Source organism: Lytechinus pictus, chromosome 16 (assembly GCF_037042905.1).
Source record: "Lytechinus pictus isolate F3 Inbred chromosome 16, Lp3.0, whole genome shotgun sequence".
Classification (NCBI taxonomy): domain Eukaryota; kingdom Metazoa; phylum Echinodermata; class Echinoidea; order Temnopleuroida; family Toxopneustidae; genus Lytechinus; species Lytechinus pictus.
The window spans coordinates 17,766,536-18,021,870 of NC_087260.1; the positions used below are offsets into that span (position 1 = coordinate 17,766,536).

Below are 255,335 nucleotides of genomic sequence, written 5' to 3' on the forward strand. Positions count from 1 at the left end.
CAAAAGTCACCGCGTTTGTATGCCGTATGTATGGTTTCAAGGGACTCACTGACGTCAATGAGGCTCGATATCAGTCCTTCGTCAAAATGACACGCGGGAAAGGGAACGACGTACAGGCCAAGAAAATCAACTGTGCATCCTTGCCTCCATGTGAGAAAAGTCTAACTCAGCATATACTACGTGCAAACTACATCGCCATGATGTGGAGGCGTTCACATGTTCCAGAACCGACGAAGGACATTCATCCCCGAGACTTTGGTTGGATGGATAGGGGAGGACATTATGTGCCAAAGTGGTTTGAAGGAGAGCCTTTGCCTGAGAAACTGGCTGAAGATGCAGGAGGGGAGTCAGACCTTGACTTAAATGATGTTAATCAGTCAGATGAAGTAGACCTTGAACAGAGTTATGATCTGACAGGAAATCTGTCCGATGACGCGCCGTGGAGCGATGACAGTGAGAGTGAATGTGATGCCGATATGTAATAATAGTTTTACTCTTGGAGTAACGGCATTCACTATGAAAGTATTGATTATGAAATGATGTAGTGCTTGGCATGGAGCGATGTCATAGTGAAAGCAATGGTTATGAAATGATAGTCCGTATAATGAAGATATACCATAGTGAAAGCAATGATTATGAAATGATAGTCCTTTTAATGGAGATATGTCATAGTGAAAACACAATTATGAAATGACAGTCCTTGCCATGGAGTAATGAGATAAAAAAGTGGAAGTGATGAAGATGATTATGTAATGATAGTCCTTGTCATGGAGTGACGACATAGTAATTGAATGTGATAATTACGAAATGATAGTCCTTGCCATGGAGCAATGTCATAGTGAAGCAATGGTTATAAAATGATAGACCTTATCATGAAGCTATGACGTAGAAATTAAAAGAAATGATAGTCCTTGTCATGGAGCGATGACGTAGAAAGTGAAATAAATGATAGTCCTTGTCATGGAGCGATGACATAGAAAGTGAAAGAAATGATCATTATGAAATGAAGGGGACGATAAACCTTTATAGTTCATTCAATATTGCGTGTTAATTTAAAATCTTGTATCTCCGATTTAAAAGAGTTCACCTTGTAGAATACCACTTCCTCTTTTTATTGGTGCGAATGTAAGCTACGAATATCTATTGTACATACATAAACCCGTATTCTAAAAAAAACCCCTAAAATATCGGAAAATACGATTGTAAACTGTAATAATCAGATAGCTCAAAACAGTGATTAGATTTAAGATATTGTTTTTGTTACTGTTTCTTTGTATACATAGAAAAGTAATATGTTGATGTCATTATAAACTCTACTTTTTCCAAGCAAATGATCTTGGAAAGGAATCTTAAACTACTGTTTTATGTTTTCAATACTGTTGATTTGATTAACATAGTTGATTGTGTTTGAAAATATATCAAATTTTAGACCGACATTGCTATACAGGTTCGACATCAATTTTTAATTGTAGGAAGCTTGATCATTTATCTGATCATTTAGCACTGTAAGGATCACAGAAGAGTAAAAATTGTTTACAGCAATTTCCTTGGCGTTATAGATGTAAAAAAAAAGCGAAGTAAAACTGTATCGTGCTGCCCTTGAATGTATATGTAACAATTTTTCAAACAATAAAAGTTAATACTATGCTGATGATGTTCATATGTTCATGACCAAAAGAGATGATATGAAATATATGTCGATAGTGTTTCGTGTGGACAGAGATAGCACATGCAGAGAAAAACACACGATTTTGTTTAAGTGTTAAAAATATATATTATGTTTGAGATTATGTCATGTAATTTCTCAATTAATTTATTATGCATGTGCAGCTGATAAGATCCATGAATTTGAATATTTTGCAGGATATTTTAGTTTGCTCTTTTGAACTGACATGATCACAAGAAAAGAGCACTGTACTCCTACTGGGTAAAACATCCATTTCCTTTTATTTATTCTCAGGGGAAATGGTTATATGTTGGTTTTGTGTGTATGCTTTGAAATGGATAACCAACAGTAGTGTTTTATTAGTAGTTGAATCTATCGTAAAAGATATTATAATGAAAAAGTAGTAGTAACTTGTCAGTAAAGGATCAAACTCATTGTGTTAACAGAGTCAAAGTATCTATTGTTGAGAACTCATAGTGAGATATTATCGCACTGCCTAGACATGTTAGAAGCACACTGATGTGCGATATATGCTCTTTCGAAATAAATGATACTGAGATAAGTCTTGTTTTGTTGTTACCACGACATCAAGTTTATACCGACGAAGGTGAAAAAGAGGTGTATTCCTTGTTGCATTTTCTTTACTTGGCTGATATTCGTTTTGAAAATGTAATATACACTTTGATTGCTTACGTTAATCGAACAAAGTACAACTTTCAATTTCTTGACTCTGTGATTTTTTAAGCAAACGTAGATATTTAGTATCTACTTTTCTGTCGGCCGGGGCAACTCGGTAATCAGACTGGACTGTGCTTCTGAAGGAAATTATTGTTGTTTTCGGAGTGCATTTATAAGGATGTATGATAATTTGAGGATAATTCCAACAATATTTGCAGTTTAATTTACACACACACAAAAAAAACTTATTAATTCGATCCTTGAAAGTTGTGTGGTCAGCTCATTTGCTTACAAAATCATAAACAAACTTTACAAAAAAAATTGTGGTTTCCCGGTTGTGCTTTATTCTTTCAAACAAGTCACATAATGAATACACATTTGCCTGGATCGAGCAATTTAAGCAATTCAATGTGTTTCATTTAATTTTCATATATTTTGAGTGTATAAGCACAAAAGGGTCTGCTTACTGAGTGTTCAATCAGACTCAGTAAATATTGGACAATTGTAAGAACACGTTTTTATAAAATGGTAAAAAGCGTTTTAATTTTCTTACTCGTTCATTCAGTTTTCTTTATTTGCTATTTTTCAGCCATATTGCTTTTGTGGAATATGTTTTTCGTTGGAAGAAAAAATAACTGAATGCAGATATGGGATAAGAAGCCCGTAGCCGGCTGCAGTGCACATTTGTCTGTAAATTACTCGAAAGTTGAAAATGATGTTATCGAAACATGATAAAATTTGAAAACAATGAACAAACCTTTTGACCTTAAGATTTTACTAGTTCCACTCTTTATTGGGCATTTGGGCTCTTTGTGGGTTTTAGTTTGTGAATACAATGGCAAACTTGTGCATTTACAGGTACTGTAACTTGTGATTTTGTAATAAATAAACATGACAAATAATCCTTCGGTGCTGCTGTCATTATTTCAGTTCAAGAAAATTATGCATGTTTCAATTTATTTTGTAAACCCTCACTTATAATGTAGTTATGTAAATAATTAACCCTCTATGTCTTAAGTCCAGTAAATCAAGTGTGGTATTTCCGCCAGTTCCAAGCACAAATTTGTTATCCCCAATCAAAACTATAGGCCTATATATTGCACATTGGGTCCCTTTCAGGCATATATTACTGGATATATGGACCAAGGTATACTGATTCCATTAAAAAAAAAAATTATCCATGTATATATTATCATCCTTGGGGGCTTTTTGGGTCGACTGAATGTCTGGGCCTCGTACAGAATAAACTTGATGGCATTGGTATTTTTAGAAACCTTAGCGAAGTGTATACATATTCCATCCAAAAAAGTTATATTCATGCATCACTTCTGCTGAAAAAAAATAATTGTTGGACATCTGTTCCCTTTTTGCCTGCTATCTGGGCCCCCATACAGGGTGAATTTGCTAGCATTGACATTTATACGACCCCCAAAAGTATATGCAAGTTCCATTGCAAAAGCAATGATCCATACATGTATGTCTTCAGGCAAAAATACACTTTTTGGGGAGGGGCACTTTGGGGCTACTGTCTTGGCCCCCATACAGGATAAAGTTGCTGGCATGGTTATTTTTGAAAATTCCATTGTATACTGCCTCCATTGCAAAAGGAATTATCTATGTACATTTTTAGCTCAATAAATTAGTTGTGGGGCATATGGGCACTTTGGGGCTACTGTCTGGGCCCCCGTACAGGTTAAAGTTGCTGGCTTGGGTAGTTTTGTGAGCCTTAAAGTATGCAGATTCCATTTTTAAAAAAATTAGCAATGTACCTTTTCAGCTGAATAACCCGTTTTTTTTATTTTTTTATTTATTTTTATTTTTATTTTTTATTTTATTTTATTTTTTTTTTTTTTTGGGGGGGGGGGGGGGCTCCGGGCCCACTGTCTGGACCCATATACAGGATAAAGTTGCTGGCATGGGGTTTTCTTTTTAAATCGCTTTTTATACTGCCTCCATTGCAAAACGAATTATCAATGTACATTTTTAGCTGAATAAATTAGTAGTGGGGCATATGGGCATTTGGGGCTACTGTCTGGGCCCCCGTACAGGGTAAAGTTGCTGGCATGGGTAGTTTTGTGAGCCTTAAAGTGTGCAGACTCCATTTTAAAAAGAATTAGCCATGCACCTTTTCAGCTGAATAATCCCTTTTGGGGGGGGGGCTTCGGGCCTACTGTCTGGGCCCCTATATAGGATAAAGTTGCTGGCATGGGTTTATTTCTTCATAAATCGCATTGTATACTGCCTCCATTGCAAAAGGAATTATCCATGTACATTTTTAGCTGAATGAATTAGTTGTGGGACATATGGGCACTTTGGGGCTACTGTCTGGGCCCCCGTACAGGATAAAGTTGCTGGCATGGGCATTTCGGGAAACCCCAATATATACTCGGACCATTGCAAAAAGAATTAGCCATGTACCTTTTCAGCTGAATAAACCTATTTTCGGGGGCCCTTTGGGCCTACTGTCTGGGCCCCCGTACAGGATAGAGTTGATGGCATGGGTATTTTTGAAAATCCCAATGTATACTGTCTCCGTTGCAAAAGGAATTATCCATGTAAATTTTTAGCTTAATGAATTAGTTGTGGGACACATATGGGCACTTTGGGGCTACTGTCTGGGCCCCCGTACAGGATAAAGTTGCTGGCATGGGCATTTCGGGAAATCCCAATATATACTCGGTCCATTGCAAAAGGAATTAGCCATGTACCTTTTCAGCTGAATAAACCTATTTTCGGGGGCCCCTTGGGCCTACTGTCTGGGCCCCCGTACAGGATAGAGTTGCCGGCATGGGTATTTTTGAAAATCCCAATGTATACTGTCTCCATTGCAAAAGGAATTATTCATGTAAATTTTTAGCTTAATGAATTAGTTGTGGGACACATATGGGCACTTTTGGGCTACTGTCTGGGCCCCCGTACAGGATAAAGTTGCTGGCATGGGTATTTTGGGAAATCCCAATGTGTACTCGGTCCATTGCAAAAAGAATTAGCCATGTACCTTTTGAGCTGAATAAACCTATTTTCGGGGGGCCCTTTGGGCCTACTGTCTGGGCCCCCGTACAGGATAAAGTTGCTGGCATGGGTATTTTTGAAAATCTCAGTGTATACTCGGTCCATTGCAAAAATAATTAGCCATGTACCTTTTCAGCTGAATAAACAAATTTTTGGGGCCCCTATTTGGGGCCATCAGGGCCTTCCGTACAGGATATGGCCCGGCAGCAACACTTTTCCTTGATCACTGACTTCATGCCAACATAATGGGACCATCAAACCTTTTGTACCCGATCAGCTGAATAAACTCTCCCAGCCCCCGGACTATATCCCCCCCCCCCCTTCAAACTACATTTGACGAAGGAATTTTAAGGAGCCAAAAATAATTCACTTGACCAATTTGCTTTTGTAAATTACATGTACATCCTAATTCTATAGAAAGCAAAGACATGTGCATGTACACAAAAATGTTAGTTTGTAAACCTCAATTTATGAATAAAGAAAAAAAAAATTAAACCACATTTCTTGGTTTTGTTTTCATTTTATACATGTAATGCCATGTGTATGCTCATCCCACAATACACCAGCCTACCTCCACAGAAAATGAGAACATAAATATACCAACATCTTTGACATTAATTCTAATTTATTTATTTACATGAAGTTCAGAATCCTAGCAGTAAAGAAGGAATTAATCATAAATCCGATGCGAGACTGTGATTGGACTTTGGACCCTATAAAAGGACAGCAAATGACTAAGAATTAAGAATCATAAGTGCCTGAAAGTCACCTACACATACATGTAAAATACATGTATGCTTAATTTTCACAAATGATAATACATTCTGGACATCTGTCAGGAGGACTTGGAAAGGATTTTTATCTGGTATCGATGATAGAAAATGAAATAGGAAATCTCAAAACACAACAGCCTCATACAGATGTAGATCTAATTTTCCTTTCAAAGTCAAAATATGCTTCAGATACTTTTTTGTCTACTTGACCAACATTTGCTATCACAATTTTGCTTTTGCCTGCAGCTTCATCCATGTAACTCTTAACAATTCTGGGCAGCATTTTCAAGAAACAAATAGTCACTGATGATTGTTATAAGCTACTAATATCTTTGCATCTGATTGGCAGAGAGCAAATTAGTCAATGAAAATCACTGACAAAACTTTTCATGAAACACATCCGTTGGTTGGTTGGCACCCAGGGAAAAGTTGAAGGTACATGTACAGTATCAGACTGTTCATCCAATGTATTCATGTTTTATATAAAAAAATATGTATTTGATTATTCATTGTACATAGAGGATCAAGGTCAAATACATGTAGATATAAGGTCATTGATTAATTCTGGCAATATAAAAGAAACAATATCCATAGGTATACATGCACATGTAAATCATTTGACCTCTGAGTCAACTCAAGTGCTTTTATTTGGAGGCCAGAGTAAAGAACGACTACTACTGTAAACAAATATTGCTTTGGGCATCACAAGTCACCAGAAAGGTCAACTACAAAAAAGAGAGGTTGGAATTTGGAAAACTCCAAACAATGAGTAATCTTTCCTGTCATACCTTTCTTTCTTTCTGACAAACAGAACAGGGAGTGTACATTTATAAAAAGAAAGTTTGATTGATTTTAGTGACAGATGATAAGCTAGTACTGCAAATCATCCTTACATCTGACTTTGAATCCAAACCATATGGAAGAATAATGTTCAATCTCAGGAAAAGTGTAAAGTAATACGTATGCAACTGTTCAAATAGCCACTTTGTGAGAGAACGCTGTGATTAAAGGGGAAGTTCACCCTGACAAAAACTTTCTTGTAAAAGAGCAAAAAAATGCTAAAAATATTTGGTGAAGGTTTGAGGAAAATCCATTAAAGATTAAGAAAGTTATTAGAATTTCAAGTTTTGACCTGTGACATCATAAACAAGCAGCTGCCCCGTGTTATGTAATGTAATATAAAATGCATAAATTCCATTTTTAAGGGTTTGTGATGACTTATTTTTTATTTTCTTTTTAGAAGCGGGTGTGAAATAATTTGTGTAGTGATATAATGAAGAACTATAAAAACCATTATCAATTTTCTGAAAAAATGACATTTCATTGATTTTTTACCTTATGACACATGCATTTAGGAAAGCTGCTTGCATATGATGTCACAAATCAAACAATTAAATTTCTAATAACTTTCTTATTCTTTGATGGATTTTCCTCAAACATTGGCCAATATTTTTGTTATTTTTTTCTACTACATTTACTATAAACTTTTTGTCAGGGTGAACTTCCCTTTTAATGCATGGTAAGAACACTGTGCTTGAATAAATTCTCGGGATTACTGTGAACGAGTGGGGTCATAAGGGCGCAATCTGAATGCATGTAATTATGAAACGCACAAATTCAGCACTTCATACATAACCTCCAATTTTCCCACTCTTTGGCATCTTCAAATTAACACAGAAGATAGATGATTTAATTCAACCATCTACATATATTTAATTCAGCACTTCATACATGCACTTCCATCTTCCCAATCTTTAGCACAGACAGAGTTCAATCATCTACTACTTTTACTTCAGCACTTCATACATACCCTCCAATCTTCCCAATCTTTGGCATCTTCAAAATGACGCAGCAAGGAGACAGAGACATGAAGGCGTGATAGCTCATCCCTGGTTATAGGTTGAAAACGTGTATCTTTAAACGCACTGGAGAGAAAGACGGACCAGTACAAAGAATTGTTTATAATACATGTACAGTGCAACAAAAGTTTTTTTTTTAAACCACAAAAAAAAATCACAAAACAAAACAAACTTTCAACAGGAAGATATTGTAACTTTGTAGTTTGCTATTTGATTATCTTTTTTATCATTATTCATGGGCTACAAGTACATGTTTATGTTAGTAGTGGGATATTTTGGAGGTGGCATGCACAGATACACTTTTGAACAAACTCTAAAACAAGACATCATATAAAGAAGAGCTGAAATTAAAATCAAGCAATCAAATGAGTTATGCAAAGGCCATGGCCACAGCCCATTTCATTGGCTTCAATGCGCCTGCCATTTGCCTTGCCTTGGTGATTTATTGTGCATTTTTAAAATATTTATTTGTGCTGTAATATCTTTCCTACATACTGTAGTAAAGAGGCTTTGTCCTAAAAAAATATCAAAATCCAAGCCCCGAACATATTTTGTACATGTACAGTTGTACAATGAAATTTTGTGCAACTTGAGTTTTGTCGTCCAAACCACTTCTGACAAGATACATGTACATTACATACAACATGTATAGGTTTTTTGTACAATTATTGTATGTAGTGCTTGTAACACAATGTACCTGGCTTCATTACAATAAAGAGGGCATGTAGCATTACAAGGCAATAAAATGAACTGCAAGGCGTGTGTAGTTCAAGCATGTAATTTGACATTTACATGCACTTCATAGCATGCAGTTAACTTTGAAGATCATAAAATTGCTCCTTGCATTTTCCTTCATTGAGATATTGCTTTTGACATTTATACACAGTGGCAAATGAGATCAAACCAAATTGATCCAAATTTTGACGAGTATATTCTGTTTTCTGTTACCCATACCAAATACGGTAGCATCTTTAAAACTCAGATAATTTTCTAAGATGGAATCCTATGATTTTTATCTTTGACTCTTTATAAATCATGTCCCATGGTACAATTTGGATTTTAAAAATACAAAGAGAATATTAAAAAGAATTTAAAAATATATACCTGGGTTGCATTTCATAAAGCTTTTATTTTACATTCCTGTATGCATGACCTTCCAAAAGAATGGAATTGAGCAATATGTAAACTAGATGTTTTTCTCTTATCGTATTCTACATGAGGGATGAATTTCCTAATGCCTGTCACATTTTGACAAATTATAAATTAACCCGTTGACGACTGAATTCTTGGATTCCCATAAGCTTTGTACAGAGACCTTTGGGTCCAGTAGGAAACAGGTTAAGAGGCTGTTCTCACTACGTTCCTAAAACTAGTTTACTGGAAACTAGTTTAGCGGAAACTAGTTTAACGCGTAGTGAGAACGGTCGAAGCGGTCTTGGAAGCAATCTTCCAAACCAGTTTGGAAAACCACCTCACGATGTAGTTTTCAAGATCGCTTTGCCTCGTTAAACTGGTTTTAGCGTGAGGACACAACCGTTCTTCGGGAAGCGATCTTCGCACATTTTGAGCGCGCTACTCCACACGACAGGTGTAGAATGCCTATGCTGCGGTTTCTAATTCCGCGCGAAACGTGTCACCCCACTGAGAGCGTTTCCATAGCAACAAGATTGCTTTATGTGAAGTGATTTGGAAAACCACTTTCGCGTGATCAAGTGGGAACGCTAGCAAAGCGATCTTCCAAACTGGTTTCCTGAATCAGTTTCCAGTAAACTAGTTTTATAAAGCGTAGTGAGAACGGCCTCTAACAAGAATTCTATAAATTTACAAATATCACACAGGTAACTCTACATGTACTTAAGTCATATTTGTTAGGACAAGAGAACTGTTTGACTAGACAAAATTCAAAATTCAAAGTAGTAGTAGTAGTAGTAGTTAATAACATGTTGTGCATAATCTTGTGAGCATTTCATCAACATTCAATTTTGTCTAACAAGTTGTCAATATTTCCATAAATATGATGAACTGAGCACCGTTACTATGGTAACTGTCAGCTAAAACTGGACATGTTGGATATAACATCCGACAAGTCCTTTTATGAAATGTCCCTCTGGCCTGAAATAATGCTCTGAGTTCTGATGTATGGAAGGACAACTCTATGCACATCAAAAGCTCATGACAATAAAGACCCAATAACATAAATGTACATATACCGGTATGTACTATATTAAGTCATTGATAAAGTCATGCATAGAAAGCTTAATATTAACATATAAAAAACTGCCCCCTTTCGATCAATCGACTAACCTAGATATTGCATATTTCCCGTAACCACTACACAAAGATTTATAAAAGGTTTGTGAGACAGCCCCCTTACGATCGACTTTACTACCTAAATATTGCATTCCCTGAGACCACAACACAAAGCTTTATAAAAAAGGTTTCTCAAACATCCCCCTTTACGATTGATTGACTTACCTAAATACTGCATATTCCCTAACTAAAGACCACAACACAAAGCTTTATAAAAAAAGTTTGTGAAACAGCCCCCTTTACGATCAATTGACTTACCTAGATATTGCATATTCCCTGAGACCGTCATGTAAATTCATAGCAGTAAATGTACCTATACACCCACGTAGACGCTTTTCTTTGCCTATTTTCCATGTTACAAATAGTGGACTGAAATAGAAATGAGGAAGACAAAAATGGAGATAAGTCATTAGCACAGAATGGAGCTGTGTCTGAAAGCCAAGAGCTCTCAGGACAATATGTTGGAGTCCGGTTTAACTTAGGCCTTGGTCTAGTGACGTAATGAGCCCAAAAAATTTGAGGGGGCCAGATAGTTCTAATAGAAGTTGTGAGCGAGTGAAGCCAGTGAGCAAAATTTTGTAACTTTTTTATACGATATTCAAATATTTTGGTGGATTATCACATAATATTCAGAAAATAGTATATTTCACTCTTTCCCGTTCCTTTTCTCCTTTTTCCCTCCTTGGTTGTGAAACATTCATGGGGGGGCATGGCCCTCCCCAACCCCCCCCCCCCCTATCCTCACATTAGTGCATGTTAGTTTGTAAGCAAACAGTCAGCTTAGATTTCATAATTTCACAGAAACACTGTACATGTGGGCGTATGTTCCTGAACCAGAGGATATGGTGACAGTAAACTTAAAGACTTTCTCATGAAATAATTGATGGCTAAAACTACATTATTGTAACTTTCGAGAATGAAACCCTTGGATCGAGTTGGCTTGTATGAAAACATTAAAATCAAAGATTAAGATCAATGAAAGTTCAAGAACAATTTGACACAGACAAACATATAACAATACTAGTACATTGGCAATGCGACTAATGTGATTTTGTCCATGGCATATTTTACGGGACCCCTATAGCATGTCCTCCCATGAAAAAAAAAAACCTGATCTACGGATGGACTTAATTAAAATAGCAATTTAAGTTAAACATTTAGAAAAGTAATTGGTGGAGTTTTACAACTGAGTGCATTGCCAATGGGAGGATGGCATATCACTAGTAATGTGAACATTCACATGCTCATATAACTTTATTATTATTTAATTTTAACCCAGGTGAGGTGAATGGGTACCCGGTAGGAAGAAATTCCTTGAATGCTTGAGCGCCTAGGCAGCTCAGCTAAAGCCGGGGTAATAATAATAGCAGGGCCCGCTGGTAGAACAGTTTTCGAAACTGAAGTGGCTACCCTGGGTAAATATACCTATATTATTAATATTATTATTATAATTTTCTCGATCTTTCACTGATTTTTTTTTCTTTGAGTTTTTTGCTTTCACACAAGCTAACATGTTCACCGAGTTTCATTTTCATTTAGGACACTGGATGACACAACGTTACCCAAACATTCCAAAATGAAGGCTAACAAACATTTTATCAAGAGAGGTATATAACCAAGCAATATATCTTTAATAAAAGGCCATGAAGTGTAATAAATAACCAGAAATCCAACTTAGCATCTTTTATCTAGCTTCGGCCTTCCCAGATTCCCCATCACATTAATTAAAGTGCTGAAATGGATTGAAAGAAAAAGTTGTAGAGTTATGATTCCTAAGGTAAGATGTCCAATTAAAAACACATTCAGATAACAAATCTAAGTAAAGTTTTGGACAATCATTTAAGATTTTAGTTTGTCATCTCATATGCAAGTGGCTCCCATATACACCAGTCACAATTCCTTGATACACTATTACCTGTTTCAACCAGAGAACAATAGATTTGGTCCACTGATTCTATTGTTCTCTGGCTGAAACAGGTATAAGTGAGTCAAAGAATTGTGACTGGTAGTGTACATCATTTACATAAACATTTCATAAATTCCAATTATCTTTAATGGAACATGAATATGTATATTTTTTTATAGAAGGGGTATGAAGGAAATGTGTCAGAGTTACAAACCCACCACAGAAATAAAATCACTACAGTACCGGTACTTTTTTAAAAATTATGTCAGAAATGCCATATACATGGAGGAGCTACATGTACCAGTGTACTGTAACTGCTCAACCAAGACGTCACAAAAGTCAAAACCAAAACTTACAAAATTAAACACCTAGAAGTCTATAACTGCATTTATTTAGGCAAATTCTCATCAAATCTTCACAATTATATTTTTCTCTACTCTAATTCTTATTTCTGTATTTTACTGCTTTGGACAATTGACTATCGACTTCCGAATTTATCGACTACCGATTTGTCATTTGGGTGAACGGTGAACCTCCCAATCAGACTAACAAACTGTTTTCTGATTTTTCTGCCTTTGAGAGTTTTGTTTAATTCATCAAATTAACTTCTATTACATTTTGAATTTGATTGAAGTCAGCTCGACTTCATCTGGGTGAACCTCCCCTTTATTAAGTGTAACTTTAAATCAGACTAACAAGGCTGTTTTCTGTTTTTCTGTCTTTGAAAGTTTTGTTTAAATTTCATTAAGTTACATGTAACTTCTAACATTTTGAATTTGATTTTTGATTGAAGTCGGCTCGACTTCGTATACTCAGTTGTTGTGTGTCCGGACAGGTTGTGTGTACGGACGATCAATTTAAGAAAGTCATTTGGAAAAATTTACAAGCAAAGTTTCATCAATTTTTAGTACAAAATGTTAGGAAATATTATAGAGAACAAAATAGAAGATGATTACAACTATTGAATTCATATTTTTAGTGTAATCCAAAGACACAAAAGAAGGCTTCAAAAATATAAAGTGTCCGGACACCCGACCCCCCCCCCCCCCCCCATCATACTTCCCATTCACTGCACCACTTTTGCTTAAAGGGGAATGAAACCTTTGGAACAAGTAGGCTTGTGTCAAAACAGAAAAATCAAAGAATGAGAACAAAGAAAGTTTGAGACAAATCGGACAAATAATGAGAAAGTTATGAGCATTTGAATATTGCAATCACTAATGCTATGGAGATCCTCCAGTTGGCAATGCGACAAGGATGTGTGAGTGATGTCACATGTGAACAACTTTCCCTTTGATGGACTATAAAATGCCCCCAAAATGTCTCTTTTTGCTTTTTCTTATGGTGATACAACTCTTAACCATGATGTATTCTTTAAAAATCTGTATTACTATTACATACCCTCCTATAGAAAGAATATATGCTCAACTGATAGATGTGAAAAAAGAGGCAGTTTAAGTGAAATATATAGACCCAGTTGTTGTGTGTCCGGACGATCAATTTTAGAAAGTCATTTGGAAAAATTTACAAGCGAGGTTTCATCAATTTTTAGTACAAAATGTAAGGAAATATTATAGAGAACAAAATGGAAGATTACAACTAAGAACTATTGAATTCATATTTTTAGTGTAGGCCTAATCCAAAGACAAAAAAGAAGGCTTCAAAAATATTAAGTGTCCGGACACCCGACCCCCCATCCTATTAAAGTAATGGGGAGAGTTGTTCACAAGTGACATCACACATCTTTGTTGCATTGCCAATGTGAGGATCTCCATAGCATTAGTGATCGCAATATTCAAATGCTCATAACTTTCTCATTATTTGTCCGATTTTTCTCAAACTTTCGTTGATATGTTTCTTTGATTTTTATGTTTTCACACAAGCTATCTTGTTCCAAAGATTTCATTCCCTTTTAAGTTATAACTGGTATCTTCTGTTTTTCCCCCTTTCTGACAGAACTATCATCCCTATTTGCCTATGTATTAACCCAGAGAGCTCCCGCCCGCGCAGCGGGCGGGAGCCCAGAAGCTTACCGTGTATTTTACCATTGTCACCGGACTAGGGTGATTTATGGTCTAAATATTTCTCCAAATAAATTGTGAAAACAGAAAGTATACAATTACCACGATTATATGGATGAAGGTCTAACGAGTGGCAGATTCCTGACATCTGGGCACAGTCTGGAACCTCAAAAAAACGAAAAGTTCTCTCCTTCTACCCCGTCTCGATCGGCCATTTTTGTTAAAAATTGTAACAAAATGGCCGATCGAGACTGGGTAGAAGGAGAGAACTTTTCGTTTTTTTGAGGTTCCAGACTGTGCCCAGATGTCAGGAATCTGCCACTCGTTAGACCTTCATCCATATAATCGTGGTAATTGTATACTTTCCGTTTTCACAATTCATTTGGAGAAATATTTAGACCATAAATCACCCTAGTCCGGTGACAATGGTAAAATACACGGTAAGCTTCTGGGCTCCCGCCCGCTGCGCGGGCGGGAGCTCTCTGGGTTACCTATGTATGAGACACCACTTCAGCTGACCAGCAACTGTTTTGCTATCGTCACATTCACTGACATTGGTACTGCCACTACACTCACAAAGGTTTATCGGTGAATTTGGGAGAAGGTGCTGGAGCTTCGTTGTGCAGATGTCTGTTCAAAGTTTCGAAGCAAAAATAGCACATCTCTTCACACACAATACGGGCTAGGCTGGAATTCAGTCCGTTACTAAGGCCATTTGGTCGAGGTATAACTGCCGAACCGTTCCTTGGAGACGGAATATAATCTCTAGTTGAGCATGACGTTGAAGATCCATGGTGATTTCCTTCATTTTCGGGAGGAGCAGAAACTTTCTGACGCTTTACTCCACAGCAGCCGGTCGCCATTTTCCTAGTAGTCTATTAAGTTATTACGAGAGATTGTTCTAACAAAACGGTCCCTAGTTCATTGTGACTCTCGCCTTGTATGCACAGAGATCGGCTACCAGTCTGCGGTTCAGCTGACGGGTTAAATTTATCTTGCGAGCTTTGTTTATTGTGAAGAGAATGAGGTCATCGCTAAGTATCCGCCTTGCCAAATAGTTTTGAGAATATATATAGGGATATATTATACAGATGGCTCAGGCCTACCATTCCATTTGGCAAGTTTATTCCTGAGTCCTGAAAGGCCTACATACCCTATATACCTACTTGTTCGTGACAACTGACATACGGGGTTTTTACAATATTGAAGAGGGGGGATCCCCCGCCCCCCCCCCCCCCCAAAAAAAAAAAAAAAAAAAAAAAAAAAAAAAAATCTAGCACAAAGTTTCATATCCCATTTCGCTACTGAATGGAGAGAAGGCATATATGTTGTCCCAAAAGTGCCCCATATACTTTCTCGCCTTTGATGATCTACATGTATAGTCACATTTTTTTTCGCTGAGCATGCATGCATGCATGCATGGCAGTATCCAGTACTCAAAGGCCCTATCTCATTAATCTCACCTTCATACATGCAATATTAGACCCCCTTATAATTCCTCTTCAAAAATAAAATCACATTGCTGAATAAGTAGTATAAATTTTCAATCAAAATATCGATCATGCCTCTATAGCTGCTATAGTGCTCTTTATACATGGGTACATTCAGTCATATGGGGTGGAAATATGCACAATTCTCATTTTACATCCAACTTCAAATTTTCAGCGTTAAAGGGGAATCCAACCCAAATAAAAACTTGTTTTTATAAGAAAGAGAAAAATCAGACAAGTTGATAGGTGAAAGTTTGCACAATATTGGACAAACAACAAGAAAGTTATGAATTTTTAAAAGTTGTAAATATTGGTAATCACTATACCCATGGAGACTTCAAATTGGCCGCATATGGGATGTCATAGTGATGTAAGGCAAGGACTACTCTTCTATGTACTCCAATACATATTATGGCTAAAATGTCATTTTTCCCAAAAGTTTGATTTCAAATTATATTTTTCTTTCATGAGGACATAGAACAATATACTACCTGGGTTATATTTACATTACTGCCCCAGGGGAATGGGTACTTAGGAGAAAATCACAAATCCCTGATAATAAAGTACATGGCCTATGGGAAAGTTGTCCTTGCCCCTTGTCATAATTTACTTACCCAGTTGCCAATTTGAAATCTACATACTATTAGTGATCTAAATTTTAAAGCAGCTACAACTTTCTTATTGCTTGTCCGATTTCTTTCAAACTTTCACCATTCTGTTTGATTTATTTTTCTCCTTCCCAACACAACATTTTATGGCCAAGCCTGGATTCCCCTTTAAGTCAATTGGATTTTATACTGGGGAGGAGTTGGATGTTTCCGCATCTTCCCACCCCGCATCTCTAGATGCCTTCACTGCGTCCGAAACATTGAGTTTGCAGGCACAACGATACAAAACTTGTTGTTTCAATTCTGATCGAGACTACAAGAGATCATTCAGTACACAAGGCATTGTAGACTGCACATTCAGACCCTTAACTTAAGTGAAAGGTTTGCACAGCACATGGCCGTACGCACCGGGAAAGGCAGTTGCCCCATCCCCTCCATAAATTGTGAAAACTTCACATTTAGGCCCCTATTTTACTGATAATCTTCACAAAATTTACCAAACTATGCACACAATCTTTTAATTTAAGATAAATAATAATTTCACTTAAAATTGAGCAAAAAAAAAAGCGCCCAAATTACGAGATCGGTCGCTTCGCTCCCTTGCTTTCTAGTTTGTTTGTTTTTTCATAAAGGTTTATACGTCCTGTCCCCCCCCCCTATTCTGAGTACGGCAATGTATGGAACATACCCACTGGGCATTTTACCCGATATTACCCGGGTTGTAACAGGTAATAACGTAGTTATTACCACGGTAACACCAGTGGGTAGTAACGGGGAAATAGTAGACCAATCTTTCCCCCTTATTACCCGGACCCGATATTACTCCATTTACCCAATATTACCCAGTATGATGTAACCGATATTTCCAGTTATTTTCATGATATTACTGCCCGATATTACTCCATTTACCCAATATTTCTCAGTATGATGTAACTACTATTTCCAGCATTTTAATGATATCACCACCTCATATTACTCTGTTTACCCAATATTACCCAATTAATGTCGGCTCATTAAAAAAACAATTAGTGTCATTAGGGTCATTGAAGCACATTTTTATAACTCCATACTCTAAGCCATATATCATCTTATCCTATCCTAAAATCCTACATCCTAATCCTAATCCTATCCTACACCTATCCACCAAACCCTGTCATTTACTTCTATATATTGAGCGAGTTTACAACACTTGACAAATTATGGTTAACAATTATTCAACCCTAAAACATTTTTCTAAAATTAATGTCATGATTATGACTAATATGATATATAAACTACACATTTTTCTGAAAATTTTCTGGGTGGAATAATTGCATAAACATAAACACATTAATTATTACAGCTATATTAGCTAAAATTTTGGCCATTTATTGTAGTAATGAATATTCATGAGTAACTAATATTCTTAGCATTTTCCTGATATTACCATCTGATATTACTCCATTTACCCAATATTAATGGGTTCCGCATGGGTTGGAGGTCTCGTTTCCATCTGAGTCCTATCTGGGCACCATGTGGGTTCAAGTATATGTTTTCATCTGGGTTCCATGTGGGCCCATATGGGACCCAGATATCCCAGATAAGAACCGTATGTGATCCAGATACTTTGCTGTCTGGGAATGGAAGCGTTTCAACATTACCCATTACCCCTTATCAACCTGTTTGTAACTGGGTAAAATGTTGGTTTCATCAGGGTGATAACAGTAATTTTTTGGACTTTGAAAATTTCGCTGGGATTGCTGTAAGATTGCTCTTATTACTAAAGTTTGCAATGTTATAACCAATCAAAGTCATTCAACATTACCCTTATTACCCCTCATCACCCTGTTGTAACTAGGTAAATGTAGGTTTCATCAGGGTGATAACAGTAACAGGTATCAACAGGAATTATAATTTCGGTAATAACATGGTAATAACGGTAATATTTGGTGTTACTCAAATTTCCGGGTGATATTACCGGTAATAACCGGTAAAATTGGTAATCGGTAACAAATTGCCCAGTGGGTACTGATCCGAAACGTGCTTGATACTCGACGTAACAGAATCACCCGATAAAATTAATGTAAGCCAACGTGAAAGTATAAGTGCAACCTCTTGTGTTAGATGATGCGCAGTTTTCATAATTAATAGAGAATAACATGCTGCAGTACGTGGGAGATACTCATCTAATTTTTTTTCAGTATTAAGGATATAATAACATAATCAACACAAATATTCTTTATTCTATTATTTTTTTCTTTCTCAACATTGCTGGCTCTTCCTTTACTATAAAGGTAACCCGAGGGAGGCTTGGGGACGCTTGCCCCCCCCCCCAAAAAAAAAAAAAATATATATATATATATGTTCATGACCAAGAAAAAAAAAGAGAGAAAGAGAAAGTAAAGGAAGAGAAAAGGGTGAAATATGATATTTATTCCTCAATAGTCAGGGAGGTCAAGATTTTATCACAAAATTTGATTTCTGTATAAAAATGTCAATATTTCTGCTCGCTCGATTCTCTAGTTAACAACTTTTTATAATTTCTGCCCGTTACACAATATTTCCTATTATATTTTTACCGTTCTGTGTTACCAAATCTAAGCATCTAAATATACATAAATACACTTTTAAAACAACTCAGTCAAAATGACTAAACCAGTAGTCAGTTGGGTGCAACTGATATGTCTAGTCACACGTCTGAATTATATCTAGTCAGAAATAACTCTGTTCTAGTAAAATACGACTAGAAAATAGTCAAATATGACTAGAATAACGGTTTCATTATAGCTGACCCTATTAACTAGTAATTTTTACTGATTTGTTTTTAGAGTGTATAACGCAATTGATCAATAAAATTTATGGAATGTAAATTATGACAATAACCCCGGATTAAACATGTAACCAAGGTGATAGAGCGCAACATTAAATGGGATAACACTACAGCTGTACATAATCAAGCATTAAAAGAGTGCTATTTTTCTGTGATATTACTTTGATTGATTGATTGATTGAACCTTTCTTAACGCCAAATATTATCACTTTCAATAGGTAAAAAGTTGCTCATTTTAGGCTGCATGCCAAAGATCATTTCTTGGTGCGAATAATGTAAAAAGATGCATTTTGCACCTCTTATCAAATTAGGGTGCAAGATTACACCACAAAAGGTGCCACCTTTTCATTTTACAATGGGCAGAGTTAAAAAATTGCTTAGTGCGTATGATTAATCCCACTGGGTGATACTGCAAATTATGGTGGCGATAACAGGGGACAGGGGGACATTATTTTTTATTATCATTTGAGCCAGTTGCGTTGCTATGTAAGTGCATAAATGATCTTCTGTTTAGGAGAATATTTGCAGCCCCCCCCCCATATAAATTACCATATAAAACATACCCTGATCAGAATTGATATATTATATTGATCATGTCGGCCTCATTCATGTCATTGATACTGCTCTTATATTCCTTCTAACTGAAGTAACAAATACCTGAGGTTTTGATGATTAATGTGATGTCGTGTATAAAAGGTCCGAACTGCTACATTCAATTGTCGTGTAAATAAAATTGTTTTTTATTCTGTACAACACATACTGATAGTTAAAATGGATCCAGCATGATTTACGAAAGAGAGGGGCTTTTAAAGAAATTGACCAAAAAGATAATTATTACCACTGATGGTTTTCAGTTTAATCAAATTTGGCAAGCAAAAATCATATTGCATAACTATAATATATTTCACATTTTTTGCCCCCACGCCAAGAGTCCTTCTATATGAAAAAAAAATCGAATTCCAGTCCTGCATCAAAAGAATATAAAGCAGGGGCGGATCCAGCCTCCGCTTAAAGGGGGGGGGGGGGAATTTTTCACCCATACTTTCCGCGATCGACCGCTCAAATTTTTGATTGTTTTTTTTTAAGGGGTAGTCCTAGCAGTCACTTCTTAGCTTTATTCTTATAAAAAAGTATAAATGTGTAAAAATCTGATGTGCCCTATCTAAATAGTGCGAGCGGGAAGCGCGAGCTAAATTTTTTGGAAGTTTCATGTATTTTGTCCTGAACATTGAACATTTTGTGCAATGTTTATCCTGAACAAGATGCGTATGTAACTAAATAAATACTGCGAACGGAACGGAATTGGTATTTAACTAAACAATTGCTGTGAGCGCGAAGCGCGAGCGGAAAAAAATTCAGACCTAAAAATTGGACACTATCTGTTCATGTTTTGTAAATCATGGACAAGGATGGGTAATTTGGTATCTTCTTACATTGATAATGTGAGCTCGAAGCGCGAGCAAAAAAAAGAAGATATTCTGATCTGAAACTGGATGATTTAGCACGTCTTGAATGAGGAACAAGCTGCGAATATCCCCCACCAAAAAAAAAAAAAAATGCGTGCGCGTGTTTTAGAGGTAGACAGAATCTGGGAATTCTGAATACTTTTTTAATTATGAAAATCAATACTGAGCGCGAAGTCCTAGCTGAAAATATTTGATACTCTGATCAAAAGGGTAAATTTAAGCACTATTTCAAGTACTATTAGTAGGAAAATTGCAAAGTGGATGTGAACCATAGAGATTAGTATATATATCTCTATGATGTGAACGCACTTAATAAATTATGCGAGCGCGAAGCGCGAGCTGATATCTTTTATTATTATTTTGACCCAAGACTGGGACATTCTAAGGACATTTTGTCATCATATGAAAATGATAATTATTTTTTTATTCTTCTTCCTAAGCGCGAGATGAAATTGTCAAGATTGCATTCTGTATATAAGGGACAATTCAGTTATTAGGAATTCATGAGCATGTCATCTTATCATTTTTATTAATCTAATATAAGCCTAATGAGAGCGTGAAATCTGTTGATATTGAGGCCTGAAAACTGGATATTAATTTTTAAGCACTTTTGTAATTTTGAATAGGATGCATGGGGTTCATAATATGCGAGCGCAATCCGTAAAGCGCAAAATAATGCGAGTGCACAGCGCAAGCTGAACTGAAAATGTTGATATTCACACCACAAAACAGACATTTTACAGAGCACTTTAAAAAAAATCAATTTGTAAATCAAAGAAAATAATGAAATTTCGATGTCCGAGCTGAAATATATTTTGTATATTGACTTCAAAACTACTAGTAATACCTAAAGCTCCATATCAGCCTATTGAGCAAGATATGTTTCTCATCGAACAGGCAATGCGAGCGCGAAGTGCGAACGAAAATTTAATATTGTGACATGATTTTTTTTCTCATTTTCCAAGTCTTCCCCTGACTTTATTTTTTTCTTTTATCCTCTTAATCGAGGTATTTATTCACGATAACATGTATATATATATATATATATATATATATACAAACAATTGAAGAAAAAAAATTCAATTCAATAATGCAATAATTTTTTGAATATCACATTTTTTCTAAATTCCGAACTTGCTTTTTTGTTTACATAAACTTTCTAAATAAATAATCATAGTAAGCTTGAATTCAATCCATAAAGAATTCGCATCATATTTTTTTCCTTTTAAAATGCTTTTTATATAATTTCGATAAACTATAACAAATTGAGCAATAATACAAAATAGATTACACATAACATTGCTGGAATTTTGCAGATCATAACCTATATAATTTATGTTTTTTCATCTATATTTTATTCACACGTCTTCCTCCTCTTATATTTCCTCTTCTTTTTTCCTCCTCTCAATTTTTCTTTTTTTTTCTCCTCCCCTTTTTTTTTTGCTCTTCCAATAGATGGAGGGCCGGGTTCCTTGCCCCCTAGATCCGCCTATATGTAAAGGCCTAATTATATTTACTCGACATTTATCTATCAATTCCAAAGAAAAAATAACCGAGAAATGAATTAATAATTTCGAGCGCATACACACACGCACTTTAATATACATAAACTAATAAAAAGTAGGGGGAATGTATTTAAAATTGCATGTGCAGATACTGGATTCAATGTTTCTAAAAAATTCTATAATTTTGTGCAATATTTTTTGTTTATTTGATACATATTTTTATCATGGATGTTTTTTTGTGTGTGGATATCCCTGGAAGAAAAGAATGACATGATATTTTTAACCCCACCCCCCCCCCCCCCAAAAAAAAACACGAACTAATGCTCCAAACACACACCATTTCGGACTAAGTGTGTGTCGGGGTCGGGGGGGGGGGTAAAGGTACTGTTAACACGATGCGACGGCGCATGCCGTTTCGACACAAAAGCGTTTCGAACAATATCCAATCAAAAAAATATTCTTTACAATTAGTTTCACGCTCTGATAGTAACCCACAAAAGTAGGTGTCTTATTTTCCATGGCCGGACGGGAAAAATTCCCCGACTCTATAAAACATGAAAATATTGTATTGATTCCGTTAATGAAAGACATTGCCGAATCGACCATTCATTCTACAGTGTGGGGAGCTCTTGCATGGACCGAATATACATGTAGCTGCCTTTCTTGATTGCTGATTCCATACGGTTCTGCAATTAAATGTTCTCAATTCAAGATGCAGATATCTTTTTTGTAAGTATTATAATTATCGTTGTCATATTTTCATTTAACATTTTCATTTCGAGCTAAATACCATCAGACCATAGGCTTTCTGTCAATGTAATACCGGTATAAATGCCGATACTTCTTAATATATATATTATATGATATGAATATAGGTTTAAGCATTTTGTCATAATTTCGATCAAATCATTTCCTTCACGATAGTTATTTGTGTAAATACGTCTAGTATCACAAAATTGTTTCACGTAAAACTTGTCAGATCAGTAGCATATAAGCATTATATCATAATTTCGATAAAAACAGTTCCTTGAATATATATATTTATACGTCTAGTATCAGGAACCTGTTTCAAGTATAAAACTTGTCAGAAATATTTACTTTTAAAATTGCTCTCCAGTCTCAATCAACCAGATGCTAGAATTTCAGTGGATTATACCCACGGAAAATCATAACAAATCGTTTCACGAAATATGCCTACTCTCCAAGCATGGGAAATCATGCAAACAATATATATTATATACGACATCTTGACCATGGTAATCGTGCAATACTGGTTTGGACTTTGTAGAAACAGATGACATTCTAAAGATGCTAAGAACTATGCAACCGATTGATTTTTGTAAAAAAATATATATAAATCTGAAAATGATTTTATAAAGAGTAATCTAAGGGCAAAATTACAGTGAATTTGCTCGGTCATATATTCACTATACACAAACTTTGAATATATTATCCTTGTATCCTGAATGAATCTTTTTTTTATTATAGAATTCGTACTTTGTTTCACTAAAGCCCCTTTCACAATTGACGTACGACCATTTGCGACCTTTTGGTCGTGCGACAGGCTGCAACAGGCATCAATCGCTAGTCATCTCATAAGATCGCATAGAGGCTTTCACAGTTGCAACAGCTGTCGTACAACAAAAACAACCAGTAAACCCCGTTGCACGAGTAAGTCGCATATGCTCTTATTGTACTCGTGCGATCACATGCGAGTGTTGCACGAGGAATTGCGAGTGGAACGGTCGCATACATGCGAATGAAACGGTAGTGCAATGTTGTAAGCCGTTGCGATCGGTCTTGCAACAGTCTTATGGCCCATATTATTATCGCAACCAGTCGCAAGACAGGTCTCTGTACATGTAGGTCGCTTGCATATGTGCAAGTGTTGCACGACCTCCAGTCAAGTAAATGCGACTACTTAGTTGTGCCACCTCTCGCACCAAGTCGTATAACGTTGAACAACACTCGCACGATGATCGCCCGACCGATGGTACGACCCCGGGTACGGCCTGATGCGAGTGAATCGATCGTATTTGATCGCGTTCGGATTTTGAACATGTTCAAAGTTCAGATGTGACCAGTCACGACCACCTCGAGTTCGTGCGACCGTCTACAACGACTGCGAGTGCTCGCAAGACACCAACCCAGGTAACAAGCCAACGTTGGCTCCACGTTGGAAACTTGAAAGTCGTTGGAAGTTGGAAAAACTTGATGGATTAACGTTGAATCGACGTTGGAACTAGTTTGATGGAAAGATGATGGACAATCAACAATGACACGACGTTGGCAACGTTGGAAACTTGTTAGTTGGAGAGTTGTTGGACAGTCGACAATGTCACAACGTTGGAAACACGTTTGATTGGATAGTTGTTGAACAGCCAGCAAAGGCAAAACGTTGGCAACGTTGGAAACCAGTTCGCTGGAAAGTTGTTGAACAACCGACAATGGCACAACGTTGACAAAGTTGGAAACTAGTTTGTTGGAGATTTGTTGGACGGTCGACAATGGCACAACGTTGGAGACTAGTAAGTTGGAGAGTTGTTGGACAGTCGACAATATCACAACGTTGGAGACACGTTTGATTGGATAGTTGTTGACAGCCAGCAAAGGCACAACGTTGGCAACGTTGGAAACTAGTTCGCTGGAAAGTTGTTGAACAATCAACAATGACACGACGTTGGCAACGTTGGAAACTTGTTAGTTGGAGAGTTGTTGGACAGTCGACAATGGCACAACGATGGAAACTAGTAGGTTGGAGATTAGTTGGATAGTCGACGATGACACAAGGTTGGCAACGTTGGAAACTAGTTCGATGGAAAATTGTTGAACAACCAACTATGGCACAACGTTGTCAAAGCTAGAAACTAGTTCGATGGAGATTTGTTGGATAGTCGACGATGGAACAACGTTGGAAACTGGTAGATTGGAGATTAGTTAGATAGTATACAATGACACAACGTTGATAAAGCTGGAAACTAGTTTGATGGAAAGTTGTTGAACAACTGACACTGGCACAACGTTGGAAACTGGTAGATTGGAGATCAGTAGGATAGTCGACGATGACACAACGTTGGCAACGTTGGAAAGTTGTTGAACAACAGACAATGGCACAACATTGGAAACTAGTGTGTTGGAGATTTTTTGGACAGCCAACAACGTCACAACGTTGGAAACGCGTGTTTGATTGGATAGGCCGGTGTTGAACAGCCAACAAAGGCACAGCGTTGACTACGTCGGAAACTAGTTCGATGGAGAGTTGCTGAACAACCGACAAAGGAACAACGTTGGAAACTATTTTCTTGGAGATTTGTTGGACAGTCGACAATGGCACAACGTTGACAAAGTTGGAAACTAGTTTGATGGAGAGTTGTTGAACAACGGACAATGGCACAACGTGGACAGCGTAATTGGAATAGTTTATTGGAGAGTTGTTGACAGTTAACATTGACACAATGTTGGAAACTATAGTTTGTTGGATATTTGTTAGACAGTCAACATAATATCCCGGCATAATATACACAGTGTTGAGAACGTTAGAAACTGGTTCATTGGAGAATTGATAATGATATACAGACGACTACTCGTATAATTTCCAATGGGGCCAAGGGGGGGGGGGGTCGATCAAGTAAGTTTGCTTGTCTATCCATGTCACCCTTGGTATCCCCCAGCAATAAGGGAAAAAGAAATCGAGAGAGAAGGAAAATAATGGGAAGGGAAAGAGGAACTAAAACTAAGTCTAAGGGGAAAACAAAAATAAAGATGGGGTAGAATAGAGAGGCTGCATGCATGTGCACCGGGGGATGCAAATGTGTCGATTAATATAGAAAATAAAGGAGAAAAACAAGGAAAAAATGTAGTTCAAGACCAGAATTTCCAGAAACGCCCTCGTCCTTTGCAGCTGGCTAGGCCTTTCACAGTAAGTACGAGATATGTCATAGGCCTACCGTCACATAACTAGAAGAAATTGAAGAAGGAAATACAAGCATCAAATGTGCCTATTTAAAAATACCATACTATTCTGATGCGCAGAATTAGTCGCGACGTCGGACTCCTTCTGTCATATACACATACATGCATGTATGTGTAGTCTGCTTCCTTCAATTTTGAACTTGAAGAATCTGGCAGAATTTGGACTGGATATAGACAATTAAATTCCAGAATATCTAGTGATCTGGAACAGTACTTATAAGCTGCATATTTAGGACCTACAATCTACAATGGAATTTTCTTTGCACTTGCAGATAATCGGTAACTGCAACCATTGATCCCCCCCGATCCCCTCCGAAAGATCCCGGAGTCAGCTTCTGTGCGCGTACAGTCCGACGCTAGTATATTTGTGTAAGTAGTAGTAAAGTAGTACTTAACACCAGTCACTGCACAGTATAACATAATAACTAACCTCGTAATTAGCTTGTGTGAGTGACTAATACTAACCTCGCAATACGTGTGAGTGGGAACGAGTATGCGATACCAAGGGCAAGGCAACAGTCATTGGGTGATTTCAATAATTTCAAGTACAGTGTTGAAATCTGGTGTTGGTGTTGTGACAACACCGTACTTGAATCAGGCTGTGTTGAGATTGACCTCGGAAAATATGGTGTATTTTCGGCAGTTTGTGTTGAAGGCTGGTGTTGATTGTCATCTGCTGAACCCAACACTGCACTGTGGCTGCATGGTGTTGATGATCTACATGCAATTTCCCCATTCAGCAACACCGACCCCAGGGATTTGGAGAATCGTGATTTAAAGTTCAGTGTTGGTGTTGATGAACTGTAGCTCACGAACAGGGGGCGAACACGACGAACCATCTCCGTAAAATTATCTTTTACATTTAAGATGAGAGCAAATCATTAGAGTTTTAATACATTTCAATGAAAAATAATATTACGCTTGGTGTTGGAGCTCAGTTCAGCAGCCCTTTCACGCTCTCAACACCGTACACCGTACTTGAAATCACCCAATGACTTGCTACCTGGCATTCCTGCCTTATTTATTATACGCTGCCTTGAATTGACCTGGTCGGTCCTGCCTGGCCTAGCCTGGACCGAGTGTTTTCCAACTGCAGTCAAACCTGGGCTGTAGTTGCTATGTGAGGCATGCTACACTTGACGCTGAAATATCATGTAATAGTTATGGCACGAGCGAGACTAGGCCATGGCCATGCATATTGAGATATCAGTTGACTTCTATCTTAATCAAAAAGAGGCACTCTTTAGTTACAGTAGGCAGTAGCTACGTTACTCTGAGTGAGGCCAAGTTACGCTACCTCCTTTTTAGATTTTGTAAATACTGAGAGACTGCAATTACACATGTGAGTTTTTGTGATGATTACTGACGTTGCAATTGGCATTGCAAACCGAGTCATTAAATAATTGTAGACAGAAACAGAGATTGCAACTCGCAAGAAAATGTAATACATCTTAATTCTTATTACATATGCATATGTTTTTTTGGTATTAGTCTTGTTTGAGAAAAAGAGGATGTCAAAAAAGTTTGAATGCTACAAAGGCCTCAATAAATATCACACGTAATTCTCTTGATTCCTCTTAATTATGTGAAAAGACTTGTAACAAAAAGAATGAAAAGAAATGAATAGCTGTAATAATAGTTGTAATGTTTTTTTTATAGAATCATGAACAGGTTACAGATAATGATGGCACAGTGTTGAAAACTGTTTGATGGATATGGCGCATCGTTGGATTTGTTTAAAATTAGACCAACAAAGAATCAACATTACAACAACATTTAACCGATATTAGACAAACATTGAATCAACGTTTACGCCAACGTTGGACTAACATTGGACTAAAGTTGAATCAACTTTCCATCAACATTGGATCAACATTATACCAACGTTGGATCAACGTCAACCAACGTTGGACCAACATTGGACCAACGCTGCCATACCTGCCTCATCTGGACATAATGATTATGCACTCATGAATATTCATTACATCAGTAAATGACCAAAATTTTAGGTAATATTGCTATAATAATTAGAGTATTTATGTTTATTCAATATTTCCACCATGAAAAGTTTCAGAAAAGTATGTGGCTCCATTACCATATCATTTATAATCAAAACATATTATTCTAAGTGAAATTTTCAAGGTTAAGTGTGGAAAATGATATTAACTGTATTCTGCCAAGTGTAGCAAAGTTGCTCTATATATAGGAGTCAATGACAGGATACAGTGGATAGGTGTAGGATGATAGGAATAGGATATAGGAATAGGATGTAGGATTTTAGGATAGGATAAGACATGATGATAAAGATTAGAGTGTAGAGTTGTAATGGTGGACTTGAAACCAATTAATGTTTTGTTAATTACTGCCATACGTTGGAATAACGTTGGAGCAATGTTGGAGCAACGTTGTGACAACGTTGTAACAATGTTGGAGCAATGTTGCCAGACAACGTTGGAGCATTGTTGCTGGACAGCGTTGAACCAACGTTGTAAACATAGTTGGACTGACGATGTATGCACGTGCACGTCCATCGCTGCTTCAACGTTGCCCATCAACGTTGCAGCAACGCTGTTATTGATGACTCAGCCGACACTATACCAACGTTGGAGCATTGATGGTGGACAACGTTGAACTGACGTTGGAAATCTTGTTGGTCTGACGATGTATGGACGTGCACTTCTATCGATGATGCAACGTTGCTTACCAACGTTGTAGCAATGTTGTATTTGACTATTTAGCCAACATTGGATCAACGTTGCCAGACAACGTTGAAACATTGTTGCTGGACAACGTTGAACTGACGTTGGAAATGTTGTTGGTCTGACGATGTATGCGCGTGCACTTCTATCGATGATGCAACGTTTGCCTGCCAACGTTGAGGCAACGTTGGGAAAAAATGTCCCAACGTTGATCCAACGTTGGTCCAACGCTGTATTGTTACCTGGGAAGAGATCGATCGTGCAACAACAAGAAAAAACTGTTGCAGGCGGTCGTAAACTGGTCGGACGTCAATTGTGAAAGGGGCTGAACGGTCGCATACATGCGAATGCAACGGTAGTGGAATGTAGTAAGCCGTAATTTCGATCGGTCTTGCAACAGTCTCATATTATCGCACCCAGTCGCAAGACTGGTCTCTGTAGGTCTCCAGCACATGTGCAAGTGTTGTACGACCTCCAGTCGACTAAATGCGACTATACTTAGTTGTGCCACCTCTCGCACCAAGTCGTACAACGTTGAACAACACTCACACGATGATCGCCCGACTGATGGCACGACCTGTTGCGAGTGAATCAATCGTATTTGATCGCGTTTGGATTTTGAACATGTTCAAAGTTCAGATGCGACCAGTCACGATCACCTCCGACCACCTCGAGTTTGTGCGATCGTCTACAACGACTGCGAGTGCTCGCAAGACACCAAGGGATCGATCGTGCAACAACAAGAAAAAACTGTTGCAGGTGGTCGTAAACAGGTCGTACGTGAATTGTGAAAGGGGCTTAAGGTGCCTCAGTCTCACATACGAATCCGATTCCAAAGTGACTAATGATATCCATTTGAAATAATTCGATAGCTTTGTTCGCTCTTGAGTTTGTTCATGTGTGTGACTGACGCATCTATAATATGAAGACTATGAACAATTTCATATTATTTCTGAATTAGTAAACAATATGGTTTACTTTCATTTGGTCCTATGCCAGTTCGTCCAATTGCCAACTCGTCTACTATCATTTGGTCTACCATCAGTTCGTCCAATATCCACATGGTCTAATAGCCATTTCGTCCACTCACCATTTCGTCTAATAACCAGTTGGTCCAATAACCATTTAGTCAATATACCATTGGTCTAATTAGACTAAGTGTTAATTGGGCAAAATAAATGAAAATAAAACGAATATTAGCAAAACTGGTTATGATTCGAAATGGTCATATATGAACTGGTTATCAGACGAAGTGATGATTAGACCAAATGGTTGTTAGACGAAATGTTAATGGACGGAATGGCATTAGACTAAATGAAGGTAGACCATATGGTGAGCCGACGAGTTGGCAGTTGACAAATTGGCGATTTACTAACAATATTATCATTGAATGGCTACTCCAGACTGCATGAAATAATATGCCTATAGCAATGAAAAGACTAAAAACAAAAGAGAGCAAGAAATGAAAGTTTTGTCAAAGTCACATCTAAAAACGTATTAAAGGCTTGGGTATTTCCGTGAATGTCATGAACAAGCAATGTGTGTATTGTAAGCTCATGCCGCATTTTTATTCTCAAAATGCGATCTCGAATTTGTTTTCATTATTTTCACGGCCTTCATATCCCTGGGAAGCGAGGGTGCACCCCAAGATTTTCTCCATAAGCAGCACCCCCCCCCCCCAGGAATTCTTGAAGATTGGACAAAATGGAGAAATGTAACCAAAATGACCTACATTTTTATAAACCCACCAACCCCCCCCCCCCATCCTTTTTTTTTTTTTTTTCTTGCTCGCCAAATTTGTCGGGACCGAAATGACCTTCATTTAGTCATGTTTGTAGTGAATCCCATTCTTTTTTCTTTCTTTTTTTTAATTTACTTCAGCACCCCAAGTAAAAAATCGTTCCCATGGACCTAATTACTTCCATATAGGTCCAAAGTGGTGCTCAAAAGTTAGTGAACCCCGCCAAAAAAAAAGTATTTAAAGTGTTCAAATAAGATATTTAATTGTGAAGTCGGGTGATAAATTAAGTTTTTTGAAGTTGTTTCTCTGGGCTCACAGAACATTTTAGTGTTGTTGTTCACATTCAGCACTCAGCATGAAGGAGTGCATTTTGTGGCGGGCTTCACTAACTTTTGAGCACAACTGTATATAGTATGACAACTGTATATAGTAAGTCCAAAACTTACTTATTATAGGACAAGTTGCAATCAGGGGACCGTTTCATCAACATTTTTGTCCGACAAGTTGTCAGGTCTGACATCTTTCCTTGATTCGGATTGGCTGAGGAGCACTGTTCCTAAGGTGACTGTCGGATAAAATGGGACTTGTCGGATAAAACGTCCGACAAGTCCTTTCATGAAACACTCCCCAGAAGTGCTAGAGATGGAAGGGGATGCCCCTTCCCCCATGATTTTCCAGTAGTAAAAAAGGGGAAAAGAAAAAGACAAAGGAAACGAAAAAAAAGAAATATTATAGGATTAAAAACAGATACATAGGTAGCGACCTTCGGCTGAAAATCACATTGCATATTGTCAAATTTTATTTAGGCATAACCACAGTGACGAGGTTTTCCTTTTACAAAATGATCTGCAATAACCTATGTATGATGGATACAGGAAGGCATTAATATTATTTTCTCTCAAGTAGTAGGGGAGAGAGGTAGGGTTCCCATGCACCCGAATGATATATTTTTTTAACCTACATTTTTGTAATCCGTAAGATGTCTAGTGAATGAATTTTGATGTTCCCAAAACGAAATATTGTCCCATGGGGTTCAAATTCAAGATGGCGTCCAAAATGGCCGCCATATTCATGGGATTTGGATTTTCGTACATAGATTCTGACACAAACGTGCATTTGCCACAAAATTAGTGTCATATGAAAGATAAATAAATTTTCTAGAAGTTGATACTATTCATGAGTGATGAAAAGGTAATTTGGCTTAGATTTTAATAAGAAAAAAGTAATTTTGAGATTTTTTTCCCAAAAAATGAAAATTTGTGAAATACATAATTTACCATAAATCTAAAGAAAATAGCGGAATCGCCTCGAAAATTTCTAGAAAACTTTCCTAATATACAACTATTAAGTGGACGAAATTCTAAATTGATATTATTTTTAGTCACAAACTTATAATGTCTCAAAGTTGAAAATTTAATTTTCAGAAATTTAGCTTTTTTACTCATATCGGAGACTTGGATATACTAAAGTATATTGTCATATTTTCAACCCAGAAAATGGAAATAGGCCTTAATAAAATGCGAAATTATCTATTATTTTGTTGGTAAAATTTACTACAATCTCTTTATTCTTAGATTTAAAGTCGGTTGATATAGTTTTTGAAAGAATTAAGACTTTTTGCCAAAATTTGTATGTTTTTGGTAAAAAAAATTGCCCATGCACTGTTATTGATCAGATTTATTATGAATATCAGTAATAAATGCACAATCTCAACATTCGATATGAAAGAGGGTGTATCAACAAGAATATTGGCAGGCTTCATGCCACCATAAGTATCTTCATTTGCTTCAGATAGAAGGAAAATATGCTGAATGTATTAAGCGATTTTGTGCTAAAGTGATGCCAAAAAGCAACCTCAGTGTGGCAGTCACACCCATGAAAACGATTGCAAAGTGATGAATGGTATGTCATTCAAATAATACAATAGCTTGGATCAGCCTCTCGCATCGATTGTGTTGGTATGACTAACACACCGTAATGTACAGTATGTTATGTGCATGGTAATAGAAATGTATCTGATTCAGAAGGATGCAAAGACAACAAGGTGTTTCTGTTACATTATAAAGACATTTATTTAATGAAGTCTCTTGGAAACAGTTATAAGATACACTTGCACTGCAGGTAATAGAGATGAAGTTCTGACACATCAATACACAACTCAAAGGAATATGTCAAAGCTACCCCCACTTTATCTGTATTTTGAATCTATGGCCTGTATTCCTAAATCAGGTTTATCTTCGAACACAAAATTAGTGTCATATGAAAGATGAATAAATTTTCTACAAGTTGATATTATTCATAGGTGATGACTGAAAGGTATTTCGGCTGAGATCTTAATAAGAAAAGTGCATTTTTAAAAATGTTTCCCCCAAAGATGAAAATTTGCAAAATACTTGATTTACCATATATCTAAGGAAAATAAAGGAATTGCCTTGAAACTTTCTAGAAAACTTTCCTCATATAAAATTATTTAGGAATTTAGTTTTTTTTTTACTGCACACTTTTTCCACCCTTTTTCACCATTTTGATAAGTTTTTCTAACCTACACCTTTTCAATCCTGAATGAATTTATTTTGATGTTCTGAAAACTTGAATATTGTCCCTTGGCCGCCACCTTGACGGCCATCTTGGATTCTGAAGAAAAACTATTAACAGAACTTTTCAATGCGACATCATAGGAAAACAAATTACAAACGTTTTGAGGGTATTCTGAGTATGAGAAATTAATTGAGTGGGTTATCTTTATTCTTTACGATTTAGATTAAACAATTCTGATACATTAAAGTGCCAAAAATGACAAAACCTCTTTCTGTTGACCAATGTAAAGAAGGGGAGGGTCCTTTTGGTACATTGAGATGTGTATGGTTGTGTTATTAATCTATTTAATATTTTCAAAAGTAGAAAATGTGGTGACGAATCAGTACCACGGAAAAGGCCTCCTGTAAATTGCATTTTACAACTTGCAACAATTAACTTATATCATGTCAAAATGTGAGCTTTATGGTTCTTAGGGAGGACTTAGCCAAACTTTGACAGACAGGCAGTCAATCTTAGAAGTCACTGGCAGGCTCATGTGCTAGATTTGGGCGATCTTTTTGAGCTAAAACTTTGTGCCAATGTGATCTTGAAAGATATATTCCTGATCCAGAAGTTGTAAACTTTGGACTGGAAAAGCAATTTTGCTTGCTGCAAAATTCTGGAGTATTTTATTCTCGTTGAGAAAAAACCACGGAATTTTGGTTGCCAACGTCACCCGGGCAACCGCTAATTTCGAGCCCTGCTTTGGAGTGGGGATGGTGGATGGAATTTCCCACACGTGTGAACTGTTCCTTTTCAAGATTCCTCCGTTTTGGCTTTGATACTTCGTAAGACCTGGGTTCCTCACAGACTTTGGATGCTTTAGCTAGTATCCAAGTGTGTTATCTTGGATGTATAACTCTCACTGGCTGTCCTACATGCAGAGGTAGTAGATCAGAACTTGCATGTCGATAATGCACTTCTTTCACCTTGTCTTGCCTATTCAAGAGAAAATCAGTGGTAGTAGAATCTCTCGAGAAATAGTGACTTGATAATGTGGTTCTGATGGGACTACCAAATAACATTTCTGCTGGTGATCTCAAGTTACTTTCGACTGGTGTTGCTCTCAGGTTCATCATTGCTAGTTGACTGTCTTGGCCAGTCTGAGAACATCTTGTCAACAGATTCTTGACTGTACGAACCATCCTCTGAGCTAATCCGTTTGATATTGGATAGTGTGGAGAAGAAGTTTGTGCTTGATATTCCACTTCTTTTCTTCTGCTGCCTTGCTTGATGTTTCCGGCATGTTTCACACTGCTTTATCAACTGGTCGATGTCCTTGTTGATGTTTGACAAGAACACTGTCTCACAAGCAATTCGTCTGATACTTTCGATTCACATGTGTCCTAGGTGAAGCTGACCAAGGATATCATTCCTCAGTGACTTCGGTACGATGACTTGACTTCCCGTTAAGAGTACTCCATGTGATAATCCGATGTTATCTCTTTACGACCAATACTGCCTAAAGGATTTCGATAACTCTTGGATTGTTTCAGGCCAACTCTGCCATAATGATCTGGGAATTGGATCATTAGCCGTTTCTCTCTTAAAGGAGAATGAAACCCTTGAAACCAGCTGAATCCATATCAAAGAGAAAAATCAAAGAAACATATTGTTGAAAGTTTGAGGAAGATTGAATGAATAATAAGAAAGTTATGAGCATTCGAATATTGAGATCACTAGTGCCATGTAGATCCTCCCAACGGCAATGCGACCAAGATCTGTGATGTCACACACGTACAACTCCCTCATTACTTTAGTACTTATTTCACTTATATATTCTCACTTTTATAGAGTCTATCACAAGGTGAGGTGTTCTCTTTATGAGATGACAAGTACAGAGGTTTCACAACATTATATCATTGATGAATCGTTTGTCATATGATTAGAATGAGCAAAAAGAGATGTTTTGGGGTATATTTTCAGTGTCCAAATGGGAGAGTTGTACGTGTGTGACATCACAGATCTTGGTCGCATTGCCAATGGGAGGATCTCCATAGCATTAGTGATCTCGACATTCAAATGCTCATAACTCTTTTATTGCTAGTCCTATTTTTCTCAAAGTTTTGTTGATCTTATTCTTTGATTTTTCTGCTTTCACAAAAGCTAACTTGCTCCAAGAGTTTCATTCTCCTTTAAGTTCTGTCCTCATGAGTTGTCCGAAGAGTAAAAAGTCGATCGCATACGCGAATCTTTTTCCTCAGAGCAGATGGATTTAACTCTGACATCTAACGATACATCGCATGCTTCCTTGGGATTAGGAAGTCGACTCAACTTATCGGAAAGAATCATGTCGTTTCCAGGTCGGTAATTGACCTGACACCTGTTTCCTTGGACTTTGATAAGCGACCCCTGTAGATGCGCTTGTACTAGTTTTTTTTCCCATATAATTTCCAGTGGTCTGTGATTGATTATGACTGTGAATTCCTTCCCGAACAGGTATTATAGAAGCGTTTGATACCAAACATTAGGACTAATATTTCCCTCTATGTTTGAGTAGCTGGACTGTGCAGTGGAAAGACTTTGGATGCAAACGCAGCAGGTTACCTTCCTGAAGCAGGCATGCTCCTAGATCTTTCATTGATGCATCTATCTCCACAGTTCTCTCTCTCTCTCTCTCTGGGTCATAGAACTGTAGGCATGCACCTGATGATACTGAACATTTCAGGCTGTTCAAGGAATGTTCATGATCATCGTCCCAGATGAACGGTTCTTCCTTGTCAAGAAGTTATCGAAGTGGTGCTGACTTTTCCCACCAATTAGGAATATATGCTGCTAGGTTTCTGAACATCCTCTTTGTCCTTGGGTAATAGTACTTGGGTAATGTGTTGGCTTCTACCTTGCGAGGATCTGGGTAGATATCTGATTTAGTGCACTTTGAGCCAAAGAAGTTGATTGTGCACTTGGAGCTGTTGAATACTAAGCCTTCTTGCTTTGCTGTCTCCATGAACAAGTACAGATTCTTGTCGTGTTCCTCCACGTTGATCTTGATCTTGTCCTTCAATTAGTGTGCTGCACTTGCGTGGTGCGTCTATGATAGGTTTAGCGATGTCCTTGACATGAAGCATCGCTTTTCCTTTGAAACTACCAATAGCATCGAAGTGCTCTGGAAATGCTTGTTCCAGATCCTTATCACTTTTGAAAGGTGTTTGTTTAGGGTTAGGTGTAGGTGTGTCATAATTGTACATTGAGTGAATTGTGATAATTCCCAGGTCAGTGCAACCTAACAACCCAAGGATAGCTGAAACCTTGACATCTGATACATAGAATGTCTGTGTTGACCATTTTGGACTGTAACATTTTATGTCAAGTGTACCTTTACATTTAATTGGAATCTCACAATAAGCTTCACGTTTTACTGGTGTTTGTTCACTAATGATTCCCACTTTGAACTTCATATTTCCTTGGCGTACGTACTATGATTGTGTTAGTACTTGCACTTGAGTCAACTCTTAGGTAGAGCTTATGTTGACCGAATATGTGGACATATGTCAATGTTAGCAAAGGCTACTATACCTTCTGAATTTACAACTGTGTGTGGCCCATTGGTGTGTATTTTGTCAAATTATGTAAAGTTGGATAGACTGCCTTTAGACTGATCTGTGATCTGTGACAGTATCGTGTGCTGTGTCCATTTCGCTGATTGGTTAGTTCTTTCGACCTTTTGATTTTGATCGTGATTTTTTTTGTTTTAGTAAACGATCATCAGATACCATGTCAGATCTTCGGTCACCTGAACTATGTTATGGTTTTCGACTATGATCACTTTTTGATTGAAGACAGAATTATCCCCACTGACTTTCACTGTGGAGAGCCGATTCAATTAATATTGACCCCCAAATGGTTCATAGTTGTCTGAGAATGATAATTGAGGGTTTTTTCCTTCATTATGAAAGCAAAAAGAACAGAGTTGTAAACATAAGAGATATACAATAAACAGAATTTTCAAATTTTGGCTCTTTATTAATTTAGAAAAGAGTTAGAACGTGTTGTAAAATAAACCTGATTTTGGAATACAGGCCATAGATTCAAGATACAGATAAGGTGGGGGTAGCTTTGACATGTTCCTTTCAGTTGTGTATTGATGTGTCAGAACTTCATCTCTATTACCTGCAGTGCTAGTGTATCTTATAACTGTTTCCAAAAGACTTCATTAAATAAATGTCTTTATGATGCAACAGAAACATCTTGTTTGCCTTTACATCCTTCTGAATCAGATACATTTCTATTACCACGCACATAACATACTGTACATTACGGTGTGTTAGTCATACCAACACAATCGATGCGAGAGGCTGATCCAAGCTATTGTATTATTTGAATGACATACCATTCATCACTTTGCAATCGTTTTCATGGGTGTGACTGCCACACTGAGGTTGCTTTTTGGCATCACTTTAGCACAAAATCGCTTAATACATTCAGCATATTTTCCTTCTATCTGAAGCAAATGAAGATACTTATGGTGGCATGAAGCCTGCCAATATTCTTGTTGATACACCCTCTTTCATATCGAATGTTGAGATTGTGCATTTATTACTGATATTCATAATAAATCTGATCAATAACAGTGCATGTGCAATTTTTTTTAACCAAAAACATACAAATTTTGGCAAAAAGTCTCAATTCTTTCAAAAACAATATCAACTGACTTTAAATCAAAGAATATAGGGATTGTAGTAAATTTTACCAACAAAATAATAGATAATTTCGCATTTTATTAAGGCCTATTTCCATTTTCTGGGTTGAAAATGTGACAATATACATTAGTACACCCAAGTCTCCGATATGAGTAAAAAAGCTAAATTTCTGAAAATTAAATTTTCAACTTTGAGACATTATAAGTTTGTGACTAAAAATAATATCAATTTAGAATTTCGTCCACTTAATAGTTGTATATTAGGAAAGTTTTCTAGAAATTTTCGAGGCGATTCCGCTATTTTCTTTAGATTTATGGTAAATTATGTATTTCACAAATTTTCATTTTTTGGGAAAAAAATCTCAAAATTGCACTTTTCTTATTAAAATCTCAGCCGAATTACCTTTTCATCACTCATGAATAGTATCAACTTCTAGAAAATTTATTTATCTTTCATATGACACTAATTATGTGGCAAATGAATGTTTGTGTCGGAATCTATGTACGAAAATCCAAATCCCATGAATATGGCGGCCATTTTGGACGCCATCTTGAATTTGAACCCCATGGGACAATATTTCGTTTTGGGAACATCAAAATTCATTCACTAGACATCTTACGGATTACAAAAATGTAGGTTAAAAAAATATATCATTCGGGTGCATGGGAACCCTATCTCCCTACCAGACTAAAGTGGCAGTTGGTTTTGGCCATAACTTATGTTTACATTCCAACATACACACACATCCGCGCATAAATATACATTCAACACACTATGCACAAATCATGCATTGTTTATGTCTAAAATGGAAACTAAACTTGAATTGAATTGAATTGAATTGTAAAGATTAATTTCTTTCCTAAAGCTCATTGAATGGGTACTTCATGCTACGTAAAATTATATGCCTAGTAATGAATGTAATAGTGTAAAAGGAAAAAAGAAATAAATGAAAGTTTCGTCAAAGACACATCAAAAACAATATTAAGGTTTTGCGCAGTTCGGTGAATGACAGGCTATGTATAATGCCATGAACAAGCAATAAAGTGAGTTCATGCCCCCATTTTCCTTTAAAAATGTTTTATTACAAGTGATGAGATGTCAATTGTTCATTATTTTCAATAGTATGACGTCATCCACCTTACTAAAATGAACAAGTTGCAATCAGGAAAAGTGCTAGAGATGGATGGGGCCGCCCCTTCTCATTATGATTTTTCCTAGAAATGAAAAAAAGGAAGGAAAAGACGAAGAAAACTAAATAAATAAGACAGTCTTAATAAGTTGTAAATATTGTAATTTTACCTTGATTATGACTTTATAATTTAATAAAACATACAAATATAAAAAAAATTAAGAAAGATGAGTGTTATTGAAACAGAGATTTAGGTAGTGAGCTCCGGCTTAAAACCAAATTATGAGAATTTATGCGGGCATATAACCACATTATAGTCACTAGGTTTTCCTTTTAAATTATACGGAAATTATCATTATCATAACTCTTGCATACAGAGTACAGAAAGGCAATATTGGCCATATTGTGTTTCCACACACACACACACTCTCGTATACACTCGGATAGCAGCAAATTAACCCAACACACACTCGACAACACACATATGCAACAATTAATAATGCATTGTAATCAATTTAATGGAAAATGTAATTGAATTGAATAATGTATATAATAACTTCTGTCATAAGGCTCATCAACAATGCAAATAGCAAATAATTTGGTATTGTGTTAAAAACATCAAAAGTGCAGTCTGGCAAGAATATATGAAAGAAACACGTTGTGCAGATTTATCTACCCCTGACCAATCACCTATCTTGTCTACCGACATTCATAATACTAGTATTAGCAAATGGAATGTTAACCAGATATTGCTTACACATATTTATAGTTTTTAAAATGGGTTGAAATGAAAAAGTTTCGCGTAAAATTTACTGATATGTTTCAGTCTTATGCTTGCATATATTTCTTCTAATCTCCATATCTCCCCTCCTCTCTCTCTCTCTCTCCCTCCCCCTCTCGCTCTCTCTCTCTCTCTCTGTTTCTCTCCCATCTATAAAAGGTGGAGAAGATTAACGAGATTAAAGAAGCTAATACTCGTCGTGTTGATGTTCACAGTCGTCATCACAGTGAAACACTCCCTTCATCTCGTCAAACAAACATCTCGTCATCGCGACAAACTTGATCGACGACAGCTTGACAATATAGCCGTGACGGCTAACTCGAGTAAGAAATGATGATGATTATGATAGTGATGCTGACGGTGATGATGATGGTGATGATGATGGTGGTGGTGGTGGTGGTGATGATGGTGGTGGTGATGACGATGATGATATAGTTTTGGTGGTGGTGGTGATGGTGATGATGACGGTGATGATTACAATGATGGTGATGGTGATATTTATGATGACGATTACCATAAATGATGATATTGATGACAATGATGATGAAAAATCATGATGCTGATTCAGATGATGAAGATCGATGATCATAATGATGATGCTGATGATGATGATGATGTTAGTGATGAATATTATAATGATGCTGACGATGGTGATTGAGATCATGATGATGATGCTGCTGCTGATGGTGGTGATGATGACAATGATGATGGTGATGATATTAGTTATTATGACGATGACGATAATGATGAAGATTCTAATGATGCTGATGATGACGATGGTGATGGAGATTATGATCATGATGCTGATGAATAATGACGAGGATGATGATAATGATGATGATGATGATGATGACGATGATTATGATGATGATGATGATGATGAAGATTATAATAATGCTGATGATGACGATGGTGATGGAGATTATGATAATGATGCTGATGAATAATGACGAGGATGATGATGATGGTGATGATGATGATGGTGATGTTGACGATGATACTGATGGTGATTATGATAATGATGATGATGAGGAGGATGAATTCCCAATGTTGCAACATAATTATCGTGATGGTAATTTGCCACTTGGTCGACTCAGATTGTCGAATGTTATGGATATGTAAATTTGTATGTCCTCCGTATATGGCATCACTTGCATCCTCATAACTAGTGATGCTTTTTGTGGGAGGACCAATAGGCCCATACAGAGAAAACAGGCGGGGTCCCACAACGGATCCTTGAGGAAATACGCAGCTGTACATGCTCAAAGCGAGATGTTTTTAACAAATCCCAATGATCATTATCCTTCTCTAACAATTAACGCATTTTTCTTAAGTTTACAAGATGTTGTATTCCAAAGTGTGATATATTTACATCCATTTTTGTTTTCTTGCTCCATTAAGGTGCCCCGAATGTAGGCCTAAAGTACTGCAAAGTTCCATCGGACAATGGTGAGCAAATTTTTTAAATTCATTTATTATTCTTCATTCATGACCAGACATGTTAACTCAGCGGTTGAGCGTCTGCCTCATGATCGGAAGATCTTGGATTCGATCCCCGACCGAGTCATACCAAAGACCTTCTTGTCAGGTGCTCGACGTATTAGAATGGGGGGGGGCGGGACTGTGGTAATAATAACTTTATGTTATGCAGGGCGCGCTGAAAAAAACAATTCATTAGTGGCTATCCTGGGTAAACAAAAATTATTATTATTAGCCAAAAGATTAAGGCGGGATTTTGTATTTAGAGGAACGTGTCAGGGGCCGCGGAACGGTTTTCAAAGTGGGGGGGGGGGCTGAGCCAAAAGTGGGGGACTGACCATGCAAAAAATCACTAATATGGTCATTTTTACGTTTTTGTACATGACAATGCAAAAAATCACAAATATGGTAATTTTTACGTTTTTGTACACGGTTTTGGAAAAAAGTGGGGGCTGAAGCCCCCCCCCCCCCCCCCAGCCCCCAGCTTCCGTGGCCCTTGCGTGTCATGTGAGGTAGTATGACTAGACACATGAAATGAACAGGAATTTTGTCTGCATATCGGTGTTTTCCATGTCTTTTGTCCGATGATGCTGATGATCGGTACCAGACATAAACAATACCGTGATTTCTCTCACCGATGCTGGGCAAGGTCAGTTACGAATAGGTGATTAGGGATTTTTTTTTAGTACTATTAAGGTACTATAATTATCATTATTATTATTATTATTTTTTTTTTTGCTTCTGCATTTTTTTCCTGACCAAAATCACCTTCATTTTGAAGTTACTATTGATTGTATTGAGTTATGGGCTTGTCATTTTTTTTTCTAAACAAAATCCCCAGCACCCCTTCTTAAAAATAATCGTTCTCAGGCCCCTAGTAGCTAGTTGGATATCATGTAATTTAAGTTGAATCGAGATTCATTTTATGAAATATCTTTTCTTTTGTTTCAAGCTTATTTTCTTACAAAATTGAACGGCCCTGACCTAAAGGTTTGCAATTAATATGATAACAGCATAAACTGCAAGAGAAAAAAAATTAGGTCTTGAATGAAATTGAATAATTGTAACATGATATGTATAAAGAATTGTAAGATAATCAATCTGAAGTTCAGAGGAGTGTACAAGCATCAGTGATGTAAGTGCTGCTGGTATATATGCCTCCTAATGTGGTGTCTTGAGTGCCGGATGCACCAAAAAAAACATGACTCTTGAGTCTGGGATTTTCATGAATTTGTGTCCGTTTACATCTTTATTGTAATTGCGCGATGATGAATACATAACAATAGCATATTTACATATATATTCAATAGAATTGGTGGCGGTTTTCTATGAACCGTATTTTTTTTTTACTGAATGATTTTCTGTGCAACTTTTTCCTGGTTCTTTTTTACAACATATCACAGACACAGCGGACAAATGGGAACTTGCAAGTCAGATCTTTTAAAAGCACATTAGTGTTAACCGATGCATTTAAACCAACTAAATCATTCTTTCGTTTTCTTACATTTTTAACCGCCCCCCCCCCCCCTTCATTCTCTCTCCAGACCATATTTCTCCACATAGTCTGATTTTGTTATGTGTTTCAATAAATAATGATTTTATTTCTTTTTATTCTTTGGTACAGCCATACGGTTCGGTGTAAAAATGGTAGAGGTAAAAATGGCAGTGGTAAAAATGGCAGAGGTAAAAATGGCAGAGGTAAAAATGGTAGATGTAAACATGGCAGGGGTAAAAATGGTAGAGGTAAAATTGGCAGAGGTAAAAATGGCAAAGGTTAAAATGGCTAAGGTAAAAATGGCAGAGGTAAAATGGCATAGGAAAAATGGCAGGAAAATGGCCGGTCTTAAACCCCCATGCAATATAAATGTCAGAGTAAATACCACACATGTTTATAGATTGAAGAAGAAAGGTACTGAGAAGAGAATCGGATTGATGGAAAGCGCATTTTTTTGTGTTTTTGTATTTGGTATCGTATTTTCCCCCTATAGACTTACGGTCTTCTCATGTCGAATCGCTCTACCAGCACATTTGAAGCACACTTTAGATCCCAAGTATTGTACTTACTTTATTAAAGGGGAAGTTCACCTTGTCATGCAGTTTATTGTGAAAATAGCAGAAAAAATCATTCTAAAAAATATCGGTGAAGATTTGAGGACATCCTTAAAAGATTAAAATAAAGTTATTAGAATTTTATTTCTAATGGTGACTTCATGTGTGAACAGCTTTCCCATAGATCGCGTATTAAAAAACAATGGAATGTCATTTTCTTTATAAAAAAAGAATGAAAATGGTTTTTATTATACCGTCATTCAGTGGCGTAACTACGGTAGCATGGGGGGCACGTGCCCCCCCCCCCCCAAAAAAAAAAAGGGAGAAGGAGAAAAAGAGGGAGACAGGGAGAGAAATGTAGTAGGAAATAATAAATTATTGTTCATAATAATTTTATATTACAATTATGTAAATGTTATATTACATTTAAAAAATTCATAACTTTATGAAACATAGTTTGCTCAGGGCCAATGTCTTTATTGTTCCTGATGCTCGCATAGTCTGTTTAACGAGATATATAATCATGTTGTGCTAAAACCTTCAAGTCAATATACACCAAATATATTTTATCGCATTTCGAATTATTATATGTAGAGACATATGTTTCTTTTTCATGACTACTTAAAGGTATTGTTTAACTTTGTGAGCAGCCGATTAAAAAAATTATCAAACCAAGATGAAACATGTGTACAAGTGCATGTATTAGAACTAATAAACCCTGAAAACAACCATTATTGAGAATGAAAAGCTTAAACTATAAGGCAAACCCCGATTTTGTAAATAGGCGTCTTATAGACGCCTAAATAGTACACATAAGTGTATGGGATGAAATTAAGATGGTGTTTTTGGTCACTTTATATTGTGGCAATTTTTGAAGCACTAGATAATTATTTTCGAACGCAATTTTTTCTGGGCTTCATTTTTGTAACATATCACAGACACAGGTGACAAGTGTGACCTTCTGGCTCAGATTTTTTTAAAGTCAAACCAATGTTAACCAATCACTTTAAAGTAATTGCCCCATTTTAAGTTCTTAATATAAAACAATTCCTGTTCTTTCCTTACGTTTGCATTAGTGGATTTGTGAAATACGTCTGCTCTTCATGAATTCCTATAATATGTCCTTAAATGTCCCTTTTTCTGATCTGAATATCAAACATTTTCAGCTTGCGCTTCGCGCTCGCATCATTTTGTTAGTGAAATACGTATGGTCTTCATGAATTCCTATAAACAAGCCTTAGAATGCCCCTCTTCATGTTTGAATTTTCTAAATTTTTAGCTCGCGCTTCGCGCTCGCAATATTTGATTAGTGAGATGCATATGATAATCGTGATTACAATGATTACAAAAAGTGCTTAGATGTAATTCTAAAAAAAATCAGCATGCGCTTGGCACTCACATTAAAAGACTATGGTGAGATATATGTACATTTAATGGATTCCTAAAATATAGTCCTTAAAATGCTCCTGCTTAGTGTCAATATATACAAGATTTCAGCTCGCGCTTCGCGCTCACATTGTTTGTTTAGCGAGACAAGTACGTATCATGATTACAAATTTTGCTTATAATGTCCCTTTTTTTGGTCTGAATATAAAAGTATTTCAGTCATCGTCAACCATTAAAAGATTGAAAAGTATACATTTTATTTTATAGTGCATTAAATATGGGACAGCTGCTCGTTTATGGCATTGAACATCAAAAATTTCAAATTTCATAAATTTCTCTATCTTTGATGGATTTTCCTCAAACCTTCACCAATATATTTGTTTATGTTATTTTGTACTACAATTTTTGTCAGGGTAAACTGCTCCTTCAGAACAGGTTGATAGAATGGTACCTAGGAAAGAAGCACCCTTAAATTTGAATTCCTAATTCGCTACACATTTTCAAATTCATACGGTAACCGTTACCATAGAAACTAGTTTGGGAACCTCACATCCATTTGATCTACAATATAGCTGCAACAAGGTATTACTATATAAAGCTAAGCAATAATTGCTATAGTTGCATCATTAAAAATTATACGTGTCATATCAATATCTATTCGGACCCATTATGTTGTGAAAATAAATTAGTTTTATTACAAGATGTTTTCTTATTTTTCTGTTATCATGATCATGCATACCTTTTTAAAAATGGCACTCTTCACACTGGCGCAAAACTTGTTAAGGCGGGAAATTGTCATGAATGGAACACGTGCATGTGGTTCGATGTATTCCCGAACTTGTCTTTTTCTGTGAGTTCATTATTATGGTAGCACATGTTGGGTGTTTACATTTACATCGTTGGGTATATGCAAATGAAGCGCTGTCCAATACGAACTGGCCAACTGAAGATCCGTTTATCACTCACTAATTGAAGAAATTTTGGCAAGAAAATATTTGAGTTAAATCATATCAACTGATAAGTAGACCTAAAATGATGGGAAAAACAACACAACTAATATTTATATATAAAGCATATTTCGTTGACAAGAGTCCATTCAAGGTCAATAATTATGACTAATTTTGACGGGAGAGCGGCTCTCCCTTTCCCTTGTTGACTCGTAGCATGTCATCTTTACCTCTGTCATTTTTACCCCTACCATTTTTCCCTCTGCTATTTTTAACTCTGCCAATTTTTGCCTCAGCCATTTTTACTGCGGCCATTTCTACCTCTGCCATTATTACCTCTGCCATTTTAACCTCTGCCATTTTACCTCTGCCTTTGTTACCATTGTCATTTTTACCTCGGTCATTTTTACATCTGCCATTATAACCTATGCAATTTTTACCTCTGCCGTTTTTACCTCTGCATTTTTACCTCTGCCATTTTACCCTCTGTCATTTTTACTTCTGCCATTTTTATCTCTGTCATTTTTACTACTTCCATTTTTACCTCTGTCATTTTTACTTCTGCCATTTTTACCTCTGCCATTTTTACCTCTGCCATCATTACCTCTGCCCTTTTTTACCTTTGCATTTTTACCTCTGCCATTTTACCTCTGCCATTATTACCTCTGCCATTATTACCTCTGCCATTATTACCTCTGCCATTTTACCTGCCATTTTTACTTCTGCCATTTTTACCTCTGCAATTTTTACTTCTGCCGTTTTTACCTCTGCATTTTTACCTCTGCCATTTTACCTCTGCCATCATTACCTCTGCCATTTTTACCTCTGTCATTTTTACTTCTTCCATTATTACTGCTGCCATTTCTCCCGGGCTATTTCTACCTCTGCAATTTTTACCTGGCACCAAGCCATACCATATACCGATCGGTTCCTTTTGGATATGCCGTTTCAACAAGATATATATTATTATTATTATTATTATTATTATTTATTTGGCCATAAAAACATACAAAAATTGTACAATGTAATTACATAAATACAATTTGAAATTGAATAATTAAATATAGATAAGGTAGAAATGAAAGAGAAGAAGAAACAGTAAGAAAACGGTTTTTCCATGGGCCAGGGCTCGCAAAAGTAAAATTCAGTACTATTGCCCAGAGGCATGCGAGCCCTCATGGAAAAATCGTTGAGAGAATATTGCACATTCAATATATAAATTGCACATTATTAAAATTCAAATACAACACATTGACAAACATTATTTAAAAAGTATGTACGTAACGCCAGGCAAGATACAGTAAAAGGAATAAAGACGGGTATTGGGAAGAATTTGAATACCCATGCCGGACTGATATGTGTGTAATGCTTAACATAACATAGCACAAAGATAACTTAGATTTGTGTGAGGTACTAGAGCCTGAAAAGCAACAATGAAATGAAATAAGGAGGAATGCCCTAGACAACAGCAAGAGCATGCCTCCACATTCCTATTAATGACATGTGTACTCGCCAGGCTCCAGCACCTAATAAATAACAATCATTGAGACAACAAATAGTAAAATAAAATTACAGGAAACTCGCCTCCTTTGATGAAGAAAAAGAAGAGAAATTAAGAACTGCATAGTAATAATAATAATTAAAAAAATATAGAAATGATATTGAGATTTTTAGAATTTTATGCGCCCCCAACAGTTTTGCTAAAGAGGAATAAAAAAAAAAAAAAAAAAAAATCAACTGTACCAAATGGATATAACAGATCATACAGCCTGTACTCCTTGAGCATTATTCTAAAATATTCATTGAAAAAAAAAAAAATAATTATATACTAAATCCTTACTGACAGATAATTGAATCAAATTACAATAAAGGAAACACAAATGTTGGATACACATCATAGAATGAAATATGCAAAGTACATGTAATTATTTAGGTAATATGGCAAGCATATCAAATTACAGGAAAAGTATAATGGCAAAAATTAATTCAGTATAACTGTTCTAGAGGTAATAAAGTTCCAACTAAATAGAGGAGAAGAGAGGGGGAAGAGATATAAGCACTGTATAATACAGCAGACAAAAATAATTATTAAAGAAATGTCATTGTTGGAATCATAGCACGAATAATGAGGTGGTAAAAAGAAAGCAAAAATAAAAAATAAAAATAAAAAATGGAAAGAAAATGGAGTTATTTATGAGTTGGACAGGAGTGCTCCCTTTAAAGAAGAAAGAAATGAAGAGAGGGAAGTTGAAACAGCATTATCTCTTACACTTAGAGGAAGAGTGTCCCAAAGTCTTGGAAGGCGCCTAGAGGGTGAAAAGAAAAAAGACTGAGTTCTAGAGGGCAGATGACGGAAAGAAAGTGTTTCAGGATGGCGGGGGTTGATATAGATATTTGCACTGAGCTGTTCACAGTTACAAATTCCACGAAGACACTTAATTGCAAAGGAACATAGGAGATAATCTCGTCGGGAGGCAAGTGAAGACCAGTCGAGAAGTTTGAGCCTATCTTCGTAGGACATCTCACCACGACGCTGTTTTAGGGCAAGTCTAGTGGCTGTCCTCTGAACACGCTCAAGCTTATCCACCTGTTTTGAGGTTATGGGATGCCATGCAGGCACACCATACTCTAAGATCGGTAATACTATTGACTTGTATAAGCAGAATATAGAAGATGCAGAAGCACCACGTGCCACCAGTCTTATGAATCCCAATAGACGATTAGCACGTGATACAACAGAGTCAATGTGGGTTTTCCAGGAGAGATCGGAAGAGAGGATCAGTCCCAGGTATCTAATGGAAGAATCAGAACTTAGAGCAGTATTGTTTAAGTAATAGGTAGGTGGGTTAACTCGTCTACTTCTTGTGATATGCATCACCTTTGTCTTTGAGGTATTAAAAGTCATTCCATGAATATATTTGAATGAATATATTTGTTTAGTGCATACCTAATTTCCATTCACTTTTTTAAACTCTATTATTAAAACGAGGTGAAAATTCTGATACTATTACCAATGTTTGTATTGTTGATGTTCTGTTATACTTTTTTGTATATATTTTCTCTGTTTGTTTACAATTGTTTTCCCATCGTGTTCATCGTGTTTTATTTAGGAATACTTTAATTGAATTAGTGTAATGCTCCCCTCTATATACCACACCCTGCTCTTCTCATTTTTCTTTCCTGTAATATATTCATCATCTAGAATTGCACTTCGGATACGATGCAAGTCTTAAATCCATCGATTTCGCCACCCTCGAGCCGGCTGTGTTCGGTCCATCTCGATACCAAGAAGTGCTATTTCGTCTGAAACGTGCAAACGAACATCTTGCCCAAAATCTCAAGTCTCAAGCAGGATTTGATCATATCGCCAGAGAAATTTTTTATACAGAATCAGTCAAAATAGTAAACTATGACTACATACTTGGCGGTAGATGGCGCCCGTCCGATTGTCATCCAAAATGGAAGGTAGGAATAATAGCCCGGAATAATAGTCTCGTTATTTTGTTTATAATCGTCTTTTCCCCTCGATTCACAGACTGTCGTATTGATGGGGAGGGGGGGGGGAAACGGGAGCCTCAAAATAAAATAAAAATGAAAAGAAGGAGAAAAATAAAGAAATTAAAGAAATAAGGGTAAAATAAGATAACATTTAACATCACAAAATTAGACGTTTCATTTTAAAGAGGTGAAAATTTTTGCTCGCTCGCTTTCGACTTTTTATAAATGTTTCCCCTCCGCCATGTTATGCCCCCCTCCCCGAATTTTGGCGTGACTATAGCATTAGAGTCTACAGGAATTCAGAATATAAACCGAATGTGCCGAACCTGGTTGCGTACATTGACCTCAACATAATTATTCAGTAAAATGGGGAGGGGGTTATATAACTTACCTTTCTATATAAACTGATCATTGTTTTAAACTTCAAACAAAATGTTTACATTTTATATGAATAAGGTTATATTGAAATAAACCAAACGCAATTATTAAAACCAACAACGTTTGTTTTCTAATACCAATTTCTTACTTTGCTGTGAATATTTTTAAAAACGTTTGTTGACACCCTTTGAAGTCTCAAACAACAGCCAAAAGTTCAAATATTCAGTTAGGTTATATGAGGGTATTTGTTTTTAGTGTGCATGTTTACATTTTTGTATGTCATGCACGAGTGACGAGCTAGTATTACAATGCAAGGAGATGTCTCCTTTGTATTACCGATTCTTCCGATTATTTCATCATTTATCACTTTCTCAAGGTTGCAATAGTTGTTCCGTTTAGGGATCGGAAAGTCCATCTGGCAATCCTCATCAACAATCTGATTCCATTTCTACAAAACCAAAAGCTAGAATTTGGATTCTTCATCGGGGAACAGGTGAGAAAATTGTGATATCATGTTCTTTATTACTAATTTGTGTTTGAATTTTTGTTAGAAAATTATGGTGAATTGTGCTGAATAGTAATAGGACCAAAATATGAGACGAGCTGGGAGTTACTTAACTAGGATTAGACCATGCTGGATGAAACCATACGAAAAGGAGATAAGAGTGGTGTAAACCAAGTGACAATCCGAACTCTTTTTATCGTATGGCGTCGCTGTCTTTCAATTCTTAATATTTTTGACAAACTTGAGATTTATTTTTCCGATTACAAACTGCAAAGTAGCATCCCATAATAGGGTTAAATAAAATTATCACAAGTTGGTCAATAGCGTTGTCAATAGTCAAAGGATGATGATGATAGGCCTAATCACGGAAGGAGGATGAGAACTGATCTAAACAAAAAGTGATGACATAATTAAAACTTTTATTTATTTGTATCATTTTTTTCAACAGTCTAACAACTTGCAGTTCAACCGAGGACTGATGAAAAACATCGGCTACCGGGCTGCGACCCTCTTCGGGGACTGGGACTGCGTCATTTTTCACGATACCGACCTCATCCCAATGAAAGGCAAAAACTACTATGGATGCGCCAACTTCCCCCGTCATCTTGCAGCTTATACTGAGCAACTTAGATATCGGTAAGTGCATGTACATCGACATCTTGCCCCGTTTCCAATGCACGATGTCAACTGCAAGAATCAGGTGCCACACAGAACTGCAGTGAGAGAGGGGGTGCTGGGGGCTCCATCAGGCCCCTCCACTTTTTTTTCATTGTGAGTTCATGCTCGTTCAGCCCAACCAGCCCGACCCATGGCCCTTGGAAGCGGGGGTGCTGGGGATGCTGAAACCAACTCTGGCTGAAACATTCATCAAAATTTGCCTGGGGGCCCATGCTGCGCATGTTATTCATCATACATGGGCAGCACCCCTGGAAAACAGATGAGTAGGCTTTTGCTAAAAAGTTGAAATTTAGCCGAAATCATCGAGCGAAAACCTTTCTCTTTTTATTGTTATTTTTTTCAGACCAAAATCATCTTCATATTAGAGTAATAACTTTTTTTAATTGTAAAATTCAAACCAGCATCCCCTAGTAAAAAAAATCGTTGCCATGGCGCCCTACCTCCACATTTTGGCTCAGTAATAAGCTACTACAATGATTCGAAATGATATTGTTTAGCATTCACGCTGTCGTTGTCAAGTTTGAAAATTTCAACATTTCTCATTCAAAGCTATGAAAGAAAAAGAAAACCCAGCGCTAATGTCCCCCCCCCCCTCCCCCCCCCCCAAAAAAAAACTCTGAAAACACTTCAAAGACAATTAATGAGACAAATGGAACCACGTCAAAACCGATTGCTTCAAGGGTTTTAATTTTTCCGATCTTGAGTCGGTGTGATCGGCCGGTGTGCCGGACAACGGCATTATGGGAAAAATCGGTAAATCAAAACAGCAGTTTCATCCTCGACTCTTGACAAACGGCAAAAAGAAGCTGCTGAAAACTGCTTATCTAATAAAAGAGAGCCAATGGAGTAAATAAGAAAGTCAAAAGGGGCCTAAGCTTTCGATCCTAGCAGAATCTTCGTCGGAGGCAAAATGACCTCCGACGAAGATTCTTTGCCTCCGACGAATATTCTGCTAGGATCGAAAGCTTAGACCCCTTTTGACTCTTGACAAACGACAGATTTGCATTTTTGTCAGCTCTGAAACTTCGAACAAAACTGCTGTACCCAGGCTGTACCAGTTCACCAATAAATTTTCGACAAAGACCGCCCAGCTGTTCCTTGTCATTTTGACGGGCATTTTCAACAAGCTTACTATGTTCTTGAATCTGTCGTGCGTCGTGGAGCGAAAACTAATCAAGCAACCGATATCCTTTCTTTTCCACTCTGTCGACGTATAGAATGCCGTATGAGGACATCTTCGGCGGCGTTGTCGGACTGACGGCCGAGCAGGTACGGCTGAGCAACGGGTACTCCAATGCCTACTGGGGCTGGGGAGGCGAAGATGACGAGCTCTCGGTGAGACTGAAGCGGAAGGGCTTTAAAATCACTCGAGAAACCGAAAATGGCTACTACAGATCGCTTCATCATAAAGAAAAACAAAAAAAGCAACTATGCCCAGAAGTGTAAGTAAATATTTCCAGTATAAAACACACGTAAAGGGGCTTATCTACAGAGAGGGGACACAAGGGGAACGAGCCAAGTGCCCCCACCCGCTATTTCCAAAAGTGATGAAAACGACAAAAGTATAATTTGAATGAAAGTACAATTTCATGTTATTGTTATGTTCAATGAAATATTCCTGTTTTAAGACAATCTATAAATTCATTGCAACTCGGCTCTGCCACAATGATCTGTCGCAAAAAGAAGCATTTTGGAAAAAAAAATCGCTCGGTCGCTACGCTCTCTCGCACGATATTAGTAATATTTTTATCAGAGGGGGACTAGCTGTTTGGTGTGTATAAGGCTATCCACAATAGGCCATTTTCATTGTATTGAAAAAACCAACGTCGAAATTTTTTTCAAGCCCCCAGAGGCCCCCCCCCCAAAAAAAAAAACTTTTAGTCTGGAACCGCGCCTGGTATCTCTGTTGATGTAAAGAGCTAAATAGTCACTTCGAGGGAGTATTGCAATTACTAGAGATAAAAACAAACAGAAAATGTCTCGAAAATCATGTGAGAAGTTATTACTCCCTTCCCCTCTTATATAGTCCACGAACATATAAATAGATATTGATATAAATTTTCTCGCAAAAATAATCATATATGAGTTTTCGACATGCCAGTCAGAATAATATCCTTCTGTTATAAAGAGAAAATGTCGATAAACAGATGGAGGAAACTATGTAAATTTTTATAAATAAATTTAAAAAATACATTATTTTTTCCTGTAAACTGACACCGGCGTTTTTGCTCAGTTGATAGAGCGTCCGACTCACAAATGGGACGTTTGGGAGTTCATGGCAGCGTCAGACTAAAAGACGTTAACAGATGAGAGTTGTTCCTGCTATATACCCCGTTTGGCGTTCAACGATTTAGAATAACGTTGAGCTAGCGCTACACAGTGCCTGCCGGGCAAAATGAATTTGGGTGTATTTCTGTTTCAGATTTCTATTTCGAACACTAAAATATGGATTTTCATTTTTAATTTCATCACAGGGACTGCCTCTACAACAATTTCCAGATGCGAGCAGACTGGGAAGGCATCAATAATATGACATACTCAGTGGATAGTCTCGAGTTATTTCCTCTTTACACCAAAATATCGGTGGATGTGCAGAAAGAGGCATGGAACAGCAATATGCCACCCTGTGAAAAGTTCTCAAACCACGAAGACCATAATCATGATAAATAACGCGATTGGCTTTTTTATTAAAAAAACAACAACAATAAAACAAAAACAAGTGCACACCTACATGTAGTTACCAATAATTAATTTATTTATTAGAACATATTTATTCAGGTACAAAAGATCTGCATAAAACTGTTTTTCATCAATAATGCGTATAGAATTTTCATTTATTTTGAATACATGGCAGAGCATTGGCGATTAAATGCCTTGCTCACGGGCATAGGTGCCGCGGTTGGGGATCGAACCTCGGACTTTCTATGTAGCCAGGCGCCTCAGACCATTCGGCAATGGCTATGCCCTAGTTTCACCGATGATACCGATACTAGACCGATCAAATCTATTACGTTATTTTGAATGGCTTACCATCGATCGTTTTGGAGTTGGTTTTATTATTTATTTTTTATTTATTTTATTTCCAGGCAAAAGACAATAAGAATATATACAAGAGGAATAAATTACCACCGACTAGTGCCTGAGGATGACTAAAAGAAAAACTAGTTTCTGTTATGAAGCTCTCCTCACTAGTCGGGGTTTACAAATATACAAAATAAAATCAGATAAAATGACAATATATGTTTAGATGCATTACTTAATAAAACAAAGAACTTAATAATAAAGAGTGTTTGTTTCCATTTGCAATTATAATATCCAGTCAATATGAAGTGTTAATGTATTTAAATAAACAACTTTATGTTATTTATTGATGTACCTGTACCGTTATACTTATAATATAATGCAGTAGACATGATAGAAGGGTGATTTCATCAGATCCGATGTTGGTTTGGTGGATTGGATGGGCTGCCCAACCTAGCGCCATGGTGGGTTTACCAAAAATGATACCATGGACATAATCGTCAGCTGAACACCTTATGGTGTCAATCCTATAGCACCAGACTAATTTCAGGTTTGGTGTAACGGTGTAAAAAAATCATTCATACACAAACACTGCATTTCTAATCACCCGTGGCAATTCTACTGCACTACTGCACTACGGCACCCAGTGGCGTAATAAGCCCTTCAACAATTGAAGGGGCTAGATATGGCGTATCGGGCAAAATTTATTTTAAAAGAATCAAATTTTAGTGATAGATTTTGATACAATATTCAGAAAAATAACATTTTATTACACCCTTCTATCTTTCCATACCTCTCGTTTTTTTTTTGTTTTTTTTTTGGGGGGGGGGGCAAGCGCCCCAAACCCCATCTGTACGCCATTGACGGAACCTAATTATACCTTAAGGACACTTGGTCCAGAATGAAAGCCCTCGTGTTAAAAGTGGATTATGCTGATTAATAAAATCTTGCTCATATTGAGACTCGAACCGTTGCTGTGATTGAAATTTTACTGGCCTACACAAGACATATGTTTTGGTGGTGGTGGAGGTGGTGGAGGTGGTGATAATGATGACGACGATGATGGTGTTTACGATGATGATGAGGAGGAGGAAATGATGGTAATGATGATGACGATGATGATGAGGAGGAGGAGGAAATGATGGTAATGATGATGACGATGATGATGATGAGGAGGATGATGATGATGATGATAATGATGATGGTGATGATGATGGTGGTGGTGGTGGTGATGATGATGATGATGAATGATGATGATGATGATGAGGAGGAGGAGGAGGGAGATGATGACGAGGAGGAGGAAGAAGAGGATGATGATGACGATGATGATGATGATGATGATAGGGATGATGATGATGGTAATGATGATGATCATGTGGAGGATGATGGTGATAGTAATGCTAATTTTTGGCTCACTTTGTTCGTTCGCTTGCAAAGTCCCAAATAAGTACACATCCAAAACTCAGCCTGCTATAAAACGTTTCATTACGACACAGCCTAAATGACGTATGCAATAACCTAACATCACATCTTATTTATTTGGCTTATCATTCAATTTTCTTTTCCGTTTTGGTACCCCCCCCCCTCAGTTATGACCAACATCGTTTCATCAACAGTTTTATCAGAGAAGTGGTCATATCTGTAAACTTTCCTTGATTTTGATTGGCTGAGAAGCGCTGTTACTATGGTGACTGTCGGGTAAAATATGACTTGTAGGATAAAACGTCCGACAACTCCTTTCATGAAACGCTCCCCTGGGCCCCGTCTTACAAAGAGTTACGATTGATTCAATCAATCACAAGTTATGGAAAGCCAACAACGTCAACATCTAAAACACTTGTTTGTTCAAAATATTCTTTAGATATGATTTTATTAATACATTCATAGTTTTCTTGAATATTCAGTGTACTTCTCTTTGTTTACAATGGACATCGTGTAAATTTCCTAAAGAAAAATTATGACGTTGAAGGATTTCCATAGACTTACGAATACGATAGATCGTATCAATCGTAACTCTTTGTGTGACGGGGCCCCCGATCTATCATTTCGAAAGCAAATTATTTAGGGCCGGTTGTAGAAAGTGATGGAATGAGTCGCAACTCTAGAAATCACACGCAACGTGACTTTCAGCCAATCAGAAACGCGCATGTGGGGCTTATGGTAATTCTTCCTGCAATGCCAAGTTGCCCCTATGGTTCCATGACATTTGCTCCGGCGACAATTGCTCCGATGGAAAATCTGCACGTTAAGTCAAACATAACACCTAACCTTCAAAACTAAATAAACCATAATGATAATTCTTATCTTTACATTATTCTGAAATAAAAACTATATCACAATCCTAACTCTAACCCTATGGCCCGTATTCTGAAGTCAGGTTTAACTTAGACCACGGTCCAACTCTGTGCTAGAATTATGGGGAGCCAAAAATTAAAAAAATATGTTTATATTGTACATCTCCTATGCTTACTATTATTTTTCCTGTTGCTTTCATAATGAAGAAAAATACTTCAGAATACTTCAGTTATCATTCCCAGACAGTTTGAGTGTCCAATGAGTCAATAAAATGGATGTGTAATGTGAGTGATTTGTGTCCCAACTGGCTCTCCATTGTGATAGTTAAACCACAACTTTAAACCAGGGATTAATTTAAACCTGAGTTCAGAATACGGGCCACTGTCTTTTGAGAAATCAAGGTCGGAGCAAATGTCGTGTCGTCGTCCCGATGCAGAGTCAGCCCGAATACCACAGTTTATACCGAGTCCGGAAAGAACACAGTGTCACCAGTGTGTTCACACAGTGGACTATGTGGAAATATTATTCACACTGTTAAAATACTTAAATTCAAAAGTGTGAAGATATCTTCACACTGTGGACACCTAGACAATGTGACTGTCCATATGCTCACACGGTCGACTATTTGATTATGTGATTCATACTGTTGAAATGCTCAAATTTTACGGTGTGAAAGTGATTTCGCATTGTGTTCCACATTGTGAACACACTGTGGCACACATTGTGGGACACTGTGCTCTTTCCAGTAGGGAATAAACCAATTTCTGACTATTAATTTCATAATCTTTTACATTATTATAATACAAATACATATAATATATATTTTTTATTCATCAAGCCCCCCACGAGCCATTTCCATTTTGATTATTCTGTGGAAACGAATCTTATTCGCCACACGATGACATTATTTTCATTGAACCACTCTGAAAGAAGAGATAAATGGATAAAGGACCAACATAGAAACATAATACATGTACATCAATATAATGGCATAAAACTTATTCGGAATGAAAATTATGTGCTTTCTAACTGCGATGTATGTTTTATTACTAAATGATAAAAATTTGCTACTACTCGAATATGAGGGAAAATAAAAAAAAAATCTAAGCGCCTTTGATCACCCCGCCTGGCACCTCCGAATTACATTGATTTTTAAAAATATTTTCACCAAAATATGCATTTTATACGGGTCTGTCAATAACGAATAGTGTCGTAATGTTTCAGAGAACCCCGGGTTAAAGTTCGCGCTCGGCAATCAAATTTCGTTTTCTGGCCTCAAAGTTCGTTTCTTCACGAACAGCAAAGATTCAATGATGTTTGTCAGTTGAAAAATGGGTCAATATAGCTATTCGGATAGACAGGTAGTGCGGTATCTCGAGTAGCAAATATGGACTCAATGTGTTATTTACAACATCGGACTTTGATCAATATTCGTAGCTCTGCGGTGAACTGGTAAAATATAATAAAAATCCGAGTCCACCACGTCGTACAAATAAATTGCATTATTTTTGTGCATTGCTATTGTCACATGCTGTTGTTGGCACTTGGCGTTGGGAAACATAGAAATATAATTCAGATCATTTGAATTATCATTAGTTTGTGGTATTAAAATCGAAAGAAAGAAAAGCAACGGGGGCTTTTGATTTGGTGCAGAATTATACCACACGTCACTGCGGTGAAATTAAGAGAAATTTACCTGCGCGGACATCATTCTTTCGGGAGATATACTGTTACTGGAGGCGGATATAGAAAACGTCGGTCAGATTATCTTGTCTCAACAATGGCCTCTAAAACTTTGGTTTTTGTTATCACCTTGATTGGTAAGTATCGAATTATATATTAGAACTTGAGAGCAATTAATGCATGGATCTATATATAGCACAATATTCAATGAATGTCTATGCACCACCGTGCATCAGCTCATAAATCTCCTTCTTTTTATTTTATTTCGATATCAACTTTGCAACATGTAAGCCTGTAGGTCAACTATGTCTGGGTGAAAAAAAAAGTTTAAACCGTTACACTTTTTCCACTCCCTCGGGAGTAAGGTCTGGGATCAAGCTGTTAAAGTTAATATCTATTTTCAGAATGCTCTCTCAAAACCGTCCAACAATATCATGCAAATCCAATTCATTTTTGCATGCAATTTGTTATAATCAACAATTAGTACATATTTGAACCGACTTACAGGTTGGTTAACCAATTACTGATAGTGTGTTATCGATTTGTTAACCTTGATCGACTCTTCCAACATGTTCAATCTGTTTCTATATAACACACGGAAAGGATCGCGCAAGGTCGAATAACGATAACGATTCGTATTTTGACCCTTATACCCCACCACAGGATATTAAACGGTAGCAGAGACATCCGTACATCCCATTGTATCATGTTGTATAGAGTTGTAATTAGACAAAGAATGTGCCACGAGACATAATGATCTATTTCATTGTCTGTATTGTATCATACTGGTAGAATGTGGTGTGTGTTTTCAGAGTCTGTGCAATATGTTTATTAGGTAATCAAAATGAATGATATTCTGCATTATTCAAATCATCGCCATCACCGTCACTACCAACATCATTACAAATTGCCATCACAATCAAAGGATTAAAAATGTTTCATAAATGCCATTAGTTTTTGAAAAAAAATGTAAAATTTTGGTTTGCTCGCCTCTCTCGACACTGAGCCCCCTTGATTGATTGTCCCTTTGTGCCATATAGATCACCTTTACCAATCATCGTTTAACGCTAATATCGGGACATATTCACCATTACCATAATCATAATGATTATCATCATTGTTTCCATCATAAAATCATAATCATTTTCATACTCCAACATTATCGTCATCATATAGTCTTCGTCATCATTATCACTAACATCATCACCATCATCATCATCATTATTACCGCCACTATCATCATCATCACCAACACCATCTTAATAATTATCATCATCATTACTATCACCATCACCATCGTAGTCATTGTCAACATTATCATCATCATAATCGTCATCATCATCGTCATCATTATCATCATCACCATCATCCTCACCATCACCATCATCCTCACCATCACCATCATCATTATCATCACCATCATCATTATCATAATCATCATCATCATCATTACTATCACCATCATAATCATTGTTACCATTATCATCATTATCGTCACATCATCATCATCATCACCACCGTCCTCACCATCATCGTCATCATCATCCCGTTACCACACTTAATCACCACTCTCACAGATCGAATATCCGAAATATTGAAATATTATTTATCTGGCTCAAATATGAGAAAGAAAAAATACAACACATTGACGCCGCATCACATTCGGTATATGCCTATTATATACCGATCGGTATACGCCTATCATATACCGATAAACATCGATTTGTTTTGATGATAATGAGGTGTTCTTGTCGCCATATGGCCATTATGGTAGATTTCATATTCATCGTCGACATAGGAGAGTAAGTATTCGGTTCAAATCAATATACTGCACAATATATAAGTGACAATCATACAGGAAAAGAAACTGCAATGGAATAAATATTCACGTTTACAATGGCATTGATGATGAAAGAAAAGGTTGATGTGAGAATAATGTGTATGAACAAAATAATAAGATTATACAATTATCTTTTTATATACTTATTTCATCTTCTTGATGTTGTTGATATTTTCTATTGGAAAATACGAATTTGAATTGGGATTCATTGATCACATTAGAGTTGTCTATTATAAGCAAAAATATTGATAAGAAATCATATTTTTAAAAATCAAGGAAAGTAAAATCTTATTTTACAAGGTGGAATCGAAAGAGGTTTAGATTTGAGAGGTTATGTACGAAATTTCAAAACTTGAAAGTCGAGAATACTTGTGTTTCAAAAAGACTTACTACTCATATTTCGTGGTTTCCATTTTGCCAGGACTTCTCCTTTTCCTTTCCAATCACCCTCATATTATATTTGTTTCAAATTTGAAGTCAAGTCTCTTTAATATACACTGTCAATCAAAGAAAGAAAATTCCAGACCAAGTGCGACAGTAGGGGGGGCAAGCAGCGCTCAGAATAGTCGTAAATGTTAACCGAAGTGGAATATGTAAGCAGCTGTAATATAATATCACTAAATTTCACATAAACAAAATTGTAACGATTGGTGATTCCTTAACAAAGAGAAACCATAAATATTTCCTCTCTCTTGACACAATGAACCCTAAAACTGATCTTGACTTCGTTTCCGTCATAGTCGAATATGGCATCTTTATATTACTAGCGATGTGTTTTTGCACTTGTATGACGTAATGCCGCGTGATATTATTATGCATCGGCTATCAATATCTTATTGTCATATCACATGACCTTCATACTTCATACCGAAGCGTCAATATATAAAACGGGTATACACACTTAAAATGTTGGGCAACATACTGTCCACTGTGTTGGATAATGTATGTTGGTAAAAATATGTGTATATTCTGGGCAATTATTATCCAATTGAGCAAATTTATTGCCCAATTATTAGTTTTTATTACCCAATTTGGGCAGATTTTAACCAATAGTTGTGTGGACAGTATGTTGCCCAGGGTTGGTTAAAAGTTGGGAATTTTTTGCCCAACTGTTTTAAGACTGTACATAATGCTACATACACTGTAAAAAATATTGGGTAAATTTTTTACCACCACGAGGGTAATTATGTGTCCAACCAATTTGGGGCAGTATTTCACCCAATGCGGGAAACATTTGTCCTGTAAGGTTAAAAAATAAGCAGCAATTACTTTAGAATGGGCACAATTTTCATCACACTGGATGAATAAAAATGCCCAACGTTGGTTGGACACATAATTACCCTCGTTAAGAAATTTTTCCCAATATTTTTTTAGAATGGATAATGTCTGCATATTACACTTACATATATCTGACAACTAAGGGAAGAATGGCAAAAAGAAGCTGCTGAAAACTGCTTATCTAATAAAAGAGAGCCAATGGAGTAAATTAGAAAGTCAAAAAGGGGCCTAAGCTTTCGATCCTAGCAGAATCTTCGTCGGAGGCAAAGATTTGCCTCCGACGAAGATTCTGCTAGGATCGAAAGCTTAGGCCCCTTTTTGACTTTCTAACTAAGGGAAGAATATAAAGATCCCTCCTCCCCCTCGTTTGATTCTCTCTCTCTCTCTCTCTCTCTCTCTCTCCCTCCATTCATTTTATATTCTTCTTCATTTGTCCTTCATACCTGTTTTCTATCGTTCTTTGTATTAATTGAACGCATTGTGGTACACAGCCCGGGGTTGGGGAGGGCAGGATCGAGGGCTCTGGGCCACTCCCAGAAAAAAAAAACTTATTTCAAAAATCTAAATAATTACAAACTTCACCGAAATGGTGCAGCAAAAATTAACGCTTCAGTTTCAATTTGGAACATATGAAAGGCTATTGTAATCAGCTCGGCCGCTTCGAAAGAAAACGAGTCTCACAAGCGAAATTAGATAGAATAATGAGATAAGACCATATGCTTTTATTTGTTTAGGGGCAAAATGAGTCTAATGTTCACTCAAAAATATGTCTTACATGACGATTGTAGTTTTAATGCAGAAGGTCTAGGCCCCGTTGCATAAATGAAGAGTTTGCGTTCCCCCCCCAAAAAAAAATAAAAATATATATATATGACGACGTATTCTTTTCATTACAAATTGTCACAAAAATGCATGCACATAATTCTGTGCACCAAATGCTCCCTATTCAACTTTATATAAAAACAGATGAGATATATTTGTTATTAGCTCAGTAATTTTGCTCCCTCATTTCATTACTTTATTTACAATTTTATTCTTGGTCCCTTATAAAAATATATGTACGGCCTTGGTTTGCTTAAGCCTTGAACATGTTGAAGGGCTCATTAGGCTCCAGTTACCCACGTGTAGATATAAGTATTCGTATTGGTTTGCTATTATGAGTCGCTTTTAAGACCTTAACAGACGTGAGTCCCTGGTCAGAGTATAGTAGGTCTATATATATGATGACTATTTTAACAGGGGAACAACTTGAATAATGTGTGGCTTAACTGAAAAGGTCAATGGCTATAAAAATGTTGTGTTTTTTTTTGCGAACAACATTGAACGAATAAAAGGAAACATAAGCAGTTTGATATTGCTAGGGTTCCTTTGTTGGTGCTTTCGAAAACGATCCTATGTATCAAATTTAATTAATAAGAATTAGGGTCCGGTATTGAAGATACTAAGTATTCATGCAGAAGGTTCGTTATGATATATATTAATTACTATGATTATTACAGCGAATTTCAGCTTGAAAGTCGAAGTAGATTATGTGCACTATTTCACAATCAATTCCTTCACAACTCACAACTCATTTCTTTGATTCCCAGTCTCCGGGGGCAGCGGAACTGTTTTGAAAGTGTGGGGGGGGGGGGACTGACCATGCAAACAATCACAATCCGATGGTCATTTTACGTTTTGTACACGTTTTTTTTTGTTTGAAAAAAAAGTGAGACGCTGAAGCCCACGCCCCCCCCCCCCCCCTCCGGTTCCGCTGCCCCTGCTATACGTCCGTACCAAACAAAAACAAAAAAAGGATGAAAATAGTGTTGGGATAAACATCTGTCATGCCTGCACAAATATTGCGCGGAAAGGGGCGTTCACTTTTCCAAGCGATATTTAGATAGTCTATGATTTCAAACGCTGCGTTTAATCCAATGCCCGGTTTGAAAGCTTATTTGCATATTATCTACATATTTTTTTAAGGAAAACCCTGCTTTTGAAATTGGGATGTCTATAAAAATTGATAGATTAAAACACTAGCGTAAACCCGTGACGTCATACTGTTCGAGTGGGAGATGACACAATCAATCACCCCCCCCCCTCCCTCTGAACAATAGGTTGACCGCTTGGATTTACGCCAGTGGTTGTATTTTCTATAATATGAATATTAAAAAAGGTTGCGGGGGTTGCCACTATGGAGGAGGGGGGAGGATGAGGAGGGAAATAAACGCATGGTCCTTACAATGTATTTTCTTTCTTTTTTTTCGTGCTTTTTCCTGTTTCAAAAATTATGTTTCAGTTCAAAAGGACAAAGAATATATTTTCATTTCATTCAATGAGTATTCTTTAAGTAGCATTTTTAGTACCCTTTTTAAGGGAGGAATGAATCTCGATTGTTTGAGTGAGTCTGGCAATGTAATCCAAATATCAGGCCCATGGTGTATGAGTGTTTTATGTGCTAATAGTGTTCTAGGATTATTTAAAGGGGAATCCAACCCAAATAAAAACTTGTTTTTATAAGAAAAAGAAAAATCAGACAAGTTGATAGGTGAAAGTTTGAACAATATTGGACAAACACCAAGAAAGTTATGAATTTTTAAAAGTTGTAAATATTGGTAATCACTATACTCATGGAGACTTCAAATTGGCCGCATATGGGATGTCATAGTGATGTAAGGCAAGGACTACTCTTCCATGTACTCCAATACATATTATGGCTAAAATGTCATTTTCCCCAAAAGTTTTACTTCAAATTATATTTTTTCTTTTATGAGGACATTAGACAATATACTACCTGGGTTATATTTAGATTACTGCCTCAGGGGAATGGGTACTTGAGAGAAAACCACAAATCCCTGATAATAAAGTACATGGCCTATGGGAAAATTGTCCTTGCCCCCTTGTCATAATTTACTTACCCAGTTGCCAATTTGAAATGTACATACTATTAGTGATCTCAATTTTAACGCAGCTATAACTTTCTTATTGCTTGTCCGATATCTTTCAAACTTTCACCAATATGTTTAATTTATTTTTCTCCTTCCCAACAAAACATTTTATGGCCAAGGCTGGATTCCCCTTTGAATGGTGTGACAAGTTCGTGTTGGATATGAATGCAAGTTGTTAGTACATGAAGGGAAGTCTGTAAACACGGGAGGAAACATTTTGTAATGATATTTAAACATTAAAATAGCTACTTGTTTAGTATTTATATCATAAAGTTTTTATGTTTTCAGTCGATAAAAAAGAGGATCAGTGTGTGACAGATATGCTGATTTTGTACAGATCCTTTCAGCTTTCTTTTGAAATAAGAATAAATGGTCGAGTTTGGTTTTACCACTCTGACAAAAAATATTTTGTGTAATATTCCAATTCCTTTAGCTACTGATAGTGATATATTTGTTACGTGCTTAGGGATACACAATGTTTGACAATCCAGTGCATGACATTTGCCAATATGCTCTCTAAAGTCCCAATAAATAAATAAATAAATGGGCCTTAATGATTAAAACTATATGAAAATGAATCTTAATGTGATATTTCTACATCTTCTACAATTCGTTGCAAATGTTTAGATTTTTCGATAATATAAAGCACTTTTTTTACGTTCGCCGCATAGGTGTATGTACAACAATGGTGACATGCGACCCAACCACTTCCGCCGGACCGTCAACATCACCTACAACAAATGACCCAGCCACCACAGCAGCAGCCACGTCTCCCGATAGTACAACGGCGACATCGGAGAGCCCGACCACCACTCCAAATTCGACATCACAGCCTCAGCCGACGGGGACGACGATGAACGACACAGAAGCCCCTCAGACCAGCACCTCACCGACGGCCACCACAGTACCGCCGTCAACGCCGAAACCGACAACAAAGGCCCCTCCGGAGATCGGGACATGGACCGTTGCAGACAGCGCCAAGAATCTGACGTGTATGAAGATGACCTTCAAAGGAACCATCACTAGGACGAAAATGGTAAGATCTGCTTATCAATCCCTTTATCAATGCTCTATAGGTCCACTGCCAATCCCCTATCTTGATCAGATTTGATCAAGCACAAATCTCTCATTGAAATTCTGAAACCACCACACCTTGACGCATCTGATTTTTAAAATGACTAATAAAGAAAGAAGAGATCAAGCAGAACATTGCTAGGTTCCCATCGCCGAGGTAACCTATTCGATCAAGACATTTTCGGCAAGGTCTAGCTCTGCACTGTGATCGTGGTCTGTCGAACCAGATCGGGGTGATCGTCGAAGCTCCCAACTCGAAAATTTTCGGCACGTTCAAACTATGTGAGGAGGTGTACCTATTTGATAGCCAGAACGATGTCGACCAATGTCGAACTGACGGTGATCAGGTTCACCCAGGGTTGTTTGCCTTGCCGAGCTAGACATACAACTGGACAAGACCGAATATATCGAGCAGGTCAGTGCGGCAATGGGAACCTTCCAAAGTTCTGTTTGATGTCTTATTACCTTCGTCGTTAGTTTTATCTTCATATTATTATCTTATCTTGTTGAAACATCAAAGTGTAGTGATTCTACTCCTACCTTTCAGAAGCGATTGCGGGTTCAAAACCTACTTCAGGTGTTAATTTCCTTCAGCAAGATATGTATCCACATTGTGCTGCTCACCACCCAGGTGAGATGAAAGGGTGATATGTTCAAAGATATAGTATCTGCGCTAGATAATTTAGGGACCCATTTTTAGTATCATTTATGATTTATTTTCTATTTTGTATGCCTGCTTACTACCTATTCTTGTCGTAATCCCAGATTAATAGTGACTACATATGTATTGAAAGATTACCTTCCGTTTATCTGTAGACTCCCATTCTGATCCCGATCACGGCTGCTGCAGACTCCTCGACGTGCAGTGATCAGCAATCCAGCTTGGTTCTCGAGTTCAACGACGAAAACATGATGAGCATCGAAGTCGTTCTCAGCTTCGTCATGCAAGACAAGAAGACATCGTACCTCTGGTCATCGTCGATTACGTACAGTAAGTTTGAAAGAGGGATCATGAATAACTGCTGGATATCCATTTTTGTCATTTCATTTGCTTCATGGGCTCCGTAACACAAAGATTGGCGATCAATCGCTAAATGAACTCACCAATCAAGATCAATTTTACATGTGCATTTGACTCAAAATACTGACCAAGCTGACCAGGAACCAATCAGAAGTGTTCTTTCATATTTGCTATTCATTGCTAGGCTTTGTGTTACGGGGGCCAGGTATGAGAATCGATATGGAATTATTCTCGACCCCCCCCCCTCCCCTCCTGATCCGCACCTAATTCAATTAAATACTATACAGTATATGGATGAAGGGCCTTATACCTTCATCTGTTCATATCAGCATATCCTAGTATTATAAATAGAAAATTTTCATTCATTAAGCATGCAGTCTACATGACTTGTATCAAGCTACCATATTATTTATTGTCTGTTACTTTATGATGTCATCATCAGAATAAAGCAGCAGCTCAAGTTAAAAATCGGGGTCGTCATGGTAATAAGAGTTGCGTTTTGTAAACTCTCAAAAAGCGATTTGTATAATTATAATTCTCTGACTGTTGTGTCATTAGAAATTAGTCTTCATCTTTCATTCATTTACTTTTTAGATCAAACAAAAGAGGAACAGGTCCAGGTCCTGTTTGAGACCCCCGTTGGTCAAAGCTATCAGTGCAATAAGCAAGTCGTTCCGCTCGGAGCAACATACAGCCTCACTTTAGAAGACATGCAACTCCAGCCGTTTGCTTCTTTTGCTAATCATGACTTTGGAAAAGGTAAGTTTTGTTAAAAAACTGCGACCATTCAGACCATAAGACGTGCACTGTACCACTAATTGAATTCCCCTTTCTATTTTTGTCTATGGATGCTGCTATTGCTGTTGCTATTTTTCCAATACTACTTCTTCATCTACTGCTCATACTTAGTACTACTACTACTTCTACTTCTACTAATATTACTGCTACTATTACTTATCCTACTACTACTACTAACACTACTACTACTACTACTACTACTACTACTACTACTACTACTACTACTACTACTACTACTACTACTACTTCTACTACTACTACTACTACTACTACTACTATTACTATACTACTACTACTGTACTACTACTATTGCTGTTGCTGCTACTATTACTATTACTACTACTACCACCCCACCAACATTATCTACTTCAATTAACATCTTTTATACCATTACTATTACTGCTTCTTCAACTACAACGACGACGACTACTACTACTGTACTACTTTTACGTCATTATTGTTACTCATCCGATTTCAATGTCAATAATGATAAGTATCAAATCACCACTGTCACTCACTATCAAACTTTTTTCTCTCTCTCTTTTATGCTCTTGAACATGTTGAATATACAGCTTACTCATGTGTGCCACCGCCCAGTGGACCTAACGCCGCGGTCATTGTCGGGTTGGTTCTCGGAGGTATCATATTCATTCTCCTGGTTGCCGTCATCTGCTTATACAGGAAAAAGAAAGGACCGGGAAGAGGCTACAACAATTTTTCGTAAAACCTTAAATTTCAGGCAATGTTTTTCGTTGACGAATAACAATTTTAAGAATCCCGGTTGGTGCGTCGCAAAGCTGTTCGTAAATTACACACGACTGTATCCACGACTGGTGACCACATCTTGTGCCAAAATATACATCCCTATGTTGCTGATGTAGCACCTAAGAAAAGGTTCAAGTCGTGTGTAAAGTAACTTTACGATAACTTCATGATAAGCTTTATGAAAAAAACACCGCCCCGACCCCCCCCCCCCCGCCCACTTTCTCCTAGGTTGCCACTGACGAAAAACTTGCCTACTCGATAAAGCCTGATCAAGATATTTTTCAGCGTGATTGGTCTTGCTTGATAATGTGATTGTAGTCATGTGCTCAAATAATTTTCAAATCTTTCGCACACGTTAAAAATATTCTAGTTGGTATAATGAGATTGACACCGATCATCGTCTTTAACGAGCTCAACCGAACAGGCCGAAAATATGGCGCTTTCGCAACCGCGACGGAGAACGCTTTCAAGAACATAGAAAATATATTGTCAAATGCCCTACATGACAAATGACAACCAAGAAGTCTTTGTCGAAAGTCTGTCAATCAAACCAGCAGTTTCGTCTTTGATTCTGGAAACTTTGAACGACATAATTTATCTGGATATTTTCGTCAGCTTTGAAACTTAGGATGAAACTGCTGTTCCGGTTCACCAATTTTCGACAAAGACCTGCCAACTGATTTTTGACAGGCATTTCTCTTAAATCCATGCCCGTTGCAGTTGTGAGAACAACAGTTCGGCTGTGGAAACCTATAGCATTATGAACCTCGGCCTATATGCACAAAATCTGTCTGCAATCCGTTTTGGAAATAAAAATGATCAGCTCGATCGCTTAGCTTAATTGCTCTCTCAAATGTATTCGCTTGGATACAATTATTAATATTCTGTTGTTCGGCGTAATTACTACACTAGTGCGATTCCGTACACAATTAATTTATCGACTTTATTAACGCATCATATTTGAAAGGAAAAACACGATTTCCTGATTATATGCACTAAAAAATATAAGCTTGCAATAAACGTAACATAATTTTCCTGGAAAAACGATTGTGTGCAATTTTCATGGTTTTTTTTTCAAATGATCTTGTCTTGGATGATAGTGTAAATGTACTTTGAAGATGATAGATTATGAGTCATAATTTGAGAATTCATTGGTTTTATTCTTTCACACGTCACCAGAATATCTTGCAATTATGTCGTAATATATTTTCACATTTTAAAAGTTCCATATGTTTATGCATGTTTATGAATCAATAGTGCGAGGATAATGTTTATGTTTTTATTGAATGCTTGACAATAGTTAAATTGAATTGAATTGAATATAAATTCACCCTTTCTTAGACCACGACTGATAATTCTTCTGCTTTTATTTTTATTTTTTACAATAGCATGAATAGAGAAAGTCGTGTTTTATGTTCGTTGAATCTTATTGCCAAAATTATTATTTCAAGAGTTACATTTTGCAATGTATCTAAAGGTTATTCTGTTAAGAGCTTATCTAGATTAGTTCTTAGAATCTATGTTCTATCAATTTGTTACGTTACTTGAGACTTTTCTTTTCATTCCCTTTACCATGTTTACTGATAAGATCTCTACACTGTAAGGGATGAAATTTCGAGGTATAGACATCATGCGTTCATTTAAAGCTTTAACATTTTGACTTATTATACCTCATTTTTTATTTGTTGGCTGGGATAAGAATTCACTTGCACCCATCATATTCCTTCTTTCATTCAACATTATAGTTAATATTATTACAATAATTTCATGGTATTGGTAAGACCACACTTTCATGGACTGCATGTTGCCAAATCATTCTCCAATATATACTGATCGTTTTTAGCTTGCAGTGAAAAGCGTGATATGACGAAAAGGGGAAAAAGTACAACACGAATTTCAGGGAATTATTTGGTATTTCTTTTGAATATTGAATAATGTGAGTCCTGGCATTATATAGAAGCGTGGAGTCCATTTCTGTTAGCAAAAGGTATATCATGCATGTACTTTAGTCATCAACTTATTTAAGCTGTTCATTTCAATTGTCATTTCAAGTCATAAGAGTAATTCAATTAGTTATAGATATTTCACCGTGTTTACTGTTATCTCATCTTATTGTTGTGTGTTTGTCGTGTACATATAGGCCTACTTTATGCACTATCTAACCTAATCTATCTAAATCTCGGTCACGCTATTATTAAGGAGGAGGAATTATTTCATATTGTTAATATTGTAAGGTCATGACCCTAATTTAAAAAAAAATGATTTCGATTTTACGATGTTTGCATTATTAAACTTTTTCGCGGTTCGATATATCTTTACGTGAAGATTTGATCGGCCTATAATAGGCATGCAGTGCTAACAGAAAATAGGGAAATGGGTTCTCGTTTCCAAAAGGATAAAAATGTTATCACCTACCCATTATTTCCCTGTCAAAAATCTTTCAAGCAAAAAAATAAGCAGATGAAAAGGTTAATTAAAAATGTCGTCACCTAAAAAAATTGACTATTTTCATACTCGCTTCAAAACGTGAGCACATGAGGGAGCACTTTTCATAATTGTCTACACATTGTGTACAACTTTATAAGCAGGCTTATGCCCCTTGTCACCCCCTCCCCCCATCTGTCTTTCTCAAACTATTACCACTTTTGCACAATCTAGGCTATGAGCAAGTTAATACTTTATTGAGTTATTTGTTGTTGTTTTTTCCTTTTGCAGAATTTGTTGTTTTTCTTGCTTGATTGTTAGTTTGTTTTGTGGTTTTCATTAACAGATAATGAAATATTTTATAATAATCAATAAAGTGGAATTATTTTACTGACATTCTCTGTTTGACCACTGTCTTCGATTAAGTTGTCCATTTCGCATTCACACTATATTCCAAGAAAGAGCGAGAGAGAAAGAGAGAGAGGGAGAAAATGAGAAAGATGCTACGAATGTAAAAGCCCGTTCCTCTACGATTTAAACTTTCAAGCAAGTTGTTTAAAATGTTAAACAAGTTTGTTGTTTTTATATACTTCTAAACAAGTTGTTTAACCTTTTATAAAGGTTTCCAACAATTGTTCAAAAGTTTAAATTTTAAAATGTAATTGTTTAAGTGACGGGTTGAAACAATATGCTTAAAATGTTAAACCGCGTTTTTAACAGTGTGTAGAGGTATGAAGACTTCTGTTATCAATCCCCAAAACTGAGATTGCCAAGTCGACTTGGACTTGGCTATGAGCAGTGGTGGCGCTATTCGTATGCTGTAGTGGAATTTACATCTTTTGAGAGTGAATTATAGCCCTTCTAGAGTGAACAGTGTATATTTTTAGAAATTTTCACTCCAGAAGGAGCTATAATGCACTCTCAAATGATGCAAATCCTACTCCAAAACGACTAGTCCATCGTCTCACTCTGAGAGGAATGTGATTAGGGACCAGATTAGCTCTTTTGCATTTAAAGAGTATATACAGTTACACCGGCGAACACCAGATCGATCAAAGCTATTACGTTATTACCAATGCCATACCATCGGTCGGTTTGGAGTCGGTTTCGTTGGTACACAGTAAAAACGCTGTTTAAGATTTTATACAACGCTGTTTACTATATGAACCTTACAGTATTTGTTTAACCGTTTAAACAATCATGTTTAATTTATTGAAGATTAGATATTGAAAATTAAACTTTGTTGCTTAAGATTTAAACACTTGTTTAAACTGTTTAAACAATTACTGTAAGGTTCATATAGTAAACAGCGTTTTTTTTTTACTGTGTATGACTTAAGCATAACTCGTCTTCATGGTTCATTTCAGCGCGTTATTTACATAGGCTGGGACAAGAATGCAACTATTCAACTTTCAAGAGCGGACAGGGTTTTTCCCCATTACAGAAAATGGTAAAAACATCTTTTCATTTGCGATCAAAGTGCAAAACTTTTAGTCTGCGATCAGGGCCCCATTTCATTTATTTTTCTTTCTCCCTTCGAAGAATCTTGCGGACTCTACTGCGACATGACACCGTGGGAGTCCCCCCCCCCCCCCCCTAAGTCGTTCCCTCTAATTGTTCCCTCGGATTGCGCGTCGTTCCCTGGACATAATGTATTTGTTCACTCGACTTATACTTCGTTCCAACGACTCGTTCCCTCGACTATGGATCGACTTATAGGTCGAGGGAACGAGTTATATAAATCGTTGCAGTGGCGTAATGAGCCCGCAAGCATTTTGAGTGACCAGATATGGCGTAAAAATCCAATTTGGTAAATTTTGACATAATATTCAAATAATATCATATTTTACCCTTCTGTTAATCATTTTCTTTGCGTTACCCTTTTTTTTTCTTAGTCGTTAAAAATGGTGTAGACAAGCACCCCCCCCCCCCCCCCTAAGCCCCATATGTACGCCACTGAGTCATTGGAATGTGTTACGTAAGTCAAGGGAAACAATATAAGTCAATGTAACGCGTTATAAGTTTTGGGATCGGCTTAAAGTCATGGGAACGATTTGGAGAAAAGAACATGTCAGGTGGTCACCTTAGGGGCTCCGTAGAATCTTGACTCTATGCATAGCTGGCGAACTCCCCCGCCCCCCTCCTTGAAAAATCTCCAGACTGAATTGAACAAACAGAACTCAACCAACTGACCTAAACAGAATTATAAAGAAAAAACAACAATGATAACTTAACACTTACGTCATGAAAAAATATCCTCACTTTATTTTGGAAAAAAACCCTGTCATGAAAAAGTCCTGCATGTAGTTGTTTCTCTATTCTATTGCAACACGGTCACCAGCATACCGTTTGCAAGATGAATACTTCTAAAAACAAAAGTTGACATACCATGGGTAAATCCTGACTAAAGCTATCTCTTTAAGAAGTGATTTGTTTAATGAAAATGACAACCAAAACAAAACCTAACACAGCTTAGTAAATTAAAAAGGACTTTTCCAGAAAATGTAATTGAAGGTAATATACGATACCCTCATTCAAAATGTGAAACTGTTAAGATATATGAGTGCTGATGAAAAAGAGAAATTACAGTTTACCAAAATAAATCTAGACTGCATTGATCAGAGACTATCATATATTTTGGACTATGGAACAGGTACCTATGGAACATCGCTTGTTAAGTTTGGCGTCTTCATTGTCACCGACGTCACTTCCTCAATTTAATAACCTGTGTACTTCTAATTCCACTGGATTTACTAACAGGGAAACGTGGCGAACCTCCAGAGAATACAAGCATTGTAAACTCAGGTGTGTATTTACATTAATATCAAAATATACCTTTTTGATTGTTAAGCATTGCACATTTCATTTATTATCATGATTGTTCATTACTTCGCACGATATAAAATAGTAACATTTACTCGGCTACTGTTCACTTGCATCATTATCCAACATATAAATCAAATTAGCCGGCTTTCTATATAATATTAATGACTACGACTGGATCATGTATGATTGACAAAGCCTATTATCTAAACAAACTATGATTAGTTAACGGCTAGAAATTGTACAAGAAATTGCTACTAATCATTTAGACTAGAGTCGTACAGGTTCCCGTATACGATCCAGGTAAGTATACATTACAGCCAAACCGTTTTAGCCAAACAGAAGCAAGTCATTTTGATTTAAACTTAAACATTACACTCTTAAAAATGTTGGGCAACATACTGTCCAAACAACAATTGGATAAAAAAATTATCAAATTTTTTTGTAGTTTTAAACCAATAATGTGTGCTTTGGGTGAAAAATACACAGTATTGGTTGAAAACTACCCAGAGTTGGATAAATTTTTAACCAATTAGTGTGTGGACAGTATGCTGCCCAACATTTTAAGAATATACTAGAAAGTCTGCAAGAGGTCTTTTTTTACTGTAAATTTTATTATTTTGCCTAGAATCATTAGAATTTTCACCATAATATTACTCATGCACAGTGGGGTGCTCCAGTCGCAATCCCCTGGAGAAGCAAATACCCTAAAATGGAAAATGTCGACCTACTATAAATTTGAACAACTTGGATTGGGAGTGATAAAATAGATGATAGATTATTTATAGATATGCAACTGTTTGTTGAGATGACTTTTTTTAACTGCAGTTAGCTCGATTTGATACTTCCTTTTTAATGGTGATTTTCTGTTTTAGATCGCCTAAATGGCCTCTTTCTCTTCAACTGAAGTGCGATGTGAAGATCCAAAATGTCCATCCAACGGAACTAGTGAGGATGTCGCATCGTACGGCATCCGAAAGCCTATGAATCTCTGTCCAGATTGCGCTGAAAGGAAGAACCACGAGGGTGTAATTTTACCTCGTGGTGAACAGCGAGGAACTACGTTCTGCACCCACCATCGTGATCGAGTAGCTAGTTGGTTCTGCACCAGCCATGATGCCACCGTGTGCCAGGAGTGTAAGTCATCCACGGATCACCAAGGCTGCACCCTGAAGGGTGTCGAAGATGTCTTGAAAGAAGCAGCTTCTCGGCTGAAGGAATCCCTCAAACAGGTCCGGCACAAACATGGAGAGCTGAGGAATCAGGAGGCTAAATTGCAAAGGACGATATCCAAGCTGGATACACATTTCAAGACGATCAAAGAGGCTATCAAATCAACCAAGAAGGGAAAAGGACGGAAGAAAGACGAGAGGAGACGTCATGATGATGGACAAAACAGAAGAACGCGAAGTGTAGGAGCAGGTGCAGAGGATATCCAGAACGAAAACGAAGCAGAGCAATGCCTTAAACAGATAGACGAAGGTCAACGAAGGGCTGATCGTCTGGTGAAAACGGTCAAAGAGCAATTGAACAAATGCTTAGAGGACACCTTAACGATTGCCGAGCGGATAGAACAACTTCTTCGCGACAGCGATCGCGGTATGGATGATATCAAATCTATTCTTGGAGATGTGGAAGCTACACTTCGGCTCTCAGTCGACATCCACCTCATGGATATCGCTGAACATTTTATTCACGGCATCAGGTACGAACGAAAAAATGACATCGATCTTGTCAAGGGATATAGAAGAAGCATGTGGTATATGAGTGACAGTATCACCTTGCCACAAAAGATCAGGAATCCTCAGGTACGGTGCATCGATAGCAAGGAGGTAGCTGTTCTTGACATCCATTGTAAAGCTGCTTATCGCGTGACCCTTCGGGACAAAAAAGTCAAACAGCTTGACATCGATTTGCCCATTGCTGATCTTGTATCCCATAATGGGAAAATCGTATGCCTTGACGATGGTGGGCTTTCGCTGCGCGTCTATTCGCGCCAATGGCAATACATTCAGGACATCTCCCTTCCCGGGCATATTTTCGAGAAACTGGCAGTGGGGTGCAGCAAAAACCTTCTTGCGTTGGCAAGGGAAAGACGTGCCTTCATCATCAAACCGACAGAAATGACGATTCACCAAAGGCACTCTATTGAAATAAACATCGATGGAGTCAAGGAATTCGTGGCGTTGACTTCAGGTCACATCATCGTGAAGCAACAAGGGAAGACCACTTTTACTGTCCTAGACCCAAAAGGCACTCAGATAAGGAAGATCAACCAGATAAACGGGACTGAAGCCAGCGTCTGCGTAGACAAAACAACCGGGACAGCGTATGTCCTTTACCTGGACAAGACAAGCAAGGACTTTGCCGTGTGCCGGTTCTCTGTGGCGGGCGGTGTAGTTCAAGAAGAGGTTTACGACTTGCACAAACTAGATCCTCGCCTTAAATTTCATCTGGATGTACTGGAATCAAAGAAACTATACATATGCAATGGTAACAAGCTCTTCTTTTTCACCATAATGAGTGCGGATGACCCTTATAGTCAGGGGCCTTAGGCCCATAATTTGAAGTTTTGGGGACAGAGTTGACAAAAGCACCAAACTTTCCCTATGCCACTATTAGGTCAATAGCTTCATTTTTTCCCACAGAACATGGTATTGAAAATTGCATCTTCATGCAAAAATATGCTAATTTATGTAAATTAGCAGTAATTTATGCATGAAGCCATATGCCAGTAGGAATTAATTAATAAAAGTTAATAAAAAAGATACCAAACTTTAGGAAAGTCTCTATCAGGTCAATAGCTTTAATTTTCCCCACAAAACATAGTGTTGAAAATTGCATCTTCATGCAATTTTATGCTAATTTATGTAAATTAGCAGTAATTTATGCATGAAGCCATATGCCAATAGGAATTAATTAATAAATTAAATAAAGACATACCAAACTTTAGGAAAGTCCCTTTCAGGTCAATAGCTTTAATTTTCCCCACAGAACATAGTGTTCAAAATTGCATCTTCATGCAAAAATATGCTAATTTATGTAAATTAGCAGTAATTTATGCATGAAGCCATATGCCAATAGGAATTGATTAATTAAAGTAAATAAAGAGATACCAAACTTAAGGAAAGTCTCTTTCAAGTCAATAGCTTTAAATTTCCTTATCAATCATGATATTGAAAATTGTGTCTTCATGCAAAAATATGTTAATTTATGTAAATTAGCAATTAATTTATGCATGAAAAGTAAAAATTAGTAAAAAGGATTAAAAAGAAACCAAACTTAAAGAAAATCTCTATCAGATCGATAGTTTTAATTTTCCCTATCAAACGTGCTATTGAAAGTCCCGTCTTCATGCAAAATATGCTGATTTATGTATATTAGCAATTATTTTATACATGTTTGTATAAATTATCCCACTCCAAAGGGTATTAACAGTGGAAAAGGGGCCAAGCATTAATTTGAAGTACCTCTTTCAGCTCAAAAGCTTCAATTTTACCAGCAAAACATATTGAAAATCCTGTTTCCATGCAAAAGTGTGTTATATTATGTAAATTGACAATAATTTATATATGAAGCTGTATTCCAATGACTAAGCAAATATTACAGTGAAAAGAGGCCGAAATCTGGAAGAAAACCTGCATCCAGAATCCAGCCGAATGTGACCCGATATCTCTGATTACAGCCGAACGATGGCCTGATTGTGGACCCGAATCAGAACGAATGTGCCGAGCTCAGACGGTTCGGGACAGTTATGCCCAGAATGATACAAATAGGTCCGAATCTGCCAAGAAAATTCCAAATGCCTCCCCTAATCCAACCGAATGTCACCCGAATACATCCCAAATGTGGCCCGAATTAAATTTGTTGTGGTCACATTCGGGAATATTCTGGAGGGTATTCGGCTGGTTTTGAACATTTCAAAATGAGCTGAATTCCTCATCGAATGTTCCCAAATTTTCTCGCATTTACGAAGGCAAGACAGAATATTCCTGAAACCACCCGAATACGTGTATATGAATTGATTCACCGCTGATTCAGTTCCGTTCTAACCCTAGCTTTAATACCCCCGTCACACTTATTCGGAATCAGCAAGAATCGAGCAGAACCAGCCGGAATGAAGAACTTTCAAAATTCGTGCCACATTCGGGAGGGAATTTGAAATTTTCACTACTTTTGCAAAAATGTCGTTCGAATACTTGCGTCCTTTGATCCCGCCTCTATTGATTCTTGCACATTCCGGGTGTATTGACTGTCGAATGCAGCTCGAATACAGTCGGAACACAGGAAGAATATTAAGAATGCTGTTAGAATGCAGCAAGAATATTTAGAATGCAGTCAGAGAGCAGTCAGAATGCACTTCGAATGTCGTTCGATATTTCTCCACTTCGAATGCACTTCGAAAGTTTTGAACATGAGCAAAACATTCGGGCCGGTCACAAGAATGGACCCGAATGTCTGGAATGCACTCAGAATGCAGTCAGAAATTTTAGAATGCGCTTCGAATATCCAGGAATGTACCAAGAATTTTCATTCCGACGGCATTCCGGCTAATTCCGCCTCTAGTGTGACGGGGGTTTAAGCAAGGGTAATACCCCCGTCACACTTATTCGGAATCAGCAGGAATCGAGCAGAAGCTGGAAAGAAAAAATATTCAAAAAAACTAGAAATTTTTGGGAGGAACTTCTGAATTCATCAAACTGGAGCCCGGGGGGCCACTTACATTGACGAGTGGATACCATGCGCGACCAGAAAAACACGTAAAAAGGATGTCCTTTTCACGATAGGGCACGTTACGTACGTAACGTGATAAGGGTGTCAAAAACACAAAAATAATGAAAAAAGGGTGTCTATTTCGCTAGGAAAATTACGTGTTTAGGGTCGAATTTGCGGGAATGATAAAACAAAATTAAAATGTATTATAAAGGATGTCCATTTTGCCCCAACACTTCGTGTTTAGAGTCCGATTTGCACGAGGTGTAGAAGGTGGGGTCGTACTAAATCAAATAAGGTAAAGCCGACGACCGAAGGGCCCGTAACAATAAAACATTCCTGTACTTGTTTAGGGGTTCATTTCAGGGAATATTTGCCAAGATTATCGTTTTGTTTCCAATACTTGTTAAGGGTAGGGTTTCACACGCCAATACTTGTTAAGGGGTGCATTTTCAGAATATTGAAATTACGTGTTTAGGGTGCTTTTCGAGACCACATGGTCGCGCATGGTATCCACTCGTCAATGGAAGTGGCCCCCCCGGGAACTGGAGATGAAATTCAGTGAATTGACCAGGTGTATCATCATACACTAGTCAAAATGAACCGCAATGGAGTCAGATTGATAATTCGTGCTACGTTCTTGGACATTTTAGGGGCATTCTAAATATTCTGACTGCATTCTGAGTACATTCGAAATATTTTTGTCATTCCTTTTGGCCGTCCCAAAGGTTTTGGTCATGTTCAAAACATTCGAGGGGTATTCTCGAACGATGTTGGAAGTAGATTTAAATGACCAATTGGTGGTCAAACAATAGTCCTTTCATTCAGGCCAATTCTGCTTGATTCGGAATAAGTGTGATGGGGGCTTTACACCAAAACCAAATTCTCCCGAACAAATTCGGACAAATTTTTATTCTGCCCAGAATGGCCTGGATTCGGTACTTCGTCTCCGATTCGGGGAGCTCCCGGAATCTATTCGGAAGGATCCGGAACTATTCTGTTCTCCCACTCCCTATACGAGAACATTCGTGGAGGGATTCTGCTTGTCTTGAAATGTTTAAACCAGCCGAATATCCTCCAAAATACTCCCGAATGTGGCCACGACAACTTTTATTCGAGCCACATTCGGGATGTATTCGGATGGAATTCGGTTGAATTTGGGGAGGCATTTGGACAATTATTTTGGGAAGTCAATAATGCTCTGATTTGGGACCTATTCCAGACCGATGTGACTCTGATTCGGTCTGACATTGATTGGGAGAATTTGGTTTTGGTGTTACCCTAGTTTTAGTGATAGAGATCATTTCATAAGCCAATAAAGAAAAATCACTGAAATTATTCAGGTCACCGTCAACAAAGGGACGACAGAAAAAGAAGAATGATCAGGTCTCTTTGCTCAAATCTGATGTATCCCTGTTCTGAAAAAATGTACATAGTTGTCAGAGGGGCAAACATGGACAGCTTTTTCTGACATTATACCCTCCTCTTTCTGACAGGGGGAAAATGTACTTGGGAAAGAAAGGATTTATAATTTGCATAAATTTGCATTTTAAACATGATACCCTCCTCTGGTCGCATGGAAAGTCACCATAATGAATGAATTGTGTAACAGTGTCTCATATACATAGTGTTGTGCTCGTCCCTCTGTTTAAAACCTCGAAATATGATAGTTGATGTGTTTTACACTTATTTGCATAAATTTTCATTAATTAACATTGAAAATTGATTCTGATTCGGGAACTGTACAGAAATCAATCTAGATTTGATGCCCCATCAAAATAAATCCCAAATACCCCCCCCCCAAAAAAAAAGGCTTCTAGAAAAGTTTAGGTCTGTACTATACATATACAGTAATTTACGGTGAATAGTGTGATTTTGCATAATTTTGCATAAATTAGCACTATGAAATAGGATTCCAGTCATTGATATCGAGGCATCCTATCAAGAATTAATGCTTTTGGAACCAGTGACACATGTGGAAAAATAATTGTGATTTTGACGATTCTATATGTCGAGATATGATAAAATATGTGTTTTTGCTTAATATTTGCATAAAATTTGCATAAATTAACCTTAAGAATTGATTCTTACTCACCAATTCTATAAAAATCGACCTACAGTTAAATGTTTAGCAAAAGAAGACCCAAATACACAAAAATTGGGCATTTGAAAATTATTTATGGTGAGATATGGTGAATTATGAGTTTTTTGCGTAAAATTTGCATAAATTAGCATTTTTAAATAGGATGCCCTTCACTGATTTCGGGGCACCCTATCTAGAATTAATGCTTTTGATACCAGGGACCCACATGCAAAAAATTGCACTTTTTTCCCCAAAATTTTGCTAAGGCCCCTGACTATTAGCAAGAAATGAAATAAACTGAAAGATGAAATGAAAATAGTTATTCCATAATAATTAACACGATATTGAATCACCTCAATAACGTTGAAAACGAATAAATTCATTTTCATTCGTGTGGCATAATTATAGAGAATCGAAATTTCACTGAAATTAGTATGAATTGCCATAACGTACTTTTCTTACGGACTTTGCTAACTTTTTAAGTGCTTCTTTCTCCCCTCTGTTCATTAAATTTATCTCGAGTTAACTTGGCTATTACTCTGATTAGGTCTACTCAATTATAAATCATAAATGATTTAATGATTGCGTTTAGGAAATATGAATCTTCTTTTTTGTAAATGTTTATGTCTCAAAAGGTGAAAAATTATAATCAGTCTTTCTTTTCTCTCTCTCATGTCATCACTCTCTTCCTCCCTCTCTTTGAAACGAAATTTGTAACGAGAATGCAAGTGCTATATACTAACTTTAAATGATATTCATGGTTTCCCTATACCATGGAACATTTGTTTTTTAATGAACAAACATAGAAAATGAATTTTTCCTTTATTTTTATTCACAGTGTTATCTATTCCCGTTCTTTTCCTAAATACATGTTATTGGACGAGGCTCACTGGAGTCTATGGCGAAAAAAAAAACGACCAGTAAATCATTTGTTGATATGCAAGACCGTGTATGCAGATGAACTAATTTAATGGTATTCCTCGTGAACTTGTTAGGCCAATATTTGCTGAAAGGCCCTGTGATGTTAACGAGTTTGTGGGTGCGCGCGTAAGTGACCTCAAATAGATAAAACAGATACATACATTGTAGCAGTCTATCTTCGATGAGGACACGATTATGACGACTGTACAGGGATTCACCACAGGATGACATGTGATACAGCCACACCAACGAAACCGACTACAAATCGAGATGGTACTTCTTTTGGTAATAGCGTAATAGCTTTGGTCGGCCGTCTGGAGTAGGTTCTGCCTGTGTGACTGAGGCACAGGGGCCCGTAACACAAAGCTTAGCAATGATCGTAGATCATTTTTCTACGACTCATTGCACGGACTACAATGTACAATCAATCGTGAAAATCAAGCTTACGATCAATCGCTAATCTTTGTGTTACGGGACCCTGGTCATATATCGGCCTGCAGAATAAAACTTCACTCAAAAATATTCAGTCAGAGAAAGACAATTTGTACAGCCTGGTATACCATGTCTCGTATGAACAGTAAAAAAGTCTTAGTTATAAGTAAATACATGTCAATAAAATTTGAATTAGTCTACTTATGGAGTAAACATAATTATTACATTTTAGTGTCTACTGTAAATTTTTATTTATTCATGTCATATTGCCATACTATATATATTTGTATAATTATATCTTTGTAATGATTTCTTTTATTGTTAAATTGACTTGAATTGAAATGAAATAAACCAAACTGAAACTAAATTTGCAGTCTGTTATAGTGTAAGGTTAACCACAGCCTTATGGTATATTTAAGCAAGTGGGGTGCGTGCACCGTGTGCACATGTCCTTGCGAAGTGACCTCAGCGCAAAATAACCTCAAATGCGTAGAAAAATAGTCACGGTACCAGTATATCTGTATCTTAAGAAGACGAGTCACCTGTCGTAGTGACTGACATAATGGCGGAGGTGTTTTCGCTGTGAGTGGACAGGGTTAATAATTTGACCATACTTTTGCAGTAAGGAAATGACTGGAGTAACGTTTTTTCCTCATTGGCCGTGTTAAATTGCCATTACCTTTTCAGAAAGGGAAAAACGTTCCGTGAAAGAAAGTAGGCTTATTGCATGATATGTGCATGTACTGTATGTATTTAACATTTCATTAAAAAAACTTGGCGTGTCTGTAACTATGATTTATTTTTATTTACTTATCAAATATTTATATAGAGAAGCCTAATCAGCATTAAAGCAATTAAAACGATTATGATAATGATATTACACTATACACACACATACATACATTAAATATTTATATAGCGCCTTTCCATTATCATGCTCACGGCGCTTTACAAAAATATGACCAAAAAAGTAAAATTCTGCTCTCCAAGTGCTTACAAAAATATGAAGGGGGTATTAATGAGAAAACAGCTATGTTTTTAGCTTTATTTTGAATACTTGTAATGAAGAACATGAACGGATATTCTTTCGATTACTGCGTTGTCCTTGTTCGTATTCACTCAATCTATTCTAAGGGTGTATCCAGGAATTCAGAAATAAATATTGAAAAAAATAAGAAGCAAAAAGTAACTTTTAATGAAATAAGTAAATACAAATCGTACCATGTTTTCACTCTAAGCAAATTTGACAGGCAAAAAAGGGTCTTCCATTCCGAAAGCGACATATTTCATCCCCATCACTGTGCGCGTGATCGAGTGGTCAAAACGGGACATGTTTACTCCGTGTACCCCCCCCCCCCCCTCGTCGGGGGTGGCTTGGCTCCTCTCCTGATTTATGCAAACCGTCTTGATTTCAAGATTAATTTCCCCTTTATGTTATGTATCTCCATTTATTCAGAATCTTCACCAAGATTACTCTATCGGCATAGAGAAACTCCCCAGGTATGACCCCTCCCCCACGAACCACCTCCTATTATAGAGCACATTATTTCCAGGAGAACTGCAGGAGAGCATGGCTCTCCAGGAGGACGGCTTTCATACCCAAATAACAACTCCTTCGAAGACAAGGTGCAAGTCCCTGGGGGGAAATTGTCCTCCCGGTGAGTTTTCAGAGAAGCGTGCCAAAATGTCTAACTGGGCAGGGGGTATCGTTGGTTTTTAATTGACAACGTCACAGTCACATTAACAAAGCCTATACTCCAAATCGACCGATGGTAAGTCATTGGACATAATGTATTATATTTGATCGGTCTGGAGCCGGTTCCGTTGGTCTGACTGAGTACAGCAGCGCAAACGCCGGCCTCAGACTTATATATACGGAAGGGCCTGGAAAGGGGAAATGGTGTAAATCGTGTGAGAAAATTAATTGCATTTACTTTCATTCGGATCTCTCATTTTCTCCCCCCCCCCCCCCCATTATTCAATTCATTCATTTTTCCACTTTCGATTCCACGTTTACAATGATGATGCAGTTAACGTAACATGATATAATCACTTGTACAAGAAACACATTTAAAAAAAATCAATATACACAGTAAAATAAACGAAATTATTATTATTATTGAAAGGCCAAGACCACGCCAACAAACCTCACTATGAATGAATGGAGAAAAGGAAAATAAGCGTAATACTAAAAATGTGATGGATAGTGGATGACAACAAGTTATAACTCTTTTTCTTTTTTAAAAACAAATTTGCAAGAATTTGGGCGGTACTGAAACGAGGGAATATAATATAATTATGATAGTTGCTCTTTCTTTTGAAGTCCATTGTGAGTATAACGTAGGCTTATACCATAACCATAATCATCAGTGATGAATTGCCTCAGGCGTCGTTAACTTTGGCCACGATAGCAGCGGTGAAATTAATGACGGTCATCTGTTCCCTTTTGAAAACTCCATTTACCTAAAGTATATTACTTGAAAAGTATAATAATATTAGCAATGTAGATGTGTTGGACGAAATAGTCTCGTTGTATTTGTATATCATGTTTTCTTCTTGTAAAATAAAATGATAATAACTGCAAAAAAAGAAATGTGACCTTAATTATAAATTATTAGGAAAGAACCTCTATTTTAATAATCAATTTACTCCCTAAATTACTCCCTTAATTCAATTGGGTGTTTCTCAGTGTTCGATATTATGTCCACTCTTCTTTTTGATGTACAAATGAAAACACTGAATTTACTGAAACACAACTGAAAAACAAACAATTTCAAGTTCATAACGGCTGTTATCTTAAAGTTTGAAGAGTATTTATGGATTGACTTTATCAAGTACATTATCTATAGTACAAAATAGTTCCAAATGAAAGAGTTTTACCTCATTGGGATGTTAAATTCCTATAAAGTGATGAAAATACAGACTCTGCATTATGTCCTCGGTATGAACTTGATACCGAGGCAGATCTCCCCTTTAACCGATTAATGAATCGCTTCATATAGTTCAACTACACAAAGGCGGCAATTGTCTCTGACAAATGTCATCGAGACGACAGACTATAATTTCTCGTCCGAACACATCGAAGTGGGAGGGTTAAACAGAGGGTGTACCGATGAGATACGTCTCAGGTATTCCTGTTATGTCGTCGAGGGAGGATAGCGGGAGGGCGTAGCCGGTCATGAATGGGTAAGGGATAGACGAGAAAATAATGATGGGGGACTCTCCCGAGATGTGCTAAGCATGGGAAAATTTAACAAATAGGGCCTACTAAACATGCTCAAGAAAGAAAAATAATAGCTATCAAAGTATCTAGTTTATATTTCTGATGATTTCAGTTTGTTTATACAAAATATAAGCCTATAGTACCAATTATTATTAAGCCTAGTACCAATACTTTGTTTAAAAATGAACAGTGGAGATGCAATATTCAGAGAACCAATATCTTGAATGACTGTGAGTTATGTTAGTCACCGGTTTGGGGCCTCTTCATTGTAAATATATGCCATTCGTCATTGCTTTGACTCGTACTAATTATATTTGTCTCTGAACACTAACATGCTTTCATAAAGATGATTTAATGATCCACACTAACAATCATTTAAAGGTCAAAGAGATGATTTAGACTTGAGATTGATTGGCGTGTCAAAGTTATATTCGATCGTACAAACAAAAATGTTTAAATCAACTTGATGTTGCTATACTTACAATTCACTATCTACCGCTGACGTGACAGTGAATTTATCATTCACCCCTCTCTCTCTCTCTCTCTCTTACTCACAAACACACACGTACACATCCACTCCCCCCTCTCCCCTATCTATCTATCTACCTACCTACCTATCTATCCATCCATCTCTATCTATCTATCTGTATATCTATCTTTCTTTCTATTTCTATCTCTATCTCTACCTATCTTTTCTGATATTTTCGTTAGTATTCAGGGGGGCGTTTCATGAAAGGACTTGTCGGACGTTTTATCCGACAAGTCCCATTTTATCCGACAGTTACCATAGTAACAGTGAGCTCAGCCAATCAAAATCAGAGAAAGAAGTCAGATCTGACAACTTGTCGGATGAAAATGTTGATGAAACACTCCCCTGGTAATGATCAGGAATACCGAAATCAACATTGACATATCTTTCATATTTTAAACGAATTCTTTACTGCCATGGCAGCGCCATAGAACAGGGGGCCGTAACAACAGAAAATGGCAGTTAAACTATTAAAAAATGTTTTTAATTTGTATTTATTTCCCCCTTATTTGTTGCAGGCAACTAGAATAGAAAATCTAAATGTAAATGCCCATTGTAAAGGTATTCTATTTGAATTAAATTAGACCCTATAAATAAAAATCTGTGCAGATCTTTCAGTATAGGACTGGATAACTGCAATAAAAAATACAGAAATGCCTCTGAATAACTGTTTTTTAATTATAAAAGATACATGGTGCTCTTTCCGACCATAAACAAAACTTTCTCCAAGAGAGCGTGGAGTAAGTAGTAGAGGTTGGGACCCTCCGCCCTTCGCTTCCCGAGTCTGTGTTAATGAGATGAGTTGGCCTACGTCTATTTTTATCCTCCAATAACTATCACTTGCTTTGCTTCTCTCATTTCTGCTTTAGACATCCAAGCGTCGAGTAATACCAGTCGGGTGTACATTGTATGCTACATAATAAACTGACCGCCATGGGTTCCTTGTTGTAGGCCTTTATATGAAGGCCCTGTGTAAATACGTGTACATATATACTTTCTGCACTTCACTGACACTAAGGAATATATTTTAATCTGGTATAAAAGAAGGGATCGTCATGGCATCCTTAAACTCTTTGTTAGACTCTGTTGTTTCGGAGGAAGTTGAGTGTGCAATATGCCTCAACAAATTGGATACACCGCGTATACTGGCATGCTTGCACAGCTTCTGCGAGAAGTGCTTGGAGAAGTGCATCCGCAACCGCAAAGACTCGAAAGACGACTCCTCTCAGTCGGGCAACAGCAGCTTGAAGTGCGCCCTCTGCAAGGAATATACTGCCCTTCCGGACTCTGGTGTTCGAGGACTGAGACTCGACTTCAGAGCTACCCGATTAGTAGAAGCACTTCAAGAACAGGAAACCCGAGAACGCAAACTTGCTAGTTCGGCACATCGCTGCGAGGCATGCGGATGCACTGAATCTGGAGAAACTGCTTCTACGGACTCACCATTTACCTACTGCAGAGAATGCTGCCAGGTCCTCTGCCAACGCTGCTCCGCGGCTCATGCTGGTTTGCGACTGACCCAATCACACACGGTCGCTAAAATATCTGACTTGCTCAATGGGAAAGTCACCATCCAGAGCAAGGATCACTCCATGCTATGCCCGAAGCATGCTGACGAAAAACTGAAGATTTTCTGCGTGACCTGTCTTGAGCCCATTTGCCATGATTGCACCCTGATAGATCATAACCGAGAGCAGGGTCACCAGCTCCAATTCCTGAAGGATTTTATTCCAACCATTCGTGAAGAGCTAAGCTCACGTACAGAAGAGGTTACAGAAAAATCCGGGGAGTTCTCGGAATTTCTCAACTTGGTTGATGACTTGGAAACCCATATCATAGACAAGACTAAGACAACCAGCAAAAGCATACAGAATGCCGTTGTCGACTACAGCAGCAGGGTTGAAGAAGTGCATTTTCAAATGGAGAAGGTGGCTTGTGATTATCTAGGTGAAAAGACAAAGCAATTGAACCAATTGAGGAAGAAGACGCATCACATTAAGTCACTAGCGGAAAAGAGTTTATCACTGACGAAGCAAATCCTAGAGAATGAGCAGGATCTTGTCGGCTTGGCCTCTATGTATAAAAGTCTTAGAGAAGCCATGGACAGAGCCTTAGCTGAAAAACCCGATGAGCAGAAGCTGAAAAATATAAGGAAATCCATCGATCGTCTGCACTATCACGTAACACCTCTCGAGGCAAAAATCGGTAAGGTGTCCATAGGATGTAGCTGCAGAGAGCGCAGTTCGTCGAGTGTGGCTTGTAAGAATGGTCCAAAAGATGTTCTGTTTACGCGGGATGGAAGAATGTCGGCCATTGTCCAAGCTGAATGCATTGGAGGGAGACCAGAGACAGTTTATGTCAAGACCGGTACTGAGACACTTTACAAACTTGACACGCGAGATGCAGGGAAGAGATACGAAGGCTACTACAGCAGCAGTAGACAATCCTATTCGGCCACCGTTAGGGGAATTTATGATGCCAAGGATGTTAAATGTCCCGCTGTGTTCGCAGCTATCAAACAGACAGCAACCAGCTTCCCAAACTGTACCTCGTTCAGTTGGACCCGATGGCTTCCAACTCTGCAGTACGACAGCATCAGGTGTTTTACTGCTCTGTCAGATCATCGCTTCGTCATTGCGACCACTGATGCAAAGCTGTACGTCCTCGGGGATGCTCTAGGCGAGCTATCTCATGATTTACCAGTGAAACGAAGTATCTCGGGCTTGGCAACAGACAACGAGGACAACATCTACATCACTGATCGCGACAACCACAAGATCTATATCCTGCGGTCCGATGGCAACCTGAAGAAAACATTGACCGTTGATGATATCTCCCCAACCTGCATCGCCGTCCCTCACATGGGGCCAGAGGTCATTGCAGTTGCACATGAACCAGCCACAGTATCCGTCCTAGACCATTACGGGAATTCACTGTGTTCCATCCACAACGAGCAATGGAAGAAGGTGGCCATCGGGTGTGACGCTGACCGGTTGCTTTACATCCTATGGTCCGACAGAAACAACAAGAAGACGCTACAGCGATACACCTTTCAGGGAATGCAGGTGGATACCCTGTTTGAGAAGGAATCGCACAGCTACACCGATCTTGTCCTAGCAGTATCACCTACAGGAGCTTGCGCGGCTGCAGTGGTCACAACTACCGGTGTTGATGGAAAAGTGGCTACTGTAGCACCAAGAGAAAAACCATCCCCTGAAGTGCTCCCATAGGCGTATTCATAAAAGCAGACTGCAAAAGTCGTGTGGCTTCATCCAATGATTTATCAAGGAACATGGGTCAAACACTTAATTCTCTATCAAAATACAAAAAAAAATTTATGAAGGGAGATTTTAAAGAAAAGGGAACTATGTGAACATTTCAGATTAATGCATTTTGACTGAAAAGATACAAACATGATATATCACTGCAGATTAAAGAATTTACATTGTAGGTGCCTATGTTTCATAAATCAGTGGTTGAAGTCTGACGACTGTATCCAAAACTTAATTGCTTTTATGGATATCATCCATGGGAGTCCGAAGAATTAATTATATTTTATATTTTGTTTGGATAAAAACGATAATATATACATGTACTTTTACTGCAAGAATATTATTTGCAACGACACGACTAGGCTAGACCATTTGCAAATATTCAATAACCTTGAGACTATAGTTTCCACTTTACCACTTCACCTCGGTAGAAGGCGCCAAAATAGTGAAGACGGTCCCGGGGGCATTATGCCGTTTTGACCACTGCAAGTCGTCAGCGCTGACAGTCACACCAACAAAACCGATTCCAAACCGACCGATTGTACGTCACTGGAAATAACGTAATATCTTTGATCGGACGAGAGTGGTTTCGTAGGTGAGACTGTGAAATTGATGTTGATTGTCTATACGGAAATATGGATAGCTTTTCAAGGGAATCTGCGATGTTACATATATTGGTTGAACAAGAACATTTGGTACAGTGTTCCTTCAATGAATTTGATGATTTTTGTTTTATGTGTTTTATTGAATAAAGGGCGTAATTAAAAAGTTTGGAAGTGATCAGAAGAAAGTATAATTTTCTTGGGAATCAACTTTTTTCATAAACTAAGGGGTTAGGATTTTAATTATGTATTCTTAGATCAATCTGATGATGGTATACCATTTATACGAAACTGCATAGGTCTATTAGATATGCAACTTCTAATTTTATTTAGGACATGCATTCTTGAGTTAGATCAATGTCGGAGGAGAAAATGAACAAAATCAGCATTTAGTGTCTCTCTTTTCTCATACTGTTGCTTTCAATGTAGTACGCATAATGTAATATTGATACATCTGTTATGAATTGTCTAAATGCAAACATTTATTGTACTAAACCCAATTGTCTCGTTCTACCTCTTCTTTCTCAAACTTTCCCTTGCAAACAAGTCTACTAAATTAACACTTGTTATTCTATATAGGTCTAGTAATTAGTGTTCACCTATCTAGTCAGTGTAATCAGTTCTTGATATCTTGGTAAAAAAACAATATGCTCTCCAAGAAATACACTTAAGTAAATTAACTGCTTGGAAGTTATTCGCAATGGAAAAAAATATGAAGGACAAATTTCTTTATGGATTTTCCAAGAATTACTCTCATGTATGTGCGGGAAAATATCAAAAATTGGCATGCGCTTTTCCAATTGTATGATGTTGTCAAACTTAGAAAATGTGTTGGTACATTGTGTCAAATATTGAATGTTTTCTGACTGAAAATTTCATATAACTGTATACATTTCATCAAATATGAATTCAATTTGGGGTTGAGCTTCAGCTTGCGTTTTGGCGTAGTTCAGGAGAAACAAACTTTTTGCTTCCTTTGCAAATCTTTGTCATACAATTTCTGTTAATATGAAATAACAATAATTCGTGCTTAAGTGTCATTAGCCCTCATAAATGGTCTTCATTATGCTTTCATCTTGTTGAAGAAACAAATAATTCCCTAGCACAGTAACAAGTTTCTGATGAGAATAGGCCTATAGGACCTCCATTGTGTATTAAGGTGTACGTTTAATGTCATTTCATTACGCTCCAGGAAGTCCCATTAATCGTCGATATGACTATGAATTTCGTGTTTTCATTTTCATGTATATGGCAGGCAGCCGATTTAGGGACGGTTTATGACATTTAGTTGCAATTCATTATAATTAATTATAACATCATTCAGTTCGTTTGGCTTTACTTGAGTATTACCATTAAGCACATTATCTATGTTACTGGCAGACTGGTTTAACTAATTATTTTGATTGCGTTTGATGCCTGTGCCAGTTTGTACACAAAAACAACCTTAACGTTCGGCCAAAATTCAAATGGTATTTTAAGCAATTTCATTTTGTAAAATGATCAGAGCAGTTCTACGTTGGTACGAAGTTGATCTCGTACTTTGAGATTTATTAATGGTCTTCCAACTTTAATGAGGATATACAGTATTGAGTTTGATATTTTGAAATATTTTCGTGATTTTGTTGCAGTGTTTGTGCTGTTCTGGGGAGCAATTCATGGCACAGAAGATCGGTCATTTTCACGGACAATAAGCTAAATGCAAATCCTTGCATCTGATTGGCTAAGAACTAAATAGTCATTGAAAATCATTGATTATTTGCTTCATGAAAAACTCCCCCGGGCAGGATTAAAATATATTTGCCTGATGTACTACTGTATATCATTGTCCGCCACCCCCCCCCCCCCCCCTTTATGCAACATACATAATCCATCTTATACCAAAGACATAATGCTTTAATGAATAGGCATGTGTGTAAATGGGTTCTCGGAATATCACCTTAACTATGAACTGAAAAAGTGCCTTTTAATAAGGAATTGGTCTCTCAATAGGTTTTCAATGTGTGGCCTGGATTATGCCTCTTCCCGGGGAGTGTTTCATCAACATTTTTGTCGTTGTCAGGTCTGACAACTTTCCTTGATTCTGATTGGCTTAGAGGTACCGTTACCATAGTAACTGTCGGATAAAACAGTACTTGCCGGATGAAACTTCTGACAGGTCCTTCCATGAAACGCTCCCCTGAAGACCACTCAATCTTTTTAGAAGAAAGAAGTGTCATAATTACAGCATCATAAATGCATACTATGTATGACTTAATTAAGCATTTCATCTAAAGAAACAGCTTTCACTCCTTTTCCAATAATTTAGGTTTTTAAATCTCTCAAACCGTTCAACGAAAACACGCCTCAAGCTCGTGTTGCTAGATAACTAGGTATAAACCCAAACTGGGTATCTCCATATTTGTTCTGAATACACTAATACTGTATCATTCGTAATTATATAAGAAAATATTCTGACAAGCTAAATACATAACTGACTTTTCAGAGTGGAATTGACTTCTGTTAAAGAGTGGAAATTATATTCTCTCACCTTTGATAAGTCCTTCATGAAAAACTGGGGGGATTTAATCTTACCGCTGGAGGGTGACCCCCCCCCCCCCCCCTTCACCAAAATCAAGTACCCGTACAGTCTTTTGAACATTCTACGCAATTAGGATTTGGGGTATCTTATTTCTATTCGATTGAGATGTTTTAAATTTATAACCTTTTTTAATTCGTCCCTAACATGTGTCATATATCGATTAAGACTGTAGTTCTGAATATGTTAAACATTTCAAAACTCAAATATTAAGATTTATTAATCTATGTTCCTTTTATTCACTGTACCAATCTCAGATTCCATAAGTAAACATTTCATTCTGTCATTAAGGACCTCTATTTCTAAATTAATAAACAACACTCCTCTTCATTATTTCATCGTTTGTTTGTGTCTTCATTTTTTATAAATCATTTTATTCATCTTCCGTTTCATTGTGTTATTTAATGTCCAATACCTCCTCCACCCCCCCCCCTTCTCTCTCTCTCTCTTTTATGTCTATCTCATTTGCTCTTATTCTGTCTCTTTTACACTCAATCACCATGCATCCATCCAACTACACACACATACAAACACTTGAGAGAGGAGGGGGGGACAAAATGAGGAGTACGAGATAATGACAGTGTGCACTATTCCTACTCAAGTGAGTTAAAAGAACAAGAAGATTGAAACTCTACATAAAGTCATTTATTTTGTCATAGATTTGGGATGTTAAAAAAATCAGTAAGGTCAGATAGTTAAAAAAAAATGCAATGTAACATTAAACTTTATATTCAATTGATTTGCCCTTTCAGTCTTACAAATACTAATAAATGTTTACTATCTTTTTCTATATCCGTCTCTCTTCTTTCTCATTTTCCTACTACCCCCATCCTCCTTCATAAATACTTAGTTCTATGTGTTTCACCTTTTCCAGCACTCTCTGAACATTATAATTCCATTCCTCTCTTTTTCCATCTCTCACTCTTTCGCTCTTTCCATATGTTCTTTCTTCTACTTTTCTTATCTCTTCCTACTCACTCCCTTCATGTCTATCTCTTTTTCTTCCTATCTTTCCACTTCCCTACTCAAAATCTCATTCTCTCCAAACATAAACAAATCTATCTTCTCTCTCTTCTCTTCAAAAGTTAACAAATGTCAACATACTGAAAAAACATAAATGCAACGAGACAATGTAGATCATGTTTAGTTTCTTATATGTTTTATAAATGCCATATTGGATAATTTTGCTGTGTGATGATGTTCAAGTATCCATAAGAATAATGCTTTAATACTGTTTAATTTAATAATTGAATGAAATGATATTTCGCATGCCATAAGGAATCATCATTCAGAAATAATTGATTAACCGAGAGATCAACTCATAATCACATTATTAATGCAAATTAGTTATAACTCTAAATTCCATTTACTTCCATGTTTTGAATACTGATAACAAATGGTTATTAGATATGATTTAGGTACAAGATTTGCATGAGGTAGAAAAAAGTTCCAGTCAACAAGACATGCCCAAGCGGAATGGAGTTTCTCTCTTTTGCCAAATGTGAAATCTCCTTTCAAAGATAAGAACATTCGCTATTTGTGTAGTAAACACCTCAAATTTTAGCGAAAATAGGAACAATAATCAAACTTTCAGATATAAATCCAGAGGCAAAATCTCTCCAAGATTCAAGATATCTGTAGCAGCAGCACGAAGCAGGCCCCACACATATTGCATCTGTAAAAGCACAATGAATTGAATCATATTGTGACATAGCAATGGTACATTTTGGATTGTACGTGTGCAAACGGTACGTCTCACATTCAGCATCCCATTTGCTTGCATTAGAAGTAGGCATTGTACAACATAAATAAATAAATATAATACTACCATTAGTATGTTACATGTCGGCTCAAGTAATGAAGACAAAACAGAACAGAAACTTCAAACATTTCCAAACTTCAGTGCTGGTTATATTAACATTCTCAACTTATACATGCTTTACATGTATGTCTCCTTCTGGTCTCGTCACATATTGCACGTAAGAATGAATATTCATGATTTTGTGTCAATCATCATTTAGCAGCGCTCAAGGCAGCTGATTTCCACAGCAGTTTTCCTGAACCCCACAATGGTTCCTCTATGCAAACATGGTCATATCAAAAGAGAAAAATTGCTCAACATATCTGTCAAGTTCTAACACTGGGTGATGATGGAATCACACTTGATGATTTTGCTAAAGCTATTTTTTGAAGCACCACAGATCATAAGTATGATTATCTTATTGCAGTTTGCCCAGGGGATCCATCAGCAGATCCAAGCTCCTGGGATGACTCTGAAAGCCAACCAAAACAACACTTCTTCAATTCTATTAATGCCTACCTTTGCAGCCTGACCTGGAAGAGATAATGGCCATCTAAATCTGGAGAGGTGGTCTTGCATCCAAGAATGCAAGATCACTGTCATGCCATCAGAGGCTAAGACCAATAATATTGTTCTTCCCAAATTTCCACCGTTTGTTTGACTTCAGCCAACTCATACAGCTTGACCCTATGGGAGGTAACAGCCATCTTGTCCTGTCCACTACATCCAGGATTGAAAGAGGACTGTCATATGACTATGATCTTGTTCTTCTCATCTTCCTATTAAAACCATAATAATGACCAATGCAAATTTTAGCAGCAATGCTCTGCAAGAGATGATGGCCATCTCTTTCTGGAGAAGCTGTCCTTATCCCGAGAAAGAAGGACCACTTTCATGCAGTCAGAGACCAAGGTCGGGGATCAGGCTCTTCTTCTTTGTCCACCATGTGCTTGACTGATGGCAATGTTGGCAGCCTGACCAATAGAGCATCTCATTCTGAACAGGTTGTCTCCTCCATCCAAGATAACAAGATGACTGACATCCCATCAAAGGCTTTGATCTTGACCTTGTTCTTCTTGTCTTTCCATTCCAGACCATCTCCATCCAAAGCCCTCATGATGATTTGGCCCTTCGATCAACAAAGATCTTCTCTTTGGACAGCGTTCCAAGGAGATTCTTGGTCACAGATCTGAAATTCAAATTGAAATTTAAAGCTTTGGTTGGTCAAGAAATACATAATGGTCAAATATAGGCTGATGTGAGAATGTGGCATTGCCTCCACAGGAGACTTGATAACTCAGTAGTCAGAGCACCAACCATGCAAGCCAGGGTCCCCAGTTCAAATTCCATTCGGAATGGTGTAATTTCCTTATATTTTATTTCTATTCGTTATTTTCAATCCTACCAATTATGGTATGACTTTAACTTGAGAGTAAAGTGGTTAAATTCCATAGAGAAAAAAAGTTGCAATCCAAGTATTTTGTGGGCAAGAAGATGTGTCCATGAGAGGATTCAGATGAATCCTGCCCATTTGTTCATAAGCAAAGGGATCTGCCGTGTGACTGAATTGAAGAATACAAACAACTCCTCGTTAACATTGCCTTTATGGGGGAATTAAAGCCTTCTAATGCTTTGGCAAAAGCGCAGTAATATGAATCATACTCGAGTATCATCTAACAATCTAATCTTTCAAAGGCTTATTGAATATCAATTCATGCTTAGATTCTTCCTAAAAATTTGAATTTCACATTGAGGATACCTTGGGTACTCTCTCAGTGATGTAATAATAATAAAAATAATCAGTTCTTGTATAGCGCATATCAAATTATGATTATAATGTATATGCGCTTCCAAAGGACTTGGATATTATTACGACTATAGTTTGGAAGCCGTAATTACTTACAGCGCACACACATATCAAGGAATTAATTTGTAGCAGGTTACCATATACGTATACCTCACCTGGGTCGAGTGCAGCACAATATAGATAAATTCCTTGCTGAAGGAAACAACGCCATGGCAGGGAATCAAACCCACGTCCCTCGGATTGAAAGACGAGAGTCATAACCACTAGACCAATTACATTAAAAAACACCCTTTGAATATTTATCTTACAAAGTTACAAAAAACATAATCGTAAAAGGGGAGATAATTCAAACTTGAAAGATTTTCAAAGTACCTCATAGCATACTGTGGAACTGCCGATGAGAAGAGGACATAGAACTGAAAACCTCCCGAGTTGAGAGCGTAAGTCTTGTAGTCATCACCACACATGTAAGTCTCCTCTGCAGTATGTGGAAGGGATTTGTAGGCCTCGCCAGATGAATCTACACAAGAAAAGAAATTGAGATTTGATGAATTAAAAACTCTTTATCATTCATGTATGTTCAATTAAATCTAACAATGCTGAACTACAGGTTTCTTTGCCTAAACTGATTGCACTGGGACTAATGTTACAGATGTCTATTCGAATTGGGATGAATATGACTTAGAAGAGGTATATAACATATGTTTGGCATAATCTGGTCTCCACACTTGGGAAAATAACGGACTTATGGAAGGTCAACTTGTGCCAGTTTACCATGCCTAATGTACATAGATGGCCCATATGGCCAACCAGTATATGGCAATTTGCTTGGGAAATTAAAGGAAAACAATGATTGCAAAACAATGATACAGTACACTGTATGAAACTTCTATATTAACAATGCACCGAATAGGATTAGATTTCCAATGCAGCCAGACCAGGTGAATAAGTGCCATTTCAAAAGTTTGTGAGGACTAGGGTCAAGAGAAGTGAGACGACATTGGAGACAGAAAATGACCCTGGTAGGGTGAAGCTTAAAAGCAATTTTTGAACAGATTCTTGGAAAAATGGAAGCTCAGGTGAGAAGACTCATAAATACTACAAAGAAATTAATATATGGGACCACATATTGATGTGTACAAATAATATGATCAGTTTTGCTGAAGAAATCTTATTAAGAGGGGAAAAATTAAGGGGAAAAATTAAGGAGAAGTAGAATAAGAATTGGGAGGAGGAAGAGAATGAAATATTGATGAGAAGAAAAAGAAGGAGAATAACCACCCATTCTCCTCTTCAAACGGCAGCACCACTTGCTTCTTACCCTGCCTCTCTGGACTGATGGAAGGCGGGAAGAGTCCTCCAGCGACAGTACGGTAGAACGAAGTGAGGATCTCTCTCCGGGCGTACGGTGGCAGGGGCTTCAGCTCGGCCGCGCCCCCTGCGATCAGTGGAAGATGCATGGATGACAGGCACTTGTGCTGATCGGTATTCAATAAAACATACCTATACATGAAAGATAAAAAAAGAACATGTCTGATAACGGATCAAACATCATATAAGTTCTAGCTGCGCTGTTCAATGGCAATCTTAACAACTTTGATAACCGTGCTGCACCCTCCCCCCCCCCCCGACCAAATCTGTGAATTGCAGATTGGTCTCACCCCACTTAATTCTATTTTGTCGACAACCAGACTGTCTTATCATTATTTTGTCTAACTGTTATTTAGTCCATTCACCAATGTGTCTAATATTCGGTGACTATACCCATTTCTTATGAATCGACTTGGTCTTACAACAAGAGATTAATTGTTCATTAACCAAATATCAATTTAATAAAGAAAAAAAATAAGTAGAGAAAGTTGAAATTAGAGCTGGGTATTTGACTACATGAGAATTAGACTAAGTGATTCATTGATTAGTGTAGACCACACAGCAGGGAGACCAGATGGACTTAGCCCATATTTTAGAATATATGAGAAGCCAACCAACTGCTAGTAGACCAAATGAATATAAACCCCAAAACAATATCACCACAAAACACCTAAATTTTCACACAGATTAGGCTAACAAATTAATTCTACAATCACACAAACAAAACCAAAGTCTCAAACCGACTGATGGTATGTTGTTGGAAATAAGATGATAGATCCGGATGGTATGCATATGGAGTTGTTTAGCAAGTGCAGCTGAGACATAACATATTGACAAAACAGGCTTCCTGGAAAGAGTTAAGACCATATATGTGTGTAATTACCCCAAGATCCCAGCATCAAGAGGGATTGTTCTTGGAATGTTGGATGGGGGCGCCCTTTGGATTGCCCGGAGAGCTTCGTGGTGCGACCTCCACGATGGCTCGATGAGTTGTTCCTCTGCTTCGGATAGGGTAGGGTTCGCGTAGCACAGCACACTAACTACAACACCAGGTAAGAGGTGGATGCTCAACAGTCTATGAGGATCCTGAAACATATCAAAAACAGAATTGCTCAATCTATGTCACACAAAATGTTTGTATAAAAAAAAAATGTTTAGATCTCATATGGGGCCCAGTCCTCTGATATCAGGCAAATAGGACAGGGTTCACACTTGGCTATGACACTAGTCCTCCATATCCTCTTTTGTTTCTTCATCTCCTCCTTCTGCTACTTCTCCTCTCCTTGTCCTTCTCTAGACACCCCTTCCTCCTCCCTTCTTCTCCTACTCTTCCTCCTACCTTTCTGCATTCACTCCATCACTCCTCACTTCATTCATCTCTTCATCCTTTCTTCCCTCCAGCATTCCTTCCTTCCATCAACCTTGCATCAATCCTTCCATTCTTCCTTTTCTTCATCCCTTCCTTCCTCATTTTCATCCTTTTTCTTCCCCTTCTTATTTCTGTCTGTCGTAATTCCATCCTTCTATTTTTTTTTCACTGTTGTCCTTTCTCTCTCCCCTCCTCAACCTTACTTCCCCTTCTTCCTGTCTACCCTTCATCTTCCTCACTCTCCATTTCCTTTTCTTCTTCTAACAGTTCTTTCAACTTGCCATTATCATTAAGCTTTGATATAAAATGAAGCCTAATTGGACACTTTCACACAATCTTTTTTTTTTTAATGGCTTACCTTAGGGCTAGCGTGAGGCAGATAGATGGGAACATCACTGGATGTCCCAACGGGCAGAGACTGGATGAATTTGGCCACTAGCATCATCTCTTGACCACTGAGTGACCACCAGTTGGACGTAGCAACGACCAGCTTGCCATCAGCATGAAGACAACCGAATGTACTATCTGCACTGGTGACAAAGGCCTCCAAAGGATCCTTGTTAGAAAAAAATAGTAACAAACAAGCAAAAAATTAAATTCCTCATTTTTACCCTAATAAGAAAAAATAGTTAGGGAGAAGTGCTCCTACATTTCTGTACTGACTTACATGTATGTGTGAAAATCTGATTGACACATCATTCATACATGAGTGAACATACATTAAAAGCAAAATGTGTTTTCAAAAGTCACAGGAAATAATTTCTTATTCCAAAATAAAAGTGAATAATACAATTTTTTCCTTTATCTATATGTGTGTAGTTAACCATGACATGGCTAGAATGTCTTACATGAATATTCATAAAACATTTGAAGTAACATGAAATGATCCATAGAAATATCCATCTTCCATATTTTATCCATAAATTTAACAGATTAACAATTAATTTTTGTAGAAAGAATGAGCATTTTTTTTAATGTGTTCACTTATTAAACTGGTAAAAATGAAAAAGGGTAAATTGATTGATCATTATTATTAACAGAACATAATCATATACCAATAATATAATTTTTCCAATTTCCCTATCACAAATGACCCAAGTAACCGTTGTGGCTTTTGAAATGCCCCACTGTTGACATTTATCTAAACATTTGTTCACGTATCCATCTTAGGTACTGCATTTCCTTTCCCCTTTTTATTGATCCCATTTCTATTTTTCATTTCCTCGACCCCTCTTGGGGCTTGCAATCCCTGTGGGGGGAGGCGGTTAGTTCATCTGCCCTCCACCTCCCCCCCCCCCAAAGAAATAACATAATTGATCAAAGCTTTACCAGTAACGTAGTATTCTCTGGTGAGATAAGGACATCTACTGATGAAGTCAGAGCTCCAAACATGTCAGACTCCTGAAGAAGTACATCGATAACAGGATAGCATACCTGATATAAAGACAATTTCCAGAATTTGGGTGAACATGAGAGGACTATTAAACTTATTACAGAGTGGTTACGATCAAAACTCTGTTCAGGGGCCACCATTCTATAGCAGCCACCTGCCTATAGCGACCACTAAAACGGATTCCCATGGAGGCAGATTGCGTGGATAAAAACCTCTCTATAGCAGCCATCTCCCTATAGTGACCAGTAAAACCAATTCCCATGGAGGCAAAATGAATGTATATGTCTATGGCAGCCACCTGTCTATAATGCCACTAAAGCTTATTCCCACTGAGGCAATTTATGTGTATAAGAAATTGTTTTTAAGCAGCCACTTGTTGTCTTTAAAGGCCAGTTGTTTGTTTTTGTTTTTTCTATTTTTTTTTTTTTGGGGGGGGGGGTTCCTTTCAGTAGACATTATATGCAGGTTACACTATACTCAAACTTTTTATAAAAGTTCAGGTGTTGAAAGATGCTCAAACATGCCAATCAATGATGACATAGTTACCCGCTTGAAGCAAAAAAAATTGTTTGCTGTGACACAAAAGCATACATGAAGTGTTCGCTCAGTTGGTTATTTTTTGTACTTGCAATTATCAAGATTAAAAAGTTATCAAAATAACCTTAATACTTGACAAAATCCTGCCGAGTCATTTGGACAGAACACATAAATAAATGTACGGGACTACATGCACACTGTGAGCCGACTGTTTTACCTGTGAGGGCACTTGAGAGGGCACTTGTTGAGCAATCCTTTAAAGAAGAGCATGATGTATCCTGAATAAACTGTTCAACTTAAAATTTCATGAAAAGAATTTGAAAGCTAGCTGAAATATCATTTTTAAGACTCACCTTTATTTCTCGGCGGAGTTTTTCTACATTCCTGATACTCACAAGGGTATCCAGCCCTATGAACATAACCTGCAGCCGAAAGAAAGGACAAATGATATGAGATAACATGGATGTTTGTAAGTATTATCATCATATCTGAATGGGTCCATTAAGACAGAATATCTCCTTTAAGACAAAAAGATATTCCTGTAGAATCCTAATTATTACAAGGGTATACAGCCCTACGAACATAACCTGAAACAACCATTTTTTTTACAACCATATATAAGTAATTACCGACGCATGGCAAATTTACCAGATGCATGGCTGGTCATGCGTCGGTAATTCCATATGCATGTTGCCATTCTATAATAAACCCTATGTGGATGTCACCAGGTGAACTACAAGCAGTAGTACTTACCATTGAATGAAATATGTGGTTGAGAAGTGTATTGTAATGTACATCACAGCTTCCATCGTTGCTGGTCACCAAAACCAAGGTTACACTGTAGAATGAACAAGAAAATTAATTAATAATCGCGGCTGCCACCGACGTACTGCATTGCATCATCGACAGGATATCGGTAATGCCTTCACTGGCAAAACATACTGTAATATGCAAGTGCAACAGAAGGGATAACCATGTCCTAGAAGTTGCGTTGCAAATCTCAAATTGCCTTATAACAATTGCAGTGTAGACATCAATGTGTCGACGCAAGAACTTTTAATATGGTGTTAAAAATCGTTTTGAAAAAATACATTAATATAAAGGAGAAAGAGTAAAATATATATATATATATATATATACACATACTCCATGAATATGCCTTGCTAGTTGCTACAGTTCATAAAAGACCTAATTTTGCAACATAAAAAACCTAATTTTGCAACATAAGGAACACAATTTATAAGGAAAATCTATAAAATATATTATTTTAAAAGTCAATTGATTTACTTTTGTTCATTACATAAACATATTGTGTATATACATGTAAGTAGTAAACCCAATAAAATGGGACCACAAAACTATAAAGGTCATAACTTTCGTTTCCCTTGAATAGTTTTCCAGATTAAAATGTTTATAATAGTGGCGTATTCATGAAGACAACCTGGGGGGTGCTTCAAAAAGAGTTGCACTTAAATGCCTAGTTGCATTCGGTATATACATGTACGCTGTAAAGCATGACCGCAATAGTCAGAGGATGCGCACTATAGCATATTGATGTATAAGATTGCCATGTTGCATACCATGTATGTGTCAGCATTTAATTGCAACTCTAATTCATACTTAAATCTTTGTGAAACACCCCTGCTCTTTAAGGCCTAGGTTGGGTGGTCTTTATGTATAGGTTTCACTGTATTTGACCTTTGACCTCAATGGTCAATGTAGCTACCTGTCATGGAACACCTGCCAGATGACCTTGGCCTCTTCAGTGGTTGTACTTTCCAGCTTTACCCCATGGTTCTGGGCAAACATCTGAACGCCGTAGAGCATGCCTTGTTCAGCAAAAGCAAGCTGTTCAATGTAGAGAAAAAAGAATAACACTGATAAGACATTTTCAAGATTGAATCATTGGATTCTGAATGCCATCAAAGATAGGAATACTAACTTAATGGATGATTTCATTTTTGTTGGTGATACATGTAGTTGGATATTAACACCATTCAAAGCTTTTAAGACTGGAGTTGCAATGGTCAATGGACTTCTTCAAAGAGCTGTCTATTTTAATATTAGGAAACATGAGTCAAAGGAAACAGAATCCGAGAGTCAGGTCAGTGAGGAAACTGAACACTCAGGAGTTTAGATATTTGTTCCAGGCATCCATTTAATACTGATGCCATTCCAAAACCAATAACAAATGAATCTTGAATAAACATGTTGCAAATTTAAGCTGAAGGAAATATCCTGGTACTTGAAAAAAATGTCCAAGAAAAGACTGATATCTGATCTCCTGAAGAAGAAGTCAACATCATAGAAGATATCTGTACAATTCATCGAAAATTGAAGGATGTAGAGCAGTACTTTAGCAGGAATTTTTTCTGTGACTATACAGAATCAAAGAGTGGCCACAGGAGGCCACAGATGCAATGTCACTCAACCTGGGGAATAATTATTTTCAATTAAATTAATCATAAACCACATGACATTGATTGTAATCGTGTAGGGTCCTCCAAATCAACATGTAAATGACTGAAAATTGCTCCCACCAAGAGAGTGAAATCATTGTGTTTACAACCTTATGATTAAGAATACTGCACGGAGTCTCCGCTGAGAGTGTGGTCTGATATGCACAGACGATGTCAGGATTCTGTGTTTCACGATAGACCTTCATCAATATAATCGAGGTAAGTGCATAATTTATTTTTTCCCCTTTTATTTTGAGTGCTATTGCAACCCCATTCTACCCCATTTCGGAGAGCATATGTCCGCCTAGTATTAGACGGATCGGACGAGTCCTGGGCTCCGCGGGCCGGTGCTCCCTGGGTTTCTGCTCAAATCATTGAATTTGAATGAGTGAGCCAAGTAAACTTCACATGACTTCATGAATTAAAAACCTAAAAAAATACTCATCATATTTTCTTTCTTGACTTCACTTTGATTTATGAATGGCAGAATGCTTGTCGATCTCCGCATTTACTTTCAAACTTTCACCATTACCGGTATGCCTATGGGCTGGCATTAATAATTTATTTTTCTCCATCTTTCTGCTTTTATTAAAACCAATGCAATGACTCCTCGAAGAGAAATTTCCCTGCTTTTACTATCTATTATATATTGTTGATGTTGTCCTTTGTTTTGGGCCTATTCCAATGCCACGTCCTAGCTTTATTTTAGCTAGTCTTCTCACTCAGTCTCAGATCATGATCACACAGTCACAGTAACCAATTAAAAATCATTGACTTGGGACACACGAAAATTAAGGAGTGGGACCGAAGCCAAATACAAATACTGTACGACAAGGCTCAAACTAACATTCTTTGGTAAAATTCATATCTGTGGAAAAATCTTACGGATTTTACATCTCCTTTGGTTCGTGTAAAAAGTGGAACTCCTCCTTCGTTTGTAAGACACACCAAATGCACTGCCATGGTAGATATACGTCTTGTGAACCAAAATGTTGATAAAATTCGTCTGCGCTGCGTCAAAAAAAAATCTGTCATACACTTGACCGGTGGTATGGTGTCTTTAAACTAGAAAAAAAAAATCACATTTACTATCCCCGGTTTCCTCGTGAATAGGCCGAGGGACATAAATGCTTATATTTTGGCACAATCAGATTCTCCTTCACTCATTCATGCCTTTATCTAATATCATACTGAATATTATTATTTTTCATTCAATTTATTGAGATATTGGATCTCCAGAAAAGTGACATTTGACCCAAATGAAAGTTTTGCCTGCCCATGTTCAAATGCTGTATACAGTGCCGTTAAAAGTGTTCAGAATTCTTCATTATAAGCCATCGAGAGGCAAATAAATTATTAGCTTTAAATGCCTACATCCAAAGTATTATCCAAGGTATTAATAGAAAGATATTTCTTTTATATTCCATCAGTTATACCCACAATTATAGAGGACCTCACAAATATAATAAAAATTATGCCTATTTTTGAGCGCTCGCTCTGGTGAATGACAAAAAATAATCTCCAAGATTTAATGAAAAACATACCATAAATGATTGTAATTTCTGTTTACAAATACAAAATTTTAAAGACATGTTTGGTGTGTGGGTGTGTGTGCATGTGTTATTGTTGCATATGCAGTTATCATACAGATGGTACTAGTATAGCTGCAGAGTGGAAGTGACACACACATATAGGCTTATGTTAAACTTATGTAGATATGTACAAGAATGAAAATGTCATGTATATATAAAAACGGAATCTACTAAAACGATTTATGAGAAATATTTGGGAGATGCCTAAAGGAATTATGTTACTAACTGATCGGAACATCACAAATATTAATGTTAATATTATTATTAATGATAATAATAACAAATAATAATAACAATAATATTAATAATAATAACAATGATAATAATGATAATAATAATAATAATAATAATAATAATAATGATAATAATGATAATATTAATAATAATGATAATAATAATAATAACAATAATAATAAGAATGACAATATTAAAAGCTCTATATAGCACATATCACGTTTTGATTATAATTAACGTCTCTATAATTATGCGCCTCCAACTGAGGAATCGTATAATGTAAGTTATAAATTAATCCAGAAGATAATACGACCAAATAATATTTTCAGAATAATCATGAGAATTATCACAAATATATCACACACAATAAAATTATGATAAAGATACATTGTAAAAACTGTGGTGTTAAAACCGGCACCAGTTGGTGTTAATAGAGGACCACAATCTGAGGTGTTAAATTACACCCTAGAGATTGAACATAAACACCAAAGAGTGCAAATGTAACAACCATAGGTGTGGGGTAATAACACCTATAGGTGTTAAACTAACACTGTCAATTTATAACACCGGTGTAAAATAACTGATGTGGTCCTCTGTGTACACCGGTTAACACCACAGTTTTTGCAGTATATACAAAGGGAATCGGGAAAAGCGTATGGAGAATAAAAGGAACAAAAAAAAGAAGGATGAAATAAGAAAAATATAAAGGCAGATAGAAGTCAGAGAAAGAGAGAGAGATAAAATATGATACTTGCGAAATAAAAACTGAAAATGGAAAAATTTATCTTACATGCGTCTACCAGCATAATTTTTATTGTCGTTTAAAATTGATATTGTTAAGTCCGGCAAATTTGTTGATAGGTTCAGGTGACAATATTCACAAAGGCATTAAATTACCCTCCAATTCAATCAAAATACTAGACGAATCGTTTTCACTGGCGTGTATGAACATTTTGGTGACTTTCTTTGTTTTATTTTAAATCTTGCTATCCACATCATTTCGAATATTTTGCCGTTTTAAGTATCTTTTCCCGTTGGCAATGGTTGGGTGTGACTGACCTATGCAGGGGCCGCGGAAGCGTGTACAAAAACGTAAAAATGACCATAGGATTGTGATTTTTTGCATGGTCAGCCCCCCCCCCACACTTTTGGCTCAGCCCCCCACTTTGAAAACCGTTTCGCGGCCCCTGCTATAAACCCGAGATTGAACGAGTGAAAGATGAATTACTACATAAAATGCGATTATAAAGCAAAATTTAGGGAATTGATTCTTTAGGTCCGCTTTGTTCACATATATAATTTCTCTTTCTTTATTTTATTGGGGAAAAAATAGAATACAAAGTATTCATTACATGCTGGCTGATTCGAGGATCAGGCTTTTGTTGTACAAAGCCAGTTTAATGATGTATAGGCCTACATAATATAAAATTTAAAAAGGCAACATACAGATCGAATTTCAAGGGCAACCTCAAAAGAGATGGCCTCCATAGTTTCTATTACCCTAAGATATACTGGTATGAAACAAGATGAAAATGAAGTAAAGTCTATGCTGATATCATGTATTTAAAAAAAAACATTGCCACGACTAAATCTGGTCGCGCAATTTGTATCTTTGTATCAGCATAAATATATGCTAAGGGTAAAACCATTTTAACCAGGGGGGACCGAAGATTATTTTGATGGAGGAGGGGGCAAGTCGACATGAAGATGACATACTTTTTGTTCTCAATTGAATAATACGTACTTAGTGCATGATGCTGAAAAGTTAGCGAACCCCACCTGAAAATGAACATATTTCAAGTGTTTGTATAAGTTCTGACATGTTGATATTTAATTGTGAAGTCAGTAATTGACATATTACTTTCAATAAAGCTTGTTTCTCTGGGCTCGCCAAACATTGTTGTGTTGTTGTCTACATTCAACACTCAGCATATAAAGGAATGCATTTTCTGGTGGGGGTCACTAACTTTTTAGCACCACTGTATTATGACATGAAAATTAGGAGGGGGTAAGAGCCCAACTTATGACGCCGCCCCTGATTATAACAGTTGAATGACAAGAATTTCTCACATAGTGATTTTAATACCGGTCTGCACATGTGCATGGTGTGTGGGCCCATAGAATTACAGTTCCTATTATATATTTTCTGAACAGGAAACAACTTCGACAACTATAGGTCCCCAATTATATAGGTCCCAAATACCTTAGCGTTGTAGGACAGGGGTGTGAATAGTTACCCCCACTTGAATCCCAGTCCCCTGACTAAGTATGGGTGTTAAATTCGCATTTTGCTATGTCTTTAAAAAAAAATATATCAATATAATTATGCAATCATTATTGTCACACGATTATGGGAACCAGTATACTAAACCTGCATGGAATAAAGGAGATAAACGGGCAAACATCACTGATATTTGAAAAACTATATGATCCAAACAAGGCCAGGGACCGCGGCAGGGGTTTTAAAAGTTGGGGGGCTGGGCCGAAAATGGGGGAGGGAGGTGGCTAACCTATGAAACAAGCACAATCAGATTTACTTATGGGATTTTCTTCACGTTTATTGAAAAAGTGGGAAGGCTACACCCCCACCCCGTGGTTCATCGGCCCCTGTAAACACTTATTATGATCAATGGAAACAGATATCAAATGAAAAACTATCGAGCTTAAAACTAATGAATGAAAAAAAGGAGAACAAAAACGTTATTTTGTTTTAATCATCATGACCCTTAATGGAAAGGACTTGAACGAAATCCCATTATCATGATTAGAACTATAATACTGTATGCCTCGAGTCCATTTAGAAGTTTCCACATGAGCAGCTTTTTAGGTTTGACGAATCAAACGCATACGTGCTCTCTGACACGTACCGTTTGATTAGGCCCCCAGTTTATAGCTTTTAAGCTTTTAGGCTAATCGAAACAACTATTTTAAAAAATAACCCAATAGCGTGGATCTCACATCTCCAACAATTAAGTGTAATCATATGCTTAATACTCAATTGTAAAAAAAAAGAATAGAGAGAAAAAAATAAACGCTTCTTCGTTGACTAAGGGCAAAAATTAGTCTCACGACGTGTGAGTTTCAGAACGTTAGTTTCTTATTAATCATGTTATGTTTATTTTGCTAAATATAAATACAAGCATGTGACGATGGCCAGCTTTGCATTTTCAGTTTAAATATAAAGGTATATTCAAAACATTCGTGTATGTAATATAAAGGTATATTCAAAACATTCGTGTATGTAATACATACACGAATGTTTTGAATATACCTTTATATTTAAACTGAAAATGCAAAAGCTATGAGGATGAAATGTTATGGAGGAAAGAAAGGGCTTGTAATTTGGCTCTTTTCTTTCAAGAGAGTATATTTCCTAGAGAAAATTGAAGTATAGGTATGATTGGATTTTAATTATTTGTCATGTTTTAATATGAGAATAATGTAATTAAATGTTTCGAATTATTTGGAGCCAATTCATTTCCAAATTATTGCAGCATTTAGGCATTGTGACTCTTTTATCATTAAGGTATTTACGAAATATATAGGCCTACCTGTCGGTTTTCGTTTCGATTTTTTTTTTAATTAGCCTAGCACATCACCCGATTGCTCAGTCCACTCTTCCTCCACGTCTTCCACCCCCTCTCTTTCTCTCTCTCTCCGTCCTCTTTTCTTCAAAAGTGTGAGTAATGTTTACATGACGGACGGAGGGATGCATTTTCCACTATTATGTTGGAACAAGAGAACCAATATAGAGAGAGAGAAAAAAAAATAAGAGGAAGAGAAAAAGAGAACCTTGGGGTACAAGTTTGACGCCATGAATTACTAGCGTTTGTACATTGTTATTGTGAAGTGAGTGTGACCGGATTGTTTTTTCGCAGGTAGGTATTTCTGCCACAAATATTTATGACGTATAGGGGCATACAACAAAGAGATATCATTGAAGTATTAGTTTTTATATTGGGAAATACCTTTGGTATAAGCTGGTCATACGTCCAAGGTGAACAGTCGACAGGAATAAGCAACCCGCGCCAGCAGTGTGCAAGACAGCAGAAACAGTGTTTAAGTAAGTAATTATAGTGTACCTACAGTAAATCTACTTGATTGATCGAATGGTTCAAAGCTTCATTGACTAATCATGGAGTCATTTGTTGCTAATGTATATGTTAACCGAAATGTTATGGTACTGTAGGTTACAGGACTATTAATTTGATGTCCGAAGCTTCGAATGTAAATGACCTGAAGTAATTGTTGTAGCCTGCAAATAACACTGTACTTCCTGTCAATTTCCGTTCATATCATAAGTACTAAAGTATATAGACCTACATGGAAATTGATACAAAATACATTATACTGAATCAAGTAAAATCTACTATATCAAGTATAAAGATCCTGTTGTTCCGGTGCCTTCTTGCCACTACGTTATTGTCTTTTAAACTAATGGGGTTTTTTTATCTTGATGCTACTATATTTCAATTTATATTTTCATTGGGATACAAAGTTGTTCGGGTTTTTCAAACCTTTTTAATTTTGTATCCCTTGACATGTTTTAGTTTGTATGTTTTATTTGTTTCAATTGATTAAAAAAATACGTTGTTATCTCGATGGTATCGTGATTTGAAGGGGCATCCCCCCAAAAAAAACTTTTAGTAGTAGTAGTAGTAATAGTACTAATAGTTTCACATTTTGAAACTGTTATCATACAATATTTCGCCCAATTTCAGGACATAATAATGCTTAAAGAAATATTTTGTCATGTATTTAATATCCACATTTTGTGATCAAATAAAATTGGAAATATTCGCGATTTTCCAGTTTTTCCATGAAACAGGTCGCCACCAAAGTCTACATTGCACCATGGTATTCTTCTTATGCCTAACTTCTTTAGAAATTGGAATCTACAAAAATTAATTCACGTTTCGTTGTCACTCCATCCTCTTTTACTTATTACCTATACAGTGCGTATAAAAGAACGGGACAGTTTTGAAAAGTCTATAAAATATTTGTTTCAAATTATTTTATCTATATTTTGATGAATGCTCGAGATGTTATCTTTGAAATGCTATGTAAAAAAATAAATTTTGTTCATGCTTGAGCGAAGATGGGACGTTTTTGTCGGGGGTTCAAAAAGAGGCTTGCGCAAAAATGGCAGAAATGAGAAATTAAATTTATTTATTTACCTGAATTATTTTGATTTTCATTTAAACTTCTTTTACCTTTGAATTTTCCTTCATAAGTAAGAAAAGTAAACTTTTTGTCAACCCAAGTAAGAAGATTTGTATTATCAATTGGGAGAATTTGTAATTATTCAAATCCTTTTATTTTGTGAAACAAATTATGTTATGGTACCTATAAAAGACATGAATCCTATTGAATCCTTCACCAAGTTTATGTGCTTGACAGGACAAACAGGAAAGGATTCATGTCTTTCAACGGCAATGGTGTATTAAGTCAATTTTGAAGGAGCAAGATACGGCAGATCGGGTCAAATGTATTAAAAAGTTGTGAAGCCATCAAGGAAATATTTCCACTTTTTTTATTAAAATATAAAATTTTGTGATTTTGACATAAATATTCAGAAAATGATATCATATTTCGCTTTCTATGTTTTCTGTTATTTTCCTTCCACTTTTTTTTTCTTGGTCATGATTTTTTTTTGGGGGGGGGCACCTTAAGCCCCCACCCATCAGTATGCCACTGTTCAAAGGAACCATAACCTTTGTAGCACACAATCAAAGGATTTGGAGAAAAATCACGCTCTCCCATACTTCGGTTAAAAAAAAATGTTCTTGCCTAAAGAAGGAATATTCAAAGCTAAAAGGAACAACAGAACAATTCAAGCAAATAAGTATATTTGGAAATGAATTTTGAACGCATAATTCGAAAATTATGGCAAAGATAATGAAAATGTTAAGAGGAAGTCTGCTGATTAGCAAGAAGTCCAACCATCATATTTATCATTTTATGCCATTTTGGCGCAAGCCTCCTTTTTAACCCCAGACAAAACATTCTGTGTTCGCTCAAGCATGAACGAAACTAAATCATTTTAATGGCATTTGAAGGATAAGACTTCAGAGCACCTATTGACACCAAAATGTAGAGATCATAATTTGAAACAAAAAATGTATAGACTTTTCGAATCTGTCCCGTTTTTTAATACGCACTATATACATGTATATGATTTCATCTTGAAATTCAATCCTACATCATTTCATGTCACCTGTTAAAGCTTTATGAACATCCGTTTCATTTAATTCTGATTCCTTTCTGAAGGTGGTTCTTGTCGTGGGACTTTTTTCAATCTCAAAGCTGTACGTAGCCTCGTACCTCGTTCCCACTCAAGATTCGTACCACGATGTAAACCATGGTCTGCATCGTGGAGCAATCGTACTGATCGTGTCAGATCTTGAGGTCATTCGTAGCGATCGTCGTGATTGTGAAATAAATTTTGGACGGCTCAAAATCTTTCGCGATCGATCAGCCACAAAAGGCCAATCGTAGTGGATCGAACGACAGTGGGATAGAAGTATAAGTTTGAAAGTAGATTTCAGATTTTACTATATTGAGTGCTGAGGAATGTTGATCGACTTTGTGGAATATTTTACAAGCAAAAGTTTAAGTTCATGTTCAAGCTCAAGTTTATTTTTGTTCCGTTTCCATCATATACATCGTTTACATAAGCAAATACAGATACAAAACATCATATACATCGTTTACATAAACAAATACAGATATAAAACATCATATACATAGACGAATACAAATACTGAACATATCAAATATGAATACCCTCTAGCGATTATTTCAATCCGCAATAATGAACCTATTTAGTATTATATCAAATATAATTACAAAGCAACTGCAGATAAATCGTAAAAGATTAAACAATAGTAATTCCTATTTAGGCCTAAGGGGGATTTCAAGTTGAATTGATTCAGCATCATCATTTAATCAATTACAAATAACATAGAAGCATGTGAGAGGATGAGGCATACCCTAGTAAAAAAACACATGCAGTGCTTGAGATTTTTTTTACTTGGCTTTTCATTGCAGACTTATCTTTGAACATTTTTAATTGGCTCCAACTATACGTGTCATGCTCATGCGCAAACAGGGAGTAGTTCTGCGCAAAGGCACAAAGCAATATTTCTGCCAAAAATACCGCTTGTCGCAAGTTTGTACGCTGCATATTTAAGCCACCGCACAGGCACAGACATGCAACTTATTGATTACTTTTTTTCACTTAGAAATAACCACAACAACATGACGAGCATGATGACTTTACGAACCGTCTTGATGACGATGACGACTATGCTGGACCTCATCGCAGGGAAGACGACATCGATACCGCTCCCGGGAACCACTTTAATTACCTTTCCGCCACCATCTTTTTCTCCTGATGAAGGACATTTTTTCCCCTTTTCGACGCCCCCAACCATGTCAACAGGCATGACAACACGTAAGTAAGAGCAATTTAATCTACCGTATCTACCATGTCCACATTTGCTTTTATTCTAAGCCCTGGGAAGCCAAAATGCAACACATTTTTCAAGTAGACCATGTAGACGATCAAAATAGATTTGACACTAAAATCAAACTGCCTTGAATACTAAAATGAAAAAAAAATATTGTGCTCAACTATCAATGCATGGGACGATAGCCCGATAAACACAAGAAGAATAAAGTGTAAACTATTGTCGTTCATGTGGTTTAATTTATACTATTAATGCTTGAACTAGCTATCGATGGCCGTGTTTTTGCTCTTGTGAATGCCTCAGGTGGAAAGAAGATTTAAAAAAAAAACTTATTACATAAATCCAGGTTTTGGAAAGATTTTGACTTGTCAAAGATTGTCTCTGCTTGGACTACCAATGGTCATGTTTTTTTTTTTTGCTCTTGTTAGATTATAAATTGTGAATTGACCCTGATGGACTCATTCTTATTTTTTCCCTTTATCTTTAGATCTGCCTTTTTTGTATTGTAACTCATTTTAATGGCTTTATTATGTGTGTTGCATGTGTAGCAGGCAAATTTCTAACCAAAGCTCATGTGATATACAAAATAATGTATGCATGTCTTGCCATAAAGTTGTTTCTGAATACCTTTTTGTGAATCAAATTCTGTTGACTGTAAATAGTCACTGGCGTAAATCCCGGGGGGATGGGGGGATATATCCCCCCACTTTTCGAGGAGGGGGGGGGGATGGCCTGTACAAACATCCCCCACTTTTTACGAAAGAAATGAAAAAAAAATCACAAGAGATAATTGTTTTATTGGTGAAAATTCTTCCAAAAATACCGCTTAACAAATAAAATAATATTATTGAATCATTAAATGCAAATAAAGAGCCAGTTCACCATTTCCAAACGAAATACTTATGTCCTTATTATAACATTGAAGAGATACACCCGTTTCTTCCAATTCATCAATGTTGGGGTCTTTGGGAAGGGATTAAGACGGAATGTCAAAATTTTTTGAATGTAATCTCTAATAAAACCATTAAACCATCATGGGGTAAAAAAGATAATAATATTGGAGGGGTATTTGCCATATGGACATACAGTGGCGTAACTACGGGGGACATGGGGGGCACATCCCCCCCCCCCCATCGGCTGACCAAAAAAAAACGGGGAAAGGGGGAAAAGGAGAAAAGGGGGAGAAAGGAAGAGAAACGTAGTGGGAAAGAAGAAAATATTATTCATTATAATGTTATATAATATTATAATTATGTTAAGTTACATTACATAAGAAACATTTTTATCATAACTTTATGAAACATAATTTTCCCAGGGCCTAAGTACGTCTTCATTGTTCCTGGTGCTCGCATCGTCTGTTTAACGAGATATATAATCCTGTTGTACTAAAACATCCCGTTTTCAAGTCAATATAAACCAAATATATTTCCTAGCACTTGAGTTATCATTTCATGACTCAAAAGTGATTGCCCCATGTTAAGGTCTTCGTATATATGAAACATTTTCTGTCCGTGATAACGTTCGCATTAATTAGTGGATTGGTGAGATATGTCTGCTCTTCATGAATTCCTAAAATCTGTCCTTAAAATGTCCCTTCTTCTGATCTGAATATCAAAAATTTTCAGCTCGCGCTTCGCGCTCGCATCATTTGGTTAATGAAATACGTATGGTCCTAGTTGATTCCTACAAAGTAAACCTTAGAATGCCCAACTTCAGGTCTGAATTATCTAAGTTTTCAGCTCGCGCTTCGCGCTCGCATTGTTAAGCGAGACAGGTACCTATCATGATTACACAAATTTGATTATAATGTCCCTTTTTAGGTGTGAATATAAAAAAAATTCAGCTCGCGCTTCGCGCTCGCATTATTTGATCAGTGAGATACATATCCGTTTAATGACATTGTCCTTAAAATGTCTCTATTAGGTCACTCACTCAGTCATTCAAAAATTTTGCTGGTGCCCCCCCCCCCAATGCCGTGACCCACGGTACGCCACTGTGGACATATCAATGACAATTCCTTGCATATCTAAAAACATGATTGCAAAAAATGCCAAAATATTTCAGTCATCCCCCCACCCATCAACACGGATTTACGCCAGTGGTAAATACTATGTTCCAACTGAATTCAATATCTTATGTAACTCTTTGAAAGCAAATATTACATTCGCATTTGTTCACTTTAATTGTTATAGTCTCAAATTCTTTTTTTGAAAATGTCCAAACATTTCTTTAAAGTTGCAAATGTAATTTCACAGTTATTGGTGTCAGTGAAACATGGCTTAATGAAAGAGAGAATTCTTTTTAGTTACCTAATTATACTTTTCACAATATCAGTCGCCAAAATAGACGAGGAGGTGGAGTAGATGTTTATATTCAGAATGATATTAATTCTATAAGAGGGTTTGACCTAGAAATATAAAAGAAAGATATTCTTTTTTTATAATATTATACATGAAAATAAAGAATGTTTCTTATTAGGTGACTTTAATGTTAATTTATTAGAAGTCTCGCCTTATATGAATAGATTTACTGATACAATGTCATCTCACACTTTTTCACCTTTAATATCAAAAGCAACCAGAATAACTTTTACTTCTGCCACTCTTCTGGATGACATTTTTACACTCAATCCTTCTAGGCTACTTAAATCTTGAATATTTGTAACAGATATAAGTGATAATTTTCCTGTTTTCGATTTTGCAAATTTCCACTGCACTCAAGCACCATCCCATATTTTCAAACGCATTATTAATGAAAGGTCTATATGTTAGAGTTCGTATCACTTTTGTCTGGAGTTTATTGGAGTGATGTATATTTACACTATGATGCTTCAGATAGATTCTACTGTTTTTTAGACAAATATATCTCTATATATTACAAATGTTTTCCCTTTAAAAATTGGAACAAATAATAAACTTAATCCCAAGCCTTGGTTTAATACTTTTCTTAAACAAATGTGTAATGAAAAATATTCCCTTTTTCGTAAATTTAAAAGAAATCCTACAGCTTATCGGGAAAAAACATACAAACAGTATAGAAAATAAAGTGATTTCGGAAATTCGGAAAAGAAAACTTAAATATTACCCTAAGCAATTTCAGAGTGCTCAAGGAAATATTTAAAATACTTGGAAAGTGATAAATAACGTTTTGAATTTCAATGAATCTAAAAAAAAATCAACACAGTGTGAAGCTATTGAAGTTGATGGTTCTATGATTGTAGATTAATTAGTTATTGCAGATAAATTTAATGATTCTATTTAGTTCAATAGTAGAAAAGATTGTCAATGAAATACCTAATTGCAATGAAAATTTCAACAGTTTCTTGCCAAATCAGTGTCCCAATACAATGTTTTTTCAACCCATATCATATACAAATATTTTTAACATGACCTTAAGCATGTTAAGGATTGAAAGAGTTCATGTCACAATGGTCTTGACGTCAAAGTCTTTGAGAAGTCCATTTATTTTATCCTAGATCCATTATGTAATGTTCTCAATCTTTCCCTTGAACAAATGTATTTCCCAACTGTTCGAAAATTGCTAGGGTTGTTCCTATATTCAAAAAGACATCGGTATATTTTGAATAACTATAGACCCATTTCTATACTTTCTGTTTTCTCTAAACTTTTGGTGGAGAAATTAGTATACAACAGAATTTTTACTTTTATTTCGAAAAATGATATATCATATCATCGTCAATTTGGTTTCAGACAAGTACTTTCTACACATATGGCATTATTAGAATTCACAAATAAAATATCGGAAGCTTTTGAAAGATAGAGAATTTCTTATAGGCATATTTTTAGATCTTTCCAAAGCTTTCGATTGCATTAACCACCAAATTTTATTACAAAAATTGCAATGTAATGGAATCCGAGGTACATTTTTGAAATGGTTCTATAGTTATTTAAGCAATCGAAAACAATACACAAATTTTGACGTTTTTAATTCAAATTTATTAAATATTAATATAGGCGTTCCGCAAGGTTCGGTCCTCGTACCCCTTCTCTTTATATTATTTATCAATGATCTTCATTCTGTGTCACATCATTTGTTTTCAAAAATTTTTGCTGATGATACTAATTTTTTTATATCTGGCAAAAATAGTAGAGAAATCATTAGAATTCTTGATTCCGAGTTGACAAATATACATGGTTCTCGTGCAATAAGTTAATGATAAATCTTAATAAGACTTGTGATATAATGTATATATGGAAGTATATATACATAATTACAAAATCAAGAATTTAACTCAGACTAAATTTTTAGGTTAAGTCATAGATGATAAATTAAGTTGGAAAGAACATGTTAATGATACTTGTTGTAAAATGTCAAAATATATTGGTGCAATGTATCGTCTTAAACAATTTAAACCAAAACAAATACTGTTAACTTTATATAATACTATTGCCTTACATTACTTACTGTAACATTGTATGGGGCCATATTATGCCAAATATTTTTCCAATAGAATAACTATACTCCAAAAACGTGCAATTAGAATTATAAGCAATACTCACCCTCTTTCACCAACTGCTTCTCTTTTTTGTCAATACAGAATTTTGAGAGCTACAGAAATATGTGAAATCCTAACAGTTTTATGTTTCTTTCCTTTAAAAATCTTGCCTGACACTTTCAATAATATATCTTTATCTGACAACTCGACTCGCAGATATGAAACTAGGTCATCTGTTACATGTAGTATGCGTCTCCCTTTATTTAGATATATATTTTTCTCATACAACTATAAAATATTCAGGACCTAAATGTTGGAACAGTGTACCATACAATTTGAAAGCTTGTAACACACTTGCATCATTTAAACGTAACTATAAATTATGTATTCTGAAAAGATTCACATTTACAACTTAGAATGCCTGCTTAGGGGGGGGGGGTCCTTTTTTAAATACTTATTTGTGATTGTTTTGATGTTTTTTTATATCTATCTTTTTTAACCATATGACTCAGGGAGCAACCTCGATAGGTTTTTGACCTTTGTTGCTCCCCCACATTCTAGACATATTATATTTTTTTGTATATTTTGTACTTCGCTTTTTATTCTGCTTTGTATTCTGATGTTATGTGATTTTCCTCTGTAATGGTGTCTTTGACATCTTTTATGTACGAATGTGGAAATAAATTTTATGAACTTTACTTTTATGAACTATTGTCCAGAAAATATTAACATTAAAAAGGAAGGTGATAGTAGCTTAGAGTTCATACGGTCACAAAGTAAGAATTCCACATCAAAAGAACTATAATCCGTTTCCCCTCAGTTAAAAATCAGTCGCCTTAAGCTACTTTTTTTCTATTTCCAATACAGGGCATAGACAAACACAAGGAGTTGCAGCTCCATTTGATCTCAATCCTTACCGTACAACAAAAGCCCCGCCTTATTCTCCAAGAACTAAACTCGTCATCGGGTGTCCTCATGGCTTCGATCAGATCTCAACCCCTTGCCGATCACCAGAGAACGAGCAGCAACATTGGCCGGAATGCGACAGTGCAACTCTACACATACTGCAGAGATTCAGTGTGGACGGGTACGAATCATGTTTGGAAGCTGCTCTAGCCATCCTTGGAAACCTGGGACCCTATGCCATCAGTGAATGGAATGAAACAACTGCTCTCAGGTACCAAGTTGCTACCACAAATTGGTGGGGCTTGACCAATGTCACAAACGAACATCTTCTGCAGGATAGAATAGCAACTGCACTAGAAGAAGAGCTTAGTAATGTTTGGAGTAGTCGTTGTGCAGATTTCATCGAGTACTGGGTGACATGTTCACTAAAAACTGATCGCAATGACTCGATTTCCACCACGCCTTCAGCGGCGGACTGTCACGAAGAATATGTCGTTGGTGACCCAGACGCTTTTACGCCAGTCTGGCATAATGGATCGTTCCTTTTCTTCTTCAATGGAACTTACATTACACCAACTTGGTGGAGTGACAGATCGACATATGACGTTGTTGAGTCAACCTCACCCGATTACATTCGCCATGATAAAACACGAGAACTGAGAGTGTGTGGTATACAAAAGCCAATGATCAACTGCGACATCTTCATATCGGAGGATGAATATCTTGTAGAAGACGTTGGTAATTCGACGGCTATCATCTATAATGGTACAGAATATCAGGAAGACTTGTTTGAATACGTGTCCAACAACTCCGTAAGAATCTGCATTATTCATGATAATTTTTCTACTGTCGAGGAACAAGTAGAAGAAGGTACGACAATAAAACCAGTCAATATCCAGTTAATCTATAGCCATGTCCTGTTCGCGATATCAACATTATGTCTGATTTTATTGGTCGGAACGTACCTGATATTTTCTGAACTTCGGAATTTCCAGGGATGCGCCATACTAACCTTTGCTGTAACTTTTCTGATTTCCCAAATTTGCCTGCAGTATGTTGCTCCTTACGCACGTCGCACAACGGCTCTATGTCAGGGTGTGGCGGTTCTTGCGCATTTTACGCTTCTGTGTGCTTTTGCCTGGATGACTCTTCTTGCATTTGACCTTTTCCGAAGCTTCAAAGGAACCCAGACCCGCACACACCACAGCCCCAACAGTCGCCTCAAACGCTATGCTCGATATTCACTGGTTGGTTGGGGTGTTCCACTTCTTCTAGTAATTGTCTCCCTCGGGCTGCATTTCACGGAAAACGATATATTCCCGCTCGAGTACGGATCGGGGAGAAACTGTTGGGTGTATCCAGTTCTTGCCAACATTATATTTTTCATCAGTCCAATCGTGCTGTCCTTGGTTGCCAATGTCGTCCTCTTCATCCTCACTGTGGTAAGTATTTGCAGGACGACCAAGATGACCAGGAGTGCTCTTCAACAGGACAGATCACACAGGAATGTGATATCCGAATTGCTCATCTATTTCAAGGTAACATCATTTACATGATTGTAATAAATCGTAACTATGCAATATAACAGAATCATAATTACTTGCAGTCCCGGCCACATTAAAGTGATACAAAGACTTGGGACCACTGAAGTCAGTTTTAAGAGCCGTTTTCACAGAGCCTATGAACATCTTTTGAAAGTAATTGTTGCAAGGACGTAAATGCGAAAAATGGCAAAGTCCAACATAATTATGCAGCAAACACATCCGAAAGGTGCATAATGACTACGCCATTTTTTTACTTTCGCGTCCTTTCAAAACGGTCTTTTTCCCGGAGAAAATCATATTAAATTACTGATTAATATATACTCTAACTGCATTTCTGTCATTGCAATCTCTCGACTATAATTTTTTGCTGTATTTCCTTACCGTATGAGTATACCCATTAGTCAAGTACTTCCAGTCATTCAATATTACACAAGATGGATTTCCCTAACCCTTTCCCTCGACTACGTCCTGCATATCTAACCACTTTGGTACGTTTCTCCTCGTTCTGCCTCTTTCTACTGATCTGCACATTTTATTTTCTATGTTCATGCATCTTTGTTTGTTATTCCTTCATCTTCCTATCGTCATCTTCCTCCTCCTTTTTCTGTCTCTCTTACGGTTACCATTCCCGTCCTCTTCCTTTTCTTCTCCAACCTCTTTCGTCTTTTCTGATATATTTCTATCCCTAACTGTTGCACACTCATTTCCTCTATACAGATATCTTGTTTGATGGGATTCAGCTGGTTGTTTGGTCTGATAGCCGCCCTGGGTACGACGCCAGCTCTCTGGTACATATTCATAACGGTAAATGGTCTCCAAGGCATTTCGGTCTTTGTCTCCTTCGGCCTCAATGCCAGGGTAAGAAAATTATGGAGGAAAAGGATGGCACCAGCAACGTCAGGGTCGAGCAGTGGTAGCTCCAACAAGACAAAGAAGACCAGTTCTGTGTAGTGGACTTTCTGGCAACAAACTACCAACCTTCCTGAAATACATCAGTGGACGAGCTTAAGAAGCTTCTGTAAATGTTGAAGGCTTGTTTATTTCGTTTACGAACTTTCGGACTTCTATTGCATGTAGTTCTTATGAAATGTTTTCACCGTTGAAAGGACAACAAGTATCCTGAATTATACCCAGTACTTGAAGCAAGTTGTGAGACCTTTCCTCACCTTAAGGAAAGGCCAGTATACCAAATACACTATTGACTGGATTTAAACATGGGTAATACCAATGCCAAAACATTGCTAAGCTAGTCGGCAACGGATTACCGAACCGCAGTCTACAGTTAGGTGAGAAATTCGCATTTTAAGATTCAATAAAAATGGATCCGTTCCTGTAGAGTTTGTATATCACGGAGATGTCTTTTTCAGGCATGTCATGTGCATCCATATTTCAAAACAAAATGAGATGAGGGCATCAAGCATTTAATTCTGTTTGTGTCGCCCGAAACGTATGGAATAGTTTGCCCTTTGAATAAACAACTTCAAATAAACACTAAAAACTCTTCTTTACATCTACTACATCATGATTTTTGTAGAGCATAATTTTGAATAGATACGCTCTGTAATTTACATGTTCTAGAGAATTTTTGACGTCACATGCAAGCAACTCCTGTCTAATTTGATTCCATTTCACGAAATCAAATTTGTAATATTTCATGACGGTATAATTATTTGTCATATATTTATGTATGAAATAATATGATACTACGAGCAATTAAATCATTCGACTTTCTGTCAGTTGTACTGGGGAGCTCCGAACATTCGTGTGTAATTCTTCGACGGATTTACGTCAAATTTCATTCCTGCTTTTGTTTAACCCAACTAGACGTCCGCGTACACTTCCCCTCGAGCAAGACATACAAGGAACTTTTTGTAAATATATATTTATATTATAAAGTAAGAATGTGAAAGAAGAAAAGTTTACACTATAGCGGAGCTTGAGATAATCTGCTTTTCAGAAATGAAACTATTAGATAGCTGTTTCTTGTTCACAACTTTAGAATCACCTGAGCAACTCAGAATCTGAAATATTTTTAATCACTGTTGGTTGCCTTTTGTGTATGGTTTACATAGGAGCTTTGTCAAGTTCTTTTGTCTATTCATGTTTAACATCGGTATTGCGTTCCTCATAATTTCAACAAAAACAAGTCAATCTTGTTCCTATGTACTACGATGGTTTACGTGTCCTCAATACCGAAACTCTTTATTTCTTGGATCAAAATTTATCCAACCATAGATAGGCCCTATATAATCTAGAATAATATTGATGAGGGCTCTGTAAAATCTACTGTACAATCAAAGATATGATATGCTATTTCAAGTTGTGAATTTGTCCATAATTATGACGTAATTCATTAACAGATCGATAGCCTACCGGTGAGCTAACTCATAGGCCTATAGGACATGTGATTTATATTCATTGAATTGTCGTTTTTATGGTTCGCCATGATCGAATCTATATACAGTGCGTCCCAGAAAAAACGAAACCGAGATTTATCGATGATTTATCATAACTTAATCACAAATACAACAGGGAAGTGACCTACCATTGTAAAGCTTGGAATCTCTTCTTTCATCTGAAATTACTTATAGATTATTTCTCATTCACGCATGAGTGAGAAAAGCAATTTGAAGAGGGGATACCAAAAAGTCAATTGGCGGGCTGTATCTGGATTTCAAAATGAAAACCACATTTCTGAAATGTTCAATATCTGCCCTTTAATTTGATACGTCAACTACAGAAAATGGTCTGGAAATAACAAAGTTCTGCCTATTTGAAATAAAGCTTGAATTTCAATAATTTCATAAAATGAAGAGATTTTACAGGCTAGCGTTCCGAGTCACTCGACAGTCCGTTTTGTTGAAGATCAGCCATGCAACTCTTTTGTTAACCGTGCGATAGCTACTGTGGGAAACCGGTGAAAACACGTTTATTTAATGAAATTATGGAAATACAAGCATTGTTTCAAGGGAACATAATATTTTTACATCTTAACCATTTTCTATGAGTAAGGTATCAAATAAAAGAGCAGATATTGAACTTTATAGGAATATCATTTTCTTTTTGAAATTCAGATACCCCCCGCCAAATGAATTTTTGGTATCCTTTCTTCAAATTGTTTTTGCTCACTCATGCGTGAATTTGAAATTCAGATACCCCCCGCCAAATGAATTTTTGGTATCCTTTCTTCAAATTGTTTTTGCTCACTCATGCGTGAATGAGAAACAATCTAAGTAATTTCAGATGAAAGAGGAGATTCTAAGCTTTACAATGGTAGGTCACTTGTCTATTGTATTCGTGATTAAGTTATGATAAATCATCGATAAATCTCGGTTTCGTTTTTTCTGGGACGCACTGTACAGTAGGTAGATTATAGTAAATCACGCCAGTGAATATATCTGGTCCTATTCTGATTTTTTTTTTTAACTGAAATAAAAGTTAAAAAAAAGAAAATTTGTTCATTTAATTTTAGTTTTCATTATTTTTATTCTATAATAACATATTCATTCAGGATAAAAAAAAAAAGAACATTAATCAGCCAATGTGTGTGCTATATCATGGTCCTGACGATAAAAATCTACAATAAGCAAAACATCAAGTAAAAACAATAATATGACAATAAAGAAATTACAAATATATCAAAATATAAAAGTTTATAACATGATCTGACCTAAAATTACAAACAAGAGAAAGCAAAAAGAAAGAAGAAAGACGGAAGAGAGAGAGAGAAGGGGCGGAATAAAAAGAGGTCACTCAACACAGTCATGGTCGATACAATGTATGTAATGATATTAAAATTATAACAGAATTAAAATGTTGGCACTTGTACATTCGTTTAAAATTCAATTCAATTCATTTATTTTCTCTTTCAATCTTTTTACATTTACAATGATAGTCAATATACATATTTACAAAATAAAACATTTAATTTTTTTTATAATACAATAATATCATAAAATCGAAAGGGAATGAGACCAACTAAAAAGCAGAGCTTGTAGGGTGAAGGCCCCCTTTTATAAGTACATTTTATGAATAAAAAAATAAGATAAAATAAAGAAATAAACAATATATATATATATATATATATATAAAGTGAATAAAAAATAAACAAATAAAAATAAATAAATAATAATAAAGATGAATGATTCAGTATACACTGTATACAGAAATTATAAAACGATTAAACATATGCAAGCGATTTGGTATTTTGAATTTTAAATGGCAAATTATTCCAAACCATGCTACCAGCATACTTAAAGCCCAGCTCACACTATGCGATTCGTTGCGATCCGAATTTTAGAGAAATCATAACATTTGACAGAACATTCAAACCAATAAAATATTGGCGATCCGAGGTCAGAATAGTTGTAGGACTACTGAAATAAAAATTCAAGTTAGTTCCAGCCTCAATATATAGGAATAAAAGCAAATTCAATTCCAAATCGTAGTAACGTCATCATCGGCTGCGACTTGAAGCCGATTTGGACTTTACTCCGACAACAGGGCCTGCCGCAAAGCAAAATTTTGATTTCATTATTCCTAACATTATGCCAAACTTTAAACAAAGTATTTTGTTCCTTTTTGGAACTTTCATATTTAATGCAGAATGTGATTTATTAAAAAAAATAATGTCGTATCGGATGCACAGTGTGGGACGGGCTTAAAACAGCTCTTAACAGTATGAAGGTGATTTCACACTGTGTTGTATACTATGAACACACTTTGGCACACTTATTTACAGTAGGATAATACAAGTTAAAAAGTCATCACGTCTATTTCAAGGGATTGCAATTTTTTTAGAATTACTAGTACTAAAGCCATTTACATTGATCAGTGCCTGTATACATACGTCCACAACTCTTTTTTCTGTAGTCTTAAAAGAGTAAAGTTGTAAAGAAGCAAGAGCAGTTTTCCCCATAACAGAACAGGAATAATGGTGCACTTATATACTTTATTCAAAACTTCAGTGCTCAGCGATAATCAATTTTCATCCATGTAAATATCTCATAATTAAAAGATTGAATGAGCATCCAAGGATAGATTGTAATCTATTACAATGCATAAAGATATTTATTTGTTCATTTATTTCATTATTAACATGTCCCTTTAAATCAAGTTCGTTATTTATCCGTACGTTAAAGTAAAATATATTAAGACAAAATAAAGAAGAAACAACGATAACATCTACCCGTTTCTTGCAGCACCTCCCTCCCATTCTCCCTCTCTTCCAATGCAGTACCCCCCCCCCCTCTCACCCCCCCCTCCCTCCCCCACTCTCTCTCTCTCTCTCTTTCTCTGTCTACCTTATATAAAAGTATGAGTAATGGAAAGATTACAATGTAAGTCCATTGTTCCCGTTCACTTTGAGCATGCTGAATAATCAGAGCCTTAATGTGGTTACAGAGACTCTAAAAGCACTGAGTAAAATTTTACCCAATACTGGGTAGAAAGGGAACATGCATGTTTGCTGGATATATTTTGTTTACCCCATATTGGGCAAAATGCATGTTTTAAGGGTAAATTTCAACGCAACATTGCGTAAAATTTACAAAATATTTGGTATCTTTTTACCCAACCAACGTGCATGTTCCCATTTTACCCAATATTGGGTAAACTTTTTTAAGAGTGTAGAGATCAGGGGAGAGAGCCTTGACCATGTTTTGATTAATTATCGATTTATTTCATTTCTTCATTAAACATCAGAGATGAGTATACAATAATAATATTAGATTTGTATAGCGCACGTATCCACCTTGCTATAGGTGCTCAAGGCACTCCTATATTACCCCGGCTAAGCTAGTCTACCGATTCCGGTGCGCACAGATAAGTATACAAATTACAACATAACAATTACAAAGGTAATATATAACAAATCAATAATACAATAATCGTAATATCAGTAACAAAAATGAGCATCAAGAACATTCATTCACCAGAATGATTATTTTAAAGGAATGCAGAAGTCCGCCATTGTGAGCAATCGAGCTTGATAATGATGGCGTTCCGGTAAAAAAGCCTTTATAGCTCATCGTATATTCTCATTGTGAAGTAAGCGTGAATGGATTATTTTCGCAGGTAGTTATTTTTGCAATAAATATTCATGACGTAGGGCCTATATGGCCTATAAAATAGGACTATATAGTTGAACAAGGAAATACCTTCAGGAGTATGACCAGACGTACAGATCGGACATTAGGAATAAGCAACATTATCTGCAGTGTGAGAAAAGGTAATATTTTTGTAAATTTGAAGTTTATAAAGTACTCCTATATAAACCCTAAACTCACAAATTACTTGTGTGTTGAAAAGGTTCTCGTTGACAATAACCCATAAGCGAGATTTTGTTGCAAAGAGTGGCAGAGTCAGGAAGCAATACGAGTATATCTATAAAGAGGACTGTACTCAACGGAGGAACAAGAAAGAAGAAGAAATGTGAGTGGAGAAGGTTCCACGCGAGGTTTATATTCAGCTCATTTTTATATTTTTAAAGCAAAAAAAATGTAATAATAACATAATAATAATATAGGTATATTTACCCAGGGAAGCCACTTCAGTTCTGAAAACTGTTATCCTATAGCGGGTTCTGCTATTATTATTACCACGGCTTTAGCTGGGCTGCCTCGGCGCTCAAGCATTCAAGGAATTTCTTCCTACCGGGTACCCATTCACTATACCTGGGTTGAGTGCAGCGCAATGACTGTTTCATACATATAAAATACATTTATATAAATTGAGCAAATAAGTGAATACGTTTTATTTTTCGCATTATTTCATTTTTGTGAAACATGTACCAAGTAAAATGTATATAGACAATGTCGGATAACGGTAAAAAGGTATTATGGCTTATAGCGTTTGATTGCTAGTTCATACTCTAAAATGAAAATTAATTTTTTGAATTGAATTTCTTCAACAATGAAGTGCCAAACTCATTCTCTATTTCCAAAAAGTGGGGAATTAACTTTATCCATCTGACTTTATTTTCCGTTACTTTGTGTAATATCTCTACTTTGTAGTAATTGGCAATTTACCATTCTGGTTTATTTCCAATTCGTCTAATGCCAATTCTTCCAATTGCCAACTCGTCTACTCTCATTTGGTGTACCATCAGTTCGTCCACTCACTACATGGTCTGCTTTCATTTAGTCTTATGCCATTTCGTCTAATAACAAGTTGGTCCAATCGCCATTTAGTCCATATACAATTTGGTCTAATTGGACTAAGTGTTAAATTGTGCAAAATGAATGAAAATGAAATGGACATTAGGTCATAGACGAAATGACGATTAGACGAAGTGATGATTGGACAAAATAATTAATGGACCAAATGGTTGTTAGACGAAATGTTGATGACGGAATGGCATTAGACTAAATGAAAGTAGACCATGTGGTGAGTGGACGAGTTGGCAGTAGACGAAATGGCAATTTACCATTCTGATTTATATTCGATAAATATTTCAGATACAAGCAATCCTGCATGGTATAACATAAAACTTTATGCCTATGTGACTGTCGTAGGACCACATCGAATAATAGAAAATAACATAATATAATATAATAATACCTCTGATCCGGGCCGCCGATATAACATAATAACCTATACAGATTAGAATAGCCATGTATTTTGTTTAACAACTGAGTTGACAAAAAGCTGTTATAAGCTTTACAAATTACAACGGACTTATTACCAAACTTTTCTATTGTTACAGTTCGTGTGTGACGGACGAACGATTTTAATTAGTGGGCAGTGTTAAAAGGTGGTATATCATGACGTGTATATAATATAGGAACATACTGTATTTTCAAGGCTTAGGTTCATCAGGATCAGAATTACGATGTATACACGGTTATAAACGCGGATAGTGAGAACATACCTTGGCTGGAGAAAGCTTTACACTATTTCTTTGCTCTTTTATTATCGTGTTTTCGCTAAACGATTCATTTACAAGAAGAGACAAACGTAACCATGGTAAGTACATGTAAATTCAAATGAATGGGCGTATTACAGAAATAGATATACTCATATAATGATGTAATACCGATCGAAGCCGGACTAGTAAGTTATCATCAAAGACATGTCGCCGGTTGGTGTGGAATCGGTTTCGTCGGTTTGGCTCCAGCAAAGGTAAAGGTAAAGCTAAAACGGACATGGTGGCTCAGTGGTAGAGCGTCGGCCTCATGAACGGGAGGTCGTGGGTTCGATCCTCGGCCGAGTGATACCAAAGACTTATAGAATTTGGACCTTATGCCTTCTTGCTAGCCGCTCAGCATTTAGATTGGAGAAGGGTAATAATATCATTATGCTATGCAGGGCCCGCTGGTAGAGCAGTTTCCTAATTGAAGTGGCTACTCTGGGTAAATAAAACGTTATTGTTATTGTGTATTATTATTATCATCATCATCATTATTGATTATAATAATTACTGCAAAATTGCTTTGAATTATTTATATATTTAACGTTATGGGCATAATTAAACAACTTTTAAAGTTCCAATTTCATTTACGAGGCCTAAATTATTTATTTTCACGGATGTTTCTTCTTATAAACACACATTTTAAATACACACTCCTTCAATAAGCTATTCTTTATTTTTGTTTTTATACTAATTTGAGTAATTTGCTGCATGTAATCTGAGGGCATAGTCGAATTATCAAAAAATATTTACAAGTACAAACTGATGATGATGATGATGATGATAAACTTATGAGTTCATTCTGTCTTTGTTAACAGTATGGCAGAAGAGATGGATGGATGGATAGATAGATAGATAGATAGATAGATAGATTGATGGATGGATAAATGTATAGATAGATAGATAGATAGATAGATAGATAGATAGATAGATAGATAGATAGATAGATAGATAGATAGATAGATAGATGGGTGGGTGGATGGACGGATAGATAGATAAATAGATAGATAGATAGATAGATAGATAGATAGATAGATAGATAGATAGATAGATAGATAGACAGACAGACAAGTATCGGAAATTTGAAAAGTTTGAATTGCCCAAATTTGTTCAACTCATTTCATTTAGAAACGCCACAACCTCCGGAGCATGATGGCTTTACGAACACTCTTGATGGCGACGACGATAACGACTCTGCTGGACGTCATCGCTGGGCAGACGACATCGATGCCTCTTCCTCCTCCACTTCCTACCTTTAAAGAAGAAGCATTCCCGGTTTCGATCCCAACACGAATGACCACACCTATGTGTAAGTCTATAAGCAGCAGTTAATGCACTACTTTGTATCTTTTATATTTTCACGGGATATTTTCCCGAATTTTCAATCCAGAGTCCCATAACCATGGTAACAAAAATGTTAGTAATCGACCACTAACGATTTTTACGATTAATTATACATTGTAGTCAATAATAATACTAATAGGCATTTATATAGCACCATCTATCTACAAATATTCTATTCCGAGGCACGTTGTTATCAGTATTACCCCGGCTTTAACTCGAGCTGCCTTTCAGCGCTCATGCATTCAAGGAATTAATCCCGCCGGGTACCCATTCACCTCACCTGGGTTGAGTGCAGCACAATGCGGATAAATTTCTTGCTGAAGTAAATTACGCCATGGCTAGGAATCGAACCCACGACCCTCTGTTTCAAAGTCAGAAGACCTGTCCACTGGGTCACAACACTCCATGCACTGCATTTAGTCAGTGCACTTAATCGTAAACAAAATGTTCTATAAGCCTGAAGCCAAATGTGACACATATCAAGCACATAATGAGTTCATAATCGTATTTGATATTCAAATCAGTACAAACTATTTGGAATTATTAATGCAATATTTTAACCTTAAAACAAGCACGGGATATAGAGAGTGCAAGACATATTTGACATGTGAATACAAGGTTCAGGCTGTGGTCTATTACTCTGACTTCAATTAGATTGAAGTTTAGACGCATACTTCACAAATTTCACAAAATAGAACCATTGAAAGATGCTATTGAATTATACGCTAAACTGATGGGATTAAACTCATTAAGGCATCACTCCAAGTCTGGGTTCATTTCAACCAGTTGTTTATTTATTTTTTTTTATTGATATATTCATATTCCACAAATCCTCAAAGTACATTTCATAATAAATCATTTTTACAATGAAAAGATGCATCAACTGCATGACACATGCAGGATTGAAACGTACCAATGAATTTAAAAAGTGGATATAGGCCCCCTATCAAAGTTGTACGCAAGGGTAATATGAACATGATAAAGCTTATATAAAGGTAATATTCACGAAGAACAAAGCTGCCAAAAGAGACAATTAGCGACCAATTTGGACGAGCAAAATAATTGTTATTTAGCTGTATGATATCGTTTTTAGCTGTTTATTTAGCAGTGGTAGAAAGGAAAATACCTTTGTTTTCATAATGGAGCATTGTGGCCGAGGGATAGATCCCCAGTCTATGAAAGAGAGGGTTGTGGGTTCGAATCCCAGCCGTAGCGTAATTTCCTTCAGCATGAAATTGATCGACATTATGCTGCATTCAACTCAGGTGAGGTAAGTGGGTACCTAACAGGAATTTATTCTTTGAAATGATTGTGCGCTTGCATTACGCTTGCAAGCCAGGGTAATAATATTCAGGTCCTTTGGATATGATCCAATTCCTAGAGAAGGGTACATGGCATGCGCCTTAGAAGAACTAAATATTATTTTCTTTATCATTATTCAAAATCCTTTTGTTTTTCTCATATACAGTTCACGTGGGAACACAAGGAGTGGCGGCACCATTTGATCTCAATCCTTACCGAACAACAAAAGCCCCACCTTATTCTCCAAGAACGGAACTCGTCATCGAGTGCCCTCATGGCTTCGATCAGATCTCAACCCCTTGCGGATCACCAGAGAACGAACCACTTTGGCCGGAATGCGACGCTGCAACTCTACACGTGATGCATAGATTCAGTATAGACAGCTACGATTCGTGTCTGGACGCTGTTCCTACAATCCTTGGATACCTGGGAGTCTCTGCCACCGATGACGGCAACGAAACGACTACTCTCAGATTTCCAGTTGCTACTATTAACTGGCGGGGCATGGTCAATATTACAAACGACCATCGTATGCAGAATGGCATAGACACTGCAATAGATGATGGGCTTATAATTAACGTCTGGAGCATACCTTGCGCAGATTTCATTGAGTACGGGGTAACATGTTCAGTAAAAGCAGACCACAATGACTCTATTTCGTCCTCGCCCTCAGGGGCAGATTGTGACGAAGAGTATTTCGTTGGCGACCGGGAAGCTTTCACGCCAATCTGGCATAATGGATCGTTCCTTCTCTTCTTCAATGGAACCTACGTTACACCATCTTGGTGGAGTGGTAGATCTACCTTCGACATTGTCCGGTCGAACCCATTTGATTTTAGTCGTCACGATAAAACACGAGAACTAAGAGTGTGTGGTGTACAAAAGGCGATGATCAACTGCGACATCATCTTATCAGAAGATCAGTATCTTCTCAAAGACAGTGTTAATTCGACAGCCGTCATCTACAACGGAACAGAATATCAAGAAGACTTGTTTGAATACGTGTCCAACAACTCTATCAGAATCTGCATTATCCATGATAACTTTTCCACTGTTCAGGAAGGAATAGACGAAAGCATGAAGCCAGAACCTGTGAATGTCCAGTTAATCTATAGCCATGTTCTGTTCGCAGTATCAACATTGTGTCTGGTTCTATTGGTCGGAACCTACCTGATATTTTCTGAACTTCGGAACTTCCAGGGATGTGCCATTCTGACCTTTGCTGTAACTTTGCTGATTTCCCAAATTTGTCTCCAGTATGTCGCTCCTTATGCACGTCGCACAACGGCTCTGTGCCAGGGTGTGGCGGTTCTTGCGCACTTTACGCTTTTGTGTGCTTTTGCCTGGATGACTCTTCTTGCATTTGACCTTTGCCGAAGCTTCAAAGGAACCCAGACCCGCACACACCACAGCCCCAACAGTCGCCTCAAACGCTATGCTCGATATTCACTGGTTGGTTGGGGTGTTCCTCTTCTTCTAGTAATTGTCTCCCTTGGGCTGCATTTCACGGAAAATGATATACTCCCGCTTGAGTACGGATCGGGGAGAAATTGTTGGGTGTATCCAGTTCTTTCCAACATTGTCTTTTTCATCGGTCCAATCGTGTTGTCCTTGGTTGCCAATGCCGTTCTCTTCGCCATCACTGTGGTTAGTATTTGCAGGACGACCAAGATGACCAGGAGTACCCTCCGAAAGGACGGATCACAAAGGAATGTCATAGCGGAACTGCTCATCTACTTCAAGGTAATTTCATAGATAGCTTATTTCATTAAAATCATGATATACAACGATATCGAATCCTACTGACCTGCAAGCCTTGACCTGACATGTCACATGATACTGTATTCGGGGCCCTGAACTGTCAAGGACTAAGTGATGCAAAGGATAATTTTGATCGCTCCACTTGTCTTACAAAATATTTATAAATATGAGTATTCAAATTTGCCTAAATTTTGCTAAATTATTCTCAATATCTCAATAGGTCCTATCATAACTGAGCTATATACTTCCAATTCCCCTAATCACTTTCTTCTTCTATTTTCTCCTTATTCATATTCTACGTTTTCTTTTCTTCTTCTGCTCAATCAATTTTCTCTCTTGCACTTCGTCTTCCGTATGCTACCTGTCTTCATTTTGTTCTTCCTTGCCTGACTCTTCCTTCCTTATTGATACCCGTCCTCTTTCTCGTCTTTTCACACCTCGATTCATCTTTTTTTAATAAATATATTTTATGTTCATCCTCCTCTTTCATTCCTTCTTTTTTTCCTCTCCTCCAAACAGATATCTTGTCTAATGGGATTCAGTTGGTTGTTTGGTCTGATAGCCGCCCTGGGTACGACGCCAGCTCTCTGGTACATCTTCATAACGGTTAATGGTCTCCAAGGCATTTCGGTCTTTTTCTCCTTCGGCCTCAATGCCAGGGTAAGAAAATTATGGAGGAAAAGGATGGCACCATCAAAGTCAGGGTCGAGCAGTGGAAGCTCTGACAAGACAAAGAAGTCCGGTTCTGTGTAGTGGGTTTCCTGCAACTTCTGTACTCAAACTTGCTACTTACGTGTTACCGGGGTGAATATTGATATCAAGAAATTTACGTTATCTTCGAATAACAACATGAAATTATTGATTAAACATTACGACATTTCCCTTTTATTACAAATTTGAGTATAAATAAATGTAAACATGGTAAATCCATGTATTAAGTTTGTTATCATTATTTCAGCAAAGAGTAAGTTCTATATGTGCTGGGCAGTGGTACATTGTGCAATGAGCCATGCATGAATGCTTGCTGCATGTGCTGTATGTTGTGGTTCTATGTGCTTGCCACTGGGCAGAGCAGCTTTGACACTGGTCTTGACAGGACCTATGTGATGAGTGAGTGAATGAGGAGGAGTTGAGATGTGCAGCAACTAAGTATGGTTGGCATCGAAGTTACATGTGGGCAAGACAGGCCAGAAAGAAGACTTCTCTTAGCTCTGACACCACGGTGAGGCAGCTGGGTTCCGATGTAGATTCCGATTCGGATACCCGCGATGCTGATTTCGGGACAAGTCCTCCAGGACGGACCTTGTTCATCTTCAGAGATGCGAAACTTCGTCTACTGGAAGCCTAGCATCGATATATTTTTCGACGACGTCCACTTCAACTATACGACAAGTTTTCATCGAGAATGAGACGCGACATGTGCACATGAAAGCAAAGTCCATATGAGTTGAGATCAGTCGCGGATACTTATTTTTATTAATTAATTTATCTGCAGAATATTAAAAAACGCATGCGATTTCTTTGAAATTTCTAAGAGTATAAAGAAAATCTGAATTAAGAGCTTAATTGTATTTTTACACTTTAATTATTGCAGTATACTGTTTTTGTTTTAAATACCAAAAATGAATAGATGCTTTTCGTAGGAAAACATGAAATTACTTGAATTATTTACAATATTTTGATATTTTTTACCACAATATAAGACAATATTTTCATTTGAATAGTTATATCAGATTGATTGAAGTAATTACATTTGAACATGCATGTATACTAATTATTCAAAATAGATGAAGAATATATTGTTTGAGATGATTTTCTTTCTGAATATGTTGAAGAAAAAAATGTGAAGATATTTGATTAATTAATCATAATTTAATGATTTGAATATATATCAATGCTTTGGATTTCATTTAATATTGTTGTGTGAATTCTTAGCCAACATATATCTATATAATCAGAATAGTCTATCGTCAGACATTGGAAAACAGTGCCCATAGATCTGACACGGAGCCTTATCAATAAAAACAAACGTGGTGGGAAATGCCAGATGCTGCATACCAAATAATCAGTATACCGACCAACCGACCAACATGTTATGGAAGTTCTGTTTTATTAACAAGACCTATGTCAAGTAGAATTGTTAACAACAGCTGCAAAGTTCACATTAAACCCCGATCTATTCAACTATATATAGGAGTATTATGGATCATATTGCGTCGCTATGATATGATTACTAATAACGAGTCGAACCGTCGATAAGCAATCCAGACATGAGTATAAAGAAATATATACGAACAGTTTCTTTTTCACCATGGATGATCATGAGCGGCATTCCTTCATCAGAATGGGCCAAATTTTGAATAGACTTTCCTCAAGAATCTGCAAGCTTCTGGAGGCTTGTGATAAATCGAGCATTTTCTTCATATTTCTGAGTCTACTCTCTGTCACAAATGGTGACATAACAATCACAACCGTCATGGAAGGGGAAGCAGCGACACTCAATTTTACTTACCCTTGCGACAGCGCACGCAAAACTTTACGCCATGGATACAAGATGCCATTTTACGATTCTATACGTCAAGAGGTAAAAACTTTGCTTGATCATCAAGATATAATTGACGTTGGAAGTAATGCCCTGAATAACTCCTGTCTCCTGCAACTTAAGATCGACCCGGTTTTGAGGAGTGATGTCGGAGGATACATTCTAACTTTTTATGGCGGTGGCGGAAATATCCTTGGAGATTCAAGAATTGGTTTAAGAGTCGACTTTCCACCGGGGAAAGTGTCTTGCCAGTGGGAAGAGAAGAATGTCACTGGTGACTGGGGCTTAATGCAGTGCAGGTGTCAAGCAGGAAACGTTCCCGGGCAAATCGCTTGCTATCAAAATGGGATTCGTCTTCCTCGGGCTACTTCGCCATCGGTGGGTGGAGATATTCTTCAGCAGACTATCTCGGTCAGGCATTCGGAAACTGCCTTCTGTTGTGCTTCTCTCCTGGATCAACTTATCGACATGTGTGCGTGCAGCGACTATGTGTGGGATCCGAATAAAAATGGTGACACCAAGAATCCTTGCGCCACTCCTCAGGAAGACTCCACAACCAGCCTGTCCACAAATCCAAACAGCCTTTTGGAAGACCTTTCCATTTCTATCGCTACATCATCTCCAGGAAGAGAAACTTTCGCCGAAAATCATGGCGACATGGTCAAAAGCAATGTATATATTACATTTCACTGGGGAGTATTACTAGCATTTGTATCCTTGGTGTTGCTGATCGTTGTTCAGTGCTTTGTTCTTGCAGTAGCTTTTCAAAAGATTCGTCAACTTATTGAGCAAGGAAAGTTGAGAGATAAACAAAATGGTAATTACAAAAGCGTTCCATCGGTGGATGTGACACTTTAATAGCAATGACTTACTCGCCTGTGTGGGTAGGCCGGTAGGGGTGTGTATATTGGTGGACGTGAGGGTGGATGGGCGTGTGACATGATGGTATGTGTGTTTGCCTGTGTGAAAGTAAACCTGAAGTTAAAACCCTACCAGCTTGTGTAGAGATGGATCAAGGGGAAGACCGATAGGGTAAGATCTGGGCCCTGTCTTTCAAAGAGTTGCGATTGATCTGGGTTCCGTCTTACAATGAGTTACGATTGATCCGATCGAGCTCAACTATGGAAAGCCAGCAAGGTCAACATTTAAAATGCATGTTTGTTTAAAATATTTTCTAGATATGACGTATATTCATACATTTATAGTTTTCTTTATTCTCCAATGCGCTTCTCTTTGTTTACAAAGGACAATTTCCTAGACTCTGAGAAAAAACATGACATTGATGAATTTCCATACAGTGATTGATCCAATCAAGTACAACTATGGAAAGCCAGCAACGTCAACATCTAAAATACATGTTTGTTCAAAATATTTTCTAGACATGATGCATATTTATACATTCATCATTCTCTTGAAGATTCAGTGTGATTCTCTTTGTTTACTAACATGACTAAGGAGACTGCAAATTTCCTGTAGAAAAAAATTGTGGTATGGATGGATTTCCATACAGTTGAGATTGATTGGATCATAATTGTAACTCTTTGTAAGATGGTACCCGGATCAATCGCAACTCTCTGTAAGACGGGGCCCTGCATTTGTCCCGTTTCACAAAGATTTGTTATGACAAATGCAAAGTTTCTGTAACAAGTTTACCATAAGCCAATCAAAGTGAAGGATTTCAGTAGCTTAAAACTGTTATTGCACATTATTTTGTTGCATATTGCACATAACGAGTTTTATAACAAGGAACCCAGGTTGTAAATGTTTCGCCTCATTTTTCATGTTCCATTGTTAATTTTAATATCTGTAAAATAAAAATACTTTATATGATATAGTATAAGGGAATAGTAAATTGAAGGTTAAAGCTTCGTAACTAAAGTATCTAAAGAGTTCCAATATTTTTCATAACCCTGTTTTTACATAATTGAGTTATCATTGTCATTGTTAGCTGGGGCGGATCCAGGATTTTCCAAAAGGAGGGGAGCACATTTTCCCCGAGGAAAATTTGACAAGCAAAAATGGTTTTCACCAAAACTTGAAGGTCATTTCGTCCACATAAAATCTGACAAGCAAAAAAAAAGTCCTCACTTGTGTATGAACGACATATTCCCATTTTAAAATATATGCTGTGATTTTCAAAAGGGGCACACTTTTATGCTCTCAAGGGGAGGGGGTGGGAACGGGCCACTGATTGTTAGCTATGTTCAAGAACATTTTAATCATAATATTTGTATAATATTAAATAATTGCCAACGTCGGTTCGAGTACCCAACAATGTTTAATATCGGATGATCTTTGAAGGACTTATGCATTGTGGTTCATCCAGTAGTGGTTAGTCCTAAATTAGGACAGTTGGATGGTGGAGCGGTAGCGATGACAAGTGAAAGGCGAGAAAGAGACAAATCGAGAGGGAAGAGTATTTCATCATGGTGTAGTTCTTAAATGACTGTAAACCAGATGAGATCCGGACTTTTCGCATTTGCTATACGGAGACACCCTCTACAACGCACCAATTCCTTTGAAAATGCAATTCAAATCACAATGAAGAGCTGAGAGACTTTTGTCGAAAGTTGGTAGACCGGGACAGCATCGGAATCTCTTGACTATGGACAACGACATATTTGCAATTGTTCGTCCGGCGCAAATCTTCGGATGGTCTGCTGTCCTAGTCCACCAACCTGTGACAAAAGCCTCTCAGTTATCCATTGTGATTTTAATTGCGTTTTTAAAGGAATCGATGCGTTGTAGAGTGTGTCTCCGTAGTAAATGCGAAAAACTCTATAATACTGGCTTGGAGGAGAACAGAATTCATAATAAACGAGCAAAGAACTGGCGTTTATAAACTGGGAAGTTCATACTAGCTTTAGAAAAAAAAAAACACAATTTTTTTAATTGTATACTTATCGATTTTCAAGCTTTCAGTTGTGACGTTGTATGTGAACAGCGGCCCCAGATGTCTTGTAATACACATTTCACCATATCGTATTTTGTTTGCGGTCGATAACTGAACATCCTTTTTTCTCATAGATGCGAGCAGGGCTATGGTATCACTGTGTAATTTGTTGATACATGAATATTGAATGCAGTTTCAAATTGCTGAATATAACCGTGGCATTTATTTAACTTATCACATGATTTGGCCCCCCCCCTCTCCCCCTTTCTCTCTTTCTTTTTCTCTCCCTCTCTACTCTATCTTTCCTTAACCACTTTCCTCTTATTCTTCTCCTCCTTTCCTTGGCCTCTAATCCATATTCATTCTACTTCGTGTACATATCGGACTCGTGACAGGGAAAGTTCACTTCCAAAATATTCTGCCTTTAATCTCACAATGGCAAAACATGAACATACATCTAGCATACAGTCATTGGAAACATAATAGACCAAATCTTCATATATGATACTAATGGTATACAATACATGCCTCATATGCACTTAAACATAACTGCGAAGTATTTGAACAAAACAAAACAATATTCATCATCATGTTATCAGCTGTTGTAATGTTTCTCTAATAAATGATCATTATGTAATCCGATGATAATGATAACAATGAAACAGGATGACAATGGTGATGATGCGGATGATAATGAATATAGCAGTTTGCACAATGTCAACGGGGACTCTAGAACATAATAAATGCGTTAAAATGCCCATCGAATCGCAATGAACAGCTGAGAGGTCTTTGTCGAAAATTTGTGAACCGGGACAGCTGATCGTATTAAGGTGTGGAGCTGACGACAAAATTGCAAATATGTCGTTTTTTCCAAAGTCACAGATGAAACTGCCCTTTGATTCACCAATTTTCACAAAGACTGCTTGTCATAAAGGGCTTTGAACAATAGATTCTCCATGTTCTTGAAAGCGTCTGCTTAGTGTTGCAAAAACTTCCTAATACAGGACTTAAATCTTTGAATGCCTATTCGCATTTTGCTGATATTTTGTTCTTTGTTGGTGAATAACAACTAGACAGTATATGATAGATTGTTGCCCACCCTCTTTCTCAATAAGCCTAGCTTTAATATCTGTCATTTCTATATATTCCTTTCAAACCACTTTTTTTCTGTGTATCCACTGGATCCTGCATTTCTCCAGGACTAGAGGTAATCAACAGAAAAAGAAGATGTAACGCTGGTCTTAAGAGTTATTTCAATCTGTACCTCCTCCTCTGACATGGGTAATACTGTCAAAAAAAATCTACACTTTTTAAAGATGCTAAAAGAATCCCATACTAGACATTCCAGAATGAGCTGAATTCCCCAAAGTATTGGGATTGTTTTTTAAGGAAGATAGATTAAAAAACATTGAAAAAAATATTTATTCCACACACAAATCTTTGATATGTGAAAGACATAAGGATTTTATAACATACATGTACATTACATACAAGATATAGTAACATTTAAAGAGATCTCTAAAACTGATGATTGGAGCAAGTGTAAAATTGGTTCATAATCACAGGAATATAATCACAAGAAAAAAAGAAGCCCACTAATTATTAATCATGGGATGTTTAAACCCCTATCCTGATTTTTGTTTTCTTCTTCAAAGCTTACAAAGCACAGAAAATCTGTTCAATCTAGCTTTGCCTGTACTATTAGCAATAGGTTCCACCTCTTGATTCAGTATGCTAACAAGATCATATGGTGAAACCTTACACTTCTTTTGTGAAATCAGGCCTTCGTACGCAATCATACAAAAGGGATAATTTAAAACATAATCTAGCACAATAACAGAAAATCACACACATGCATTAGTGAAATAAAAGGGTAAAAGCACCCTGGCTAAGCTATTTGGATAACAAACATGGAAATACCACTAAAAATGTAAGTTGTATCGTAAATATATTTCCCTCATACTCACTGTATCAAGGAGAGGCCATGAAATATCAAGGGAGAAATGAAGTTTGGTAAAGTAAAAAGACAATGATTTTGAATGTTTTTCTTAATTTTGGACTTAAAATGAGGCATATTTACTTATTCTATGTTTACTTCACATAAACTAATCACATGAAAAATACAACATGTGATGCTATCTATACTCTTAAAAAAAGTTTATTTTATCAATAAAATTACTGTTGTGCACGTCAAACAATCAAGTTTTCCAGATACAATTTCTACTGAAGAAAATATTTCAATTGACTGACAAATACCATACACAATAAGCTGCAGATGGAGGACTTGATACATGTAAATACAATCTTGACACTTCTTCAATTTTTGTTTAAATCGACCATGGCACTTCGAATCATGAATCGTATCACTATTTCTACAATCAATAAGCTTGATGGAATGTAACCAACTAAGGATAACTGTCAACTACAAAACTATACTTTGTAAAGTGTACATAAACTACAACTATTGCAACATTATGACAGGCACATGGCTTGAAAATTTGATTGATACTTATGAAGTTTCATTAAAAAAAGAAAAGCAAATGTCTCATGATAACACAATTATTCTAACACTCTAATCTAACAAACACATACTAGCGACCATTATATAGTTTTTCATCGAATAAATATCTGTGAAAAATTGAATGACTGCAATCTCAGGTTTTGCACAATCTTTTGGTATTACATGTAAATCTATGATTATACCTGTACATATGATTATATTGTAGAATTGAATTTAAGTATGTCAATAAGCTAGGTTTAGAAATACTGAATCCAAGAATATCTGATTTATTCGATAATTGTTATAATAATAATACCAACATGCTTATATAGCGCATATCACTGCCAAATGCGTCCCTATGCGCTTAATCCGATATTATTACCCTGGCTTTAGCCTCGCAGCCTTTTACAGCCATTGGCATTTCAAGGAATAAATTCCTGCCAGGTACCCATTTACCTCACCTGGGTCGAGTGCAGCACAATGTGGATAAATTTCTTGCCGAAGGAAATTACGCCATGGCTGGGATTCGAACCCACGACCCTCTGTTTCAAAGTCCAAAGACTAATCCACTGGGCCACAACGTTGTTGAGTGGTGTTCCAAAACAGAATAAAAATGCAAATTTGAAAGACATTTTCATTGTACACATTTTTTTTTTTTAATTTACACTAATATTTAGATATCATCTGAACACCTACTTCATTAATTACCTTTCATGTAATCTGTAATACATTAAACATTGACATGATCAGTTTTCTAAGGATTTAGACAAAAATAATTTGTTACCTAATAAGAAAGTTTGATGATCACATATAATTCAACACTGAGTATGGTAATACAAGTTTATACATGTACATGTAAGCCAGTATTTTGGGATTCAATTCTATTAAGACCACTCTATGAAATTGCTAAAAAAAAAGTTTTTATATTTGGATGACACTTACATTGAAAACAGTCGCTATGTACAAAAGACAGTAATTCCTCTTTAAAAAATATCCTCCCCCTTCTCTTCCTCCAGCCACAAGCAGTGGCGGATCGGGGATTTTGAAATAGAGGGGGCGCAGACGACAATTTTCTTAGACTCGGCTACATCAATATATATGTTTGATGGGCAGTTCTCATAGGAGGAACGTTCAACCTCTTTGTACCCCTTGCTTGGATTTGCCCGGACATCATACAGTTTAGGTACTTCCTATACAAATATTTAGCACCCTAGAATAATTTACTTGAACAAATGGTACAATTTCTTTTTAAATATATTTTCATAAATACTTTCAGCCACTGATGAAATAAAAACAAAGCATTTGGTGAGGAGAATTTGGTAATGAGGTCACGTGCCGAGAGTTGATACATGTACTTCATTCAACAAATCAAAAAATACGTAAAGTAAGAATTCATTTATGAGCTTTTCATGATCCTTTTTTTGACAAACTCGGATAAACTTCTAGAACCACAAGGTTAAATGCATAAAGCAAAGAGAGGTATTTATATAAATGATTATCATGCGACTCTGTAATGATGGGCAAGAAGATGAAGCACATTCATGAAAACATTGCACAGCACCATACCTAGTTCAAAATTGAATAGCAATGATTTCATTTTTCTTTCAAAACTACATGCAGCCCCAAAAAATTAACATAGCTTTTCATATGGCAACTGTGCTTCAAGGATTATTTAAACACATTTATTTCATCGAAGCCCCCTATCTCACCTTAACCCCCATTCCACAGAGAGCATGACTGCTGTAAGAGTCCTGAAAGACCAAGAAACTTGCTTGATCTTTCAATGGTCTCTGCGGTCTTACACGATTCTGAACCAATCTTTCCAACAGCTTAGTGGTCTTCATGGGCTCCAAAAAATGTTTTAACTGTTCAAGAAAAGCCTTTAGGCAGTCTTTCAGGAAGCTTTCAGTGGTGGTCTCTGCTTCGTCTTTCCATAATCTCTCAAACTTTTCTGGAGAGAGATCACTAACAGACTCATCTGAGATCAATGAACGATCATTGAAAAGACCAGCAAAAGTCCATGGAAAGATTGCCAGAAGATCTCGGAAAAAACTCATGAAATGCTATTGAAAGACCATTGAAATATCACTGTAAGACTAGTCTAAGTTCAGCAAAACAATAAGTGTCAATCAGTCTCTAAAAGTCTTTAAAGGGGTTTTTCTTAGGCATTCCACATGAGATTACTAATTTCAGTGATCTGCCGAAAGGCCTTGCGACAGCCAGTTTTTCGGCCTTTCAGTGGTCTTCGATCGGTCTTCACTTTTTTTAATTTGGGGGGGGGGGCTAAGGAGTGAGATTGATCCAATAAATCTAACTATGGAAAGCTAAAAGCACCATATTTCTTTTTTCTAGGATGATCACGCTGACAGGACCAAAGAATGACAGTGCACAAACATTTAGCATATTTACAGGCCATGATACGATTATAAAATGAGCTAAAAAGCCGTTATTGGTCATTAAATGTTTGTTCAAGATGCCAACACTTATAAATACCAATGATGATAAATTATCAAGACAAAAAAAACTGACATTAAAAAAAACATTTACATCTACATACATTTATTCAGGAATGGCAGATTAAGATGAAACATGGAATCCATTCAGCCAGTGTAAAGATAATGGGTACATAAGTTTGGAAAAATATGTTTTCATGGCCTCTTCTCTCCGTTTAATTTCATATGTACTTAACCTGATAATATTCTGTAGTCTACAGCTTACATGTACCTTGAATGGTGAATACAGACTCATATATTATCTTTGGATTGTCTACGCAAGGTAACTTCAAAAAGAAATAAATTACCACCCGTTGTTGACTTTATTACTAGGTTGCTTTTTTGCTTTTTTTACATTTTTAAGCCTCTGCATTATTGATGTTTGATTTGTATTTCATTGTTCTGCTTTGTTTTCCTTTTCCCCTTATCCTGTTTTTTATTACCTGTTTATGTTGTCCAATCTTAATTAATTTTTTAGGGACCCGTTTTTATATACCAAGTAAATTTTATCCATATCAATCAGATTTTGAATCTCATCTTTCTCTGATAAGAAGTGTTCTTTCATTTTTTTTCCAACAATGGAGTCAAACTTTGAAAATGAATAGATTTATCAAAACTCAACAAAAGCTTTTTTTAGTCAACACTAGGAATACTGTGAACTGGAATCGATCCCTTTTTTTTGTAATCGGGTTTACATTAGAATATGTGAAATAACTTACACCCAAATGACAGGGTATGAGAAAATAATTTTTGAATACTAGCTGTGCTACATGTAGTTTGTTTATCAAAGTACTTGCATCCAAGATATCTTTGGTAAGTGTTTGGTCAGTACATTTAATAATAATAATAATATGCAACATTTATCTCCTACTTCATATTGTTACCCCGATTTTACCATGATTGAGTGCGCAAGCATTAACAAAAATTATGTCATACAGTGTACCTACTTAATCCACCTGGGTGGAGAGTGGAAAATATGGATAAAAGTCTTTATAACATTGGAGCAAAATTTTGGTTATCCGTATTATATTCTTTGCAAGTATGGGATGACAATGCCACAAAAATAATAACAAGAATAAGAGGAGTAGTGCAGCATATTCTCAAATCAATCTGTTTGTATCTTACCCATGTACAATGTCATCGTGGATTCATGATAAAAATACCTTTGGCAAGAATAAATATTTTCAGTCCCTGCAAAGATACACATTTCATTGTACACTGCATATAAAAGAAGGCAAGGAGAGCAGTCGATATAGGAAGCAAGGTCAGTTTCTTCACCAAAACAAAAAATTCTTAAATTCACATTTTCCTTTGTAAGTTATATACAGTGTTTGAAGTCAACTTACTAAAATAATAACTGGCTAACATCAACGTTAAACATATCTTTCCCTTAAAGAAACATCCATTAAAGGTACTAAATTTCTGATGCTTCCTAGATTTCTCAACATAAGAAGATCCATGGCTTACGAAAGCCTCAAATGAAGATAAAATTTTTTTTTGCTCAGTGACCTTTGACCTCAGGTCAGACATATCACACAGACAGACAGCTCTGGAGAATTCTTCATTTCATCCTCTTTTCTCTTCTTTTGTGTTAGACACTCATGCTCACAAATTTTTGTGATTAAAAAAGAGTTCTGAGGATTTTTTAACCTTTACCTACTTTATCTATCCCTTCATTTGACAATGACCCTTGCTATTAAAGATCAATATCAAGTGAATGATAATATATACAGAAACACAAAAGTTCCCATCACTAATTGTCTGTGACCATGATGCGTAATGACCTTTGACATTTCAATAGGATGGAACCTAATGATTATTCACAGCAGATCTTTCAAATGCGAAACTGCTTGAAGTTGAATCTGGTCCCTCTAATACATAATCAGAAAGACTGATTATATTAATTTCATGTGACCCTGTGATAACTTAACCTTGTAACCTATAACCTTTGACCTCCAAATCAGCTGCATACATCATGCTTAAGCATCTGCAGGACTTGCAGGCTTCTTTGCAACAAGCTAACTACCCTGATCTTCTCTTTCCATTGCCAAATACCTTGGTGACCTCTTTCGATGACTCCATGACGTCTTCACCGTTGACCTTTCAAGGAAAGCCGTAACCAAGGCCACCATCCATGTCAAAGTTATACGGGTTGGAAGGGTTTCTCTCGTAGTACCAGGACTTGGCCACTGACAGGAGCTTGGCAGCTTCGGACTTTCCCGTTTCCTCTACCATGGATCCAAAGAGGCTTTTCTCGTCCTTCAGGAGAACGTAAGGTTCATCGAACTCTATGATGCGACCCTGGTCCAGCACCTAGTAATGAAAACAAAGTAACATGAAGTCCATCAAAGTCTATGATACAACCCTTGTCCACCAATTACATGTAGTAATGAAAATGAATGATAGAACAGTCTGTGGGGGCATCATGGTCTAGTGGTTATAACTCGTCTTTCAATCTGAGGGATGTGGGTTTGATTCTTAGCCATGGTGTGTTTTCCTTCAGCAACAAATTTACCCACATTGTTCTGCACTCAACCCAGGCGAGGTGAATGTACCGGGTAGGAAGGAATTCCTTGAATGCTTTGAGCAACTGGGTAGCCGAGTTAAAGCCAGGGTAATAATAATAGCAGGGCCCACTGGGAAAACTCAAGTTTTCAGAACTGAATTATATCTTTCAAGTTGAATTTGATCAAATTTTATTATTGCTTACCAGAACACGATCACTATCCATGATTGTATTGAGCCTGTGTGCGATGGTCAGTACGGTACACTGCTTGAACTTCTTCCTAATGGTCAACTGGATCAACTGGTCAGTCCTAATAAAGAGACAAATTACAAGCATATTCAGTCATCTAAAAGTGAATGTGTAGCTCTACAGGAAATCCAATGCCATGTAGAGGTGCTGTGGCTCTGTGGATAAGTCTCCAGACTTTAAACCACAAGGTCCGGGGTTCAGCTCCCAATGCAGCACATCCTTTGTCCTTTGGCAAGATGTTTATTGACATTTACTACTCTCCACCCATGTGTAGTAAATGGGTAACAGAGAGGAAGGAATTCCTAGAATGCTCGAGCAGCGTATCAGGGTAGCCATGCTAAAGCCAGGGTAACAGTATGCAGTGCTTACAGCTACAACAATTCAAGAAACGTTTCTGATTCTTTGTACATACAAACTCACCTAGGATCTACATTGGCCGTGGCTTCATCCACGATCAGGATCTTATTCCGATGTAATACCGCCCTCGCTAGGCAGACAAGCTGCCGCTGACCGACGCTGAAGTTCGTCCCTCCCTCGGACATCCGCATTTCAAGTTTTCCTGAGTTTTCCTCAATGATTGGCTTGAGTTGGACCTGAGAAATTGATTAGAATGGTAACAATATACACAAACAATCAAAATCACAAGGAAATTCATTTGAAAATACCAGGAAAGAATTCCCATGGTACACATATTATGTGTGAAAGTATTTGTCTGTTGATATACTGAAGTTACAATAAAACCCATTTTCAATTTTTAAAGAAAATGAAATTTCATTGATTTTTTTATCAAATTCATGATACATGGCAAGATGCTCACATTTGACGTCACAAATCAAATCTTTAAATCATTGATGGATATTCCTCAAAACTTCACCAATATTTTCTAATATTTTTTCTGTTATTTTTACAATAAACTATTTGTCAGGGTGAACTTACCCTATAAGTAGCTTTTACTCAATCACAGAAAGAATCACATCAAATTATTTGTTTGGCCTCATCTGTGCCTGGGAGGCAAAAAGCAAACAGAATCACTATATGACCCGCAGGTCTCTCCTTCCAATATAACTGATTGGGGGAGTTCAAGTGGACTACAATGCGGTTTCCCCTACTCTTATACGAACAGAATAACAGATCAATGACAATACTAGATAAAACATTGAGTAGAAAAAGCTTTTTATCTTACCTCCTCTAATGCGTTCCATATATTATCATCTGTATGTTGGTTGAAAGGGTCTAGATTCTTGCGAAGAGTCCCACTAAATAATACAGGATCCTGGGAAAAGAAGAAAATTACATGGTTAGCATCATGAAGCTCAAAAATTTGTTTAGAATCATCCTCAATTAAAATGAATCTCATTTTCATGACTTTCTACCCAAATATTCCTGGAAAATACACAAACCATTTAATTAATTTTATCAATACCAACCTGCATCTTCTTGCTACTGCAATCACATATCCACCATCACTGTTAATGGTATGTGGGTCTTTCCACGAAGTTGGGGCACGAATTGTGACATTTCAGCATAAATCATTATTAATCATACTACATGCATACATTTATTGTTTGTAGGATTTACATTTGTATTTAAGACCATACATTTTACTGGAAATTCTGAGCTATTTAGATTTATTTTTAATGAAGTTATTGCACAAAACAGTGTATACCACAGCCGTTACATGGACTCGGTGTCCAATAGCATTGGGATATTAACATTTAGTCCTCAAAGTCAAATTGTGGCAACTAGGTTGACCAAAACTTGATACAACATGCACATTTACTTGTCAGTCAGGTAACTTAATACCTCACATCAACTATGCATAGTTCTATTTTTAGAAGAAAATTAAAAAGTTGTGACTATACTACATGTACGTGTAAAACAAGCAGATTCAACAGACAATTTAAAATCCATGTTTAAAACCTACTTTTTGTTAAATAACCATTTCCCTTGGCATATATGCATCCCCCTCAACTGTCTACCATTTACAAAGAACTACATAAACTACTTAATATTTCGCTGAAATTCCTTCTTTCTATTTTTTTAAGCGATTACAGATATCTTTTGAGATATTGTTTATTATCATAATTATCATCATCATCATCATTATTATTATAAATAATAAATACAATGAAATGTAAGTCTTCAATCAAAAAAATTCCCATTGTGGACTCACCTGTGGTATAAATGATATGCGTTTCCTCAAGGCATGAAGACCTATCTCTGTGATGGTGATGCCATCGATCTTCAGGATCCCCCTGGGCTCCGTTAACCTCATGAGGGCAGCCATCAAGGAACTCTTACCAGCTCCCGTTCTACCAACGATTCCAACCTAAAAGATGAGCATAAGATTGAAATAAGGCACCACCAATACCAACAGGAAAGATAAGCCCAAGTTGCTAAAAGGCAGTGGTATCAACCTAAAAGATAAGCATAAGCTTGCTATAAGGCCTCATCGATACCAAGCTAAAAGCTAGCATAAGGCTGCTATAGGGCACAACCATTACCAACATGAAAGATAAGCATGAGATTGTTATAAGGCCCCATCAATACCAACCTAAAGATAAGAATACGATTGTTATATAAGGCAAGACTGATACCAACCTAAAAGATAAGTATAAGATTGCTACATGTATAAGGCACTGCCAAGAACTGCCTGAAGGATAAGCATAAGATTGCTATGAGGCACCAATGATACCAACCAAAAAGAAAGCATAAGATTGCTATGAGGCACCACCGATACCAACCAAAAAGAAAGTATAAGATTTTTATAAGGCAACACCGATACCACCATAAAAGATAAGCATAAGACTGCTATAAGGCACCACCGATACCAACCCAAAAGATAAGCATAATACAATACAATCATAAGCAATTCATTTATATATTTAGGATTCTCCTGGGCTCAGTTAGCCTAATGACGGCAGTCATCAAAGTTCTTACTGACCTTTTCTTCAGCTCGTATACAGCATCTTAGATTCTTCAGGACCAGGGGTCCATCATCACTGTAGGAGACCGAGACGTCTTCAAAAGTGATGATGCCATGTTTTGGCCAATCAGCCTCGGGCTCTTTCTCGTTCTCCAGGGGAGCTTCGGGTTTCAGCTGCGAATATTCTATAACCCTTTCAGTTGAGGTCATCTGAAACGATCGGAAAAGGGGGGAGATTTAAAACTTGATGACTAGATTTTTTTTTTACAATTATGATACTACCAAGTTACACAACATTTACATAGTGGTTGATGCAATTTTTGTCTAAGCGCTGCATGTAATACCACCCTGGTTTTAGCATTCACATTCAAGAATTCATTTCTTTTTGGCACACATTTACTACATCTCGATGGATATAGGCAAATGATTAAGCAGCTGAACACCTTGTCAAAGACACAAGTGCAGCACAGTGGGATTTTAAACCAAGACCATGTTTTTCAAGGTGTTTAGATATATCCAAAACACCACAAAATATATACATAGTTGTACCTGACTAGAGTACATAAAATTGTCTCTGAAATGTTCAAATCATTGCATTTAAATTCTTCACATTTTTCATAGCATTTTTCAAGCATTGAACAGTTCATAACAGATTCTGTCAAGTTCAACCAATGTATGAGTGAATGAATGAATGCATTGGGATGGAGAACGGGAAGAAAGAATGAAGGAATTATTGAATGAACAAATGAAGGATGCTGTACGGAAATCATTAATGCCCAAATTTGGGAATGGACAAGAGGGTAGAAGAGAAGAACTTACCAAGTTTTCTACCTCGGCACTCTGTCGAACACCCCATTGGAAGGCTCCCATCAACATAAGACAGTACGTGAGAGACAAACCAACCAAAGAAGAATCCAACTCAAATACTGCAAAAGAGACAAGTTGAAAATACAAATGAAAACCAACAAAGAAATGCTGTGCATGGCAGGGCATAACAGACTTTTTGGTAGGGTTAGTTAGCTACGGAAAGAAAAATAGAAAATTACTTGGAGATAAAGGTCACTAAAGCGTCAGAACAGATTTTTTGGAGGGGCTGACAGAACTAGACAAACAGCCGAGTAAGACTCAAACTCAAATACTTTACAGGGAATAGTGAAAAATACAAATGAGAATCAACGAAAAGATATTGCAAACAGCAGAGCATAAGCAAAAGATGCATATTTTTGCTGTAGATTTACATTATGTTGAAAAGCAACAATACCTTGTAGGAGATCTATTTGAGAGTATGGTAGGAGGTACGAGACAAACAACCAAGGAAAACTCAAATTCAAATACTACAAAGAAAAGGTAGATAAATATATAACCAAAGGGCAGCTAAATTAAGGTGTTCAAATTATATCTCATTTATTTATAATCGAGGGGAATATGCAGACAGTAATGACTAATATTCTGATTTTCAAGGGATTTGCTGAAGCTCAAGTTTTTTTTAAACTCAAATGGTGGCAAAAATGTACTTCGACATAAAATATGAGGTACATGTAACAATAAGAATGCTAATCAAAATTAAAATGCAATTTTTTCAAAGATTTTAATGGGTGAAACTTACGATTGGCTGAGACTACGCAAGAGAAGGATACAACGGCAAGACAGATTTTAATGAGTGAACTTACGATCGGCTGAGACTACGCAAGAGAAGGAAACGACGGCAAGAAACGTGACAGACATCCAGTCCAGCATGATGCCAAACCAACGGGTGGTGCTGAGGAAGAGAAACCACGTTCTGGTGTGGGTGTTCTGGTGGACGTCGAACTGCCTGATGAAGTCCTCCTGGACCTTGAAGGCTCTGATGGTGACCAACCCTTGAAGGGAGGCAGAGAGGTGACTAAAAACTGGGCTACGAGCTGGGGAAGGGAGAAGAATTGAAAAATGAGATTATCAGAATGGTGATGAGGTGGTACTGTGTCTTGGTAAGGGTGATCTGATGGAGTTCAAACTGTTTGATGAAGACGCGCACAATGCAGGACAAGGTAAATGTACATGTACAATGACTTTTTCACATCCTTTGGATTACCATTTACATGTAGCCTGTGGGTGGAGTGACAGCGCGTTGATTGATTCCTTGTATGTAAATACGTTATGAAATTCCCTTTTCCATCAATTTAGGCCTGTGACAAAATGATCGTTTCATAAAAATTAGGAAAGCTCACTCACTTATTCCTTCCAGCCTCTTGATGTCCCTAGAAGAGGCCAGGAAGTAGCGCCTGACAAGGATGAATGCTACGCAAAGCGGCACAGTAAATAAGAGAACAATCGGGTTGAATATGCTTATGACGATAATGAATGCCAAGGTTTGTAATGAGATCTATAGAGATAATCATAAAGAGAAAGACAAAATCAAAATCAGAAGATTTGAAGGTGAAATTGCTCGGCTAATGCAGAAAAGTCTCTGTATACATATATATATAACATGCAAGTAACAATGCAAAACAACTTTGTTTTCCCAGAAATTAAAAACTGTCGGACCCCCTGTTGAATACTACAACTTACTGCATTGAAGTCAGCAAAGGTTATCGGCAAGAGCTCATCCATGAAGCCAATATCTTTAGAGAACCGATTTAATATCCTCCCTGTAATGAAAAGCGAAGAGAGAGAATGCAATATGTTGAATATCATCAGTCAAACAAACACACAAATTATGAATTCAGCGTGAACATTTTAACTGCTTTGATTTTTTTAATGCATGGGTATCTGAAGAGCATTCTTAAGAAGTGGTCCTTCTTATCCTAAAATCGTTTCAAAATAACATGAAAAGAAATCTTAAAAATACGACTGTATTCTCCTTTCTCATAAAAGGGGTTTCAACGAGATCTCATATTGATATTACCAAACAACATACATCTATATTAAACACAGCGTATCTAGAAACCCGGGGGGGGGTGGGGGGGGGCACTCAAATTATTTTTTGATGGGGGTGTGCCTCACGAAACTCTGAAATGGGGGTCTAAGGATCTGACTACAATGGCAAAGTATGGGGTCGTGGGAACTAAATATATACCGCGCGGTGTGAAAAACTGGGTCTGCGGAACGGGATCGCAGCACTGTAGGTACGGTGCACGCTAGCACAGTGCATGCGCTAGCCATGCATGGAGCGGCTACTAGTTATATGGGAGTTGCGAAGTCTTGCATCTCTTGCATGTGGCGCTTGACAATTTCGGCAGGGCTGGGCAACTGAGATGTCTTGTAACAGGGGTCTTTCGAGCGGGACTGGGCGGCTTCTGAACTAAACTTTTGTAATTCGGAGTATCTAGAGAACTGAAAATTAGGTCTGAAAAAGGTGGTCATCAAAGCAGCACGTCCCCGTACTACCAATATATGTGAGTGCCCCCCCCCCCCCCCCCCCGGGGCTAGAAATAATCTATTCCTATCCCTAGCTGGGGGGGTTCCCTGCTATTGAAGAGTGGACAGCATCTTCGAAAAATGTCCTGAAAAAATTACCCTAAACAAGGATTCATGGGCCGGCCACTTGGACACTCTATACATAGATACAGAATCCTCCAATTGGCAATACATATATGCCTTCCCCATAACTTTTGTACGTAATTCCACTTTTGTCACTTTTTTCTAGTCTATCCCAAGATCAGGTGTTCTTTTTTATGAGAGGACATATACCAGAGATTTCTCATCATATCATGAATATGTGACTACAATGTATGTGAATATGTCACACATGAATGTGTGACATCAAAAATCTTGGTCGCATTGGCAATGGGAGGATCTCCACAGCATTAATGTTCTTGACATTCAATTGCTCACAACTTTCTTATTGTATGTCCAATTATACTCAAACTTTCTTTGATCTTATCCTTTGATTTTTTTTCACTCTTCACACAAGCTTATTTGTTCCAAGAGATTCATTCTTCACAAATATTAAGTTGTTTTCTTACCTATTGGGTTTGTATCAAAGAACTGCATTGGGGCCCTGATGAGGGCTTCGAACATTCTATTGTGAAGAATGGCGGAAGCATTGACGCTGATGAAGAATACATGATAGGAACGGATGAAGCAGAAGAAGATGAAGAGACAGAGGACAATGGAGAGGTTTTGAAGATAGTACGATCGGTCTATATCCATCTCATCCACAAAGGTTTGATTCTGAAATGACAATAGAAAAATAAAATGGTTTAAACCAGGTAAAGGAGTTCTGTTAGTAAAGCTTTTGGAGTGATATATCTTCCTATAAATTTTGGAAGAGTTGTTGTCGCTATCAAAGGAGAAGGGGAAAGGAGAGAGGATGAAAATGAATAAGGGGAACCGGAGGGAGGAGACAAAGGCGGAGGAGAGGAAATAAATGAGAATGAGGAGGGATGGAGAAGGAGGAAAAGATAGAGGGAGAAAAGGAAGATGAGGAGAAGAGGTGGAGGTTGAGGAGGAGGAGAAAGAAGAATGGGAAGATGAGGAGAGGGAGAAAAAGAAGGAGGAGAAGGAGGTGATGAAGAAGGAGGAGGAGAAGAAGGAGGAGAGGTAGGAGAGGAATAGAAAAAAAAGGGGAAGAATAATAAAGGGGAGAAAGAAGAAAAGGAGAAGAAAGAGAAAAAGAAAGGATGAGGAGAAGAATTAGTCAGAGGAAAAAGAAGATTGTAGGGACTGCAGTGTTTCCAATGCACACAATACCATAGTTTAACATCCTATGATAACATCTCCTTGTTGTTGACTTACCGGTAGGACCCTATCGACTGTGCAGGACCGATTCAGTAACTCAGCGCAGGCCATCTCCTCAGCGAATGCCCACCTCGAAAACCACCAGTCAGTGAGGTTCATGAAGGCCTAGTTTTAAGAGAAAAATGGAAAATACCTCGATATAGAATTCAAGTTAATTCCCAATCTTCCATACATACTATCGTTTATCATCATAGAATTTGGAGCTCCGAAATAGCAACACACTATAGGTTTGCCCCACCCAAATCATGTAGATTAAGTAGACTCAGAATGAATTATTACTCCGACCACAGGGCGTCCTGCAAAGTAAAATTATGATTTCATCATTCTTAACATTAGGCCAAAATTCAAATAAGATAATTTTACTTCTTGGAACTTCATACTGAATGCAAATAGTGATTTTTTTATAAACAAAATTGCATTGTATCGGATCAGATAGTGTGCCCAGGGCTTTAGACATTTTTCTGGAATGTCCTTATAAACAGTTCCAACGGTTACACTTCGTAATTCCGAAGGTTCTTTATTCCGAAGGTTCGTAATTCCGAAACACGTAAATTGCCTATACCTCGATGTTCGTTAATCCGAAAACGTAAAAGGGTTCGTTAATCCGAACATTTGAGGCGTTATTCCGAAGGTTCGTTAATCCAAAAACGAAATAAGGTTCATTGTTCCGAAGGTTCGTTAATCCGAAAACAAAATAAGGTTCGTTGTTCTGAAGGTTCGTTAGTCCGAAAACGAAATAAGGTTCGTTAATCATTTCGTTTTCGGACTAACGAACCTGAATTTCGAACCTCATTTCGTTTTCGGATTAACGAACCTTCAGAATTACGAACCTCACTTCGTTTTCGGACTAACGAACCTTTGGAATTACGAACCTTCAGAAATATGAACCTTCGGAATAATGAACCTTCGGAATATCCGAACCTTCGGAATAACGAAGCTTCGGAATTACGAATGTATGCGGTTCCAACTCACCTGGCTACAAATATTGAAGAGCATGAAGACGAAGAATCCAATCACACCTGCCCCTGCCCTGAAGTATTTTACATAGACTTTGTATGCCACTGTGCCTTCTGACTTGGTCTCTTTCTGCTTGTCTTGTACACCTTCATCAGCCTGTCAAAGAAAGGAAATTAAGGCTATTTCATGATTTTCAGGGCCCCTATAACACAAATGTTTGCGATCGATCGAAAGCTTGATTTTCACGATTGATTGTACATTGGGGTCAATGCAAGATATTCTTCTAAAATGATGATTAAGCTCTGTGTTACGGGCCCCCGGTTATTGAAAGGGTATTAAGACATTAATTGTACGTTTCGAAGCGCTTACAGATTTGTTATTATTCTGGTCGTCAGAGTCAATCACTCATTCCCGGACATAATGTATGCACGCCCTCCACTCCTGGTAAGTGTTTCATAAAGCTCTTCGTAAGTTAAGAGCGACTTTAAGAACGACTGGTGATCCTTTCTTGTGGTAAACGATAGATTCATTGGCGATGGTTTAGCGCGTAAGAAAGGATCACCAATCGTTCTTAAAGTCGCTCTTAACTTACGAACAGCTTTATGAAACGGCCCCCTGTACTGTATTCCAACTACAATGACTTTCACATCTTTTATCAAGTACCCATTAGTACCCTAAGTACCCTAAGCGTGGATTGATGCCTTGCCAAAGGACTCTAGGCCATGATGGGATTTGAATACACAACCCTCACAAGAAGTTGAGAGTCAGAACCACTACACCACTATCTAAAGACATTGTTAAAATAAACACATGAATGATATGAATTCTTGATGTGCATTGTATTCAATACTGAAAATATGGAGGAAAAAACACATAAAAAGTAAAATAAATAATAAATTCGTGCATACGCTTTCAAGATATCTGTGACTGAAATATCATCACTCAATTTCTCTACTTGGGAAAATAATCATCACAGGTTTGGTATATGGAATTAAGTTGGGATGGTATTTCCAGTCACTTACTCTTTGTTTGGGTTTTTTTTTAAGCACCATATCACATACACAGATAAAAATCGAGACTTTGAAACTGTTTGTTTTAAGACAAATCAATGTTAATCATACCAGTCCAGTTTAAGTTTTAGTATATTCCTTCCAAAAGTGTCCATAACTGTTCAAATTCATTACTTCATTACATGATCATGTTATAAAACTGTTATAGAGTGGGTGGTATGAAACATCTTCAAGCGGATGTATTTTGTGAATAAATATGAAAATTTAATTTGGGCGAGATGGAGACAAAATCATCATAAAAATTATTATTACTTCTCTCAAGCATCGTGATGGAATGGGCTAAAAATGTCAGAATATAATCTTTGTCTGTAGCTTATAAGCAATCAATGAATTTACAACATATATTTTCCAAAAAAAAATTTAATAGAGATAAACACGACTGAGAAAGGGCCCTAAATATCCTGAGAAGTGAAATCAAAATTCCACAAAGAATCCACGGATAAAAAAAAGTTACACTCACTCCTATTTTGTTAGAATGGAGTGTTAGATGAACTTCAATATCATTCACATTAGCCAACCTTTACCAAAGCTTTAGACAGGCTTTGAAGATAGAGTTTAGTTGTATTTATATATAGAATTCTCCTTTATGCATACTGTATACATGTAGCTGATACTGAGCGATATCAGTAATAATAGCAAAAATTTCCTTCCAAGCAAGCAACCAGATTAGCTGTGAGGGGTACATTGTACTTCTAGGGCGAACAGTTGGGCCCCGTCTTATAAAGAGTTACTGATCTGATCGACCGCAACTATATTTAAATCCATTCATGTCATAATTTTTCACACAGGAAATTTGCACTACATGTATGTCCTTTGTAAATAAAGAGAAGCATAACTTATTTTCAAGAAAGTGATGAATGTATGAATATACATCATATCTAGAAAATATTTTGCACATACATGTACATGTATTTTTAATAGATGTTGACATTGCTGGCCTTCCATACATGTAGTTGTGGTTGATTGGATCAATCGCAACTCTTTGTAAGACGGGGCCCTGATCATCAACCAATGGTAGAGACTGAAGCATTTGGTCTTTGAGCAGAGCTCATACACTGATTTCTACTGGAAGTGCATGTCAATAGTCGATATCGCCGAGTATCAGCTATACAGTGCGTCCCAGAAAAAAAGGAAAGCACAATTACCACATCTTTTTTCTTCAAAGGCAAATCAATTATGATATTATAACATCATACATTTCAATTATTCCTCTACATTTTGATACCTAATATGTGACAAACACTTCAGGCATTAATGAGCAAGACGAGTTTGAAATTTTAATGTCAAAATCAGGTTGCGCAGAAAAATTGGACAAGATTGGTTCGTGATACGACAACCGTGCTTATTTGACGATTGACTCATTAGCATTTCTTCTTTGTGAAGTTTATCTCACTAATCCCTGAAATGAGAGTCTATTCAGATTCTTACATGAGTTCCTGTGCAAATCATTCCTGATAGGCCTTAATATTTATTGTTTGTAACCTCTAATGCATGAATGATTTGCTAAGCTGTTAGTCTCAAATTAAAGATGAGATTCCACTCTTGCCATAAGTATCAAATTTAGAGTAAAAACATATTTAATAATTGTGAAATTTACATGTACATGTATCTTTGAATACAGGTTTCCTTTTTTTGTGGGACGCACTGTATGTGATAGATAATTTCATGACAAAAGATTTGGAAAGATGGATGTTACTGTGCCTGGTATACATGTATGGTGAAGATTTCAGAATCACTGAAGTAATAGGATATTCACTCAAATTTGCAGTAACATGCTTTCGGCACATCACCACACACAGAAACCCATATATGTGGGACAATGCACATACAGACATGAGTCTTCAAAACTAAGTTGAATGACCTTCTGATAGGTTTTAAAAGAATGTCCAAAGAAAGAAACAAATGAAAACTCTGTGGACAATATATTTTGATGATTTTTTGTTTGTTTACAAGGCTTTGTTAATTTGTCTATACATCAAGCAAATGCAGGTTCTGTGTGAATAGGCATTTCATTTTCGGTATGCACATGGCCGGCATCGGGTATGTTGATAGGGAAGGTCGAAGACAACCTGACTTTAATAAAGGGATGGTCCGGGCTGAAAGTATCTATAGCTTCATAAATAGAGTAGAATTCACTGAGCAAAATGCCGAAAATTTCATCAAAATCGGATAACAAATAACAAAGTTATTGAATTTTAAAGTTTAGCAATATTTTGTGAAAACAGTCGTCATGAATATTCATTAGGTGGGCTGATGATGTCACATCCCCACTTGTTCTTTTGTATTTTATTATATGAAATTAGGTTTATTCAAATTTGTTCTTTCAAGAACTAGAAAAATTGGATTGACAACTGATTTAGTGCATTAGTTATTTATTGCTGCAACTTATTTCATTTCAGGGAGACATATTATTCACACAAGTATGAAATAATGAAAAAATCATGATTTTACATGTATGTAATAACATAAGATAACGTAAAGTGGAGATGTGACATCATCAGCCCACCTAATGAATATTCATGACGACTGTTTTCACGAAATATTGCTAACTTTAAACTTCAATAACTGTATTATTTGTTATCCGATTTTGATGAAATTTTCGGCATTTGGCTCAGTGAATTCTACTCTATATATTAAGATATAAATATTTTCAGCCCGGACCATCCCTTTAAGGCAATTTTTTTTCCTCGTTAAACATGAGTAATGGAGATAAATGACCCTCATCTCTGTATTTTCTTCAATTTGTCTTATACTTTCTCTTATTTTCTCTCACAACTTGATTATCATGGAGGGTGGAGTCATCTCCATAACACCTGCACATAAACATGGATAAAGAACTCCACATACATGTACACGTATGCATGCCATTTAATTTCATTACCAAAATCACAATTTTTTTTAGATTCACAAAAGACCAGATGCAACCAATAAATCTGAATTGAATTGATCAGTTTAGGCATTTTATGTTTGCTTCTTAAAAATGTTTGAACGCTTGGCTGGAAATGGCTGGTTAATGGATGCTAAATCAGAAACAAACCACCATGAAAATAGTCTACCTGTTTCATCCAATACTCTCCTATAAATCTTCCCTTTTCATCAACCTGTTAGGGGGGAATATTAAATTAAAAACATATGAGAGAAAATGAAAATATAGAGAGAGAAAAAAAGATCATACTGACCAGACAAAAAAAAAGCTGAGTAGAAAAATTCTGATATGGGCAAAAATATTGAAATGAAAGAAAAAGGGTGAATAAATCATATACAGGATATTAACCTGTATTTACATAATACATATATAATTATATACCTAATAGAAATGGATAACTTGAAGAAAAATAATTGTTTCATAGAAAAATATTAAATGGAAAAAAAAGTCATTCAAGAGAGGAAAGGATGAACAGACAAAACAAAAAATGCTGAGTAGATAAAAATGTTGAATACAAAAAAGTTATATATAATATGAACAAGCATTATCATTATCAAATATTGACCAAATTGATAGTTAGGAATAATGACATTCAGTTCTTCAATGACATAAACTGTGTCATTTACTACATACATGTACTACATGTACATGTCCCTTCACATGTATTGTGTGCTATACGCAGTATGTCTATTTTTGCAAAGTACTTGATGCTTCGTAATACTCACTTCGAGAATAATATCATCAACATGGGGATTGATCTCTGTTGCAATGGATCCTGGGATTGAATGCACTGAGCTGGTCCGAGAGAGTACTTCTTCTTGCTGTAGAGATTGGTGTTCTTTGAGGAGAGCAGCGAAATCTATCCCGTAAGTCTGTAGTTCTATGTAGCTTCCGCATGCTACCATTTCACCCTGGGTTTTTGAAATGAGAGAAATCATTGGCCGTTGATCTAGAGCGACATCATGATCATTATCATTTTATCGTTGTCATTATAATTATCAATAGCAGCAATAAAGCAGCTAATTCTTTCCCATTATCATCATCATTATCGTCTCATCATCATCACCCCATCATCAACACCAACATCATTTTCAACATCATCCTCCTCCACTTTATCATCATCCTCAACATCATCATCATCATTATCATCATCATCAATATTTTTATCATCAACATCACTCTTCTCATCATCATCACCTTCCTCATCGTTCATCATCATCATCACCATCACATCACCACCGCCATCAAAACCCACATCATCTTCATCATTATCGTTGTCTCATCAACATCACAATCATTCACCATCATCAGTATCACCACCATCACCTTGATAGAGGCTTTGCAGTCCCTATGTAATCCTTCTACAGGAATTGTTTAATCATGAAAAGGATGATCCAAACCAAACGTATCATCATTATTCACCATCATCATCACCAATATCATCATCATCATCATCATCACTATCATTATCATCACCACCACCATCATCATTATCAACACCACCATTATCATTATTGACATCATCATCATCACCACCTCCACCACCACTAACATTACCCTCACTGATAGAGAAGCTTCACAGAACTCATGTATTTCTTCTTAGGCATATATTCAGGCCTGAAAAGGATGATACAAACCGAATGTTCAACAAATATTTGCACTCCTTGCCTAAAACTCAAGTTTAGGTCGTCCTATTCAGGACTACAAACATGCCCATGAAGGATCACATGGCATACCTAACATGGAGTCTCTACATCCATTTGTTCTCTATAATTGAAACCTGCAGAAGTTATTAGCAATCATCCTCATCATCACAATCACCATCATCACTATCATCAGAATAATTCAACATTCTAAAAGTGAGGTGTATACTGGTATTTACATCTTTGAGAACGACTATGTAGTCTGCAGCATCCAGATACTGCAACTGATGAGTGACAAGAACAACCGGCTTGTCTTTAAGATAGCCTTTGATGCACCTAGACACATGGAGAAGAGATAACGCAAGGGCAAGGATGAGACGAAAAGGAAGGAGTGGGCGAAAGATTTTTTTTTAAGATATCAGAGAGGGATGTGGAAAATGGGAAAGATGGTAATGACGGAAGAGGAAAGGGAGGACGGGTGGAGGAAGGGTGGAGGAGGGAGAAGAGGACCCAAAAAAAACAGAAACAAGCAGCAAGATAAGGGAAAACATGAGATAGGGATGTAGAGAACGGGAATATGAGAGTAGGAATGACAGGAAGAGAGAACGGGAGGAAGGGGGAAAAGTGGGAAGAAGGATGAGAGAGAGAGACAGGAAATGAGTGGTAAATTTAGTTTTAAATTGGAATACAGAATACAAGCAACTCTGGTCAACTCTGTCTTCCAATTACATTCTAAATGAGAGCAGGTGGGTGTGTCATGAAGATGTTCATAAAATGAATGACTTTGAGCACGACTGGTGATCCTTTCTTGTGCTATGTAATATCCGTATGTAATTGATTTATGACCTAAGAACATGTTACGGTCGTGTGTAAAGTCGTGCGTAAATTTACAAACATCTTTATGAAATACCCACCAGTATGGTGTAACACTAACCCCTGATTCAAGCAAGGACCTAATTAACAAAAGTACACGATGTTGAAATGTGGATTGTGACTGAACTATTATTTGTCGGATACAACATCTCTCTCTACATTGCTATGTTTCTTATGCGTACTGGGGTTCTTGAGCCTTTCATAGAGCTATTCAAGTTACGCTGCCTTGATTTTATGCAAGACTGGTGATTCTTCTTGCGCTGAATGATATATCCCTAGATAGATGAAATAGCACTTAAGAGCATGTTCCAGTTGTGCATTAAGTCGCTTCACAAACAGCTTTATGGAACAACCACCTGGCCATATTTCAACCAAAATTATATTTCCAGATTTCAGCTGTATCTTTACACTATCTACATTGTAAATTGGTAACATCATGAAAACAAACAGAAAATCATTATTTAAAAAAAAGCAAATTGGCAACTCAGAGTTAAAGTTCTGCTATCACCATTAATTTATACTCACATTATATCCATATCTAGATTTTCAACCTACACCTGTATGAAATTTAATAGAAAATGAACAACCGTTGCCAATTTGAGGAACAAAAAGCAGATTTCTCATGACCTCATAAAAACTGTATCTGTTAAAGTTGTATCACACTGACATTACTTCTTACTTATCAAATAGATGCCTTCCCACGGCTGTATCCACTGCACTCAGAGGGTCGTCCAGTAGGTACGCATCGGCCTCGTGGTAGACTGCCCTAGCCAGGCTGACCCTTGCCCTTTGACCTCCGCTCAATGTGATGCCCCTGTCCCCAACGAGGGTCAGGTCACCATCGGGTAATAGCGCAATGTCCTATGCATGGTGAAAAAAAGTTGTTTTCAAACCAGAAATCAGGTAAAATTACATTCTTCTTGTCTTATTTTTTTCAGAAGGTACAAAATGCAGCTATTAACCAAGCCTTAGTTCAAGCTGCCTTCCAGCACTCAGTGCATTCAGGGAATTCATCCTGCTGGGTAACTACATGTACATGTACTTACCTCACCTGGGTCGAGTGCAGCACAATGAGGATAAATTTCTTGCTAAAAGAAAACGCACCATGGCTAAGATTTGAACCAACGACCATCAAGTCAATTTAATTCATGGTATATTAAAATGATGCAGTAAAAACTGAATAACAAATGTTTTCTAGGTCTCAATTTTAATATACATACATACAAACAAAATAGATTTACAATCATTATAATAGATATTGCACAGAAAAATCATTGATAAAGACAATAAATAACATACATTGTACATGTTTGAAAGATCACACTCAAAATCACCAGACCAAGACAAAAATTCAGGACCACTTACCGTTTTGAGCGCACAGACTTTCAGGACCTCCTTGTACTTGTCTTGGTCAAACTTCTTGCCAAAGAGAATGTTATCTCTCAGCGTGCCAGAGAACACCCATGGCTGCTGTGCTGTGTACGCTATTCTACCACTCATAATCACATCACCAGTCTGGGTTGGCAGTTCATTCATCATGGCCATGAGAAGGGAAGACTGTGGAAAGAAAATGAAGAATGGTACTGTTATATATCAGTAGGGTTAGGGTAGGTTTTATTGTGTTTATGCAAAGCATGCTGTGATTGTAATTCTCGTAATAATGTTACCAGTCTGAGATGGCAGCAGATTCATCATTGCTTTTAGAGGACTGGTGAGAGAAAAAATAAAGAATGGTACATTTTCTTCATGTAAAAAAATTATTTAACAGAGATGATAAAGCACCCTGTCTCACAACATAGCATGATTGATCTAAAATTATCAGATATGGAAAGTTAGCAGCGCGGAAATTGTTTGAATATAATCATATAAAAAAATATATATATATAATGGCAACTGACTAAAATAATGACAATGTATGAATATTTGTCCTATTCACACATGATTAGAAAGGACACATGCATTCTGAATGACACTGGCTTTCCATAGTTAAAATTGATTGGATGAATCACATTCCTTTGTAAAATCAGGTCCCAGATATTAAACTCACCTTCCCACTGCCCACCGGTCCAATGATGGCTACCAGCTCTCCGGCTTGAAGAGAAAAGTCGATATCCTTCAAACTGAAACCAACTTTATCATCTCCATCATCATCATCCTGATTCAAAACAGGGAAGATAAAAGTGAATGTAAGACAACATTTAAGCATAAGTGTTTTTGTGATTTAATACAATCAACCCCGTGTTAGTGGCCACCTCACATGAGCGGCTGCATATAGTGAACGCTACAACCAGATTCCCACTGAAGACAGTTCTTAAATGAAGCATTTGATCTGAACAGATAATATCTTAGCCAAGTTAACATAATTAGCAAAATATAAAGCAATTTTCAAATATACATACAGCATGTAGTACAAAACAATATCTAGATTTTAGAGACATCTCAATTTAAAGCAGATCACAATAACTTTCTGTTCCCATCAAAGGGGGCCCTGAATTCAGAATCAGAGAATCAGCATGAAACTTACTTTGACTTCCCAAGATCCCCCTACATTTCTGAGGATGATGTCGCTGTTGTCTTCTCCACGTTCAGGAATCTCCTCAACCTCTTCTATCAATCCTTCCCTGTTCTCTATCTTCTCCTCTCTTTGCTCCTCCATTTTATTCTCTTCTTCTTCCCTCTCATCATTCATTAGCTTCATGTATTTCCCATCTGGAACATCGTCGGCAAGTTTTTCCTTTTCCTTGTTGTCGTTGGCGAGGAAAGCTACCTTGACGTCATCGTCGTCGATGTTTTCTTTCCTCTCCTTTCTTTGATCTTCCTTTCCATTCTCCTCTTCCTCCCTCTTATCATTCATGAGCTTCATATATTTTCCCTTTTCCTTTTCTTTGTTGTCGTTAGGTAGGAAGGCAACCGTGACGTCATTATCGTCGATGGCCTCCGCCCTGTCCTCATCTTTTCTTCTATCCTTCTTCTCGTTCTCATCCAGTGGTTCTCCGATCTGCTCTGGGATGGGTAAGTTGGCATCAGATGGGATGGAGGAGTCAGACTCTGCGTGTTTTAAAGCCTTCAGTTCATCCATCATCAAAAACTCCTGCATCAAGATTTACAAAGACAAAATTTAATTAGAGATTCAGGGGTTTAATGGCTCGTCCATCATCAAAAACTCCTTCATTAAATAGACACAAGTGCAAGATTCAAGAGTTTAATAGTTCATCCATCATCACAAACTCCTGCATCAGGATGTACAAAGACATAAACTAATTCAGGTTTTAAGAGTTTATTAGTTCACCCACCATCAAAACTCCTTAACTGGGATTTGAAAAGAGATACATTTAATTTGAGATTCAAGAGTTTATTTAATTTCTAACAAAAAAATAAATAAATGAACATTTTTGAAACAATGCAGAGTACATATGTACTCCTCAATTAATATAGACGTGCATCTATATTAAACTTGAATATAAGTTAACCTTTAAAGAATACATGTATGCTCTAATGAAAATGAAGCAATTGACTATAGAAAAAAGCAATGTTAATAGAGTGAGGATCTCTCAAATAATGATAATTAAGGTCATGCTGAATAAATAAATCATTAAAAGAAATGGGTATAGCCTTCGAGGCTTAGGAATTATGAGTTTCTCTACATTCAGTCTACTCATATACATAATAGGATTACATTATATGGAAAAAGGAGATGATAAAGGTAAAAACAAAGCATGATTTTACCAGCTGATAATTCATTCTCTTGGCAAATTATTTTTTTCTTCATATTTTCAATGACTTTTGAGGACTATTAGCATCATTTTCTGTGATTTTCCTGTCTCTTTGTACAGATTCAGAAACTTATTAAATTAGCATGGGGCTTGTGACTTTTCAATTTATGAACATGAATATAATACAGATTACTATAAAAAGATACATCATCAAAATGGAATATCTGCCTGATCGGACATTAGAAAAGAAATTTCTTCTTTAACGAGAAAATAAAAGTAAAATAAATGTAATAAAAGTAAAATAAAAGAAAGTAAGTTACTTCTTAATCTTGTGAGGCAACAGACTTTCTTGACTGCGTGAAGATCTTTAAGATCTTACCTGTATTCTTTTAACAGCAATAAGCCCCTCACTCCCATACATGATGCAGTATGGTATGAAGAGAACGACGGTGAGGCGGACAGCGTTGAAGAGCGGGATAGCTAGGAAGACGATGCTCGGCGTGAGAACATGGCCGGTCATGGCATACACGGTGAAGGTGGAGAAAGATATGATATGGGTAGCCAGGTTGAAGAATGCGATGTTGAAAGAACGGAGATGGGCGGAGCGCATCACTTTGGCAATTTCTTTCCTGGAGGAGTGAGATGGGGATGAAATGAACGATTAATGGATGATTGATTGAATGTACAAATGAATGAATGATTGGAGGTACAAATGAATGAATGATTGAATGTACAAATGAATGAATGATTGAATGTACAAATGAATGAATGATTGAATGTACAAATGAATGAATGATTGAATGTACAAATGAATTAATGATTGGAGGTACAAATGATTGAATGTACAAATGAATGAATGATTGGAGGTACAAATGAATGATTGATAAAATGAATGAATGAATGGATGAATGAATGAATGAATGAATGAATGAATGAATGAATGAATGAATGAATGAATGAATGAATGAATGAATGAATGAACAAATGAATGAATGAATGAATGAATGAATGAATAAATGAATGAAGGAGTAAATGAGTGGGTGGATGTATGGATGGATGAATGATTAATTAATGATTGAATGAACAAATGAATGAATGAATAAATGAATGAATGAATGAATGAATGAATGAATGAGTAAATGAGTGGGTGGATGCATGGGTGGATGAATGATTAATTAATGATTGAATGAACAAATGAATGAATGAATGTGAATGAATGAAAAGGAAGGAATGATAGAGGTATGGAAAGGGAATGAATGGATGGATGGGTGGACAGGAGAAAGAACGATTGGGAATGGATAGAATGAAAGATTGATGGCAGAATAGAAGAGACCATCAAAGCCATGATGAGGGAATTAATAATTGGATGGAAGGATAAGATGGATAGATAGGTGAGAGGACACAAGTGAAAGCATGATTGCAGAAAAGTTTACAAAGAAGATTTAAGAATTGATATACAGAATCAATAGGTACATGAAGATCTTACAAAAATAAAACAAATAAAGAGATTGAGAAATGTCTTTTCTTTTACCTTTAAAATGAAACGAGATCTATCTCAAGATAAAAATTGTTTTCTTTTCATGAGAATGTGATACAAAATATTTTAAATGAGTTGGGGCTGGCTGTCAAAGGTTCATCTTTCATTGTACAAGTGCATAAATACTGCTTGGCTTACCTTTAGAATCCAATGTCATGTGATATAATGTATCGTGTGTGTGATACCTCTAACAGTAACAGTACAGTTAGTTTCCATGCTGTCATAATCGATTATGACATTGGATTGTAAAGTTACTCCCATTGTTTTATGTTGTTTCACCAGACTTATAGAAATGAATGCAAATGATTGCAATATGCTGCTAAGATGGAATATATAATCACCTCAATGTTCGCTTGCATAAACTTGCAGTGAAGATGAGAATAAATATGCCATTGTTATTCACTGATTATGAGGTTCATCTGATTGATGTGATTACATGAGAAATGTTTCTTTTTCACAATCATTGAATAAGTCGTGGAAACGGATCAGAAAATCGTAGGAATGAATTATAAGTTAAACAAATGCCATGACTCCTTATTATCCTTCGAGTTGAACAGAGGCCACTACCAGCCGCACAGAAGCAATGTTAGCAAGAGCATAGACCCTGTCAAATCTTTTGGATTGCGATGTCAAACGTTGATCCAAGATGTGAATAACGAGTTGTTGTGACATTAGGCATTGCTGCGACATTACCGGTTGTAACAGGGCCTCTGTGAGCGCATTGTTAGCGGTAAGATGTTTCTGTGTGGCTTGTACAAAAATCTGTAGATCTCTCATCTCTTATGACACTGAATAGAAACTGACATGATGCGATGCAAACGATTTCTTTTTAACATTCCCAAATGATTTATAGTCTGCAATGATGCATTGCTTCAAAATTTCTTTAAAAAATTATAAAAACTTACCTTCTTGATTCCCTGACGAGGTCTGAGAAGGGGAATTCCCATGCATGTATCTTGATGATGCGCATCCCGGAGATGATCTCATTCATAATCCTCACCCGCTCGTCGGTCAACATCGCAGTCTTGATCCTAAAAAGGAATAAAGGGAAGAGAGGCAGATCCATGTAATAAGGTATAAAATTGCAGATTGTTGTTCTACATCCACTTCATCATATGAGAGTCTCTTATCCCATGAAATTATTTTTTCTTAGATGGAGGGAGGGGGGTGTGGTTATTAATCTCACCTAAACTCCGATAATAATTTTCCCTTCTATCGTCGAAGAAGGGCGAGGCAAACAAAGAAAACAAACTGTATCTTGGTCCATTGCCCCATGTTATCATTTTTGCTGCTCTTTGAGGGGTATACCGTAACAAAAATCCTACCTAAACTCCGATTACAATTTTCCCTTCTATCCTCGAAGAGGGGCGAGGCAAATGAAGATAAATGTCCCAAGATGTCAATTTGTGTTTTTGTATTGTTTTTATTGGGGGAGGGGGGTAACAGCTTTCTTACCTAAACTTGGAGAACAATTTTCCCATCCACCCCTGAAGAGGGGCAATGCAAAGAGGATGACAATTCATATGGATCCTTTTCCCATGGTGTTATTAAGGGGGAAGAGGGTAACAGAAATCTTACCTAAACTCCAATAACAATTTTCCATCCATCCTTAAAGAGGGGTGAGGCAAATGAAGATAATTGTATGATGGTCCCTTGCCCCATAATGTCAAAGTGTTTGTTATTTTATTGGGGGAGGGGGGTAACAGCTTTCTTACCTAAACTTGGAGAACAATTTCCCATCCACCCTTGAAAAGGGGCAAGGCAGATGCGAATCACAAATTATACCATATGCGATGGTCATATGCTCAATGATGTCCAATTTTCAAAGGGAGGGAAAAAATACAGATATTTTTAGTGCAGGGTCTGTTCTATTCAAGGCAAAATATCCTTAACATTGGTCCAAGGGGCTATTTGATAATTTGGGGGAAATAAATGTTCCTATATTCCTCAGCCCATTTTTTTTTTATGAAAAAAAAATGACAATCCATATTTTATTGTTCGAAATAGACATGAAACGAAATACTCCGAAAATTTGCTTTGCCCAATTGATCGTAGGCCCGGCAGCCGCTGTGCAGCGCCAGATCAACGAGGCTCTATCCCTTTAATCGTTGAACACCAAACAGGGTAGCAGCAACTCCCATCTTTTAACGTCTTTTGGTCTGACGCGGCCGGGGTTTGAACTCCCGGCCTCCCGGTTGTGAGACAGACGCTCTACCAACTGAGCCAACACACTGGTTAAAGCTGGGTTAAAGCAATCTTTCCTAAATGTAGAGAATTATTTTTACATCCACTGTTGGAGAGGTGCAAAGCAGATGAAGAACTGTATTACGGTCTCTTATCTCAGAATGATATTTGGGACTTTTTGGGGGGGGCGCTGTAAAAGAAATCTTACCTAAACTTGGAGAACAATTTTCCCATCCAGCCTTGAAGAGGGGCAAGGCAGATGAGGATGACAAAGCCGACCAGACACGACGGTCCCATGTTGTTAAAGAGTATGATTAGTAAGACTATCAGCTGCAAAGGCCCAATCCACACATAGTGAAGGAAGAGCATTACCTGAAGGAAAAATATATCACATTGAAGACAAAATAATATAAAAGCTATCTAATTTTATCATGAATCATACTTTTTGTAACCATTTATAACATTCCAAGAAAGTAATTACATTCTTAGAATATTCTGTATTGAGTAATTCATACAACAAATGAAAAGTGCATAAATATGTATGTTTATCTGTGTTACTTCATGCTGGAGATGAGGTATGTACACACACTACAATATCTGGCACTAAACTGTGTACTTCCGCCTTCATACTTTAACTCCATTATCTTCAAAATAGTAATCAAAGCTTACAGATACAGTATATGTTCATAGTAAATATGAGGGGGGACTGCTAAACATATGATAAACATCATCAACGACATTACATGTGTGAGGTACCTTTGGAACAGTTTCAACGGCAACAAGTGTGTATAGTTATTAATGCAAAATCAAAATGATGTGCATTATTTGTTTTATAGGATAGTGATGTGGATTCTTGTTATTTGATAAACTATCATCTCAAAAACCATGACTGTACAAAAGAACTAATCATATAGTACCAGTCACTGCCTCACTGGCAAATTTGCATGTTAGCTAAAATCAAAGACTTTTCAAATGACACATTTCAGCCACACATCATTAATATCAGGATCAATATCTACGTTTCGTAGTACTCCATGATATTTGTGATTCCAAATTAATTGCCTAGGAATAGACCCTCCTCAACTCACCACATCAAATCTATTGACATCGCTTGATAAGATATTAACCAGCTTTCCGACTGTGGTCTTTCCCAGAGCTGAATTGCTGAGGCGTAATGACTGCAGAAAGATAGAAATCAAGAGAAAAATCAATTTAAAGCCAAGTAGTACTGAATGATTCCATGGGAAAGTCTTTAAAGTCAGTAAAAGACAGTAGTTGCAGCAAACAATTATTTCATGAGAAAGTATTTAAAAACAAGGGTAATTGTCAAAATATTATCATACATCTAGATCTGGTAAAATTATTGTAAACTTATCTTTCTGATGTTCACTAACACAGATAAACATATGTGGGACAGTGTATTGATATTGCTTGGAAAAATACCAAGCATTTGAAGGAATTCTGTGCTTATTTTGCTCATTTCTCCGCAATTACACATTTGCTTCAAGAGTTATTTGGCACATATTTTTTATTTATACAAACACTCGTGTGGTCATTTTATTGGATTCTGTTCAAACTCATTTTGATATCGTTACCACCACTAGTATTTATCTTTAATTGTCACCCTACCATACAGTGTAGTAAATCTAGATCTGGTTCATTTGAATGAACCTTATTCTGTGAAACCATGAAATCTAAGCTAAAATATGATCACACGACTATAAACACTCATAAGCACTGTGGAACAGTGAATTTTACTGCTTGGACAAAGACCAGACACCTGACGGGAATACCATGCTCATTTTGGCAAATACACATTTTCTACCAGAATTTTTTTTTTTTTTTACAGAGGATACGAAGCACTTTTGTCAGCAGTGTTCAGTGCACTCAACGAATCAATCCTGCCAGATACCCAATCGCCTCAACCATGGGCGTAAATCTGTGACGTCATGCTACTTACGTGGGGGATGGAACAATAGATCACCCCCACCCCTCCCCTGAATATAACAGGTGTGAATGCATGGACTTACGCCAGTGGGCACTCAACTGGGTTTTGAGTTCAGCACAATGTTGGTCAATTTCTTGCAGAAGGAAATTGCACCAAAGTTTGGATACGAATATGACCCTTCTGACAAGAAATAATGAATTCTGTAATTCTCATAGGTTTTGTAAAGGGACCCCTCAGTTCAGGTAGGCCACATGTTTGATTCTTCCACTACACCTAGAAGCTAACCTTTCTTAAGTCCAGAGCACTTGTTGCAATGCACATTTACATGTCGACCCTGACAACTGAATTACAAAACTCTCATTTTTTATTATTCAATTGGATTCCAGTTGGCAACCTTTACTCTTTTCCCCCTAGACGAACATGAGCAGAGATGCCAAGTTGTATTTTGCATTTTCAGTATTCTTATCCCCCAAATCAGTATTTTGACCAAAAAATCAGTATTTTTACCTTGTGATATAAATATTTTGTATTTTTCCCCAAAAAAGTGTATTTCATAATAAAATGCTTGGCGCACTCGCCATCACGGCGCTCAAGCTGCATGCAAGCTAAAATGCGCACTGCTCTTGCAGATGAAAAAAAAAAACCATTGAAACTTGTGTATACCTGTATATCACCCTGGTTTTTACAAAATGATTGAAAAAAAACAAGTTACCTAAAATAACATTGATGTAATAACCATATTTGTGTACGTTTTATTAAATAGAGACATATAGAGATGATTTTTCTCAATAAATTACGATTTTGTAAAAAAAAAAAAAAATTATTTAAATTTTTTACAAAAAACATATTTTTTAAAGAAAAAACGTACTGCCGTATTTTGGTTGCAAAAACGTACTAAATACGGCTAAAACGTACTGGTTGGCAGGTCTGCATGAGTAACTACCCTTTCAAAAAACAAGGGCATTTCCTGCGAAGCAAGCTTCCACGCCGACCCTGAAAACTTAATTATGAAAATCTCATGTATTTCTCTTCAAATGGACTAATTCCAGTAGGCAACAATTTACCTCTTTTCCCCATAGATGTATAATGTACATAAGTAGCCAGCCTTTCTTAAGACAAGGGTATTTCTTGCAATGTGAGCTTGCATGCCGACACTCCACAACTGAATTATAATGTTCTAATAGGTGTTTTTAAAAGGGACCAAATTAGGTTACGACTGTATATTCTCCTAAGGGTACATTTAGTAGGCTAACCTTTCTAAAGACCAGGGCACTCGTTGCAATGCGGACTTGCATGCCGACCCTCTGCATCTTGAAAAAATATGGGTGATGCATGACGGTAGCTGCAGCGCCGCTCAGGGCCATTGCGAAAGCGCAGATGTAAGCCTGAGTGGTCGTGATCTCCGGCTCGGGGGAGAAGTAGGTGATGAGGTAACTGAGGATAATGGGCTGAAGGAGCTTGAAGACACATTCCTAAACAAAAATTAAAAAACAATGATTTTATAAATTTCTCATAATTTTGGTTTGGTTCAGTCTAATTTACTGTATAAAAATCACTTCAAAATACATTACACAGAATATTAAAACTAAATATGTTAACACTTAACATGAAATGAATAGATCACTCTATTCAGAACCATTGATACAATGGCTCTGTTCTTCTTAGAGGTTGAAGGTGTTATACAATGATTAAATAAAATCAACCTCCAAGCACTTTAAACTGAAAAGATGTCTTATATAATTTCATTCAAACAGAAGAGCACAATCAAAGCATCATAATACATGTATTTAGTAACTTTCCAAAGGTACAGTATATCAATTAGAATGAAACTACCCATACATGTACATGTACAGTATATACATGTATATGTAGGACATATCATAGAAATACTATACTACCTGTTAAGTTTAAGAGTAGCAAGTGCAACAAGTTAAGTGTGTATTAACAATGTTTATTTGGGCCTTCCAAAAGTTGCTGCAGTATCACATGTCACATTTTATACATGAAATGCTGATCTATTGTTCATGTTTCCTTCAAAGTATTACAATTTTGTAAACTACAAAGCCTTCGAGCTAATTCCCTTCTTCTAGCTGTGCGGTAAAATTGCTTTTGGCCTATTTGCTCACCATGGATTTTTTTTTTATCTGATCAATCTAGATATGATCTAAATGGGCATCTTTGGTATTGGAATTGAGGAAGAACATAATGATGCTCTAAACTGCACCTTAGATAAGGGTCCCGTAACACAAAGGTTAGCGATGAATTGTATGCTTGAGTTTCATAATTAATTGTACCTTGTAGTCAATGCAATGAATCGTAGAAAAATGTTCTACGATGATTGCTACGCTATGTGTTACGGCCCCAGACTTGATTTTTATCATTTTCTTAGAAGATAATACATAGTACATCCTCAATCTAATTAATTTGTCTTGTGCTATAAAGCTACTCACCTCAAAGAATACTATAACCCCAGAGAAGGCCACCGGCCTCAAAAATGTTTTAATCAAAGCTCGGAGAAGGCTGGGCTTCTTATGATGGCCTTCGCATGCTTTCAGTTCTTTGTTCCAGTTCCTGAACAATAAAACACAAATAATCAAAATTAAAAACGAACAAAATTAATTAATCAATTGAGAAATTGCTGTCCAAAGAAATGAATGAAATCAGCATCATGATTATTTTTCATATTTTCAGCATGTTTTCTTCATAAATACTAAAGAAAACCTGCTCTGCAAAATTACTTCCTACTTTCACTTAGAATTGTTAATAGAACTGCATGACTTCCTCATCGTGGTCTAGTGGTTCGGACTCTCGCTTTTGAAACAGAGGGTCGTGGGTTCAAATCCCAGCCATGGCATGTTTTCCTTCAGCAAGAAATTTATCCACACTGTGCTGCACTCGACCCAGGTGAGGTGAATGGGTATCCGGCAGGAGTAATTCCTTGCATGCACTGAGCGCCGGTGATGGTAGCTCGAGCTAAAGCCGGGGTAATAGTAGCAGCGCTTTGTATCCTCAGGCATAAAGCGCTTTATAAATCCAGCTATTATTATTATTATTAGTAAACATGAGCAACCTAGAAATCATGACAGCAAACAATTGTTTTCCAGTTTCTGGTAAAAAAAATTGTGATCAATGGCAAATTTAAAAAAGAAGTAAATAGTGCATAATGGGCATGGATTGGTTGTATTTTAGCCTTTACCCATTCGTGGATAAATGCACAACATTGGGTTACTGGGCTTGCCAAGGTTATGTGACCTTTCATGCACAATCGTACATTAATGTCATCAGACTAAACATGATAGCTAGTCCGTTTCCTTTCAGGAAAATGGAAGGATTATGGTCTTATCCATTAATGTGCCATTGTTATCAACTTACAAACCATGTTTTTGGATGATCTCCATCAGCTTGAGTGTGTTCAAGATCAAGATTCTTGCCCAATGATGAAAATGATGAAAATCCATATTATATTGTTCGAAAAAGACAAGAAATGAAATACTCTGAAAATTTGCTTTGCCCATTTGATCGTGGGCCCGGCAGCCACTGTGCAGCGCCAGATTGACGAGGCTCTATCCCTTTAACCAATCAGCATCTTCTTCAGGATAAATCAAGATTCGAAAACTGGGTTGTATTGTACAAAGCTGTTTTATAAGCTACACCCTGTACAAATAACAAGACTGGTAACCCTTTCTTGTGCTAAATGATATATCCATAGATAGATGACATAGCACTGAAGAACATGTTCCACTTGCATGCAAAGTTGTTCGCAACTTAACAAACATGATCTATGAAACAACCACCAGGGACACGTTTCATAAAGGACTTGCAACTGTTGTAACTTTGCCAATATGGCAACTACCATGGTAACAGGGCTCAGCAGCCAATCACAATCAAGGTTACCATGGTAGTTGCCATAAAGGCAACGTTACAACAGTTGTAACTCTTTATGAAATGGGCCCCAGATCTCCATCAGTCTAAGAGAGGCTACCAAGTGCTTAGTACCATTCAATATTCCTTTCATGTATTCACCCTATAAGTAAAAGGAAAAAGGTATATATATGTAGTCCTGATTGAATGCATATCAGAACAATGTGACTCGGCCACTAGCAATAGAAATTGCATTCAGGAGTTAAGAAAAAGGGTGCATTATTACTTACAATGCATTGCCTGCACATGGGGAACAAGACCTTTCACCACATCATTTCAGACCCCGGTTCACGACTTCGAGATGGAGTGCAGACGGAAACCTCCAAAGCAAAACTAAAATACTGCGGATTATTATGGTGCTTGACCTTTCATTAATCGAAATAAGCCATGTCCATTCCGAATCCACAAGTTCATGAAAGGGTATTCAGAAAAGGGAAGTGTTTATTTACAGGCTTTGCAAATCTGCTTGGTTCCATTCTTTCATATCAATGAAGTTTATTGATTATATAAACATTTACAATATGTATTTTTTAACGATTTGGAAAATTAAATTTTGAATTGAATTGGTGTGAACGGCTTTTGAAACAATACATCATCATCATATCAGCCATGTTCAGCCCACTGCAAGACCTCCTCAAGTTGATGCCAAAGGTGCTTGTCTTGTGCTGATGCAATCAGCACAAATATTTAACACCTGTATGTGAATCATTTTCTAGATAGTACCGATGAATACAGACACGAGTATCAATTACCTTTCTAGTCTATCAGCAAGAAGATTGGAATCATCTTCGCTGCATATCCGGTAGAGATCAGGTTGCTCTATGGTGTGGTTGTAGCCATATCTGAAGAATGGAAGTAGCCAACTACAATGAAAGGATAGATATCAAAGAAATAAAATTGTTTTTAACTATAATAATAATAAATAATAATAATTGGATTTATATAGCGCTTTTTCCAGAGGATACAACTTGTCACTTATTCTATCAGAAGTCTCTAAGCAGGGGCAGATCCAGGATTTTCCAAAAGGAGGGGGGCTCATTTTCCAAGGAAATTTTTGTCCGATGAAAATTTGACAAGCAAAAAAAAAAATTAAAAAAATAAAGAAATAAAAGGTCCTCACTTGTGTATGAACAAGACATATTCCCATTAAAATTATCTGTTGTAACTCTCGAAAGGAGGGGTGCCACACTTGTATCTAAACAGCATTTTTTACTTTGGCTCTCAAAGGGGGAGAACTGGCCGGATGTGCCTCTCTAGATCTGCTACTCTCTCTAAGCAATCTACGATAATTCAACATTTAACCCTAGCCTTAAACAGAGTAGCTGATACATGTATTATTGCATTCAAGGAATAAAATCCTGCCAAAAAATAATAAATGAGTGACTGAGAGATCCCATTACAATGTAGAATTGCCAAATATTGGTACATGTACATGGGTCCACAAACTGATACTGTGTAAACGTATGTAAAATGCTAATATATGCGAAAGTCTGTTATTATCATTACATGATGTACATGTACCCATAGGTTGCTGGAATCAGCAAATAATTCAATTCATTTCAAGGTTCTAGAAATTTTTCAATACAATTGCAAGTCTTTTTATTTTTTTTCAATTTACATGTATTACTGGGAAGGAGTTGAAGATTATTCATACAACTTTTTTTCAACTTTTTTTCCTACACTACCAGTCGCACTTCTTTGGGGCCTGTTTGCCTATTTCAGCCACAGAGCAATAGTGTTAGCTGTTGTTCTCTGGTTTGGGGAGGTAGACAGGTGTCGGGGAGGTGTGACTGGTACTGTATGTAAAGTGTAAAGTGTATGTGCAATATAAATGGAAATGATACATTTTTGATGAATTTAATCATTTAGTAATTTGCAGATATCATTTTTGTAAATTATTATATATAATAAATCAATTTTCTGTATATATCCAGTTTTAATCCAAAGTCTCTTTCAATTCTAATTGGTATCCAGTCTCATTTCAATTTGCATGTAAATGCTCTTATTTTGATATGGAAATAAAATGTACGACCGATTTCTAAATTTATATCCATCCGCTTTGATTTTATTTAATGAAGTAATTTCGAGTTTATAATGAATCTTCACCATGTATCCCAATCAAGCCTAAACTTTTCTTCATAGAAACTTCTTTCATAAATTTGGATGTACATTTCAGTTTTTAAATTGTTGATGCATTATTTTCATATTTGTTTAAATTCATCTAATTATGTTAAATTACTAGAATTTTTTCGAGAATACTAGGCTACTCAATTATGCACTCCATGAAACCTTTATTTCTGCAATTTTTCCATAACTTTCTACACGATATTCAAATTTTTGCAATTTATTTTTTAAAACACTATTCTTTATACCAACAAATTCAACTTCAAGTAAAACTCTATATTAGTAAGTTTATACGCATTGGTTTATCATGTCTCCAAAGTCTACTAGAATATTAATTGGTTATTGGACATTTCTTTCAAAAAATATTTGTTTACTTTCACTGTTGTTGCGGTTATGATTTACATCAAATATTTCACTGTTTATGTTTATATATTATGTTTTTACTTTGTAAATCTTTCTCAATTCAGCCACTGGCTGCGATGAAATGATAATAAAACCTTCAATTCAATTAAATTCAATTATATAGAGGATTTCAGAGAACCAATCCTATACCATAGTGCTCTCTAGAGTCTATGTGCAGTATAGTTCAGTATCAATTGATTGATTGATTGATAAAAAAAATAACGACATTATCAACACATGCGTGTCATATATAAGTGTCGGACAGTTAATCTGGAAAGGTTACTATAATACAGTACAAATTACCCTAATGCAACTTTACAAAGGAACAGGATTATAAATAAGTGATTATCAGTAATAAATTAATACGTTAACTACTTCCCCGGGATAACTTCCCTACTCTTTACGAAAAGAGGAGTAGGTTTTTTAACGTGCAAATGGTGTGACTCTCCCTTACATGTACACGGGACCGACGGCTTAGACTCTCCTCCGAAAGACTAGACAATTGGAATAAAATACCTTGCCCAAGGGTATACCTGTTGTGATTGGGATTCGAACAGTTTCCCACCTAAAATCTAAAAAAAGTATCAAGTACATCATCTCACATATTAGAGTAGATTAAAAATGCATGGAAATCTCCCACTCCTTTGCAAAATAATCTGACCAAACGATCAATATGAATGCAAAACCATGCACGCTCATTTGTTATTTATTTCTATTCTCTCAAAAGTATATTACTGTACATGTAGTTTGTTGTGCAAACCCTTCACTCAGGGAAAGTGGCCTGAATATGAAGCCTAACATCCCTGCCAATAAAGTGTATACAAAAGGTCCCCCAAAATAGAAACATTTGTGTGTGTGTGTATTTGAGTTTTGTCAGACGTGTATCAATCAGACATGATTATTTACGTCTGAGACCAACCTAGGGACAGTGATTTTCCGTTTAAAAAAATTGCCTTTTCCGTTTCAGAAAATCTCAAATTCCGTTTCAGCATGTCAGAAAACGGAAATTCCGTTTCCCCATAGACTTTGTACACACGGAAAAGTGACAATTCCGTTTACACATTTACATGCACACTCGCACTGGTCAAAATTTGTATCTGCTACTGTACCAACAACACAATAAAATCCGTTCTAATCGGATCTATGCGGGTGAATAAAATATTTTAACACACCCATTTTGCATGCATACATCCTCACCTTTCATATTATTAGCATTATTTCACGGTGAAATGATATTTCATCGATAATTTTGGGGGTTTTTGGACATCGTTATCATCAGTCATCGTCTTTTCCCAATCCGCCATCTTGGATTTTAAGACCACGATATCGTGCTGTTACATCTTCAAACGTAGAGGGCAGCAACACACAACTGTGTACATGTAGTTGAACGATACATGTGTGCATGTGAAGCCCAACCCGGCCGGCCGCGCCGCGCGGGTACGGGTACGGTGCGGGGTACAATCGAGTGTGCTGATGTAAAGTGCAGTCACGATGTGTGAATTGTCATGATAGTAGCGAAGTGAGATCGTATTTTCTGGGGTTTTTTGGCCATTTAATGTTCTCATTTTGTTGTGATTTTGGAGTAATTTCTGTTGCTATTCTGTGTATTTTGAGGGAAAATACGTTTTCCGTGATTTTCCGTTTGAAATGCCATTTTCCGTTTCAAAAGGCCCTTTCCGTGAATTCCGTCCGTTTTCCGCGATCGCGGAAAATCACTGTCCCTACCAACCTTTAACGTCACCATCCAAAAGACGTGACCAGGGTTCAAACCTCGAACCTCTGCATCAATTTGTAACTTCCCCACAGCTTGAATTACAGGCGCACGCCACAACGCCCAGTTAACAAGTGTTATCTGTGCTAGTCTTGTTATAAGACCCACTCCAATGACTGAAGTTTCAATCAGGGTCTGTGCCTGCAGACTACAGATTGTAAATCCATGGAAATTAATATTCCTACAAAACTATATAATAGCATTTTTTTCTCATTTTCAGAAACATCTTCTGGTTTATTCATATTTACTTTATTTCGATTTGAACTTTGCTTTTCCATAAATTTAGTAATCTTTCTTCTACACCAGTACACACTATCAGTACTTTTTAGAATACATGTAATTCATGACGTACATGAACTTTGTACAAATAAAAAGCAACAAAAGGGATTTTTGGACTGCATACATTTTGATATTGACACAAGTTTGAAAAAGTTTCAAAAATAATCCTTAAAGGTTCCAGAGAAAACAAACAAATGTATTTTGAACTTTATCAGGACATTCCTTTTAAAAAGTCACCAATATATGTATTTCCAACAGTGATGGCTATTACCGGTAATTCTCACAGTTTAAATTAAACTGCTCAGGTGGTAAAATAAAAAAAATACACCATGGGATTAATTTTTTCATATATATTCTTGGGCTTGGGTCTCATGTATCAGATTGAAAGAGTATGACACTTGAGTGAACACTAACACTTCCCATTTTTGTACATGTAAAGCTCACAGAAATTGGATTTCACAAAAAAGCTGAGTTTAGTGCAACTTGCCAAGGACGGAAGCTGTAAAATTAAATCACTATACTGGATATTTCTCTTAATTTCTTTGCCTTTTGGGGTCCATAAAAATACAACTTATGCGTTAAAACTTTTTTTTAACTTTGCTACCAAAATGACCATTTTAACATGAAGACTGAAGTTAACATTTAGGCCTACTTTTTCCGTTATTAGTGACAGCTGGATCTGAGGACACAATTTTTAAAAATAAATGTAATAAGAGTTTCCATTCAGACATCTCCAGCAATATTTTTATTGTCCCCCGATAAAGGTTTGCATTTCATACTTCATTTTATACTAGATTCTACACACTAATTTCCAAGTATGACGTAAAGGAATAACAGAGAAAAAATGAAGCCTTCCGGTATTTCATGCGGTTCACAATACACACAAAGCATACCTATGGACTATGGTCTAAGTGTGGGGGCAGTGAAGTTGGAGAGAAAATGGGAGAATAAAAATAATCAATATATTTAATAGTTGAAGTGCATGGCCTGGGTCCATTTCTGGAAATCAACAAGTCAATTTCTTACAAAACAATAGATCTGCATCATCTGCAAACCCCAAACTTAGTCCCAATCTTACCAATCCCGTTTAAAAAAAGCTGAATTGCTAGACTTCTCCTTAATATTGGTAGAAAGATCAAACAAGACATAATCTTTGTCACCACAATGCTTAATTTTCTTAAAAGCAAAACCACAACCACAATAATAAATCTAGTACAATAATGGTCCTACTCCCAGGACGTTTCTATGTATCGCTCATCTCGTCATGCAACAGGCCCCAGTCTCTTTGTTACAAATGTTAGATCTAGTTATTCTCTGTCTTCTGTTCCTGATATGTTATGTTTGCTGTTAAGTTCCTGAGTTTGCAGTTTTAAAACTGATTGTTTTATTCTCAACAAAAGGGGCATAGCCATAGCCAGGCATAGGATGTTTAGTTTTAAACCCTACAATGCTACATTCATACTTACAAGTTACAATACAAATAATTAAACTAAAGTAAAGTTATGTCTTCAAACATCAAGTTCATTATGCCAGTTGCACAATTAAAGATCGCTGGGCCTAACTTTTACATGTATTATATTGAGATTTTGCATTGCATCAGCCCCCGCAAACTCTAGACTCTAGTATTGAGCTCCGCCGCGCGCCGCGGCGTTGTACGAGCACTCCATAACGAGTTACGGGGGCCCTCCCCGGTGCACTACCACAGCCACCCGTACTATACCGGTACCGTACCATATATAATTAATATATTATTAACTTACCAGAAAAAGGTTTGAGATAAAATCCCACTATTTTCTGATGGATTCGGAGGGCCGTCAGCCATCTTGAATGGATTATCATATGTCAGCTACTCCAGCTAGCATGGAATTTGATTCTTACAGCTTAACGTTATCGAGTTAGACAAATGCCATTCGAGGCCGGGATTCGAGGGCGACTTCCTAATAAAAAATGTGAAAATGTAACGTATAAAAAACGTGCTGAAAAAATTGCGTAAGAATATTGGTAGTCTTGTTTCGAATCTTACGTTATTTTTATATTCTATTGCGAAGCAAACCAGCCTGGAAGGGCGAGCGAAGCGAGCCATTTCCAGTAGACCTAGTCTGCTATGCAGACTCCTTGAATCAGCTGTGATACATCATACACACACTGCAGATGTGGGTCTACAGTTGTAGACTAGGGTGGGGTGGAGGGGCGGGTGGATGGGGCGGCAGACAAAAGTATTCCAGGCACGCTAGCCAACCCTCCAGTCAGAGAAATTATTTTGTCATTGGAAGAGACGAATACCAGAATATTTCAAAGCCAAAAAACAAATTATAGGGCCCCCACAATTTTCATAGGACCACTTTTCAATTTACAAAACACAAAACGTTGACATGCAGCTAGGAAAGAAATTTTTATTTTTTATATAGCGACAAAGAGTAGTGGTAATTTTATATCTTAGTTGTCCTAAAAAACCATATATTCTCAGATACAGAGTGACAGTGGGCAGTTGAGGGTAAGGAAAATAACTTTATTGTTCTTTGTTCAATTTTGATGAAATTTTCAGGGTTTTATTTGTATGTGTGTGGGTCAGTGATAGTTACTATATATGTTGAAAATTAAATCCGATTAACCCTAACTAGGCCGGGCTTTTTTGGATGTTCTGTGGCCGGGGGGGGGGGTTGATTCAATCCCCCCCCCCCCTGAGATCTCAGCCGCCGATCGCGCGAGCGCCGCAAAAATTTGCACGCTGGTAGTGTGCGATGTAATCTACAAGGCTGTATGGTAAAGATTTTATATGAATTAATTATGCTAATTTATGCATAAATCATACTTTTTGCTCTAATTCACTAAATAAAGCTCCTAGAATGCTAATTGTTGGTAAAAATATTCTTTGTAGCATTTTCAACAATCGCAATTGAAAAAAGCTTCGGTTTGGAAATCAATTTCTTATGTATTTTATTGTTTTATGAATTTCTTATTATGTATTTCTTTGTTTTTCAACCTTTTGTTTTTCTTTGTTTTTCTCACCAGATTTATTGCACAACCTTTTTGAAGCATAATTATGCTAAAATCAATTGATTTCAGCTGTTTAAAGCAAAAATAATCATATCTTTATGAATAAGATAAGAAAACTCGATTTGCATTGACTTTGTACACAAAATCACGTTTTGGAACAATTTTTGGTCTGACATGCACTTACAAAATGTTGCGTAATTTCGGAACCGCGTATCTGGGCGTCGCAAATTTTTTCTCAAAAGATGCACGAGACTTGAAAGTATAAACTCTGAGAGTGGCGCGGTAAAAAAATTTCGCGCGGCGAAATGATCGCAGAAAATGTTGAGGGGGGGGGGTTGATTCAACCCCCCCCCCGGTCAGTTTAGGGTTAAGCATTGAATATATAAACATTTTTATGATTGTATACATACATAAAAGGGGGCATTTGAAATACTTTCTGTAGTCATGAACAGGATGCATGCATAGGCTTAGAATACAAATTCTGTAAAACTAAAAAAATTGTAGTGCGAACTGAGCTAATTATATCAAACCAAAAACGAGATGTTTTAAGCGGCACGCTATCATTATCATGAACTGATTAAACGGACAATGAGAGCGGAATTTATTTTGATAAAGTGGCATGAAAGGTTTGATATTTGGCAATTCTCGCCTTCCCCTTTCTCAAGTTCGCATTTCTTCCTCCTTTCATTTTCTTCTCTCATCGCCCCGGTTTGTTTATTTGTTTGTTTGTTTGTTTAGGCGGTGTTTTGGCCACCGTCAAAGAGAAAGGGGGAGATGAGAGAAAGCCCGGGGGTCAGACTTGGTTTGGACGGGGGTGTGCAGCTGAAGATTCAAAACCCATACCCATATTTACCAGTCATTTTGGCTATAAAGGTACCCATTATTAAGGATTTATTAAAATTTGACAAGCCAGAAAAAAAAGGTTATCACCCGAAATTGGAGGAGAATATGGACCCATGTTAAAAAAATGGGACCATGGACCCATTTTTAAGGCCAGTATCTAAAAATTGGGGCCATGTTTAGGGATTTTCCAGCATAAAACCATACCCCATGTTTAGGGATTTCTTTTTAAAAAAAAGCGACACATTCCAGCGGCACAACCCCGTATGCTTTATTTCGTGAGTATCCCCCCACCTCTCGGAGAGAAAGTCGAAAAGAGATACAAGAAACAAATATTTTCACTGACGTGAAAATGTAATGTTTAAAGCACTGTGTGACATCATGTCCTGGATGGGCATCTGTCCTTTATTATTATTATTATCATTTTATTATAATTCACACATTCATGAAGTGCTATTATACAGTGCGTCCCAGAAAAAACGAAACCGAGATTTAGCGATGATTTATCATAACTTAATCATAAATGAAATAGACAAATGACCTACCAATGTAAAGCTTAGAATCTCCTCTTTCATCTGATATTACTTAGATAATTCCTCATTCACGCATGAGTGAGCAAAAACAATTTGAAGAAAGGATTCCAAAAACTCATTTGGCGGGGGCTATCTGAATTTCAAAGAGAAAATCACATGACTGAAAAGTTCAATATCTGCTCTTTAATTTGATACCTTAATCACAGAAAATGGTCACGAAGTAAAAAAGTTATGATCCCTCGAAACAATGATTGTATTTCCACAATTTCATTAAATAAACGTGTTTTCACTGGTTTCCCACAGAAGCTATCGCACGGTAACAATAGACATGGTCCGGGCTGAAAGTATGTATAGCTTAATAAATAGAGTAGAATTCACTGAGCAAAATGCCAAAAATTTCATCAAAATCTGATAACAAATAACAAAGTTATTGAATTTTAAAGTTTAGCAATATTTTGTGAAAAGAGTCGTCATGAATATTCATTAGGTGGGCTGATGATGTCACATCTCCACTCATTGTATTTTATTATATGAAATTAGGTTTATTTAAGTTTTTTCCTCCAAGAACTAGAAAAATTGGATTGACAACTGATTTAGTGCATTAGATATTTATTGCTGCAACTTATTTCATTATAAGGGAGACATATTATTCACACAAGTATGAAATAATGAAAAAATTTTGATTTTATGTAATAACATATAAGAAAACGGAAAGTGGAGATGTGACATCATCAGCCCACCTAATGAATATTCATGACGACTGTTTTCACAAAATATTGCTAAACTTTAAACTTCAATAACTTTATTATTTGTTATCCGATTTTGATGACATTTTCGGCATTTTGCTCAGTGAATTATACTCTATGTATTAAGATATAAATATTTTCAGCCCGGACCATCCCTTTAATGCATGGCTGATCGTCAACAAAACGGAATGTCGAGAGAGTTTGAACGCTAGCCTGTAAAACCTCTTCATTTTATGAAATTATTGAAATTCAAGCCTTATTTCAAATAACCAGAACTTTCTTATTTCTTGACCATTTTCTGTAATTGAGGTATCAAATTAAAGAACAGATATTGAACTTTTTAGTCATGTGGTTTTCTTTTTAAAACCCAGATACGGCCCGCCAAATGAGTTTTTGGTATCCTTTCTTCAAATTGTTTTTGCTCACTTATGCGTGAATGATGAATTATCTAAGTAATACCAGATGAAAGAGGAGATTCTAAGCTTTAAAATGGTAGGTCATTTGTCTATTGTATTTGTGATTAAGTTATGATAAATCATCGATAAATCTCGGTTTCGTTTTTTTGTGGGACGCACTGTATAATAGGGTTAAATCGAGCGCTCTTATGACTTGATAAGTGAAACACGCATTAATGATCACACCCTCCGAAAAAAAATATATATTACCCCTAAAAACAAATACTCAAATCCAGGGGTGCCGAAGCGGTAGCCAGGGGGGCGGTCGCCACCCCCCCCCCCCAAAAAAAAAAAAAACGTCCCCAAAAAGAAAAAAAAAGAAGGGGAAAAAGAGAGGTAAAAAGGAAAAGCGAAGGAAGGAAAGGTAGCTTTGTGTGTTTTTCTTTTTATTCTTTATTTTTTTTCTCAAAAGAGAAACTCATCCACTCTTGCTCTAAATTTATATAAATGAATTTCGCTTCCGCGCTGCGCGCGGTTAAATGACAATATTGCAGTTTTTGTTTGTTTCCCTAACCCTTTCTTTAACCCTGTTTTTCCACCTCAGCTATGTGTTTGAAATGTTAAAATGTATACATTAGGGCATGGAACTTCTCCCGCTTTTTCAGCTCATTACTAAACAACCATAATTTGGCGGCAAATATAGGTTCCTAATTTAAAAAGAGAAAGGTATAGATTTCGTGTCGTATTAAATAAAAAACAGTACAATATATATTTTTTATCAAATTCTATTAAACTTCATGTCATTTCCCTGTACATTCATCACCTGTCCTGTTTCGCGCCCTCAGTTTGAAATTTTGAATTACACTTAAGTTTCTTTATCATTCAAAATGAAGCGCTTCAGGATAGTCAAAGAAATTATACATCATCCTTTTTTTTATAATATATAATTTCAATAAATCACAGAAGTTTCAACTTTTTGCGCACTATTTTCCTTGTAATGAAGTTCAATAATCTTAGAAAATCACGAATTGAATTAGAGCCGATGGGGTATTAGAGATATCTGCATTTGATGAAACGTCCGCCCTTTGAATTTCAGAGTTTCATTGCTCTGCGCGGGGAGGAATATCTTCCTCCCGGCATATATCCTTCTTCTCCTCTGTTTTGCGAGTTAAATATATGAACTGTCGCTAAATTGTTTGTAATCAAATCTGATCTTTCCAAAGGAAGCATTCAATATAACCTAAAGAATACCCTTATCTCGGGACCCTTTTCTTTAGAAAAAAACTTGATAAAACGCTTTAGCTTCCGCGCTTCGCGCGGGGTAATCATTATTTCAATTTTCTCAATTTTATCTCTTTTTGTGCGTTCACAATCACTTTTAAAAACAAGGTTCAAAATCACAATATAGTCAACTGAATTGGAGCTGATACCCGGAGCTGATATAGGTACTAGAGACAAGAGAGACGGCTCCTTTTCATTTTAATTTATGAAACACAGAAGGCTTCGCGCGGGAGGGGGCAACTCCCCCTCCCTGCACCAACCCCCTAGGGAGCACGTTTCGCGCGCTCTGTAAGGTTGGCATTGGTTGGCATGCTTTGCGTGCATTTACCGCCCTCTCCAAAATGAAATCCTGGCTACGCGGTTGGCGGTAGCCCCTTATTAGCGGTGAAAAAAAAAGGAAAGAGAAAGGGTAAAAGGTAGACAAAACTAAAAAGAGATGAGAAAAAATAAAAGAAAGATAACAGGAGAAAGAAAGGTAGGGCCTAAATATAGAAATAAGGGACGGGTAATAATTTGACATTAGAAGAAAAATCAAGGTTACTAAGTCTATAAAAAAAAAAAAAAAATCGCTCGCCACTAGAATTGCGAGTTAAGTAAGGCATTATTTTCTGCCCAAGAGAATTTACATATGGTTCTTAAAATTTCCTGTTTAATAGTGACTAATACAACAAATATTCTGCCCATCATTTTAGCATTAATGTTTGCTAAGCGAGGTATACGCATTTTTGTGATTATCAAAACATGCTGAATATCATGAATATCAACATTTTTATCGCGCTAGGCGCTCGCTCATACTATTATTTACGGTAGTTCAATTCAATCAAAAAAAAAAATTAAGAACAACATGTTCGGCAGCTAAAGACTAAATAAAACATCAGTGCAATTCAAATTAATATAAACATTCAACGCAATGATAGTGTATTATGCAGTTGGTTGATTGATTGGTTGGTTGGTTGGTTGGTTGATTGATTGATTGATTGATTGATTTATGTATTGATTGATTGATTTATTTATTGATTGATTGATTGATTGATCGCTGAATAATCTATTTAATTTAAAATTCAACAAGAAAATGCAAAGTAACATAAAGCGTTATACACATAATGAAATTAAATGGAATGGCAACCTCATGGAAAGTGTATCTTGTAAGTGAAGGTTTAAGCATGGACCTATACAGTGCGTATCCAAAAAAAGTTTACACTTTGAAAAAGCACTGGGAATTAAAAAATATACAACATGTGGGTAATTTTTCCACATATAATTTTTAGGTTTGGGTCTCATCTATCCAATGAAAGTAAAAGTTTTGTCAGAATGTTACACTTGAGTGAGCACTGTCCATTTTTGTAAAGCTCGCAGAAATCTGTTTGCGCTGAAATGCTCGTTTTCACGCTGTGTCAAGGGGAAAGGGCGAAATCAAACTTACCCTGCGAAACATTTCTCATACATTTCCCTTGCACTTTTAGTCAATTGAAATAAAACGGATACATTCAAGCATTTTGTAACAATTTTGCCACCCAAATTGAAATTTCAACACTTAGTAAGCACAACCTTTATCCTTTTCGTGCCAGCTGGATCTGAGGACATAACTGAATCTGAACAAAAGTTTATATCAGACATCTCCAACATTTTTCACTAAGTTCTTATCATTGAAAGTGGGTTTACATTTCATTTTTCATTTAATACTTAGCTTTCTCCAGTCACTTTTTTCCAAGCTTGGCAATGATTAACAAAATGAAAATCAGGCTTAAGCCATTCCATGTAAATCACAGCTCAGTGTAAAGCAAATATCGTCATAATGGCCTCGGTGAGTGGGGGAGTGGGGTGGGGCAAAATGCACTCTTCGAAGTGTTTTGGGCAAGAAAACAAATAAAAAAGGTAAAACATATCTTCAAATCAATTCTACTAGCTAAATTTCACGTGTGCTTCATGATTAAGGTCTACTTTTATTCGCATAACTATTTCAAAGTTCTGCACAAATCATTTTTCACTAACTTTTCAAAAGTGGTGCTCACTCAAGCGGAAATATTTTTCGACAGTTATATCGTCATTTGCTTAAATGGATCTGTACCAATGTTAAAATGTGTAAAAATCTTCAGGATATTACAAATGTATAATTTTACAGGATTTTTTCAAAGTGTAAACTTTTTTTTGATACGCACTGTATATGGTTTAAGTGATATATGAATACAAAATTAAAATTATCTGAAGTAGGTTAGTCACATAGGCCTACAGGCCTACATATCCTCTCACGAAAATAGTCTTTGAAATTGTCCTGTTTTTAGGTCAGTATATGAATTATTTCCAACTCGCACTTTGCATTCGCATTGATAGTTTGGTTATAGCATCCTCTTTATCAGTTAATAGTGGAAAAAGTGGTCAAAATTTCACGTTTTTAGGATTACTTTTCCAAAAAGATCAACTCGCGATTCGCGCTCTCGGTTATTGTTTAGATATACATAATTATGCATCTTATTATTACAAAACTGCTTAGAAAGTAAAACTTTAAGGTCCAAATACATGAAATATTAAAAGTAAATCGACTCACATTATTTATTCAGGCATGTTGAGATCTTGTCTTGTTTGTAAGAATAAAGCTAGATAAACTTCAGTCCGTTTATCGGTCCCGACTCCTTCACAAAAAAATCTTTATTCCGCTTATTTCCATGGGAAAAGGGGGTTTGGGCAGACTTAATATTGACACAGCCTCTCCCCCTTCCACTTCATTCCACTTTCTTACTTCAAGTTTCATTTTGTTTCCTCCCCTCCCCATTTCTCTTTGATTGGTAACCATACAAAATTAAAAAAAATATAATATAAAGGGCCATGCACCGTGAATTAAGCTATCATTTATATATATGTCAAATCTTTCAAACTTGTCTAGTGGCCAATGATCTAACTTTTTAATTTCTTTTATTGTCGACTCTTCTTTCTTACTTCAAGTTCCATTTTATTTCCTCCTCCCATCCCCCTCTCTCTTTGATTGGTAACCATATAAAATTAAAAAATAAAGGGCCACCGTGAATTATACCTAGGTACTCATTTACATAATATGGCTTATCTTTCAAACTTGTCTAGTGGCCAATGATCCAACTTTTCAAAAACATTTTATCGTCGATTCTTTGTGAAGAGGAAAATACGAGTATTGAATGCATAAATATATCCAGCACCATTTTCTGATATTTCAATTTTCTGTAAACAGGAAAATCAGAGCACCAAGTTATTCTAAAGTTTAGTCATTAATTGATATTTTATAGGCCTATGCACCCTGAATTATCTGCCCATTCTGTGGTAGGGAAGAGATTTTATTCAAAAAACCCCGCAGATACTCTATTTTGATCAGGGCACCAGATCAGAATAAATGTTCATGTGAAATTGCATTATTTATGCTCTCCACTCAAAAAAAAAAAAAATAGAGCAAACAATTATAATTGTAACAAAAAATTATTTTAATTGGAATAGTGATATGTCCTTTAGGGTATTCAACAAAACTTGAAACTGGGCTTTGATTCACATGTGGGAAATATGACGAAATATTATAAGATTCAGTATGATTCCCGTTGTTTTGTATAATTGCATGTTTGTGGGAAGCTAAAGCTTTTCGCAGTTCTACAAAGAACTTTGATCATTAAAATGCATGCACTATTTTTTTTTTTTTTTTTTAAACAAGTGCACACCTTGTTACCAATAATGCATATAGCATTTCTATTTATTTGAAAGCAGGATAAAAGAGCATTGTAGATTAAATGCCTTGCTCACGGGCATAGGTGCCGCGGCCGGGGATCGAACCCCGGACTTTCCATGTATAGCCAGGCGCCTTAGACCACTCGGCCACGGCACCTCAGCACTACGAATGTTTTTTTTAGATGACATACGCCCTCTTTTGTTCGTCGGTGTAAATCAAAGAAATTTTTATCCAGCTATTTCATGGCTTGATTCCATTGGATACAGATTTCACATTTACAAAAAGTGTATGAATCACATACATGTAAAATAATTCACTTCTGCATATCATGTTTACTAATTTGTGCATCTCACTTTGAAAAGGCCGGGCCCAACTTTCCAAAATACATGAAATTTGTTATTTTCAAGAGATATTGATGATGAAGATTGATACTATCAATATTATTGTGATCGTTAATATTATGATTATTAGTATCATTAGTTATTGCTATTATTATCACATATTACTACCACCATCATCATCCTGCTCCTCCTCCTCATTATCATTATCCTCATCATCATTGCCATCAACATGACAATGATCATGATCGAGACCACGATGATCATCATCATCCCTTGTACTATTTTGCTTGTTAAACTCTCTCTTCTAACGAGTCAAGCCAAGTTTTTGATGTTCAACCCAATAAGTTGGAAATAATAAAAGATGAATGAAAATAATATTGGACACGGTTTGACAAAAATTCATCAAAGAATAAGAGCTATCAATTGATTTTGATTTTTTGATGTTATTATAATGAAAGCAGTTGGCCCATATGTCATGTAAAGTAAATTCAACGAATTCCTGTTTTTTAATGGTCTGTGATGACCAAACACATTTTTCTCATAGAAGCATGCATGAAAGTATTTGACGATGTTTAAAGTGCAAAGGTCAAACCCTTTTTTGACGATGTGGTATTTTATGAAATTTATATCAAATTACATATTGAGGACCTACTTATCAAACCCCGAATCAAGGTTTCCTTTGTTTTCTGATTTATCAAAACCAAGTTTATGTTAGGATGAACAGCCCTTTTAACTTTAAGGGCTAGGGGCTGCTTTAATAAATTGATATCAAACATCGTCATATTCAAAACTTTTAGAAACATTTCAGATTGAAATTCAGATATAATATGCTGGTAATAATTAATCCTTTCCACATTATTTTTTATCATGCAAAAATGATCACACTAAAGAACACAGAGTAGGGGCCAAAATCATGCAAATACATATCAACATCATTCAGCGCAATGAGAAACAAAGGTGAGACGATTTCACATTGTATATAAAGTACTTTATATTTTCATATATTCATTATTTACTTAGACATAAAAAATATTTCATGTCACCAAGACATAGCCTAAAAATGGCTCTGCAAAATCATCAATAAACATACTGTACAATCAATTTTGAAACACATAATTCAAGAGCATGCATTCATTATATACATGTACAAAATGACAATATGTGCAATAAATCTTTCTATACATATATATATTCCATAAACTAGAACATCAGGGTTAGTGTTACTGTATTTCTGGTAACCTCCAGTTCATCAATTAAGTCTCTTCTTTAGGGTTTTCAATATAAAATTTGTCTGCTTATTTACTTGAAATTATTCAAATAAATTAGAATGAATTAAAGACAAAATTGAAATATTACCATGAGGAAGTGATAAAGAAATGGAGCATGCAGAAATGAAATAACAGAAAGAAACAAAACATTCTTTCGTTGAGTATAAATTTGAAACAGTCCTTAAAGGACAAGTTAAAAGGACAAGTCCACCCCAATAAAAAGTTGATTTGAATAAAAGGAGGAAAATCAAACAAGCATAACACTGAGAATTTCATCAAAATATGATGTAAAATAAGAAAGTTATGACATTTTCATGTTTCGCTTAACTTTGCAAAACATATGCACATCCTGGTCGATATGCAAATGAGCAGACTAGTGGCGTCACCCACTCACTATTTCTTTTGTATTTTAATATATGAAATATTTTTTCCTCATTGTCATGTGAAACAAATTTTATTCCTCCCTGAATATGTAGAATAAGCATCATTTGAACAGATTATGATTTAGTCAAGTTGGTCTTTGTTGTCAAATCTGTAAAATTGAAATATTCTGTAATTCAAGCAACAAAAAAACAAAAGAAATAGAGTGATGGACATCATCAACTCTCTAATTTGCATATCGCCGAGTTGTGCATATAACTGTTTTGTGAAAAATAAGCGTAACTTTAAAAATGTCATAACTTTTTAAATTTTACATCCGATTTTGATGAAATTTTCAGTGTTATGCTTGTTGGAGTTTTCTCTATCATTTCCAATCAACTGTTATCTGCGATGGACTTAACCTTTAAGAAAAGGGGGCACAACTGAATAATGGTGTTGACCTAAATCAAGTACATGTAACTAAGCTACAATATTATATGATATAATAGGAAAATGTATTATAAAAAAAGGCCTGTTAAACACTTTTACAACAATGCTCTATACGTTATGATCAACCACGCCATACAACTGAACATGTTGCCAAGTCTGGGGTCCGTTGCAGAAAGAGTTGCGTTTAAACGCTAGTCAAAAAATCTATCGCAAGTCCAAAATGCACAGTGTTGATTGGTTTAAAATCAAGTTGCGCATGATTTTTAGAGTTGCGATTGATTGCAACTCTTTCTGCAACGGGCCCCTGCACTTATTTGAAATAAAATGTACTGTTGTAACAAAGAGGGAATTATACAAGAAATACTTCTGCATTGGTTTGCAAGATGAAATGGTATGAAATATCTTTTCTCATCAGGGGTCTAATGTTGAAATAATTGTAATAAAATGCCACTTCAAAAATCAAACAAAAATCAGATTTTCAACCAATCTGAAGCAGACATTTGGAATTGTGAATGTTTTTTTTTTGTTGAGTTGTATTCACACACAACTCTTTCTGAAATGGCCTCCAGGGAGGCATTTCACAAAGAGTTAAGTATGACTTAGATTCGTGCTTAAATGCTGACACGCAAATGATATTTAACGTGCAGTCTTATTGATTAAAACGCAGTAGTGCATAATTTTGAAAAAGGTGGTTATGCCTTTTATACCGCACGCAAGCAAGAATTTAAGTGCGACAGTAAGACACACTGACTATTTAAACATTTGTGAAACACCCCCAGGACCAAGTCTAATAGAGAAATGTGTATGATAAGATCAATCGCAACTGTGGCCAGCCACCAACACCAAATCTAGAATGCACGTGACTGTTAAAAGTATTTATAAACCACGATTGATACTCAAGCATGCATCATGTCTTGACATATCAGTGGGCTCATCTGTTTCTATTCCCTTTAGGAATAATTACGACATTGATGGAATTCATTGATAACCACAACAATAACAATGTGATTGGGCGCATGTCTAATGCCCGTTTCAGGGACCACGGAGCGGTTTTGAAAGTGAGGGGGGGGGGGCTGACCATGCAAAAATTATAATCAGATGGTATTTTTTTAGTTTTTGTACACTGTTTTGGAAAAAAGTGCGCAGCCCCACCCCCCCCCCCCCCCCGGGGCCCCTGTGTGTGGTATCATCCTTTGAGGTCTAACCAAGTAAAGCAATTTTTATATATCACATCATGAGGTGATCTAAGATTGCTTTTTGAATCGATTGGAGCGTTGAGTTGAGCTGGACAAATTCTCACTAGATTGGTTTAGTGGGAACCAGTTTATGAAAATGATTGAGAACAGGGCCTTAAATCCTCTATCGGACACTAAATGTTGCACACAATATAGTTATATATAGTTATATATTCAAAGAATGAAAAAGAAAAAAAAAAGAAAAATAAATTGCACTACCAATACATGTTTAAACTGAAAGGTAATTGAGATTGGACTAAAATTATCGAAATGGTGCATTTTGGACAATATCACAAAGATAGTAATAATAATTGATTTTTTTTCTGTATTAAAGTGAATGACCAACATTTTTGGCTCTGATTTGACTTAAAAACTTTGGTCAGAATCAATGGTTAAATTATAGACAGTCAACATATAGGAACTTTTTACAGTTAATATTCAATTTATCAGTTTAATTTATCCTATTCAATTTAAAACACTATTCAAAATTGCCATTACCGAGAGGGAGTTCCACAGAACTGCGAGGCCGCCTCCAAGGCCTAATTAAGTATGGTTAAGGTGTGTATGTAGTTCACTCTCAATTCATTTATACTTTGTGCACCTTCAGACATATATCAAGAAGAAGATACATTGATATGATAGGTGACTCTAAAGGTCTGTACATAATTCTCTTTCAAATCATGAATATTTCATGCACCTTCAAAACAAAATAGTGAAGCAGATTAAAGTATACTTTTAAAATAAAATATTTTATATTAAATCCACCTTAAAAGGAAATGCATTTACCCGATATGATGTATTCTTAAGGTTTGTATAAATATATACTTCTCCAATAAAATCCAGGACATTTTGTGCACCATACTGAAATCTTGTAGAGGATATATTTACTTGTTAGGTAATACCTGATTTGCATATCGTCGATTGGCGGTTAAAAAACTCTTTTCAAAATTTCGAGGATGGCTTAGAAAAAGCTGTATTTTATAATTATGGCAATGTTAGCGACTTCATATTGTCTGTAAAAAAAGTTTCCTAATTCATATAGAGGATTCTTTTTAGGCAGGAGAAGGATGTTGGTTATGTCATAACTATGAAATAGAGCTTAGTCTGAGCTGTTCTGGAAATTGTTCAAGTTTGATGAATGAGGTTTTTAACAGCCAAACTACAACATAGTTCTTTCATCACACCATGGACATATCATGTGACATCAAATTGAAATCATACAGAAGATAAAATTTCCTTGGTGTGATGATTAGTTTTTCTTCTTCAAAATCTATAAATAGTTCCCTCAGCGGACCATTGGATGTTCGTTGACTCGTTCTAGCTTCTCGAAATGCTTCCTGGCATTCTTGATGTTGATCAGGGTCGTGGCTGGGGCTGAGGAAGAGAGAACACAGAAAAAAGATAATAAAGGGTGAGAAAGAGAAAGGGAAAGAAGAGATGGAGACACAGAAAAACAGAAAGAGTGAAGAAAAAAAAAGAAAGAAAGAGAGGGTTAATATTTACTTCATTTGTACTGCACATTCCATGGTTATAACATCAATTATAATGAAACATATCAATATTGAGCAAGGGACATCATTTCAGTGTAATCATCACTATACCATATTTATTATTTCATGAAAATGTATGTGAGGACACTCAATAACACACTCTGTAATAATGATATACATGTACGTATGGAAGATTTTGACGATACAGGAACAACCTTCCCAGCATATGTAACTCTACCCCTCTCTATCATATTTATATTTCCTCTCTTTTCTTTACTGTAGCGCGAGTCTCTACTTAGGTTTGATACTGTCGAATGAAAAATGTTCATATTCTAACTACCATATTATAACTTCTATTATGTACATGTTTAAGTTGCCTAAAAAAAAAAAGACTTCAAGCAAAGCTAATCGATACAGACAAGAAAATACATGTATATTACTAAATGCATGTGGTGAAAAGAAGACCTTAAACATATATCCTTTTGACAGTATTATTATGTTGATACATTTGACAGACAGAAGGACAGATAAGACTGACTTACGTATTGACAGGTCAGACATGATGACCATGACGTAGGTATTCTGCGTAAAGACATCTATGAAGGCTGCAAAGCTGGAATTCCTAACCTCCATACTTTGGAATGATGCGGCCAATTTACTGTGGATAAACGAGAACAGGATAGTAAAATGTGAGAGTGTTGCATAATCCTCTTCATAGCATTACTATTTTCATAATTCTTTTCAAGTCTTCATAGAGTAAAGATTTATATCATTGGGGTAGTTTGCTTAAACCTTCACTCGGGGAAAGTGGTCTGAATATACAGTCTAAGGTCTCTGCCACTGACTGTGTACAGAAGATCCTCTCATTCAGAAATTGAAACAGCAAGCTGTACTTATGCTATTCTTGCGTGAAAACCCACTTGTTGGTCTCTACCTGAGTATTACTGTGGAGTGATAAACAAATAAAGCCTCATCTCAAAAAGAGTAATTTAAGAAAAGTGACGGTTATCAATTTCTACCAAGCAAAAGGCTGTTCTCAGCTTTCCATTTTAGGATTATTATTTCTTCTTTCTTCCATGATCAGAATATATTTCATACAACATTCCTCTGTTTTACCTTGAGAGGACATTTTGATCGGCTTGAAAATGATAGCATATCTCCATCATTGATTTTTTTTTTCTCAAACCGTGGACTCACCTGCAGCTAAGCTTGAACTGTTTGATGATATTACTAATCTTCTCAAATCTATGTACATCCCTATGCTCTCTCCTCTGACAATGTGATATTACCTGCAAAAGAAAGAAGATTCTTTGTTGGATAATAATATCAATAATGACAATATGATTTCATTAAATTTGTTTCATTATTGTTTTATAATATCCAACATTTATACAGTGCTTAGCTAATACAATCTTTAACAATGTTGCATACCATTATTCCAGTTTCAGCATGGCTACCCTGATCAGCTGTTTGAGTATTCAAGGAATCCCTTCATAATAGGTACCCATCTATCTCACCTGGGTAAGGAGTGGCAAATGTAGGTATATGCCTTACCAAAGGATGCAAGTGCTCTCGAGGGATTTGAACCCCAAACCTTGTGCTTAAAAGTCAGGATATAATGTGAAAAACTCCATCAAACGAACAGGGAGTAGATCACCAGACTTTGAACCACAAGGTCCAGGTGTCAAATCCAACCATGACACTTGTGTCCTTTGGCAAGACACTAATATCCATCCAGGTCTAAATGGGTACACATCTAAGTAGAAAGGAATCTTGTACTATTTGTGAGCTACGTAATATGTAGTCAAGCAAATCCAGAATAATGTTATTTGACCACTATGAGTGGTGGACAGTGAGCTTAATACATAAAAATATAATTTCATTCTAATTAACAAGTTGCAATGTATTATGTTAAGTGCCATAGACAGGAGAGCTGGAGAGCGTTTCATCAACAATTTTCATCCGACAATTTGACAGATCTGACAACTTTCCCAAATTTTGATAAGCTAAGAAGCACTATTTATGTGTTGATTGTCCTTTCACGAGCTGCTCCCTTTGGGTGGAAACATTGGTTAAAAACTCATCTTCAATAATTTTCAGAATATTTTTGGGATCATCTTTTAAATCTATCTTGCAAGAAGAGAGCAAACACTCACCAGGAAGGTTGCCCTTTCGAAGAGGAGCACCTCGTCAGCATCGATGATGTCGGCAAAGTTAATGAGGTTGGTCTTGAGCTGTTCTACGTTGGGAATGAGGAGGTAGACGATGGAGGACCAGGCCTGGTAGAGGGTCTCGTCCCAGATGGACGTTCTGAAGCAGGTGCAGTCTAGGGGCTTGGACAACCTCTTCAGATCTTCTTCCCTTTCTTTGAAGATCTACATGAAGTGGAAGTTAGACAAAAAAAATTAATCCCTGATACAGTTACAGGCATTCCCAACCACTCATAGACAGATCCTTTCAAAACTTGTCTTTAACTCTAAGATCTATAAAAAGTGACGAGAGAGAAGATGTTCTTTTCATCTACTTTCGAGTGGAACCATCTAAGTGATAATGCTATCACCTCGCTAGCAATGAATATGGCCACTGACAGTACCTACAAATCATCAGTACATGTATGCCCTCTCACATCTGATGTGTTTCTGCCCAGTATAGCCCAGAATCTTATATATCCAAATACAGATTCTGATACATGAACAACTTAACCAGGAAGTGTCTGGTCTTATTTCCACTGAATGAAATTGCTACCAGCTGCAAGGTAAACAGTAGCTTATGATATTTGTCACTGCAAATTACAGACAAAACCTATTAAATGAAATATTTTCCTATCAATCAGTCACAAATTCATAAACAATGGTTAGGCACTGTTTTCCCCCTGCTCACATGTATTTAGTTCGCTACCATTTAAAATGGCATCTTCACAGAATTCAAAGCGAGTTAAATTAACATGACACAAGACAAGAGGACATTACTAGTCAGATATTAAAGAAGATAATGTGTTACAATACTACAGATGTCTGATATTAATTTCAGGACTGGAAACAACAACATCTTTTGACCCTCACCAATTCTCTCTGATCCTCTTGGACCAAGTCCATCTTGTGGATAAGACAGAAGATCTTGGCATTAGGTGACCTCTGCAAGATGGCTTCCAGGCAAGATTGGTAGTAATGCATATCCTTGTCGAGTTCTCTGCTCTCCACGTCAAAGACATAGATCAGCACTTCCACATTGCGGAAGATGTTGTCCTTCTGGCTGGTGAAGTAGTTCTCCATGAATGCTTCTTGTCTGAGTATCAAAGAATAAAATTTTTCATTAACAAAAAAAAATGGTTCACACTACCAGTACCTGAATGATTCAGGCTAATGTTCAGGATTTATAACTACAGTACAAGCAGATCAAAAGTTGAAGAAGAATCTGGCAAGATTCATTCCTTGAATGTTCGTGAGCAGTAAAGGCATGCAGAGCTCAAGCTAGGGGAAGAACTTTCTACTGTAATTATCATTTTTATTTTTTACATCAGGGCCCCGTTTTACAAAGAGTTACAATCGATCCAATCAATCGTAATTCTATGGAAATCCATCAGTGTCACAATTTTTTCTACAGGAAATTTGTAAAATGTCCTTTGTAAACAAAGGAGAACACACCAAATTGTCAAGAAATCAATGAATTTATGGATATACATTTATATCTAGAACAAATTTTGAACAAATACGCATTTTATGTGTTGACTTTGCTGGCTTTCCATAGTTGCGATTGATTGGATAAATCACAACTTTTTGTAAGACGCAGCCCAGAATTACCTTTTGGGGAGTTGTTCTATTTGGAGAAGACACACATATATTGAATGTATTATGACATTAGTTTGAAAATGGCTGGATCCCATTGCATAAGAGCTAATAGTACAGTGACTTTGCCATTCAGTGGTAACTCGCATGGAATCCTTGTAATTTTGATTACCGTTACCATGGTAGTTATCATCAGATGGCAAAGTTTACATGGGTTACTTTTAAGAAACATGGCCCTGATCTTACCCTCCACAGTCCCAAAGGTTGAGGACCAGATTACCAAGAAACCTGACATGCGAGTGCTCAACATCGACTGCAAACGAAACAAAAAGAAAAATCATCATAAATATAGAATAAGATCAATAATCACATTTTTGGAATGGATAAATCATGAATGAGTCACACATCACTTTTAGCAAAATACGTTTTCATGTGCATGATTTAATTTGATATTTTACTGCATGACAAAACTATTCTGCCATAGTTCAAAATTAATCCCTGAAATACTTAAAAGGCTCCTTGGCCTGTATCCTGATATCAGTAGAAATCTAACCCTGGCTATCAGAATGGGGGCCATAAACCTGAAAACTAATTCATATTTGCTTGGAAGTTACAGTTCACAAGAGCTGTCTAGGATTCATCATAAAGAAGAAAAGGAGAAGTATAATGAGGAAAAGAAAACAAAAGGAGACGAAACCCAAAAGAAGAAGGGAGGAAACAAAGATAACCTGAACCCTCAGAAACTTTAATGAAAACCTTGATTTTGGTTGGTTGATGAGCAATAAACGTCAACCAAGATATCATTTCTGTTCCTATTTCAGCTTTAATGTTATGTTTTCTGGAAGAGGGAGGTAGACTTACTTGTGGCTCCAAGTCTTCTTGTATCTCTAGCGATGTAGTTGGCAAAGATGATGGAGCGCATACTGGTCTTACCAGACCCACTCTTACCCATCAACAAAACCTGATAAATTAAAGCAAAAAGACAGAGATGAATTAAAAAGGAATGATTAGTACCCCTATTGAATAATTTCTTCACAATAGACTCCCCATGCACATAGCCAATTAAACAGCATTATAATACTGAACATTAATTTTCAAATCTAGTCTTTATGCAATTATAAAGCAATAGCTTTAAAGATAGAATCTTAAGATAAAAAGTTGTCTCAATTATAAAGCGATAGCAAAATTAGACTGACTAAAAAAGGGCAACTCTTTCTAAAGACAGAGTATATGTACTTGGTCCAGTATAACAAAAATTACAGTAACTTTGTCATTATGGTAACTACATGTACCATATTGAATTGAATTGGTTATGGTAGCTACCATATTGAATTGAATTGAACTGCCATGGTAACTGGGCTCAGCAGCCAATCGGAATAAAATTTCATATGGTAGCTACAAACTTTGCACACATGTATATTCATGAACAAATTTTGTGTGTGTGAAATGGGTCCCTAGTATATCCAAACTTTGGGGAACACATGTCAAAGACTGTAGCAGAATAAACAAACATGTATACACGGTACCTTCCTATGGCACGGATATTTATCACAATTAATATCAAAGTAATTATTATTATTTCCATCCTTGGCAGTTCTCTTCTTTCTTCTTAAATACTGTTTGTGAAGCACTTCTAACTTGGCCAGAAACTCTTGTTCTGATCTGTTTCTCCTCAAGGTTGCCTGAGCATCTGTCATAATGCCCAAGCTAATCGCCGTGCCAGTTATCTACATGTACTTCTGTAATGGTTCACACTTTGTTTCACATTTGATCTACATTTGATAGAGTTGAAGAACCACAGGCTTTTGAGCTCACGTTCCGTAGGTAAATCTCATTTATCACAGAGAATGTTGGACTTGCAAACCGTTCACTCGAGTTCAGTGGTCTGAATACACAACCCAAGACTACTGATTGAAACAGCTAGTCTTGTATGAAGACCCACTTGTTGATCAAAGTCTCAATCAGGGTCTGTGCCTGCAGACTACAGATAACGAGGAAAGCTAATTGCAGGGTTGTTAGAAGTTCATCAATTTCCTTGTCCCATACTGAGTTAAAGTATTAATTCCACAATTAATTAAGAGTAACTCCACATTTCAAGAAATATCCTTTTAAAATGCCATGATATTGAGCATTCCAGAGATTTGATCCATGATTCAAGTGTCGCACCGGGAAATCAACAAGAATACCTCAGTGCATGAATGCCAAATGCCAACACAGTGACAACTCAAAATGGTTTTTCTTGCTCAAAATTGTTGTTTCTTGATTCCATGGATACAAGATGCAATATAGCCTCTGGTCACTGTCTTGACTTCGTCTATTATAAACTTCCAGGGACGATTATTAAAGTTGAAAGAAGAGGGGCCATCGTATGATGCGGATATTACTTATGATGTCCACCAGTCAATGTTGGCCATTGAAACACACAGCACACATAAATAGCACCGATCTTTATATGACGTGTTGATAGTTAAAAGCAACAGATGAAAACTTCAAAACCTCATACATCACAATAAATTCTGAAGCAAGGCTGAATAAAGAAGACATTTCCTCTGACTATACTTAATGACCAAAGCAGTACAAATGACTACATGCACCAGTATAGAGTGTACTTGTACATGTACACCAGAATTAATTTGTAAACTTTATCCCAATTTACTGAAGGAGATAGCAGTTGTTGATATATGATCTCTCAAGATATTAAATCACGCATCAAGTGATATGGGTTCCTACATGTATACTTAGGTTCCAATCATCTTCAGTAAATCAAAGCAATAATGATATTGATACTCAATTTACTTCAGGGACATAATAACAGTCAGCTCAGCACGTGTACATCTAAGGAAATCCTTAATTTCACTGTTTTTGCAAAGATTGTTTAAAGCAATACAAGAACTTTGGGCCAAATATACATGCAATTACAACCAATCCTTTTCAAGTAGAGTTAAAGTCTTTACTTCTTTAAAAACTAAGCCACCTGGGCCCTGTAACATAAAGCTGAACAAGTGATAATGGCGCTGATTTTTATGATCCATCATACATACTACACAATGCAATCAATCGTAAAAATCAGGCGAACAATCAATCGCTAAGCTTAATATTACTGGGCCCTTGATCAACAAGTTTAAAGGTAAACTTTGGGATTTGGAGTGGTATCTGAGAGATAAGAACAGAACCCACAAAGCCAATCACGAACAATGTACACATGGGGGGGGGGGGGGGTGGGGAGTCTGCAGGCACAGACCCTGATTGGAACTTTGATCAACAAGTGTGCCTCCACACAAAGACTAGCACATATAAAACTTGCTGCCTGAGCGAGAGAGCCTTCAGTACACAAGGCATGAGTAGGCTGCACATTCAGACCCTTAACTGGAGTGAAGGGTTTGCCCAGAAGACTAGGGGGGGGGGGGGGGAGGGTCGGGTCATTACTTGCCATTATCATGATTTCAATTATGAGTGACCAAGGTACCTTGACCTACATGTAGATCTACTTATGGTTATGTTCATGTACAGCATGTACTGTCCCATGAAAACTTTAAATTGATTGATACAAGGGTTAAAGTGCAAACCTGGTAGGAATTTGACTTGTCACTACAAGTTCTTATGCAAATAATCTTCCACACTGGCAAAATACCATCAAGGCTTAGAATATACATCAGATTCTGTATGTATGTACTGGTTAACAGGTGGGTAAAAATAAAACACCCTTCTCTCATCCCTGAAACAAATCTGCCAAAAACAGATCTATGTATTAGTGAGTATGTATAGACAAATGATCTAAGTGAATCACTGGAAATGTTCAAGTAATTGTTATGAGCTGAAATGCCTTTGAAAAGAAAAGTTGTGATTTCTTGAACATTAGTTAATCTACTAAAGAATCAATGCAAGTGGAAACTATTGTTTGTTTGCTTTTCTTTTTTGATGTTTTTTTTTAAACAGTTAAATCCCTTCTCATCTCTTGATTCTTATGCTCAAAATGAACTCTGCCACCACCGGTATTAAGGCAAAGGTAAGAATATGATTTCATATTCGGCTCCAGATTCAATTCAACTTTACAGCAATCGGCGATAACCTGTCGATTTCCAATCATGCCCCTTGAAGAAAAAAAGTGAATATAAAAAAAATAAGCGGAGTTATAATGCATGATATTTCAGAACATGTTTCAAGATTGTTTTGAGGTGCTAGTGATATACGTAGTGTACCTTCCAGGAACAAAAATATAATTTATGTATCTTACCAATTAAGTTGAGAAGGGAAATACATTGGAATAAAATTTGTCAAGGTCACAAATTAATTCAAGATCATTTAAAATTGTTTTGAGGTGAAAAAGATATAGACTTCAATTTGTAAACCTTCCAGATTTAAATCTTACTCTTCAAGAGAAATATAATTCATGTATCTTCCTAACAAACTTCCTAACACTTTACATATTGCTGATCATTTCCTTCTGATCTTAAAGGTATAGTGTATGATTGGTTGATCTCAGACAAGGGCAATGAATCAATTTTGAAATTATTACATTCATTAAATACCTATATTATTGCTCTATTTTATCACGGAAAAGAAACTTGCATAACTTTTCTATTTTCATGATATTGAGGGGTAAAACATATATTATGACTTGATCGGTTAAACGATATAAGTTTGAACTTTCTTATTGACGCCCTCTCGGGTTAAAAAATAAATTGATATTAGAACACCGTTCGAATTATGCATATTCATTACGACCTCATGCATATTGATGAAATACGTCATGGTGCATGCGCAGTATCAAGAAATCATCGTATCAACAAAGTGCAGTACTGTGTGTGTAGCTGAGTAGAAAGCAAACATCGAACGGTGCGTGCAAGCTCAATGAGCCGATGCTAGGCGGCTAGCGACATGCTTGCGCTCTGCATTAGTTTCAGATATAATCCACTATTAGCGATTGCACACACAAGATACTAGTAGTTTCATGATTGTATCGTACGCGTGAAAAGGGATTCAGACACGTTGAATATCTGACGTGAATGACGAAGCAAAGGATTGCCCAATACGGCTTGCTTTCGGAATCTTATGTCATGAATCTGAAAGTATACTCCAAGACTAAAAGAGATACGAGAATCCCAGAGATGGGCAAGGGCCGAGTTCCGAGTTTGATCTTTATTCATGTGGATTGTAGCTCTTTTATGCACCTTTTCCCTTCATGTATAGCTTGGCGTGCTACATACGGGAACCAGAGCGAGGAAAGGGGGAGGGAGGAGAGAGAAGAAAGAAAGAAGTGAATTAGTGAAAGAGAATCAGGAGAGCTGTTATAAAGGGATCTGAATACAACATACCCTAATTTGATATTTTGGTGTTTTTTTAATCTTTCCTGAATGTTTCAGTCAGTTTCAGATTATTTGGCTCCACTCGATCGCAAAGTACAGAGGAGAAATTGGAAAAAAAAGTTAAACCAAAAATATTTAAAACTCTAAACAGACGGCCACCACCATTCTGTCTACAGCCAAGCATGAAGAAAGGGAAAGGGCGAAGAGAAAAACGATTACTTTCAGGGCGGGTTCTACGATATAAAACAGGGTTTGTTTAATACGGGGTTAAATATAGGCCTATAGTAAAACCATAGAGCTATTAACATAACGAAGATGAAACCCCAATGCAGGGTTAAATATAGGCCTATAACCCAATGCAACACTTGACTACTCTTCGTTTGTTTAGATTGAACTCGCGAGGTCAAAAGGTGAGCTGAGAAACCTGTTGATGCTTAGTACGTACGTATAGTCTATATTGTGTAGACCGTGATAGCAGGGAAGTGTAACACTTCCCTGGTGATAGCATGAATGTGACAACGCATCAAGTAGCAAATTTCTATTATTTCTGTTAAACCAGTCCCTGGTTAAACCGAGTTTTACCTGACTGCTAAGAAAGCACGAATGTCTGTGAGCAAGCAACCAGGGGACCAACGGCTTAAGGTCGAACAAGCAGAGTAAAGGCGTCATGAGTCAAAAAAATGAGGGGGGCAGACATGACGTCAGGGACAAGATTTCTGGGAAAACTCTTATTTTTTGCATCCACACAAGAAAGCTTGCATCGAGATATGGAAAAATGAGAAGTTGAGTATTGCGCGGTGCTATGGTCTAGAACCACTTTACGTATTCAGAGTTGTGATTTCCAGGGACGACCAGCATACATGTAAGAGTTTTACAACATAACTTTACAAGGCACGCTGTGGGACAAAGTGCAACAACGTATGTGAGAAAAGACTAAGCAAACCTGTAGAAGCAGCAACGTACAACATGTACTCACGACCCATGGGTCGCCGAGTTTTTATGCAGTATGGGGAGGGGGTGGGGGTAGCCTACAATGATAATAATAACATTTGTAGGGCGCTTTATACTTTATACAATCATGGACCTATTAGGTCCATGCTATAATCAAACCATCAGCACGACCAGTGGATGGATGACTGAAAGAATGGATGGATAGGCATATATAAATGGATCATCCAATTGATGTATTTTCCCAAGAAATGGATGGTCAAAGAGAAATTGATACAAATGATGCAGCAATAGATAGGGGCACCCCATGGGAGATCAACTTGCTACCCCTTTATAGACAGTAAACAAGTAAAGAATTGATAAAAAGATGAAATTTTATTACAACAAATGAGAGGAAGAAAGGCCTCCAGGAAAGGCCTACGCATAGTACAGGGTGTGCACGAGCAGTTCAACCGTTGAAAAAGTGTGAATGACTGCCACATGAGCAGGACAAAGACAGTACTTTCCGGCATTACTTGCATCTTGATTGGCATAACATTTTAGACTTATTTATCAATGGAATGGTAACTCCCATTTCCCTGCTATAACTATAGGAAAAACGAATGATAACTGTTGATGATAGATGTGGAAATTTATGCTTCATATTGGGACCAAAGAGATTCTGGCGTACGTGTCAACATTTCAAAACTCATGCGGGAAAATAATATAATCATTTTTTATGATTGAAAATAAAGTGCCAAGTTCACACTGTCACAATTTTTTTTGGTGGCGGCCGGTGTTGAGGAAAATTTGACAAAGCAAAAGAAAAACATTTAAAAGGGTTACAATACAAAATGTTGGTAATTTTCCTACATTTATCCAATTCGACACCTACCAGAATTCCAGGGGGAGCTGCCTACATGGAAAATAATACACGCCACACCCCATTGTAAAATCTTGGGGTGCTTTGCACCCCCAGGCGGCCATAATTATAATCGCGGAATAATTAATCGTATCAGATCAGTCGAGGCGATCGTATTGATCGTAGAAAGTGTTGGAATGGTTCAAGTTAACTATGTGGTGATGTGGCTTTTTTGCAGGATTTTCTGCATTTATTGGAAGAATATACAAAACAAATTTACAATGCTTGAGACATGATCATATATGTAGTGAATGGAGAAATACAATATATAAAAAAATATATATATAATGAGTAAAATGCAGAGGCAAACTATATAAGCAAATATGTGCTTGAAGCATAGCCGCCAAAACATAAATTAAATTTCGAAACAAGACAAAAATAAAATTGTTATTTTTGGGCAAGCCCCATCTGGCGAGGTTTAATGGGTATACACTTTTTCTGATCATGGACCCTGATGTTCTTAATTTATGATGATGTAATGCACATGTGCTGCCGATGAAAATATAATATTTTGCCTTTATGGGTGTTTTACAACTCCAGGGGGCATCAATGAGAATACAGTAATACATGTAGTTCTGAATACGCACTGAGAGAAGTGAAGGCAAAGCGGTCATGGAGCATGCAAGCAAACGAGTAATTATAATTCATTGAATAGTCATACCATAATAAAGTTGGAGAGGATAATATTGAAATAAAGAGAAAGATAACATTGAAAAATGCGAACATAAGGAATACACACAACCCCAACCCAAGGCTAGGAATTGTGTAAACATCGAAATATACAGAAAGATGTTAGGAACCATGCTTGAACTATTCATGAATACATAGCTTCAACCATTGGCGTAAATAATAAACATAAAAAATATGAAGGGGCCAGATATATGTGTCGGGCACAAATAATTTTTTATCGGTGATAGATTTTGACATAATATTCAGATAATAGGTCCCCGTCTTGCTTTCTTTTTGTCTTGGCCGTGACAAATTTGGGAATCCATATAGCCCCAATCCTTCCCCATTATTTTGAACGCCACTGATTTCAACTGAATATCGTCAAAAAATATTGATTGATTGATTTTATTTCGCAAGTCACCATAATATATATACAGTAGCATTAAAAACAACAGGCTTACACAGGATGACCCACGAAAGCTCGAAAGCTATTTTCCAGTGGGAAATAGGCTTTACCTTGTAAATAAATATTACCTTGGAAATAAGCTTTACCTTGTAAATAAATATTTACAAGGTAGTCAAACTGACAGCAGATGCAGCGTGTAAACACAGTATGAATTCCATTACATGATAATAATAAAATGATAATTACGTTATGTCATGGGTGGTGAAACAAGGATGGGACGTTTTGTAATTCGCTACGCAGGTTTTTGATAGTAAAGCTGATGAAATAGAGGGTTGAAAGTAAAATAATGAGAAAGACTGAAACGAAACGATCTATTCAAAATATAAATTCCATGAAAGAGAAGCGATTCAAACAGAGTATTATATTGCATTTATATTCCCTTTGATTCATATTATTTTGATTCCCTTTCAACAATCTACTTCTTTCTTCCTTTCTTCTCTCTCCTCCATGTCCCCCTTCCCTTTCTTGGGGCGGCGGGGGATGGGGGAGGGGGGGTATCGGATATGAGGAAGCATGCAGTTTAGGTGTTATGGCACACTCAGACAAGTTCAATTCAGTGGCCTAGTAGGTACATTGGTAAATTGTCAATTCGTCGCCTGCCAAGTGCCAACTTGTCCACTCACCACATGGTCCAATTTAATTTAGTCTATAGCCATTCCGTCCATCAATATTTCGTCGAACAACTATTTGGTCCATTATCCAATTCATTTTCATTCATTTTGCACAATAGCACGTTGTCCAATTAGACCAAATGGTATATGGACTAAATGGCTATTGGACCAACTGGTTACTAGACGATAGTGGATGAACATATGGTAGACTTTAATGATAGTAGGCGAGTTGGCAATTTGACGATTTGGCATCAGACGAAATGCATGGAAGTAAAACGATCTGATCCATGGACTTATATAGTATCACACCGGTATAGATAAAGAGGTTCAAAACTGGAAACGATGCCCGACGGACATGCGCATATCCAGGATTTTGCACCACGAGGGGGTCACTATTTTTGCGCCCCTGTGAACTTTTCGGAAAATTACACCCCGACCCGACCAGTCAGGCAATCATAAGTGCCTAAATGCATTTTGAATTGTCTTATTCCACAATCACGTGAAAAAAGGCAATCGAAGACCATTTTTTTAATGTGTTCATGTAAAAAAAGATCAAAGTTGTATCCACTTCTTGAAAAGAATAAATGCGACCAGAAAGCATAGAATTTTTAAGCGTTTTTGGGTTTCAATTTAGTTCAACTTTTCATCAGAGTGGTAGACCACACTAAAATTATGTGCGGGAGCTGTAATTTCTTAACCGGGGACAGATCCAGCTTTCGTCAATAGGGGAGGGGAATATTTTCATCTGTTTTCCGATCAAACATTCTACGCTTTTTGCAACCGTGAACATGATATGTATATGAATTATTTAAACAATTATTATTGATACGAGCGCGAAACGTGAGCGAATTTTTATTCATATTCTGAAAAAAAATCAATGAGCACTTTTGGCAATCAAGAACAGGATAACTGGGTATCTATCAACATTTTATGCGATCACGAAGTGCGAGCTGACAATTTTTGAATTTCCAATCCAACACTGGACATCATAAGCACTTTTTATAACCATGAACAGGATGGGTATGTAGCTAAATAATTAATGTGAGCGCTAAGCGCGAGTTCAATTTTTTTGATATTCTGACCTAAAATTTGTGCGAGTGCGAAGCGCGAGCTTAAAAAAGTAATTGACATTTTGACCTAAAATTTTGACATTCTAAGCACTTTTGGTAATCATGAACAGGATTGTTATCTAACTAAACATTAATGCGAGCGCAAAGAGCGAGATGAAAATTTTTCATATTCTTACCTAAAATTTGTACATTTGAGTAAGCATTTTCGGTTATCATGAAAAGGATGATCAGTAACAAAACAGTTTATGCGAGCGCGAAGCGCGAGCTGATTAAAATTCTATATATATTTCAATACAAAGTCAGACATTCTAAGCACTTATCTTACCATGAACAGGATCGCCACCTTACTAAACAATTAATGCGAGCGCGAAGAGTAGGATGAATTTGTTTTTTTGTTTTTATATTCTGATCTAAAATTAGGACTTTCTAGGCACTTTTGGTAATCATGAACAGGATTGGTAATTGATGGGAGCAAACATGAGTTTGGCACCCCCTCCCCTCCCTAGGTAAATTGAACCTGAATTTTAAGTAACCGAGACAAATATCAAATTGGCGTGTGGTGAACATCCATTCGGCACCCCCTAGGTTGAACATCAATTCGGCGCCCCTATATGTCAAACAGCAATTCGGCAACCCTACGAAAAAATATCGATTCGGCGCCCCCTTAGTGCCCCTATGTCGAACTTCGATTCGGCACCCTCCTATGTCGAACATCTATACGGCTCCCCGAGGTAAAACATCAATTTGCCCCCCCCCCCTACCTAGGTTGAACATCAATTTGGCACCCCCTAGGTCGAACATCGATTTGGCGCCCCCTAGGTCGAACATCAATTCGGCGCCCCTATATGTCAAACAGCAACTCGACAACCCCAGGGAAAATATTGATTCGGCGCCCCTCAGTGCCCCTATGTCGAATTTATACGGCGCCCCGAGGTAAAACATCAATTCGCCCCCCCCCCCCCAGGATGAACATCAATTTGGCACACCCTTGGTCGAACATCAATTCGGCGCCCCTAAGCAAAACATAAATTCGGCACCCCCTACATGCTCTAGGTTGAACATCAATTCGGGGCATCCCCCCATGTCAAACAGCAATTCGGCAACCCTACGAAAAAATATCGATTCGGCGCCCCCTTAGTGCCCCTATGTCGAACTTCGATTCGGCACCCTCCTATGTCGAACATCTATACGGCTCCCCGAGGTAAAACATCACTTTGCTCCCCCCCCCCCCTACCTAGGTTGAACATCAATTTGGCACCCCCTAGGTCGAACATCGATTTGGCGCCCCCTAGGTCGAACATCAATTCGGCGCCCCCTAGGTCGGATATCAACTCGACGCCTCTTAATTCGAACCACATTTCGGCTCCCCTATCTATGTTGGACTTAAATTCGGCGCCCCTAGGTCGATTATCGATTCGGCGCCCCCCCCCCTAGGTTGAACAGCAATGCGGCGCTTCTTATTCCCTCCTCTCTTTCTTGCCCCCTTTCTCTTCTTCTCTCCCTCCCTTTTCCTCCCCTTTTTTTTCCTTCCCTTTTCTCCCTTATTTGGCGCCCCCGAATACGCGCATGGTAGAGCTACGGAATATAGAGAAATAAGGACAAAGATGTAATGAAAATATAAAAACTCTTGAAATACTTTACGTTTTCTAGGCAAACAAGAATCCAAACTCTAAAGCGTATAAATAACGCCCGGCTGAATATACCTCCATTTGCATCCTGTTTGATATGCTTTCCTGTAAGTTCCATTGTAGGCAAAATAAAGGGCAAAGGTAAGTCTGCTTTATTTGAGAGGGTGTAAAAAAATACCAGCGAGTGCGATAGGTGCGAATCATAGGCGGCGGAACGTATTTTCAATCTTTTTTTTTTTTTTTGGGGGGGGGGGGCAAAGCCAAAAAAGGCACTTATATGCAAAATTTTGCATTTTTTATGCAAACTGATATTTTCACCATGAGATTATCATCTGTGTTAAGTAGTTGTGCGTTTTGTAGTAAATAAATTGAGCAAAACCTTTTTAAAGTCTTTTCTGATTAATAAAATATCTATTTAGGTCAATTCCATTGTGACTTATGGGACATTTGATACTTTTTTCCACATAACTGAAGTGCATATCTGGAATAGTAGCTGCACAAACATGGATTTACTTTATTAAACTATAAGAAGAATGTTGAAACTTACTATATACAAAAATGTATGCTTTCAGCTTGGTTGCATAGGGTGCTAGATCTTCAGAAATGTCACTGTGACTTATGGGACGTCGATGGACCACACAAATTGAGCTCTTTTGTTCAAAGTGCCATAACTATCTCAGTTTTATGACAATGTTTTTAGATTTGGGCTTGCAGATTAACCAGTGATAGGGCTCACTAACAGTACTTGAATTGGACTTGATTCATTTTATTTGTTTCAGTAGTTGTGTACAATTGTGTGTGACTTATGGGACAAGTGAATGTGACTGATGGGACCCTATCTCATTTCATGGAATTTACATTTCCTCTCAATGACTTTTTAAGTCAAACTTAATTTCAGCATAAAAAAATATTCCCTAATTAGATGACACCTTTAATAATTCATGCCATTTTGTCAGAAATAAATTCAAAAAAGGGCAGAAACATCTTTTCATGCACTTCATGTATATAAAGGGAACATTAACCCCCCCCCCCCAAAAAAAAAAAAGCTTCTTAACTTGTCAGCAGGCTTTAAGAACTGTAATCAAATAAGTACAAAATAATCAATAAAAAATTGCAATCATAGATATTTAGCAAAGAGATGAACAATAAGAATAAGAATGTACACACTTTCCATTGTGACTGATGGGACATAATGATAGGACATATTTGTTACAGATGGGACAAATAAATGTTGCTTTTCTCTATCCGTCTCGTACAGTATGGTAAGAAAGTTACCTTTTCAGTGTGTTACATATAAGCAAATTAACACGTTAATACTGCCATGAAGTATATCAATATTCTCGTTAACATATTCTCTTTCGTGTCGAATGCTGATATTTTTCATTAATTGTTGATGTTTATGATAAAACAGATATCAGTGCACATGCAAATTTTTGACCAAAAACATGAAAATTTTGGCATAAATTCTTACCTTTTTTAAAAATTATTAACTGGACTGTCAAGAAAACGATTGCAATCGATTTCTACTATCTATACTTGTATAGTTAAAAGCGTATTCATTTACATGGAAGATTTTACCATTGTCTGTGCAAAAAATATGAAAATTTATTGATTTTCATGAAAATCCAAGATGGCCGCCAAAAATTGCCAATTTGGAACCCCATGGAACACGATTTGGCAAAGGGAACAAGATTCATTAACTATACACTTCAGGCAATACAAAAAAGTTGGTTAAAAAATATATCATGGGGTGCATGTGAACCCTATCACAAATTCTTTTTTGCGAGCTGCTTGGGTTGATATGTCATCTCTTTTATAGAAATTCAGAATGCCTGTAAGGACATCATCCTTTATAGAGTACCGAAGCAATGACGTCAGTTGCCATGGTGTCATGGCGGCCTGGTTCTAAAAGAACCCGGGGGCCGTTTCATAAAGCTGTTCGTAAGTTAGGAGCAACTTTAAGAACGACTGGTGATCCTTTCTTTATACACGCTAAAACATTGCCAATTTATGATAACATTCACCACATGGATCACCAGTCGTTCTTAAAGTCGCTCTTAAGTTACGAATAGCTTTATGAAACGGTGCCCTGTTACGACTCTCAGAATGATGGTAACAACCAGGAACACACATCACCATTTTTGCAAATACAAATGTGTATAGACGATTGTGCAGCTGCGACTCAGTTTAGAACCGGCCGATTCGATGTCATGACATCTTGATGTCACACTTCGGTACTCTATATGCGCATGTTCCTTACTATTGACAGGCGGCAGGAATGATTCTGAGAAAACTTGATGGCAAGCTTCTGAACAACTTTTTGGCATTTACAGGGGCTGGTAGGGAGTGCTGTATGTGCCTTTTTAACAGCTCTGGGGCCCGTTGCAGAAAGAGTTGCAATCGATTGCAACTCTAAAAATCATGCGCAATTTGATTTTCAACCAATCAACAGCACGCATTTGGGACCCCTGTTCATGGTAGCCTTATGCATCTGAAGACTGGTGCTTTTATTTTGACAGGATCCAGAGGGTCCCTCAACTACAAAATTTGTGACTGATGGGACATTGCAATAGGTCGAGTTTCCATGGGACTATAGATACCAAGTTCACATCATTTGTAAAACAGTGGATGCATACTCCAAGGGATAAGAAAACCAAGAGAGTGATCTGGACCTAAAAAATGAATAATAGCTAGGGTGAAAGTGAAACAAACCCAATTCACCTGTATTCAGCTTTGCATTTTAGCGAGATATCTCATATTCAGTTTTCTCCTTCTTTCTGGGCTGTGCACACATTGCAATTTTTTTTTTGTTCCCATGCACTGCCTATGATATTCTGACTGTTTTTTGTGACAGTCAGCAGACTGCCCTCCAGCTTTTAAGCATTCTTGTCTCTCTCTTTGCTGTCATGGACAGCTTTAAGGTGGCATGGTTTACGAACTGTATATGTGACTTATGGGACTTGTGACTTATGGGACTTAAATGTATGTCCCCCAAGTAGAACTATTTCAAGTCCAATTCAGATGCAGCTTGATTTGTTGATGCAAGCATGTACTGTAGTAGATAAAAAAGTCCAATGCTTGTCTGCAGGAGTCTATGGCAGCATATGAGGTAAACTTAATGCTCAAAACTGTGACTTATGGGACATCGAACATACACACATTGCTATGTATTTTGTGCCTCGCCGTTTCACTGCAGCATGTAAAACAATACAGCTAATGGTAAATTACTACTTGGAGGTCACATGGACAGTGGAATTTTTCATCAGCACCCTTTACATGCCAGGAGCCAGAGATGGGTGAAAGTTGTACACTTTCTATGAATTCTTAGTACCAAAGTGCAACAGAGTGCACATTGTGTATTTTATGAATGAATCAGGGTATAGTAAATATAAATGTGCTTTTGTAAACCTTAAACTGTATACTTATAAACAGTATAAACAAAATTGCTCAGAAAAGACATTTTAAAAAATGGAAAAATGCAACTTTTGGCTGGAATTGACCCTTAGGCTTTATTTTTCCGGGAGCGAGCGTAGCAAGCAAGCAGTTTGAACATTTTCAAATCTGAAGTTGTGAAACTCGCCGCTCAACAATTTTGGTCAAATCGCGCAAATTATTGCGAGGCAGTGGCGTACCGTGAGTCACGGCATTGGGGGGCACCAGCAAAAATTTTGAGTCACTTAGTGAGCGCGCGAAGCGCGCTCAGTTGTCAGGTATACTGACCTAACAGAGACATTTTGAGGAAGCACTTGTAGTCATTGTAATCATGAATAACATACGCATCTTAGCAATCAAATAATGCGAGCGCGAAGCGCGAGCTGAACATTTTTGATATTCAGACCTAAAAAGGGACTTTATAATCAAATTTTTGTGATCATGATACGTACCTGTCTCGCTAAGCAATGCGAGCGCGAAGCGCGAGCCGAAATTTTTTGCATATATTGATCCCAAACAGGGAGATCTTAAGGACTATATTTTAGGAATCTCTTAATAGTATACATATCTCACCATAGTCATCTAATGCGAGTGCCAAGCGCTTGCTGATTTTGTTAGAATTACATTTAAACACATCTGAAACACTTGTAGTCATTGTAATCATAAATAACATAGGCATCTCACTAATCAAATATTGCGAGCGCGAAGCACGAGCTAAATTTTTTTAGGAATTTCAAACATGAAGAGGGGCAATTTAAGGCTTGTTTGTAGGAATTCGCGAAACCATACGTATTTCAATAACCAAATGATGCGAGCGCGAAACACGAGCTGAAATTTGTGTATATATTGACCCAAAACAGGATTTTTTTTAAAGGAATCCATTAAGAGTATACATATCTCACTATAGTTATGTAATGCGAGTGCCAAGCGCTTGCTGATTTTGTTAGAATTACATCTGAACACATGAAGCACTTTTTGTAGTCAATGTAATCATGATTATCATACGCATCTCACTAATCAAATATTGCGAGCGCGAAGCGCGAGCTGAAAATTTAGATAATTCAGACCTGAAGCGGGGCAGTCTAAGGCTTGTTTGTAGAAATTCACTAAGACCAAACGTATTTCACTACCCAAATGATGCGAGCGCGAAGCGCGAGCTGAAAATTTTGGATATTTAGATCAGAAAAAGGGATATTTCAAGGACTGATTTTAGGAATTCATTGAGAGCAGACATATCTCACCAATCCACTGAAGCGAACGTAATCACGGACAGGAAATGTTTTATATTAAGACCTTAACATGGGGCAATCACTTTAAGTAGTCATGAAAAAGAACCATATGTCACTACATAAAACAATAATATATTTGGTGTATATTGACTTGAAAACGGGAGGTTTTCGTACAACAGGTTTATATATCTCTTTAAACAGACAATGCGAGCACCAGGAACAATGAAGACATGGAACCTGAGCAAATTATATTTCATAAAGTTATGATAAAAAATGTTTCCTATGTAAAATAACATAACATGATTATGATACAATATACAATCATAATGAATAATAATTTCTTCTTTCCCACTACGTTCCTCTTCCTTTCTCCCTCTTTTTATCCTTTTCCCCGTTTTTTTTTTTTTTTTTTTTTGGTAAGCCGATTGGGGCCGGGCACGTGCCCCCCCCCCATTGTTACGCCACTGTTGCGAGGTGTTAAGAGCGCAAATCGCGAGCTATAAATTCTAGACATTGCATGTACTAACATGACTAAAGACATGAAAATCAAACATTCCGAGCAATTTTGTTATGAAAAAGATGTGCATCTAATTGGAGAATGGACGCGAGCGCGATATTCCAACCAGAAAACTGGACATTCTAAGCACTTTTTTGAACCCAAGAACTTAATTGTGTGTCTTAATAAATAATAATTGATGCGAAGCGCGAGCCGAAAATTTGTAATATTTCAACCTGAAAACTGGATATTCTAAGCAGTTTGAAACCGAGAACATAATGTGTACCTTTGATGCGAGCGGAAAGCGCGAGCTGAAGATTTGTGACATTTCAACCTGAAAATTGAACATTATAAGCACAAGTTGTAACCAAAACAAAGTGAGTGCCTTACTAAAAAAATAAATGATGTGGGCGCGATATTTTTTACCATTTCGATCCATCACATGTTTGCATTTTTTTTGTCCGTCGATATGCCCAGCGCTGAGAGGTCATGCCAAAACGTGATTTTGCATGAAGTACATTCGCTGAACCATCATCGGAACTTCGGAATCACACAGAGATGGAAGACCCCTTCCCCAAATAGTTCCGCCTAGCTGTATGTCCTCGAATATATATAATATATATATATATATATATATAATAAGACATCACAAATGCGAAACACAAATTAAGTTCTTTTATTCACTCTCGAAATTTTCGGTACACATCTACCTTCTTCAGGGAAGATTCTTGAATTGTGACAAGTTAGAATGACAGTTGTTTTTATTATATATATATATATATATATATATATATATATATATATATATATATATATATTGATTGATTGATTGATTGATTCTTTATTTCCATGCAAAAATAAATCATACAACAGAAAATATATAAACAATCATTGCAAGGGAGGGAACAGTCATAAGCACAAAGGCTTGAAAAGGACGCCCCTCAGTTTTATCACCATGATAAGTACATAATTTTATTATCCGAGCCCATGCAGCGGACCAAGGAGGAGTGGGTGGAGGGAGAGGCACCTAGGAGACGTCATACTTGTTCTTGTTCAGTATATACTACCATAACAAGTTGAAAAGAAAAATACAAAGAGAAACTTGGAGGGGATCGATGTTACATTGTTATAACAACGCACCGGTATCATAGGCGGATCCAGGAGGCAAACGTTACGCCCCCCCCCCCTCCGATATTGGCGGCGCAAAGTAATATGAACGAAAGCGGAGGGGGGGGGGGAATATTAGAGGAAGAATGAATAAAATATGGTGAGGGGAATTCAGACTTGGGGAGGGGTGGGAGCCAATCATGTCACTACACATGTATAAAAATAATTTAGCCCGCGCTTTGTGTTCGCATTGCCTGTTCGATGGAACATCTATTCATCTATACCAATTCATTTATTGATTTATTCATTCAGTCATGGTTAAACAGGTTCACAAGTTCAGAGTTATTTGTATATAAAATCATAGTAACAAGTACAATAACAAGGTATAATTCATATCAAAATAGTATGAGACATAAAGAAATATTAACTGATCAATGTAATACAAAACACGGAAACATTGTTAAAGGGCTTATAGTAAAACGAACAAGGGAACTAAATAGGCCTTTACTAATTCAAAATTTTGGGCAACTTATCCGTCAATTCGTCAAAATTTAATGATCCTCATTACCAGGTCCCTCGGAGAGGACCTTAAGCCGTTGGTCCCCTGGTTGCTTGTTCACAGGCATTCGTGCTTATTTAGCAGTCAGGTAAAAAACCTCGATATAAGATATAAGATAAGATAAGATAAGATATTGCTCAGATCAATTTTCAGGACACAATACACAGTTCGAAAATAATACCTCACGCTGCCGATCGATCGGGAAAAATGTGGATGAAAATATTGTTCACCCCGGCCCCGTTATTAGTGAAAGCTGGATCCGCCCCAGAATATATTGTTTAAAAAAAGGAGGGAACACTAGGCCACGCGGTATTTGTCATTTTTTAGTGATCAATACATTGAGGCAGTATATTGACAAATAATCAGTGGAAGAGAAAGAGCATCTTATAGGCCTATAACGCACAAATCAAAATAATGAAAAATTGCGGCCAAGCTAGTTCAATACAAAATTATTTCCTTTTCCTTTGAAAAATCTTATTCTATTACAACACGTGATAATAATGAACAAATCGAAATACAGAACCTGAAGAATTGATAACAATTCCGTGAATCAGAATCGAAACAAAAATGCATATGTATATATAATAATAAAATAGAAATAAAACATTAAAAAAAATAAGAATAGACCTTTCACAAGCAACCATAATTCTCCCTCCCTTCATACCCTGGACAAGTAAAGAAGAAAAAAATACAGCTAGAGAAACGAAGCAAAGATGAAAAGCAAGGAAAGGGAAGGAAAGCCGTCTCTCGGTACCTGGTACTCTGCCCAGATATCCAGATGTAGGACCTATTCTCCGCGATTTGAAAAACAACGTGCATAACATCACAATTATTATGATGGTCATTTCAAAAAGTTCCTTGGTTGTTTCCAAGTTCATTTGTATTTGCCGTCGAGGGACTGCGCGAATGTACACGCTCCTACAGGAAATGAATGAAAAAGACGCAAATAGACTCAGCCGTTCAATCCGATACTGTAGGCCTACTGTACATGGCCTAGCCGGTATACAGATCGGCACGTGAGACTAGCGCAGAGGCGATGGATATGAATATTCATGAGGAGGTATTGACGTAATTTGGTCTCAAGATGGCGCTCTTTATTTGTGATATCAATTATAAATAATGCATCAAAAGAAAGCTCACATGGCAAAATTTCTCTTCTTTATATATTTTTTGAGAATAAAAACAGTTCTTTCTGACCAATGCAATACATTGTATGGACTCAGAACTTGTTTATGAGTATTGTGAAAAGCGAAGAGTGAAATCTAAAAGAAAGTTTTGAAATAAACCAATGTCACAATTTACCTTTAACATATGTATGTAATTTATATTTTCTTATGACATATGTTGTGCTCAGAGAGAGGCAAGATGTTATTTGAAAGATAAAGGGGAAAATCTAAAAAAAAATTTAAATTGGAGAGTTGGCTACAAAATCGGCCATTTGGAAGCAGTTTGCCAATTTGAGAATCATTTGTTATAGAAAGTAAAATAAGACTTTTCAAACTTCCAAAACTCTCTTAATTCACAACCGATTTTGATAAATCTTGTTTTAATGGCTCCTCTTTCTCAGATTGATTCTCTCCTTGGCTTTTAGTTCCCTTTAAGTAATGCCGATTTGATTTTCAATTCAAAGCTACGTGTAAATTTCCCATTTGATAGCGATTCCATTGTTGCTTTAAAACATTAGGCCAAGGTCCTTTGGAAGAAGTGGGCTTGTGTGGAAAGAGAAAAATCAAAGAATAAGATCAAAGAAAGATTGAGAAAAATCAGACAAATAATGAAAAAGTTGAGGCGCATTTGAATATTGTGATCATTAATGCTATGGAGATCCTCATAGTAAATATACCCACGAAATGTCTCTTTTTGCTCTTTCTCATGGTGATACAAACTCTTTATCCATGTTTTCTTTGAAAATCTGTATTACATGCCCTCCTCATAATATAGATAGAATAATGATCTGCTGATAGAAGTGATAAAAAAGGCAGTTTAAGTGAAATATATACAAAAGTAATGGGAAAGTTGTTCACATGTGACATCATACATCTTTGTCGCATTGCCAACTGAAGGATCTACCCTCAATCTAAAATTCAAATGCTCAATTTTTCTCAAACTTTCATTGATCTGTTTCTTTGATTTTTCTGTTTTCACACTTAAGCTATCTTGTTCCAAAGATTAACTTTTCCTTTAAAGAATGGGGGTGGCTGACATATGCGCTAAAATGTAGAAATCTGCGGTTATGTTCAGAGTTCTCAAACTGTTTTATTTGCAAATTTAGGATTGTATCTTCAAAATGACAAAACACAAACTACAAAAAAACTCAAATGCATTGAATTTGCACAGAAATCAAGTCAATGGCACGCTAACACGGCTTTGCCTTCATTTGACAGAGGGGCCGAACATAATGCAGGAGCGAATGGCTGCTGTAAGTGTAAGTTTTAGGTTGCATATCAATTTACCATGTGCGCCACAGCACAATTCAGCGGCTGTCAGTGTCACACACCACTGACTTTTGAACGCGCAAGAGTTGAAAGTAAACATTGCAATTAAAAATAGTATAAGTATCAGTATATTAAGTATAATTATTCTACAACAGACCCTACAATGCTACATACAAATGATACATTTATTCAATGCAAATTTCATTGTGAATGTCAATCAAATTGAAATGTTCGGGCAAGTTAATTCTGTTCCAATATTTAAGGCAAAATTAAATTAAAACCTAAGATTTTTGATTGATACCAACAATCCCAGATGTTGGTTATTTTCATTCCTGTCTGGTGACAAAGCCTAACCCATCGTCAGCTTGAGAAAAATGAAAGTGAGATTTGATGGTCTGTCACTCTCAGACTCAGTTATCACCTCGCATAAAATGAATGTGCTATACCGGTTCATGGCGATCAAGCTCCAGTGTATTTTGAATTAATGTATCACGGAATCGTGAGATCTCTGTTCGACAAATATGTGCACAAGACTCGCATGCGCCACGGTAATAAATGGCTGAAGGACTGCAAATGACCAAATGATGACATGAAATGTGATATTTTTTAACATTTATTAATACATACAGAACTATTCTATTACAAATTACATGAAAAGAATGCTTATAGATTATTAAACTCACCTTCTTTTTCATTTTCGATCTATTTTCTTGAACTTCCCAATGAACAAATCAAGGCTTGTTACGGAGTTTCTTGATAAAATTCAGCCAACAAAATCTGTACAACACACGCGCGTGCCGCTCAAATACTCTGTGTGCATTTCTTTACGTACATACGGGCGCGTCTAACCCGTGATGACCGACCACATGTGACTTTTGGATGATTCTATTATAGCTTAAAACATCAAAAAGACTTAATTCATAATACGTAGCAAACAATAATACAATTAAAGTGATTTTTATTTTCGAAACGATAATTTTTAATACGTGAATGCTTCTATTCATTTATTTTGAGTGAACTCAGGTAAGATAAATTATTTACTCAATTATAGTAACATCAATATTAACCCTCCATGGATAATCGACGCGTCCAAATCTCTATCAATGCAATTAATGGTAAACAATTTCCGACTTGCAATGTTGTGAATATGGCGATTTCTGCATTGGGAATTATTTCAGGTTGAATCACCGAGTACCGAAAATTGTGCCAGAATCGAACATTGGAATTGTGATTTTTAGGAATATCTGGCAAAATGGGGGACAAGGAACGACCTCATGCTCGGATGCTAAGAAGGCACATGGAGGAGGCGAAGGCTGTTCGAGAGAAGGTGTCCATCGCTGTCCGTGAAAGCCGAGTTTTGGGCGTAAGTAGAACAGGGATTCCACTTTGGAACAGCATGGATCTTGTGTGGAGGCGGGGTGTCGTAAATGTGTGTGTGTGCGGTTGTGGTGTTACTGGTGGTGGGATTTCGTGACGGTGTATGAGATTGGTTTCCCTGTGTATGGCTTCACAACACATGAATAGGATTATCCTTATACTAGTACCTGCTATCCGATACCGGATGTAAATCAACCAGTTGTAACTTTGCATGCATACATGTGAATAATAAAATGAGTACAGACAGTGAATGGAAGTGTCATTGCAAGAAATAAGTGGCATGATGATTGGTGATGCCTGCCTGGTTGTAACTTGTAATAAAACACCAACATGACCAACAATCATGCCAACTCTTTTAAATTATTGGTGGTCAAATTTAGAATTGGCGTTGAACTTTGTCTTTGGACTGGATGGTAACTGTGTAATGGCTATGCCAATGGCTGGTTTATTGACCACTTCCAATTTATTGTTGGAACAGAAATTTTCTGTCTGTTCCATTTATTAATCAGTGTACGCCTTTACGTTTTGTTTCAGTCTCTCGCTCCAGGCTTTAGGGGCTTTATTTAGAAAGTTTTGAATCCAATTTTTGCCCTTGGCTTTCCTAAATCTGGTAGCGCATTGTTGCTGGAGCGGCCATGTTGGAATATTTTTGACAAAGAAGGCTGTAAAATCCAAATGATAGATTTTATTCGAGAAATAATATTAGCTTAAGGACGTTCCACAGTTAAAATGAAGTCCATGTCAGGAAATGATGCAAAAAATATATATGTGTGTACACTAAAGGCTAACCACAGTCCTCTTCAAGGTTGAAGGTCATGGTGTATGTATACACCTTGACCTTGAACATTGAAAAGGATAGAAAGGGCCTACATATGTAATCCCCTTTTATCCTTTTTTTTCAAGATTAAGTCCTGATTTAAGCTTATCTAGGCCTGTAATTATTTGAATATTAAAAAAATGTAATACTTAAAGTGCAATTTTAGTTCAAATTATGTATTAAAGTCAATGGTTTGTGAATTTCTTTATTTTCATTTTACCTGCATTTGCAGCCAGAAAAAAAAAAACTCAACAGCTGTCTATAAAGCACTTAGCCTCAGACGCAAATTATAAATTTGCACTTGTCTTTCCTGCTGATCATACAAGTGTAAACAATGATGACCAAGTATTTTCTATTGATTGAATGCCAATTTTGAATGAATCATATATAGGTCATCCTAAGTTCCTGACAGTGCCTCATTTTCAATTGCTCATTGTGCTCAGCAGGCATTAGCTATTCAATTTTTGAATTGGAAACAGATCTATAAAAGCATGAGGTGAGAAAAATTATATAAAAACTTAGACCTTTATTCAGATATTTTTGTCTATTTTAAGTTACTTGAAACAGAATTATTGTGCATTTAAGACATAAAAATTGGGACAATGGATATTATAAGGGTTGTTTTACAATAAGGGCATACTATCAAACACTTACATGTACATAAACCTTCTGTGCATCATAACACGAAATAGTCCTCTCAAATCTATGATGGCAAGCTTTTTGGCACTGTTAGAGCAACCTACAAGAGATTTTTGTTTAAATATTAAAATACACTCTCCTCCCTGATTGTATAACAACCATTAATTATCTTATGTATTTTAGTTCTGACCAACTTTGCAAAATTTGGTTTCCTGTGTACAAGTACGTGTATGTTTTAGTTCTTAGGTGATGACAGCCGTATTAACTATAAAACCCTAATAGGCACTGACGTCTGTATTCACTTGTTGGCATTTGTGGGTGGATAATGGGCCACGGGAAATGGAAAATCCTAGATCTTTTCCTGAGGTGTGAGACCGAATAATTGATTACCAGCTGCCGGGCGATGACTTAATATCACTTGTTGAGTGTGATGCACTATAGTGAGGTCTCTATGGTGTCTTGTGAACACTGCTTTGGAGATGAGACCTTGGAAAAAGAAAAGAACAGAAAGACACATTTTCCAGCTCGAAAAATGCAATGTGAGCTTCATACACATTACATTTATATTTCTGGACCCTCGAATGATTAGTAACAAGACCTGCGTTACATGGAGATCAGGGCCCCGTCTTCCAAAGAGTTGCGAGTGATCCGATCAATCGCAACTATGGAAAGCCAGCGACATCAACATCTATTAAAAATGCATGTTTGTGAAAACATTTTCTCGACATGCTGCACTTTCATGCACTCATCCTTTTCTTAAAAATTCAGTGTGCTTCTCTTTGTTTTACCAAGCACAGTGTGCATATTCCAGAAGAAAAAAATGACTTAGATGGATTTCCATATACTTGAGATTGATCGGATCAATCGTACCTCTTTGTAAGACGGGGCCCAGAGGAGTGTTTAATCATATAGGCCTATGCCACTAGTTTCTGATTATTTTCTCTGAATATTAAAGCCTCTGAAATCCTTTAATAAATAGCATGTGATTGGCTCAGAGAAAACAAAGGAAAAAAACATCTAGAGTAGAGTAACTACTTTACTTTGTAGAACTCATGTAGGCTGAGATTTACATGTAGGCTTGTGCTATGTAGTTTCATTTGATGAAAGAAATTACCTCTCTGGAAGTTGGTCTTCACACATGTACATGTACGTAAATATCTATAAATGTACATGTAGGCCTACACCATTCTACAAAAGTACACTGTACTGTACATTACATATATTATAAAAGAGAAAGGGGACAGGAAAATCAAAGCATGACATCACCAAGTCCTGTCTCATTGTCACTATAAATGTAGACACATGGTAGTTTCTATTTCTTGGGGTTTTGAACTGTAGGCCTACAAGTCTACATGTACAATGCCGGGGTACAATGTAGGTTGTATACAATTTTTGTGCTACAATGTGTAATGTCTAATTTACAATACCGGTACAGAAATTAACCTAAAATTTCTATCCATCAGATCCCCTTTAATATGTCCAGTGATGTAGAAAGTTTGCTGAGTTTAAAACCAGAAGCATAATGTGTATACTAGACAGGTACATGTACACCCCTATTTGTTTATTATCAAATATTGGCTGTGTAGTCAAATGTAAACAGCTTCCCCAGGCAAGGGTTGTTTTTTGTGTTGTCTACATGAGCTTTCTCATTGGTATGAATAATTTGAAGAATGGAAAGGAACATCCCCTTTCGATTGCCCTGTTCAAAGCTAAAGTGAATGATCGTACATGTATGCCATGATTGATTGTTTACAATTACATCGATCAATGTAATCACTCATCAGAATCATATTCTATGATCACTCACATAGCTTTGTGAATTGTGTGACAGGGTCCATATTATTGAACTCATATCCCTCATCATTGGGACGATTAAGGGGATTAAGGAGCTTAATTAAGCTGGATAGTTGTCTGCCAAATGTGGATGATTCATCTTCTTGTCCTTCAGGGTAAACTCCAGAGCCAGAGCATCAAGGATTTGCTTTCATTCACTTTCGTTCGATTCATTCGTTCTAAAGTTTCAGGGATTTTGTATGTTGGTTCTTTATCAAATTAATACATGTACAGTGTAGTCTTCATCTTAATTCCTGTTTACACCAGATTCCATGCAACGTTGTGCTGTCCAATCATGTTCATGGAGGCATCAGATATGTACAGTAGCCTATAAACTCTATGCCTGAGAAATATGTACACTGAATGCCTATTTGTCCATTTAATAAAAAAACACCTTTTAATTTGCAGACTATTTTATTCGCTTTCCAAAAGATTTACATCAATTTCATACATGTACATGTATAGGCCTATAATTTTTGTACATGTAGCTTTCAATGTGCAATCATGGATGTTCAAAGAGACATTTAAGGCGACCGCACACCTTACGATTGGTCTGCGACCAGATTTCAGAATAAATGTTCTAGAATTTGATGCTAATATTGAGACTTGGAATATCTTACTGTGTAGTGTTCGAAAGCATTGTACCAATACCCATGTTCAAATCTGTGACTACGCTATCATCGTTAAAGCGAATTTAATATCTAGTCGTAATGACGTACTAGCAGTCGTACGTTTGGCTACGATTTGAAACTAATTTGGCCTTTACTCCAAAATACTAAAGGCTTGCAATCTTTCAAAATGGTTATATTACATGTAGCATTCTTTCAATTAATTTTAACCTCAAATAAAATGATATGTTCCAGTCAGATTTTCAGAAAATTAGCAAAGAGCGATTTGTTCCAAAATCGGATCGCAAACAGTCGTAAGGTGTGCGGTGGCCTTAAAAAATGAATTGAAAAATACATACATGTACATGTAGGCCTACCTATACATGAATGTAGGGATAGGTGCTAATTATCCTCCTCCATTATGGGAAATTCCATTCTCTATTACCATATTTCAAAGTTTGTAATGTCTATTGAAGAAAGTATATAATTCACATATTAATTACGAACCTTGACCAAAGCAGGCCTGGAGGGGGGTGTTGGGCATTTGGCTTTTCAGGGGTGTGAGAGTTCAGATTATTAGCAGATTTTTTTGTTTTTATTTTCAGCTTAATTTCAGCTTATTTTGGCTTTCCTCTGTACATAATGTATGGGAGCTCTTTCTATTTCAGACTTATTCAGCACTCTTCAGCTTTTTTCAGATCTTTTTATTTGTGACTAGTACTCACACCCCTGGCTTTTGGACCACAAATACATGCTTTATTGTGGAACTAGAACACTCTCATTTTCAAGATATAATAATAAAAGAGAACAAATACATGTTTTATTGGAATCCCTGATGTCAATGACTTATGACATGCCAGTGTAAATGGAAACTCTCATACACTGTATCATTGACAAGTGGTGCTGCACCAGCAAATTGAGTGTACTGTGGAAATCATTGATGATGTAATAGTTTCCATTAATATGGCTTCAGGCCAAATAAAGTTCAGGAAGAGATTGAATTCAAAGAGGCAACGCCTTTCTTCCCGTCTTGGTATCTAGTGTAAACACAGATTCTTGTTGCTCTTGTGAAGACTGCCATTTCATTCTTAGTTGCCAAATAAAATGTGATGTACTGTATTAGGCCGACTTGCCCCAATTTGGAAATACACTTTGCTTTTATACTTTGTCATGTACATGTACATGTACACAGGTCGATTCCACTTTGGAGTTCAATGTCACAGATTTATTCATGAACTCAAAAGTGATCAAATGCAATCAATAAACCTTAATTTGATTTTATAAAAAATGGCTGATATTTTAAACTACATGTAGTTAAACTATTTTAAATGATCGTTTAAAGTAACTATCTTGTGCAAGGAGATTCAGTACTGTCTGTAATTCATTCAAAGGCATACCGGTAAATGTCATTGCCCTTCCTCCTCCATTCGCAGGAAAGTTTGAATGTTATATTGCAAATATTTCCCCAAATTGTGTGAAGTTTAAGTGAATTCCTAATTTTTTTATCTTTAACTTTAATAATGCAAAAACTTACAACCACACCTTTACTTGGCTTCCTTGATTATTGTGAAATATTTGACAACATTTTACTCATTTTCGCCTTGATGTAATGGGCAGGCCTATTGCTATTTGATACTGATTTGAATGAAAAGAGTAAAATTAAAGGAAGAAGAAAAAAAATAATCAATGTGAAAAATTGTAATTTTTGAGTTGTGTGTCCCCTGCTCATCTCAACAGTACATGATGTCCCAAAATCAAAACCTTGCAAATTAATAACTGCATTAAATCTTTGATGGATTTCCATAAACTATAATAACCAATAAAACTTCTCTATTTTTCTGCTTTTATTATTAGCATCATGGTGAACTTCCCCTTTAAACTTGGGATAGTTTGCATATTATTGATGTTATAAATCTTCAGTCATAATATGGGCCTACTTCTAGTTCTTACTTCTTAGCATCCATAGCTGTAATCTGTGCAAACATTCTCTTAGCAACGGGATCTATCAAATTATTTTGAGTCCTGATAATGAGCCCATTATATCTACTAACATGTTGACATAACGCTGGGTACATCAACAAGTTCATGGTGATGGAATACTTTTATAGATCAGGCGTTCTACACAACTATAAAAGATACCAATGATACATGTAGGCCTTAATGTAAATGTAATATTTCAATATGGTATAGGTAATAATACACGAGGGTCATTACAGGCGATTTGTTATTTTATATTAGTAGTTAATTGAAAAATATGTTGGCTTGAGTCGCTTCTTGTTGCCTTTTGTATTTATACTGGTGACTGGTGTTTTCGTCTGTTTGAAATTTGAAAAAAATGAAAAAATATCTAGCAGTTCCAGCTGTTTATATAATGGCAAATAAAGATGTTTTATACATGTATATTAAAGTGAAGAAAATAATGTTTTATGAAAACACTAAATTGGCATGGACATTAGCCAGTACAATATAAACGGGGACAGAAACGGAAGCAAATATAGAACATTCATATGTAATTGCAGAATGACTGAAAATCTAATTACCCCTGTAGTTTGATTTATCAACTCCACAATAAATCACTATTTCTGGATTGCTCAATTTGCAGATGGACAAGTGTTCCTGTCACCTTTTCTTCCAACTTTATCGTAGTTCTTGAAATTTAAATATAATTTTTCTGGATCTACATGTATCTACCAACAAAATGTTTTTGCTTTAATAATAATTGTTTAGTAAATTAGTATGGTATTGATAATAATGATTTTTAATCTACATGTAACATAATTTTTTTTTTGCCTCTCCCCATCACCAGAATAAATTTCTATGGTATATATTAAGAGCAAATTAAAGTATTGGGCCATAATGATTTTCAATCTAACAGAATGATGTTTTTTTGCCCACCCTCACTGTCACCGAAAGTGGGGGCATCTGCCATCCTTGCACCCCCTCCCCCACTCCCATGCAATACATTATTCATTTCTGATTGTTGATTGTAATGAGCAATTATCCATGACACAATTCTGTTATCAGTGACATGCCACCATGTACATGTATTTTGTGAACTCCCAGTCCAAACATTGAATGGAAATTGGAATCGCAAGGGAATTTCCTGTCCTTATCGTAGCACTCAATGTCATTCTTGTATCATAATGCAGGTACAGATGTACCATAAAAGAGTGGAAAGTACATAACGCTGTATTAAACTTGATGTACTTCCTTGATAATGAACCGCATACTATACCCACATGTACATGTGCATATTACAGACATCTATAAACACCCTACGTTTTGTGCAATATTAAAGTTATCAGATAATTTTAGAAATAAATATTTACTCTAAATTGTGATTGAATTCCTTAAGGACTTTGTGACTTTAGTTTGACGATCTATGATTTGGAGTCGTAGGCCTGCCTACATTGTAGTATGCATATTGGTTGTGGTCTCACTCTCAGTAAACTTCTATGTTGTAAAAGTATTTGTGATGAAATAGAATTATTAAAGGACAAGTCCACCCCAACATAAAGTTGATTTGAATAAAAAGAGAAAAATCCAACAAGCGTAACTGCATAACACTGAAAATTTCATCAAAATCGGATGTAAAATAAGAAAGTTATGACATTTCAAAGTTTCGCTTAATTTCACAAAACAGTTATATGCACATCCTGGCTGGTATGCAAATGAGGAGACTATGACGTCATCCACTCACTATTTCTTTTGTATTTTATTATATGAAATATGAAATGTTCTAATTTTCTCCACATTGTCAAGTGATACGATTAATCCCTCCCTGAACATGTGGAATTAGCATTGTCTAATATTATATGGTTCAGTCAAGTTGGTCCTTATTGTCAAATCTATAAAAAATAATATATTGTATAATTCAAGCAATAAAAAACAAAAGAAATAGTGAGTGATGGACATCATCGACTGAGTCACCTAGTTGTGCATATCACTGTTTTGTGAAAAATAAGCGAAACTTTAAAATTTTATAACTTTCTTATTTTAAATCCGATTTTGATGAAATTTTCAGTGTTATGCTAATATGATTTTTCTCGATTTATTCAAGTCTACATTTTCCTGGGGTAGACTTGACCTTTTAGGGTGAATGAGGTAGAAAGGAAGGGTTTTGTGTTGTTTGGGGAAACACTGGAATATTAGCAGCAGGGCTTACATTTTATTTAGTTATAAATTTATATTTTTCTAATTAATGTAGGCCTCTTATTCCAGCTTTGTATTGTTCTAATTTATTTTATGTAAAACCTATCTTTCACAGTTATGCTATTATTCCCCCGGACCATCCCTTGAATTCAGGATTTGAGTTTATGCCCTTATGTTTCAATGTGATTATTGCTGTAGTGTAGATATAGTTTGTACATGTATATGTAGATAATATAGCACAGTTGAATCTCCTATCTGTTTGTGTCTATGACAAAGTAACCTTCCTAACACTAGTTTACTGGTACCTAGTTTAGTGGAACTAGTGAGAACGGTCGAAGCGATCTTGGAAGCAAACCAGTTCAGAAAACCACCTCGCAATGTAGTTTTCAAGATCGCGTTGCCTTGTTAAACTGGTTTTAGCGGAAGTGAGGACACAACTGTTCTTCGGGAAGCGATCTTCGCACATTTTGAGCGCGCTACTCTACACACTGTGTGTATAATTCCTATGATGCGGTTTCGAATTTCGCGCGAAACGTGTCACCCCACTGTGAGCGTTCCCATAGCAACAAGATCGCTTTACGTGAAGTGATTTTCAAAACCACTTTCGGGTGATGAAATGGGAACGCTAACAAAGCGATCTTCCAAACTGATTTCCTGAACCGGTTTCCAGTATATGGTTTTAGAAAGTGTAATGAGAACGGGGTCTACATGTATCAATGCCTACATAGATGTACAGTTGTAGGCCGACATGTATGTAGATGTAAATTCTTCCTAGGAAGACTCTTGTTGACTGTGAAAATCAGGCTTGTGGATGTTCAGATGGATGGTTCATTAGGAAATGCTTTCAGGAACAGCTGGGTCTCCCATTTTGAGATGTCCTCCTTATAGGCCTACAGTACATGCAGAGTGATCTTTCTAAATTGACCCCATTCAGATCAACAAAATTTAACATTTTATTAAAACATTTTATATATTTTTATTGAATCCATTGCAATTACAATATTTATTCATGCATAGCCTAAATAATTCAAATTGATTCATGAATTATAATATACATGTATAGGTATATTTTACCCAGGGAAGCCAATTGAAGATAAAAAAAAGGATAGGCCTACCGGTAAAAACATGTAAATAAAAGTGTTTTTTTAATGTGACAAGTACATGTAAGGCATACATGTATATGTCCATGGTTGGTTTAAAAAATATAATCCAATATCACGGAAAACTATTCAAAGGTTTAGGCCTATTTCCTGCTATTTTGTATGTGAACTGAGATTTCATGGAGCTGTTCCTCTATGCCCAGTTGATCACCTCTACTCGGTGGAAGTTGGAGCCAATGATAAGCTGACCCTTGACCCTTGGCTTTGACCCTGGTGTGTAATAAAAAATTATTTGCTTTGATCCTTCATAAAACCATGGAGGCTTCTGTCTACCTCCATAAAACAGTATCCCCTGCTCTACTGTGGGCCAACAATTTTGATATTGTTGGTCTAGATAACCCAGTCCACTCTAAAAAAAAAGGAAGTTCAAGCTAATTTGCCCCCCTAAAAAGTTAAGAAGAAAAATAAATGGGCTGCATTCAGAAAAACTGCTGGAAAAAGTTGGCATTTGTTCACTATGATTTTGTAAAGTAAACACACGTTAAAAAAAAAAATGACATTACAGTATACATACTTGTTGTTGAAGTGTAGTCTCATATTTCCAACTTGGTGAACATGATAAATAATTCGGTGTGACAAAGATTTCACTTGATTTCAGAGACTACTGAATGCTTGAGACCATGTTCAGACTGATGAATGCATCAGTTCACTGTTTCCTTGCCTGTCAACCATTTACGAATTGGAGCTTGAGAAAGAAATAGGAAGTGTGGTTCATTACTCAAGACCTTCTTGAATTCTCCTTTGAAGATTTGAAGGGCAAACTGCAGTAATGATAACCCCTCACCTTTTACCCATTTCCTTTTTATTTCAATACACGAATCTACTTCGTACGACTGATCAATGTCCAAGTTGGTCAAATATGTTGGCCTACAGTACAGGGCAGAAAAAAATACACTAGCGCTGGGGGCGATTTTAGCCCCTGAAATGCACTTGTAAAAGAGCACTTGAAACTAAAAAAGGGAGCTCTGGAAATCCCCATTCATCTCAATATAAAGCTTTAAAGGGTCCAGGCAGAAAATATTTGTATCTAAATAAATAGAGTAAAATTCACAGAGCAAAATGCTGAAAATTTCATCCAAATCGGATAACAAATAATGAAGTTATTGAATATAAAAGTTTATCAATATTTTGTGAAAACAGTTATATGCTCATCGTCCTGAATATTCATTAGGTGGGCTGATGATGTCACATCCCCACTTTCCTTTTTCTTATGTTATTACATGAAATCATAAATGTTCCATTTTTACATACATGTGTAAATGATGGGTCTCCATTATGATGAAATAAGTTGCGGCAATAAATAAGTAATCAGTTGTCAATCCAATTGTTTTAGTTCTTGGTACATGTACTATGGTATATAAATTTTGAATAAACCTAATTTCATATAATAAAATACAAAAGAACAAGTGGGGATATGACATCATCAGCCCACCTAATGCAGCGCGCCACACTGGCACTGGTCCGACGGTCCCAGACCAGTAAAAATTGCTGCCGGGCCAGTAACTGTTCAGAAATAGCCAGATTTACTGGTCCGACATGGCCAGTAAAATAAATATCAAACTGATACAAATGATATTTTTTTCTCTTTTATTAAATATATATAAATGGCTCTGGTGTCTCAAAAAGGGCTCTTCGAGAATTTGAGAAATGGCTTTCATGAATTATGTTGTGTTAACATGTGTGTGTGTGTGTACTGTAACTACTGCTCTTTTTTTTTGGGGGGGGGTAACAATAAGCAATAATAGACAGCAAAATAAACAAGTCTTTTTTATGTTTTTCTTTTTTTTGACCAGTAAAGTTTAGGTTCGGACCAGTAAAAAATTGAAAAACTGGGTATCTATTGAACCAACATGATCAGGTCGGGCCAGTTGAAGAAAGGGTTAGTGTGGAGCCCTGCCCCGGGGGGACCACTTACATTGACGAGTGGATACCATGCGCGACCCAAAAAACACGTAAAAAGGATGTCTTTTTCAAGATACGTGATAAGGGTGTCAAAAACACTAAAATGATGAAAAAAGGGTATCTATTTTCGCTAGGAAAGCTACGTGTTTTGGGTCAAATTTGCGAGGGTGTAAAAAATAAAGAGTCGACACGTACTACGTGTTTAGAGTACGATTTGGGCGAGATGTGGAAGGTGGGGCTGTACTAAACCCAATGATGTAAGTGAAGGTAGGCCGACGACCGACGTCCGTGACATAACAATAAAAATATCGCTGTACTTGTTTAGGGGGTCAATTCAGGGAACTTGCCAAGAGTATCGTTTTGTTTCCAATACTTGTTAAGGGTATGGTTTCACACGCCAATACTTGTTAAGGGGTGCATTTTCAGAAAATTTAAAATACGTGTTTAGGGTGCTTTTCGAGACCCCATGGTCGCGCATGGTATCCACTCGTCAATGGAAGTGGCCCCCCCGGGAGCCCTGCCTTAGAATATTCATAAAGACATGCCTAGAACTGTTTCAAATCTTTAAAATTCACTATTAAACTTTGTTTATTTGTTATCCGATTTTGATGAAATTTTCAGCATTTTGCTTTGTGAATTTTATTCTATTTATTGAAATAGAAATATCTCCAGCCTGGACTAGTCTGCTCTGCAGACTCTAAATGGCTCATGAGGTGGCTGCTGGTTTGCGAAACAAACCAGCCTGAAAGGGCGAGCCAAGTGAGCCATAGACCTAGTCTGCTATGCATGCAGACTCGTTGAATTAGCTGTGGTACACACTCTGCAGATGTAGGTCTACATTTGTAGACCAAGCCTGGACCATCCCTTTTAATGTTGCAGATTTAAAGTTGTGAAAGGTAGACCCCGAAATTAAAAGAATATTTTTTTGCCTGCTACATGGGCCTATATATATAGGCCGACATGTACATGTCACATTGACCTAATTTATGGTCTGTACCGGTATTGAATAAATAAAGCATATTTTCTTTTTTACAGGTATTTCCTCATTTGATAACAAACAAAAATACACATACTATACACTGTATTCCATTACCATACACTTTTTACAAGCTTTGATAGTTTTTATGCTCTTTGGTATTTAAACCCTCACTTGTCGTACCCTTTTGTGTTTATGTATGCGTGCAGGCCCTCATGTAGGCTATACCGTTCTCATATTTCTCACTTGATCAAATTTACAGCTGTGTGGAATTTGGTGGGTTCTGTGAATTGTGCGTTATACGATAAGGTTGAACAGGATTCATGAATTTGCATCTAATATAAATACCGGTACAATAGGATAGAGGTCATTGTTACCGCTGATAAAAGTACAGTATCCTCCTGAAATTAACAAATGTAGTTTGCCTTTTCTTTGTGAAATGATATTTGTTGTTGACTTCTCTGTGGTAATCACTCAGCTGTTGAAGTAAAAAGAGAATACATACTATGTACATGTTTTTGCATAGTACATGGTCAATGAATGGTTTAGCAACCATTTGCCTGCTGGCTCAGACACCTGTATTGCAATTCATATTGATCATTAGGTAAAAGACGGAAGTTGCAGCAAGCAATTATTTCATGAGAAAGTCTTTTAAATCAATAATTGTCAAAGTATTATCATACATCTAGATCTGGTAGAGTATTAAACTTGTCTCGCTGTAAAATTATGAAATCTTTATAGTTCAAAATCGATTATTCTGATTATCACTAATACAAAAAAGCATATGTGGGACAGTGTATTAATATTGCTTCGAAAAATACCTGACATTTGATGGAATTGCGTGCTTATTTTGCTCATTTCTCCGCAATTTTCTTCCGGAGCTAATGTACATGTATTTGGCACTATGTATATATTTTTTTCATACATTACATGTACAAATACTTTGGTGGTAATTTCATTGGATTCTGTTCAAACTCATTTTGAGATACATGTAGTTGCCACAACTGGTAACCTGAATGCAATAGAAAGTAAATGTGGCCCTGTAGAGACATTTTCTTGTATAAATTGTATATTTTTCTAGAGATTATTTTTTGTGTTGCATGATTGACATCTGTAGGCCTACTGTTATCCAAACTTCATGTAGAGATTTGATGTTCGTCATTATGCATGCAAAATAGCATGACCACACCAGTGGAAGACCCATAATTTCATAATAGAGGGAAGGGTGCAGATTTAGATTAGATTTAGATATATTTAGTTCCACAATCTGGTAAAAATACAGGTACAATAGCATAAAAAACACATTAAAAAATACATTCAAACGATGACAATTTTAATACTTAATAATGTACCCATATTAATTTTAATGGGTTATTCTTAAAATATACACGTCTCTTGCCCATGGGCATCAACAGGTTCTGGACGCAGGGGACATCATATCATTTGCCCCCCCCCTCACTTTTTTTATTACAAGTGTGACTGCAAAAGTACAGGTTGTACCTTTTGTACTGGAAAAAAAGCGTAAGTGAAGTGGGGTAAAGACCTTAAATATGCACCAAAGTGCATTATTTCAATAAAGAAATGCAAAATCTCCTTCTCGTGTGAGGGGGGACATCCCCTTCCCACACCCCCCTCACTCATCTCGCGATCTCGGGCTTGGTCAAGTTGTCTAGTCACTTTAATACAATGTATGGCCCCCATATACATGTATATCAGAACCGGTTGATATTCTTCCCCTGCGCCCCAGCCTGAATCTTCCCTTACACTCAGTATTTTGATCATACATACTGTACATGTTTCAAATTTTCAGCATTTCATTTTAAAACGAGTGATTTTTACACAAAGGAAATAGTAGAATGTCTGTACATGAACATCCTGCAATAGAATGGCATCTTGAGTTCAATCCTTAATGCAGGCAAATGACTTGTCTTCTGATTTGAGGTCCTCGATGAAGCTTTTCATCAGCCTCATTAAAGATCAATGATGCAGGGGATACTCTGTCATTACCTGTGCTCCGCTTGTGTAGGCTACAGTACTGTACATCCTGCATTTAGTCTTACACAATCATGTACTAAGGCCTACATGTACATTCACAGATCAACATTGTACCAATTGTTGATACATGTACGCAAGGGATCATACAATATATCTCCATTCTTCTAGTCTGGCGAGTGAATTTAATATTAGACAATATTTTTCAAATACATCCTACAAGTACATGTACATTTATCCTTTTTTCATGTACAAATGTACATGTGCCTCATACTTGCATTTTGATGGTCCTTTCCTTTTCTGTTAAATGTACATGACTACAGTATGTGCTTCATACATGTACTTGTACTTTAAAACACCCATGTCCATGCTTAAGCTGCATATGAATATAAAATATTCAATGATCAGTCTTCGGAGAGTGTACATGTACATGTACAACTATAAATGCTTATCAAATCAGTTTTAATTAAACTCACATTGCAAATTTGTGGGGTGCAAAATCTGAATTTTTATCCCATGTGCATATTGGGCATGTCTGGTTTATGTCCATATGTACTGTGTATGCTTGTTTCGCTTTATTTTTTTAAACAGTGACAGTGCATAAAAGCCCATTGTCTAGGAAACCACCTATATTAATATCACTTTTGATACTGGTAATATTTCATGTACAGTAATTAATCATGTGTGCGGCAGACTTAAATTTGCAGTGATTAGAAAAACTGACACTGAAAACAGTACATGACATTATTGAGCTTTTCATCTGGAAAACTGAAACCATTCTCAGGTAATTGAATGCTTCCATTCAAGCTGTTATAAAGACAGCATGTGTTGGAGCACCTCCCTGTATTCTTGGTTGCCATCTCCTGATAAAAAACAGGTGATATTGTCTCTCTGCGCTATTCATATCCACATACAAGAGGATGGAATATACTGTTCTCCAGCATGTACATGGAGCTGGCCATTGCTCTCATGCATGCCCTCTTGTAGTCTATCAATTCAGACACCATTTCATTATGAAGAAATAGCAATAGTGGAGTGTGAGATAGATTAAAACAAAAGTTTCAATTTGACATTGTGACTTGTACCTGGAAATCTAAACTGCATAAGTCTTGAACTGGTTGAAGGTTTTGCAGGTCTTTGGTTAGACTTTGAGCCCTGGGCCACACAGAAACTGTTCTCACTACCTTCCTAAAACTAGTTTACTGGAAACTACATGTAGCTAAAACTGAAACTAGTTCAACATGTAATGAGAACAGTTGAAGCGATCTTCCAAACCAGCTCATAAAACCACATCGCGATGTAGTTTTCAATATCGCTTTGCCTCGTAAAACTGGTTTTAGCATAAGTGAGGACACAACTGTTCTTCGGGAAGCGATCTGCGCACATTTTGAGCGCGCTACGTGTCACCCCACTGAGAGCATTCCCATAGCATCAAGATCGCAAAGGTGTAGTGATTTTGAAAACCACTTTCGGGTGATCAAATGGGAACGCTAGCAAAGCGATCTTCCGAAACTAGTTTCCTGGACCGGTTTCCAGTAAACTGGTTTTAGAAAGTGTAATGAGAACAGGGTCTCTTTTGTCTTTCAGACTAGGCACAGTAGCTATATATCTGATTGATTCCCTGGCACATTTCTGTAAAAACCCAAATACACAAACACAGTTATTGTGAGTCAGGGTCAGAAATTATATTTTAATTGGGATAATATTGTATTTAAGTACAGTATTCAGTAGGCATATTGTCTTTTACTCCAAGGACTTTGGAACTATTTTCAGAGGGGGAGGGGGTGTTGAATGTGCATAAAATCACCCCTTGATGGATGGTTATTTTCACAACATCTATGTTTACTATGAGGCCGTTCTCATTACGCTTTCTAAAACTAGTTTACTGGAAACTGATTCAGGAAACCATTTTGGAAGATCGCTTTGCTAGCGTTCCCACTTGATCACACGAAAGTGGTATTCAAAATCACTTCACGTAAAACGATCTTGTTGCTATGGAAGAAACGCTCTCAGTGGGGTGACACATTTCGCACGAAATTCGAAACCGCAGCGTACGTACATGTATTCTACACCTCTCGTATGGAAGAATGGTTGTGTCTTCACGCTAAAACCAGTGAACCGAGGCGAAGAGATCTTGAAAGCTACATCGCGAGGTGGTTTTCCGAACTGGTTTGGAAGATCGCTTCCAAGACCGCTTTGACCGTTCTCACTATGCGTTAAACTAGTTTCCACTATAGTTTCCAGTATTAGTTTTAGGAATGTAGTGAGAACGGTTTCTTTAAAAGTGTGGGTCCCCTGTTGATGCAGCTCTTGCACTACCACTACTGTGCCTGTAGACTCTGGATTATTACTGATTAGGGTCTGTGCTTGCAGACTACATATAATACATCTCTGTGTTACTCCCTGACATGGATGTATGGATGCTGTGCATTGCTAATGACCATGAAGGGGGTGATGTTGAATCGGATGACTCATCTTCGGCTCATCACCTGGCACGTGGAAGATACCTCGTGGAAGGCATCTCCTCTGCCCCTGGGTGCTATGTCCCAGATTCGTGGGGTAAACAAAAGGATGGGTAAAATTGAGATTTGATAGAATTTTAAGTGTTTATGCGGGATCTAGGAAGCCATGACTATTCTTCAGTTGCCTCTTCGTCATATTCAGGGGCCATCAGGGGGTAGAAAGTGGGGAGATTTCTTTTGCTTTTTTTTTCTTTTATGTTGCTACAAATATTTTTGGTTTATCATGATAATTATTTGTGAAATACTGTAGATCTATAGCCCTAAAGATCAACTTCAAACCATTGATGCAAGTACATGTAGGCCTGCCGTGTGACAAATAAATCCTACTTGTGAATTGTGTTGCAAAAAAATAAACAGTTAATATAGTCATGATATAGCAAATCCGATTCTGTAACATACTTTCCGGCATCAGCTTTTGTTCGAGAAATAGGTTCGAAATTCACAAAATGAATAAGATAATAACTGCAAGAAGAGAACATTTCTCCATTCATCAATCAGCTTCAGAGAACAAATGTGGAGGCGATTCCTTCACTGATTGCCCTGTCACTGTGCACATTATGAGCACCGGTGTAGCAAATCACTTTGTTCCACTTGTCTGCTGCGTTGAGATGGTGTCAAAATGAAGATGTCATCGCATGCATTTAAGAGGTCAGCTAATGGCACCGCAAGGGGCTGTCTAATGCATTATCCTGCCGACACGATAAGTGTGAAAAGGATCACAGTACATGTACTGTATGGGTCCATTCGTACATGGGGACAGGTTGTACACATTGGATGTACATGTACTGTCCTTTTTTATTACAATTGTATGCATGTACATGTACATGGGTGGGTGCATGGTGGTCTAGTGGTTCTGACTCTCGCCTTTTAAAAAGAGGGTCGTGGGTTCGAGTCCTTGCCATGGCGTGTTTTCCTTCAGCAAGATATTTATCCACACTGTGCTGCACTCGACCCAGGTGAGGTAAATGGGTACCGGCAGGAAGTAATTCCTCAAAAAGCTGTGCGCACCAGAATCGGTAGACTAGCTTAGCCGGGGTAATATAGGAGCGCCTTGAGCACCTAGCAAGGTGGATACGTGCGCTATGAAAATCCTATATTATATTACATGTATGTGTGTCAAGAAAATTGTAGCAAGTTACACAAACATAATGCAGTTTGCCGGCAGGGAATGAATTGCACGGGGACTCCAAGTGATTTCGCCCCAGAAATACTCACAAGAGCTAATAGAAAATCCCCATCCACTGCAATGTGAAAGCTTATATCCAATGTGGTAGGTTGTGAAAAGATTAAACATTATTTTTCTTGCCTGCAGCATGCAGTTGTTAGCTGGAATGGGGGTGGGGGGGGGGGGGGTGGGTGTGGTGCAAAAAATGCACCATTTATGATGTTCTCCCTTCCAGAGCAACTCTGTTTTATTAAAAGTTGATCGACTTTCTTCTGTATAGGCATGATAGCACTTTTGATTTTTATTGAATTCAAATATAAGTCAAAAATTTTGATTGATCATTTTACATCTGCTTCTGATTGTGTTATTAAAGGGTTGAATTTTGGTTTATGTTGGCAGCACTTTACATTGTACATACGTGTAATGCATACAGTGTACCAGTATACCATTTTGAATATTGTATCATACCAGTGACATACATATAGGCTTTGTAATAGGCCTACCAGGATGTATCGTCTGTTATTAGGGGAAATTGATACATAGACAATACCTAGTCATCAGGATAAACAAAGTTGTGTAGTGTACGCTGTCTGCGGAAGTGTTAGTCAATTAGACTAATCAATAGCTTGTCTCATCTCTGTACTACCATGGACCCTACATCCCCAGGGACTGCCATGTTCATGTACATTAGAGAGAGAGAGAGAGCATGTGAACTGGAATTGAGATTGGATCAATTTAGCATTGGTTTAAAAAAAAAGATTAGTGGTCTATTTTTTAAGGTGTTTTACATGTATTTCATTTTTGTCAGCTTTCCCCCTCCAAAACTATATCATAAAAATAATTGATATTTATAATGAAAAAAAAATGTGAATTGTGATTCCCATGAAAATTCTAGGGTGATAATTGGTGTACTTTCTTTACATGTAATGTAAGAAGTAATTTCGTGATTCTTAAAGTGTATTGATAAAGTGTATTATTCCTAATCATTGGGGACAAACTGGACACCTTTTTATGCAGATCCATATTAAGTCATACAAGATGATATCAGAAGGATCTACAATCTATATACATACATCAAGCACAATACTGCACAACTTTTTTCCCAAGTAACCTAAATATTGTCTTGAATGAAATGAAACCTACAAAGATATGAAGTATGTTTAAAATTCAATAGTAACTACAGGTATAGTAGACCCTTGTTTAATACATGAAGGTGAATGTACTTCTTGGGAATGTTATTTGTCCGATCTTGGCAAGCAAATATGGTGCGAGGTTGGGAGTCATGATTTGTTGTTTGTTAAAGTAGACCGAATTAAATTATACTCGGCAACATGATCGCATTCCTTCATAACTTGTATTAAACATTTCCAAAAGTAGGTTAATGGCTGGAATGAGAGGAGTGAAAGTGATGTGAAAGGGGGCAGTACAGGGAAGAGAAGCAAAATAATATCTTTAGAATGATATTATTAATCAGTCAAAATTTGACTTATTTTGTAATTTTGGGGGGCTACTTTTCACAACTTAAAGGGGAATCCAACCCAAATGAAAACTTGTTTTTAGAGGAAAAAGTAAATTCAGACAAGCTGATAGGTGAAAGTTTGAATAATATTGGACAAACAATAAAAAAGCTATGATTATTTAAAAGCTGTAAATATTGGTAATCACTATACCCATGGAGACTTCAAATTGGCCGCATATATGATGTCATAGTGATTTAAGGCAAGGACTACTCTTCCATGTACTCCAATACACGAAATGGCTAAAATGTCATTATTTTCAAAAGTCATACTTCAAATTGTAATTTTCTTTCATGAGGACATAAAACAATATGCTACCTGGGTCATATTTAGATTACTGCCCCAAGGGAAAGGGTACTTAGGAGAAAACCGCAAATCCCTGATAATTAAGTACATGGCCTATGAGAAAGTTGTCCTTGCCCCTTGTCATAATTTTCTTACTCATTTGCCAATTTGAAATCTACATAGTATTAGGGATCTCGATTTTAAAACAGCCATAACTTTCTTATTGCTTATCCGATTTCTTTCAAACTTTCACCGTTCTTTTTTATTCATTTTCTTCTTTCCAACACAACATTTTTAATGACCAAGGCTGGATTCCCCTTTAAGTCTGCCTAAAGCTGCAACAGTGGATAAGCTTTAAACATTGTAATGAATGGGGATTTTCGGGGCTCTTTTCGGGGGCTACATTAAATCACCCCCAGCCCCGTGTATTTTTTCCTGTTATAACGTATAAATCATTATGAAAAGACGGAAGTTATGTAAGAAAGTTATAATAATAAAAATATTGTTCTAGGATGACAACCGTGAAAATCATGTTGTTCACGAAAATTGTCAGCCCTGACAAGATTCTGACAAGTACGATGTCGTAATAGTCAGAGACCATTGATTCTGAGTCAATAAAAACCAAGGATTCCACTGAAATTGTTGTATGTTTGTTATTTTACCAGTGACTAAATTTCCTGATATCCCACATTTTTTTAAAGATTCAGAGTTTTGTCTAGCAGTTATTTATACTAAGCTCAGACTGTACAGAATGTAGTTGAGAGCTACACTGTATATATAATATATATAATGTAATATATATAATATAATATATATATATATATATATATATATATATGATGTATATAATATGTGACGAAAAAATGCTTATCGAATTTGGTATAAAGCAAAATTATTCCCTGTTCTACTATTCCAGAATTTCACCCCATACTATTTGATGGATTGGAAAATACACCTACAGTGAAGTGTAAAAGGGGTCTTCTGGACTGTCAGTAATACTACATGTAGTATCTGTGGTGACTTTAATCTCCCCAATTGTCAAACTAGTAATACCCCCTCTAGTGGCCATTGTCATAAAGCATAATGATATCTGGGCAGTGGACATGTAGTATTATTTGTGATCAAATACATTGTCTGTGGGAGGTAAGGGCCGGGGGTACACACCCTGAGTGTTAATTAAAGATTTCAAGGGGTTCACTGACATTTAAATACAGCAGTTAATATTGAATATGGCCCGAAGAACCTTGTCTGCAGTGCAGACCCTTCTTTTGAGTTCAGGGTCTGAATGCGCAGCCTATAATGTCTCGTGTACTGAAGGCCCTCGAGCTCAGTTTTACAAGTGCTAGTCTTTGCATGGAGACCCACTTGTTGATCAAAGTTTCACACAGGGTCTGTGCCTGCAGAGACCCTGGATAACAAAGGTGTCATTGACCTCTGGTTACATCACAGGTGTATATCATTCAATTTCTTTTGTAACAATCCAAGCTTGGTCTTACAAAGCTGGACTTGGGAAGGATAAATTAATTTTATTTTCATTGTCAGAAAAGGGGAGGGGGGGGATTTAATAATATTTGCTCTAATGCTTTTTTTTCTGAATTAATACTGTACATATGCATAGTAAAAACATTGGGAAATAAAGTTTTGCATATCGATACTTGAATTTGCTGGTGTTCCAGTAAAATGGTTTTCTTTGATTATAATTCAGTTGCAGCAAAAATTTAAAAATGTGTGTCATTGCATAAAACAGGTTTTTATTGCACCGTAATAAATCAACACTCTTGACTTCATAATTTTTCTTGGTTCATCTGAAATCCAATATATAAATACATTCTTTTTTTCTTCTTGATAATTTAACCCTTATTTGAATCCTGAAGATTCATTTCTAAAATTTCAAATGATATAGATAAAAAATCTTTTAAGGTTGAAATTGGTTCCTAACAACTGATATGAATTTATTTTAGTTCCATGAAAATGAATGTAGATCCATTTTTTTCCCTCTGCTCTGAATCTCAAAATCTACAGTGCACACATTTTCGTTTGGTTTCTATTAATTTCTGGAAATGTTCCAGAATCCAGACATGCTTACGCATTCATACTGCACATTTTCTTATTCCTTTAGGAATGTGTAACCTTTTTTTTTTCTTTTCCTCGTTATTTGTTTATAATTATTCCATGATTGGGGTCAAAGTCTGTGTGTAGAATACGTCATGACATTCAATGTATTTTGATCACATTGGCCTGTCTCCAAGCTGTCATGTTTTGAAAGACCGTTTGTTTACACATGCATTTTGATAATCATTGCCCCCCCCCTCTGTTCAGACCTCAAGAATACCATGTTTGGCAAAACATTGTTTTTATGTAGTCTGACTGATATGAGAGAAATGTCAGGTCGTTTATTACCTGACATATGAAAATGATAATTAATCCCTATTGGTGGGGGGGGGGGGGGGCTAGGAGGAAAGGGGCCCCTGGTCACTGCTTGATAGGATTAGGATGGGGTGCAGAACTGTAAAAGTGTCCCCCCCAAAAAAAAGCCAACAACAAAATAATATTGGAACACAACTTAACCTCCTGCTTTAAGTTTAGAATAGCCCTAATACATACATGTAGCAGTTAAAAAAAATATTGGAAGATATGGGTAGGGGTGTGGATGCACAACTTCAATTCTTGTTTTAGTGTTTGATGTTGGAATAGAAAGCAACGCAGCATCTGCCCTCGGCACAGTTTTTGCTTTGGATATGCCATTGTTTGTCGCTGCTTGACACTCCTTTTCATTGGGCACTCAAGTTATATTTCATTTTGTCACTGTTTTTATCCAGTATTCTTTGATATGTTTTGTTATAGTGTGAACGACTTGAATTCGATGAGAACATTTTGAGGACAATTTCTTTGAAGCCGAAGGTTTGTTCTGTACCCACTTCCACATTCCATAAATGACATGGAAATGAGACATGGCTGTGAATTCTTGACGGCTATTTGCTATTAACCTCAGTCGACATTGAGGTTGAAGAGGGAGTCCCTCTGCTTCAGGAATGTCTGGAAGTAGTCAGAAAGAGAGTGGCTGGAGAGATGCATTGTGGGATATATGATGAATTTACAAGAGGTTTACAATCCTATGGAGGCTCTCAAATTTTTGAGGGCATTCATGATTAATGAATAACTGTGTAGAAAGGTATTGCTCATGACTAAAGCGAGGGTTAGACCAGAACCGATTTCTCCCAAATATAAATTCAGACCGATTCCGCCCGAATACCGCCTGATTCTGGAGATTCTGTGTATTTGGAACCTATTTGTCTCTGATTCAGGGAGCTCTGATTACAGCCGAATGACAATGCGAATTGACCCAAATCAGAACTAATATGGCCAAATACGCCGAGCACGGACCATTACTCCCCGAATGATACAAAGAGGGACCTCATGTCCGAATCTGCCCAGAATACTCCAAATGCCTCCTCTAATCCAACCAAATGTCATCCAAATACATGTACATTCCGATTGTATTCAATTGTTTTGGTGAGCATTCTTGGGGTGATTCTTCCAAGTTGAAAAAAAAGAGGAGTTGGGTACAGTCACTCCGCCGCGCGAGCTAATTCGCACGTATTTATTCAGCTCGTATTCATGACCGCTCGGTTCATGAATACGTAATGAGGAACGCAAGGGTCTAGTTTCTCTGCGTTTTACCGGGTTAATTTTCTGTTTTAAACCATAAACATTATATCGATAGAAAGGGGAAGAATCAAGGATTCGATATATACCATAATTATCGACATATTTCATTAACTTAGTAAGGTAAACTGCCCTAGAACTTTGCCCCCGGAAAGATTCAAATCATTCAGCTTTAACGACGTATAATACCATTTCATGATTCTTGCGTCCTTCAAATTTAATAACAGTTGTAAAGCTGAATTATCACTCTTTAAAATGAGACATAATTCATGGTTTTTCATTAATGAGGAGAGTCAGGAACCAGGGAAACATACCGCAAGTCATTATGAGGGCCTGTCCAAAACGAGCTTCAAACGAGTTACGTAAATAGAGCATTCTGATTGGTCAACGCATTCCATGGATTCAACGCGTGATCGCAGGTCATGACCTTTCTACACGTCGACTTTCGAAGCGAAACCCCGAACAACGACGTCGTCTACTTTCATAGAGTATTTGTTCTTTTATACAAAGTTTATAGACGTAAAATTGTTTTTGATAGATTTTTCAATATAGAAGACTGACAAGAATGCAAGAAATTTAATGGGATATTTCCTTATATCTCTGCATTCATTATTATAGCCATTCTAAGTGAGTAGAGTCGTATTTGTGTTTTATCAATAAACTCAGTCCCATGTATGCAATTCTGCGTTTTCTGAATTATGTACTTAGTTAACTTATTGATGCTGCCCCCCCCCCCCCCCCCCCCCGGCCGGTTTTGTTGCCAAGATTTGTTGAAAAGAATTACATACATGCACACATCCCGTTTTCAGAAACAAACAAGAATGGATAGAACAATTAATAAATGTCAACATGCTTGGAAGTTTAGAAAAGCATAAAAAATACAAATGCACTACTTGCAAACCTGATCTAACCCAAAGACACCCAGTCAGACCGCAGGTCCCTATGCTAATGAGCAAAAAGGCCAGATTCATCCAAATCATCTCGTGGCTGAATCCTCCTCCTTGCAAAATCTCGTGATTCGTGAGATTTTCTTTCTCTAAGAATTTACCTGTTTTAACCTCAAGTCAAATGAAATATTATTGCACCATCAGATAGAGTAAATGTTACTCTTTCATATTGGTCATTTATTTTGTATACAATATTTTGTTAAATAAGTAAATTTCTGGCCTGAAATTGTGCATCAAAACTGAATTTTCTTCCTCTGTTTTCTTTTGCAAATTGTGCAAAACTTTTTATTTTGAGCCTCAATGATATCTATATCACCATAAAGCTGAACTTCTGTACTTTCTCACAATGCCACTCTTGATAAGCGGCACCTTTTAATCGGGTCAAGATCACACTTTTCCCACCAAGGTACAAGACGAGATTTCTGAAATTTTGTACTTGCATGAAATCCAGAGTTCTGATTGGCTGGATAAGGTTCACAGAACAACAGGCGCGGGGTATTTGAGGAGATTACCACATGGGAAGTGTGACCTTCCCACGAACCCAGGCACTGGAACCGTTGGAATTTGCCATTGTGTGGTCTTTTTGACCAATCAGAGTGCAGTATACTTGTTTTCAAGCTGCTTTATGTACTTGGCAAATGAAAAGTGTGATCTTGACCCGATTAAACCAATTCTTATTTTGAAACTTATATCATTTTAAAGCATACATATTCAGCTTTATCATGATATAAAAATCATTTGGGCTCAAACAAAAATAAAGTGTGAAAATAGCAGCTTTTATCAGGTGAAAATATTTATTTTGTAGCATATTTTAGATCAAAATTTTAACCTATATTACAAAATCTTTGAATAAATCCAAACACATGACCTGAAAGAATGATTCTTCTTCTTTACAATGGTACCAAATTCATGAAATTCGATGCATAATTAGAGCAGCAATGACCGAATGAAAAGAGGTGTTTTGGTCCGCATCAAGCTCATTAAATATGCAAAACATCTCAAAGTCATGAATATCACTTGGATGAAAGAAGCCACTTTCTTGGGACCTGCAGTCTGACTGCACCCTCCATAATTCATGTGTTTTGTTTTACTGTTCTAAATCATTATCAATCCATTTTATCAATTTTCTTTCTCCCATTAGTTGATTTTGTTTTATTCACTAGTATTTCTGTTTATTTATTTGGGGGTGTGATCAGGGCCAGATCCAGGATTTTCCAAAAGGGGAGGGGGCAAATATTTCGTAGGAAATATTGACAAGCAAAAGTTTTCCCTCCAAAAATGACTGACATTTTGCCACATTTGAAATTAACAACCCCCCCCCCCAAAAAAAAAGGGGGGCTCACTTGTAAAGGAACCACATAATCCCATTTAAAATATTTGCTGCCACTCTAAGGGGGGGACACTTGTGTATTTACGGTATGTTTACATTTAAAAAAAATAGACAAGTTGCTCTCAATACTCTCAAGGGGGGGGGGGGGGCACGTGTCCCCCCCCCCTGGTTTCACACCTGGGTGCGATGTATATTTCTATTTATCACGATTCATTCTCCACCCTTTTCTCTGAACAATTACATTCCATCGTGCAGTGGGATACTTGGATATCATTTGTTCAACAGATCTCGTCTTCCTCCTCAATTTTCAATTCCTCATATTCACAGATATTGTCCCACTACTGTGTTTTTTATTCATTTTCAAACACCTTTCTCTGTGGGAAACACCCATCTCTCTCCCTCTCTATTAGTGTTGCTCTGTCTCTCTCTCTCTTGATATTACATGTAATATTTTCCTCACACATCCAGCCGACTTTCTAATCGAACACATCTTTTTTTTTGGTCATGCACAGAAACGTGTTTAAACAGTTGTGTAACTGTAACTTAAGTTCATACACATATTCTCTTCTTTTTCTTTATATCTTGATTTTTTTCTATTTCTTTCTTCATTTATTCTTCTATATTCTCATATTCAGATCTCCAGTGCAATACAATGCATGAATTCAAAATCTAGCTCATAGTAAATGGATATTCCTAAAGAAAAAAAATAGAAAGCATGTTCAATATCTGATCAATTTTAACAAGAAAAAAGAGTTTATTTCCGACATCAAACTCTTGAAACTCATGTTTACAAAACATATAAATACAAGCAAAAAATTTTGGCACCTAATATCATTCAAGGCAAGTACATGAAGAGAGTATAAGTGAATACTGTTTTTTGTTTTACAATCAAACATGTTAATAAAGATAAAGGCAGTTTTACATATAATGCTCCCTGAATGTCTTTGGCAAGCAGACAGTAGTTGAGGTAAATATGAGTTAAAACAATTTTATATACAAGGAATGTATTGTTTAGGAAAGCCCGTCATCAGTGAAATAACTTTGGTAGTCATGACAGGAAACAAGTGAAATAATCTTTGTATACAGAAGTCAGTGCCATCAAAACTGCCTCATAAAAGAAATAATTCAGCCATACGTTTACATACATGTATATCTAGGTAATACATATTACAATATATGGAATTACTGGGGTCAATATACATGTACGTATCACCAACTGTAATAATGTCCCCATTGTTAACATGTGTATGAGATGTTAAAACTGCCACTATGCACTCTCTAAATGGCAAGGAAAAAACAATTTATAAAAAGGTGATCATGAAAATATACATAATGTACATGTAAAAGTAGGAACAAGGGTAGTTCAATGCTCACCATCATGACAACTTGTACAAGTGCTTCAACATATGAACAAAACATTTACACATTTACATAAACAAAAAAATTACACATTTACATAATCATAAGTAGCAACAGCAACAGCAGTGTAAAATAATATACACAACTGTTTTATAGGATATTGTAAATCACACACATATTGAAAAAGCTGTGTCAAAGTTCAAGAGGAAATACATGAACTGCACCTCTATATATTGCTAATGAAATAATTAGCCAATCTAACAAAATACATGTAACCATCATGTATTCTGCTTAAGCCTCACAATTGCTGTAAGAAACTTATCATTTGTTTCATATACATGTAACTACAAAAACTATTATCTGAGTTGCCAAAATGATTGACCTGCAAGAAACTGCCACAATGCACTATCTAAATGGCAAGGAAAAACAATTTATAAAGAGGTGATCATGGAAATATACATAATGTACATGTAAAAGTAGGAACAAGGGTAGTAATGCTCACCATCATGACAACTTGTACAAAAGGTTCAATACATGTACTGTATGTAAGCAAAAAAAGTTACACATTTACATTATCATAATCATAAGTAGCAAAAGCAACAACAGGGCAAAATAATAATAATATACACAACTGTTTTATAGGATATTGTAAATCACACACATATTGAAAAAAGCTGCGTCAAAGTTCAAGAGGAAATACATGTACTGCACCTCTATATATTGCTAATGAAATAATTAGCCAATCTAACAAAATACATGTAACCATCATGTATTCTGCTTAAGCCTCACAATTGTCGTAAGAAACTTCACATTTGTTTCATACAACTACGACAACTATTATTTCAGCTACCAAAATGATTGACCTGCAAGACCTCAATGGAACTGGCAAGAAACGTATACATACACTGACTCATATGTATTGCAGTAAAAAGCAAGAATAAACATAACATGGCAAGGTACGTGAAATATATGAAAAATTTGCATACTTGTGAAAAAAAAATAGTTCAACTTCTTCTGTTATGCATAATGTGGAAATAGTGTAATGTTGCAGACACTTAATGATATACAAATAAAAAGGTATCACATGCATAAAAAACATGTGTAAATGCTCACCAACATTTCCACATTGCCTGTCATGCCTTCTTATAAATGTTCTTTAAACAAAAATTATAACCATTAAAAAAAACATGTACATAATATAAAAGTAATAGCTATCATGAATTGATTCAATGTAACAAACTTCACCCTCACAGCAGCCAATGAATACTGGCATATAATAGACTGATTAAATGACTGATGAATGATTTTAAAGGGCTACAAGAACATGACACAGAGAATGCCTACTCATAATCTGAACAGTCTTCCTGCAAATCTTCAAACAGAGATAAATCACCATCAATGTCGATTTCAATGGTACCTTCGATATTTGTTTTATCACAAGGAACTTCATCAAAATCAAAATCATAATCAAAATGATCAATATCAGAATCTTCTTCACTGGAGTCGCTATCACTTGCCAGTTTCTCTACAGCAGTAAGATTTTGGCACTGTCTACATCGGCAACCTGGACCACAAAATCTACCCTCTTTTCTACATTTACATAAACGGTTTTGACATTTGCTCTTGGCACAAGAACAACCCCTTGTGAGATATAAAACATTTGATTTAATCTTTTCAATACTTTCATCTGTGTCCCACTGGCATGCTACATGTACTTCCCCATCATCCCTGGATACAACAAAGCCGTATAATTCAATGTCTGGATAATAGTATATGGGAATCTGTACTTTATCCCAAACAGTTAATAATCTTTGCACACCGAAATCGCTCTCTAACACTAATATACAAATTATGAAATGCTTTAAAATCCTTTTCCCAAACACTATGTTCTAAATTGTTTGTTCCTACATGGATGAAAACAGCCTTTGTAGAAAAGTCGAAGTAATTCTGAAAGATTTGACGAATGATGATCTTAACGATGTAACATTAGCCCCTGGAAAGCACAAAGTTTCAGAAGAAAAGGGTCCATTAAAAACAGCGTGTCGCACAATTGAGTCTCCTATCAAAAGAACTTGGCATCCAGTCAGATGTGAAGGTGATCTGTAAAGGAAAAAAAAGAAAAGATTGCTTTTACAACAAAATAAATTCCAAACTAGGAAAGCAATAAAACAAAAGGACAGAGAGTTAAATGTTATTACAAAGAAAATAATTGCAATATGTAATAACATAACATTTAACTTCCTATCATATATTTACTCAGAGCAAAATTACAATGTTCACATATAAAAATTTGTCAGCACTTAATGAAGGACACGGTGGAAAAAATAGCAAACAAATCTATTGAAATAGCAATAGAAGCGCCCATCCAAGTAATATTTTTGCCCAAAGCAAAAAGAATTTGCAGGCTCAGTAATTTACAATAAATAAAATGCATAGATTCATATTTTAGTTTATCAAAATATTGCTCATATTTCCTAACTATATTAAAAACAAATACATGTACATGTATGTTTCCCTCTTGAACTCCCATTTCAGGGTTCAAAAAATAATTTTGCTGCTCCCCCAGAAAATAAACTCAGCAGTGTGACAATTCAATTATCAAAGCGTTGCTGTATCAGTATGGCACTTCTTAAAAATATCTGTACAATGACATTGTCTGTGTGGATACCCAAAGGCCGCAGAATGTTTCTTCTTTTTTTTTGGAGTGGGAAGGGGGAGGACTGAGCAGAACATAGCCTGGGATCATGCAAAAAATCATAATCGGATGGTAAGTTTTAGCTGTTTGTAATAAAATTTATAGCAAAAAGTGCAGTTATGATAATGAAAGCCCCCCCCCCCCCACCATATCAGGGCCCCTCAGGCCTCACCCATCTGCACAATTAATCATGTAATGATACATGTTTTTAAAAATGCAATAAAATTCAAATCTGAGTCTATGTCAGATTGTCACCTGAAAAATGCAAACTTTCTTGAATAAATCTTGGGCTAAAATGTCTTTTTGTCTCATCACAAAATATGAGTAAATGAATGAGTTCCCATGGACGTTAACTTCTTGATTAGTATATTGCCTGAGTCTTGAATTTAAATTTTCAAAGAAAGTAGATCAAGCTTATATCTAACATTAGATTCTACGATTAAATTGAATTCTAAAAAAAATCTATAATGACACCTTTGTTTACCAAGGTTTATTATTGAGGTTTCCATAATTCATTTTCAATTTACTTAATAACTTTAATTCAATAATCAATTACAATAGATATCTATTAGTACTGACAACTAGAGAGAATACCTGTAGCCAGGAGGCTCCTGACCCAGAGAGTAAAATGCATACTCTCCCCAAGAGTTCTACTTTCCTTCTAAAAAGATCTATACCTAAATCATGTAAATGGGATACAACTTCATTTCCTCAATAGGGGTTTTGTAGCCTTGGCAAAAAAAAAAAAAAAACATGATGGTGACATGAACATCGTTGAAAGTTTTCTCTGTCTTTTTAATGAATTCTTGTTTAAATATGAAGTCAATATTATAAAAATGTCAGAGATGAAGTTGTATATCCCATTCACATGATTCAGGACTAGATCTACCTCTCTTATATGGAAAGTAGAAATCTCGAGAGCGTAAAATTTCTGGGTTTTTTTTCGCGGTACACGCAAATGTATGGGATGCAATCCCTGGCTCCAAGGAGGGTAAGCACACGTTAATGAATGATATTTACTCTCTAGGAGCCTCATGGCTAGTCAAGAAGTCAGTCAATCTCAATCTGTCAATTCCTTTTTTTTTTAGACAACTGTTGACAGTGTCATGTCACTAGTGTCACAGCTCTTGAGCTCTATCTCAGTCTCACTCTCATTAATAGTCTGATTTGGATGAAATGCATCAGAATATAAGGCACAAAATTAGATTGTAACCTCATGGAATAATTACAAAATAATTTCAAACTAGATATAATCTTTATTTCAAGTTCGCATGGCAATGATTTGGCCCTCGCACAATCAATGTGAGAGAATTGGTCACCAATCTTTTTAAACAAGACACAAAAATACACTAATGGGACTGACCCACCAGTTGGTTACTCCGCGCGAGACCATGGCTGACGTCATCACTCAATAAAATAAACAAGTACAAAAGAAGAATCAGCGTCAGTGCAGTTGACAAAATAGAAAATTTGAGGTAGTTTCATCGTAAAATACGAGTACGAAGGAGATTTTGCGTCCCAGAGATATTTACACATGTTCATCACTAAAATATATTCTACAACATCGGAGGCTTCACGAAAGCCAAAAATTCTGAGGAGGGTCAGGACGTAAAAAACAACATTCTAATGAAAAATTCGATCTCCGATCCGGCTAAAATATTGCCTAGATCTAAAGCATTATTTCAGGTTCAATTTTTTTCTGGATTACCACATATTTCGTATCAAAATAAAGCTAAAGATTTCAAGATTTACTTACAGTTGCATTCTTCCATCTTGGCTTTTCCAGTGAAGAGTATGACGTCATTAGAACGAGACCTGCATGACTCTCGTGATATCTCGCGATCAACGAGAGTCCCGCTCGATGATTTTCGGGCGGATGGGATTCTGAATAAATTTCAGCGATCGTGCTCATTAGCATACGCGTGGCGCTCTGACAGGGTACCACAGGCAGATCTTGAACTTTGCACATAATGATGAGACATTGCTCAATTATCCTCGCTCTGAGGATGAATTTTGTTCTTGGCATTTCCCTCGGGTTGTAAATCCTCCAATTTGCCAGCATGATCTAGTGTCAAGCAATCAACTATCAATTCCTCCATGCCACATTAAAATATCTACAGAGGTCACAAATGATGAGACTGTGTCTGAGGCCGTTCTCATTACGCTTTCTAAAACTAGTTTACTGGAAACTGATTCAGGAAACCAGTTTGGAAGATCGCTTTGCTTGCGTTCCCTCTTGATCACACGAATGTGGTTTTCGAAATCACTTCACGTAAAGCGATCTTGTTGCTATGGAAATGCTCTCAGTGGGGTGACACGTTTCGCGCAAAATTCGAGACTGCAGCGTAGGCATTCTGCACTTGTCGTTGAGTAGCCCGCTCAAAATGTACTTCCCGAAGAACGGTTGTGTCCTCACTTACGCTTAGAGCAGTTTAACAAGGCAATGCGATCTTGAAGACTACATCGAGAGGTGGTTTTCTGAACCGGTTTCGAAGATCACTTCCAAGAACGGTGTCTTTTTTGGCTGAGCGTTATTAGAGAGGGGGATAGGGAGGGAGAGAGGGATACATGTAGGCCTTTAGTGTAGCTGTGTCAGTTTACTTTGTCAAAATCATTCTAGGCCAATACCTACATAGGAGTCTACATGTATGATCTTGCTATCTTAAATTCAGATTTAGTACCATTCGTATGGGGACTCGGGGTGATCCACCAAATTGCTCCTTCAATATCTTACCGATTGTGCATCGGGGGGGTCAGTTTTGAATTATTGATATTAATGTTTGAACAACCTGATCGTATTTGGTCCAGTAGTACATGGTATTCTAATCACTTCTAGGGACAGAGATATTCCGTTTTAATATACCGGTAAATAAAACGTAAATTCTGTTTGGTTCTTATACTATTCATGTAAAAATTCATAGAATTCACCTTTGCACAAACAAAATTCAGGTTTTTGATGTGTACATTTTCAGTGACAAAACGGAATTACAGATTTTTAGAAACGGAAAAGACCATTTTTTGAAACGGAATATCACTGTCTCTACACTTCCTGTGGCATGTAGGCTACAGCAAAGCTGACATTGAACCAGATTGGTTTGCATTCTTCCGCCGCCTTGTTCCACCTCAAATCATTTTGAGTAATTAGTACTAATTTCCATTGGACGCAAAGGTGTTTAATTGATGTCCTTTCCAAGCAAACCAAACTTCTGCAATGATTTTCCTGAAGATTTGCTTCACAGCTGAATGGCAATATTGTTTTATTATCAGTTTATTTGTCTGTATTGAAGATTCTGTTTCAAACTAGAATACATGTATATGATCACATGTGGTGCCCAATGGGGGCAGTTTAGATTGTAGTAGGAAACATTAAAGTATGGTCATTATATAATTTTGTTTTTTTATCATGTCACCCATTTAGTTATCCTGTTTTCTGAAATTGCTTTCCAAATGCTCAGATCAGTATCCTCCTCCGCTCTGAATACACTTATAATATACATATATGTATACAATCTGTGTGTTATTTAAGTTATTAACACTTGTTGATGTTATCATCGTGGTGTATTTTGAACACCTGAGGGTTTGCTATTATAGGACTTTCAGAACACCAATCGGTGTTGCTTTTAAAACAACAGCTTTTACAGTTTATGAGCTGTAACATGGAACACAATTCATGATTTCATTTTCAATAGCAGTACTAAGCAGTTCACAATTTATTAATCTATTCAACTTAAACAAGCAAACATACCATTGTCATTTCTTATTTATAACACAGTAGCATTTGTAGTGAAAGCTTGGAGGAGCATAAATCATGATTTCAGAAGCACGGTCTATAGACCTATGACTCCAAAATACAAAATGTACACATAAATTCTTAAGCTAAATTTTATGGCTAACATACCAATCGTATGAATGCAGCTTTAGCTCGCTTCCTGTCAAAGTATTACGGATTGAATCCACAATTACGGAGAGCTTTCCGTTCATAACGCCATCCAATTATGGTGCTCAGGCAAGGCTAAACCTGGACAGAGCCTGCACTTGTACTCAAATCCATGGAGGATAAAATCGGTCTTTGCAAACTTTAGATTTTTTAAGTGCTGGATGATTAAAACCAATATAGGAGCTTTACCATTTTGTTTAATAGTAAAAAATATGAGATCACACTTATATTGTATTTGTAGGCTGATTTTCGACATGTAGCCCTCCATGTTAATTTACATACAGTAGCAGACAGTCTAGATTCTTTATGGAAAATATTACCACTATTACATGTAAGCATTGGTGGTGATTAATAATTAAAATATATAGGCCTATACAGTACACTGTAGTGTAGCTAGTCATACCAATATACACAATCATATAGATATCTCCATAGTACATATTGGCTTTCAAATACAAGGAAGTATAGCTTCATGTTCTATGTAAATTATGATATATTCTCTGCAGTCTATAGCAGTTGTTTTTTATTGTTTCTGTTTTATACTGGGGCTCTTTTGCGATGTAGAATGGCTATCTTGACATTTTTGGTTGGGGTTTATTATCCATTTCTCTATGATATTCAACAAATAAAAAAAAAATGAGGGAGAAGGGTTCTCTCTACAAAAAATTATACAAATTTATTCCTCCCCCAATAAATACTGTATGACCAGCAAATGGGGGGCACATCTCATATTAAAAGGCCAGGTTCAATGCTAAGTATGTACAGTAGGCCTAAAGGTTGTACAATGTGATTTAGGGGAGGAAAGGGGGTATTGCCGCTTCCACTCCACCATTCTGTGTTGGTTTATTGCAACAACAAAAAAAATCAAACTCATAAGTGGAAAGTTTTCATGCTGATGAGTTAAACTTCAAATTCAAATGTATTGACAAATAATAGATAATGATAATAGACAATTGAGAGAATCTGTTTTATATAGCTACAATTGTAATACAGATATGGGGGCAGTGAAAAGAAACTACCTGAAGAGAATATTGATCACTTATTGAGCAATTGCCCACCTCATCTGAAAAAAAGCAAATTGAAAATATATAAAGTTTTTCTTGATTATAGTATAATAATGATAAATAATGATAATAATAATAATTATTATTGATATTAGTTATTATTATTATTCATTATAGTATCATTTTGTTCAATATAAATTGAATTTGTTATATAACAGTTTGAAAAATAGGTAAAAAATAGAGAAAAAATTGAAAAAATAGGTACAATAAATATAGTTCTTTTTCTGATACTGTCCCTCTATCACATCTCCTTCCCTTTACCTTCAGCATCTCTTTCCTTCTTTGTTGTGCCAAAATAAACATTCTTTAAAACACATTCAGTTCCTTTAAGTCTATTATTAATTATAGCTTGCTTTCAGACAGATAAAGTACTTGAACAGACATAATAAATGATGCAATGATAATGAATTACGCAAATTAATTTCCGTTTCATGCTGGAGCTTGAATTACCTAGATTGCTAGAACATTGTTATATGTTGTCATCATACAGGCATACATGTACATCATGCATGTTGTCTGTTTACATTTTAAGTTTAGTTTATGAATGACCGGGATAATAATATATCTGCAAAGCGCTTAGACACGTCTTCCAATGTATTAAGCGCCTTATAAAAGTGGATTATTATCATTATTATTGAAGTTGGAATTAATGATGATAATCATTCTCCTTAGAAACAAAAGAAGGCTTTATTTTTGTACAATGTTTGATTTGTACATCTTGAGCTTTGATCATTAAAACTTGCTCTGTTTTATAAGTCTTCTCCGAAGTGCCAAACTATTGTGATGCATGGGCTTCATTTACAACATGGGGCCTACTCTCTCTATCTGCCCCCCCCCCCCCGGAAAATAAAAAAAGTGAGCGGAAAAAAGACATTGTACATTTATATCAAAGAATGTTAGCATCTTCACAGATTTCATCATGTCTTTGTAAATCTACATGCACTTTCTAATTTTCAGCTATTTATACATATGCATGTATTTATTTGCCTGCAGGCCTATGAAAGTCTGCACATATTAGTGCATGGGCCGCAGAACGATTTTGAAAGTGGGGGGGGGGGGCGGGGCTGACCATGCAAAAAAACACAATCAGATGGTCATTTTTATGATTTTGTACACGCTTTTGGAAAAAATGGGGGGGGGGGGGCTGAACCCCACCCAGCGCTTGTTTCTACGTCCCCTGTAGTGAGAGATGCATAATGCGCTTTTGGTCCTGTCAGCATAATAATTCCATTCCGCACTATAATGTCAGATATCCCTTTTCTCGCCTCATACCACTGAAGGTGGTGCTTGGTATTTTCCGCATGAATTATTTCAAATCTTGTTTTGTCGCCTTCCTCCTCTTCTCCCAATGCCTTGATCCGTTCACATACGTACGTAACTCTCCCCCTGCATTGCTGGAGTCCTTCTCATGATAGTGGGCTGGTGGTCCATGATTTGTATTTTGTTGGATCTTCCTTTCATATTATCTATGGAGAAATATGATCATAGGAAAATGTTGGATCTTCCTATTATATTATCTGTGGAGAAAAATGATCATGGGGAAATATAGGCCTAATAGAAGCATAATTGCATCTTTGAATGTGAGACAGAATGTGTTTGTAAGATGAAAGAGAGACAAATCAAATTTGTGAAGAAAAATCACGAATTGGGAATCGTATCTGAACTGCCTCTTTCATGTACCCGAAGTCAAGTACAGAAATCTGTCATTAAAAAATATACTTTTGTTTGCTTTCTTTTGTCCCTACTGCAGAAATGGCATGTTAAGGAATTTCAATGATTTATGATTCAATTTGATTCATTTGAAATTAAGCTAAAGTCCATTATGCTAGTGCTGAAGGCACGTGCATGACATGATTGTGGATCCCATTAGGGCTAAAAGCATTTTAGATGACATATATTTTTATACCAGTTTTTTTAGAATAAAGTGCATCATTGTAGCCAGAGAAAAAAACGATGATGCTTAAAAGGATTAGCTATAAAATGTAAAATATCTTATTCCTGATTACACTCCATGACCATGTAGATGTTGTCCCCGTTTTCGTTGTCATCTGTTTTTATAACACTTTAACTATCTATCTTTCCTTCTTTCTCTCTTCCTTTTTGACACAAGGTTTTTATGTACAATGTTTCTGTGTCTAGAGATGTATTAATCCACTCTTCCATTATGTTTCTATTTCTTCCCCTCTCTCTTTTCTTCACCCTTCCACTCCTCTCTCATCCCCCCAACCCCTTCTGTCCCTTTCTCTTTCATAATCTATCACGAATGACTATGATTCTTTAATGCCTGTACACATTCTCTCCTGCTATAATGTGTATTATTTTATGATAACTATTTCTGTCTGATAGTCTTAATACCTCTCATACCTACCTCTGTTTACATTCCTCATTATATACACTTTAGACCTGCAGTACTCCATGCTCACAATCATTCAGTTTCCCCATTTAATTTGTGTTATGTTTGCTGCGGAACATAAGGAAGTCCTGCTCAATGTGTAGAGCATATTTCTTTGTACCCTTAAGACGACTGCAACATTAATTAGCAACTGACGACCTTGCAGAATTTAATTAGAACTAGAAGCACCATTTACATCCTGTACATTGAATTGGCTGTCATTGGCTTAAGTAAATGACCGGATAATTAATTACATTTGACATGGACATAATATGGATTCATAGACTATCAGCATATAAAGGGTTGACCCAAAGGAAACCTTCCCTGCCAGTGTCTCCTTGCGCTAACCACCTGTGTCTGCGATCAAGACTACACACACTATGTGGCGAAGATGGTAAATGGATGCATTGTGCAGCACTCCAAGAGGTGAATTTATTCAGACAG

General features: G+C 36.6%; 11 protein-coding genes across 16 annotated transcripts; 7 read left to right on the forward strand and 4 right to left on the reverse strand.

Moving 5' to 3' along the window:
• Nucleotides 1-7,003: 7,003 nt before the first annotated feature.
• On the reverse strand, nucleotides 7,004-15,170 carry LOC129279099 (AMMECR1-like protein). Its single transcript, XM_054915210.2, has 3 exons — nucleotides 14,802-15,170; nucleotides 10,557-10,667; nucleotides 7,004-8,054 (listed from the first exon to the last, which is right to left on the reverse strand). The coding sequence occupies exons 1-3, from the start codon at nucleotides 15,086-15,088 to the stop codon at nucleotides 7,922-7,924; spliced, it is 531 nt and encodes a 176-aa protein (XP_054771185.2). The 5' UTR covers nucleotides 15,089-15,170; the 3' UTR covers nucleotides 7,004-7,921.
• Nucleotides 15,171-39,807: 24,637 nt separating this feature from the next.
• LOC129278705 (beta-1,4-galactosyltransferase 5-like) lies at nucleotides 39,808-54,551 on the forward strand. The gene is made up of 7 exons (XM_064111507.1): nucleotides 39,808-39,965; nucleotides 41,044-41,091; nucleotides 48,706-48,968; nucleotides 49,756-49,872; nucleotides 50,333-50,520; nucleotides 51,780-52,004; nucleotides 53,037-54,551. The coding sequence occupies exons 1-7, from the start codon at nucleotides 39,848-39,850 to the stop codon at nucleotides 53,230-53,232; spliced, it is 1,155 nt and encodes a 384-aa protein (XP_063967577.1). The 5' UTR covers nucleotides 39,808-39,847; the 3' UTR covers nucleotides 53,233-54,551.
• Nucleotides 54,552-57,131: 2,580 nt separating this feature from the next.
• LOC129278514 (lysosome-associated membrane glycoprotein 2-like) lies at nucleotides 57,132-70,087 on the forward strand. Its single transcript, XM_054914667.2, has 5 exons — nucleotides 57,132-57,698; nucleotides 64,281-64,645; nucleotides 65,500-65,674; nucleotides 66,299-66,463; nucleotides 67,075-70,087. Exons 1-5 carry the CDS (start codon nucleotides 57,659-57,661, stop codon nucleotides 67,224-67,226), a joined length of 897 nt encoding a protein of 298 aa, XP_054770642.2. The 5' UTR covers nucleotides 57,132-57,658; the 3' UTR covers nucleotides 67,227-70,087.
• Nucleotides 70,088-72,382: 2,295 nt separating this feature from the next.
• LOC135157058 (uncharacterized) lies at nucleotides 72,383-77,149 on the forward strand. Its single transcript, XM_064111523.1, has 2 exons — nucleotides 72,383-72,496; nucleotides 73,390-77,149. The coding sequence occupies exon 2, from the start codon at nucleotides 73,399-73,401 to the stop codon at nucleotides 75,067-75,069; it is 1,671 nt and encodes a 556-aa protein (XP_063967593.1). The 5' UTR covers nucleotides 72,383-72,496; nucleotides 73,390-73,398; the 3' UTR covers nucleotides 75,070-77,149.
• An 8,162-nt stretch (nucleotides 77,150-85,311) lies between these two features.
• On the forward strand, nucleotides 85,312-91,190 carry LOC129279085 (E3 ubiquitin-protein ligase TRIM71-like). The gene has a single exon (XM_064111539.1). The coding sequence runs from the start codon at nucleotides 85,471-85,473 to the stop codon at nucleotides 87,643-87,645; it is 2,175 nt and encodes a 724-aa protein (XP_063967609.1). The 5' UTR covers nucleotides 85,312-85,470; the 3' UTR covers nucleotides 87,646-91,190.
• A 643-nt stretch (nucleotides 91,191-91,833) lies between these two features.
• On the reverse strand, nucleotides 91,834-102,694 carry LOC129278574 (protein fuzzy homolog). 2 transcript variants are annotated; one of them, XM_054914717.2, is made up of 10 exons: nucleotides 102,487-102,694; nucleotides 100,869-100,990; nucleotides 99,896-99,980; nucleotides 99,496-99,564; nucleotides 98,542-98,646; nucleotides 97,571-97,768; nucleotides 96,727-96,929; nucleotides 95,794-95,975; nucleotides 94,845-94,992; nucleotides 91,834-93,854 (listed from the first exon to the last, which is right to left on the reverse strand). In XM_054914717.2, exons 1-10 carry the CDS (start codon nucleotides 102,634-102,636, stop codon nucleotides 93,779-93,781), a joined length of 1,338 nt encoding a protein of 445 aa, XP_054770692.2. In that variant the 5' UTR covers nucleotides 102,637-102,694; the 3' UTR covers nucleotides 91,834-93,778. The 2 variants fall into 2 exon arrangements, with proteins under 2 accessions (XP_054770692.2, XP_063967485.1); XM_064111415.1 differs by having other exon boundaries at nucleotides 92,000-93,854; nucleotides 102,449-102,646.
• A 4,566-nt stretch (nucleotides 102,695-107,260) lies between these two features.
• LOC135157043 (uncharacterized) lies at nucleotides 107,261-121,245 on the forward strand. The gene is made up of 4 exons (XM_064111453.1): nucleotides 107,261-107,490; nucleotides 110,672-110,883; nucleotides 116,223-117,799; nucleotides 118,523-121,245. Exons 2-4 carry the CDS (start codon nucleotides 110,688-110,690, stop codon nucleotides 118,754-118,756), a joined length of 2,007 nt encoding a protein of 668 aa, XP_063967523.1. The 5' UTR covers nucleotides 107,261-107,490; nucleotides 110,672-110,687; the 3' UTR covers nucleotides 118,757-121,245.
• Nucleotides 121,246-123,865: 2,620 nt separating this feature from the next.
• On the forward strand, nucleotides 123,866-133,543 carry LOC129278701 (uncharacterized). Of its 2 annotated transcripts, none has more exons than XM_064111409.1 (4): nucleotides 123,866-124,034; nucleotides 126,843-127,023; nucleotides 128,527-130,103; nucleotides 130,641-133,543. In XM_064111409.1, exons 2-4 carry the CDS (start codon nucleotides 126,864-126,866, stop codon nucleotides 130,872-130,874), a joined length of 1,971 nt encoding a protein of 656 aa, XP_063967479.1. In that variant the 5' UTR covers nucleotides 123,866-124,034; nucleotides 126,843-126,863; the 3' UTR covers nucleotides 130,875-133,543. The 2 variants fall into 2 exon arrangements, with proteins under 2 accessions (XP_063967479.1, XP_063967478.1); XM_064111408.1 differs by lacking the exon at nucleotides 123,866-124,034 and adding an exon at nucleotides 125,544-125,770.
• LOC129279224 (uncharacterized) lies at nucleotides 132,433-133,521 on the forward strand. Its single transcript, XM_064111410.1, has one exon. It carries the CDS (start codon nucleotides 132,433-132,435, stop codon nucleotides 133,519-133,521), a length of 1,089 nt encoding a protein of 362 aa, XP_063967480.1.
• A 5,148-nt stretch (nucleotides 133,544-138,691) lies between the features above and the next one.
• On the reverse strand, nucleotides 138,692-178,402 carry LOC129279067 (ATP-binding cassette sub-family C member 4-like). 3 transcript variants are annotated; one of them, XM_064110844.1, is made up of 28 exons: nucleotides 178,057-178,397; nucleotides 172,473-172,583; nucleotides 170,250-170,370; nucleotides 169,053-169,271; nucleotides 166,940-167,029; nucleotides 166,060-166,223; nucleotides 164,573-164,698; nucleotides 162,510-162,759; nucleotides 160,942-161,508; nucleotides 160,465-160,572; nucleotides 159,783-159,974; nucleotides 159,097-159,278; nucleotides 157,784-157,880; nucleotides 156,627-156,812; nucleotides 156,032-156,076; nucleotides 151,921-152,061; nucleotides 150,946-151,053; nucleotides 150,174-150,381; nucleotides 148,777-148,856; nucleotides 148,441-148,591; nucleotides 147,900-148,130; nucleotides 147,049-147,155; nucleotides 146,248-146,439; nucleotides 145,477-145,632; nucleotides 144,487-144,576; nucleotides 143,724-143,896; nucleotides 143,259-143,364; nucleotides 138,692-142,861 (listed from the first exon to the last, which is right to left on the reverse strand). In XM_064110844.1, the coding sequence occupies exons 1-28, from the start codon at nucleotides 178,116-178,118 to the stop codon at nucleotides 142,652-142,654; spliced, it is 4,473 nt and encodes a 1,490-aa protein (XP_063966914.1). In that variant the 5' UTR covers nucleotides 178,119-178,397; the 3' UTR covers nucleotides 138,692-142,651. The 3 variants fall into 3 exon arrangements, with proteins under 3 accessions (XP_063966914.1, XP_063966915.1, XP_054771157.2); XM_064110845.1 differs by lacking the exon at nucleotides 156,032-156,076 and having other exon boundaries at nucleotides 178,057-178,402; XM_054915182.2 differs by lacking the exons at nucleotides 166,060-166,223; nucleotides 166,940-167,029; nucleotides 169,053-169,271; ... (1 more) ...; nucleotides 172,473-172,583; nucleotides 178,057-178,397 and adding an exon at nucleotides 165,123-165,145.
• A 9,675-nt stretch (nucleotides 178,403-188,077) lies between these two features.
• Nucleotides 188,078-196,661, reverse strand: LOC129278526 (ras-related GTP-binding protein A). Of its 2 annotated transcripts, XR_010296000.1 has the most exons (8): nucleotides 196,561-196,661; nucleotides 195,946-196,012; nucleotides 194,977-195,199; nucleotides 194,071-194,289; nucleotides 193,112-193,203; nucleotides 192,457-192,572; nucleotides 190,362-191,798; nucleotides 188,078-190,262 (listed from the first exon to the last, which is right to left on the reverse strand). XR_010296000.1 is itself a non-coding variant. In XM_064111003.1 (7 exons), exons 1-7 carry the CDS (start codon nucleotides 196,649-196,651, stop codon nucleotides 191,710-191,712), a joined length of 897 nt encoding a protein of 298 aa, XP_063967073.1. In that variant the 5' UTR covers nucleotides 196,652-196,661; the 3' UTR covers nucleotides 188,078-191,709. The 2 variants fall into 2 exon arrangements, 1 of the variants encoding a protein (XP_063967073.1); XM_064111003.1 differs by having other exon boundaries at nucleotides 188,078-191,798.
• Between the last annotated feature and the right edge of the window lie 58,674 nt (nucleotides 196,662-255,335).

Bases quoted from the DNA above. Each gene is read 5' to 3' on its own strand.
- LOC129279099 (XM_054915210.2), bottom strand. From the start codon at position 15,088: ATGGCGACCGGCTGCTGTGGAGTAAAGCGTCAGAAAGTTTCTGCTCCT. The intron at 10,668-14,801 runs GTGAGTGTAGTG...TTTCTATTTCAG, and splicing joins AAATTCACCGATAAACCTTT to TCCACTATTTGTAACATGGA. The intron at 8,055-10,556 runs GTAAGTCAATTG...CTTTCTCTCCAG, and splicing joins AGGGAATATGCAATATCTAG to TGCGTTTAAAGATACACGTT.
- LOC129278705 (XM_064111507.1), top strand. From the start codon at position 39,848: ATGTTCACAGTCGTCATCACAGTGAAACACTCCCTTCATCTCGTCAAA. The intron at 48,969-49,755 runs GTAGGAATAATA...CACTTTCTCAAG, and splicing joins ATTGTCATCCAAAATGGAAG to GTTGCAATAGTTGTTCCGTT. The intron at 50,521-51,779 runs GTAAGTGCATGT...GTCGACGTATAG, and splicing joins ACTGAGCAACTTAGATATCG to AATGCCGTATGAGGACATCT.
- LOC129278514 (XM_054914667.2), top strand. From the start codon at position 57,659: ATGGCCTCTAAAACTTTGGTTTTTGTTATCACCTTGATTG. The intron at 57,699-64,280 runs GTAAGTATCGAA...TTCGCCGCATAG, and splicing joins TTTTGTTATCACCTTGATTG to GTGTATGTACAACAATGGTG. The intron at 66,464-67,074 runs GTAAGTTTTGTT...TTGAATATACAG, and splicing joins TAATCATGACTTTGGAAAAG to CTTACTCATGTGTGCCACCG.
- LOC135157058 (XM_064111523.1), top strand. From the start codon at position 73,399: ATGGCCTCTTTCTCTTCAACTGAAGTGCGATGTGAAGATCCAAAATGT.
- LOC129279085 (XM_064111539.1), top strand. From the start codon at position 85,471: ATGGCATCCTTAAACTCTTTGTTAGACTCTGTTGTTTCGGAGGAAGTT.
- LOC129278574 (XM_054914717.2), bottom strand. From the start codon at position 102,636: ATGACAGATTTTTTTTTGACGCAGCGCAGACGAATTTTATCAACATTT. The intron at 94,993-95,793 runs GTAAGAAGCAAG...TTTCTTGTGTAG, and splicing joins CATCAGTCCAGAGAGGCAGG to ATTCATCTGGCGAGGCCTAC. The intron at 93,855-94,844 runs GTACTTTGAAAA...TTTGAATTTCAG, and splicing joins GTTCCACAGTATGCTATGAG to ATCTGTGACCAAGAATCTCC.
- LOC135157043 (XM_064111453.1), top strand. From the start codon at position 110,688: ATGACGAGCATGATGACTTTACGAACCGTCTTGATGACGATGACGACT. The intron at 110,884-116,222 runs GTAAGTAAGAGC...TTTCCAATACAG, and splicing joins GTCAACAGGCATGACAACAC to GGCATAGACAAACACAAGGA. The intron at 117,800-118,522 runs GTAACATCATTT...TCCTCTATACAG, and splicing joins AATTGCTCATCTATTTCAAG to ATATCTTGTTTGATGGGATT.
- LOC129278701 (XM_064111408.1), top strand. The intron at 127,024-128,526 runs GTAAGTCTATAA...TCTCATATACAG, and splicing joins ACGAATGACCACACCTATGT to TTCACGTGGGAACACAAGGA. The intron at 130,104-130,640 runs GTAATTTCATAG...TCCTCCAAACAG, and splicing joins AACTGCTCATCTACTTCAAG to ATATCTTGTCTAATGGGATT.
- LOC129279224 (XM_064111410.1), top strand. From the start codon at position 132,433: ATGGATGATCATGAGCGGCATTCCTTCATCAGAATGGGCCAAATTTTG.
- LOC129279067 (XM_064110844.1), bottom strand. From the start codon at position 178,118: ATGGCTGACGGCCCTCCGAATCCATCAGAAAATAGTGGGATTTTATCT. The intron at 160,573-160,941 runs GTAAGTTTCATG...GTTTTGAATCAG, and splicing joins GGGGATCTTGGGAAGTCAAA to GATGATGATGATGGAGATGA. The intron at 148,857-150,173 runs GTAAGAAAACAA...TTTTCATTACAG, and splicing joins CTTTGATACAAACCCAATAG to GGAGGATATTAAATCGGTTC.
- LOC129278526 (XM_064111003.1), bottom strand. From the start codon at position 196,651: ATGGGTAAGAGTGGGTCTGGTAAGACCAGTATGCGCTCCATCATCTTT. The intron at 195,200-195,945 runs GTAAGATCAGGG...TTTGATACTCAG, and splicing joins AACCTTTGGGACTGTGGAGG to ACAAGAAGCATTCATGGAGA. The intron at 191,799-192,456 runs GTAAGTCAGTCT...TCTCTTCCTCAG, and splicing joins CATGTCTGACCTGTCAATAC to CCCCAGCCACGACCCTGATC.